The sequence below is a fragment of the Pongo abelii genome, chromosome 10 (genome assembly GCF_028885655.2).
Source record: "Pongo abelii isolate AG06213 chromosome 10, NHGRI_mPonAbe1-v2.0_pri, whole genome shotgun sequence".
Classification (NCBI taxonomy): domain Eukaryota; kingdom Metazoa; phylum Chordata; class Mammalia; order Primates; family Hominidae; genus Pongo; species Pongo abelii.
In genome coordinates this window covers 45,655,587-45,942,741 of record NC_071995.2, presented here as the reverse complement: position 1 = coordinate 45,942,741, position 287,155 = coordinate 45,655,587, and the positions used below count along the sequence as shown (strand labels likewise).

Sequence of the window (287,155 nt, the reverse complement as noted above, 5' to 3'; positions counted from 1 at the left end):
ATCTGTGTACAGTATTCATTAATATATAATACTTTTATCCGAATTTTTTAAGATCACTTACAATTGTTTTGAGTTCCTGCTAATATAAGAGTTGTTTTTGGATGGCTTCTTAGTTTTTCAATTTTCAAGTAGGTAATGTCAGTTTTATTATTGTCATGGAATCACTTCTGAATTGGTTGAACAATCCTTCAAAAACATCTCCTTGGTAAAACTTAATTGAATATGTTTAACACTAGACACTTACAATAGGAAAAGTAACTGATCTATTCAGTTTTATAAACAGAAGAACTGGCACCAGATACCCTTCCATCCCAAGCAGATTGATCTCCTGGCTTGAACTTTCTTGGGAAGGGAATAGCTAGGACTCAATGCATCATCTAAAAGGATGGATGGTGTCCATCAGGTACAGAATCCCAGGTGTGCAACCAGGAGTGAGGCTTTTTTCATTGCTTCCTTCCATGCTCTGTCAGAAGCAAGTTCACTGTAAGGTCATTATGGTAGGCAAGGGTCAGCAAATTTGTTCTATAAAAGGCCAGATAGTAAGTATTATAGATTTTGTGTGCTGGGTTACTGATATTGCATGCATATGGGACATACTCATAATAAAAAATTGTTTATTTTTTATCTCAAAAAATTCAACTGGGTGACATATTTTTATCTGATAAATCTGGTCACCCTACTTATAAGCCATATGGTCTCTGTGGCAACTACTTAGCCCTGCTGTTGTAGTGGGAAACAACCATAGACAATACATGAATCAGTGGGTGTGGCTGCATTCCAGTTAAACTTTATAAAAATTGGCAGTGGGCTATATTTGGCCTGAGGGCCATGGTTTGTCCACCTCTGCGTTAAACCACTGTTTTTCAACATTTAATGTGCATCAGAATACCATGGAGGGTTTGTTAAAACACTGATTTCTCAGCCCCACCCTTGGAGTTCATGATTCCCTAGATTTGGGGTGAACCTCAACAGTTTGCATCTCTATCAAGCTCCCAGATGATGCTGCTCCTGGTGGTCTGTAGGCCACACTTTGAGTATCGTTGCATTCAAGGAAATGCCTTATTGCCTTTTTGTTCCTAGAACCCACTTAGAGTAACATAGGCTTTTTTATTATTATTCAAAGACTTCATCAATCTTATGAGACAAATCTTCTAAATGCTGAAATTTAAATAGTCTCATGTCCAGAACTTCCTAGCCAGCAAGGCTTCTCTAACACATATGGAAACTTTAGGCTAATTATAAAAAGTCACTCTCTCTCAGGGAAGAATTACAAAAATGGCACAGCTTTTTTTTCCTTCAACTTTTATTTTAAGTTGAGGGGCACATGTGCAGGATGTGCAGGCTTGTTACATAGGTAAAGATGTGCCATGGTAGTTTTCTGCACAGCTCATCCCATCACCTAGGTATTTAAGCCAAGCATCCATTAGCTATTCTTCCTGATGCTCTCCCTCCCCCCAGCCCCCAACGGGCCCCAGTGTGTGTTGTTCCCCTCTATGTGTCCATGTGTTCTCATCATTCAGCTCCCAATTATAAGTGAGAACAGGCAGTGTTTGGTTTTCTGTTCCAGCATTAGTTTGCTGAGGATAATGGCTTCTAACTCCATCCTTGTCCCTACAAAGGACGTGATCTTGCTCCTTTTTATGGCTGCATAGTATTCCATGGTGTATATGCACCACATTTTCTTTATCCAGTTTATCACTGATGGGCATTTAGGTTGATTACATGTCTTTGCTATTGTGAATAGTGCTGCAATGAGCATACACAAAGGCACCACTTTTTCTGAACTCACACAGCCCCTCACCAGGATACATAGCTTGGTCACCTGAGTGCAGGCCAGATTTCAGCATCTATTCTTCCCTTCAGGAGCCTCTATGCAGCGCACAGACTGCATGACACAGCTGGCTGACCAGAAGAATGTTATCTACAATTTACTTAATCAAAACAACACATTCTAAATTTAAAATATTCCATAGAAATTTATTTCTTTTCTTTCAGTGAAAAGAAAAACATGAAAGAATATTCTTAAGGAAAATCCCATGCACAAGCTGATACCTGCTCTCCTTTCCTTATATCTCAAGGGGAAAAAATAAACAGAAGTTTAAGAAATGTTTAAGAAAATTTAAGAAATAAACAGAATTTTAATGTCTAGTTTTAGTGTAGTGAATATGGTCTGAACTGTTTTGGCTCTTTGGAATTCATTTCAGTTTTCCTTATAGTCTAATATGTCAACAGTAGTATTTTGTAAATGTTCCATGACCCTTCACAAGAAGGTATATTCCCTATTTGGAGATGATAGATTTTAAAATATTTCTACTGATAAACATATCCTTTTCTGTAGTAATGTCTATATATCATGGATTCTCTATATTCTTACTTATCTTCCTGATATAAGGATGACTTGGGATGTAGGAGAATATCAATGAGGGAAGGGAGAGAGTTTCCATGTGTCGTTTTGTATCCCTGCCACATAGCACAATACTGACAACATAACAGGCACTCATCTATTAAATGAATGAACTCTTTTTGGCTGTAAAGTAGGTGGAGTGCAATTGGCCCCAGTGATCCAGTCAAATAAAAATGGATTTCTATCCTCTTTCCTTTCTCCCAACTGGGCTTGTAGTATATTCCCTAATCTGGAGTCAGCTATAATTGGTGCATTTTAATTAGAAAAATCAGTCAATTTTTTTCTCTGTTTCTTCTCTTTGGTTCCAGTCTTATTCATTGAGGTTACACAGACAAAGTAAATTCTCTCTTCTAAATGGAAAACCTGTAAACATCCATGTTTGGCTTTCAGCAAAAGAACGATAATAAAAATTAGAAAAATTTGTGAACCCCAAAATAACAATGAAACTACATATAATTTTGTGGAATATAACTAGGGCAGTAATTAGGGCAGAAATTTCTCTTAAAAGAAGTTAAAATTTTAAAAATTAGCAAACAACTTAATCACAGAATAAAATACATTAATGCAAGGAAAGTGAAAGGAAGAAAAAATGCACATAATAGATGGATTCAATGAAATTCAAAGATTGATTAAACTAATAAAGGTCGAAGAAATTAATACTTTGACAGTTCTCTGGCATGATTTATGTTTAAAAAAACAGACTTAAATAAACAATATTAAAAATGAAAGGGGCACAGATGTTGCAGACTGAATTATAAGGGGGGCTTCTGCTTCTGATATTTATAGACAAGGTAATTTGGATCAACCATCTCAACAAAAACAACCAAAAGCTCGACACATTTTTAAATATCTACAATAAAGCCATTAAAGAACTAAAACTGCAGTGAAGAATTTTAGAGCCAAGATCCAGGAGCATTCACTATGTATTTAGGCACATTAGAAATAGCTGATGTGGCCAGGCGTGGTGGTTCACACCTGTAATCCCAGCACTTTGGGTGGCCGAGGCTGGGGGATCACCTCAGGTCAGAAGTTCGAGACCAGACTGGCCAACATGGTGAAACCTGCCTCTACTAAAAATACAAAAATTAGCTAGGAGTGGTGGCAGACCCAGCTACTCGGGAGGCTGAGGCAGGAGAATCGCTTGAACCCGGGAGGCAGAGGTTGCAATGAGCCCAGATCATGCCATTGCACTCCTGCCTGGGCGACAGAGTGAGACTCTGTCTCAAAAAAAAAAAAAAAAGAAAGAAAGAACGAAAGAAAGAAAGAAAGGAGGGAGGAAGGGAGGGAGGGAGAGAAAGAAAGAAAAAGAAAGAAAGAAGAAAGAAAGAAGAAAGCAAGCAAGCAAAGCAAAGCAATAGCTGATGTAGCTGATGAAAGAACTGGTAAAGTGAGTGACTCATGCCTATAATCCAGACACTTTGGGAGGCCGAGATGGGAGGATTGTTTGAGTCCAGGAGTTCAAGACCAGCCTAGGCAACATGGCAAAACCTTGTCTCTACAAAAAATACAAAAAATTATCGGGGCGTGGTGGTGCAAGCCTGTAGTCCCAGCTACTCAGGAGGCTGATGTGGGAGGATAGCTTGAGCTCAGGAGGTCAAGGCTACAGTAAGCCATGATCATGCCACTGCACTCCACCCTGGGCAAAAAAGCAAGACCCTGTCTCAAAAAAAAAAAAAGAAAGAAAGAAAGAATTGGTAAAGATGAAGGTGTGTCATAAAGAAGATGAAAGAAAGAATGGATAGAGCAAAAGCAATATTTGAAGAGAAAATAGCTTGGAATTAAAGAGGCCTTAAATATCTCCAAAATATTTTATTTATAAAAAGAAAGCCATAGCTTGACACATCACTAGAGCTTCTGAAAATGAAAGGCAAAGAGAAAAACTTAAGAGGAGCCTGAAAAAAAAAAAAAAAAAGGCAGATTACCTTCAAAGGAACCACAATCAGGTTGGCAGTGTTTTTCTCAATGATGCAAGTCAAAATATAAAATTTTCTTGTTTAAGACTCCATTGTAGCAGACTAGAGAAGGGTTGTAAGTCACAGTGATATGCTCCTGCTGGCCTGGAAGAAAGCAAACGTCCATGCTGTGAACTGCCTGTGGGGGCCGTGTGGCCAGGAACTCTAGGAGCTGAGACCAATCCCCAGATGACAGCTAGTAAGTCATACAACTGCAAAAAAATGATTCTGCCAGCAACCAGTGAGCTTGGAAGAAGACCAATGCCTCAGATGAGAATGGCAGCCCCAGATGACTCCTTGATTTCCACCTAGTGAGACTGAGCAGAAGACTCAGCTAGTTTATACCCAGACTCCCAACCCATGGAAATGGTGAGATAATTTTCACTTGTAATAGTAAAGAAAAATTGTAACATAAATTTTAAGATATTGTAAGATAAGATAAAGCAAAAAATCATATGATAAATTTTACTATAAGCCACTAAATTTGTGTTAACTTTACACTGCAATAGAAAACTAATATATGTTTTAATTTTTTTTTTTTTTTTTTTTTTTTTTGAGACAGAGTTTGGCCCTGTCGCCCAGGCTAGAGTGCAGTGGCGCGATCTCGGCTCACTGCAACCTCCGCCTCCCTGGTTCACGCCATTCTCCTGCCACAGCCTCCCGAGCAGCTGGGACTACAGGCACCTGCCACCACAACCGGCTAATTTTTTGTATTTTTAGTAGAGACGGGGTTTTACTGTGTTAGCCAGGATGGTCTCGATCTCCTGACCTCGTGATCTGCCCGCCTCCGCCTCCCAAAGTGCTGGGATTACAGGCGTGAGCCACCGCGCCCGGCTGTTTTAAATATTTTTAAGAAAATACTATGGAAAGTTTTATGCCGTTAAATCTGATCATGTAGATAAATGAGAAGTTATTAGAAAAATATAATTTTCCAAGTTGAAGAAGAAATAGAAAAACATAAACACACATATAAGCATGAGATTAAATGAATAGTTTAAAAATATTTCTATAAATAAAAAGCCAGACATATGATTTTAAGGCAGATACTATCAAACAATTAAGGAAAAAAATGCTAACTTTGACTATACTAGAACAAAAGGAAGTACCTCAACCTTTTTAGTGATGTAAATATAACTTTGATACTAAAATTTGCCCCCAGCAAAAAAGATAATTTCACTCTTGGACATAGTTGCAAAACCTAAGCAAAATTTTAGCAAATTGTATATTACAATATATTTAAAAGATAATACCTTATATCAGGACCAAAGTAAAGTTTATCCCAGTAATTCAAAGTTGATTTTTTATTTTTATTTTTAAATTAAATTTAATTTTTTTAGAGACAGGGCCTCTCTTTGTCACCCAGGCTGGAGTGCAATGGTGCAATCAGCCTCAACCTCCTGGGCTCAAGTGGTCCTCCTGCCTCAGTCTCCTGAGTAGCTAGGACTACAGGCATGAATCATCATGCCTGGCTAATTTAAAAAAAAAAATTTTTAGAGATGGGGCCTTGCTATGTTGCACAGCTATGTTGCACAGGCTGGTCTCCAATTCCTGTCCTCAAGTGATCCTTCCACCTCAGCCTCCCAAAGTGCTGGGATTACAGGCATGAGCCACTGTACCAGCCTTGAAGTTGATTTAACATTAAAAAATGAATTAATGTAAATTACCACAGGAACAGAAAAGGAAGAAAAATCACATAATCATCTTAAGAAATGCAGGAAGGCCATCTATTTTATTGAAAATTCATGTCTGTTTGTAATTTTTTGAAAAAAATCTCAGCAGACCAGGAAAAGAACTTCCTTAAGCTATTAAAGTGACTATAAACCAAAACCGCATAGCAAACATCATATTTAATAGTGAAACATTAAAAGCATTATCTGTAAGATCATGTCTACTTTGTTATTAATAAAGGTGATATTTTGACCTCCATCTGCAGACTCATTGTCTCATTTCTCAGTTGATTCAGAACCATATGGGAGAGTAATATTGTTTACTGTATCCCCCTCGAGGTCCCATACAATTATTTTAAGTGATATTATTGTATGTGTGGAAATAAAATTGCAAACAAAGAAAACAATAGAGTTTTGGTTATAATTAAAATATACTCAGTCATAATAATGTCTGGCAGGTCCTGGAAGGAAAGAATGCTGGTGATACACATATTTTGCATTCTCAAAGTACAGTGCGGGTGAATTAAGGGACACAAGTCTGCATTCCATGACCATGGCAGCACAATGTACAAAGTATGCCATTGTAGACTAGACTGGTGGGAAAATGTCTTATTATAATGTAAGGCTCTGATTCTTGTCATATTTACCTAAGAGGGGCAGGATAGTATTGAATACATTCAACAGCAACAATGTTTCTGTTGTTCTCTTAGCATGCTATAAACACAGGAAATAAAATATAATACATATTTTATGGTTTATTATATAGAATCTGTTTTAGGAACGGGGTTAGTGCACTTACATTGTAAATGAACTCACCAACCTTGTTTAAATCATGTAGAGTCTTCCGTTAGAAAGCTTCAGCCTGTGTGAGGCTTGACTATCTTCTTGTAGTCTGCTTTAAATAAAATGGGCCTCTCATAATTTCAAACCTTACACCACTTAAAACCTGGTTTATCTAATGCATACTTAAATCTCTTACTTTTTCCATTAAATTAAATGCATCATTTCATGATGCAGAAAAACATCATTTTTTCTGGGTGAAAAAACTTTGTAGTAGAAAAATTTAATGTGGTGTTCATGGATCCCCAGGGAATCAATAGATATGTTTCAGAGTGTCCATGCATCTCTGAAATGTTGTAGGAAAAGTTGTGAGCAATAGAGCATTTTTCTTGGTGAGTCCACAATTTATCAGCTTCCCTAAGGCTGCTGGAACCCATGAAGGGTTAAAAATTTCTGATTTGAAGTCATAAAGTTCCCACAAATTTATTTGGTCTGAGAATTATTCTTTTATCTTGCTGAATTGTTTGTTTCCTCAAAAGTGTCTCCAATGGAGAGTGATTGAGAGAGAGTTGAGCAGCCATCCACCACCAGTAGCCTCTAATAGAAATTCAATAAAGTACTGGTGGATCCCAACAGTAATAAGATAATAAAATAGGAAAATATGCACAAATAATTTTTAAAAATAGGTACAAGAGAAAATATCTGCTAATGACTGACAGATTCAAAGAATCTTGTTCATGGAAAAAGACATTTTTGTAACAACAACCAAAAAAAGGTCAATCTAAATGAGATCAAGAATTAAGTCTAGAAAGTCTTCCATTTAGGTACAAACTTGAAATTATACCTAAACTTTGAGGAATGCCTTAAGAGGCAGAGAGTAGCCATAAAAAATGTTCATTTGGTAATTGAATTGTTCGTGGATATGTGATTATTGTGGTATAAAAGAGAGACTCAGTGAGGAGAAGCAGTTTCCCTTTCATCTTTATTAAGGAAGATAAACAACAGAGATTCCTGTCCCTGAATTTGACAATGAGTGGACTGATTGGAGGTACCAAATTCCATAATGGCCAATACTTAATCATTTTGAAATTGAATATATAAAATAAAAGATTTAAATTAGGGCTTATTTGAAAATTGAATGGAGATTTTCTTTGCTACTCAAGGCAGAGAACTAGAGCCAGCACTTAGGATTTACAAGACTTGTCTTCCCTCCTCCCGCTCTGAAAATTCCCGGTCAAATAAGATTAAATCAACAGGCAGTCTACAGGAAGAAGGCAAAACGATCCACCCTCCTGATTCTAGCCCAGAGAGCACACAGTTTGCCCTAAAGTGGTAAATCAATTTCTCTTTGTTAACTAAAAATAAGAGAATGCGTATGTTTTTATTAAATGGGAAAACTAATAAAATTTAGAAATCAGACTAATAAAAGCAAAGAAAGGAACTTTATTCATTCAAAAATACAGATAAGATGACCAGCTTTAGGAATCAATGAGGAATGAGCCCTGGAAGTAGCCCTGCTAAAATACAAGCTCAACCAGGATCTTCCAGAGTTCCTTATTAGTGAGACCAGGGTTACCCAGAACCAGAGAGATAAGGGGAGAATGCACAAGTTGCAGTGTCATTTGTAAGACTTGGCTGCCTATTTGTGCAAAGAGAGAACCAAGTAATTGCATCTGGTTGGATAGGTGTTTTGCATCAGGAATGCTAGAAAAAGATGAAACTACACTGAGACCCTTCACCAGGAGCAAAAAGAGAGAAATCAAAAAACAACAGCCCATAGCAAAAGTCCCTGTAAGATCAGAGCGCTTTGGCCAGGCGTGGTGGCTCATGCCTGTAATCCCAACACTTTGGGAGGCCAAGGTGGGCGGCTCACGAGGTCAGGAGTTCAAGACCAGCCTGGCCAAGATGGTGAAACCCTGTCTCTACTAAAAATTCAAAAAATTAGCTGGAGATGGTGGTGGGCACCTGTAATCCAAGCTTCTGGGGAGGCTGAAACAGAGAATTGCTTCAACCTACGAGGCAGAGGTTGCAGTGAGCTGAGATCGCGCCACTGCACTCCAGCCTGGGTGACGGAACAAGACTCTGTCTCAAAAAATAAAATAAATAATAAAATAAAATAAAATAAAATAAAATAAAATAAATAAAATAAAATAATAAAATAAAATAAAATAACGGGCTGAGAACGGGCTGACTGCCTCCTCAAGTGGGTCCCTGACCCCTGACCCCCGAGCAGCCTAACTGGGAGGCACCCCCCAGCAGGGGCAGACTGACACCTCACACGGCCGGCCAGGTACTCCAACAGACCTGCAGCTGAGGGTCCTGTCTGTTAGAAGGAAAACTAACAGAAAGGACATCCACTCCAAAAACCCATCTGTACATCACCATCATCAAAGACCAAAAATAGATACAACCACAAAGATGGGGAAAAAACAGAGCAGAAAAACTGGAAACTCTAAAAAGCAGAGTACCTCTCCTCCTCCAAAGGAACGCAGTTCCTCACCAGCAATGGAACAAAGCTGGACGGAGAATGACTTTGATGAGCTGAGAGAAGAAGGCTTCAGACAATCAAATTACTCCGAGCTACGGGAGGATATTCAAACCAAAGGCAAAGAAGTTGAAAACTTTGAAAAAAATTTAGAAGAATGTATAACTAGAATAACCAATACAGAGAAGTGCTTAAAGGAGCTGATGGAGCTGAAAACCAAGGCTCGAGAACTACGTGAAGAATGCAGAAGCCTCAGGAGCTGATGCGATCAAATGGAAGAAAGGGTATCAGCCCTGGAAGATGAAATGAATGAAATGAAGCGAGAAGGGAAGTTTAGAGAAAAAAGAATAAAAAGAAATGAGCAAAGCCTCCAAGAAATGTGGGACTATGTGAAAAGACCAAATCTACGTCTGATTGGTGTACCTGAAAGTGACGGGGAGAATGGAAACAAGTTGGAAAACACTCTGCAGGATATTATCCAGGAGAACTTCCCCAATCTAGCAAGGCAGGCCAACATTCAGATTCAGGAAATACAGAGAACGCCACAAAGATACTCCTCGAGAAGAGCAACTCCAAGACACATAATTGTCAGATTCACCAAAGTTGAAATGAAGGAAAAAATGTTAAGGGCAGCCAGAGAGAAAGGTCGGGTTACCATCAAAGGGAAGCCCATCAGACTAACAGCAGATCTCTCGGCAGAAACCCTACAAGCCAGAAGAGAGTGGGGGCCGATATTCAACATTCTTAAAGAAAAGAATTTTCAACCCAGAATTTCATATCCTGCCAAACTAAGCTTCATAAGTGAAGGAGAAATAAAATACTTTACAGACAAGCAAAGGCTGAGAGATTTTGTCACCACCAGGCCTGCCCTAAAAGAGCTCCTGAAGGAAGCGCTAAACATGGAAAGGCACAACCGGTACCAGCCACTGCAAAATCATACCGAAATGTAAAGAACATCGAGACTAGGAAGAGACTGCATCAACGAACGAGCAAAATAACCAGCTAACATCACAATGACAGGATCAGATTCACACATAACAATATTAACTTTAAATGTAAATGGACTAAATGCTCCAATTAAAAGACACAGACTGGCAAATTGGATAAAGACTCAAGACCCATCAGTGTGCTGTATTCAGGAAACCCATCTCACGTGCAGAGACACACATAGGCTCAGAATAAAAGGATGGAGGAAGATCTACCAACCGAATGGAAAACAAAAAAAGGCAGGAGTTGCAATCCTAGTCTCTGATAAAACAGACTTTAAGCCAACAAAGATCAAAAGAGACAAAGAAGGCCATTACATAATGGTAAAGGGATTAATTCAACAAGAAGAGCTAACTATCCTAAATATATATGCACCCAATACAGGAGCACCCAGATTCATAAAGCAAGTCCTGAGTGACCTACAAAGAGACTTAGACTCCCACACATTAATAATGGGAGACTTTAACACCCCACTGTCAACATTAGACAGATCAACGAGACAGAAAGTCAACAAGGATACCCAGGAATTGAACTCAGCTCTGCACCAAGCGGACCTAATAGACATCTACAGAACTCTCCACCCCAAATCAACAGAATATACATTTTTTTCAGCACCACACCACACCTATTCCAAAATTGACCACATACTTGGAAGTAAAGCTCTCCTCAATAAATGTAAAAGAACAGAAATTATAACAAACTATCTCTCAGATCACAGTGCAATCAAGCTAGAACTCAGGATTAAGAATCTCACTCAAAACCGCTCAACTACATGGAAACTGAACAACCTGCTCCTGAATGACTACTGGGTACATAATGAAATGAAGGCAGAAATAAAGATGTTCTTTGAAACCAACGAGAACCAAGACACAACATACCAGAATCTCTGGGATGCATTCAAAGCAGTGTGTAGAGGGAAATTTATAGCACTAAATGCCCACAAGAGAAAGCAGGAAAGATCCAAAACTGACACCCTAACATCACAATTAAAAGAACTAGAACAGCAAGAGCAAACACATTCAAAAGCTAGCAGAAGGCAAGAAATAACTAAAATCAGAGCAGAACTGAAGGAAATAGAGACACAAAAAACCCTTCAAAAAATCAATGAATCCAGGAGCTGGTTTTCTGAAAGGATCAAAAAAATTGATAGACTGCTAGCAAGATTAATAAAGAAAAAAAGAGAGAAGGATCAAATAGATGCAATAAAAAATGATAAAGGGGATATCACCACCGATCCCACAGAAATACAAACTACCATCAGAGAATATTACAAACACCTCTACGCAAATAAACTAGAAAATCTAGAAGAAATGGATAAATTCCTCAACACATACACCCTCCCAAGACTAAACCAGGAAGAAGTTGAATCTCTGAATAGACCAATAACAGGAGCTGAAATTGTGGCAATAATCAATAGCTTACCAACCAAAAAAAGTCCAGGACCAGGTGGGTTCACAGCCGAATTCTACCAGAGGTACAAGGAGGAGCTGGTACCATTCCTTCTGAAATTATTCCAATCAATAGAAAAAGAGGGAATCCTCCCTAACTCATTTTATGAGGCCAGCATCATCCTGATACCAAAGCCTGGCAGAGACACAACAAAAAAAGAGAATTTTAGACCAATATCCTTGATGAACATTGATGCAAAAATCCTCAATAAAATACTGGCAAACAGAATCCAGCAGCACATCAAAAAGCTTATCCACCATGATCAAGTGGGCTTCATCCCTGGGATGCAAGGCTGGTTCAATATATGCAAATCAATAAATGTAATACAGCATATAAACAGAACCAAAGACAAAAACCACATGATTATCTCAATAGATGCAGAAAAGGCCTTTGACAAAATTCAACAACCCTTCATGCTAAAAACTCTCAATAAATTAGGAATTGATGGGACGTATCTCAAAATAATAAGAGCTATTTATGACAAACCCACAGCCAATATCATACTGAATGGGCAAAAACTGGAAGCTTTCCCTTTGAAAACTGGCACAAGACAGGAATGCCCTCTCTCACCACTTCTATTCAACATAGTGTTGGAAGTTCTGGCCAGGGCAATTAGGCAAGAGAAGGAAATCAAGGGTATTCAATTAGGAAAAGAGGAAGTCAAATTGTCCCTGTTTGCAGATGACATGATAGTATATCTAGAAAACCCCATTGTCTCAGCCCAAAAGCTACTTAAGCTGATAAGCAACTTCAGCAAAGTCTCAGGATACAAAATCAATGTGCAAAAATCACAAGCATTCTTATACATCAATAACAGACAGAGAGCCAAATCATGAGTGAACTCCCATTCACAATTGCTTCAAAGAGAATAAAATACCTAGGAATCCAACTTACAAGGGATGTGAAGGACCTCTTCAAGGAGAACTACAAACCACTGCTCAAGGAAATAAAAGAGGATACAAACAAATGGAAGAACATTCCATGCTCATGGGTAGGAAGAATCAATATCATGAAAATGGCCATCCTTCCCAAGGTAATTTACAGATTCAATGCCATCCCCATCAAGTTACCAATGACTTTCTTCACAGAATTGGAAAAAACTACTTTAAAGTTCATATAGAACCAAAAAAGAGCCCGCATCACCAAGTCAATCCTAAGCCAAAAGAACAAAGCTGGAGGCATCACACTACCTGACTTCAAACTATACTACAAGGCTACAGTAACCAAAACAGCATGGTACTGGTACCAAAACAGAGATATAGATCAATGGAACAGAACAGAGCCCTCAGAAATAATGCCACATATCTACAAGTGTCTGATCTTTGACAAACCTGACAAAAACAAGCAATGGGGAAAGGATTCCCTATTTAATAAATGGTGCTGGGAAAACTGGCTAGCCATATGTAGAAAGCTGAAACTGGATCCCTTCCTTACACCTTATACAAAAATCAATTCAAGATGGATTAAAGACTTAAATGTTAGACCTAAAACCATAAAAACCCTAGAAGAAAACCTAGGCATTACCATTCAGGACATAGGCATGGGCAAGGACTTCATGTCTAAAACACCAAAAGCAATGGCAACAAAAGCCAAAATTGACAAATGGGATCTAATTAAACTAAAGAGCTTCTGCACAGCAAAGGAAACTACCATCAGAGTGAACAGGCAACCTACAAAATGGGAGAAAATTTTCGCAACCTACTCATCTGACAAAGGGCTAATATCCAGAATCTACAATGAACTCCAACAAATTTACAAGAAAAAAACAAACAACCCCATCAAAAAGTGGGCGAAGGACATGAACAGACGCTTCTCAAAAGAAGACATTTATGCAGCCAAAAAACACATGAAAAAATGCTCACCATCACTGGCCATCAGAGAAATGCAAATCAAAACCACAATGAGATACCATCTCACACCAGTTAGAATGGCAATCATTAAAAAGTCAGGAAACAACAGGTGCTGGAGAGGATGTGGAGAAATAGGAACACTTTTACACTGTTGGTGGGACTGGAAACTAGTTCAACCCTTGTGGAAGTCAGTGTGGTGATTCCTCAGGGATCTAGAACTAGAAATTCCATTTGACCCAGCCATCCCATTACTGGGTATATACCCAAAGGACTATAAATCATGCTGCTATAAAGACACATGCACACGTATGTTTATTGCAGCATTATTCACAATAGCAAAGACTTGGAACCAACCCAAATGTCCAACAATGATAGACTGGATTAAGAAAATGTGGCACATATACACCATGGAATACTATGCAGCCATAAAAAATGATGAGTTCATGTCCTTTGTAGGGACATGGATGAAATTGGAAATCATCATTCTCAGTAAACTATCGCAAGAACAAAAAACGAAACACCGCATATTCTCACTCATAGGTGGGAATTGAACAATGAGAACACATGGACACAGGAAGGGGAACATCACACTTCGGGGACTGCTGTGGGGTGGGGTGGGGGGAGGGATAGCATTGGGAGATATACCTAATGCTAGATGACGAGTTGGTGGGTGCAGCGCACCAGCATGGCACATGTATACATATGTAACTTACTGCACGTTGCGCACATGTACCATAGAGCCTAAAGTATAATAATAATAATAATAATAATAATAATAAAATAAATAATAAAATAAAGTAAAATAAAATAAAATAATAAAATAAAATAAAATAATAAAATAAAATAAAATAATAATAAAATAAAATTAAAAAAATAAAATAAAATAAAATAAATAAAATAAAAAATCAGAGCCCTTGTCTGCCAGACGTCTCTGACCTAGCACCAGCCCCATCATTAGAAACATAAGGTCAGGCCCTTACTCTATCCTTAAATGGCCAGAAAAAAAAATAGCTCTTTCTCCATCTGATTTTACATATAACCCAGAAAGCCCTGGAATTATGGTATTTTTAAAGATTTTAAAATTTGAGAATTCAGAACTCTGTGATTTTCACTAAGACATATCTGCTAGGAATAAAATCGGGAAACAACAAACAATAAACTTTTGCCATGTATTTCCTAATGAAGTTGTGGAGACAAAAGCATGTGGACCCATGTTTGGGGAGGCATTTGCAGGACAGATGTAAATGACTTTTAATGAAGGGCAACTAAGCCTTAGTGTGAGTTCCTGGAGGCCTCTGCTTGACAAGTCTGTTGCAATGTAGCAACTCATTCCAATGTCGCACAAACTCACTTCAGAAGTGCTTCTACAGGCCTGTCCATTTCCCTTCTTTTCTATTTTAAGTTCATTCCCCATTTCCCTTTTCTTCACCAAGATGGACAGTGAGTTTGCCTTTAATGGTGCCATGCCTTGCAACAGATTTGTTAAGTTAAATTGTAGAAGTGTTCTAAATTCTCTCATTGCTTCCCTCCCAGTTTTTTCTGCCTTCACTTTGCTCCATTCACCTCTTTGCTACCATATCCACTTCAATTTCTCCATATCCCTCTGAAAGTGAGGATCTCTGAAGTACCTGCAGCCCCTGAAGATGCCTAGCCAAGGCCAAGTATTATGAATGTATCCAGACTTGGCATGCCAGACCCCTGTGATGAGACATTCCTGTGATCTACAAAATAAGTGTAAGGCACAAACTGTCCTGGAAGGTCCTTCTTATTGGTCTGCATTAAAGGGAGATGTTATGGGGGAGAGACAACTATCTGAGCCGATGGTGCAGGGATAAAAGAATTTACCAAGAGAATTGTAGGTACAGAAAGGCAGATTTACTAGAGAAAGTAGGAAAATATTTTGCCAGAGAGGCAACTGGCAGTATCAGCATGAGAGAAGCTGACTGCAAAGAAACAGGCTTGCTGGAGAGTTTATATTATAGAATAGAGTTTATGCTGTATGCTGAAAAGAGCTTTGTGCAGGACTGATAATGCCAAGGTTGCAGTGAACTAACTTCAGGGTATCTGGTGATAGTTGGGTCCAGGAAGATTGCGAGTTATTTGTGCGGGAGGGCTATATGTCCTGGACCATGAAGAAAGGCAGACTTACAGCTTATCTGCTTTCTTTTTTTGCTTTCCCTTGGTCCTGCCAGCCTGACTCCTTTTCCTTAATTAGGACTCCACAGAAGACATAATAAATAATGAAAATACCAAAAATAACCTCATCCTAATTTTATAGTGGAGGTTTTAATTCCGTATTGTGCCTCCCTCCATATCATAAGATATGATCGCCTTCCATGATCCCTACCCCTTCTCCAGCTGAGCCCTAAAGTGAATCTACCATTCCACTAGAAAAGCTATAACAAAAACGACTAGACTTGCTGCTCCTCCCCCTTCTCACAGTCACCATCAATATGGAGATTTAAACAAAGAGTAAAACAACCACAAATCTAAGGGAAAGACAGAGAAAATGATATGCAAATCTATCCATGATAATGCTCCTCTGTGTGTATGTTCAAAAGAACTTAGTAATCAAGAAGAACCACGATACATCAGTGGACTGGATAATAACCTCAGCTGTTCCATGGCATTGATTAATCTGAGCTATTTTGCTATTTCAAATGCCTGAAAAAAACTGGACTAACTCTAAATAGCTTAGAGAAGAAAGGGAAAGAATGAGAGATATGAGAGAGAAAGACACACACACACACACACACACACACACAGAGAGAGAGAGAGAAAGGGAAGGAGAGAGAGAGAGAATTCCTATCAGAGAGAATTAGTACTATCTTCTATAGCAATAAGGCACAGAAGAGAAAAATTTGAAACACACTGAGAGTCCTGGACTATGAAATAGATGTTTTTTAAGAGGTGAATAGTTATGTATTTATGAGATTCAAAACCTCAAAACAGTTCAATAGCAAGAAAACAACTGAATTTAAAAATAGGCAAAAGGACTTGAATAGACATTTCTTAAAAGAAGACAAAAAATGGCCAACAGGTATATGAAAAAAATGCTCAACATCACGAATCATCAGGGAAATGCAAATTAAAACCACAACGAGATATTGCCTCACACCTATTAGCAAAAAGACAAAAGATAAGTGTTGTGAGATTGTGGAGAAAAGGGAATACATGCACACTGTTGGTGGGAATGTAAATTGGTATTGTCATTTGTTAAATATTATAGAGGTTCCTCAAAAAATTAAAATTAGAACTACCATATGATATATCCAAAGATACGAAATCAGTATGTCAAAGAGACCTCTGCACTGTCACAATCATTGCAGCATTATTCACAGTAGCCAAGATAATCAACTTAAGTGTCCATCAATGGGCAAATGGGTAAAGAAAATGTGGTATATATATATACAATGGAACACTATTTGGCCTTAGAAAAAAACCAGGAAATTCTGTTATTTGCAACAACATGGATGAACCTGGAGGATGTGATGTTAAATGAAATAAACCAGACACAGAAAGACAAATACCACATGATCTCACTTATATGTGGAATGTTAAAAAGTCAACCTCAGAAACAGAGAGTAGAACTGTGGTTACCTGGGGCTGGTGGGGAGTGAGGACTGGGGAGATGCTGGTCAAAAGATACAAACTTTTAGTTAGATGGGAGGAATAGTTTCAAGAGCTCTATTGTACAACATGGTGACTAGTTAATAATAAGGTATTAATATATTCTTGAAAATTGCTAAGAAAGTAGATTTTAAGTGTTCTCACCACAAAAATGATAAATATGTGAAGTAATGGATATGTTAATTAGCTTTATTTAGTCATTTCACAATGTATACATATATTAAAACATCATATTTTACACCATAAATATATACAATTATTTTGCCAACTAAAAAAAGAATTCACAGTCTTACTTTGAGTCAGACTGGGGGTACAAGGTAAAATGGCTTTGTTATCTCAAGCTAAATGATTTGTAAAATATTTTTTTCCTTTGCAGACTTAATCCTTTTTTCCTCAGATATAATAGTTTAAAAATGATTTGTAAAGCTGATGTATAAACACATTAAAAAAACACACACTTGAAAGTGCATCATTTTACAGAGAAGCAGTGAGGCATGGCACAGGGTAAAGTAGAGGGACTTCGGAGTCTGGCATACCTGAAATTCAGCCTTGGCATTGCCATTTACTCAATGGGAGTCAGCTAGCTGAGTCTCAAGTTTTTCTCCTATAAAATGAGGATTAACTAAAATAATACATGATTAGTGGCTTACACAGATAGACAACAAACATTAGCTCTGATCTCTGTTTCTTGTCTGTCTCCCTGTGGTTTCATTTCACCTATGGAAGGAAGATCGTACAGACTTGGCCAGGCTTCCACTTGTAAGCCCAACTGCTTCTGCAGAAACCCAGAGAGAGGAGAGGGTCTCACCTGCCCTTTCTAATCCATCCTCATGTTTCTGGCTTCTCAATGCCAGGAAATTATTTACATCTAACTCAGCCTTCACCTTTTCTCCTAACCTGGTTCCCAGAAACATTGTAAACAAATGTGTAACTCATGCTGTGTATCACAGTCTCTAAGAGAGGACCATCTTTGAGTTATTTCTCTGACTCCCTTTCCCCCGGGAACAAGAAAGAAAAATCCCAGATAAATAGAAAATACTGACATGCACAAACATAAAGAAGAATGTTCAAAAAAAAAAAAAAGAAAGAAAATAAATGAGAGAAGTAATCAGAGAGACAGACACAGGAGGAAGGGTCTCTTCTCTCTGAAAAGGAAAGAAAAATGTTAAAGCCAAAGAAAGAACCAGAGGGATTGAAATATAGGGAGACTGGAAAAGAGTGTGAAAATATAATAGGTTTATACAGAGAAACACATCTAAAGACACAGTCACCATGAACACCAAACTAGAGACAGGAAAAAGAAAAAGAGGGCACTAAAAGCCAAACATGGAAAAGTGACTGAGAAGCTGATCAGGCCTGCTGGGCATGCGCCTGGTAACGTGGACTCAAAACCAAGGAACCAGGTGCCTCCCAAGTTCTAGGAACAAGAGGCTGACCCTCTGGTTTGTCTCCTCATCCCCAGCCATTAGAAACAGGCCTCTGCAAACCATGCTCAGTGACATCCAAGGCATCTTCCCTTAGCCAGAGCCAACAGGGCAGGTGGGCAGACTGATGTCCTGATGGAAACACGGAGGGGAGCTGCCGAGGAAGAAGTGACTACTCGGAGAAAGTTGGGATCACAGCGAGCTTAGAGAAGGAGAAACACAGCAGAGGGGGGTTAACGGAGTCAAGATTTGTGACAGCTCCCCAGTGCCTGCTGTGTGGAGAGTCCTGTTGTGATCTGAACATGGGCTGTTCCTGAGGGAGCCATGAGTGTTAATCTCCAGGGATGTACAGAGGCAGGGGCGGCTGTCACAGCAGAAGTAAGTGAATTCACTGACCTTCTCCATGGGCTTTGGCAGACGCTGGTGAGGACATTGGCTGTGCTAACCTCAGGCTGAGAGGGATCCAAAGGTGCAGAGTAAGGTGCAGTTTTGCTGCAAACCAGCTGCTCATTTACGAGCTCCTCCTTCCTCCACCCTCCTTCCCCATTCCTCTCACTTGAGTGCACACACACACACACACACACACACACACACGGGGAGGGGTGGGGAGAGAGAGGGGGGAGAGGGGGAGAGAGAGGGGGGAGAGAGAAGCATGCTTGAGCTTCTAACTGGTTACTGTAATAAGACCAACTGTCTATTCTTGAAGCCTGACCATTCCAACCCTGGGGATAGTTTTGAACCAGTCCTTTCCAAGGTTCCCTTATGAGGCCCTGTCCATGGCATGTGGCCCAGGAAGGTCTAGAGCAGTTCCAGGTTTCCCCGGGAAATTTCTATTATCATTACCAGATGACTGGATAGATAAGGAAGCCTAGCATATATCATGATCCTTGTGCCCTCAGCTTCAAATCTGGGAACACTTTAACTTTTGTCCACCCATTTTCTAATTTTATTTTGAATTAATTTTCTAGCTAGAGTATGTGCTGACTTAGTTGCCAGTTCTTGTGCCCCCAATTAAATATTTGTTATATCAGTATACTATGCTCAACACAACAACAAATATTGACTGAGCCCCACTCAGTGCCAGGGATCTTGTTAAGTACTGCTGATAAAGTGGTAAACAGACAGACAAAAGATCTGTCCAATGGAGCATATATTTGATAAGTTGCTGCCCTCCTAACCCCCATCCTCTCTACCTCTTCATTATCACAATTTTCTTCTTCAGATCTGTATAGCCTTCTTCCCCCTGACCTACTCACTGTTTTTCCAAAGTTCGGCCCAGTACTAAATTATCTACCATTTAAATTCTGCATAACCCAGAGAAGTTCAGTTATTCTCTCCCTCCCTCAATTCTCTGCAGTCCTTCCTTTCTTCTCTTGAAATACTTGGGGCCACGTGTGGTGGTATATACCTATAACCCCAGCACTCTGGGAGGCCGAGGTGGGAGGATTACTTGATCTCAGGAGTTTGAGACCAGCTTGGGCAAGACAGCACAATCTTGTCTCTACTGAAAAAAAAAAAAAAAAAAAAAAAGCTGGATGTGGTGGCAGGTGCCTGCAGTCCTAGCTACTTGGGAGGCCGAGGCAGGAGGATTACTTGAGCCTGGGAGTTTGAAGCTGCAATGAGCTATGATCATGCCACTGCACTCCAGCCTGGGCAACAGAGTGAGACCCTGTCTCAGGAAAAAGAAAAAACACAAATAAATAAATACTTTGACTGCTTTAAAACTGAATTTATAAATTCATGAGGCTTGTATCCTGATTCATTCTACATGTTGGTAAGATGGCTTTTTCTTCCCATTCTACAATACAAGAATACCTTCTCCACCATTCCCAATTTGGATCTGACCAAATCTAATCTAATTGGGACATTTTGGTAGCATAATTCAGTTTGTACATAATAAGACACAAAAGCTAGGCATCAGGAAATTGACCTTTGCAGTACAAGATGTCTGATGATCCTTCATATATCCACTCAAAAGTGCCTGAGAAAAGCAAACTCTTCAAGCACTTTAAAAGCATCTATTTCTATACCACTAATTGGTATGCTAAGTAGCAAGCTTATTGGACTGCTCACTTCCATAAAATCTGTGGTCCAGAGCATTTTATTGACAAAATTCCAACTCAAATATGATGGGCAATTCAAATTGTTCCAAATGATATTCTCTTCCTAGAGAGTACTGCATGAAGAAAATTAGTATGTTTTTAATCTGACACTGTAATGTTGAAATATCACTCTTACAGTTTATTTATTTAGTGTGTTTTGGGTGAAAAAATAATTATATCAAAAAAGAGTTGTGCTAAAAGTGAAATAACTCTTGGAGCTATCAGAGTGAAGAATCATTAGCTTTATGGATATTCCGTGAAGTATGTCTACACATATTTCCATTTATTTAGATTTTCTCTAATGACATTCAAAGAATTGGCCTTTTCTGGCTGGGTGTGGTGGTTCATGCCTATAATTCCACACTTTGGGAGGCTGAGGTGAGAGGATGACTTGAGGTCAGGAGTTCCAGACCAGCCTGGCCAACATGGTGAAACCCTGTCTCTACTAAAAATACAAAAAAAAAAAAAAAAATAGCTGGGCATGTTTGCGCATGCCTGTAATTCCAGCTACTTGGGAGGCTGAGGCAGGAGGATCACTTGAACCTGGGAGGCGGAGGTTGCAGTGAGCCAGGATCGCACCACTGCACTCCAGCCTGGGCAACACAGCAAGACTCCATCTCAAAAAAAAAAAAAAAAAAAAGAATTGCCCTTGACATTGGAATTATTCTTAGGTACTTTGTAGTTTGCACAGTATTATCTCTTTATTTATTTTTGTTTCAACTGTTATTTTAGATTTATGGTGTACAGGTGCAGGTTTGTTACTTGGGTATATTGCATGGTACTGAGGTTTGGGGTAGGATTGATCCTGTCACCTAGGTACTGAGCATAGTACCCAGTGGTTTTTCAACACCTGCCCCCCTCCCTCCCTCCCCCATCTAGTAGTCCCCAGTTTCTATTGTTGCCATCTTTATGTACATAAATACGCAATGTTTAGCTCCCACTTATAAGTAAGAACATGCAGTATTTGGTTTTCTGTTCCTGCATTAATTAACTTAGGATAATGGACTCCAGCTGTGTCATGTTGCTGCAAAGGAGCCACTCTGTTCTCTATCTGCATAGTATTCCATGGTGTATATATACCACATTTTCTTTATCCAGTCCACCGTTGATGGGCACATAGGTTGATTCTGTGTCTTTGCTATTGTGAATAGTGCTGCAGTGAACACATGAGTGCATGTGTCTTTTTAGTAGAATGATTTATTTTCTTTTGGATATATACCCAGTAATGGGATCGCTTGGTCGAATGGTAGTTCTGTTTTAAGTTCTTTAAAAAATCTCCAAACTGCTTTCCACAGTGGCTGAACTAATTTACATTCCCACCAACAGTTGTTGAGGTATCTCCACAACCTCAGCAGCATCTGTTATTTTATGACTTTTTAATAATAGCCATAGTGACTGGTGTGAGATGGTATCTCATTATCGTTTTGATTTGCATTTTCTGATGATTAGTGATGTGGAACATTTTAAAATATTTGTTGGCTGCTTGTATGTGTTCTTTTAGGAAGTGTCTAGGCTGGGCGTGGTGGCTCACGCCTGTAATCCCAGCACTTTGGGAGGCCGAGGTGGGCAGATCACGAGGTCAGGAGATCAAGGCCATCCTGGCTAACACGGTGAAACCCCGTCTCTACTAAAAATACAAAAAAATTAGCCCAGCGTGGTGGCGGGCACCTATAGTCCCAGCTACTTGGGAGGCTGAGGCAGGAGAATGGTGTGAACTGGGAGGCGGAGTTTGCAGTGAGCCGAGATCATGCACTCCAGTCTGGGTGACAGAGTGAGACTCTGTCTCAAAAAAAAAAAAAAAGAAATGTCTATTCATGTAGTTTGCCCACTTTTTAATGAGGTTTTTTTGTTTTTTTTTAATTGGATTGCTTAAGTTCCTTTTAGATTCTGGATATTAGACCTTTGTTGGATGCATAGTTTTTGAATATTTTCTCCCATTGTGGAGGTTGTCTGTTTACTCTGTTGATAGTTTCTTTTGCTATGCAGAAGCTCTTTAGTTTAATCAGGTCCCACTGGTTAATTTTTGTTTTTGTTGCAATTGCTTTTGAGGAATTAGTCATAAATTCCTTCCCAAGGTCAATGTCTAGGATGGTGTTTCCTAGATTTTCTTCTAGGGTTCTTATAGTTTGAAGTCTTATATTTAAATCTTTAATCTATCTTGAGTTACTTTTTGTGTACAGTAAAAGGTAGGGGTCCAGTTTTATTCTTCTGCATATGGCTAGCCAGTTATCCCAGCTTTATATATTGAATAGGTAGTCCTTTCCCCATTGCTTATTTTTGTCAACTTTGTCAAAGATCGGATGGCTGTAGGTGTGCAACTCTATTTCTGGGTTCTCTTATTTTGTTCCATTGGTCTATGTGTCTGTTTTTGTACCAGTACCATGCTGTTTTGATTACTGAAGCCTTGTAGTATAGTTGGAAGTTGGGTAGTATGATGCCTTTGGCTTTGTTCTTTTTGCTTAGGATTGCTTTGGCTACTTGGGCTTTTTTGTTATTGTTGCTCCATATGAATTTTACAATAGTTTTTTTCTACTTCTACAAAAAATGACACTGGTAGTTTGATAGGAATAGCATTGAATCTATAGACTGCTTTGGCCAGTATGGCCACTTTAATGATATTGATTCTTCCAATCCATGAGGATGGAATGTTTTTCCATTTGTTTGTGTCATCCACGATTTCTTTCAGCGGTGTTTTGTACTTCTTCCTGTAGAGATGTTTCACCTCCTTGGTTAGGTGCATTCCTAGGTATTTTTTTTTTGCAGCTATTGTAAATGGGATTGCATTCTTGATTTGGCTTTCAGATAGAATGTTATGGTGTGGAGAGGTGTTACTGAGTTTTGTGCATTGATTTTGTATCCTGAAACTTTGCTGAAGTTGCTTATCAGTCTAGGAGCCTTTCGGTGAGTCTTTAGGGTTTTCTAGGTGTAGAATCATATCATTTGTGAAGACTGATAGTTTGACTTCTTCTTTTTTAATTTGGATACCTTTTATTTCTTTCTCTTGTCTGATCGCTCTGGCTAGCACTTCCAGTTCTGTTGAATAAGAGTGGTGAGAGGGGCATCCTTGTCTTGTTCCAGTTCTCATGGAGAATGCTTCCAGCTTTTGCCCAATCAGTATGATGTTGGCTGTTGGTTTGTCATAGATGGCTCTTATTATTTTGAGATATGTTCCTTTGATGCCTAGTTTACTGAGAGATTTTATAATGAAGAGATATTGGATTTTATCAAGTTTTTCTGCATCTATTGAGATGATCATATGGTTTTCATTTTTTATATACTTTGCATAGTATTTAAAGTGGTATCTTAAAATTACATTTTCTAATTTGTTTGCTGGTAACAGAACTGCAATTAGATTTTTGCATATTGATTTTGTATCCAGTAACCTTGTTAAATTCTATTAATTTTAATAAATTATTTGTGCATCCTTTTAGTTTTTATGAAGACAATCATCTGTAAATACAGTTTTGTTTTTCATTTCTAATTCTTATACCATTTTTTCTTTTCCTGCTTTACCATACCACCCTTAATATAATCTTAAATAAAATCTTAAATCTTAAATAATGGTTACCTAAGCTTGTTTATGATCTTACAGTCAGGTGCTCTGCCCGCCTAGGCTTCCCAAAGTGCTGGGATTACAGGCATGAGCCACCGCGCCTGGCCTTCAAAGTTTTTAACTCAAAATAATCAATATTTGGGAGGCCAAGGCAGGTGCATCATGAGGTCGGGAGTTCGAGACAAACCTGGCCAAAAGGGTGAAACCCCATCTCTACTAAAGATTCAAAAAATTAGCCGGGTGTGGTGGTGCGCGCCTGTAATCTCAGCTACTCAGCAGGCTGAGGCAGGAGAATCGCTTGAACCCGGGAGGCGGAGGTTGCTTTGAGCCGAGATTGTGCCATTGCACTCCAGCCTGGGCGATGGGGTGAGACTGCGTCTCAAAATAATAATAATAATATACCAGTCTGGCATATTTGGGGGTGGCACATCTTTCACTTCTTCGAGGGGCATGTAAGTTTTCACACCTCTACTATTAAGTGTATACACATGAAACTTATCAATGTCATTTAAGTAGACATTCATCTCTAATAGTATAGATGTCAAAAAACAAAGTCATCAGACACACCTTCTCTTCCAGAGTGGCCTGCCAGGTCAGATGATCCTACCTGGACCAGCTTCTCTTCAAACACTATGAGATGTTTTCTGTTACTTGTTACTTGATTCAGTGACAAACATCATTATCAGCCAAGCAACAGAATAAGGTATGATGTGATTTCCATGAAATTGTCCCATTTATTTAGACAAATCCTTCACTGAGTAACCTCTAATGGTAGCTAGCAAGGCACTAAATGCTGGGTATCACAGAATTCTTTCTGGCACAATAAACCACAGGTAAGCATTTATCCTCCAGTAGGACCAAGTAATTCCTCAGGTCAAACCTCAGTTTATTCTTAGACAAATCCCAGGCTTCTCTGGAGTGTAGCTCACTGACTTGTTTTGCCCAGACTATGACCTAAGCCCCAACATGTCCATTGAGCACAGGCTTCCAAGAAACATCTTAAATGGTGCTCTCTGCCCTTCCCTTCCTTTTCTGGGCCCCCAAGAGAAGTCCTAGGCACAAGAAAAGTATCCCAAAGTAAAGATGATGGGAATAGCCTACTGCCCAGACGCTACCTTGACCTAACATCAAATCATACCTAGAGGGAATCTAGAGCTGCAAGGAGTGGCAGTGGAAGGGTAGGTAGCTCTAAATCCAGAAAGAGAATATGTGAGATTGAGAGACATGGAGAAGACAGGGGAGTTTGACCAGAGTCAGATAAATGGCAGGCAACCATCACCACAAATGGGAAAAGGAGAGGGAGAAGAATGAGGATTGGAAGTAGACTGAAAAACGAAAAAAGACTAACAGAGGGTAGAGTGAGAGTGTGTAGAAAAGAGAGTAGGAGAGGAGAAAATAAAGATAAATGGTTGGCAGAACTGAAAGTTAAGCAGGAATATACTTATCATCTATAAGCATCTGAAGGTGAGGATGGGTGCAGTGTCTCACACCTGTAGAGCATAAGAATTGTGACTGCTCATTCTTTGAAAATGGAAAAAGAACAAGATTTATTGCCACAGACAAAAAGACAGTTGAAAGTTCTCTGAAGGTCCATTCTAGAAAGGTTAGATATATGCCCTGCTCATAGCTTCCCTTTTCACACAGGGATGGTTGGATCCTTTCCACCCAATTGTGTATAACCGTAAATTCCAGCCCCAGGAGGAAAACCGTCTCCTGTTAGGAAGGCATGCATGAACCCCCACCCAGCCCTCAGTTCCAGCATTCACAGCATGGGTGGCTGCGGCAGCAGCAGCAACTGCTGGGCGAGTGAGTCTGGGAAGAGGTGGGTGACTGGGAAGAGCTTGACATGACTGTCTCCAAAAAGGTGCAAATCACTGTTAGCTGAGGGACAATCCTGAGGATTAGAATGTTTTTATTTTCCCTGAAACTTCAACCCATTCATCATTTTAAATTAGGTACACAGAGGTTGAGCATTTTTGCTTCTAGAAAAATACACCTTCAAATATCTCAAGTGCTTCCTAAATACAATCTTCTATAACCTGATAGCCACCAACCCTTTCCCTCACACACTCCATTAACTTTTTCTCAGTTGGCAATGGGTCCCAGACCCAATTATCTTATTTTTTCACCTCTGAATACATCCTGGTTAGTGGCTAATCCTTCAATATTGAGGGCTCTGGAGCAGATGCAATACTTCACTTGATGCCGATCAAACCAGAGTAAAGAACATTACAACCAGCACTTTCTTCATGTGTTGATATTATGATTCTATGCATGCAGCCTGTCGTGACCCTGGCATTTTCACCACCCCATAACACAGCCAAATTACTAGTTTACTAAGTTCCAAAAGGTTGACCACCATTCATCCATCCTGTTTTATAATTGGGCTTCTGGGACTAAGTGGGTACCTTCTGTTACCCCACAGCTATACGCTTGTGCTTTTCCCATCTTCCCTCCTCAAGCAGGCCCCAGATGCAAAGGAATGGCAGCATAGTGATGGAATTTATTCTCGTGGGCTTTCAGCAGAGCTCCACTTCCACACGAGCATTGCTCTTTGCCCTCTTCTTGGCCCTCTACAGCCTCACCATGGCCATGAATGGCCTCATCATCTTTATCACCTGGACAGACCCCAAGTTCAACAGACCCATGTACTTCTTCCTTGGCCATCTGTCTCTCCTGGATGTCTGCTTCATCACCACTGCCATCCCACAGATGTTGATCCACCTCGTGGTCAGGAACCACACTGTCTCCTTTGTATCTTGCATAACCCAGATGTACTTTGTCTTCTGTGTTGGTGTGGCCAAGTGCATCCTCTTGGCTTTCATGGCCTATGACCATTATGTTGCTATCTGTTACCCACTTAACTATGTCCAGATCATAAGCCAGAAGGTCTGTGTCAGGCTTGTGGGAACTGCCTGGTTCTTTGGGCTGATCAATGGTATCTTTTTTGAATATATTTCATTCTGAGAGCCCTTCTGCAGAGACAACCACACAGAAAACTTCTTCTGTGAGGCCCCCATAGTGATTGGCCTCTCTTGTGGGGACCCTCAGTTTAGTCTGAGGGCAATCTTGCTGATGCCATCATGGTAATGCTCAGCCCCATGGTGCTCACTGTCACTTCCTATGTGCACATCCTGGCCACCATCCTCAGCATAGCCTCCTCCTCAGGTCGGGGTAAGACTTTCCCTACTTGTGCCTCTCACGTGACTGTGGTCATCCTTCTCTACACTTCAGCTATGTTCTCTTACATGAACCCCCGCAGCACACATGGGCCTGACAAAGACAAACCTTTCTCCCTCCCGTACACCATCATTACCCCCATGTGCAACCCCATCATTTATAGTTTCTGCAACAAAGAAATTAAGGAAGCCATGGTGAGGGCACTTGGAAGAACCAGGCTGGCCAAGCCACAGTCTATCTAGCAGGAAGGCCCTGAAAGGAAAGCTCCTTCAGCTGGGGAATGGGAGAGTTACCCCCTCTCCAGCCCTGGCAGATGAGTAACTCTCCTATGCTGAAAGGCTCCAGGAAAGAGCGTTCATGACTTCCTTGGCACTAGAATCAGACCTGAAAGTTCCTCCTGATGTCCAATGTCCTGATGTTATCTCTGACTTCACTTCCACATTGTTTTTTCTTGGACCTTCCTCGGGAGAATTTCGGATTTTCCTTAGTTTCTTTTCCTCTTAAGTTCTCACAACTGGATTCAATATATAAGTGCACTTAACTCCATTTTATTTGTATATACCTTTACATGCTAGTCCCCCAACCTGAGTTTCGTACATACATTTAGAAATAAACTCTTTTATTTTTCAGCTTTTCATTTTACTGTTTTTCTTTCTCAAATTCCACTCTCACTTCCTGGGTCTACCCTCGTCTACCCAATTCCTATGAAAAGTAGGTAAAGCTACAAAGAGACTTAGACTCCCACACATTAATAATTGGAGACTTTAACACCCCACTGTCAACATTAGACAGATCAACGAGACAGAAAGTCAACAAGGATACCCAGGAATTGAACTCAGCTCTGCACCAAGCGGACCTAATAGACATCTACAGAACTCTCCACCCCAAATCAACAGAATATACATTTTTTTCAGCACCACACCACACCTATTCCAAAATTGACCACATACTTGGAAGTAAAGCTCTCCTCAGTAAATGTAAAAGAACAGAAATTGTAACAAACTGTCTCTCTGATCACAGTGCAATCAAGCTAGAACTCAGGATTAAGAATCTCACTCAAAACCGCTCAACTACGTGGAAACTGAACAACCTGCTCCTGAATGACTACTGGGTACATAACGAAATGAAGGCAGAAATAAAGATGTTCTTTGAAACCAACGAGAACCAAGACACAACATACCAGAATCTCTGGGATGCATTCAAAGCAGTGTGTAGAGGGAAATTTATAGCACTAAATGCCCACAAGAGAAAGCAGGAAAGATCCAAAATTGACACCCTAACATCACAATTAAAAGAACTAGAAAAGCAAGAGCAAACACATTCAAAAGCTAGCAGAAGGCAAGAAATAACTAAAATCAGAGCAGAACTGAAGGAAATAGAGACACAAAAAACCCTTCAAAAAATCAATGAATCCAGGAGCTGGTTTTTTGAAAAGATCAACAAAATTGATAGACCGCTAGCAAGATTAACAAAGAAAAAAAGAGAGAAGAATCAAATAGATGCAATAAAAAATGATAAAGGGGATATCACCACCGATCCCACAGAAATACAAACTACCATCAGAGAATATTACAAACACCTCTATGCAAATAAACTAGAAAATCTAGAAGAAATGGATAAATTCCTCAACACATACACTCTCCCAAGACTAAACCAGGAAGAAGTTGAATCTCTGAATAGACCAATAACAGCAGCTGAAATTGTGGCAATAATCAATAGCTTACCAACCAAAAAAAGTCCAGGACCAGATGGGTTCACAGCCGAATTCTACCAGAGGAACAAGGAGGAGCTGGTACCATTCCTTCTGAAACTATTCCAATCAATAGAAAAAGAGGGAATCCTCCCTAACTCATTTTATGAGGCCAGCATCATCCTGATACCAAAGCCTGGCAGAGACACAACAAAAAAAGAGAATTTTAGACCAATATCCTTGATGAACATTGATGCAAAAATCCTCAATAAAATACTGGCAAACAGAATCCAGCAGCACATCAAAAAGCTTATCCACCATGATCAAGTGGGCTTCATCCCTGGGATGCAAGGCTGGTTCAATATACGCAAATCAATAAATGTAATACAGCACATAAACAGAATCAAAGACAAAAACCACATGATTATCTCAATAGATGCAGAAAAGGCCTTTGACAAAATTCAACAACCCTTCATGCTAAAAACTCTCAATAAATTAGGAATTGATGGGACGTATCTCAAAATAATAAGAGCTATTTATGACAAACCCACAGCCAATATTATACTGAATGGGCAAAAACTGGAAGCATTCCCTTTGAAAACTGGCACAAGACAGGGATGGATGCCCTCTCTCACCACTTCTATTCCACATAGTGTTGGAAGTTCTGGCCAGGGCAATTAGGCAGGAGAAGGAAATCAAGGGTATTCAATTAGGGAAAGAGGAAGTCAAATTGTCCCTGTTTGCAGATGACATGATAGTATATCTAGAAAACCCCATTGTCTCAGCCCAAAATCTCCTTAAGCTGATAAGCAACTTCAGCAAAGTCTCAGGATACAAAATCAATGTGCAAAAATCACAAGCATTCTTATACATCAATAACAGACAAACAGAGAGCCAAATCATGAGTGAACTCCCATTCACAATTGCTTCAAAGAGAACAAAATACCTAGGAATCCAACTTACAAGGGATGTGAAAGACCTCTTCAAGGAGAACTACAAACCACTGCTCAAGGAAATAAAAGAGGATACAAACAAATGGAAGAACATTCCATGCTCATGGGTAGGAAGAATCAATATCGTGAAAATGGCCATCCTTCCCAAGGTAATTTACAGATTCAATGCCATCCCCATCAAGCTACCAATGACTTTCTTCACAGAATTGGAAAAAACTACTTTAAAGTTCATATGGAACCAAAAAAGAGCCCGCATTGCCAAGTCAATCCTAAGCCAAAAGAACAAAGCTGGAGGCATCACACTACCTGACTTCAAACTATACTACAAGGCTACAGTAACCAAAACAGCATGGTACTGGTACCAAAACAGAGATATAGATCAATGGAACAGAACAGAGCCGTCAGAAATAATGCCACATATCTACAAGTATCTGATCTTTGACAAACCTGACAAAAACAAGAAATGGGGAAAGGATTCCCTATTTAATAAATGGTGCTGGGAAAACTGGCTAGCCATATGTAGAAAGCTGAAACTGGATCCCTTCCTTACACCTTACACAAAAATCAATTCAAGATGGATTAAAGACTTAAATGTTAGACCTAAAACCATAAAAACCCTAGAAGAAAACCTAGGCATTACCATTCAGGACATAGGCATGGGCAAGGACTTCATGTCTAAAACACCAAAAGCAATGGCAACAAAAGCCAAAATTGACAAATGGGATCTAATTAAACTCAAGAGCTTCTGCACAGCAAAAGAAACTACCATCAGAGTGAACAGGCAACCTACAAAATGGGAGAAAATTTTCACAACCTACTCATCTGACAAAGGGCTAATATCCAGAATCTACAATGAACTCCAACAAATTTACAAGAAAAAAACAAACAACCCCATCAAAAAGTGGGCGAAGGACATGAACAGACACTTCTCAAAAGAAGACATTTATGCAGCCAAAAAACACATGAAAAAATGCTCACCATCACTGGCCATCAGAGAAATGCAAATCAAAACCACAATGAGATACCATCTCACACTAGTTAGAATGGCAATCATTAAAAAGTCAGGAAACAACAGGTGCTGGAGAGGATGTGGAGAAATAGGAACACTTTTACACTGTTGGTGGGACTGGAAACTAGTTCAACCCTTGTGGAAGTCAGTGTGGTGATTCCTCAGGGATCTAGAACTAGAAATTCCATTCGACCCAGCCATCCCATTACTGGGTATATACCCAAAGGACTATAAATCATGCTGCTATAAAGACACATGCACACGTATGTTTATTGCGGCATTATTCACAATAGCAAAGACTTGGAACCAACCCAAATGTCCAACAATGATAGACTGGATTAAGAAAATGTGGCACATATACACCATGGAATACTATGCAGCCATAAAAAATGATGAGTTCATGTCCTTTGTAGGGACATGGATGAAACTGGAAATCATCATTCTCAGTAAACTATCACAAGAACAAAAAACCAAACACCGCATATTCTCACTCATAGGTGGGAATTGAACAATGAGAACACATGGACACAGGAAGGGGAACATCACACTTCGGGGACTGTTGTGGGGTGGGGGGAGGGGGGAGGGATAGCATTGGGAGATATACCTAATGCTAGATGACGAGTTGGTGGGTGCAGCGCACCAGCATGGCACATGTATACATATGTAACTTACCTGCACATTGCACACATGTACCATAAAACCTAAAGTATAATAATAATAATAATAATAATAATAATAATAATAATAAAAGAAAAAAAAAAGAAAAGTAGGTAAAGAAGCAAGAAAAAAAGGGCTGGGTGCAGTGGCTCATGACTGTAATCTCAGCACTTTGGGAGGCTGAGGATGGAGTTTGAGACCTGCCTGGCAACACAGGGAGAGCCATCTCTACAAAAATTTAAAAATTAACTGGGTGTGATGGCACATGCCTGTAGCCCCAGCTACTGAGGAGGCTGAGGTAGGAGGACTGCTTGAGCCTGGGAGGTTAAGGCTGCATGAGCAATGATAGCACTGCTGCACTCCAGCCTGAGCAATACAGCAAGACCCTGTCTCATTTAAAAAAAAAAAAAATGAAGAAGAAGAAGAAGGAAGGGAGGGAGGGAGGGAAGGGAAGGGAAGGGAAGAAAAAGGGAACTAGGGGTAAGTATTCACATAAGAAAAGTCAGTTAGAAAAAAAAAAAAAGATCAGCACCCTGAACTTCATCTTCTTAGCTTCCACCAGTCATGGGGGCAGAATGATGCTAAATGTCAACAGTGCACTCAATTTGTCTGTGTTGTGTGTTGTTGGGGACGGATGGGTGATAGAGGCCAGTGTGCCAAACCCCTTCTCCTAAATCCTCTAGCTTCCTTTAGCAACAGGACCGTCTGCATGATATTTCCCTTCCCATGCAAGTGGCAAGTGCCTCTACCAAGCTTCTCAGGTTACCTATTTCCTTCCCTGTTACCCATACCCCAAATTAACTCCCCTCTCCCCCTACTGCCTTCCTTTTTCTCTTCCATCTTTCATTTCATTCCACCTCAATCCTACTCCACCTTACCTCCTCATCTTACACGGATCCCTGTATTTTAAGGAACCCTTTGGCATACTACCTCCACCACTGCAGAAGTCTTTCAATTTGTAACCCTGCCCTCTGTGGCTTCCTCTAGCTTCTCACCTTAACCAAACATAGCTTTCTTTGAGAAGGTACTACATTCTCAGCAGTTCCCTTTCTTTGAAAATTGCATTTTTCTCATACCCCTTCATAATAAATAAACAAGGGGGTAGGCCTGTTCTTTATTTCCCAGTGCACTTCCATAATATGAATGGACCTCATTTGGGATGCTCTCAAATAGATGTACTGCCCTTTCCACTCCTGCACATCACACACTACCCTTTGCAATGATGACTTAAAACAGTAGCTTCTGGCAGGGCGTGGTGGCTCACGCCTGTGATTCCAGCACTGTGGGAGGCCAAGGTGGGCAGATTACTTGAGGCCAGGAGTTCAAGACCGGCCTGGTCAACATGGTGAACCCCATCTCTAATAAAAATACAAAAATTAGCTGGGCGTGGTGGCACATGCTTGTAATTCTAGCTACTTGAGAGGCTGAGGCAGGAGGATCACTTGAACCCAGGAGGCGGAGGCTGCAGTGAGCCATGATTGCACCACTGCACTCCAGCCTGGGTGACAGAGTGAGACTCTATCTCAAGCAAAACAAAACAAAACAAAACAAAAACAGTAGCTTCACTCCACAAAACTCCAATCTTTTGAGTCCAAATTGATTTCTCCAGAAATCAGAGGATGTGAGAAGCTCTTCTTAACAAGGAGAAAGGAGAAACCACTGTAATTGGGAAGAAACAATAAATGCAGAACCTAAAATTTCCATTGTCAAAATTTGCATCAAAGTTAAACAGGCAAGAAAGACCTTAAGACTACTGCAATACGAGATTAAACTCAACACTACTGAAACAAGGGTCTGGGAAGTTTTTAAGAGCTGCTGTACGGGAAATCACATGACATCTGTGTTTGCTAATTGCAAAGGAAAAGGAAACTTTCTTGTATCTTCAAAACAAGCTGGAGTTTTACAATTCCAAACAAGGCACACACAGGAGGTTAGGCTCCCACCCTCCCACAGAGACTGAGAGATAGGGGTGCTATCTTCCTTGATGATCACATTTCAAACGATGGCTCACAGGTCCTTGAGAAAGACATTCCTTAGGTCGTAAAACTAGCGTAAGCTTCTAAGGAGATTTATACACATTTCAAAGGAGCAGAGAAGAATTTTGCGATCACAAGTTTTCTAAAGTAAACACTCAAAGAAAGGGGAGGTCAGGGGCCTAACGTCCAGAAGAAACCTGTCTAAAGTTGTCAGACTGGGGTGAATGTTAAGGCTCTTTTGGTCACCACTGAGAACAACAACAACAAAACGGTCCCAATCTTTCCCCCTAGGGTCTCAGCTTCTTCTCTAGGTTTGAAAATTCCTATCTCAAAGAGGAAAAAGTGAAGGAAAGGAAGAAAGGGAAAGGAGAAGAAAGACTGCTTTTAAAAAGTTTTCTAAGAAATAATTTCTTAGCTTTACATTTGCCCAGCACTGACAGACGCTGAGATTACAAACAAGACAGTTCCAGCTTTTGAGAATCTCAGTCTAGCAGGGCAGACAAGAACAAATAATGGTAATAGAAAGCGCAAGCGTTATAAAAGGCCTACACAAAGTACTTTGGAAGCACATATGATAACATACTTATTAAGCACTTATATTGTAAGAGCTTTCCATTTAATCGTCAGATAACCTTATGAGGTACTAGTATCATCTCAATGTTGAGATGCAAAAACTGAGGCTCATAGAGGTCAAATACTCAAAATCCACAGGATTTACAATGGCATAGAGGCCTGAGCCTATAATCCCATACACTCAGGAGGCTGAGGCGGGAGGACTGCTTGACCCCAGCCTGCAGTAAGCTATTATCCCGCCACTGCACTCTAGCCTGGGCGACACAGCGAGACCCCATCTCTAAAAGAAAGAAAAATAATAAAACGGCATAGCTCCTGTTCCTAAGCCTGCATTCCTAAGAAGGTCCAGGACAGCGCAGGCTTTATACCAACGAGGTGATATTGGCTGCGCCGTTAAAAATACGCTGGAGTTGTAACGTAGAAAATTGGGGCGGGGGTTCGATACCGGGGACGAGTGAAATTCCAGGCAAGAGGAAGCGCCCGCTTCGTCGTAGAACTGGTGTTGTCAACATGGATGGCGGAAGGTGAGCTGGGGCCTGGAATGCTGGCAAAGCAGGCCGAATGACCGAGAACTGCTTTTTCAAGGGCGAGCACTGTCTCATTCAAGGCCCTGGGCTCCCAGAGGCCCGGGCGCCAGACGGGAACGGACGCAAACCGAGCTCGCACGAGAAGCCACAGCCCTGGCCGCGTCTCCCCTGCCGTAGCTTCGGCCCTGGTCCCTGGTCTCTGGAGGACACAAATTGCCCCCAGACTCTGCGAAAACCCATGAAAATGTAATTAACCAGAAACTACCCTGAAACTGCACGGCACTTCCCAGTCCCCTTTCATGTCCCAATGCAAAGACACTTGTCGCTGGTGAGCACGCAACCAGGCTCTGGGGTTACCACAGCGCAGCCCAAAGACCGAAAATATGGGAAGGGTACCCAGGAATTGCCCCCCCGCAGGGTTTGGCTGGGCCCTCGGCTCCCTCACACTGAAAGCTGAAGCTGTCGCTATATTTCCGGGGCCGGCTCCGCGACGCACTTCTAAACTACCCAAGAGGCTGTAGGGCCCCTGACCTAATTAGAACTTGGAGAAGAAATAGGCGTGGCCCGCGCTGACAGCCTGTGACGAATCAGCCTTCCTCGGCCTCTCGGACCGGGGCTGTGGCAGCCAATGAGCGCCCTCTCTTTGGCCGCCTCGCCCGCGCCGAATTGCGGTAACCTGGCAACCTCTGGGGAACACGATCTATTCTGGGACACCAGTGCGGCTGCTCAGTCCCTCCAGCCTGAGATACGGACCTTGAGGCTTAGGATCCCCTACTAGCCGAGTGGAATGGTTGGGATACTGCGCCCTGTTGGCTCAGGATGGGATGGGAGCGAAGCAAGGTTTGACGCAGACCTGAGCAGAGGTCTCTGCCAATCACATCCAGCCTCCATAGCTCCCAGCCTTGACCACGGATCCGAAACCAAGTTCTTTCGCAGTGATAGCCCCGACTCAGCGAATTGTATAATTGTTGAATCCTCTTCCCTCCGTTGAACAACAGTGTTCTTTGAGCTGCCTTACCTCCCCTCTCCAGGTACCCACTCCGTGAAACCTCCCATAAGCCCTACCCCTTTCTGGGTTTACTAGACTTTCTTTGAGTTCTCTTAATAATCTGTGCGTTTTTCTGTCACTGTACTCCCTTATTGTTTTAGAGTGTATTTACTTTCCTATCTTCTCCACTCCTCTGTGATTTATTTTGTAATTCTTCGCACAGTTATCTGGCCAGAGGAGGTGCTGTAGTGCTATTTCCTCAATGAACTCTTAAGCAGAATCCTGATGTATTAACCAAATAAAAACAGAGCTGTTCTGATAGGAGTGGAGTGGGAATGTCCAGAGCCCTGAACCCTCACGGAAGCCCCCGAGGCACCTATTATTAGTGACTTCCTCTGAAATATTAAGTTTAACATATAGAAATATGGTTTATCTAGGAGATGAAAAATATATTTAGATCCTCAAGGAGCACTTGGTTTGGGTCAGCCTTGAAGACCCAGCTGCATTCTCCCTCTTGGGTTCTGTGAAATAACCTTACGCCCATATAACAAATGCTTTTTGTTGTTGTTTGGCTTAAAGCTGTCTGAAATGGGTTTCTGTTTCTTGCAACTGAAGAGTCTTAGCTGAAGAGCTTAACTAGGACAACGATGCTTCAGTGTGGTTATGAGGATTAAATAACATAAAGTATTTCAAGCACTTCAATTAGCACCTCCAGAAATGTTTCTCCCCTCTTCCAACTGTTAACAGTATCCCATGTGCCCAGACCATCAGACTTACCTGTGTTTTGTACATGCTCAAAATAAGAGCCCATTTTACGGTCAGTTTTCTTTTATTTTTATTTATTTATTTATTTATTTATTTAGTCGGAGACGGAGTTTCGATCTTGTTGCCCAGGCTGGAGTGCAATGGTAAGATCTCCGCTCACCACAACCTCCGCGTCCCGGGTTCAAGCAATTCTCCTGCCTCAGCCTCCCAAGTAGCTGGGATTACAGGCATGCGCCACCACTCCCGGCTAATTTTGTATTTTTAGTAGAGACGGGGTTTCTCCATGTTGGTCAGGGTGGTCTCGAACTCCCGACCTCAGATGATCCGCCCCCCCTCGGCCTCCCAAAGTGCTGGGATTATAGGCGTGAGCCACCTCGCCCAGCCAGTTTTCTTTTTTGCAAGTTTTTCCTCATTCCAGCCTTCATCTTTCAGGTGGTGTTATGATTTATGTTTTGTTTTTTTTGTTGTTTTTTTTTTTGGTTTTTTTTTTTTGTTGTTTTAAAGTTTTGTTTGTTCCTGAAAGGATTGAGTTAGTCATACTCCTCAGTTCATGGCACACTATCATCAGACCATGACAGTGAGGCCGTCTTGTTTTATTTATTTATTTATTTATTTATACCCTTCAAATACCATTTTCTCCCTGCAATAGGCAATTTTCTAATGTGCTTAATGTGCATATTTCCATTTATGTGTTTTCTAAACATAGTTATTATTTCGTGAGCATGCATTATTAAATGTACTCCAAAGCTACTGAGATATTTGTCTCATTACTTATATTTGTTTAACCTAAGCACTGTTTTTTAGCTCCATCCACGTTGCCAGATGTTAATATTTAATCTGTTACTTCACATTGATCCCTAATAGTCCACGGTATGCATCTGTCCACTCTTCCATTGATGAGCTCCCATGCTGTTTCCAACTCTATGCTACTACAAATAACCCTGCATTGAATCCCCTTGTGAATTTGTAAATAATTTGTTTTATGTTACTTAGGGGAGGAATTGCTGCTGGGCTACTGGGTATGAATCTGTTTAATGTGTCCGAGTAATGCCATATCGCTTTCCAAAAGTGGTGGAACCAATCTTGCAGCAGTGCAAGATTCTGTAATTCCACGTCTGACAACACTTGCAATTTTTGTTTTTCTTTTCTTTTCTTTTCTTTTTTTTTTTTTTTTTTTGAGGCAGAGTCTCACTCTGCTGTCTAGGCTGGGGTGCAGTGGTGTAATTATGGCTCACTGCAGCCTCCCAGGCTCAACCGATCCTCCTGCTTCAACCTCCTGAGTAGCTGGGACTATAGGTGCATGCCACCATGCCCAGCTAATTTTTTAATTTTTTTGTAGAAATGGGATCCTACTGTGTTGCCCAGGCTGGTCTCAGACTCCTGGGGTCAAGCAGTTCTCCCACTTTGGCCTCCCAAAGTACTGGGATTACAGACATGAGCCACTGCACCCAGCCAACACGTGCTGTTTTCTAGATTTCTAATCACTGGTTTGATAGGAATAAAGTGATATCTCATTATTTGTTTAATTTGCATTTGATTACTAATGTAAATTTCCATATACTTATTAGCTTTCTCCTCTGCAATTAATTGCCTGTTTATATTCTTTGCTCCTTTTTTTAAAATTGGGTTGCTTTTTCCTGTTCATTTGCAGGAGTTCCTTACATATTTTAGGGTGATATTACACCGTTGTCAGTTTTAGACAAAGCAAATATATTCTCCATTCTGCCGTCTGCCCGTTAACTTTGTTAATGATGCCCTTTATGGAACAGAAATCCTTAATTTTTTAATAATGAAACTCCCCAGCTTTTGCTTTATGACTTACACTTTTAAAACGTTGAAATATGGGTACCAGTTTCTTAGTTGTGCTTATTCTCTGCCAGATATCTCTAAATCTGAATTCACTGGTGAGGTCTCTAGGCATTCCATTCACTCCTCTTCACTGAATTCCAAAGTCACTGTTCTGACTGAATTTAACCCTCTTTGAACCTCTACCCCCATACAGTCTCAAGCTATGAAAATCATAGCTTTTAACTATTTGAAGTCAAGTTTTTCATAACCCTGGACACATATTTTACCTTATTTCCTTGGCTACCAGAAACTCAGTGACATGGTTACTTTCTTTCAAAGATTTTTCTTCACTTCCATTTCACTAATCAGTTCCATCTTTGTGGGTCAGAATTAGATCCAGAATAGCAATCTGTACTATGTCACCTCTTCCTTCTGAGGAATGACATTTACATTAAACAACATATCCTCCGATTCTGGAACTTGGTTTTGTGCCGGTTTCATTATTTGCTCCTGGGATCTATCATCCAGTTTATGTATCTGTTTTGTTAGCCCTTGGCACATTTTTAAAATGACATGACGTATTTCCTGTCCTTTATCTTTACCTAAACGATTCCTTTCTTGTTTCCATGCTCAAGAATATAAAAAGCCCACACAAGACTCTACCTTCGTGATGTAAAGGGCTACTCTGACTTTCCTTCTATGATTTTCTTTTGTTTTTACATTCCTTGCACTTATTTTCTTTTGTCTCTTTCTTTCCTTCCTTCATCCCTTACCTGCCCCTTTTTTCCCTCTTTCCTTCCTGAATTTTACAAATGCTAGGGACAAGGGCTAACTTTCTGTAGATCACAGCAAAGAAGCTGCTTCTGACCCAGAAGCAGGTTTCCCACAAACACATGGTGTGTGTCCCATAACCAGCAACACTTTCCCAGCTACGCATCAGAACCTAGTTCTGTTTCTATGGAACAACGTATTGTACCTTTTTTCACTGCCAGGTTCCAGGTGTGAATCCCATCCTACCGTGCTTCTTTATGAGATTTTATTTTCCTCATTGAATAAAATCTAAAATTCTGTATTACCTGTATTTTGTGCATTGGTGTGGAGGCCATACGTAGGTTTTTTGTTTTGTTTTGCCAACTCCATTGTACTTACTTTTTCCAGAAAATTACTAGGATGCTGCCTCTGCTATGGCTCTTCCTCCAGTATCATATTTGATGTCCTCTGTAGCATAAAATGTTATAGCTTTCCTGAGCATTTTTAAACTTCCCTTTTTTAAAAAAAAAATTATTTTTACAAGCCCACAGCTAACATCACACATTTTTTTAACTTCTCCATTTCACCTTGTCCCACCTGCATACACACCTGCCCTTCCCACACACACACCATTCCCATTTTAAAATTGAAGTGCTTTCAATTTAGTGGGCAATGCTCATAGAAAACAGATTTTCCCTTTGATCTTCCGAGAAGCACTCTGTCCCGATTCAGGAACACTCTGTCCTAATTCAATTATTCCCTCATAATTAGACTGTGAGCTCCTTAAAGGTAGGGACCATGACTTCCTGGAGTCTGTGGCAGTGCCCGCAGCCTTCGATGACAAATAGCAGGCAGTTGGTAAACACTTGCTGACAAATTCACTCAATCATGGTTCTCTTTTTGTATGTATTTTTCCATCATGCTGATAATAATTATTCACCTGCTATAAAAAAGTTTTTTGACTCTTTATTCTCAAAGCTGGATTCAAATCACAATAAGCTTTCCTTAGCATATTGTAACCATTTATAGCAGATTAAGGTGTAGTACTATTTAATGGGAAAAAATTGTTCTATAGTTCCCGTGAACAGGCTTCTGTTCCTAACACTGTCATTAACTGTGTAACCTTGGGCATATCACCCATTTCCTTAGTTATGTACAATGACATAATTAATATTTGCTCACCAGCAATTCTCTTAGAAGGAGGCTGTAATTTTTAATGAAGTACTTGGGGTAAAAATAAGATAAATTACCCCTACCCAGGGGTAAAAATAAGATAAATTTCCCCTACTTTCACAATAAGCTTTCCTTAGCATATTGTAACCATTTATAGCAGATTAAGGTGTAGTACTATTTAATGGGAAAAAATTGTTCTATAGTTCCCGTGAACAGGCTTCTGTTCCTAACACTGTCATTAACTGTGTAACCTTGGGCATATCACCCATTTCCTTAGTTATGTACAATGACATAATTAATATTTGCTCACCAGCAATTCTCTTAGAAGGAGGCTGTAATTTTTAATGAAGTACTTGGGGTAAAAATAAGATAAATTTCCCCTACCCAGAGGGCTACATGTGAAATAAACCATTTTTCTCCAAATATGAGAGTGTGCTGGTAATGCTGAGCAAGCAGGCAGGAGCAGAAAGAAAGGAAGGAAGGATGGGGTGGAGGAGCCTGTTAAAGGCATAAACTTCTTCATGGGACTTTCCCTAGGATCCCTACCCCACCCACCCCCATTTTCCTATTCAATCTACAGTAAAATATTTTAAATGCCTAGCAGGATTTGTAATACTTCCTCTTGAAACCAGTGAAAGGGTGTTTTATGAGTCCTTCTTATAGTTGATAAGGAATGAAACTGAGGCAGCCTTCATGGACTCAGGGGTTGGATGCAAGGGATTGGGGATGGGCTGATTCCCTCTTTTTGGAATCCAGGATCTGATATAAAAATGAGACCCTTAATTTCTGGAAATCTGTTTTTCCTTCCATCTGTGTCTGCTTATTAAGCCATTAAAAACTGTGTGCTTTAAAGAGAAACTTAACTGGCAAATGAAAAACCTTACAACTACAGGATCTTCTGTCTGTCTGTGTATTTGTATGTATTGTGTGTGTAATGTTTACATAAAAGAGCTCTAATTAATTGGCTTAAAGAAAAGCACTTAAATATTTTCTCAGAAAAATTAAAACTAATGCGTTTTAGTTCATGTGACTATGGTAAACTTTCAAAAATAAAGACAGTTTTAAAGACTATTGATACAATAAAAATGTCTTCAAAATTTAGACATTTGGTCTAAATTAGATCAGATATTAGGTTTGCTAAATGCTTTAAGGTCATAAACTGCTTCTTTGACTTTTGGAAATTGTTCAATTTACTTACCTTGAAGCCATTAAATTCTAGATATGGCCTGGGGACATGTGGAATTAGCCATGCCCCCTAGCTATGCAAAGAAGTTTATAAAGAAAAGAGATTTTATATAATGAATGATCTTGTATGGTAAATTATTATCCTAAAGCAAAATGACTGGTTGTTTAAAAAGAAGGATGTTTAGGGCAAGTAAGATAGTCCAAGCATGTGGTAAGTGGTCTGTGTAAGTCATGAAAGGATTTGTGAAAGGGAATTTATGCAAGAAAAGTTGTACAATTCAAAGGTTGTTAGACCTCCTAAATCCTTCATAAAATGCCACTATGACTCTTACTGTACAACTTGCCTGGCTTTACAGTTAGGTAAGGCCTGAGACATGTGGAGAATCAAGAGGAAAATAAACTATGGGACACTGCAGGAATTGTATGGCATGCTGTGGACTTCCCAGGTTTGGAATTGAAATTTGGGTCAAATTTAATCAGATTATTAATGACATGGGCATTCCCTTCAGACATCTGAGTTACATACAAAATGGCTGTATGAGGCTGGGCGCAGTGGCTCACGCTTATAATCCCAGCACTTTGGGAGGCCAAGGTGGGCAGATCGCTTGAGGTCAGGAGTTTGAGACCAGCCTGTTCAACATGGCGAAACCCCATCTCTACTAAAAATACAAAAATTAGCTGGGTGTGGTGACACATGCCTGTAATCCGAGCTATTCGGGTAGCTGAGGCAGGAGAATTACTTGAACCCAGGAGGCAGAGGTGCAGTGAGCTGAGATTATGCCACTACCACTCCAACCTGGGCAACAGAGTAAGACTGTATCCAAAATAAATAAATAAATGAATGAATAAATAAATAAAATGGCTGTATGATCATCACTAAAGTTTATTTCACCAATAACATTTTCTAAGATTCTAAGGGATGGTAACATGTGTTTTTTTATTCCCGGCTCTAAAATCTTGTAATTCTTTAGATGAAGAGTCAATTACACACATTTTCTGCCTATTATAAGACAGGTCCCTTACTACTAATTCCAGACAGACTTTCCCCCACCCCACATTGTAAAATCTCTGAAATGGAATGTGTCTTATAATTGATGGCAGCCTTCAATTACTGTTGGCCATGCAGCAGTCATGACGTAGTTGTCATTGCCTACACATGCCTGATCTATAATCCCTTGATGTTTCAGTTAATCAACCATTTAATGACCATTTGAAGGAATATTAGTCTTAGTTGTTGTCTGAACACCTTCCCTGAACATGTTCTAGCAAGATCAAAAAATGTGCCAGCATTAAAACTTGCATACTAGCTATTGTAGCCTGGAAGAAATTCCCATAGACAATACTAGAGGACTTTTTTTTCTTTATAAGAAATGCCACTTCACTAATACTCAAAATGGCCCAGAGAATAGAAATGCATGGGAAAAATACATCAACTATTCTGAGTCAAAAAGTGATTCAAGTGTCAGACTCAGTGTGAAAAAAATTAAATAATACCATAATGACTCAGTTATTTCAGTGCATAGTAGTGATTTTTTAAAGTTCTATTTCTAAACAATTCTAAAAGAGTTCTTTAAGAATGAAACTTTAAAATATAAATATAAGAAAGCATAGCGATAACTTGACAGTATTTTTTCCTTTCTTAATGGTTCCTAAAATAGGATGCCATACAGTCAATTGTGCCTTAAAGTCAATAAAATAGATACTTCAGAGACTATAAAAATGAGAAAGCAGTTCCAGCTCTCAAGATAACTGATAATCCAGAAGGGAGAACATAAAAGCACATGAGGAATAATAGAAGTAAGGCAAAATACAGTTACCATGCCCCAAATAGGTACAAAGAAAAAGATTTGGACGTTTTAAGGAGGAAGAGATCATATCAGGAAAGGCTCCATGATGGAGGTAGCATTAGAGAAGGGCTTTAGAGAACCGGTAGAATTCTAACTGACAGAGACATGATGGAGCAGGAAAGTAAAGAGAATGACCAGAAAACCAGATGCAGGAAAATGAGGGGCATTTCTGGGAAATGGTGAGTAGCACGCACATTTTAACTAGAGTTAGTTGCCCTTTCTGACTTTACAGGCTTCTTCAATAATTTGATGAAAATTATGAACCCTATTCCTTGAAATAAAAGCACAAATTCATAGTCAAAAAGTTTTGCATTCTATTTCTGGGGATTTCCCATTCAGGAAAATGAGGGGCATTTCTGGGAAATGGTGAGTAGCACGCACATTTTAACTAGAGTTAGTTGCCCTTTCTGACTTTACAGGCTTCTTCAATAATTTGATGAAAATTATGAACCCTATTCCTTGAAATAAAAGCACAAATTCATAGTCAAAAAGTTTTGCATTCTATTTCTGGGGATTTCCCATTCACAGCATGAGAGAGGGAAAAGGGGCAAGGGGAGGTGGGGAACACCTCTGAGAGGCTGGTGCAGGTGGCCCAGGCTGCAGAAGTCCTTTTTCTGGAGGAGATGTCCATCTGACACTGCACTTGGGAAGCATGACTGAGAGATACGGAATTGAAGCCAGAGGGCGCTCATTTAGATGTCTCACTCAGGGATTAAAGAAACTGGGATACCCCTGGGAATCATTTCCAGCTTTGACTGGGATGATATGGGCTTCTTACCTGGTGGGATGGTGTCTAGAAGATGTAGTTGAGAAATGAAATATATAGGTTAAAAAATATTCCTGGCCTAATTAGAGAGGACCTTGACTCCCCACACCCACTGGATTTTAAACTTAGCTTAGGAAACACTAGGGACACACAGATTTCGAGAAGAATGAATGTTCAGAGCTCTGGTTTAGGAAGATTAACCTTCGGATGAAAGGTATGTGAGCAAGGCCAGGGGAGACAAGTCAGGAGTATATTGCAGTTGTTTTTTACATTCTTCATATACATTCTATTTATTTACTTTCCCTTCTCTCCTTGCCACCCACCATTTGACAGAGAGCCAGGCCTTTAGCAGGCATCCGATAGTGCTTGCTGAAGTGAAAACCATAAATTCCCTCAGAGCCTCCCCTTGTAATGTCCCTATTCCCCGACAGGTGGCACCATTACAGCGTTATTTACAGAGCAGGGTTCCTATGAGCACAGTGCTCCCAAGCAGAAAGAGAATTCACTTTCTGGGGACAGTCTAAATGTGAGGGGGAAATGGTAGCTAGAATAAAGGATTCAAAAACATGTCTTTTGTTCAAAAATATTTCTTACCGTAGCAAGGTATCCTGGCTGAATTTCTTCTTCAAGGCATATAAATGAGGAAGATGCTTCTGAAAACCTGCCTTTTCAAAGATGCAAGCAATTTTATGTCTTGCAAGAAGTATACACCTAAATATATTTGGGTAAGGACTATTCCTTAGTTCTGGGAAAACTACCAGGTGAGCCATTTCATCATACATATCAAACAGAGACTATCATTTATGGTGATCCTGAGATCATGTAAAACTGAGTGTTCATGTTGGAGGCCAGCTTACATCTCTTAGGGAAATAATTTCTCTAAGAGCAGATTTTAGCCATACCAGGATAAAATTTTAGCTTACTTCTATGAAGCTATATGTGTTTTCATCTTGAGAATAGGAGCTAAACCCTGAGAGAGGCCCCTTAAACCAGCGTGAGACGGGAGTGCCAGAAACTGAAAGAGTTGTGACGAGTTACACGCAACACAGCGTGTGTTAGCCCTAGACATAAAATGGTATGAAGCCATGGCGAGGGCTATTTCCTCACCTCCACAACATCAGCAATGCTCCAGCAAACTCCAAGTACTAGCAGACTTGGAAGTATTGGGAGACAGGATTTTTAGCACATCATGACTGTCAACAGAATTTGAATGTGTTGAATAGTTGATGAGTAATCAGATTTATGTAAAAAATTTCAACTCAGCGTGGAAAACTCTGGAGGAAAGGGTGCCAAGAGTACCAGGTTTGGGAAAAGTCATTTCCCCTTGGGTATTTCTCAAGTTAAAAGTCTCATTGCCCTTTATCTCAGTGATTCTTACCTTTTTTTAACTTAATTCTTACTTTTTAAGAATAAAGTTGAAACAATGTACCCTTCTCTAGAGAATGTACATACTTAAATGACTTTGCATTCAATTTCAAGGGGTTGTGGCCCTCTGAAGTTCAGTTGTGACCCTTGCCCATGAGTCTGTGCTTAGGAATCCCAGCTGAAACTCACTCATCAGAGAAGAGAAGAGGCCGGGAGGCATTACAAAGAGAAATGCAAGAGGAGACTGGGGAATAGGGAGAAACAAGGACCTCCTATCTGTGCTGGATCCTTGTGAGATGCTGGGTGCAGGTGACTGAATAAGGTTGAAGGATTGCTTTTTCTGGAGAGATTTTTATCCATCTGGGACTTGAGGGGGCAATGGTTAAAGAACTTCAAAGAGGCCCTAAGGGACTGAGGACAGTGGGCATAAGAAGAGGAACTGGAGTCAAAGGCTAAAAGACTCTGCCAGAACGTTCTACAGAGGCTAAAGAGCTAAACTGCCCTTGGCTTTTTTTGAGACATGGTCTCACTCTGTTGCCCAGGCTGGAGTGCAGTGACACAATCATGGCTCACTGCAACCTCAATCTCCTAGGCCCAAGTGATCCTCCTACATCAGTCTCCCAAGTAGCTGGGATGACAAGTGTGAGCCACCGCGCCCACCCTAAGGTGCCCTTGGGATTCATGTCAGACTCTGGAGAATCTGAGATGTAGGGAACAGGAAAGAGGCACAAGAATGGAGCTGTGTGAGAGAACACCTGGGAGCATCGGCTTCTTTCTCTGAAGGAACAGGTTCAGGAGGCCATCTTCTTGCTGCTATTATTATATTACCACCCACTGGACTCTGGGAAGGGTCACTAACCAAAATCTGAACTGCAATTTCTTGTTCCAACTAAGAAGACGAAAAGTAACCAAAACTAAGGTTATTTCCTTTTCAGGATTCGATTAGGCTTCGATACCCTTATTTCTCCAAACTGAAGATCCCTCTCTGATGATCCAAATAAGAGAGCAATTAGCAAAGTGGTTTCCATCTAGGGCTTTTTAAGTCAGACAGACCTGGGTTTAAGTCCTGGCTCTGCCAAGTACTAGCCTGTGACCCTGAGCATCTTAGAGTCTGTTTCTGAACTGTTATATGAAAATAATGATAGTGCCTATTTCATAGGGCTGTTGGGAGAGAAAATTGGGTACAGTGTCTGGCACATAGTAGATGCTCAATAAATGATAGTTATTGTTTTTCTTAGTGCCTACTGCTGGAACTATAATAGGAACCTATCTCCTAGTCCTCAGGGACACTTTCCCACTTATATACTTTAGCAGCTCTCTCTAGGGCCCCCAGCACACATTCCCCAATCACTGCATAACTCAAGATTCCTCTGGCCAGCCTATGTGTTCAGGTCTGACTGTCCCCCAAGACCTTTTTGGCCCATAGTTACATGACATTCATGATGACCCTTTCATTTATGATGAAAAGGTCCATGCTAGCTTAGGAATCTCACCATTCCCCTTTCCTCAGTCCCATCTAATTCTAAATAACTAGAATTCTGTAGATAGAATCAGATAAGTAGAATTAGATAGAACACCTAATATCTAATTCTAAAGAAGGATGAGGGTTTTTTGTTTTTTTTTTTTTTTGAGACAAAGTTTCGCTCTTGACGCCCAGGCTGGAGTGCAATGGCACAATCTTGGCTCACCACAACCTCCACCTCCCGAGTTCAAGTGATTCTCCTGCCTCAGCCTCCCGAGTAGCTGGGATTACAGGCATGTGCCACCATGCCTGGCTAATTTTGTATTTTTAGTAGAGACGGGGTTTCTCCATGTTGGTCAGGCTGGGCTCGAACTCCCGACCACAGGTGATCTGCCTGCCTTGGCCTCCCAAAGTGCTGGGATTACAGGTGTGAGCCACTGCACCCGGCCTCAAGGATTCTTCAGATAGGAAAAGATTATATAAAAAGAAAGTTTCTAGAACCTTCCCTGAGTAGCTTTGTTTTCCCAGAGGAGCCAGTCACCACCACCACCCTACTCCAATAAAACTATAAGGAAACTAACATTTGCACAAGACTTCCTACGGGTCATGTATATTTTTCTCCCCAACAACTTCCTGTCCCCATTTTACATATCCAGAAACTAAGCCTCAAGCACTCAATTGTTGGAACTGAGATTTAAGTCCAGATCTGTGTCTTTAGTGCTCTCTCTTTCCACCACTCTGCAGCTACCAGCAGCTAGAACACACACACACACACACACACACACACATGCACATATACACATGGCACCCTAGCTCATTCTGCTCTCAAATTTTGTTCAGGGGCAGCCTCAAGAAATCTCCATTGCTCAAGGGAGTAGACTAGAGCTGTCAGTCAAGCCCTCTGGGGAACACCTTACCCGGGTTCTCCACTAGAGGCCTGAGGCAGTTATTGTGGTTTCCCTTTGTGATGTGTCACTATTTCCAGAGATCCCAGGCAATCCCTCCAGAACAATACCCCCACCCCACTCCCTCCATGGAACAGGTGCAGTACCTGCCATTCCAGGACCCAGATTTGGAAATCATTTCCCAGGGGCCAGATGCTTCACTGAAGAAGAAATCTCCTGCACATTTGGAGTTCTGGCTACTAAAAACTCATGTTAGCATGGGAGTCTCAACACTTACCACCTCCTTCCCCAGGGCAGCTTGAGGTCAAGGTCCAGGACAGAAGGGAAAGCAGGGAGAGTTGGCAATGCCTGTCCCAACCAGGGCAGGGACAGTCAACTCCTTGAACTGGAGGCAAGGAGAGAGGAGGGAAGGCATGGTCCCTGCAGTTCCCACTAAGCCCCACCCTGATATCCCCTTAGTACCAGTCAGCAAGGAGGGGAGATGACGCCTTTTTATTAAGGTTAACACCAAGGAAAGCATTGAGAAGGAATACACAAAGGAGGGGGAGGGCACACAAAGTCACCACTTGAGGAGGTGGGAGGGTGGCACATCAGTAAAAGAACCTCAGGACAGCCACATGCTCCATGCCCTGGTTGGGGAAAGAGGGAGGGAAAAGCACTATGATAGCTTGGAGCTCGTAGAAGGGTCTGAAGCCCCCTGAACCTAACACCAGAGCCACAAGCCCTGCCCCTGAGGGCTCACACACTACTACACAAGTAGACACACATAACACACACAAGACATTATGAAGGCAACACCGAGAGGCAGTGGCCAAGGACATATTGACAGAAAAAGGAACTGAAGTTAAGCAGGTGTAGCCAGGAGAGACAGTTTTTGGCTGCGGCCCCAAGAGTCCCTCAAATGTCCCCTAAATCTGGGCTGCTGCTGAGCACCCCCGAGTCTCTGCCTGTGAACTGGGCTCTTTGTTCTCTAAGCCCCAGTGAGTGGAAAAGCAATCCCAGATGAAGTCAGTGACAAGGCAGGATCCGCTCTGCATGCAAAATCCTAGAGGTCGAGCTATTATGTCTTCATGCACATTCACAGCCAGCTCCTCCCAGCCCAGGGGCCCTTGGAACCCCATTCACCCAGATTCCTAGGGCTGCGGTTCCCTCCTCAAGCTTCCTTTACCAATCAGCAGCCGCAGAGATCTGTGAGGGGGAGAGGCTTCTGCAGAGCACTGAATATCTTGGATTTCAGCAGAAGGGTAAATTTCCTGTCGCCAGAACAAAATACCCCCAATTCCTTAATTTCCAGGTAAATTGTTAGAGATTATTTGCCACGGTCCTAGATAAGTCCTTTTTCAGAATAGAAAAAGCAGAATTTTATTTACACAATTCACGGGTTCTCCTGTTGTCTGGGGAGGGGGAAAGGACAGGACAGGGATGGATGGGAGTCCAGAGGTGGGCGCTTCCTCTCCCGGAGCCTCACCTTTCCGCAGTTCGCTATAATTCGCTTAGTTGGGCAGAAAGAATTCTTGATGCTCCCAAAGTCCTTCACCCTACAAATCCTTCCTCGAGGGAGTCTCTCTCTGCCTGACCCACAAGAGCAGCTGTCCAAGTGAAGCATTCCGCACCGCGCCGTTCAGTCTCCCAGCGTCATGCACTCGGAAACCCAAAGACAGCCCGGGAAGGTAGTGCCCCACGGAGTCCCCTCACAGGGAGGCCTCGCCCTCTAGTTGCAGCAGGGTAATGTCGGGCATGTCGAGGGGCTCCACAAGTGGCCCGTCCCCCGCAAGGAGACCAGCACAGGGGCTCTCGGGGCGCTCACAGTGACTGGTGGGTGTGGCGGGGCTGGGCATCTCCTTCTCTTCTTCCTCGTCCTCCTCGTCCTCGGGATCGCGACCCAGCAAGCCGCTGTCCCCGATCCCAGGCGAAGGAGTATCCGGCTCTTGGGGGTCGCTCGGGAAGCTCCCCTTGCCGCCGACCACGCCCAAGCCGCCCTGGCGGGGCGCAGTGGTCATAATCTGGCACATGGAGACGATGGCTCGCTGGTTGGCGCACACGTCGTCCGAGAGCACCTGGATGTGCGAGGCCTGCTCGTCCAGGGCCCCCCTCATGGCCCTCACGTCCTCAAACAGGGCTTGCAGCTGGGCTTTCAGGTGCTCCATCAGTTCCTTCATGCCGCCGTTGTACTCCCCGGAGATCACGTCCCCCACTGCCGGCACGGTGGACACCTCCAGGGGCGCCGGCATGTCGCCGCCGTCCTTGGTCATGATCTCCAGCAGACCGTCCTCCATTGAGTGGCAGAAGCGGGTGGCGGCGGCTCTGGGTCGCGTCCAGCCCGGCCTCCGGGGTGGGAGGGGGTGGAGGGGGAGAGGTCCCGGGAGGGGCGGGCGGGAGCCGAGGGAAGCCGAGACTCCCGAGACGGGCGGGGAGCCGACGTGAGAGACCAGTCCTGGGCAGAGGGCGCGGGCAGGATCGCGGGAGGCCGAGAAGAGGCGGTGGGACGAGGACCCGGCGAGGGTCCCAGAGCCGGCGTCTCTTGGGCTCGCCCCGGGACGAAAGTGCCCTGCCCTGCCTCGCCTCCGGGATGGCGCCCGTGTCAGTGCCGCCCTCTGGGCGCCACAAGCAGAGAGCGCCTGCCGGTTCCGTGGGTCACAGACGCGCTCGCGGAGGGGTCCAGGTCCAGGCTGAGGCCAGCGGTGCGTCGGACTCGGGACTCCCCCAGGCCATTAACGGGCAGCGCCCGCGAGTGTGGCAGCAGCAGCTGGGGCTGGTCTCCCGGCGGTGCCGCGGATGCTCCTCTGTTTCCAAGGCGACGCACGGCACGTAAATGACGTGTGTCTCCATGGTAACCAGGAAGTGGAGAAGAAAAAGGGAGGATGGCTGGAAGCTGCAGTGGGGCTCTGGAGTCTGGACTAGCGGGGTGGGGGGAGGAGAGGGGACGCTGCAGTGGCTTCGGCCAAGGCTGGAAAGAGCGTGTGGTTGCAATGTTTAATAGGGAAGCATGAGAGAGCCGTCTGCTGCAGAAACCTCCAAGTCCGGGAGAGATCGTCCCTCCCCTAGCCGGGGTATGAGACCCAGCGCCACTGCCCTGGAAGGATTTTTCCAGCCCGCATTCCTTTCTCAGAGGATGGCGCTAAAGTCGAGTCCTGCCTTCCTGTCCTCCAGCTATGCGCAGGAAAGCGGAGAGGGTAGAGAGGCTGATGCTAATCATCCCAGAGTTGGGCTGGGGCACGGTGGCGCTCTGGAGCCGGCCCCACTGGGCCTGGCGGTGCAGAGGCAGGAGGAGGGCACTACGGAGGTTTCTGCAGTAAATCAGCCCTCTCACTATAGAAATCACCGGAGCTGGGGAAGGATGGGACTCCCTCCTTTATGAGACCCTACCGCTCCCACCCAGGTCTCTGGGAGTTTGTCCCGGATGGGGAGGCCAAGTACTTAAGTTTTGAGAATGAAAGCTCCATAAGGGCAGAGATTTTTGTCTCCCCTGCGCTCTCCATCACGGAATCCCCAGCTCCTAAAATAGTGCCTGGCACCTAGTATGTAGATGCTTAATATAGTTATTGAATGAATAACAAAAACCACCAAGTCCCATGCTCTCATCCAGAACTCTCCAAGCCAAACGTAGTGGGTTTTAGGAGACCTGAATTCAGTTTCGTTTCTGCCACTTATTCATTCAGCGACCTTGGCCACGTCATTTTTCTCATCTGTTAGGGAATTGGACTGGATAATCTATAATATTATTTCTAATTCTGAATAACACTCTGCATCATCTCACAGATGAAAAGGTAAACTGTTGACCGTTGTGTGGAGGGGATGGATGGGGGGACTGTGTGTTAGAGTAATTCCCGCTCTCTCTTTCAGTGCCCAAGTTCAGACATACACTGAGTATCCCCAACCTTTGTGACAGGCCCTTTCCCTATTTAAGGAGTGGAGCAGAAAGGGTGGAGGAAGAAGAAAAATTGTCTTTAATATATGTAGATGATTCCAGATTAAGAAGGAATCAGCACCTGGGCAGAGCACACTAATTAATAATGACCCTAGGAAATTAGGGAAGCCAAGTGATCAGAAGCCAAAAATGAAGTTCATAAGAATAAATCTGGGAAAGAGAAACAAACTATATCACTTCAAGATAGAGAAGAACTAGGTAAAGGTGAGTGTTTTGTAGACTGGAGGTTCGGTGACAGCAAATGTGTTACCTTTGGGTTTCCCTGGTTATGTGCTTGGTGATGAAGAGTGAGGCTGGTCCAGGGAAACTTTTCTGACACTAGAGGACTGTTTGGCCTATACCAATCTTACTGCTTTTAAAATAGAAACAAGTGGGGACTATCCTAAATGACCAGCAGCAGAATGTTTAAATAAACTAAGGCAAAATTGCTGATATATAAAGTATTATGCAGCCATTAGAAATTTGATTTCCCAAAACAAATATATGAACAAATTTTAAAAACACAATATTGTATTTTCTTAAACTAATGATTCAATTCTATTTGCTTGCTCATTTCTTCCTTCGTTCTACAGATTTCCAGCACTCTCACCTTGGTTAGGACTCCTACCTCTGCTCTGTACCCCACACGTGGTAATAACAACTTAGATTACTCCTGACAGTCTGGCTCAGGAGAGGACAGAAATGCTTTTCCTTGGTTTCCATAAGCACAGCTGAAGTGGGCTGGTGTTTACAAAGACACCTTATTAAAAACTATAGGAAAACTAGAAATAGAAACAGAACACATGAAAACAGCTGAGCTTACGCAGCATAAGTTTCTGATTATACTACAGCAAGCATGTTCTCAGGGCTTATGGGTCCAACCCTGCTTTCATCCTTCTGAGGAGAGCTCTGCTATAGCCAGAAAAGACTGGCATGGCTTTCAGGCTTTCTGTCTGGGTCTGTTACTTTACATCTCTTGACAAGCACTTCACATGGAAGATTTCATCTTGCCAATTCACCCTTCAGGTATATCCCTACCTTCTACCTACAAAGAGTGACTCTGTCCCAGTGGGGGACCTCTCATCGTTGAAATCCCATAAGCTTACATTAAGCATAGCCCCCATACAGGAGGAGCTATGGTATGTCATCATACAAGGCCTTTTGCCACTATTGTTGAGGATGTGAAGGCTTTCAGCATAAGATTACATCATGCTGTCCAGAGGTGCTGCCCATGAAGTCCACTGAGAGTACAAGGGATCTGAGCCCAGAGGGAGGGGAAATTATTAGAGAAGCACAAAAGGCCATGGGAAACATGTGCAGATATCAAGCAGTTTGGCTGGTCCAGTCAAGTTCCAGGTCAAACATTTGAGAGCCAAGGGTAGGTGGGAACTGGGGGAGTGGACCAGTAGCAGACCAGTAGCAGGATTTGAAAATATAGGAAGGTGGCTGGGCATGGTGGCTCATGCCTGTAATCCCAGCACTGTGGGAGGCTGAGGTGGGCGGATCACTTAAGATTAGTAGTTTGAGACCAGCCTGGTCAACATGGTGAAGCCCTGTCTGTACTAAAAACACAAAAATTAGCTGGGCATGGTGGTGGGCACCTGTAATCCCAGCTACTCCAGAGGCTGAGGCAGGACAGTCACTCAAATCCAGGAGGCAGAGGTTGCAGTGAGCCAAGATTGTGCCACTGCACTCCAGCCTGGGTGACAGAGAAAGACTTAGTCAAAAGAAAGAAAGAAAGAGAGAGAGAGAGAGAGAGGAAGGAAAGAGAGAAAGAAAGAAAGAAAGAAAGGAAAGTGAAGAAAGAAAGAGAAAGAAAGAGAAAGAAAGAAAGAAAAAAGAAAGAAAGAAAAAGAAAAAGAAAGAAAGAAAAGAAAGAAAGAGAAAGGGAAGGGGAAGGGGAAGGAAAAGAAAAGAAAAGAAAAGAAAAAAAGAAAATATAGGAAGGAGACATTGGTGTGTCTGATAGAAAACCAGATCATTTCAGGAACTCTGTGTGAAAATGAGACAAGATAGAAAAGTCTAGTCTCAGGAAAATAAGGAAAACAGAGGCAGAGCCTCAGTCGGCTAGCTGGGTTACAGGCCTGGGCCCTCTGGATCCCAATGCCCTATAGTTAGTTGCATGGGTCCATTTCCAAGCAAAAGGGGGCCAGATGTGTACCCCAGCCATCCTACTAGAATATTCAGAGGAACTGCCACATAATAAGAGAATATAACCCCTGCACAGCTTCTGCTTCTTTCTTTTCTATTATCCCCTGGGAATCACCTTAGCTATTCTCTTCCTTCATCCCACTGTCATCAATCTGTGATAGGGAGAGACCCGCATGCTGTCTACATATAGGTTTCCATCAGGTACACCTAGTTTCAAACATCATATTCTCACTAAAATTGGGATTCGGAAGAGGCTCTGCCATTTTCCTCTGTCTGGTGTCTAGTGTATCTCTAGTTTCTATTTTCTATAGCTGGTGTATTTTTTGCACTATAAATCCGATGATGCTGGCTAGACTCAGGTCTAGAGCAATGATCTAAAACGAGATATAGCTGACTGCTGTACCTTAGGCCCCAAATCCCAGACAGCATCCCCCAAATATAACTTTTATGAAGCTGAGCTGTTTTGTGGCCCCATTGCAGCATGATATCACATTCAAAAGAAACATATCCAATAGCCAAAATAATTAAAAAATAAATTTAGATTTTTATTACAGTCTCTGGGCAAACTCTAAAGGGGTTTACATTCTTAGTGCACAGCGAAACATCTGAAACTTGTCTTCCTTCCTTCTCTGTTTGTTCCACACAGTATGGCATAGCTGTTGCTGCTGGTCTCTCTCCTTTCTCCCCAAACACTCCCACACTTTCTCCCAAGTCTGGCCCTTGCTTTCTCACCCCCTGGCTCTCTTCACTTCTTGGATGTATTCTTTTTCTCTACTCCAAGAAGTTTCCTGTCCTCACGTAAATCAGGCCAAGCTTATTTTAGCTCTTTTGATTCTGTCCCTCATTCCCCCAATCTGCATGAGTACTACGAATCCCAGGTATCAATTACAGGGGTCTTCTCAGAGGATAAAAAAGATGGAGAGGCTGAGAATATTCACATTGTTGTGGGTTTTGCCTGTCACATAGACTAGTTTTTCTCAGCACCAGAGAGTGGTTTACCTGGCATTATAGCCAATCTGCTTTGTTCATCTCCCCGACGTTTGCACAGAGAAATGGACATGGTGGTTTGCAAAGACCCTGGGCCCTTATGAGCCTCTAACTGGAGAGGGGATCTAAATGTCCACACCCTCAAGACTATTTAGCGTCATAGACATGGCCGTGTGGTGAGCCACCTACCCACAGCTCACGTAAGGCCTGAACTACACTTCCAGTTGCTTGCTCTGTGACCTCAAACTATTTTTAGGAGTCTTTAAGGCTACCCCTAACCCCTTATTTCTCTTCCATATTAACTTAACTCAGAGCAAGAATTCTAGGCGACCTTCCAACTTCTCATGCAATATGAATCTCCACTGACAATAACCCCCCATTCCAATTAAACCTGTTTTGCCATTGTCATCCCATCTCCCCTTTCTGCACTGCCCCGTGAAGCAGCTTCTCTTAGATCAACACTTGCAGAGGCTTTTCCCCTCTCAGTGCATATTCAAACATGTATTCAGTGTCACTGTGATGTCACCAGTTCCAACCCAAGTCTCTAGGTAGCTGGCCATGGACACAGAAGCATTCAGAACTCCAGAGCCACTAATGATCCCTGGTGCATGGCCTCAAGCAACTTCCGTCTTTTCCATAAATTATTTTGCCCCCAGAAAGCTGCCATTTTTGCAACAGCTTAGAGCCTGGTTTGGCCCCAAGTCAGGCACTGATAGTGCTGCACCACCTGAAAAACCAATTTCTAGTTCAATGGGGGCAATTTTGTTTGACCAATTGCCTCTCCCAGAGTATCAGTCCAATTTGAAGGAAATCATGTCCAAATATCTATGGTAGGATAGGGACTATGATATGTGTGCCATAAACTTCCCTTCCATTAAAGGTGTTTTTAGGAATTTAATGTCCCTCATAGCTGACTTATGCAAACTTCCAGTCCCTTCCTTTCCTGTCATATCTCGAGGAAGTCTGTGCTGTTGTGTCCTACGCAATTCTACAAAACTTTGTAGGTCTCCCTCTTACAAATACATCTAGTTATACTAAGTCTCTACAAAACTTTGTAGGTCTCCCTCTTACAAATACATCTAGTTATACTAAGTCCATCCCTCTCAGAGGCCCCCCCAGATAGTGTCAAAAGTTATTTCTACCACATTCTCAAGGGCCAGCGAGGCACTATCAGTTACAGTTTAGCAGCCACTGTGAGGGTGCATTCTGTTTCCATTGCCCAGACACAAACGGAGACTATACTAGTATTTGTGATGATACGATGGACAGGGGCCCCAAAATGTAATCCATGTCTTCAAAGTACTGAGAAGTGCTAGATCTTAGGCAAAAGTGAGGAGAAGGACCCTTTCCCCCAACTTTTCCATCTAGAACCCCGAGGCCCCTATTTTAAGAAGTCTTGCATGAAAATAGCTCCATCTTCTATGGTTGACCACTCGTTCACAGTTCATGGGCACCATGCCTGCTCTTTTGTTTGTTTTAAAGCACCAGGATCACTTTCATCCTGGAACTCTAATCCTTTTGCTTTGCTTTATTCTTCTCCATACCAGTTATCAATATCTGTTATCCTGTATTTTTGTTTATTTATCTTATGTATTATTTATTTATCTTTTACTCCCAACTAGGGTGTAAGATCCATTAGGGCAGGGGGTTTGTTTTCTTCACTGCCTTATCTGTAGCACCTAGAATAGTGCCTGGCACATGGCAGATGCTCAATAAACATGTGTTGAATAGATGAATGAATGAAGTCTAAATCCATACCTAGAAAAAGAAACAACTCCATTAAGGACATGTAGTCTGCAAAGCTCCAACTCTGCCTTTTCTTCGAGAACATTTTAGCTTTTTCCGTTTCAACCATTTACTTTGGTAATCTACGGCTTATGGTCACACTATTAAGTGGCCCTATTGGTGGCCTTTCTTGAACAAAGGAATACTTACTTCAGAGACAAATGGAAGTCTCTATTTCTTACAAAATAGAAAAGTGCTTGCAGCTTTGAAATGAGAACTGTCACCACCCCTCTAACCTCCCTTGGGATATTCCACCACTATCCCCATTGAAGTCTCAAAGATACCAGGGCCAAGTTTTGTCAGAACTCAGGGTCAAAGAAATGCATGCTCTCTGCTCCCCTCAGCATTACCTGGGAATGGGATGATATCAAGCCTGTATCTTCATACTGCATGTTAAGGAGAACTCCTGATTTATATTCTTATTCTGGTGGAGACAGCCTCAGAAAAAGTACCCTGTTTCTGGTTGTAAGAATAGTAGCTAACTGAGAAAGGGACATTATGAACATAGAGATTACTATGCTTTAAAGCTAGCGTATGTCTTCTCTTTGTGTTCCTAAACTGGTAGACTATGGTGATTTAGGGTAGTGTTAGCACCGAGTTACACATTTTACTGTAATAAAATTGAGTCATTTTTGTCCCTTGCTGCCTCCTTTCCTTGCTTCTGTTCTCAAACCAAACCAAACCAAACAAAAACTCCCCACATTGATCAAATATATAACAAAAGATATATAAAGATCAGCCTTCCCAGGATAGTAAAAGTAAATTAAAACCAAACAGCAAACATGGATCAGAAAAATAATATTCCAGAAATTGAGGTTAGTCTCTAAACAACCTAAGTGAGACATTTTTAGTAAGGTCTTGTTATTCTCCACAGTGTTGTCTGGGTCTCTAAGATGCAGAAGGGAACAGTATGTGAGGTTTGCTGGTAATTGCCTGGATCAAATGAATTAAACTGGGATAGATTCTCCTCAGAGGATGATCCCGAGTCACATATCCAATCTCTCATTCATCCCAGTTCATCCATCGCCATATCACACACTGGCTTCCAGCTGCTTCTTATACTATTAAAAACCAATTCCCTCTTACCAAAGGCATTAGTAGCTGCTCATTAGAACAATGAGTATCATCCAAGACACCTCCAGGTATATTAAATAATAAACTGCTCACAATTTCACATTATTCACACTGAAATCACTGAGTTTAAATTGCAGGGAGGTCTGTAGGACATAAACTTCTCTGCTTCATACTTGTGGACTTAAACTAGTGTGTTAGGGGAGAGTCTCTTCCTAGAAAGGAGAGATTGTGGAGAAAGATTCTAAGAAATGGAGATAATGTAATTTGAAACTTACTGCTGTAATTTGAGATCTAAGACCTAATGGAAGAAAGCAAATAGTCAACAGATGTGAGAGAAGGAAAAGCTAGAAAGAACTTCTCAAAGGATTTGTAACTCTGAGACAAACTAGCATTATTCCTACTTCCACTGTGAGGTCAAGATGCAGGATAAGGCATTTAGGTTAGATTTCTTAAAGAACTTGAGAGTGATGGATGTGTGAGAGAGGAACGAGCCTGCATTTCCTCTCCAGGAAGCCTTGAAAACCAGAAGACAGTCTTACTTGTCTGAGTTTAGCTTGGGGAAAAACAGATTTACGTATCCCTGAGACCAGCTCTGTGCTATTTCAGCAATTCTACCTCCCACATTTTAACTCCAAACCAAAAGTTGAATGAATCCTGAAATGACTGCATGTTTTTCACAATAGGAAGATTACCACAGTCTCTTAACACCCACAGATGCTTCTCTAATCCATTTCCTTCTCCCTATTTCCCCAAGCAATGCCATACTCAGGCCCTTGCAATCTTCTGCCTGGAAGACTATTCCTCTGTTACATGTGACTAGAGGCTAGCAGATTGGACAGTGCAGCTCTAGGATTTACAATATACACCTGTATCATGTCATAGTCTACTTTCAAATAGTGTAAAAATCTTATAACAATTTACTTTCAGTTTCTCCCTTATGTTTTTTATTGTTTTTGTCATACATATTGCTTCTACGTATGCTAACACCCAACTGGATTTTTATTATTTCTACTTTAAATAGTCATTTTTTTTTTCAAGAGATTGAAAAGTGAGAGGTTGGGTGCAGTGGCTTATGTCTACAATCCCAGCACTTTGGGAGGCCAAGGTGGGAGGATCATTGGAGCCCAGGAGTTCAAGACCAGCCTGGACAACATTGTGAAACCCCGTTCCTACAAAAAAAACACAAAAATTAGCCAGGCACCTGTAGTGCCAGCTACCAAGGAGGCTGAGGGAGGATGATTGTTTGAACCTGGGAGGTCAAGGCTGCAGTGAGCCGTGATCGCACCATTGTACGCCAGCCTGGGTGACAGAGCAAGACTCTGTTTTAAATAAATAAATGGTGAGAAAATGTTTTAACTATTTTACTTATATTTATCACTTTTCACACCCTTTATCTTTTTATATTGATCAAATTTTTGTTATTATTTTTCTTTTGCCTGAAGAACTTCCTTTAACATTTCACCTTTGTTGGTATTAAAAAAGTCTTTATTTCACCTTTATTTTTGAAAGACATTTTTGCGAGGTAGAAAAAATTCTGGCTCAATCTTGTCTTTCACTTTACATAGCTTTTATAAGAAATCTATTGGCATTTTTTTTATTCCTCTACATCAGGGATGGCAAACTTTTCATAAACATCCATATAGTAAATCTTTTAGGCTTTGGAAGCCATATGGTCTCTGTTGCAACTACCAACTCTGCCATTGTAACAGAAACAGCTATAGCAAATACATAAATGAGTGTGTGTGGCTGTGTTCCACTAAAACTTTTTTTTTGCAGAAATAAGAAGTGATCCAGATTTGACCCAGGGGTCATAGTTTACCAACCCCTGCTGTGTATATAACGTGCCTTTTTTTTCTTTTTCTTTCTTTTTTTTTTTTTTTTGAGACGGAGTTTCACTCTTGTTGCCCAGGCTGGAGTGCAATGGCACGATCTCGGCTCATCGCAACCTCTGCCTCCTGAGTTCAAGCAATTCTCCTGCCTCAGTCTCCCGAGTAGCTGGAATTATAGGCATGTGCCACCATGCCCAGCTAATTTTATATTTTTACTAGAGACGGGGTTTCTCCATGTGGGTCAGGCTGGTCTCAAACTCCCGACCTCGGGTGATCTGCCTGCCTCGGCCTCCCAAAGTGCTGGGATTACAGGCATGAGCAACTGCACCTGGCCTATGTATCTTTTTCATCTGGCTGCTTTTAGAATTTTTTTCTTTATCCTTGGTTTGTAGCAACTTGGTTTTGATGTGCATTGGAATGGTTTTCTTTGTTTATTCTGCCTGGATTTTATTGAGCTTTCAAATTTGGAAAAATGTTAGCTTTTATTATTTATTTATTTATTTATTTATTTAAATCTTTATGTTCCTTTATTGGAGCAAGATGCCTGATCGGTATACAGTGATGTATTTACTGAACAGAAATCTGTGCAGAAATTACATACTATCCATCTAGATAGGTCGTTAACACTTTTGCCTGTTGATGGAATAGTTCCATTTATAAAGTTTTATACATCAAAAAGCTTTTTAATTTCACCAGACTGCCCATTAATTCCCCTCTGAAAAAGTAGCATTTAATTTCAGAGACTATATTTTACAGCATTAAAAAGCTTATGCATTAGGGTGCTTCTCTGCACAATGACATTGAGCAGACAGAGCTGAGTCCATTATCCCACCCAGATTCACATAGTCACATTTGAGAGCTTTATAACAGAGAACAGGGACAGTTACTGCTAACCATCACAGACTTCTTACTGAGAGCCTATCTTCTTGGCCACATTTTATATAGCCCATGAAGATATGCCAGCAACTGTCCCGTGTATAACTTGGCATTAGAGCACCAGGTCTGTTGGATGGTGGTGGCAGGCACTATTACTTTATATCCAGGCAAAAGGCCAATTTTAAAAACTGCCACTTGGAGATAAAAATCAAGGGCACAATATACTCAGAAAGTATTGAGCAATCTGGTATCCCAAATGATGTGAATACTTTCAGAAACCAATGGTAAATTGAACCCATGTTTCCCAGCTGTGGAGGTATTAATACATTGATTCAAATCCCTTTAATTAATCCACATAGCCCTGAGGTCATCCTGCAAAGTGCGTATCAAAAAATATGAAGTTAGGGTGACAAAGTTTGACAGTGATGTTATACAAGTCAAACTTGGAAGGTCATAGTAAGCACACCTATGCTGAGAGAAAAGCATCAAATCCTTTGTGTACACATTTAGTTTTATTGTAACAAAGCAACTTGTGCACTTTTAACATTTAAAACTGAGCATCATCTTTCCTTTCCAGTGAAACAAAAAGAAAATTTAAAAATAAACAGGAACAAAATTACAATAGAGAATGTCAATTCCAAATAAGATCCTACAGGTTCTGCTGATTCTCCCATTGAGTGGCAGGGCTCAAGTCATCATTAGGAGAGAATTTATTTTAAAAGTGTCATCTTAAACTGCAAGGATGTCTGTCAAATATCACAATTAAACATGCCAAAGGAGAAGCCATGTTGTCAAAATGCCCACTTAACCCACACAAACATCTCAAACCCACCCTTTGCTGACCTTCTATAATCCCATTTTTTTAAGTTTTTTTTTTCTTTTTTTAAACAAGAGAAAGTAGACAGATGCATGTTGGTAAATGCTAACTGTCCATATTCACATAGAGACACAGGGTACTCTCTGAGCCCAATATACAGAGAAAGGAGGAAAAAAGCTAGAATTCTATGCACTACTACACAGGGGCCTAGCACCCTCCAGCTTCCAGCAGAGCAAAGGGAGCAGGTTTTTCTTTTTTCCCACAGAGCTCGGTGGTGTTGATTCCACAGTTTTTTTTCAGACAGGAAGGGATAAAAATGAACTTCGAGCAGAAAGGGGTAGAGACTCTTTTCCCATTGTATTCTGCTCAGGTATTTCCCCCCAAATAAGTTGAGAACCATGGAGTAGAGAAAAGAGACCTCAAGAACAGAGCGACTGAGCACAAGAGGAAAAAAAAAAAAACAAAAAACTGCAACTTGCTCCCAGGGACTGGAGAAAATTTAAAAAAAGGAAGGTTGGAATCCATCAGTGTTCTATTTAGTCATCTTCTCCATCCTCCTCTCCTTCCTCCCCTTCATCATCATCTTCATCTTCTTCACCTTCATCCTCATCCCCTTCTTCATCAATATCTTCTAATCCTTTCTCCTCTTCATCATCATCATCATCATCTTCTTCTCCTTCTCCTTCTTCATCATCCATATCGGGAACCAAGTAGTACTGTAATGGGTTTGGCCAAATATCATCTTTGATGACCTCTCCTAACTCATCCGCACCTGCATCAGAATGGTCAGTAAACCAGGCAAAGAAGCTCTCTGGTTCCTCATGCTGCCTCTTCCTGCTGGCTTTATTCTGTGTTTGACTTGAACGTTTCATCAAATCCTTTCCAGATTTCCATTTGATTTCGGTGGACTCTGAAGATGGATCACCACTCTCATTCAGATGAAATTCTTTGGAGAGAACTTTATTTTCAAAGTAAGGATTTTCATCAAAATAAAAATCTATTCTGTAACCTGATTTAATATCTTCAAATTCTGTCACTTCAACTCTGGTCAAATAATGCAGTGCCTCTTCATCTTCCTCCCCAAGCAGTGCAGACACTTGTGGATGGCTGACAAATGTTGCTACCCAAAAATTTGGGATTTTGGCAATCAGTTCTGACCTCTTCTGAAAAAATGGTTGGTGGAGTTTGTTGTATTTCTGTTCTACTTTCAAAATCTCTGCACTGGCTTGTTCATTAAGTCTGTCTATTTCATTTTGTACTTCATCAATGTGTTCAATCGCTTCTTGCTGTTCTTTTTCTCCCATCTTCGGCAAGCCTGCAGAGGCCGATGTCTCCTCCGGTCCCAGAGCAGGAGGTGGTCTTGGTTTCTTCTTTTGAGGCGGGAGTGGAGACTGGCGTTTAGGGGCCGTGCTGTTAGGGAAGTCCAAGAACCAGACCACGAGTCTCCTTGCTCGTCCGGAAGCATGCTGAACACTCTATTTATTTATTTTTGAGATGAAGCCTCACTCTCTCTCCCTGGCTGGAGTGCAGTGGCACAATCTTGGCTCACTGCAATCTCCACCTCCAGGTTCAAGCGATTCTCCTGCCTCAGCCTCCCGAGCAGCTAAGATTACAGGCACCCACAACCATGGCCGGCTAATTTTTGTATTTTTAGTGGAGACTGGGTTTCATCATGTTGGCCAGGCCGGTCTCTCAGTCCTGACCTCAAATGATCCACCCATCTCAGCCTCCCAAAGTGCTGGGGTTACAGGCATGAGCCACCGTGCCCAGCCTTAGCCATTATTTAAAAATATACTTTCATTTTTTTTTCTGAGAAGGAGTTTCGGTCTTGTCGCACAGGTTGGAGTGCAGTGGCGCCATCTCAGCTCACTGCAACCTCCGCCTCCCAGGTTCAAGTCATTCTCCTGCCTCAGCCTCTCAAGTAGCTGAGATTACATGCACCCACCACCATGCCTGGCTAATTTTTGCATTTTTAGTAGAGACGGGGTTTCGCCGTGTTGGCCAGGATGGTCTTGAACTCCTGACCTCAGGTGATCCACCCGCCTCGGCCTCCCAAACTGCTAGGATTACAGGCATGAGCCACCATGCCCGGCCATATTTTTAAATATACTTTCTTAGCCCATGGCTCTTCTGAAACGTCAATTGCATTATGTTAAAATACTTGATATGCCACATAGGGCACTTTTGCATTGGTCCTTTCTTTTTCAATCTTTTCTTTTCTCTCTGTTCTTCATTTTGAATAGTTTCTATGTCTTCAAGTTCTCTGATTCTTGTCTTCCATAGTCTATAATTTGCTATAAATTTCTCTGTGAATATTTCAAATGTTATTCATTTAAAAATTTGATAATCCTGGCCTTCATTGTCTAGAAACAGGCATATTTCAAATCATATTTAAATTAATAATTTGCAACAATTTCCTGATGTTTTACAATCCTTTCACACTTGTGGAAATTCTTCTAAATGCATTAAATAATACATTTTTTGTCTGGTTAGATGGGATTCCTAACCGGGCCCACTTTCTGGCACATTTGCTATCAGTTTCTCTGAAAACAAGATCTTGAGAGCAGTGCCAAATCCTGAGCCTGAAGCTTTCCCCACAGTTGACATTTAAACCAACCAACGCAATCCCTATTTTTTGAAACACCTCTATAATGCAGCCTAAAATCTGTCTTTAGTTACTTTGCTGTTTCTTCCATCTCAAGCCAAAAAAATTTAAATAAGAATTCCATTGGCCAGGCGCGGTAGCTCACACCTGTAATCCCAGCACTTTGGGAGGCTGAGGCGGGTGGATCATGAGGTCAGGAGATCCAGACCATCCTGGCTAACACGGTGAAACCCCGTCTCTACTAAAAAATACAAAAAATTAGCCGGGAGTGGTGGCAGGTGTCTGTAGTCCCAGCTACTTGGGAGGCTGAGGCAGGAGAATGGCGTGAACCCAGCAGGCGGAGCTTGCAGTGAGCTGAGATCGCACCACTGCACTCCAGCCTGGGCGACAGAGCAAGACCTCATCTCAAAAAAAAAAAAAAAAAAAAAGAAAGAAAAAAAGAAAAAGAAAAAAAAAAGAATTCCATCAAAATACAAAAGAAATGATTTGCCTTCCTAAAATATTTCCAGAAGTAACTTTTTGTTTTCTGAATCTTGAACTTCATTTCCAATGAATAGTTGAAAATCTGGATGCTCAGAGGTGGTTGCATTTTAGATTAAGGCCTTAATTTTATTAAGCAGAGAAAACACAAGTTCTTGAGCCTTCTTGGGTCTTCCCCTTCAGTCAAAATGCCATCAAACCTCTGATGGAATTCTGTAATGTGTGTCCCCATTTCTTTTCCAAATAAGTATCTTGGTGTTTTTGTTGTTGGGTTTTTGTTTTGTTTTGTTTTGTTTTGTTTTGGAGATGGAGTCTCATTCTGTTGCCCAGGCTGGAGTACAGTGGCATGATCTCAGCTCACTGCAACCTCTGCCACCCAGGTTCATGTGATTTTCCTGCCTCAGCCTCTGAGTAGGTGGGACTGCAGGCACACCATGCCCGGTTAATTATTTGTATTTTTAGTAGAGATGGGGTTTCATCATGTTGGCCAGGCTGGTCTTGAACTCCTGACCTCAGGTGATCTGCCTGCCTTGGCCTCCCAAAGTGCTGGGATTACCAGCGTGAACCACCGCGCCAGGCCAAGTATCTTATAAATGCTATCTTGCTCTCAAATGCACATTCATGCTCACATGTAGTCCATATATAAGTCTGTAGAATGCTCTTTTTATATACAGAGTCCTTTTGTCCAACTGTGAAAAATGTTCTGCTCGCATTTCCCTTGATAGAAGTGCGAAAATATTTCAAGGTCTTTTGTCTGTAACTTGAAAGTCTTCCTCATAGATCATGATATCCCATATTTTCCAAGCATCTGGCACCTGTAATTCTCAGGATTAAGGTACGATCTATATATTCAGCATCAGGGTGCCATATGACATCAGCTTCACAGACGTTGTCTGTGAGGAGTCATCTTGCTTGGTCCACTGAAGAACAGTCTTTTGTATTTTCCCGCTCAGAGATTCATTCACAGATCCAAGTTGTTTAGCGTGTCCGTAGTCTTCAGCGAGATTACTGGCATCTTCAGAACACTTGTAGCTTGCAGTTTTATTTAAACACTAGATGTTTAACTTATTTGATTTCACATTTTTATTGCTTCTTACACTAAACTTGCTTTATCTTATAAAATACATAAAATAGTTTTATAATACCACTATTAGAAGTAACAATAAAATTATAGAATGAAGCTTAAGAGTTCTTTGTAGTTTGTTTTATTTCTAGAATATATTTCACTAAGGAAAGACAAAGACGTGTTTAAAAGTCATTTGAAATAAATCTTTCTTTTTGGTTATGTTACCAACCTCATAAACACTTAGCTTTATTTATTTCACTTGTTTCAATTTTAGGGATTGTTCTTTTTTCTCTTTTTGGTTTAACTTAATTTTTGAATATATTAAATGAGTACATGATTCTAAAGTCGAAACTACATAAAAAGGTATACTCAGCCGTATCTCCCTTCCATTTCTTTTTCTTTTTTTTTTTTTTTTTTTTTTGTGACGGAGTCTCATTTGGTTGCCCAGGCTAGAGTGCAGTGGTGCGATCTCAGCTCACTGCAACCTCTGCCTCCCAGGTTCAAGTGATTCTCCTGCCTCAGCCTCCTGAGTAGCTGGGATTACAGGCGCGCAACAACATGTTCAGCTAATTTTGTATTTTTGGTAAGGATGGGATTTCACCATGTTGGCCAGGCTGGTCTCGAACTCCTGACTTCAGGTGATCTGCCCACCTCGACCTCCCAAAGTGCTGAGATTACAGGCGTGAGCCATCGTGCTGGCTTCTCCCTTCCATTTCCATCCATTTTCCTTCCTTACTCTGTGTAGATAACCATTTTTATTACTTTTATATTTACTAGTCTTTTATTGCTTTTATCTTTCCAATGCTTCATTTTGCACAAAAGTAGCTTCTCATAAAATATTGTGGCTATCATTCTAGAGCAACACATACAGATATTCCTCATGTTTATGGGTTTACAGTACTCCACTATATACTACAGTTTATTTAACCACTCAACTGTTCCCCTATTGATGGATATTTGGGGAGTTTCTAGACTTTTGTCATTCAAAATACCACAGTGAATACTAGCCTTGTGTATATATTATTATTATTATTATTATTTTTCTTTTTGAGATGGAGTCTCACTCTGACACCCAGGCTGGAGTGCAGTGGCGCGATCTCGGCTCACTGCAGGCTCCTCCTCCCGGGTTCACGCCATTCTGCCTCAGCCTCTCCGAGTAGCTGGGACTTACAGGCGCCTGCCACCACGCCCAGCTAGCCCAGCTAATTTTTTGTATTTTTAGTAGAGATGGGGTTTCACCGTGGTCTCGATCTCCTGACCTCCTGATCCACCCGCCTTGGCCTCCCAAAGTGCTGGGATTACAAGCGTAAGCCACTGCGCCAGGCCATGTATATATTATTTCAAATTTGTACAGAAGTACTTTTAGTGTAGAGTCCCCAAAAATATCATTGCTGGGTTAAAGGACAAATTAATCCATTTGTAATTTTGCTAGATTGTACTAAATTCCCTTCCTTAAGGACTGTATCACTCTATACTTCTACCAGTAGCATATCACTGTGCCTCTTTTCCCTAGAGCTTTAGCAACAAAGTGTACTCTCAAACTTTTGAATTTTTGTCAATACAATAAGAAATGCTGTTTCAATGTAGTGTAATTTGCCTTTCTTTTTTGAGTGAGTTGTGCATGTTTTACTATTTTAAGGGCCACTTGCATGAATTGTTTCTATGTGTTCATGTCTTGTGGTCATTTTTCTACTGGATCTGTGTCTTTTTATTTCTCAGAGCTCCTGTATATTAGGGAGATTACTTTTTATTCTGTTGTAAAAATTGCAATTCTTTTGTCCAGTGACTCATTTGTCTTTGGCTTTGCTTATGGTATTTGGGCCATACATTTAAAAAATAATAATATGTAATAGAATTGGATGGCTGGGGAATTCATGTGTAGATTAGAGTGGAAGCAGGTATGAGAGGGTCCAGCAGAAGAAAACATGGCAGCCAAAGTGTTTGAGTTCATCGGCAAGTTTGGCCTGGCCTTAGCTATTACAGGAGGCGTGGTGAACTCTGCCTTATATAATGTGTATGCTGGGCGGCAGAGCTGTCATCTTTGACAGATTCCGTGGAGTACAAGACATTGTGGTGGGGGAAGGGACTCACTTTCTCATCCCATGGGTACAGAAACCAATTATCTTTGACTGCCATTCTCCACCACGTAATGTACCAGTCATCACTGGTAGCAAAGATTTACAGAATGTCGACATCAAACTGCGCATCATCTTCCGGCCCATCGTTAGCCAGCTTTCTGGCATCTTCAGCATCGGAGAGGACTATGATGAGCATGTGCTGACGTCCATCACCACCAAGATCCTCAAGTCAGTGGTGGCTAGCTTCGATGCTGGAGAAGTAATCACCCAGAGTTGGTCTCCAGGCAGGTGAGCAACGACCTTACAAAGCGAGCAGCCACCTTTGGGCTCATCCTGGACGACGTGTCCTTGACACATCTGACCTTCGGGAAGGAATTCACAGAAGCGTTAGAAGCCAAACAGGTGGCTCAGCAGGAAGCAGAGAGGGCCAGATTTGTGAAGGAAAAGGCTGAGCAGCACAAAAAGGCAGCCATCATCTCTGCTGAGGGCGACTCCAGGGCAGCCGAGCTCATTGCCAACTCACTGGCCACCGCAGGAGACGGCCTGAGCTGCACAAGCTGGAAGCTGCAGAGGACATCGCGTAATAGCTCTCACGCTCTCGGAACATGATCTACCTGCTGGCGGGGCAGACCGTGCTCCTCCAGCTGCTCCAGTGAGGGCCTGCCCACTCTGCCTGGGCCTCCGAGGGCCAATTGAGCCACAGCCCCGATGATTCTTAACACCGCCGCCCACCCCCCTCCACCCCAGAAATCACTGTGAAATTTCATGATTAGCTTGAAGTGAAGGAAATAAAGGCAAAATAACTTAAATATATATATGTGTGTATATATGTATATATACACACATATATGTGTGTATATATGTGTATATGCACACATATATGTGTGTATATATGTGTATATGCACACATATATGTGTGTATATATGTGTATATGCACACATATGTGTGTATATATGTGTGTATATATGTGTATACACACACATATGTGTATATATATGTGTGTATACACACACACATATGTGTATATATATGTGTATACACACACATATATGTGTATATATGTGTATATATGTGTATATACACACACATAGATGTGTATATATATGTGTATATACACACACATAGATGTGTATATATATGTGTATATACACACACATAGATGTGTATATATATGTGTGTATATACACACATAGATGTGTATATATATGTGTGTATATATACACATAGATGTATATATATGTGTATATATACATATGTGTATATATATGTGTATATATGTATATATATGTGTGTGTGTATATATATATGTAATAGAATTGACTAGTCTTTTATTGATTCTGGGTTTTGAGACATAGGAATGCTTTGCCCGCTATTCCCACGAGTGCATGGGTTGATTACACAGAAATCTACACATGTCTTCTTCTAAAGTTGTAGAGTTTCCATGTAGTCATGTTTAGCTAACCAAGCCACGTGGAGTTTTCCTTGGATGTGCAGTATAAGCTATGGATCCAATGTTACCTTTTTCCACATGGTACCCAGTTGTCTCAACAGCATATATTTTTAAAGTCCATTTTTCACATTGTTTTATAATGTCTAACATATATTAAATTTTTATATGTACTTGGATTGATGCCTAGACTTTCTACTATGTTCTGTTAGTGTGTCTATCTATATGCACCAATTTTATACTAGTATGATTATGAAGGTTTTGTAATATCTTAAATGTCTGATAAGACTGGCCCCTCCTCACTGCTCTTCTTTTCAGGACTTTCTTGGATATTCTTGTTTATTTCTTCCATATGAACTTAAGAATCAATTTGTATAACTAAAAAACAAAGTGAAACAAAAAAATCCTTGGCTTTTTTATTGGAATAATGTTAAATTTACAAATTCACTTAGAATGTCTTTCATTTTTTTCAGATCTATTTTATGTCTCTGAAGCTATTATATTAATAGTTTTCCTCATAGGCTTTACATATTTCTTTTACCTTTATACCTAGGAGTTTTGTAATTATGGTCACTATTACCAATTGGCTCTTGATTCCATATTATTTTCTAACTGGTTCATCCTTGTATCTTATGTATGAAGCCTGTTGACTTCTGTATATTGCTGTTATATTCTGCCACCATATAGATTCATCTTTTTGTTTGTGTAATTTATTCATTGATTTGCTTTTGTTATCTAGATATACCTATATCATCAACAGTTTTCACACATCCAATAGGTTTCTTTTGTAAAAATGCATTGGCAAATACCTCTAACATCATGTTAATATTACAGTAATGGTGTGTATCCTTGTCTTGTTTCAGACATTAACAGGAATGCCTCCAGTGTTTTCCTATGAAAATAGTAACATAATAAACAAGATGCTTTACGATGTTAAGAAAATTATCTCCCATTTTTCTTTTGTAACTTACTTTTATAGGAAATGCAACTTTAATTTTTTCAAATGCTTTTTCAGCACCTAGGAAGATAATTACAGGACTTTCCTTCTTAGATATAATCATATTAATTATATTAATGAATTTCCTAACATTGGACCATCTTTACATTCCCAAAAGAGTTTCTACTTAGTCATGACATAATGCACTGTCTGATTCAATTTGCTCTTTTTTTTTAGCATTTCTGCCTATGATATTCATAAATGATATTGGTTTGTAATTATCTATTTTGTATAATCTTTATTAGGTTTTGGTTTCAATGTTATATTTATGTCATTAAAAATTTTTGAATTGGGATAAGAGGTCTTCAAAGAATATCATTTTAAACCATCTTGGATACTTTTAGAAAGAGATAGATACATAGGCCGGGCATGGTGGCTCATGCCTGTAATCCCAGCACTTTGGGAGGCTGAGGTGGGTGGATCACCTGAGGTCAGGAGTTTGAGACCAGCCTGGCCAACATGGCAAAACCCTGTCTCTACTAAAAATACAAACATTAGCTGGGCGAGGTGGCATGCCCCTGCAATCCCAGCTACTAGGGAGGTAGAGGGAGGAGAATCGCTTGAACCCGGGAGGCGGAGTTTGCAGTGAACTGAGATGGCGCCACTGCACTCCAGCCTGGGCAACAGAGCAAGACTCCATCTCAAGAAAAAAAAAAAGACAGAAAGAAAGATATATACACAGAGTCTCTCTCTCTCTGTCGCCCAGGCTGAAGCGCAGTGGCACCATCTCAGCTCACTACAAACTCCGCCTCCTGAGTACAAGCGATTCTCCTGCCTCAGCCTCCTGAGTAGCTGGGATTACAGGCACTCATCACCACGCCCGGCTAATTTTTGTATTTTCAGTAGAGGCAGAGTTTCACCTCATTGGCCAGGCTGGTCTCGAACTCCTGACCTCAAATGATCCACCCACCTCGGCCTCACAATGTGGTGGGATTACAGGTGTGAGCCACTGCGCCCAGCCTAGGAGTCATTCTTGACCACAATACCCCTCTCCAACTTGTAACCAATCACCAAGTTCTATCAGTCCTAACACTAAAATATTTCAAATTCACCCCCTTCTCTCCCTTTCTATGGCCACCACTCAAATCTAAGCCTGCTTGACCTTTTGTCCAGATCACTTAGGCTGCTGTTTTCTCTATTTTAATCCTTGCCATGGCTCCACTATAATCCATTCTTCTTTAAAAAGTCAAAGTGGTCCTTTAAAAACACACATGGGGTCATGTCACTTGAATAAAACCTGTTGATAGGCTTCTTGTTCTTTTGGGATACAGTTCAGAATCCTTAACATGTCCCCCAAGACCACAACTGATCTGGAGCCTCCCTACCTTTCCAGCTTCTTGTCTCCTTCTCATTCTCGCCTCTTCCTTGTCTTCCAGGTTCCTAAGCTCTTTCCTCCTCAGGGTCTTTGAACACCCTGACCCTGCTCCATTGGCTGGGAGGCCCACTCCCCACACCTCCATACCTTTGACCTGGTTGTTTCCACCCATCTTCCAGGTCCATGCTCAGGGAAGCTTTTCTTGACCTCCCAGCCTGAATTAGGTCCTCTACTGAATCGTCCTATTACCCTCTCTACTATTTCTCTTTGTTTATTTGGGCACTATAACAAAAGTGCTGTAAACTGGGTGCCTTGTAAACAATAGAAGTTTATTTCTCACAGCTCTGGAGGCTGAGAAGTCCAAGAAATCCCGGATGTTGGTGTCTGGTGAGGCCCCACTTGCTCATACATAGCACTTTCCTACTGTGTCCTCATATGGTGGAAGGAGCAAAGGTACCTCTTTTAGAAGGGCACTAGTCTCATCACGAGGGCTGTGCCCCTATGACCTAATAACCTCCTTCATGAAGGCCCCAGCTCTTAATACTATCACCTTGGGGGGTTAGGATTTCAACATATAAACTTTGAGATGACATAAATAGTCAGTCCATTGCACTTTTCCTTTACAGAAGTCATCACTATTGTGACTATTTAGGCATACAGGTGACTATCTAATATTTTTTTCTCACATCAAACTAATTTTCCTGGTGATCAGGACCATATTTCTCTTGATCTTAGCTGGCTGGATCTTTATTTTCTATCACAACAAACAGCACAGTGACAGAATTTAATAAGTATTTGTTGAATTAATGGATGAATGAATCAATCAACCAATTAATGATATAATCAAAGACTCAATGAATGAACCAAGAACGAATCATTCAACTTTGGGCAAGAAGCAAGAAGGAGCAAATGCTCTACTTGCCCTCCAGGGGGAGACACACTCCCATTAGAACTAGCATAGGCCCAGGTGAGCAGAAAATTCTGACATCAATTGTAATTTGCTTCTCAAATGGATTCAGAGAACCAGATCTTTTTTCTTTTCCTTTCTTTTCTCTTTGTCTTGCTCGTAGAACTCTCCAGATTAATCTGGACCACCCAATTGTACCAAGCAAGTAGTCATTTCCTCTGTAATTTCCCCTGGACGACGTTAACTCTCCTGCCAGTTTGTCCCCTTCAGTCTTGATTTGCTAGGTAATTTAGCTATAAATGCCTAAATTCTTGGAAAAAATAGTATCATGTATATATAATTTCAGTATTATCATTAAAACTGTTATTTGTATTTTTACTGTACTTTTTTTTCAAAATCCTTCAGGAAATTTCTCTCTATGAAGACTGAAAATGTTTTATAATTGCTCTGATAGTGGAAAGTATTGGTAGACTATATGACCAAAAATAATAACAAAATATTTATTAAAAGCTAATTTTTAAACAATAGATAATTCATAAAATTTCCCAAGCCCTGGGGAAAGTTAAAAGGAAAAAAAAAAAAAGAGTAGAGTTTGGCTATTGAACGCATGTCTGCCTCTGAGCAGTTTCTGAAAGAAGTCCTTGTTTAATCCTGATGGCATGTCTTGGGAGAGTATCCCTGCTGCACATTAATACTGTTCTTTTCTTTGCTGAATTACTTTCTCTAGTACAAGGTTTAAGCATATGAAAGGTTTCATGAGACTTACATTATGTTTCCTCTGAACTTTCTTTTTCTTTGCTCTAGTTCCAAAGCTTCCATTTCAGTTTTTCTATGTCAGGCACTAGGATGTAGAGGCACTCCACTATTCCCATTTTTGGGAGATCTGTTCACTTTAGTTCAATTCCATTGTATTTATTAAATAACTATTGTGTGTTTAGAACTGTGCAATGACAAAAGAGATTAGTATAAGAAATCCAAATCTCTGCTCTTTTAGAGGTGCCACAATGTAACTGGGAGGATGAGATATTTGGTAACATCCTTGAACAAATATAAAATCATATAAAGATGACATGTCAACATTCATGTAGTTTACAAAACCACTTTTCACAAATGTGGTCTAGGTTTTATTAAATTAACTTTGGAGTAGGTGTTAATATTCTCATCCCATTGTACAACTGAGACTCAGGTAAAGTATTACTTACTTTAGTAAGTAATTTTACTTTTACTTATAAAAGTACTTACTTTTACAAGTAAAGTAACTAGAGCTACTATCAGAACTGGAATCTTGGTCTTTATGAAGTTTGCATAATATTACATTATTTCTAAATATGAGGAATGTGTTATAAGTGATAGTCCTAAAAATTGAACAAATTCAAAGTAAAGTAAAATATTCCATTATTGAGAGAAAGCTATTTTTTCCCAACTAGCCAACTAGTCTGACACTTGGATCTTATTTTTTTACCCTATTCTGTAAACACTGACTGATTTCCTCTCTTTCCTTTACTCTTAGGGTATCTCAAACTCCCTTTTCTTTTTCTTTGGTGATGGAGAACTTATTTGAAAGGAGTCCCTTCTTCTTACTTAACTTGCTTTTTTCTAGGAAGGATGTCAGGGAAACGTTGCTGTCAACATTAGCCAGGCAGCCCCTGATGGAGAAGGATGAGGCCTTTAAGACAGGGGAGTATTTGATAATTTCTGGCCAGAGATTTTAAAAGCTGTTGTGAAATGCTTCATGTTACCACTTAGAAGCTTGCAATGCAGAATTCCTCTCCCCCAGCACACTGTCACTCTGAAAGATCCACTCAAAATCAGGAAAGGGTATGGAGCTAGCCAAGTGAATAAAGGAGTTTTTTACTCCAATTAGGAGTTGCTCAAAAGCCTGTGGCCATTCAGTACTGGCAAGACTCAAAGGGCAAGACACCCAGGTCTGTAACCTGGGATACCCCGTACCCACAGAGTCTGGATACTAATACTGCTGAACAGTGATAGCAGCAATCATTATAGGCAAAACATCATTATCAAATTTCCAGATCAAGTTTATGCCAAGGTCTGAAAATAGGAACATTAGTCATACTGTTGATCAACATCATCTAATGAGCACTTCTTGAGAGCAGAACTGGAATCAGGAGGGAAGGGAAGAAAAAAACCCAGTGACCTAAAAGTCTTATGGGAGACACAGCACACTAAAACACAAAATTCATGGAATCACTTGTAATCAAAACGTCAAGAACAGAAATAACCAACTAAAATATGCAGAGATGGAATCTGAATAGTGAATGCAAGATACATGGGATGTGATCAAAATACAAGTTTATTTTTTGTCTTTTTCCACTTTAAAAATATTTTTTTCTGGCCGGGAATGGTGGCTCATGCCTGTAACCTTAGCACTTTGGGAGGCCAAGGCGTGGATCACTTGAGGTCAAGAGTTCGAGACCAGCCTGGCCAACATGGTGAAACCCTGTCTCTACTAAAAATACAAAAAAATTAGCTGGGCGTGGTGGTGGGCACCTGTAATCCCAGCTTCTCAGGAGGCAGAGGCTCGAGAATTGCTTGAACCTGAGAGGCAGAGGTTGCAGTGAGCCAAGATGGCACCAGTGCACTCCAGCCTAGGTGACAGAGCCAGACTCCATCTCAAACAAACAAACAAACATTTTTTATTGGAGGATAATAATCTTCTCCTGCTCCTGAATAGAAAATTGGGAAGATTCCCTGACTTTTTGGTTCACTCTTTGATAATTGGCAATCCTTTAAGTAACAGTCACTTTAAACCAAAAAGTCTTGGCTGTGCGTGGTGGCTCACGCCTGTAATCCCAGCACTTTGGGAGGCCAAGGTGGGCAGATCATGAGGTCAAGAGATCGAGACCATCCAGGCCAACATGGTGAAACCTCTTCTCTACTAAAAGTACAAAAATTAGGCAGTCGTGGTGGTGCCTGCCTGTAATCCCAGCTACTCGGGAGGCTTAGGCAGGGGAATCACTTGAACCTGGGAAGCGGAGGTTGCAGTGAGCCGAGATCATGCCACTGCACTCTAGCCTGGCAACAGAGCCATACTTCGTCTCAAAAAAGAAAAAACGAAAACAAAAACAAAATAGTCTCTATTTAGTAATTAGAATATTTCCAGTTCAAAATGGTAATCCAATACTTCAGTCTTCATTCTAAGGTACTAATCTAAGACTGCTCTTCCTCCTCCTCCATGTAAGGCATATGGCTGGTGGCTGCCTGCAGCTTTCTCCTCAACTTTCTTCCTCCCCCACTAGATAACTGCTATTGAATCTGCTTGTGTAAAAGTGGGAGGAGGTAGGACAGCTAAGGAGATAGGACAGGTTTTTCTTTCTTGGTAGGGTAGGTCTGTACTACCTGGGTCTTGCACATGGTTAAAGCTGACTCTTTTCCTTAAAGCATGCTTTAAAAGGTTCTTTGCAGATTCCCATCATCAGAGATCTCTTACTTGAGTTCCTTTGGCCAGAACCAATGCAAGTGGTTGACTGTGACAAACTGTGGATTATAGCATCCCTGTGTTCATTTCTGGTTTCTGGCCACTGGGTCCCCCCATACCTCTAGACAGCCCATTTGGATAGACCGAAGGCAACCCCACGTTGGCTGTCTTCCATGTGGCCCACATCTGGTCCAGGAGAACATTTATACATTCGTCATCCCTGCTGAATCTGGGTGTCCATACAGATACCAATGCAGCCACCTCTACTTTGTGGCTACAGCCCTCTTTAATTTATAAGTAAGCATTGGTGCAGTTTTTGTTTTACAACTACGGGGAACAATCTTCAAGCTCTCTGGTCCCACAGAAGCCCCTCTTTAGGCAACATCAGTACTTCCTTTCCCTCTGGGTAGGAGGAGAGTGGGGACTCAGCACATACAAATCTCTCCCCAAGAAGTCTCTTCACAGACCCTTCCTTCCTTCACTCTCTTGATCTCACCATGAGGTAGAACTGTTTGTCAACACTGACTTTGGACATAACAATGTTGTTGAAATAATCATCATTAATTGCAATTGAGGATGTTCATATCTGTCTCCCAACCCTTGATAATAAGAGACTGTCTCTCTCCATTTCTCTCTTCCCTGGAGAGTTGAGCACAAAGCCTGGAATAAAGTAGGTGCTCAGTAAATGTTTGATGAAAGGATGATTGAATGTATCCGAAACCAACTTTCGTTGTGCACTGAATTCTCAGAGACACTTCAAAGTAACCAGTATGGGCCAACTTTGGTGTCTCTTGCCTGGCTGACATGAGCTTTGGGGCCCAGCCAAGTAGACTGTGAGAGTGTTGCCAAGCCAATTCTGCATGCAAGAGGAAGTGTGGCAGGACTGGGGGCTCACTGATAGCTGCCTGGGAAGCCCGCCCCTCAGGCAGTGATACCACCAACCACCCTTGTGGTGGTCAGGGCCTGAGCAGAAGGACTGCAGAGACTGCACATGCCTCTTGAAGCCCAGGCCTATTTCTTGGAAGTCTTTAGCATTCACATTTGCTATCTGAGGAGGTTTACTGCCTGGAGAGAAGTATTCAAAATAGAAAAGACAGAGAAGTTAGAGAAGGAACAGCAGTGAAGCATCAACAAGACTTTATTGGGGGACCATTTTCCCTCACAACATATTTGGAGAGCCTGAAACTGACAAAGACTACCTGGGTCAGTGGCTGTTGATTTATTCTGGTTTCAGTCATTACTGATATCTGTCCAGAAGAACTAGAAAAAAATGATTCAAGTCGTGGATGAGATAGTGTTCCAACTCTGCCAAATTTAACTTTTCATCACCATTGACCCAGAGAGGGACATAAAAAAGGTCATTGCAAATTATGTGAAAGAATTTTCTCCCAAACTGGTTGGCTTGATTGGCACGAAAGAAGAGATCAACCACGTGGCCAGAGCATACAGAGTATATTACAGCTCTAGCCCCAAGGATGAAGATGAAGACCATGTTAGTGAATCATACAATAATAATGTCTTTGATTGGGCCAGATGGTGAGTTTCCAGATTATTTTGGCCAGACCAGGAAGAATGCAGAAATTGTTAGCCAGTTCAATTGCTGCATACGTGAAGGCACACAGGAAAAAAGAGCTAGCCAAAGCAGTGATGCTGGGTGCAATATTCTCTTGTTAAAGAGGAAGGAAGCAGCCAGGCGCGGTGGCTCACGCCTGTAATCCCAACACTTTCAGAGGCCGAAGTGGGTGGGACACCTGAGGTCAGGAGTTTGACGCCAGCCTGGCCATCATGGTGAAACCCCGTCTCTACTAAAAATACAAAAATTAGCCAGGTGTGGTGGTGCCCGCCTGTAACCCCAGCTACTCGGGAGGCCGAGGCAGGAGAATTGCTTGAACCCGGGAGGTGGAGGTTGCAGTGAGCTGAGATTGTGCCACTGCACTCCAGCCTGGGTGACAGAGTGAGACTTCATCTCAAAAAAAAAAAAAATGAAGCTTTGTCTTCCATAGAAATATATATATTGTGTATATATATAACATATATAGTGTATATATGTAATATATACACCACATGTGTAATATATATGGTGTATATACGTAATATATACACCACATGTGTAATACATATGGTGTATATATGTAATATATACACCACATGTGTAATATATATGGTGGATATATGTAATATATACACTACATGTGTAATATATAGTGTATATATGTAATATATACACTACATATGTAATATGTAGTGTATATATGTAGTGTATATAGTATATATGTAACATATATACTATATGTAATATATAGTATATATGTAACATATATACTATATGTAATATATAGTATATATGTTACATATATACTACATGTAATATATGGCATATATGTAATATATATACTATATGTAATATATGGCATATATGTAATATATATACTATATGTAATATATATACTATATGTAATATATGGCATATATGTAATATATATACTATATGTAATATATGGCATATATGTAATATATATACTATATGTAATATATGGCATATATGTAATATATATACTATATGTAATATATGGCATATATGTAATATATATACTATATGTAATATATGGCATATATGTAATATATACTATATGTAATATATGGCATATATGTAATATATATACTATATGTAATATATGGCGTATATGTAATATATATACTATATGTAATATATGGCGTATATGTAATATATATACTATATGTAACATATGGCGTATATGTAATATATATACTATATGTAATATATGGCGTATATGTAATATATATACTATATGTAATATATGGCGTATATGTAATATATATACTATATGTAATATATGGTGTATATGTAATATATATACTATATGTAATATATGGTGTATATGTAATATATATACTATATATGCAATATATGATATATGTAATATATATACTATATATGCAATATATGATATATGTAATATATACTATATATGCAATATATGGTATATATGTAATATATATACTATATATGCAATATATGGTATATATGTAATATATATACTATATATGCAATATATGGTATATATGTAATATATATACTATATATGCAATATATGGTATATATGTAATATATATACTATATATGCAATATATGGTATATATGTAATATATATACTATATATGCAATATATGGTATATATGTAATATATGGCGTATATGTAATATATATATTACATATATATGGCGTATATGTAATATATATATGGAATATATGGCGTATATGTAATATATATATGGAATATATACGCTATATATGTAATATATACTAGATATGTAATATATGTAATATATATACTATATATGTAATATACACTATATATGTAATATATGTAATATATATACTATATATGTAATATATAGTATATATGTAATATACAGTATATATGTAATGTATAATATATGTAATATATAGTATATATGTAATACATATGTAATATATGTAATATATGTAATATATAGTATATATGTAATGTATATACTATATATGTAATGTATAGTATATATGTAGTGTATATACTATATATGTAATGTATAGTATATATGTTATATATAATATATGTAATGTATATACTACATAAGTAATCTACAGTATATATGTAATGTATGTACTATATATGTAATAGATACACTATATATGTAATATATACACTATATATGTAATATATAGTGTATCTATGTAATATATACACTATATATGTAATATATAGTGTATCTATGTAATATATACACTATATATGTAATATATAGTGTATCTATGTAATATATACACTTATATGTAATATACACTATATATGTAATATATACAGTATATATGTAATATATACTGTATGTAATATATACACTATATAGGTAATATATACTGTATGTATGTAATATATACACTATATAGGTAATATATAGTGTATATATGTAATATACACTATATAGGTAATATATACTGTATATATGTAATATATACACTATATAGGTAATATATACTGTATATATGTAATATATACACTATATAGGTAATATATACTGTATATAGGTAATATATACTGTATATAGGTAATATATACACTATATAGGTAATATATACTGTATATAGGTAATATATACTGTATATATGTAATATATACTGTATATATGTAATATATACACTATATAGGTAATATATAGTGTATATATGTAATATATACACTATATATTACCTATATAGTGTATATATAATATATACAGTATATATGTAATATATACACTATATATGTAATACATACAGTATATATGTAATACATACAGTATATATGTAATATATACTATATATGTAATACATACAGTATATATGTAATATATATACTATATATGTAATACATATAGTATATATGTAATATATATAGTGTGTATATATGTTTTATATATATATATACATATATATGTTTTATATCTATATACATATATATGTTTTATATATATATATACATATATATATATATATATATACAACCTACAGAATGACCTTTGTACCATTGTACCATGAGAATGTTTCTATTTTGGATTGGCATGTTACTCTTGGTTTCAGTCAAAATAGACTCTTGGAACTGTAAGATTACAACTCAAAGTCTCCCAGGTAGCTGTGCTGAGACCAGAGGACCAAGTCAAAATGAAGTCAGTGAAGAGTGGAGGAAGCTCATGGAAGGACACAGCATAGGGAGGCACAGCCAGTGCATCTCCCATTATGAATGGGCCCTCCCAGCAGCTTTATTGGTTCTCCAGTGTTTTGGACCCTTGCTCATACAGGCTGTGGAACTGAATTTCACAGAAAAGAATAATTTTTATAGTGCTTTGGCTTCTCTCTTCTTGAGTTATTTGCGCTTCTGAGTTCTTGGTGGCTGATGATAGATTAGGCTCTCTGCCATTCAAAGTTGATCTTTATACTTGAAAGCATAAGTTTTGTCTTCTTTGTTAATGAATATCACTGTCAGGCTTGCTCCACTGCCCTATCAGCAGGTACTGATTTGACTAATAAAGACGAGATCTATTGTTTGGGGGAAAAAAGTTAGTTTGATTTCTCTAGGGGTCTTTTATGTGATTTTTAGCTAAGTGATGGGCTAGGTTTTCAATGACATGCCAAATGGAAATAAGAGGATATTGATCATGAGTGTGACATAGAGTACTTTTCTGCATATACTGAGTTGCACGCCATGTAAAATAAAAGTGTATTCAGCTTTTCAATAAATAAGTAAAATAACCTGTATTGGGAGCCTATTTTATCACTCCCTGGGAGACTCCGCTCATTCTTACGTTTGTAAGATGCTGATGGTTTCCCAGAATTTATATACTTCAGCATTTCCCAACCAAGAAATTTGAGAGATGTGGTCCAGTGTGGTGACTCATGCCTGTAATCCCAGCACTTTGGGAGGCCCAGGAGGGTGGATCACCTGAGGTCAGGAGTTTGAGACCAGCCTGGCCAACATGGTGAAACCCCATCTCTAATAAAAATACAAAAAAAAAAATTAGCCAGGTGTGGTGGCAGGTGACTGTAGTCTCAGTTACTCAGGAGGCTGAGGCAGGAGAATCACTTGAACCCGGAAGGCTGAGGTTGCAGCCAGCCGAGATGGCGCCATTGCACTCCAGCCTGGGTGACAAGAGCGAAACTACATCTCAAAAATAAATAATAATAATAATAATAATAAAAACATTGCCAACATTTGCAACTTGGAAAAATTCACTTTTAAAAAAAAAATCTGTATTTCCGCTTCTTTTGAAAAATGGACAATCTCACCATGGTGCAGTGGCAGGAAGTGGAGGGCATATTCCTACCTGGCAAAATTCCTTTAAGTCTGGAGCTCAAAGGGGGCTCACTCCTCAGACCAGGTCATGAACTTTCAGTTTACCATCCTCTCACTGATGTACATGATCTGTCTGGGCCTGCTTTAAATCTCTAATTGGTTAGATTTGGTTGCTTAGAACAAGCTTTGGGGAGTAGGTATGGAGCACTCTGGTTAAACAGGCTACCAGGCAGACCACAACTCTTGCAGTCTGCCTACATGGGCTGCTTCAGTCCTTCCATGCACCACCACCGTGTGCTGCTGACTTCAAAATGTTTATGCTTTGCATAGAAAGTCTGTCACTCAGAGGTGTCATCATGTTTTTGCATGGGAAGTTTCATTAACCCTAATAAGAGTTATAAAGGTCATTTATTCCTCTACATTTAGAATACTACACCTCTTGGGTGGTTGAGTTTGTCTTTGATATGGTTTACTTGAAGGAGGGTGGACATGTACAGGAGGGTTCTAAGGAGCATAGATTCGTTCCACCATTATGAATAATGCTGTAAGTATTTTTGTCAAAGACACTTCTTATTAAGAGTTTAGTCTCCTAAGCAACTGAACCATTGTGGATGGACCCCCCGCTGGCCTGGTCCACGCAGGTGCAACCATATAGAATCGGCCCAACACTCAGGGTTCCTGAGCTTTTTTTTCCCCGCTGCAGGACCAAGACCCGAACCCTGCGGCTGTGGCCGAGAACGCCGCATTGAGCCTGCGCGCAAAGCCTCTAAGTAAAAGGAGAAATTAACCCCCCTAACTAGGCCTCTGGAGGACGAAAGCTGCTGCACAAGTCTGCGCGGGCGCGCCCCGCTGACGAACACTCATCAGTGCGCAGGCGCCCATCTTAGTTGGGCTTCTAGTCCGGTAAACAGAGGGCCTGCCCCCGACAGCTTCTGCTTCCGGGTCACGCCTTGACAGCGGCTTTCAACCCCCACCTCAGCCCAGCAATTCGGTGAGTGCGGTCCTTGGAGCGGGTCTACAGCCAGGTTTCCTAACCCAGGGTACCAAGCCCAATAACGCTTCCTCTCCTCCCCGGTCGAAGTGCTCTAGTTCTCGAGGCTGAGACTTATTTCCGGGCCTTAGGAGGCAGATCGAAGAGGGGGTTGGTCCGCGTCTGAGGCCCCCCAGCGCAAATTGCGTGATTCTCTTTCAGTACCAGACCTGCCGGGATTGCTGCGATCTATTTAGAGCCCGTGCGGAAAGTGACACCGCACGTCCTTGCGTTTCGTGCCCTTGCCCCTCGCCCCCTAGCCTCAGCGAGACAGCTGCCGCGAGCCCTCCCGCAGCAGGTGCGGTGGGATTCGGGGCGCTGCAGGCTCGGCCAAGGTTCTCCCGGGGCGGGAGGGGGCGGGGCCGAGGCCTCCCTCGCATCAGAGCTGTTGTGTCTTCTCTTTTCCACTTTGCTTTTTTTTTTTTTTTTTTTTTCAGCTTCGCAGTAAATGCCCTTTGGTGTTTTCTCTGGATCCTGTAGCAAAAGAAAACGAGGGAGACAGGGCTTTCAGCTCTAGCAGAGAAAAGGGCCTTCCAAGGGGATCAAACCGTATATGGGCTGCTGTTTAGTGAGATCGAATTTAGCTTTCCTTGACCATTCCTGACAGTGAATGCTGTCAATCTGCCCTGAAGTTTCATTCCTTTACCGGGAGTTTCCAGGCGGCAGCAGACCACTGACCATACTCTCAGGACTTCTTAGCCCAGAGCCCAAGAGCGCCCGGGAAATTAGTTCAGGGTTTAGTTTCATCAGATTATCATGGCCCAGAAATGGTTAACAAAACCACTTTATTTATTTATTTTAATTTTTGAATTTTTTTGTAGAGACGGTTGGGTTTTGGGGTCGTCTCGCCATGTTGCTCAGGCTGGTCTTGAACTTCCAGGTTCAAGAGCTCCTCCTGCCTTGGCCTCCCAAAGTGCTGGGATTACAGGCAACAGAACCACTTTGGTCCAAGCCTCCAGTTTTAGATGCTCTGTCTTCTGCTGCCATTCTTGGAATTACCAACTCAAATGCACTTGTGTATTTTTTTTCCTTGAAACAAAAAAATTATAAGATACAGATACTTGTCTCAGAGCAGTTTAGTGGCTACTGAAGAGATTAAAACACATGCCAAATCTAAACTATCTAGAAAATGTCATAGAGACATATAAACAAGTGTGTCAGCTTATCCGTGCATGATAACAGGGGAGAAAAATACCTAATTTGAATTATCGATACATATGAATATTTTTACTTGCATTCTTTTAATAGAATTTACATCTAATATAAATGGCTACTGATTCACAAAATAGAAACTATCAGAATTTATAGTATATAATATATAAAGGGATACGCAATCACAAAAAGCAAAAATTGGCCGGGCATGGTGGCTTGTGTCTGTAATCCCAGCACTCTGGGAGGCCAAAGCAGGTGGATCACCTGAGGTCAGGAGTTTGAGACTAGTTTGGCCAACATGGTGAAACCCTGTCTCTACTAAACATACAAAAATTAGCCGGGCGTGATGATGCACACCTGTAAATCCCAGCTACTCAGGAGGCTGAGGAACGTGAATTGCTTGAGCCCGGGAGGCTGAGGTTGCAGTGAGCTGAGATAGCGCCACTGCACTCCAGCCTAGATGACAGGGTGAGACTCCGCCTCAAAAAAAAAAAAAAAAAAAAAAGCAAAAGATTATATATACATATATATATATTTTTTTTTTTTTTGAGGCGGAGTCTCACTCTGTCATCTAGGCTGGAGTGCAGTGGCGCAATCTCAGCTCACTGCAACCGCCACCTCCCAGGTTCAAGCGATTCTCCTGCCTCAGCCTCCCAAGTGGCTGTGACTACCAGGGGTGGTGCACGCCACCCACCATGCCTGGCTAATTTTTTTGTATTTTCAGTAGAGACGGGGTTTCACCATGTTGGCCAGGCTAGTCTCGAACTGCTGACCTCAAGTGATCCGCCCATCTCGGCCTCCCAAAGTGCTGGGATTACAGGCGTGAGCCACGGCGCCCTGCCAAAACATTATATATTATTAAATGACCAAAACAATTTCATATGGGTAATGTGCTTATTTATTTCAAGTCTTGAATTTCTTAGGATCTAAAGTAATAAACTTTACATTGGTTCAACAGATGTTAAGAACCTACCATGTGTTCAGGTACCATTGAAAAAATCAGTATCGTTATTCCCAAAGAGCTTATAATAAGAACACAGATTTCTAAGCAGTTGCACCTAGAGAGCTGATACTGTGTATTATATTTTCTCTATTGTTTTTGATATGTACTGTTTCATAGAAGTGTTCTACCTTATTGGCTGTAATTTTAAATGGTCCCTAACTCTTGTCTTTTATACAACCAAACCTTTTAAGTTGAATTGAAGTGTATTGCATTATTTTCTTCTTCCATCCTAGAACTCTGTCCTATTGTGGTTTCAACATATATTTCACCAAAGTCTATTTCTCAATTGCCATGAATAGCCAATTATTAAAAATTTTAACTCATTTTATTTTATTTTTTTTTTTTGAGATGGAGTCTCACTCTGTTGCCAAGACTGGAGTACAGTGGTTCAGCCTCAGCTCACTGCAACCTCTGCCTCCTGGGTTCAAGCTATTTTCCTGCCTTAGCCTCCCGAGTAGCTGGAATTACAGGCGTGCACCACCATGCCTAGCTAATTTTTTTCGTATTTTTAGTACAGACGGGCTTTCACCATGTTGGTAAGGCTGGTCTCGAACTCCTGACCTCAGGTGATCCACCCACCTCAGCCTTCCAAAGTGCTGGGATTACAGGTGTGAGCCACCACTCCCCACCTTTAACTCATTTTAAAATCTGCAAATTTTCCTAAAACTGAAAGTACATTTTATTATTATGAACTTTAATTTTTTCCTAGTTTTATATAAATGATTCCAGGGTAGTTATACTTTTGCTTTCCTTACTTATTTTAGAATATTACCTCAAATATTTCCTTTTTTTTTTTTTTTTGAGATTGAGTCTCGCTCTGTTGCCCAGGCTGGAGTGCAGTGGCGCGAGCTTGGCTCACTGCAAGCTCCGCCTCCCAGGTTCATGCCATTCTCCTGCCCCAGCCTCCCGAGTAGTTGGGACTACAGGTGCCCACCACCACGTCCAGCTAATTTTTTTTGTATTTTTAGTAGAGACGGGGTTTCACTGTGTTAGCCAAGATGGTCTGGATCTCCTGACCTCGTGATCCACCCATCTCGGCCTCCCAAAGTGCTGGGATTACAGGCGTGAGCCACCATGCCCTGCCAGATATTTCCTTTTTTTCCTCTTCTGAAGACATTTGAAATATTTCAGATGACTTTTCATTATTAAGATAGATATATTTGCTCCATAGCCTTCTTCCTCTCTTTTCACACATAACAGTCACTTCTATACTGTTTAGTCAGTCAACCGACCAATATTTGTTAAATACCTACCTTTTGTGAGATTCTGTGGCTGGCCTTACATGGGTGAAAAAGTAGAAGACAAAGTCCTTGCCTTCCAGTTGATTACAGTTTCGATGGAGAAACAATATGTACATAACTATATTGCAAGGCCCAGTGTTATAAATAACTTAATGGTGGTGCTGATCATAAAAACCACAAAAATTCAAAGAAGGAAAATAATGTTTTGTGACCTCTTCAGCCTTTTAAAAATCCTATTCCTTGCCTAGTCTTGTTTGTAAACCACACAGAGCTCCATGGGGGTCTTAGTACCTCTTGGGGAAATCTTGTGCTAGACTAGGTTAGAGTAGAACATTTGTGTCCAGGTTTATCCAACTCCCTAGGTAAATATTCTAATCCAGTTCCTTATGATTATGAAAATAGTGTTAATCACTCCTTGAAATCTGCTTTTAGTATTGGGAAGGCCTCAGAGAAGACCTAACCCTAAAGACAGGTGTGCTCAGTGATATTGTATATGCCGAAAACTTCTTTGTTTCAGGCAGTTTGGAGCATGTGAACACCTTGAGCCTTGATGAGTTCCAGTATGTGGTATATTATGCAGAGCATTCAGAGCAAATACTCTCTCTCGGAGCGCTTAATCCGAACAATTGCTGCCATCCGTTCCTTCCCACATGATAATGTAGAGGACCTCATCAGAGGGGTGAGTGTGCTGGTATTGACAGGAGAGTCCTTGTGATGTGAAGTAGGAAAGCTCTGTAAATCCTCATGGATCACAGATTTGCAGCTTTGACTCAACCCAAGATCACAGGGAGTTTTTACATTTTTCTAACTGCATTAACTTGGTCATTAAAATGTATTTCCCCTATGTTTGCTTCGCTTCCCTTCTCCCTTTCACTTTGTGTATCTGATATTTTTCTTCATGGAATATGTTCTCAATAACCCTAGTCTCATGTTCTTTGTAAAATATCTGAGTATGATGCATATGTAATCCATTGAGTTCAAAGTCTTCTATACATGTTTTATTAAGGGAGGAGGTGAGCAAAGCAGAGGTGGTTTTTATTTTTATTTTTTGAGACAGGGCTTCACTTTTGTCACCCAGGCTGGAGTGCAGTGGCACAAACATGGCTTACTGCAGCCTTGACCTCCCGGGCTCAAGCCATCCTCCCACCTGAGCCCCCTCAAGTAGCTGGGACTACAGGCACATGCCACCCATGTCCAGCTAATTTTTTTTAAATTTTTTGTAGAGATGGGGTTTCACCATGTTTCCCAGGCTGGTCTTGAATTCCCATGCTCAAGCAACCCACCTGCCTTGGGTTCCCAAAGTCCTGGGATTAGAGGTGTAAGCCACTGTGCCTGGCTACAGAGGTGGTTTTTAAATCCTTGTGAGCCTTTTTCTTCATACCTGGGTTATAATAATTACATGGAGAGATTTTTACTTACATTCTATGTTAAAAGCAGCTACCACTTCTAGCTCTGTGAGGATATCAACCTCTAAAATGCATGGTAATTATAGTTTAAGAAAACACCTTAACCATCTGATGTTTAATCATGGCCCTTCAATAATTGTTATGTGACTAGCATCCTAGAAGGTCTTTGCTATCCTCTTCTATTTATTCTTCTTGTTGAAGAGAAGTTACACAGTAATTTTTTGATCATCAGAAAATGCATCCAGATGGTTACTTGTGTATATTCTAAGACTTCAGGCTCGTCATTTACAGCCTGCATCTCTGTAGCTGCTTCAGAGTTATTGGACACAATTGAAGAAGGAAAAGTCATGCAGTGTTAGCTTATTGTCAGCAAAAGTGGTGTCAGGAGACTCCGCAGTAGAAACCTTGTCACATTCTAATTCTAGCTCTGCTGCTGAGTCATTCAGTGACTTTGGTCTGACTGGTATCTCCATCTCCCTTGATTTTTTTTTTTTTTTTTGAGACAGAGTTTCACTTGTCGCCCAGGCTGGAGTGCAATGGCGCGATCTCGGCTCACTGCAACCTCTGCCTCCCAGGTTCAAGCGATTCTCCTGCCTCAGCCTCCCGAGTAGCTGGGATTACAGATGCCCGCCACCACACCCGGCTAGTTTTTGTATTTTCAGTAGAGACCAGGTTTCACCATGTCGGCCAGGATGGTCTCAAACTCCTGACCTCAGGTGATCTGCCCACTTCAGCCTCCCAAAGTACTGGGATTACAGGTGTGAGCCACTGCACTCGGCCTCTCCTTTGATTTTGAATAGAAGCACCAGCAAAGGATAGATGGTAAAGAATGCTGATACTAAGAGGCTACTTTGAAGATGTTTATAAACAAGGAAAAATAGTGTTAAGATGATGCCACTATTAGCCACTATTAGTGATGGTCATTTGTTGAATGGCCAAAAGAGCATGCCAGTTCTGGCCTCAGTCTGACAGACTCACTTTCCTACTTTTTCAGAGCATGGTGGCCATAAAAAGTGGATTGCTGGTCCAGCTTTCCTGCCTGGTGATAAGGTTTCCAGTGCTTTGATACATAAAATTATGTCTTCAGTGATGTCCAGGTGACCATCTGGCAGCCTCCCTTGTGGAGAAACTTAGTAACTTGATCTAAGGAATTAACAGTTGCTTTCCTTCATCTTCAGTGTAGTCCTTTGGTTTGGACATTGACATAATATTAATTAATAGAAAAGGAAACAAGGAACTAGCAGTGTTATCTATAAAATAGTGAGTTAGAACTCTCTGTCCCCTGGACTCAGTTCTGAATTCTGTCCTGCTGGGCGAGCCAGAGCTGAGCACACTGACTGAAGTTGTCTTCTGCCCACAGGGAGCAGATGTGAACTGCACTCATGGCACACTGAAGCCCTTGCACTGTGCCTGTATGGTGTCAGATGCTGACTGTGTGGAGTTACTTCTGGAAAAAGGAGCCGAGGTAATGTTTTTAACACATTCACATTAATGACTCACCAAAACTTGAGCTTCATGCTTTCTTAGAATTTCTTCCCATCACTCCTCCATCTCTTCCCTCCTCCAGTCTGAACTTCTAACTCAAGGTGATGTTGGCATAGCCAATATTAAGGAAAATATAATGGTAAATATATAAAATGATCTAAGGATTTCATTCTTTTGCCTTTCTGTCCCCACCCTGCTTTCCCCCATTTTATGGTGCTGATACTCTGCCTTTCTTTCTTCTCCTTAACTTAAGCTGTCACTGGCCATCACTTCAGGAAACTTACCTTGTAGGGGCTGTTTATGTTTCCATTTAATCTTCTCATTGCTTATTGTCTATCCAGGAGATATAAATGCAGAGATCCCTCAACTCTGATTAAATCTAAAGTACCCTTAAAAGTACTTAAAGTACTTAAGAAGTGGTACTTAAGATAGGTTTTAGCTAAATAAAAGGTTGAATTTACTTAAATGTTTCAGGTTTTTTTTGTTTGTTTGTTTTTTTCTTTCATTAATGAGGATATATGCTATTTGGAAATTTGAAGAAAAAAACTACAGGTGATGCTGACTGTCAGCAAGCCAGCTGCTTTTCCAGCACTGGGAGATTTGTGCTCTTCCTATCACACGCTTTCATTTGGGTTCTCTTGTGAACCCACAACATATTTTTGCAAAGGTCGACTTATATTCTAACATTTTGAACTTCTCTGTATGGTTAAAGAACTTAGCAAAAGCTATGTTTTTCAGTTTGGTTGCTACATTAGCCACAGGGTACAGAAAGGGTCAGGATAAGTAAAATAATCCAAAACTCTCTGTAGTCAAGCAGCTTTCCAGTAATATGTTTCAGAGCAGTTATGGGGACTTAGACTTCCTCTATTCCTGCCTTACCCCTTACTCTATGGTAGAGATTCTAATGAATAGATAAATGAACATTGCAGCAAAAAACAAAATAATGCAGACCAGCTAGTCAGTGCACATAATAGTGCTGACTGTTTGAGGACAGTTCTGTTTCTTTTTGCTCCTAAGCTCCTGTCATATCTTCATCTTTATCACCAGGACTCCCTGGGAGTTGCTTGTTGACCCTCTTGTTTAGAGCACTGCATAGCAAAGGTAGTGGGTAACCATGCAAGCTTCTTTGCTGCTGTCCTGTCTTCCTCTCAGTAGTCTGTCTACTGTAATAGTTCCTCCCTTTTTACAGGTGAATGCCCTGGATGGGTATAACCGAACAGCCCTCCACTATGCAGCAGAGAAAGATGAGGCTTGTGTGGAGGTCCTATTGGAGTATGGTGCAAACCCCAATGCTTTGGATGGCAACAGAGATACCCCACTTCACTGGGCAGCCTTTAAGAACAATGCTGAGTGTGTACGGGCTCTCCTAGAGAGCGGGGCCTCTGTCAATGCCCTGGATTACAACAATGATACACCGCTCAGCTGGGCTGCCATGAAGGGAAATCTTGAGAGTGTCAGCATCCTTCTGGATTATGGCGCAGAGGTCAGAGTCATCAACCTAATAGGCCAGACACCCATCTCCCGCCTGGTGGCTCTGCTAGTCAGGGGACTTGGAACAGAGAAAGAGGACTCTTGCTTTGAGCTCCTCCACAGAGCTGTTGGACACTTTGAATTGAGGAAAAATGGCACCATGCCACGAGAGGTGGCCAGAGACCCACAGCTATGTGAAAAACTGACTGTTCTGTGCTCAGCTCCAGGAACTCTAAAAACACTCGCTCGCTATACCGTGCGCCGTAGCCTGGGACTCCAGTATCTCCCCGATGCAGTGAAGGGCCTTCCACTGCCAGCTTCTTTGAAGGAATACCTGTTACTTTTAGAATAGCCCGGAGAAGATGTTTGCACCATCGTGCAGGCAACTCTGGGTGAGGTTGTCCCTGCAGTACTCCTTGTCACAGAAAACAGAAAAACAGTTGTTCCTGTTGTGTGGTTTATAGATTTCGAAGCAACATGTCACAACAATAACCTCCATAGCACCTCCCCTTCCCAAACCAAACAACCCAACAAAAAAAAATCCCTCACTTTTGTTTTCTGTTTATTGCTTACTTGGCTTTTTATGTTGCATTTTGCAAAAGAAGAGGTCTCCCCCAATCCTCCCCTTTAGGGAAGGAGTCAACAGTGCAACTAAATTTCTCTAGGAAGATGGAAAGTACTTAAATAATGTGTGTGTGGTTTTCCTTTGGGGACGTGGTTAACGGTCCAGAAGAATCCCTTCTAGAAAGCATTTTAGGCCAGGCATGGTGGCTCACGTCTGTAATCTCAGGACTTTGGGAGGCTGAGGCAGGTGGATCACCTGAGGTCAGGAGTTCAAGACCAGCCTGACCAATATGATGAAACCCCTTCTCTACTAAAAATACAAAAATTAGCTGGGCATGGTGGCATGCGCCTGTAATCGCAGGTACTCAGGAGGCTGAGACAGAAGAATCGCTTGAACCTGTGAGGCAGAGGTTGCAGTGAGCTGAGATCGCGCCATTGCACTCCAGCCTGGACAACAAGAGCAAAACTGTCTCAAAAAAAAAAACCAACATTTTAATTGATCTGTGAAAAAACTTAAGAAAATCACAATTTCAGCTAACAGCAATTGTGTCCCAAAGATGAAGATACTGTAACCTCAAATGGTGCAGATCCAGAACTGGGCTGGATGACATCCCTACTGTGCCATGTCCTGGGGCATTTGGAAGGGACTGGACCTCTTTCCCCTCATCAAAGGAAACAGCAGTCTTTGCCTCTTTCTCTTGGTTGTGCCCAAGGGCTACAGTGGCTCTGAAATAACAAGAGCTCTGTAATAACAGTAATAAATAGCTCTGAAATAAGTCCTAAGAACTCCTAAAGTCCTGAGAACTTTTCTTGTAATGCAGCTTTTTCTCTTCCTGAGAAACAGTGTGTTCTAATGGGCTTCGCAGGCAGGTCCTACACCTACGGTGTGTGTTCCAGCAGGGAGGAGTTATGGGCTGGGCTGCCTTTTCCCATGGGTCTTCATTCCCAGTGGAAAGTTCACTCTGCTTAGTTTGGAATTATTTTTCTTTCAGTTGTTCTGGAACCTTTGCTTTTTATTGATTTATACAATTGGTGGGAGGGTGGACTTGGGATGGGAGTGGGAAAAGCATGTAAGAGCTCCTTTTGTGATGGTCCATCTACCCAAAAGAGATCTGCGTTAGTGAACAATACTCTTTCCTTTCATTTTTCTAAACTAGATCAAGTTGTTATTGATTTTAGATGACTTGTATGCAAATTTGAAAAACTTTTTTTTTTAAAGCTGATTGGGAACTACAAACTGAATGGAATCTACTGACACAGCTAATTGGAAAACAGATGTCTTCTTTTGTCCTATTGATGCTGGTGTTTAAAAAACACCATTTAAAAAAAAAAGAATAAATAGTTCTAAAAGCAAGTTTGGCAATTTCTACTTTTCCTGCTTTTCTCCAACCCCCCTTAGAAAGTTCTTCGTTTACTGCCTAGCTGTTCAATGTAACTTTCCATCCCAACCTTTCTCCCCTTAGCAGCGGTGATTCTGGGCATTGTTGGAGTGAACAGGAGGGCTTGGGCAGAGTATCTGAAGAGCTTCCCCTTCCTTTATACCTTCTCCCACCCCAAATTTGGAATTACTGCTTTTATGTTCTCAACTCCAGCTGCACATAAAATCACTAAGGAAGCTTTTCAAAAACACTGGTGCCAAGATTTCACCTCATACCAATTCTTTGGAATTTTCTGGAGTAGGGCTGGGGGCTTGAGTGCTTCAAATGTAGCCAGGAATGGGATTCCACTGTGTTAGTCAGTGGTTCTCAATCCTAGTTATTAATTAGAACCACCTAGGAAAATTTTTAAAAATACTAAGGCCCAGGCTCCACCCCCCGAAATTGATTTAATTGGTCCAAAGCAGACCTAGTAGGGCTGGCCGCAGTGGCTCACGCCTGTAATCCTCACACTTTAGGAGGCCGAGGTGGGAGGATCATTTGAGACCAGGAGTTGAAGTCCTCATCTCTATGAAAAAATAAATAAAGTAGACCTGGGCATGAGTATGTTCAAGGGTCCTAGGTGATTCTAATATTCTGGTAGATTTATAAACTGCTTTAGATGCTACTTCATTTCTCATCATAGATACTTAATATTCTAGAAAGAGAAAGTTTTGTCCATGTGGGAAAAAATGTTACCTGTTCTCTCAGTTACTTCATAATCACTTATGTCGTTGGTGGCTAATAAATTCTGCTTCACCTCCACTTAAGAGTTCAAACACAATTTCACTTATCTTTTTAGCTCTGGGGAAATAGCATGCACCTTCATAGGTTTTTTTTTGTTTAAGTGGTCTTCACTATGCCTTTTTTTCCCAGATCATATCATCATCCTAAATTTTTTACTCTTTACAGAGTGACATTTTCTCTCTGATTAACTTTCCCTGAGCCATCCTTCTCTCTTCATTTTCTTGAGGAAACAGCTCTAAGATTAAAGACAGGAAACAGAAAGATAACCTATAAATCATGGCAATTAGCATTTAAAATGTTCTGAATGAATGCCTGAACCTTCCCTTTCACTTTATTTTCATAGGCCTTATGGCTCTGGGGATTTGATATGGCATGGTAAGGAAGCAGGAATGGGGAATGAGGATGAGGTTTGAAGTCAGAACTGAGTTTGAGTTCTACTTGAATAATATTGAAGGAGATATTATGTAATCAATCACCTTGAGCTCCAGTGTCCTCCTTTCTGAAGTCAGGCTGTCACCACTGCCCTCCAAAAGCTACTTTGAAGATTCAATGAGGAAATGCCTACCGCAGTGCTTGATATTTATTGTTAATTTCTCTTCCCACTAAAGAACTGTGCAAAGAGTATTTGGCTGCCTTAATCCATGACTCCAGCAACAAACCTTCTCAGTCACTATTTAGAACTGTTTTTAGAGTTTGGCAGTGATAATTTTTCGGACAGCCAGCAAGTAGTGTACTAGAGATAACCCCTTCTTCCACCCCCTGTGATACCCTTAACGTCTTTACTGCTTCATCAGGCAAGTGTCTGATACATGGGGCTGACAGTATTACATTCCACTTGGGAAGATGATAACAGGAGAAGCAAAAGCACAGTGACCAGTTGGCATTTATTAGTGTAGTTACAATTTGTCACTGTAGTAAAAGTAGTAGAGGAACCAAGACTCTTTGTTATCACAAAGAAATAAATAAAGCTTATTTTTAGGAAAATTCTGAGTAAGTGATATCTAGCAGTAGCACTAGAGGTGCCCAGCCTAGTGTGACAGATAAAGCTGGGGCAGAAGTCATGTTAAATTCTACCTGAAAGGAGCTCCCACCCACTGCCCGCTCCTCCAGCTCCTGGCCAGAACTGATCATGGCTGCAAGGTACAGAATAAAAGGAAACCTAATGAAAAAAACAGCTAAAACACTGAGAAGATGTGGACTTATCAGGGGGTGAGCTGACTATGATCAGGTAATCTATTCCCCTCACTCCAGAGAGGTTTAGACAGCAGCTTCCCCGGACCGCTTCCGGGTGATGTGCTCCAGGTGGGCATGGTCTGAAGTGTCCAAGTCAATCTCGTACTTGGCTAGGATTTTGAGGATGGGCCTCAGTTTCAGCCACCACTGTTCCTTGGGGATTCGATGCCTACAGAGGAATGAGGTAAATGATGATATAATCTTTTAGCACCCCAATCAACTTCTACCAAAGGTTTATAGGAAGAAGTTAGACAGAAGAGGTTAGATTTAGGATATGTGCATCACATCTGAAATGGGTAAGAATACAGGTGTTACTCCTTAAAAAAAAAAAAAAAGAATTAAAGACAGTGAACAGGTTGAGGACAGTAGAGCTTGAAACTACCAGGGAGAAAGAACCACTCCAGAAAGCAGATGTACTCACTCAAAATCTGTCTGGTCCTTCAGCTCAGTCACTGGTTGGAAGACCAGAGCCCTCTTACGCATCCCCAGAACACAGCCCGAATCTGGAGTATTGGCAAAGATCCGCCCTGCAATAAGGGATGGGCAGTCAGCTTCTATACTGGGGAACCAGCCTCTATAGAGGGCACTCGCTCTCTTACCCCACCTACCATTACGGTAACTCTCTTTGATTTTCCCAGACATCCAGTTCATAGCCTTGGCGCCCATCTTAGTGGCAAAATTCCTATCAAATGGGGTTGGGCTCCCACCCTGGAGAAAGAAACATAAAAATTACAGAGGGAAGGACTCTAATGAAGTGGCAGAGATATCTAGACACACAGAGAAAAAAGAAAGATGGGCCCCAGGCTTACAGCCCAAAACAGGAATCCAGAAGTCAAACTATGAAAGGGTGCCCTGAGGCAGTGCCAGCATCCAAGGCAAGCTGGCCCAGCACATTTGGCCATGTATCAGATATAATAACAACTAATTAAAGATGATTGGCCCCACAATCCCCTCTTTTAGCTCCACAGCTGCCAGATCCTGTTTTAGTCTTACTGGCCAACGGGTCAGCTGCCTGCCCCTCTTCAGCCCAGCAGCTTTTGTTGATCACTGTCAATGATGACATAAAAGTGTTTTTTTGTGGCCCAATCTGGCTGCCCTTGGTAGCACCTCAGAATTAATATAAAACATCATACAGATTTCCTTTGAATTAAGAGAAGGCAGGTGGGAAAGTGGGAATGTTTGGAGACATTTTTGTTACAATTGGGAGTGAGAGGGAGGTGCTACTGGCATCGAGTGGGTAGAGACCAGGGATGCTGTGCAACTGTCCTACAGTGCATAGAACAGCTACCCATGACAAATTATCATCCAGCCCCAAAGGGCAAAGCTGCCAAGGTTGAAAAGCCCTCCCCTGAATGAAAAGGATAGACCATATAATCTTTAAAGTCATTTCCAGGATAAAGACGTTTTGATTCTATGACTGTAAGAGTCTGCAGGCCCATGCTCCACGATGGCACTGACAGGCTCCTCCAGAAGACTGGAAAAGGCCAGTGGAAGCCTCAGTGGCTGTTGGCAGGTATGGCTGTCTGATGAAGGGCAGGACTAAGGTGTCTTCCCTACCTGCTGCATGTGACCAAGCACATTCTTCCTGCTGTCGAAGATGCCCTTCCCCTCCTCAGAGTACAGGTTGAAAATGAAGTCAGTGGTATAGTTCTCATTACACTTTTCATTCCTGCCAGGTGGAGACCAAAAGCCTGTGACTCTGTGGTTGGCTTCCCATCCCCCATTTCTGCCTTTGTTCTTTCCTTTCAATTTTTATCTCCTCCCAGGATTCAAGGGATAGGCTGGCCCCCTCCCTTTATATCTATAGATTCCTCAGGGTGTCCCAACCATGGCCATTCTATGGGTTTGAGCCAAAGCTTATTTTTCTTCTTCACTTAGGAATAAACCATGGATGAGGTACCTTAACACCAAGCCCCTTTTCACAGTTGTTTTCATCTTTTGCACCAGATGTTCAACATTTGCCTGAAAATGAAAGAGTAAATCCTAAGCCTAACTGGGAATGGATAAGGTTGGGTATAAATCTTCTTCCACACCACACCTCTCCAGGAAGGAAGAGAGACATGGAAGAGAGTTGTTTACAGTCCTGGGCCTGAACTGTGCCTAATTCCTTTAAGAAGCTCAGTGTGGACTGAAATTTAAACAATGACTCCAAAATGAGACAGAACTGGAAGAGGGAGCACTACAGACAGCTGCAGTAGCTGTCAGTGTTCAGCCCCTCACCCTCTCCAATCTCCCTTTCCAAGCCTTTCTGGTTCCCCTTGCCTCAGAGGGCTGACTTGTGGTCACAGTGTCAGTGTTGACACTTTATATCTCTGTTTTGAGACAGTATCTCTCTCAAAAGCAGAATGACAGCAAGGGAAATCTGAAGGGGAGACATGATGTAGTAAAAAGATCACTGACTTTCTCAACTACTTAAACCATCTGCTCACTTAGGAGTTTAGAAAAGTTTTTTAACCTCTCTAAAACTTTCTATGTTATATGGAGATAGTATCTTCTTTGCATGTCTATTGTGAAGATAAAATGCAAAAATGCCCATAAAGGGCTTAGCACCAGGTCACCTGACTCAAAATCAGCATTCCAACAACAGTAGCTGTGGTCATGCATATGAGGTGACACCAGAGAGTGCCTGCATAGTGCTCTTTCTGGTCTTCACAGGATTCTACAGACCAATCAGCTCTGTGCTCAACTTGAGCTCTCATAGTTCAGATCACTGTGGAAACAGTCTGGAGACAGGGGAGAGCTACCTAGCAGGCTCTGGGTGGCCAGCTACCTGCAGATCTCGAATGGTGAAGGGCTCCTCAAAAATGTAGGCAGCATCGGCCCCAGCTGCCAGTCCAGCCATGGTGGCCAGGTAGCCACAGTAGCCACCCATAGTCTCAATGATAAACACCCGACGCTTGGTGCCAGCTGCTGACTGCTTGATGCGGTCACAGGTCTGCAAGGACAATGGGTTATAGTTAGAAAGACATGGTCAGGGGACTGATTCTTGTCACTCTTTAATCTTTGCCATTAATTAAACCCTGGAACTATATTCTCCATAGGCTGGCAGGGCCCCTAGAGCTCATCAAGTTCTTGCATTTAGGGTAACAGGCATATTTGCCAACCTCACTGCAGAACGTCTCTCCTGGGAAGAAAGCTGTACCTATCCTTTCTACTGCTCAGAAAATTAGACTGCATGATCTCAGAAAGAAAAAACAAAACAAAACATTTGGTATTCAGGGTATTGGTGCATTTCTAGGTGAGGAAACTGAACACTTTGTCACTCAGGCTGAAGTAAAGTGGCACGATCTCTGCTCACTGTAACCTCCGCCTCCCAGGTTCAAGCAATTTTCCTGCCCCAGCCTCACAAGTAGCTGAGATTACAGGCGCCTACCACCACACCCAGCTAATTTTTGTATTTTTAGTAGAGATGGGGTTTCACCATGTTGGCCAGGCTGCTCTTGAACTCCTGACCCCAAGTGATCTGCCTGCCTTGGCCTCCCAAAGTGCTGGGATTAGAAGTGTGAGCCACCACGCCCAGCTGAAGAATCATTTTCAAACATTCCCATTTTCTTGATATAAAGAGTAGCTCACTGTTTGGGACCACATTCAGTTTAAGGATTATAATCCTGGCCAAAAGGGATGGGAAGTGGTGGTAGGCTCTCACCGTGCAGATAGTATTGAGTGCTGTGTCAGCCCCAACGCTGAAGTCTGAGCCAGGGACATTGTTGGAGACTGTAGCAGGAATGACCACAAATGGGATGCAGAGCTCATCAAACTGCTTCCTGCCCTCCATCAGTTCCAGGCCCCCTGTGTAAGCCTAAGAAGAAGAGAGCACAAGGGCAGGATTGGGGAGAGGGAGAGGAGGTGGAAGGGAGAGAGGAAGAAATGGTGGCAGGCACTCACCTCAAAGCCCCCAATGATGACAAGGCCCTGAATGTTAAACTTAGTTATATTGGCACTGATCTGTTCAAAGCTCTTCTTGGGTAGAGTCCTAGGTGACCAGTGATGTGGGGAGGCGGGGAAGGGGAATTAGAATTTGGGGAAGAGACAGCAAAATTGAGGGAGAGAAAAGCTAGAGTTAGAGGCACTTTATTTTTAATTTCTTGACCTGTGCCGCCCTCCCTAGCCCACCCTCTCAGTCCTATCCAAGGATACATACTGGAGCTCTAAGTTGCCAGAGCTGCTAAAGATGTTGAGATGGGCATGTCTGCCCTCATGGCAGCAACTGTGAGGTTGGGGGTGGAGGACCCAGACAACAGGGTGGTTGAAGCAGACCATGGCATAATGAACCCACATCCAAGGGCAACTTTAAGAGGTGACTGGGAGGAGATGCCTCTGCAGTGCTACTTACCTTTTAGTCCCAAGTTTGGAGCCACCTTGGCCAGTCCAGCCCCCAACATAGCTCCAGCCAGCTTCCTCTATCTGTGGGGATAAGCCACAGAGCTCTGCACAAGGCTAAAGCACTAGGAGGCCTGTGTGGGACTGGTGCCACTGCTTGAGTTCTAACCCTACCCCTGGATCCCCCTTGGTTGGAAGAGGTACACCAGGTACTAGCTTTTCCCCATGCACTGAACTTCTTCTACCCTTACTGCTCATTCACAAATATTAAGCATCTACCTATGCCAGGCACTGTGCTGAGCTTTGGGATAGAGAATTAAATAAGCCATGTTGTTTGCAATGGTTCACTCCAGTAATTCCTGCCTGTTCCTACTGTCCTAACATTAAATATCTACTTCTGCCTGGACCCTGAGAGAGAAGAGAGAGGTAGTGAGGAACAGAAGAAGCCAAGAGAATGGACAGGTCATTTTTGCTACACTTATCTTCCCCATGTCTGCTCCTGGGTCCCAGAATAGTCTCCATACCTGCCCCTTGGCCAGGCCCTCGAAACCATCATGGACAACGAGCACTCGGTTGCCCTGGATAAGGCCAATCCTCACGGTGGAGCGAACAGCAGCATTCATGCCTGCAGCCGGAGCCCCCACGTTCATCACAGCCACTGTGTGCGAACCACTCTATACAGGAGGAAGCAGGGAAAAATGAGGACAGAAACCCAGCAGGGGAACAGGGAGGAGGTTAGTAAAGGAGGCAGAGCTCTAAGCCCTTGTCATCCAAGGATCAGGACATCTGCCTAAGACAACACACACCCCTCTCCCAAAGAATGCCAGCACAGCTTGCTGCCACATACTATGGAAGCAAAATTCTTGATCACAGATCAATAAATAAAGCTGCTGTCCCCCATTTCAGATATCATTATTATACAACGAATGAGAGACCTTCCAGAGCAGCACTTCCCAAGTGTGTTCCTTGTATCACCTGCATCAGAATCCACTGGGGGAGCCTGTTAAACCTGCATATTCCTGGCCTCTACCCAGATATGAATCTCCTCTGAGAGAGGGGCCCAGGAGTTTGCATGTTTAATAAGCAACCCAAACAATTCCGATATATACTTAATATTGAGAATCACTATTCCAATGGAAGAAGTGGCTTAGATACACTTAGATGTGATTATTCTCATATTTTCCCAGAGAAAAAGTACATAAGCCCTCTTTCCCATTCTTTGCATGCTATCCTGCCAGTCCTGAAGTGGGCATGGGTCTTGTGTTAGAGATATCCAGGGTACACTAAGAAGGGGGCTCTGGTATCTAGGGGTGGTTAAGAGGAAATCATTATAATAGGGCCAGGGACCCAGCACTGAAGATCAGAGTGGGGCAGAGAAGTTGGCAAGGCTTACATTGTATGGACTGTGGTAGCACTTTATGAAGAGAGACTAGGGGAGGGAGAAGGAAAAGGGGAGAGGGCAAGTCAACTTGCCAGTACCTTAGATACCGGGGGTCTGACATGAGCTAGAAGCTTGTACACCTCCCAGTTGTTCATGAAGCTCCTGTAGGAAGTACAAATAGAGAGAGGTGTCTTCAGGCCATTCCCTACAGCCAGCAGCCATGGAGATCCTTGTCTGAAGTTTTGCTCCCAGAGGGAAGTTCCATAGGGCAAACCTCTGAGGACAGAACTGGGGCAGAGCAGGGACAGGGCAGGGGCTGCAAAGGGGCCACTAGTTCATCAAACAATCCCTCAGTACTCTTCTTCAGGCACTGTGCTTAGCACAAGAGACTGTCCCTTGCCTAGAGGAACTTATCATCTTGCTGGGGCTCACATATAGAAATAACAGATTATAAAAGGTTGATGCCAGGGACCGCACCCCTGAGATGAACCGAGCCTCCCAGTCACCTCACAACTAATTTTCTTGGGCAGGAACTTGCTGCAAAGAGAATCAGAAAAGGAAGCAGCAGAAGCTCATGTTTTGGGCCTGGAGCCATGGAGATCTTTGGCTTCGTTCAGGCCTCTGATTTCTGTAGCTAGTGAGCTTCCTGTCATCTCCTCACCGGCCTCTCAGCTTCAGGGCTTCATCAAATTTCTTCTCATCCATGGCCTTGGTCACATCTTTGGTCTGAGGGGGGAGCACAGTGACAGTTTCAACTCCAGGGTCAGGATTCTGCACAGCTGGATCTCCATCCCACAGTCGAACTCTGCCCATCTCTGGGATTGTGACTAGATCCTGCCCATTCTACACCCCACCTTTCCTATGCCCCCAAACTTACACAGAAGTATTTTTGTTTTTCCTGAGTTGTCTAAGTAATGAGCAGCAAAAGCAAAGAACTGATTCTATGCTCTGTTTATTTTATTTTTTTTTTGAGACGGAGTCTCGCTCTGTCACCCAGGCTGGAGTGCGGTGGCATGATCTTGGCTCACTGCAACCCCCCTGCCTCCCGGGTTCAAGCAATTCTCCTGCCTCAGCCTCCCAAGTAGCTGGGATTATAGGCGTGTGCAACCACACCCAGCTAATTTTTTTGGTATTTTTCACCATGTTAGCCAGGATGGTCTCGATCTCCTGACCTTGTGATCTGCCTGCCTCGGCCTCCCAAAGTGTTGGGATTACAGGCGTGAGCCACCGCGCCCGGCACTATGCTCTGTTTATTAGAAGTATGGGCAGAGTGGAGGAATGCTCACAGATAAATAGTATCTTCCATTCCACACCCAGGTCCCCAGCCTTAAAGCAGCCTCTAAAGTCATAAGTAAATGAAGATCCTACAGGTAACCCAGTTAAGAAGGACTGATCCCTGCTGTGTGCTTCTCAACTATTGATTTCAGCTCTGTGGGGCAGTGCCTTCGCTTTGGAGCTTTTACAGATACATTTCCAAGAAAGGCTGCAGGTAACTGGGACTCCTGAGTCTCAGAGAGCAGGAGGCCGGGAGATGGGGAGCATTTAGACCAGCCCTCAGAACCAGGCCACATAGCCTAGCTCTCGCTCCCAGCCGCCATGTTCACTCTGTGGTATCGAAGGAGTGATTCCTTCATAATAAAGGCCACCATTTCCTGAGCACTCAACATTTGCTAGGTACTGCATCACATGCTAATATAGCTTATCTCCAATCCTTACAATAACCCTCAACGTGAGCATTAGTAACCTCATGTTGGTTCAGAGAAACATGTTCAAGATATAAATCATAGAGACAAAAGCTACCCAGCTAGAATTTAATAATATTCTCCTGTTCTTAATAAAGTTAGGAGGAATATAGCATTATTCTTCCAATAAAGACACGATAAAAAGGTTTGAGGTTGTATATTATGAGATACTGGGTTTCATTACTAAGGAGGATGTAGAATCTCCCACCTTCCTTAGGAACGTTTTACAGATGGGAACACTAAAGCTTAGTTAAGAGCTCCTATGCAAAGCCCACTGTGTTCTTTCCCCACATGTCTCTTACTATACCATCTTGCCTTTCCACCTGCTCCTATACCAGTGGCCTTAGACGTAGTCTCATTCCCCTTGAGCTCCAAGGCAGGGGCTTGAGAGTGTTAAGAAAGGGGTTTAGGATCAGTACTTACCACCTGGACACATTCCATGAGGGGCAGGCGCACAGCCTGGTTACCAGAGAGGCTCACTACACAGGCTGGGGTATCTGGGGTCCCCTCCAAAAGTGCCATCACTGCTTCCACACCCATCCTGCTGCCCTGCAGGAGCCCAGAGAACAAAGACAGTCTGGCTCAGGCTGTCCCATCTTGGCTCAGCCTAGAGAGTCAGGATACTTGAGGCCTTTTCCAAATCATAAGACTAAGTCTCACAATTAAGAACTGCAGCAAAGAACTTACTGGGCTTTACCTCCCCAAACAGATTTCATCTAAAGCTTGATGACTCTGTATTCTTGCCATCGGAACCCCAAAGATTCTACTTAGTTCTAGAGAAACGCCCACTATGGTAATCAACAGGATTACTGGGACTTAATAATATTCCCTTCTTATTGACAAAACAAGGTAGGAGATTGCTTTGCTCTTCTAGTGAAAATAGGATAAGAGGGTTTAAACTGAGTGTCTAAGGTTGGGATTACATGCCTGTAATTCCAGCATTTTGGGAGGCCGAGGCAGGCAGATCACCTGAGGTCAGGAGTTCAAGACCAGCCTGGCTAGCATGGTGGAACCCCGTCTCTACTAAAAATACAAAAAGTTTGCCAGGCACGGTGGCATGTGCCTGTAATCCCAGCTACTCAGGAGGCTGAGGTAGGAGAATCCCTTGAACCCGGGAGATGGAGACTGCAGTGAGCCGAGATTGCACCACTGCACTCTAGCCTGGGTGATAGAGCAAGACTCCACCTCTAAAAAAAAAAAAAGGCTGGGCCCGGTAGCTTACGCCGGTAATCCCAATGTTTTGGGAGGCCGAGGCAGGCAGATCACAAGGTCAGAAGTTCAAGACCTGCCTGGCCAACATGGTGAAACCCCCATCTCTACTAAAAATTTAAAAAATTAGCTGGGCAGGGTGGCAGGCACCTGCAATCCCAGCTACTCGGGAGGCTGAGGCCAGAGAATCCCTTGAACCCAGGAGGCAGAGGTTGCAGTGAGCTGAGACCATGCCACTGCACTCCAGCCTGGGCAACAGAGAGAGACTCCATTTCAAAATAAAAAAGAAAGAAAGAAAGAAAAAAGAAATACCACTATATACCTATCAGAATAGTAAAAAAAAAAAAAAAAAAGTGACGACCCCCAAATGCTGGTAAGGATGCAAACAAAAAAGGTGGTTCATGAATTGCTGATGGAAATTAAAATGGTACAGCTATTATGGAAACAGTTGGGCAGTATCTTTGAAAAAAAATTTTTTTAAGAAACAAAAAACTACCATACAACCCAACTGAACTCCTGGGCAATTACTCTGCAGAAATGAAAATTTAAGTTCACACAAAAAGCTGTACACAAATGTTCATAGTCGCTTTATCCCTAATAGCCAAAAATTGAAAACAACTCAAATGTTTGAATGATTAAACAAACTGTAATACGTCCACTCCATGGAGGACTGCTTTGCAAAAAACAGCAAACTATAGAAACAAACACCTTTGATAAATATCTAGAGAATTATGCTGAGTGGAAAAAAAAGCCAATCCTAAAGGGTTGCATATTATGCAATTCCATTTATACAATATACATGAGATTAAAAATTACAGACAAAGAGACAGATTAGTGGTTGCCGGAGATTAAGAATGAGGAGGGAGGGCTGGGCGCAGTGGCTCACGCCTGTAATCCCAGCACTTTGGGAGGCTGAGGCGGGTGGATCACAAAGTCAGGAGATCGAGACCATCCCGGCTAACACGGTGAAACCCCGTCTCTACTAAAAATACAAAAAATTAGCCTGGCGTGGTCCGGGTGCCTGTAGTCCCAGCTACTTGGGAGGCTGAGGCAGGAGAATGGCGTGAACCCGGGAGGCGGAACGTGCAGTGAGCCGAGATCGCACCATTGCACTCCAGCCTGGGCGACAGAGCGAGACTCCATCTCAAAAAATAATAGTAATAATAATAATGAGAAGGGATGGGTGGGGGTAAAGTACACGTGGCTACAAAAGGACAACATGAGATATCCTGTGGTAATAGAAATGTTCTGTAGCTTGACTATATCAATGTCAATATCCTGGTGATGATATTGTACTATAGTTACGCAAGATGTTACCATTGAAGGAAACTGGGCAAAGGCTATGTGGGACTATCTCTGTATTATTCTGTACAACTGAATGTGAATCTACAATTATCTCAAAATTCTTATTAAAAATATATGAAACAAAACAAAACAAAAAGATATTGTTCCTCACCATTAGGAAGGCATAGTCTCTCACTGTTTTTGTAACAGAAGAGAACCCTCAAGTGTATGGGAATGGGTCAGTGGCCACTGCAGCCCAAAGGCTGGTGGAGAGGCAATGCGACCAGTGATGTAAGTCCCTGTCTGGTGAAGTGCAGCCCTGAGGGGGCAGGACTACAAGGTTGAGGGTTTCAAGGCACGAGGGCCACAGAGCCCAGTGACTTACCAGAATTCTGTCAAAGGCTGATGGCGTCCCACCCCTCTGCACATGCCCCAAGACAGTAACCCGGGTGTCATATCCCAGACGCTTAACCACCAGCTGAAGGGACCAAGAGAGGGACAGAGAGAGGGTTACGCAGAGTCAAAGGAAGAAAACAAGCAGAGACTTGGGTAAACCATGGACAGCTCAGCCTCTTGTCTTGTAATGGTTCTCTGTGGGAGGCAACCAGGGACAGGGACCCAGGAAGACGTGCAGAAGGACCAAGGGGAGAAGCAGTGTCAGGAGACTCAGAAGCCAGAAGGGTATGGGCTATGGAGTCTAAGACCTCTCTGGCTTCATTCATACGAACATTCTTGATGTCTTCTGAGGTGATTGGTTTTCCATTCTTGTCAATTGCACCCTCAGCCACAATGATGATGTTGAGACGAGAACCACGGGTCCTTGTCTGGTTGAGAACAAAGGGTAAAATGGTCCATGGAATGAAGCCGATGCGTGGGAAACAGATCATCAGTGGAACAGGGTGAGGGATTTCTGAAGGGCAAAATAAAGTGCAAGTACCTCGCTGAGTCGGCGACAAAGGTGTTCCTCCCAGTCGTCATCTGGTGGACATTCAGGAATAAAAACCCAGTCGGCCCCACAGGACAGAGAGGTGACAAGGGCCAGGTATCTGAGATGAGAGTCAGAAGCATCCTGCTAGAAGTTGTACTCTACAAATAGCCTCATCCATACCCAACAAGTTCTCCTAGTCCTCATAGTTGATAAAAGGTCTGGAGAGCCTCCATTTTATTCTTGGGGCAAGGGTAAGAGCACCAGGGCCCCTCAGTGAGATTCTGTCTCTAACGGATACCTTCCATTTATGTTCACCTGCCACAGTGGCTTCCAGCCTCAGAGCACTACCCACTCTTTACACCAAGCGTGTGCCTGAGCACATACACACATGCATGTGTGGGGATGTAATGGAGGGGGATGGAGGCCAGAAAAGGAACCACACCACAAGGAGCATGTGCACCTCCAGATCTGCTGCTACTGAGAGACCTCACTGGACTCTCTGGGGAAAAGGAAAGGGCTATTGCTAGGTCCACGGAATAAATGGGTCAGAATGAGGATCTTACCCACAGTGGCGGCCCATTACTTCCAACACAAATGTCCTCTGGTGGCTGCAAGAGATAGACATAGGGCACAGTCCAAGTGACCCTATGGCCAAGATCAAGCCACCACCCACATCTACGCCAGTTACCCTCTCTGGGAGATACGTGTATGCTGCCAGGCCTTCTAGCAGGCTTCCTGAGACCAGGAAGACCTAGGGGAAATACTTTAGCCACAAGGTATCCTTCCTAGGCCTGAGAAAACACAGCAGTAAAAGGTGTCTAAACAGAGGCTCTGTTTCAGGGAGGAACGGGGTCAGAGAAGGGAAGGAAAGGAAAGGATAAGAAGTGAAGGGACAATTGGACTAACTGGAATCCTCTAGGATTACCCTGGGGTAAACTGTTACCCTTCTACCCTCCCATCCTACATTGCCTCCCCCCAGGTCCCCTTATCTCTGAGCCGTCGTGGTTATAGCAGCACCTGTACTTTCTATGATATGGCTGGAAAGCGTAGCTCATGTCTGGGCTCCCTAGATTTGCCAAGTCTGAAGAATAACCATTTACCCCAACAATATGAAAGACCTCAAAGCTGCATATTTGGACAGTGGGCCAGACAGTGGCAAAAGACAAATCATATATCATTAAGGGAACAGTGCAATTTCAGTGCTCTAGATAATTTTTCGTTAAAAATAGTGTTCTAGCCCCAGAAAACTGGTCATTATAGTCACCATAGCTCAAACGCTTTAGTCTTCAGCAGCTTCTAGCCCTTTAGCCTGTCCTAGCTGCCATCTTCTTACACTGCCTACCTCCCAAGTCCCCTTACCTCTGGGCAGTGGTAGTGATGGCATCTACAATTTCTATGATCCGGTGCAGGGCAGAGTCAGTGCCAATGGTCATATCGGTGCCACAGAAGTCATTGTCAATTGACCCAACCAGGCCCACAATGTTCAGGTAGCTGGATTTCGTAGCCTCCTCATCTGTGATCTTACCTGACAATGAGAAGCAAACCAGGAGCCACTGGGTGAGGTACCTGGCATGCCTAAAGAGGAGATATCTAGAGAGAGAGAAACTCTAGCCAAAAGGAGTTGTAGACAATACCAGAAAAAGGAGGGCAAAGACTGCCTATTTGTGTCTGGGTAACATTTTTCTCCAATGGGAGGTAAAAGTGGGGCGGGGGCGATGTGTGTGTGTACACACGTGCATGTACTGACACAAATAAGCAATACTGATATGAAAACTCTCTTACCTGCTTTCTGGAGGTCACTCAACAAGTCACTCCACTCAGAACGGAAAGTGTCAGCCCCAGTGAGGCTGCCATCACCCCCAATGACACAGAGATTGGTGATCCCACGCTTCACCAGGTTGTAGGCAGCTCGGAGTCGTCCTTCTCGTTCCCGAAAGTCCTTGCACCGGGCACTTCCAATCACCGTGCCTCCCTTTGGAAGAGGTAGAAGTCAGCTCCCCAGAGACAGGGCTCAACATGCTGAGATATCCCCTATCCCAATGCTGTGATGGCCTAACATAACCGTGTGACTCCCTAGAAAGTTCCTTGACATCCTTAAGAGTGATCTGTCCCTTCCAAAGGAAAGGGAAATGATGCTGGCTGAGGCATCATAGGGTCATTCCCATATTTTGCTACACATCTGAGACGACTGCCAAGAACTCCTTTCATTGAAGGCTTTGTCATCCATGACTATCCTAAAGAGAACAAGTGAATACATACATGTCTGTTGGCTTCTCAAATAATCTCCAACTTTCACATCTTAGAAGCAGTGACTTCAGTCTTTAGAAATTCTCCCTAATGGCCTGACATTACTGGATTGTGTCCAAATTATTATTAGGAGTTCATCCCAATGTGTTCTGTAGTATTTTTCCTCTCTCTACACTGAGATTTCTAATTGTACCCAGGTACTGCCAATCGTTTCCCCTTAGCTCCTTGCAATCCATGGTGCCAGCAACAGAAGCCGCGATATCCAGGTATTAACAGGAAAAATAGCTCTGGGTAAAGAAAGCCTTATAGATACCCCAAGAGAGGTATCTATAAGTCCCTGGGAAATTAAGGCTTTCTATCCCTGAGAGAAAGTATACTTACCTGAGAGAGGTAAGTATACTTAGGTTTTCATATCATATGTACTCCTGGGCGGCCATGACTTTGGGATACTGGTGGAGAACTCTGGCTCATTCTCAGACCACTTTATGGCAGGCACCATTACCTAGCACCTAGGTAGAGCCTTCACTAGATACTGCATATTAAATTTTTGCCCATGGATTTTTAGGGAACTGAGCTGAAAAAAGGGGGATACAAGTGTAATTTACAAATTTTCAGTAAACCAGCAAATGATTGTATTTCTCTCACTCACTGTGGGCTAGCCCACAGTGGATACACATGAGAAGCCTAAAACAACATGGAGCAAGTAGCATAAAGGACTGTGGAAATCCTCAGGATACTCTTAGGATTTTTTTGAGACTCCGAAAGGCTGTCTCAGTTCCTTCGTCCTTTAAGTGGTCTGGTTTCAGGTCACCTCATCTCCGTCACATGAGAACTGGCAGATTTCAGCTCCACTTCTGGCTCTGGCTCCAGTCCTCTGGTAAGGTTATTTTCAGGGCCAGACCTTCCCCGTGACCCTAGAGTAAGACCTGCTTATGTGTCAGTACCCATAGTCTTGTTTATGACCTTTCCATAAAGAGCAAAGCATCCTGTGATCACTCCTCCACCCTCTCCCTGCCCCAGGAAACCAGGGTGGTATTTTCAAATGCTAAGAGTAAAGGGCAAATAGGGTCCCTCTCTTGTCACTGAATTCCTTCCCATGAAACCACATTGACAGGGAATTTGGGAGACCATGAGCCCAAACCAGAGTGCGATGAAACAAGGACAGAGCAAATATGGGACAGGGAGTTCTTTGGAACATACCAGCTGAAGCATCATTGAAACGCTCTCCCAGGTGGCTTCCTTGATGTGATCTCCACCATCCACCAGGCCTTGATAACCCTGTGCGACACATTATACCTGTTCAGCCCCAGCTAGGCTTCTCCCTAAATTCCCAGGATTAAGACAGGATCCCTGGGAAGAGATTCTCTGAGAGTCAAGCCACCTCCTCCCATTAGTGAGTCCGGGATGCTCGTGAGACTATCGTATTTAACACAGTCCAAAGAAGGAGGCATCAACTTTTGCAATACTCTCTTCTAGTTTCTCCCATTTTTGAAATACTGGGATGTGGATATCCTTCCTAATATTTAATCTTAATTCCTATTTTTGGCTCATCCTATCTCCTCCAACCTGCTTCCCAGGGGGCCAATGATAACAGATGGTCTTGATAACCATGGAGAAAAGGAGAAGGGGAAGTTGGTGGGAGGGAAGGAAAGAAATGCGACTTGCTCTAAAAGAATATAAAATCTGATACAAGAAAGCAGGTGGACTTTATAAAAAGAAGAGTGGGTGAAGCATGAGAGGGTACTGGGAGAAGGGTGCAAAAGAAGATTTGAGAACCTCAGAGAGTTATGCAAACTACAGAAATGCAGCAAGGCTCTTCTCTCCTGGGGCTCTTCCCCGGATATACTAAATTTGCTGTAAATACTACCCATTTCCATTTCTTTCTCTGTTTTGAGGAAGATAAAAGGAGGACTGAGAGTTACTTTTTCCTTTAAATTGAACAGGCAACATGAAGACCCAGTTTGTAGATGCTCAGGTCCCACCCTCACTATTGGAGTCAAGTAGGAAAGAGTGACTCATGAAGCTATGGAGTCAAGGAAAATCAAACACAGCAATGTAACTAACTGGGAGGTAAGGACACAGAACGTGGGAAGGGGATAGAAGGCAAATTTAGAAGAGGACAGAGAAAGAATGATGAAGAACAAAGTACAGAACCAACCTCATGGACAAAGAAGACACGGGCACCGGTGAAGATACCAACTCGAACCACAGCCCTGACAGCAGCATTCATACCTGAAAGGAGGGACAAAAGAAGTCACGGAGAGGTTGCTCCTAAGAAAAGGTGCCCTGGAATCCAGAGATATTACATTTGGCTAAAGATAATGAATCAGTACTTTATTTAGTCTTTTCTCTGAATCTAGAATAATCCTCTCATCAAAGTCTTCTGGCCTCCCCACTCCCAATTACTGCAGTCAATGTTACTGGAGCTTCAGATAATCTGCATTCATTGCTTCTCAAGCCCCCGCAAAATCCTGCCTTTTCCAAGACCTTTCCTTGATAGGACCATCTGGGAAATAATAACAAGAAGAATAAAGTATTTTCTTGAATGTGTATTGTGGGCTAGACACTGCCAAGAGCTTGTCAAACATCATCTTATTTAATGCTGTTAACAATCCTGGAATTGTCTCCATTTTAAAGATTTGGAAACTGAAACTCAAAAAGGTCAAGGGGCACAAAACTAGTAATTTTAGAAAGTTCAGATTAGAATTCAAGTTCTCAGATGCCTAAGTTAACATTATTAGCCTCTATGGCTTGTCCTGCTAATGTCAATGGCTGTACTAGGTTTCTCCTTGCTTTCTGCACTGAATCGAGACATCAGCTTTTAGTAGGCATTTCAGGACAAAGACATGACTCTATATGGTTCAGTAACCTGGCAAGTCACAGTCTATTCACAAGTTCACAAGTATATCTGTTACTAGACAGCTGATTCTCTCAGTCTACCCACACACAAACACACCCCTTTTTTGTGTCACTTGAGTTGGTCTATGTTCCAATGTGTGCCACACAGTTGTGATTTACTAGTTATCACATTGCCAGAAGAGGCTGTGACCAAGTGTGCAGGAAGAATTGGTGGGGACTCTATTCTCTCACTGCATTCTCCTGGCATTTCCTCAATTAGTCAACAAATATTTGCTGGTCTCTTCCTGTGGCCCTGTATATAAGATGTTTATGGGGAACTCAAAAAGTATACTGTAGATCATTCTCTCTCTGCTTCTACTGGAAGAAAAACTTAGGACTAGGGCTGGACACAGTAGCTCATGCCTGTAATCTCAGTACTTTGGGAGGTCAAGCTGGGAAGACTGCTTGAGCCTAGGAGTTCGAGACCAGCCTGGGCAACACAGCAAGACTCCATCTGTAAAAAAAAAAAAAAAAAAAAAAAGAAATAAAATTAAAACAAAACAAAACAAAAACTTAGGACTAAAATAGAGAGCCAATCCTTTTCCCTTTTTCACAGATGATATTATCCCTCTCCTAGTAGCTGCTCAGTGAAAATAACTCTCTTCCAGGAGCACTGTGAAAAAGCCAACCCGTCCCAACATAAAACACACAGCAGGTGTCCCATATGTGTGTTTCATATTAGGAACAATGCACTGATCCTGTGCTAAGCATGGCCTTATTGGTGACAGATGGGAGACATTCCTTTCCTACCATGTAATGTGACAAGGAGCACATGGTGATGCACAGGGAATCTTAGAGCCATGACGGGTCAACTTCTTGTGAACCATTTTAGCCAGTCTCTCTTAGACATTCTAGTACATATTTTTGTTTTAATCTAAAATCTGTTCATGGTGTCCTTAACCCTGCCTGGAGAAATGTAATATACCAGCAAGCACTAAGAGAGCTAGTAATTGGAAAAATCTGCAGCACCAAACTAAAAAACCATCACAAACTTTTGAATAATCCAAGGCTATCAGGAATAGAACGGAATAAAAAAGACCAAAATGTTTCTTTTTTTTTTGCAGGTTGGTATTACATGGCTATTAGCTCCAAATTGAATTGAAGGTCCATTTGTTCACTGAACAAATATTAACTGAACACCTATCATGTTTCAGGCACTATGCTAGGCACTGGGGGTACAGCAATGACCACCATAGAGTCTGGGAATACCAAGATAAAGGACTTGGTAATGGTCTTCAAGACATGTGGAGAATTATAATATGGTCTATTGGTCCCTATAAAAGACATGAGCCAAGTACAATGGTGCATCCCTATAGTCCCAGCTACTTGGGAGGCTGAGACAGGAGGATCACTTGAGCCCAGGAGTTAAGTGTAGTCTGGGCAACACAGTGAGACCTCATCTTTCAAAAAAGAGAGAGAGAGAGAGAGAGAGAGAGAGAGAGAGAGAGAGAGTGGAAACAGGGACAAACAGTATCTAAGCCTGCCAGAAGGAAGTCAGAGAAGGTTATACAGAAAAGACAGCATTTGTCATGGGACCTGAAGGACAATTTCCTTTAAAATTTTTCTGTCAGGTGGATAATTTGAGGGAGAGTGTTCTTGGCAGAGGGAATAGCACAAATAAAGGTGAGGGTCAAAAAATAACCTTAAGTAATTTAGTATTATAAAGAATAAAATATAAACTGGGAAGTGGTGAGAGATGAAGCTCTACAGGTGGGCAGGTACCTATGTGCCATGAGAAGTTTGACTTGTCTTCTACAGGCCAGGGTTTAATTGGGGATCCATGGGTGATGGGTTTCAGGGAATCCAGGAACCCCACAAAACTGTATGAAAAGTTCTGTGGGCATGGACATTTCTTTCGAGAGAAGGTCCACAGCTTTCATTTGATTCTTAAAGGGGTCTGTGGCCCCTCCAAAAAGAAAAGTTGCATACAACAAAGAATCCCTGAAGAATTTAGAGAGCGGAGGGACATGATGCCATCTGTATCTCAGAAAGATAACTCTGGCAGCAGTGTGAAAGACGGCTTGAGAGAGGGATTTCTAGCGTTAGGAGGCTACCTGGCATCCTAGATAAGAAATGTGGAAGGCCTGAACTGGAAGAGTAGCATTTGGGACAAAACAAAATACTGGACAGAAGACATATAGGAAACAGAAGCAACAGGACTTATATCCAGTTGGCAATGTGATTACATTTCAAGGGTCAGAGAAGGAGAAAATGTCCTGTGATTGATTTAGACAAAGGGTAAAAGTGTGATCCATTAACTCAGCAGAGGCAGGTTTTGGTTTGGGCAGGTGAGGGTGGGGGTGATACATTCATATTTGGATATGTTGAGTTTGAGGTTCTTGTGGAGTATCCATGTGAACACAGAAAAGACTATCTCAAGAAAATATGCAGAATTATAAGGGAAAGGGGCAAGGAATGCAACCCTGAGGAAAACCAACATTGAAGGAATAGGAAGGGGAAGGGAGGTTCCATGATGAAAACTAATAAGGGGCAGCAACAAATACAAAAGAACCAGGACTTAGCAATGTCTTAGAAGCCAAAAGGGGACAGTTTCAAGAAGTGGGAACAGTGCCAAATGCTTCTGATAACTGATCTAAGGTAAGGCCTGAAAGGTTGGGCTTGTCAACAAGAAGTCATTGGTAAGCACTGATGTCAAAGCTCACTTATGACATCACTAAGGCAAAGCCCCAAGAAGTCTAGAAGCCTAAGTTCACACCCTTAAGTTGAAGGCATCAAAACCAAAAAATTGTGAAGAGAGGGGCTTCTCAGTAGCCTGAGGAATAGCCTATGTGTGTGAAAGGAACAAGGTCAAAAGTCAACAAAAAGCCATCAATGCTTTAGGAAAGATGAATAAAGTCAGCTTAATAAGATCAGAATAGATATGAAACTAAAGTTTGTTTTCCAGCCTGTCACAAGGCCTATGGGATTCTCTTCTGGATACCTGGAGTTCTGGAATATGAATTTGTAATTTCAGGAAATAAGGGAAAAAATTGTTCTGAAATGTATAGGTTGGAACATTGTTTCCTGCTCCCAAGCTGAGTAAATGGTCCTGCAAAAACTCTAACTTAATGCAATCCTGTTGGTATACCCAGGGTTAAGAGAGACAAGTGACTCCAAAGGTTTTCAGTACAAAAGCAAACAACAGATGGTGGACAGGGACTATCCAAATCTGTTGGGCATATGAAAAAAATCTCACAATAAGGAAATTCTCTTCTCCCTCTGCCTTCTTCTTACCTCAACCCCACCAACTTCCAGAAGTCATTCATCTGTATCCAACTTGAATATCTGAGTGTTTTCCTAGAAACCAAATTTTAGGATGCTCTTCATGTACCTGGTACCTATGCCTCAAACCCCTAGTTCCCTAAAAATCACAAACTTTGGGGTATACAAATAGTTTATACTAAGGAGCCCCAGTAATTCTTTGAGCTCTCCTAGCCAACCTGACTAGCTTAGTCTGGCCCCAAGCCAGTTCTGGCCAGAGTCTCCTTGGCTGTTCCATGTTGCCCTAAATAACCCTCTATGGCAGTTGTCTGACTTATTAGAAGCAAGACGAAGGATAAGATTACAGGCACCATCCAGTAGGTATTCTGGGTGTAGTCAGGAGGGGCTCTGGAGAACATCATAAGCACGTAGTTTGGAGTCTCCAATTACGGCATATTGGGAAGAGGTTTTAGAAAGAACTGTGGGTGATGGGTCTCTATGAGACTAGACAGAAAAAAAATCTAATAAATGACTTGAGCATGAATTTTTTTAAAGCAGATACTAAATAATTTATTTCTGCCTTAACTTTCATAAGATTTTTAAAAATATATGAGGAATAAACATTTGTTAGAGAAGAATTGCACTTTCTAATGGATATCATAAGTAAAAATTATACACCTTAGAATAGCAAGCCAGAGAGGTAAAAGGGTCTCTGTTCGTGGGAACCTTCAAAAATAGAAAAAGCCAGGTGTGGTGGCACATGGCCTGTGGTCTCAACTACTTGAGAGGCTGAGGCAAGAGGATTGCTTGAGCCAGGAGTTCAAGACCAGCCTAGGCAACATAAAAAGATCCCTTCCCATCTCTTTTTTTTTTTTTTTTTTTTTTTTGAGACAGAGTTTCACTCTTGTTGCCCAGGCTGGAGTGCAATGGTATGATCTCGACTCACCGCAACCTCTGTCTCCCGGGTTCAAGCGATTCTCCTGCCTCAGCCTCCCAAGTGGCTGGGATTACAGGCATGTGCCATCACGCCCAGCTAATTTTGTATTTTTAGTAGAGAAGGGGCTTCTCCATGTTGGTCAGGCTGGTCTCGAACTCCCGACCTCAGGTGATCTGCCTGCCTCGGCCTCCCAAAGTCCTGGGATTACAGGTGTGAGCCACTGCACCTGGCCGATCCCGTCCCATCTCTTAAAAAAAAAAAAAAAAGATAAACATATATTTGTAATGGCTGGCTATCTGGAGACAGAGGGCCAGAGCAGATGACTGACTGAGGTCCTTTCCAGGGGTAGAATATGCCGATGTCATAAGGTTAAAGGTAGCATAGTTTTGGCGGCTAAAGCCATTCCTAGGCTGGAAAGGGAATTAGGATTTGGTGTGGCATCAGCCCAGCATCCCAGAGTTCTTTGTTTTTGAGCTCAGGATGTCTGATTCCTGGCCATTTTTCTACCTCAAGAGATGATTAGCTTTGCTGAATTCGGGGAATGACAAAGCTGTGACCTCTATGGATTTTACACAGCTCAATCTCACTTTCCCATGTGGCCCACAAACCCTCAGGGAAAAAAAACAAAACAAAACATTTCTATGTTTTCTCCCTGGGAGAAGTAGAGTCCATCAAACTCAGCTCTGGGCAGGGGACTTCTGAATTTGAGCTTCTCCTTCAGCTAGGACCTCTCAGCTCTATTTTGAGTTTTCTGTTTTGCCTCCTTGCCTCCATAGAATTTCAGTTTCTATCACTCTCAGTCCCTAGTGACATGTGGCTATGATATTATGGGGATTTGCAGGTGGGATATTTCCCTGGATACACTGTGCCTATCAGCTGGGTCCTTCAGAAATCAGCTTATCTATAGTCTCTGCCTCCATAAAACAGGGTCTTTTTCTTACAACAGTGAGTTATGGTCTTCACTAGAATAAGAGGGTCTCACTGCTCAGGATCAGAAGGTGGAAGGGCTCTGCTGCTCTTAGACCCAAGTTAAATCCTAGGCTGACCTTTCTTTCTCTCTTTCCCTCTCTAAAAAGCTCTTCTTCATTTTATAACTCTGTGTATCTCACTTGGATTGTTTAGCAAGCTTTCTTCTCTCTTCCCCTAATCTGACAATCTGGGTCCACAGATCATTCTACCAAGGTTTCAGGATCAATGCTCAAGTACATGTTAAAGAATTCAGTATTGGCATGGTACTCTGCCAGCAGAGAAGAGAGATGCAATAAAAGCCAGGTCTGTGGTTTCTGCAAACTCAACTAGGGCTCTGCATTCCTAATCTGGTCACTATTCCTAAACTCAGACCTCCGTACCCTCCTTCCTCAGTTTCTCCATTCTAGCACTTTCTGATTCATAACCTATATCACAATTATAATAAATATTAGTTTAAAAAGTCTAGCTTTACTAATATACTAATAAGTATCTTAAGAACAAAGTTTGCGTCAGACTTTTTCACTGATGTATCCCTGGGGAACCTCATCATCATCCTGATTGACACCGTAGATACTCACTAATTCATTTTTAATTAATGATCACATGTATTGAGTATTTACGATGTGCCTGCTACTGTTCTAAGCACCTTACTTAAATAAAGAGTTGAATGTCTTGAAATCTACCTTCTCCATGAGGTTTTCACTGATTAATTCAATCAGAGGCTATCATTTCATTATGTAAGTAGATTCCACTTGGTTAATGCACACTTGCTTATTTTTATTTATGTGCCTTATGTAAGAATTCTAGTTTCCTCATTAAACTATAAATTCCTAAAGGAATTCAACTTCTTCACAACATACAAGACAGTGCTCTATACAAAGTGGGTCCTTAGCGCAAAGTCTAAAAAAGCCTAGGGACAGTGGTGCAGAGGAGGGGAGCCTAGCTGAAATCGCTTTCCTTCTCTCTTTTTTCCATAGTTGTCTCCATGTCCTGTATCCTTTTCAAAGAAATTCTACCTCTTTTCAATGTATCAGAATATATCAGAAGATCAAAGGAGAAAAAGTTTTTTTTTTTTTAAATCACATACCCTCTCACTCCCACTCCATGTTTCCTATATACCTAATTTTCGTGACTCCCAGGTTTCTTAAATTCAACCTAGAAAAGGTTTTTTGCTGGCTCTGTTTTCTGCCCCTCCACCTCATAGTGGATCTGTATTGATTAACTGCTGCTGTTCCTATTTGTTCAAGGCGTAATGAAATGGAAGACGAGGAAAGGCCAGAGAAAACCGAGTGCCTGACTGACCTTGATCAGTGCAGGAACTCTCCAGACATCAGAGTTAATACCTGAAGACCTAGTTGGGACCCACCATATACTAATTCTGGGTCTCCTCCCATCCCCACCATTACCAAAGTACATGAAGTCAATCCACTTACTGCCTTCTCAATAACTTTATCTCTTTAGTTTCTTTCAATGCTGCTTGAGAAAACACCACTCTTTTAGGTTCCCAAAGACCAAAAGAGCCCCCAGTCTTCCAAGAAGCTTGGAAAGAAGTTTTATGAAGATGTGGGTAAATAAAAGCATGGCAAATAAAATTCAAATGCACTTGAGGACTTAGGCCTCACAGAAATTTTTAGGAAAGCCCAAAATTCCCGTGAACCTACAGAAGAATAATTCTATTGTATAGGCTAAGGGAGTCAGTAAATTCCAAAAGTCCCACCAGCCATGTTTTTTGTCCCCTCCTCCTTACCTTGGGCATCTCCACCAGAGGTTAAGACGGCAATGGCTTTGCCAATCCCCAGGGTTTTGGCTGCATGGTGCTCTTCATGGGTCATGATCCACTCTAGAATTTAAGACAATGGTCAGTTAAGACACAGCAGGAATCAAGATGCCACTAGCTCAAGAAACGGCAATTAGACTGGCTAGAGCCACCTCAGTCAGGCTCTCCCACTATACCAAGTCTGAGCTTTGCAGCCTGAGAGCTTTGGACTTCTTCCATAGGAAAGCCACACCCTTGTAGACTGACAAGCTGAAATGTCATGTAATCAAGCCCAAGACTATTAAGGTCCTAATTCCTCCCTGATCCCTCCCACCCCAATTGGAACCTATTTGGGGAATAAACTAAGGTCAGGGAAAAGAGAAGTTGACTGAATAGAAATGAGAAAGGGAGGAGAAAAGTTGAGTTAGCCTCAAGGATCCCTCCCTTTTCAATGAAGGGATAGGTTATTGCAGAGGGCTGGAATCAGATGAAGTTTAGGGCACTGATGACAATCAGCAAAGTAGAAGTAGAAGAGCAAGGGTAGGTTGGATTATAGTTAAGATTAGGGTTGGGTGTTATGGAATTGTGCTATTGGAATGGGGTTAGGTGATATGGAGTTGAAACTGGAGTCTGAAGTTATAAAGGCACATCAGAGTTAGGCAAATTAATGGTGTCAGTCTCAAGAATGGTCAGGGACTTTCTATGGCTCTTCCCTCTCAGGCTGTCAGCCTCCTGAGCATCTCTTGATCCTTGGTCTTTGGGTCTTGCCCCTCACATTACTACATGCTATGAAATGAGAAGATTAACACAAAGTCACTGCCATATATACACAGATGTGTACATATGACATGGGAACACCTTCATATTTTGTTCTTTAGGGATCGCCTCTCTCAAAGGAACACACAAGAGGACATATTTTTGTATCCATAAAATGCCAGTAGAATTATCACTCTCCCAGTTTTTCAGGCTAAAACCTGTTATTTTAAATTTGTCTCCTCCCTTCCTCTCAGATTCAAAACAGTAACTAAATCCTATTATTCTCCCTTCTTATTATCTTCCTTTATCCATCCCCTCCTTTCTATCCTCATTGCCATTTTCCACCTGAACTGCTTACTACAATAGCTGGTCTCACTGTGCTTGTGTTCCTTTCTTCACTCTATTAGACACACAAAATAAACCTTCATAGGAAGGTCATAGGTCCCTAGGCTTCAGTGGAGATGTGTATTCATTCACAGGAACCCAAGTTTTAAGGGCAGCTTGTGCTTGCTTCTACCCTGCATTTGGAGAACTCAGGGTAGCTACCTATAGAGACATATCCACACAAATAATAAAATACTGCAATGAGACATATATGAAGACATACATTCACAAACATGCATTGTGTTAACAGACAGAGATTAATGAATGTACTACATATAATCAGTACTGACAAGTAAGGTCCCAGCTTGTTGGGTTGGCATTCAAAGCTTCTACAGTCTAGCCCTTGCATATAGCTTCAACTTTCGGTCCTATAGATTCTCTGCTCCATTGTCACCTGAACATTACTTTGCTCTTCCCACTTTTGTGCCTGGGCACACTGCATCCCTTGTCCAGGTGGCTACCCTGGCCCTTTCCACAGATTCACACCCCATTCCATCATTTAAGGCCAGTGATAGTTGTACCCTTATTAAACCTTCACTGATTACCACAGGTCAAAGAAACCTTCTTTTGGACTTCCTCTAATCACATGTTGTCGAAACTGGATCACTGCCTCCCAGGTTCAAGCGATTCTCCTGCCTCAGCCTCCCGAGTAGCTGGGATTACAGACATGCACCGCCAACACCCGGCTAATTTTTGTATTTTTAATTGAGACGGGTTTTCACCATGTTGGTCAAGCTGGTCTCGAACTCCTGACTTCAGGTGATCCGCCCACCTCGCCTCCCAAAGTGCTGGGATAACAGGCATAAACCACCATGCTCGACCTGCTTTATGTGGCATTTTAATTGTTTCTTACATACTGAAAAGAAGGTTGGACTAGATCAGGGGTCAGTGTACAACAGCCTGTAGGCCAAATCCAGCCCTTCTCATGTTTTTGTATGGCAGTAAGCTGTGAAAGGTTTTTATATTTTTTAGCGGTTGCAAAAAGTACTTCATGACATGTGAAAAATGGTAAGTTCAAATTTCAGTATGTGCACTACCTTTGTTCATTCACGTATTATCATGGATGTTTTTGTGCTACAACAGCAGAATGGATATTGTGACAGAGACTCATGAGCCTGCAGTTTAAAATATTTACTATCTGGTCTTTTACAGACGAAGTTTGCCAACCACTGGACTGGATGGCTGCTAAAGTCATTTTCCCTAACTAGACTGAGAACTCCTCCAGGGCAGGGATCATGATCATTTTTAAAAATTCTCCCACAGCCCACTAAAGACTTGCAAAGTCTATGCACATTACAGGACCCCAATAAATACTTGTTGAAAACGTTAATGAACTGATGAACTACATGAAATACAAATATATGAAAAACGTAAAATTGGCTTAGATACAGATATACCTCTATATTCTACTTTAAAACACACTTTTAACTTGGACTTGAGAAATCATATAGTGACAAACAGTGAAAGGAACATAGAGACACACGTGACTAGAGACACTCTTATTTAACTGGAATGTTCATGTCCAAATTTCTGCTGTTTTCAAAAAAGAAAGATTAAGTGACTAGGGCAAATAGGAAGGCAAAAAGGTGGAAAGGAAAAAACAAGACATCTGGGTATGCTGATCTCTTTCCTCCCGTTTTTTCTTCTCATTCACTCTTGGAGCTCATGACGGGGATAGAATCCCACACAGAGCTCTTCCACCCCTGGAAGCGTCAGTGAGGGAGAAAATTCGCCGTAACAAGAGGAGTTTAAGAGTGCTGACCTGTAAAAACCGCTCATATTCTTCTCCTGAAATCTCTAAGACAGTTATAGAGGCACAGGACACAGAAATTCATGCAGACTCATGTATAAGCATCCCTTACAGACCCACAATGACACGCACGTAGACAGAAACAGACAGATATTAAAACATCTCTCTAAAATCACGTGCGTATATAAGCACGCGGCAGGGGAGAAACAGAGAAGCAGCATCATAGGCGCACTGATTTGAATTGGGTGAGTGCCAGGGTAGGGTCAGGCAGCCAAGGGCAACCCGTCCGAGCCCCACCTACCCATCCCAGATTCCCGGGGAATGCAGCTGAGCCTGCAAGCGGAGGGGACTGGCCAAGGGGCTAGGATCCTTCACGACTGCCCTGCCCATCCCCCCCTCGGCTCCAGCTTAGGATGCCGTATCTCCTCTTCTTTTCCTTTCTGCTCCTTTCAGTTCTCCCTACCGCCTGCTCCCGGCCCATACCTTCCCACCTCACTCCCAGCTCTCCCCCTTGCTCTTCATTCAACGGCCCCTCTTGCCTTTTAGTCTTAGCTCTCCTCCGCCGCTGCTTTCTTGCAGATTGTCCTTGGGAAAGGGGGGAGGGGTGCTGGACGAACATGGGGAGGAGCCAGGTGGAGGCAACGAGGGAGGGGGAAGGAGGAGAGGCTTCCCAACCTCCACTAACAGATGCTGACAAGAAGGCTCCGCCTCCTCCTGCTTGCCTTTCTCCTCCTCTCCCTCCTCCCCCTAAGTACTCGGCTCAGATATGGCAGCGGCTTAGTTCCTTCACTCCCCAGAGTCCTGGGGTCCTCATATCTATCTCGAGAGCCATCAGCATCTTTATTTAATGGGAATAATTATTTCGTTGCTTCTCTTGTTTTCAACACAGAACTTTTTCCTAGTCTAGATTGCCTGAGATACCTTGCATTCCAACATCTTCAGCAACTGCTAATAAAACCTGCCCCTGTGGCCCTCTATCCGCCTTTAAGCAAACATTTCTTGGGAGTCTGTGTGCTAGATTTTGCATTAGGTGCTGAGAGGTTTAAAAAAATAAATTTAGTCCCTGCCTTTGAGGAACATTGAATTATGACATCTTCTATGGAATAGCCTCAAAAACTTCTTTTACATTTATATTACCTTTCTCAGAGAAAGTACAGAAAAGCTAGCTATTTGGAATGGAAGTGTCATGAGGGAAGGGTGTGGCTGTGACTGCCACTTCTCAAGCCTGCAGTGGGGAGGGATGGGGGTGGGATTCTGGCAGTGAAGCAAGCATATAAATTGGGCTTCACAGCAAACAGGATCCACTCTGGAAAAAGGGTCAGATGCTCCCAGAGCAAGAGGTGCATCCATTACTCAAGTCTCACCTTCCCTTGCTCCATCTATGCCTTTGCTTCATTGTCTCCACAGTCGGGTCTCCTCTTGCTTTTACCACTGCCCTCTTCCTCTTGCTTACTTTTATCTCTACCTCTGCACATTCTGGCACAAACAATACAAATGCAAGTGACTAGGAGATAAAACCCCATTTGACTACACAAAATAAAAGCATTTGTTCTCCAAATTATACCATCAAGAAAGTGGAAAGACAACCCACAGAATGGGAGAAAATATTTGCAAATCATATATCTGATAAGGGGCTGGCATCCAGAATAAATAAAGAACTCATTTGCAACTCATTAAGAATGTAAACCAAAAATAAAATTATAAGCCCCTCAACCATCTGAATAGACCCCTTCTCTCAGTCAAGGGTATTCCAAAGTTAATCTGAAAAACTAATTCAGACATTGATGGAAAGGGGAAGCCAGACACACTTCATTATATGCTCCTCCCTTTTGGAATTACTGATAGAACAGACTCTTTAAGTCTGATAAGAAACATTTACAATCTATTCTCTGAAATCTGCTACCTGGAAGCTTTGTCCACCTGATAAAACCTTGGTCTTCACAACCCCTTATCTTAACCCAGACATTGCTTTCTATTGATTTTAAGTCTTTGGACAATAACTTAACTCTTTTCACCAATTTCCAATCAGAAAATCTTTGAATCTACCTATGACCTGGAAGCCCCGCTCCCCCATCCCTGCTTCCAGTTATCCCGCCTTTCTGGACTGAATGAATGTACATCTTACATATATTCATTGATACCTTATATCTCCCTAAAATTTATAAAACCAACTTGTGGCCCGACCATCTTGAACACGTGTTCTCAGGATCTCCTGAGGGCTGTGTCATGGGGGAGCTATTGGTCACTCATATTTGGCTCAGGATAAATCTCTTCAAATGTTTTACAGTTTGACTCTTCTCACTGACAATAAAAAGAAAATAACTCAATTTAAAAATGGGCAAAAGAGTCGACCAAAGAAGATATACAGGTGGTAAATAAACATGAAAAGATGTCAACATCATATGTCATTAGCGAACTGCAAATTAAAACAGTGAGACACCACTACACACTTATTAGAATGATTAAATGATTAAAATTCAAAAATCCAAATGCTAATGAGAATGTGGAACCACTGGAACTCTCATTAATTGTTGGTGGGAATGCACAATGGTATAGTCACTGTAGAAGACAGTTTGACAGTTTTTTACAAAGCTAAATATTGTCTTACCACATGATCCAGCAATAGCACTCCTAAGTATTTAGCTGAATGAGCTGAAAATTATGTCCACACAAAAAACCTGCACATGAATGTTTATAAAAGCTTTATTCATAATTGCCAAAAGCTGGAGGCAACCAAGATGTCCCTCAAAAGGTGAATAAACGAACTATGATACAGCTATACAATGAAATATTTTTCAGCAATAAAAATAAATGATCAAGTCATCAAAAAACATAGTGAAACGGGCCAGTGTGAAAAGGCTGCATACTGTATGATTCCAACTGTATGACAGTCTGGAAAAGGTAAAACTATGGAGACAATAAAAATATCAGTTGTTACTGAGGCTTGGGATAGAGAAGGAGAGATTAATAGGTGGAGCACAGGGGATTTTAGGGCACTAAAATGATTTGGTATGATGCTATAACATGACATGACATACACATGACACATGACATACATTTGTCATGACATTATGCATTTGTCAAATTCATAGAACTATACAATCCAAAGAGTAAACCCTAATGTAAACTATGGAACTTAGCTAATAATAATGTATAAATATTATACATTATTTATATATATATAAATAATGTATACCACAAGTATACCACAAGTATACCACACTAATGCAAGATGTTAATAAATAGGGAAAACTGGCCAGGCACAGTGGCTCACACCTGTAATCCCAGCACTTTGGGAGGCCAAGGCAGGTGGATTGTTTGAGCTCCGGAATTTAAGACCAGACTGGGCAACATGGTGAAACCCCGTCTCTACAAAAATACAAAAAATTAGCCAGGTGTGGTGGTGCATGCCTTTAGTCCCAGCTACTCAGGAGGCTGAGGCACAAGAATGACTTGAGCCTGGTAGGCAGAGCTTGCAGTGAGCCGAGATTGCGCCACTGCACTCTACCCTGGGCGACAGAGTGAGATCCTGTCTCAAAAATAAAAAATTAAAAAAATGAGCAAAGGCTTGAATAGACAGTTCTCTAAAGATGATATATAATGGCTAAAAAGTACAAGAAAAGATGCTCAACATCAATAGCCATTAGGGCAATGCAAATCAAAACTACTTCATCGAAGTGAAAATACTACTTCATATCCATTAGGATGGCTATTATCAAAAAAGAAAAAAGAAAGGAAGGAAGATGGAAGGAAGGAGGGAGGGAGCGGTGGAGAGAGAGAAAGGAGGGAGAGAGGGAGGGAAGGAAGGAAGGAGAAAAGAAGGAAGGAGGGAAGGAGAGAGAGGGAAAGAAAGGAACAAAGGAAGGAGGGAGGGAGTGAGGGAGAGAGAGAGGAAGGAAGGAAGGGAAGGGGGGAAGGAAAAAGAAAGAAAAGTATTACAGCGGATGTGAACAAATTGGAACCCTTCTGCATTGCTGGTAGGAATGTAAAGTGGTGCAGCTGCAGTGGAAATTTGGCAGTTCCTCAAAATGTTAAACATAGAGTTATCATATTAATTAGCAATTCCACTCCTAGGTATATACCTACGAAAAATGAAAACATATATACACACAAAATCTGTATACCAATGTTCATAGCAACATTATTCACAATGTTGGCAAAATGTGGAAAGAGCCCAAAGTCCATCAACTAAAGAATGGATAAATAAAATGTGTCATATCCATATGACAAAAAGTGTCAAAATTTGTAAAATATTTGAAGATATTTATTCTGAGCCAAATACGAGTGACCAATGGCCTGTGATGCAGCCCTCAGGAGATCCTGAGAACATGTGCCCAAGACAGTCAGGCTGTCAGGCCTCTGAGCCCAAGCTAAGCCATCATATCCCCAGTGACCTGCACGTATACATCCAGATGGCCTGAAGCAACTGAAGATCTATAAAAGTGAAAATAGCCTTAACTGATGACATTCCACCATTGTGATTTGTTTCTGCCCCACCTTAACTGATCAATGTACTTTGTAATCTCCCCCACCTTTAAGAAGGTTCTCTGTAATTCTCCCCACCCTTGAGAATGTACTTTGTGAGATCCACCCCCTGCCCTCAAAACATGGCTCTTAACTCCACCACCTATCCTAAAACCTATAAGAACTAATGATAATCCACCACCCTTTGCAGACTCCTTTTTCGGACTCAGCCCACCTGCACCCAGGTGAAATAACCTTGTTGCTCACACAAAGCCTGTTTGGTGATCTCTTCACACGGACACGTGAAACATTTGGTGCCGAAGACCCGGGTCAGCAGCCTTCCCTTGGTGTTTAATCATTGTGGGGACGCCTCTCTGATTATTCACCCATGTTCCACTGGTGTCTGATCTCCGGGGGGACGCCTTCCTTGATCATTCACCCACGTTCCCTTGGTGGCAAGTCAATGGCAGAGATGCCTGCTTTGGCTGCTCACCCACATTGCAGCCCAGAGCTGCTCCCCGCCCCCCTTCTCCATGACTCTACCCTTCTCTTTAAACTTGCCTCCTTCACTATGGGCAACCTTCCACCCTCCATTCCTCCTTCTTCTCCCTTAGCCTGTGTTCTCAAGAACTTAAAACCTCTTCAACTCTCTCCTGACCTAAAATCTAGGTGTCTCATTTTCTTCTGCAACACCGCTTTGCCCCAATACAAACTCAACAATGGTTCTAAATGGCCAGAAAACGGCACTTTTGATTTCTCCATCCTACGAGACCTAGATAATTTTTGTCAAAAATGGGCAAACGGTCTGAGGTGCCTTACGTCCAGGCATTTTTCACCCTTTGTTCCCTCCCTAGTCTGTGTTCCCAATGCGACTTGTCCCAAATCCTCCTTCTTTCCCTCTGGCCTGTCCCTTCAGTCCCAACCCCAAGCGTCACTGAGTCTTCTGAATCTTCCTTTTCTACTGACCCATCTGACCTCTCACCGCCTCCCCAGACTGCTCCTCCTCAGGTCGCTCCCCGCCAGGCTGAATCAGGCTCCAACTCTTCTTCAGCCTCTGCTCCCCAACCCTATAACCCTTCTATTACCTCCCCTCCCCACACCCAGTCTGGTTTACAGTTTCGTTCTGCGACTAGCTCTCCCCCACCTGCCCAACAATTTCCTCTTAGAGAGGTGGCTGGAGCTGAAGGCATAGTCAGGGTACATGTGCCTTTTTCTCTATCAGACCTTTCCCGAATCAGCCAGCGTTTAGGCTGTTTCTCATCAGACCTCACTAAATATATACAGGAATTCCGATATCGAACTCTGTCCTACAATTTAACCTGGAGTGACCTAAATGTCATCCTAACTTCTACCCTCTCCCCAGATGAATGGGAAAGTTTCTCTGTAGCCCAATCGCATGCTGATAACCGCTGGCTTCATGAACCATACCTCCAGGAAGGCATTAGAGCAGTTCCCTGAGGCGATCCCCAGTGGAACTATCCGGTTGATTCCCCAGATATAGCTAGGCGAGATTACATGGTTTCCTGCCTAGTTGAAGGGCTTAAAAAGGCAGCTTACAAAGGTGTTAATTATGACAAACTTAAAGAAACTACCCGAGGTAAAGAACCCAGCCCAGTTCATGGCCAGCTTAGCAGCAACCCTTAGACGCTTTACCGCCCTAGACCCAGAGAGGCCAGAAGGCCACCTTATTCTTAATAAGCATTTTATCACCCAGTCAGCTCCTGACATTACAAAAATCTTCAAAAATTAGATTCCGGCCCTCAAACCCCACAACAGGACTCAATTAACCTTGCCTTCAAGGTGTACAATAATAGAGTAGAGGCAACGTATTTCTGAGTTGCAATTACTTGCCTCCACTGTGAGAGAAACCCCAGCCACATCTCCAGTACACAAGATCTTCACAATGCCTGAACCGCAGTGGCTAGGTGTTCCTCCAGGATCGCCTCCCCCAGGATCTTGCTTCAAGTGCCGGAAATCTGGCCACTGGGCCAACGAATGCCTGCAGCCCGGTATTCCTCCTAAGCCATGTCCCATCTGTGCGGGACCCCACTGGAAATCGGACTGTCCAACTCGCCCGGCGGCCACTCCCAGATCCCCTGGAACTCTGGCCCAAGGCTCTCTGATTGACTCCTTCCCAGATCTTCTCAGCTTAGCAGCTGAAGACTGACGCTGCCCAATTGCCTCGGAAGCCTCCTGGACCATCACAGACACTTTAGGTAACTCTTACAGTGGAGGGTAAGTCCGTCCCCTTCTTAATCAATATGGAGGCTACCCACTCCATGTTACCTTCTTTTCAAAGGCCTGCTTCCCTCGCCTCCATAACTGTTGTGGGTATTGACGGCCAGGCTTCTAGACCCCTTAAAACTCCCCAACTCTTGTGCCAACTTGGAGAATACTCTTTTAAGCACTCCTTTTTAGTTATCCCCACCTGCCCAGTTCCCTTGTTAGGTCAAGGCATTTTAACTAAATTATCTGCTTCCCTGATGATTCCTGGGCTATAGCCACACCTCATTGCCACCTTTTTTCCCAGTTCAAAGTCTCCTTCACATCCTCTCCTTGTATCTCCCCACCTTAAACCACAAGTATAGGACGCCTCTACTCCCTCCTTGGTGACCAATCATGCACCCCTTACCAGCCCATTAAAACCTAATCACCCTTACCCCACTCAACGCCAATATCCCATCCCGCAGCACGCTTTAAAAGGATTAAAGCCTGTTATCACTCGCCTGTTACAGCATGGCCTTTTAAAGCCTATAAACTCTCCTTACAATTCCCCCATTTTACCTGTCCAAAAACTGGACAAGTCTTACAGGTTAGTTCAGGATCTGCGCCTTATCAACCAAATTGTCTTGCCTATCCACCCCATGGTGCCAAAGGCATATACTCTCCTAACCTCAATACCTCCCTCCACAACCTCTCCATAACCCATTATTCTGTTGTGGATCTCAAACATGCTTTCTTTACTATTGCTTTGCACCCTTCATCCCAGCCTCACTTCACTTTCACTTGGACTGACCCTGACACCCATCAGGCTCAGCAAATTACCTGGGCTGTACTGCCACAAGGCTTCACGGACAGCCCCCATTACTTCACTCAAGCCCAAATTTCTTCCTCATCCATTACCTATCTCGACATAATTCTTCATGAAAACACACATGCTCTGCTGATCGTGTCTGGCAAATCTCCTAAACCCCAATCCCTTCTACAAAACAACAACTCCTTTCCTTCCTAGGCATGGTTAGGTACTTCCACCTTTGGATACCTAGTTTTACCATCCTGACTAAACCATTACATAAACTCACAAAAGCAAACCTAGCTGACCCCACAGATCCTAAATCCTTTTGCCGCTCCTTTCTGTTCCTTAAAAACAGCCCTAGAAGCTGCCCCCACACTAGCTCTCCCTAACTCATCCCAACCCTTTTCATTACACACAGCCAAAGTGCAGGGCTGTGCGGTCGGAGTTCTTACACAAGCCAGGACTGCACCCTGTAGCCTTTTTATCCAAACAACTTGACCTTACTGTTTTAGCCTAGCCATGATGCCTCTGTGCAGTGGCTGCCGCTGCCCTAATACTTTTAGAGGCAAAATCACAAACTATGTGATTTCAAAATCACAAACTATGCTCAATTCACTCTCTACAGCTCTCATAACTTCCAAAATCTATTTTCTTCCTCCCACCTGATGCATATACTTTCTGCTCCCTGGCTCCTTCAGCTATACTCACTCTTTGTTGAGTATGCCACAATTACCACTGTTCCTGGCCCAGACTTCCATCCGGCCTCCCACATTATTCCGGATACCACACCTGACCCCCATGACTGTATCTCTCTGATCCACCTGATATTCACTCCATTTCCCCATGTTTCCTTCTTTCCTGTTCCTCACCCTGATCACACTTGGTTTATTGATGGCAGTTCCACCAGGCCTAATCGCCACTCACCAGCAAAGGCAGGCTATGCTATAGTATCTTCCACATCTATCATTGAGGCCACTGCTCTGCCCCCCTCCACTACCTCTCAGCAAGCCGAACTCATTGTCTTAACTTGAGCCCTCACTCTTGCAAAGGGACTACGCATCAATATTTATACTGACTCTAAATATGCCTTCCATATCCTGCACCACCGTGCTGTTATGTAGGCAGAAAGGTTTCCTCACTACGCAAACGTTCTCCATCATTAATGCCTCTTTAATAAAAACTCTTCTCAAGGCTGCTTTACTTCCAAAGGAAGGTACAGAGGATCAGAAGGGCAGCAGGGGGCATGGGCAATGCTGGTGATAGATGGCCTAGATGAAGTGAAAAATATGATAGAAAGGTCTTATCTTCTAGGGAGAAGCTGTGACACAAGGAGCAAATGGGTGAAGCACCACTCCTTTGGAATGCTTCCCCCATTTTCAGGTCACTAGAAGTAGTCTTGAGAGTCACTAGTTACCTAGGCAGGTTGCCCATCATCGAAGTCTTTATACACAGGAGAGGCTTTATGTCTAGTGGGCAGTTGGATCTGCTGGATCAGAGCCTGGACCACAAAGGTCCCTGCTACCCCTGAGCTTTTGTCCTGGAAGTAGTTGTCCCACACTCTTACCTATCTTGAAATGCTAACCACCTTTCTTTGAAAAGCCTAGGGATCAGGACATAGGAGTAAAGTCTACAGCCTAGGTGACTCACACCCTTGTTATGCCCCAGTGTAGGATCAAGTGGCTTTCTTATGCCAGGAGCTGATCCTCTATGGGCCAGACACACACACACAGCCTGCCTCATTATAGTACAGGCAGAGCTGCTTATACTGATGGGCAAGATGTTGGAAAAAACAGCAGCTGCTTCCCTGCCAGGTAACAGACAAGAAAGAAATATATTCCATTTTTCTTAAGGACTAGAGCACAGAATCTCCATATACAACTGCACTTAGAACAAGGAGCAGAACACCCTGGAGGGAGTCCCTGTGAATTTCTTGCGCTGGCATAAGTGGAAAGACATCAGGCCAGGGGTTTTTTATGTTTGGGCACCAGTAGCTCTGCGTTCATCTCTGTTGTTTGACGACATGAGTTCCTCACCATTTCACTGGTGCCCTATAGTGATGCATTGCCTAGAGGTGAGAAATGGAGCAAGGCAGTGGCATCCATCTCATTAGAGCAGATAACTACCCTCGTACCTCTCCAATCCATCCTCCACCCAGGAGCCAGAAAGATGTTTTAAAATGCGATATGATCCTATCATTCTTCAGTGATTTCCCAGAGCTCAAAAGTGTCCATAAGACCTAGAAGGCACTGCACAATCTGGCTCTTACACCACCTGTACAGTTCACTCTCCCGCTATTCCTCCTATCATCAAGTCACATTGGCCCATTCTACTCTTTCCCGTTTCACAGCCTATTGTCCCCTTTTCTGGAAAGCTCTTCTCTCTTTGCCTGGCTAATGCATATTCATCCCTCAGGCCTTCCTGAGAAAGGTTTTTCTGACTTCTCAGGCCATATTACATCCCCTGTTTTATCCTCTGATTACATGGTGTTATTTTCCTTCATTGCACTAACACCATTCTAGTTATATAACCATGTGTGTGATTGTGCAATTACTGTTTTAGTCCCACAAGACTATAAACTTCATGAGAGCAGACAATGTACCTGTTTTGTTTACTACTTTATTCCCAGTGCCAAGTACAGTACCTGACATAGTATGTGCTCAACAAATTCTCTTGGAAGGAAGTCAAAGAAGGAGGAAGAGTAGGAGGGAAGGAGGAAGGGGAGAGGAAAGGATGAGGAAGGAAACAGGGAGGCAGGCAGAAGAGGAGAAATGGAGGCCTTATTGGTGCTGGGAAAATATTGGATTTCCTTTCTCTAGTAGGAAAGCTGAAAGGGTTAAGAGTGGCCACTTACCTGAGCCACACAGACCCCAGGATTTAAAGGCAGAAGTTGAACATCAGAATTTTGTCCATGAGACAATGCTGAGTTCAAACCACAGAAGCAGGTCCAAATGAATCATCAGAGCAAAGGGAGTCTGAGGTGAGTATTAGGTACACCAGAGCAAAAGGAGAATGAAAAAAGCAGGAAAGATGAGGGCAAATAAGAAATAATCTGTACAAATTCAATAAACAATAGGAAAAAGCCATCAGCTGGGTTTATTTCTTGCTGCTTTCTATGCAGGGGCAAAGAAGTCGGATTAAAGGGATGTAGACCACAAACAGTTGCAAAAGGAAGAAAAGAAAAAAGGAAAGAAAAGAAAAAGAAAGGAAAGAAGAAAGAAGGAAGGGAGGGAGGGAGGGAGAGAGGGAGGAAGGAAGGAAGGAAAAGAAAAGCTGGATCTGAGCAGTCAGCTGGCTCTTCCCTTCCCTACATCTCTATGGCATCTTATTTTGAACCAAAGTTATCTTGAACCCTACATCTCTATGGCATCTTATTTTGAACCAATTCAACATTTTGAACCAAAATTATTAAGTTCTTAACTCACACATTGTTCCATATTATCTCCCCTCCTTAATCATAAGCTCCTAGGGAACAGGGAAAGTGTCTATTTCATTTTCTCATTTCCTACAGAGTCTAGCCCAATGATTTCAAAGTGAGTGCTCAAAAATATGGCTAAATACTGATATATATTTCATAAGTGCTAGGAGTTGTTACTTTAATGAAATTATTAACTTTCCGAGGAAAACCTTTTAGTCCTGAGTTCCTTCTGAAAATATAAGAGAGTTGGGCTAAATAATCGCTAAGGCATTTCCAAACTGTAAGCTATTGGGGCAATGGCAAGGATATGTCTTATACATATGTTTTATAACCTATCATTTCTAGTATATTATTGGGCAAATAGCGGGAACTCAATAAAGGTTTCCAGTGAATTGACTCCAATATAGATGTATTTAAATTGAGATGAAACACATAGATGTATTTCTGAAGCTTCATATAAATTGCCTGTGAATTGAACATTATTTAAAATATGCATGAGAAATCTATTATTAAATGGTTTCCTAAGATGAAAAATTTTTACAATATTTAGAATCATTTTGTAAAATAATAACTCGTTTACTCGACTTAAGTTTCATATATTTATATATCAAGGATGCTGACAATAGGATAAACCAGATTAGTAGTTTACAGTTATGAGCCAAGTGATTGAATATTGACCAAATTAAGTTATTCTGCATAGAGAGAAGTGTCCGTTTCCCTACAATTTCCCAGATGATCCATCCCCACCTCTCTCCCTTCTTCCTTTCCCTCCCCATCCCTCTTTCTCTTTCTCTCTCTGTTTCACACACACACACAGACTTTCCCCCTTGGGTCTTAACTTATATTTCAGCTTTAGTAGGTCTACCCTGATTTATAATACTATGCATACAACTTTCACTTTCCCATATTCCTTTGAACATTTCTCACCGTTGACCCACATGCCTCACCAGTTTTGAAAACAGGTATGCTTCCCACGGTGTCTGGATCATCCATAGCATCCAGACTCTTCAAGATGTCTGTCTTTGGTGGTGGCTTTGGTATGAGCATGCTGGAAGTAGAAGCTTCCCCAGCTGAGAAACAATAGCTTTAGGTCACCCTCAAGGTGGGATTCAGGGAAGGGAGTGTTCCTTACTCCCTTTCATTTTCCCTATGACTCTGAGCTGTCCAGGGCTTTCTTTCCAAAAATCCAGTGAAAAATTAGAGACGCGATGTACCTCAAAAAGATTCTATTCCCTTGACATACATGGGGGAAAAGCAGAACATATAACTAGATACTTTGAGGTGGGTGGATGATAAGGCCATTTTTCCTTAGAGCTTGATTTATCTGATAGTTTTGGAGTGTCAGTTATAATGACAATAAAGATTCCCACAGATGAGCCCAGACTGGTCGAAGTAATTCACATAACAACACAATAATGATCAGCTCATGGGATAAATTTGGTTCCCCCCTCAACTCTCAAGTCCTCCTTATCTGCCTGGTGTCTATCACAACAAACCAGGTCAAAATCTTACCTGGAAAATACACGACTCAGTGAGCAATATTTTATCAAAGTGAGAATGTGATAAACCAGGTCAGTTGACCCCTAAAATCCGTATTTACACTAGAAAGCCTCACATCCTGTATTTAGACTTCTTGTGAGAGAACCCATTCTCTGTCACTAGAGTATGATCAGGAGACAATGGTACCTGTTCTCTGAGGAGTCCTGACTAACTGGCGAGATTGAATCACACACATGAAAAATTTCAGATGAAACTCGTCTTTATGCATGGCTGCCTCCTAGAAATAGAGACAGAGTTTAATCCAAACGAACAGAGCTGTGAAATAAGATGTCAGTGACTGACATGGACCAGCTACACTCATTACTACTGGGCCTCAGGACTTGACAATATAATATAAAAGTATCAGCATATGAGGCAATACAAATAATCTACTGTGATGTATTTGACAGGGCAGGATCCGCTGAACTCAGCAAGCTGCTGAGAGTATCAGAAAGGCTGGGGGCCTCCAGAAACTGCCCTTCTTTAAGTCTGAGCTTAGACTGTGCCTGTGGCTGTGATCTGGGTGTAAAGGACCTATTAAGGGGGCATTTCTCTAAGACTTCTACGGGGTCTGGGTCCAGAGGCCTGCCAAGCTGAGGTGCTTGACAAAAAGCCTGAATGAACAAACATATTTCTTCCCATTATGTTCTCTTAGAAAGTATGGCAGATTCCAGGTTAATCAATGTGTCCCAGGAACAACAAAGCCCTTCAGAGGTCAGAGGTGATTCCTGGGTCCTTTTCTATCTCTACCTAGTAAAGCAGATCTCTCGTGGGCTCCCAAAAGCTTTCCTCACAGCTCTGCCTGTTTCAAATTCCTCCAGAGTTCTGGAAGTTTCTACATCTTGCCAGAGTCTAGCCTAATCCGTCCTCAAGTTGCTTTTTTCTTTTTTTTGGTTTTTTTGTTTGCTGAATGGTCCATCAAGTATGAGGTGGTGCAGAGTACAGGACTGCAAGTTAAGAAACTTGTTTCCTAGTCCTAGATGGGCCGTGCACTTAAAATCTTTGGGAAATCACTTCACTTCTTTGAACCTGGTAAGACTAAAATATCTCCAATAACCTCTACAAGCACTAACGTTCTGTGATTCTCAATAAAACACGAGATAGCCTGAGATCGATTTAGATCTCAGGTCCCTATCTGTCGGGGGAAGCCACAGGTTTCCGCAGATTTAGGGCCACCGCGAAAAGCTGCCATGGAAACTGGAACGCAAGCAAAACTCGCCTTGCGGAACCAGAAGGCGGCGGGTAAAGGAGCAGAGGGAACAGAGAAAAGCATAGGACGAAGGGCTCACTAACAGTATTCCGAGTACGAGAAAGCGAAAAAGCCCAGACTGAAAAGGGTACTGAGAAATTACGACTAGTCTTAAATGCTCCCTTCACTTCTCGGGCCTCGCCACACCGCGCAGGCGCCCCACTGGTCCTTAACTCTGTTCTTTGACCTCCTGCCCCAGCCCCCTCCTCTGCAGCCACCTAGCGACTCTTCCGGTGCTGTGAAGGCGGTTCCGGTTCGCGGCGGTTCCCGGGTTTTGCGTTCCGCGCCCGGCCGGAAACCCCTTCGCATGGCAGCCGGTTCCGGTTCGGTGAGTGGCGGCGGGAAGCTGGGGGAGGGGTGAGGATGGAGGGAGCCTGGTCCAGGAGACTGTGTCGGACCCGGTCCGCCGGCCCGGACTGGACTGGGCGGAAGCGGGGAGCACTGTGGGGCCGGCGCCTTTTCCTCTGCCCCGCCCCCTGGGACCACCTCCCCTCCCCCCTGCTGTCCGGTGGCCGCGCTGTGGCCGCCGGTGGCCGTTAGGCTACCTGAGGCCGCTCCTTCTGGTCTGTCTCTCCTGGGCCGCGGAGAGACCGTCTCCCTGCCGTTACAGCAGGCCCCATCCCAGCGCCCAGCCGTACTTGGGGAAAGGCCGGTTGCGATTCCGGGGCTTTCCCGCCAGAGCAGGGTCTTCTCTGGGGAGAGCTGTTTTCACCGGGAAGCTCGGCTTTCTGTGGTACCGGCTTCATCTCCCGCCTTCCTTGAGACCCGAGTGATATTTCTTGACTACTTCTGCGTCTCACGTAAACATTTCTCCAACTCTCCTACTTTGTGGTTTCTCCCTGAGATGTGATATCGCTAGTGCCACCACCAGAAAGAAACGTCTGGACCCTCCTGCTCAGGTTATGAAAATCCCCTTAACTGCCACAATTTGCTTACCTGGCTCATCGCCTCCCGGTAATTCCCTTGAACCGTCTCTTTCTTGGTGTACCCTAACGTGATCTCTGGATGTATGCCCCGTTTCTCTTTCCTTGAGCTTGGTGATTTCTGTTTATCGGTGCCTGTGCAGTATTTCCACTATCTGGTTGGCAATAACTTGCTCCTTTATCACTTTCAAGTCAGCCTTGTTAAAGTCATTTTACTTCGTATTTGGTACACTTATTATATTTGGAGTGGTGGTGATTCTTGTAATATTCATATAAAGCCTTTTATTTACTACCAACTATTTGACTGAGGGTCTTTGTTATAATTGGTTATTCTGGATGGATTAGATCACATCATCTCCTAAATCTTTATTCTTCATAAAAATAATTTGTGTTAAGGACTCATGTTGAAATACAGATTACCCTGACTTTGAAATTACAGTTACAGTGCAACTTTAAGCATCTCTATAAGCATGATCTCTTAACCTACTTCCAGTTTACACTCTACCACCCTTTATTTTTCCTCTCTAGTCACTTTTAGGAAGGCTTATTCATTTTTAACTGACTTCAATTAATTATCCCAACTGCAAAGATGGTCTTCATATCACTCATCTAATGAGTTGTCTAGAGGGAGTGGATGGGTACAAAAACAGGTTCTACTACTTCTGGCTGAGGGAATGCAGTTGTTGACTTGCATTGTGGCTTTGGAACTCTGTCCTTTTCTTCCCAGCTTCTACCTCTTCTATCAGTTGTACCAGCTCTACTGTCTTGCGGTACCTGTTTATGGATCTGGCTTTCTCTACTAGACAGTGAGCTTCTCAGTGGCAGGGACCCTTTCTTAATGCACGTAGTCGGTGCACAGTAAATGAATGTGTATGAAAGAATTTGAATACTTAGGGTTTACGGCGTTAGAGTGTTAAGGTGTTTAAGGTGTTAGAGTCTGATTGGGAGAGATTACATGTAAAAATAGAGGGGAAGAACTAACCTCAGACACATGACGATATAGTACAAACTATTTTACACATAATTGTTTTTCAGAACTTGGAAAAGGGTGATTTCACATGATTGCTTTCACACCCTTCTTATATCATAAATTGTTCTAACCACATCTTGGTCCTGGATAAAGCTAACATTGTGTCTCTCTCTCTCTCTCTCTCCCTCCCTCTGTCTCTCTCTCTCTCTCCCTCTGTCTCTCTCTCTCTCTCTATATATATATATACATATATTTTTTTTTCTTCTTTTTTTAGACGGAGTCTTGCTCTGTCACCCAGGCTGGAGTGCAATGGCATGGTCTTGGCTCACTGCAACCTCTGCCTCCCGGGTTCAAGCGATTCTCCTGCCTCAGCCTCCCGAGTAGCTGGGATTATAGGTGCCTGCCACCACACCTGGCTAATTTTTGTATTTTTGGTAGAGACAGGGTTTCACTGTGTTAGCCAGGCCGGTCTTGAACTGCTGACCTCGTGATCCGCCCACCTTGGCCTCCCAAAGTTCTGGGATTACAGGTGTGAGCCACTGTGCCCAGCCTCAATATATATTTTCTAGTAACTTCCTTGCAGCCCTAAACATTGTCTTTCATAATCCCCTCTTTGCATATGTGTAGGGTTATAAATGTTTCACCGCAGTTGTCAAGACTGTGATCTTTTTTGTTCTTTCAGATTTCCCATTATCTTGTGTTCCACTACTAACCTGACTTCATCTGAATATCTGTAACAGCTTACGTTCTTTCAGTAAATTACATGACCAGTGTATACTAGGAAATGAATCATTAGAATCATTTTTTTTGAAAAGAAAACATTTTTACAGTTGCATGAATTTGGTGGCATCAGAGGTTCCAGATCCAACATTTTCATGGAGAATCTTGGGGTAAAATATTCATTCTCCCAATGTAACTGCAAGTGGCTAAAAGAATGTACCATAAGCACACTGAAGTAGCTGGATGTATTTGTATTAAAATATAAATGTGGGGTTTTAATTATTTAAAATTATAAATCAGTGTGGATTCCCCAGGGTTAGTGAGGGATTACTTTTAAATTGCCAGTGTGTATGAATCTTTGAGGTTGTGTTAAAGGATTTGAAGTTGTATAATGTTTGAAATGTGCATTTGCCCTGGAGTCAGGATACATGGATTCTTGTCTTCTTTTTGCCCCATCTGTGTGATTTCAGGCTAGTCACTTAACCTCTCTGTATATAATCGATAAAATTCTTTGAATTTCTAGCTTCCTTTTCTCTTCACATCTATTTCAACAAGGATAGATGCAAGGAAATTAACATGGGATTATTCTATTGGGCACCAAGCTTTTAAGTTGGCACTCTTCTTAATAATAATTTTAAAAAGGCTAGTAATGACAATTATGAAGCAACTTTAAAATGTCAAAAAAGTGTTGCTAATGTATTGGTTGATAAGATTTTTTCCCCCTTAATGTGGAACCCAAGGGAGTCTACTCTATTAAAGAAGAAAGAAGGGGAAAGAATAACCTAAAGAATTTTTAGGAAAGAAGCTTTTTAAGTTGAGCATTTGGAAATATATTTGAAGCCTAAATCTAAGGCTTAAATTCTTTAGGGATCCTTCCTGGCAAGACTAGGTAATCAGATAATTACTCTGCTTAGTCTATAGCTATGCCAAGAAAACTTTTTTTTTTTTTTTTTGAGATGGAGTCTCGCCCTATCGCCCAGGCTGGAGTGCAGTGGCGTGGTCTCGTATGCCAAGAAAACTTTAAGCTGCCTTCCTTTGTGTGACTTTCATTATTGTGACCACAAAGAATGCCTATTATCATCATCCAGCCTCATGAATACATTGAAGCCCTAGTATTGCTATGTGGTTGGTGAAGTGCTTAATATTTTTTAAAAATATGGTTATAAGATTATAAATATATATAGGTGTGACTATTACCATCCCTAGTAGCCTCCTTCTCTTGGAAATCTGCCAAGACCATATGTGCCAAGGATATGTTTATTAACCTAGTTCCAAGCAGTTTGGTTGTGTTTTTGTTTTTGTTTTTTTTTTTATTTTGAGACAGAGTCTTGCTCTGTTGCCCAGGCTGGAGTGCAGTGGTATGATCTCGGCTTACTGCAGCCTCTGCTTTCTGGGTTCAAGCAATTCTTCTGTCTCAGCCTCCTGAGTAGCTGGGATTACAGGCACGCACCACCACAGCTGGCTAATTGTTGTATTTTTAGTAGAGACAGGTTTTCACCATGTTGGCCAGGCTGGCCTCCAACTCCTGACCTCAAGTGATCTGCCCTCCTCGGCCTCCCAAAGTGTTGGGATTACAGGCGTGAGCCACTGCACCCGGCCAGCAGTTTGGTTTTTAACATCTTTATTTTGTGGAAAAAGTGGATACATCAGAGGAGTCAGTAATTTTTATATAGGCAAAGGGGCTTTGGTTTGTAGCAGTTTGATTGATGATGTTGGGGGAAGTACTTTGTACTACTCCAGAGTAGTTCTTGATTGTCATTAGAGTATCAGGCTACTGAGTAAGACATGGAAGAAAAGTCTTAATAGGACCATCGCAAAGTCTGTCACTTGTTTATGAAGTGATTTAGCATGAGGTAATAGAACAATGGATTGGGAAGAATTTCTAGGTTATAATTTCGGTGTAGTTGCTAACATTATGACTTTATGCAAACCACTCAGTCTCTTAAGGGTTGGTGCTCCCAACTTGTTTCTTGCTTTAATATTCTATGATTCTGTGCGTAGTCTGTAATTGCTGTTTAATGTAGCACAGGTTGCAGAAACGTTTGGAAGTACCTCAAGCTAGTTTTAGTTTTTACTCTTTTCCCATCAAGTCAACTCTTTACCACCTTAGATTTTTCTCCACTAAGAACACAAACAAATGTCACTTCTAGTGGCTGCACCTTCTAAAATTAAGTGAAGTAGGTGTTTCAGTATGTAATTTTTCTGTTTTGTGTCTTCTTTTATAGGACTTTGTATCTTTGCTAAAGTCAGTGATGTGAAAAGACTTGAAATGGGTAAGACTAACTAGTTGTTGAATCCTTTTAGCTACTCTCATTGGTTAAGCTGTAGTGAAAGAATGGGTTTTCCTAACATTTTCAGTATTTGTATCTTTGTGCTTAATAATAATTTTAAGAGAAATTTTAGTCCTAATTTTGTAATACTATATACCAAACAAAATTATTATTATTACTATTTTTGAAACGTAGTCTTGCTCTGTCACCCAGGCTAGAGTGCAGTAGCACAATCTCAGCTCACTGCAACCTCTGTCTCCTGGGTTCAAGCAATTCTCCTGCCTCAGCCTCCCAAGTAGCTGGGATTACAGGCATGTGCCACCACGTCCGGCTGATTTTCGTATTTTTAGTAGAGACGGGGTTTCGCCATGTTGGCCAGGCTGGTCTCAAACTCCTGACCTCAGGTGATCCGCCCACCTCAGCCTCTCAAAGTGCTGGGATTACAGGCATGAGCCACCGTGCCCAGCCCACATAATTATCTTTTGGTTAGGACATTGTTTATATGCTCATTTAGGAGTATGATCTCATTGATTGTATTGGAAAAGCCAAGTATACCCTAGCAAACATTTACTGTGTACTAGACCCTGTTCTAAGTATTTAAAATATATTAGTTCATTTAATCCTTATAACCATCTTACAAGGGTTCCTAATAGTACCTACCAAGTAGGTTACTGTTATTATCCCTATTATATCACAAGGAAACTGAGACACAGAAGTTAAGAAGCTTGCCTAGAGTCATGTACTATAACTGGCAGAGCCAGGATTTAAACCTAGGCACTCTGGTTCTAGAGTTTTCTAGAGTTCTCGTTCTTTTTTTTTTTCTTTTGAGACGGAGTCTCACTCTGTCACCCAGGCTGGAGTGTAGTGGTATGATCTTAGCTCACTGCAACCTCTGCCTCCTGGGTTCAAGCAATCCCCCTGTCTCAGCCTCCCAAGTAGCTGGGATTACAAACATACGTGCGCCACCACATCCGGCTAATTTTTGTATTTTCGGTAGAGTTGGGGTTTCGCCATGTTGGCCAGGCTGGTCTTGAACTCCTGACCTCACGTGATCCACCTGCCTTAGCCTCCCACAGTGCTGAGATTACAGGGGTGAGCCACTGCGCCCAGCAAAGAGTTCTTGTTCCTTAGTACTATGTTATACTGACTTCTAAATGAAAATAATTTGATTAATGTAAATATTCTATTTCATTTAGCTAGTGTTACTTAGAATTAATTGTGGTTAGGACATTTTTCACTATTTCATTTATAGTATTTTATGTCTGTTAAGGGGATCAATATAAGGTCAGGACTAGTAGCTAATTTAGGAATAAGTTGAAAAATCTATACACTTAGGCCTTATAACATCCCATGTGTTCCTTTTACATTCACATTAGCTTTCCCTCTATTCTGTGTTTTCCTTTTCCTTAGTCTGCCTTCTCCTTCCCTGTTCATTTGTTTCCATTTTCTCTCATTGCTGATATCAGTGTAAGTCATTGAATTCTGTTACCTTTATTGCTTCTATTCTAGCTCTTCTGTAGTAACAAAGGTATCCAAAATGGTTCTAAAGTAAAATTCTGCCATGATATTATAGTTATTGAGCTGATACCTGCTAAGAGCAATATGAATAAAATTGTGCTTTTAAAAAATTTTCAGGCAGATTATTATTATTATCAGAGACAGAGTCTCACTCTCTTGCCTAGGCTGGAATGCAGTGGTATTATCTTGGCTCACTCCATCCTCCGCCTTGGGTTCAAGCGATTCTCATGCTTCAGCCTCCCAAGTAGCTAGGATTACAGGCATGTGCCACTATGCCTGGTGTATTTTAGCAGAGATGGGGTTTTGCCATGTTAGCCAGGCTGGTCTCAAACTCCTGGCCTCAAGAAAGTGACCCGCCCACCTCAGCCTCTCAAAGTGCTGGGATTACAGGTGTGAGCCACCACACCTGGCAGGTGGATTACTTCTTAAAGCACTTTTTTGTGTTAAAACAGGAAATGAACCAGTGTTAACAGTGTGTGTTACTGAATGGTGATTTTTTTCCCCCAATTTTTTTATATTTAAAATTTTTTCTGTAGTTAAAACATTTAAAAAGTTTCTTTTGGGAGCATTTTTGTTTTTTTGTTTGTGTTTTTCTTTGTTGTTGTTGTTGTTTTCTGAGACAGGGTCTCACTCTGTCGCCCAGGCTGGAGTGCAGTGACTCTGTCATGGCTCACTGCAGCCTTGACCTCCCCGGGCTCAGAGTATCCTTCCAGCTCGGCCTCCTAAGTAGCTGGGACTACAGGCATGCATGTCTGGCTAATGTTTTGTTTTGTTTTGTTTTTTAATAGAGACGAGATTTTGCCATATTGCCCAGGCTGGTCTCGAACTCCTGGGCTCAAGCCATTCATCTGCCTCAGCCTCCCAAAGTGCTAGTATTACAGGTGTGAGCCGCCTTGCCTGGTCTTGTTATTTTTTAAGCTTTAAATTAAGCTGTTTTTATATGTGTACAAGTTTTGAACTGTTTGGTAGATGGCCTCAATTAATTCCAAATGAGCCCATTTCTGCACATGGACCTCTTTTGACAATGACAATATGAGATTTTTGCCATTGGTTAGCTATGAAAGAGGGATTTTATTTTATTGCAGAGTTGTTCTTCAAGTTCTTTTTTGTCTTTTTTTATTATTATTGTTAGACATAGGGTCTCCCTCTGTCCCCCAGGCTGGAGTGTAGTAGTGTGATGATAGCTCACTGTAAATTTGAACTCATGGGCTCAAGACAGTCCTTCTGCCTCAGCTTCCCAAGTGGTTGAGGCTACAGACACGTGCCACATTGGCTGGCTTTTTTTTTTTTTTTTTTTGAGATGGAGTTTTGCTCTTGTTGCCCAGGCTGGAGTGCAATGGCGCGATCTTGGCCCACTGCAACCTCTGCCTCCCAGGGTCAAGCAATTCTCCTGCCTCAGCCTCCCAAGTAGCTGGGATTACAGGTACCCACCACCATGCCTGGCTAATTTTTGTATTTTTAGTAGAGACGGGGTTTCACCATGTTGGCCAGGCTGGTCTCGAACTCCTGACCTCGTGATCCACCCGCCTCGACCTCCCAAAGTGCTGGGATTACAGGTGTGAGCCACCACACCTGACCTGCTGGCTAATTTTTAAATTATTTTGTAGAGACAGGGTCTTACTATGTTGCCTAGATAGACCTCAAAAAAATCCTCCTGCCTCAGCCTCTCAAAGTGCTGGGATTACAGGCATGAGGCACCATGCCTGGGTGGGAATTGTTTTTATTAGGTGAAAAGATTGGTTCATAGGAAAAACGTTATTGAAGAATTATGTGACTTGAACTAATCCAGACTGTCTCCCCAGATGATATTGCTGATAGGATGAGGATGGATGCTGGAGAAGTGACTTTAGTGAACCACAACTCCGTATTCAAAACCCACCTCCTGCCACAAACAGGTTTTCCAGAGGACCAGCTTTCGCTTTCTGACCAGCAGGTTAGGAGCAATTTTCTTCCTTTAATTAATTAATTATTTGGGCTCATCATAAGTTTTCATCTTATGTAGTTTAAATGCCACACTCAAAAATACAAGCATAGCTATAAACTTTTTAGAATCAGTAATTTTAGTGTTTGGAATTCTGCTCTATATATTAAAATTAAGACAAGGACGTTAAGACAAAATAGGCTATGTATGAGTTCTTTGAGAACAGTACCTTTTGGAAAACTCATTGTTCCTCTGAATTTTAAACTTAACTTATATGCAGATCAGTGTTCTTTTAAACTAGCACCTAAAATTGCTGAGCATTAAATGGGGGAGAAATATACAGCAGCTCTGAGATATCTGTGCTATAATGCCTGGTTTCTCAAGGTCTAGTTCGGGACCAGCAGCATCAACATTACTTGGGAGCTTGATAGAAATGCAGACTCTCAGGCTTTACCTCATAATCACTGAATCAGAATTTATATTTTAAAAACATCCTCATTTGATTTATATGCACATGAAAGTGTGGGGAGCACTATTAATAAAGCAGTCTTTTTCAATAGGAAAGCCATTAGTAATTTGGATGAGATCATTCTTTGATGTGTGAATCTTTCCTAATTATAGTAGGATGTTTAGCATCCGTGAGCCCTAGGCACTAAATTCCTGTAGCATCCACCTCCCCCCATAATCATTTTAATAGTTAATATACATCCACACATTTCCAGATATGTACTCAGGGTATAGCACCACCTCTGATTAAGAACTATCTCTGTAAAGTTATCAAAAGAACCAAAACCAGATGGATTTTTCTCAGCCTTTTTAATATGTGTTATAAATGACTTTCAGACAGGATGTACTAAATACATATTTACCTTCTAGTGAACATTCTTTGAATTAAATTGTATAACAAATATTTTGCGTGTTTTTTTCCTTGAAGCCTGAATTATTTCATTAGATTGTCTATGTGTTTTCCTTTCTTATTAATATGTAGTATTAATATGTATAATATGTAAATATAATTATATTGAGTTCTGAAATAGTCTTAGTTCTGCTATAGTCTTTATTTAGGGACGGGGTCTCTCCATGTTGTCCATTGCTAGTCTTGAAGTCCTGGGATCAAGTGATCCTTCTGCCTCGGCTTTGCAAAGTGCTGAGATTATAGGCATGAGCCACTGTACCTGGCTTATAGTCTTGTTTAATTATACATTTTTCCTAGTATATGTTTTTATTTTATTGTTAAAAAAGTGACATGGCCGGGCGCGGTGGCTCACGCCTGTAATCCCAGCACTTTGGGAGGCCGAGGTGGGCGGATCACCTGAGGTCAGGAGTTCGAGACCAGCCTGGCCAACATGGTGAAACCCCGTCTCTACTAAAAATACAAAAATTAGCCGGGTGTGATGGCGCGTGCCTGTAATCCCAGCTACTCAGGAGGATGAGACAGGAGAATCACTTGAACTCAGGAGGCGGAGGTTGCAGTGAGCAGAGATTGTGCCGGTGTACTCCAGCCTGGGCAACAAGAGTGAGACTTTGTCTCAAAAAAAAAAAATGTGACTTAAGAAAAATCTTCTGCTTTGTTTAGATTTTATCTTCCAGGCAAGGATATTTGGACCGATCTTTTACATGTTCCACAAGAAGTGCAGCTTATAATCCAAGCTATTACTCAGGTATGACACATTACTTGGAGTCAAGGGACTTTATACCTTTTGGATTTCTTGATAACATATCGTTTATGTTTATCATCTCCAAAAGTAAAAACATTGTCAAAAACAGGATGGTATTTTCTTCACTAAAACATCATTTGAATGGCTTTTCCTGTGTATGTGGTTGCTATGAGACTTTACTGATTTTGTCTCATCCAAATACTGGTTTTCTAGTGGGAAAGTGTTTTGAGAATCTAAACTAACTGTCCATTATGCCATTGTAAAAAGCAGTACAACTTTGTTTTTGACCTTTTTTTGGGAATATGTGTATGTGATGTGTGTAAAGGGTGTTTGTTTTGCATTAATTTAAATCACAGAGCAAGTTTATTTATGTTCTGCTTGAAACCATGAAACCTGAAAATTTATTTCTTCCTGAGCTTGTCCTTCTTTCAGGGCAGGAAATGTTAACTACATGTTTCTGTCTAGCACCTGCCACAGCCATATGCTTGCATATTCAAGGGCTTTTCTATTTAACTTGTGATCCATGACAGAAGTCAGCATTCTCTAGGCTGTTCTTATCCTGTGACCTGCCTGACTTATCTATCATCTGCCCTCTTAACTAGGGTTTGGACTTCCAAGGGTCTTCTGCCCCTGCCTTGAGAAATTAAGAGTTTTGTTGGTTAGCCTCTTGGCAGTAGGACTCAGGAAGATTACAGTAGTCTTCCCAGGTCTTTTTACTCCTCATGCTTCAGTCTCCTTGCCTTACCACAATATGGGAATACTAGTTATACCATTGAAACTGCCTCAACAGGATTTTTTTTTTTTTTTTGACACGGAGTCTCCCTCTGTTGCCCAGGCTGAAGTGCAGTGGTGTGATCTCGGCTCACTGCAACCTCTGCCTCCTGGGTTCAAGCAATTCTCCTGCCTTAACCTCCCTAGTAGCTAGGATTGCAGGCATCCACCACCACGCCCGGCTAAATTTTGTAATTTTAGTAGAGACAGGGTTTCACCATGTTGGCCAGGCTGGTCCGAACTCTTAACCTCAAGTGATCAGCCTGGCTCCGCCTCCCAAAGTGCTGGGATTACAGGTGTGAGCCACTGCACCTGGCTGGATTTTTATAAGGATAAATTGGGATGATAAATATGGAATGCAGATAATAATTATTCTTGTTATTTGGCTTCCTTAGGATTCTTTGTCAGCAAGATGAGATCTCCTCCCTAAAAAGACGTTAGATGCTCTTTTAGATTCATACTATGTTTAAATGTGATTTAGGTGGGTGATACTTTATCTGCCCTGGGCACTGGATTTCCATAGTATGTGCATAATTTGTATAGAAAAATCAATCAATTTTCTCAAAACGTAACTCTACTACCATTATTATTGAGAAGGCTTTTTGATGAACAGAGTCTGAAATCTGATTTGATAGGTCAATATTAATGATGGAGGAACAGTTAAATGGTTAATGAAATTAGATCATCAGTATTTCCATTTGAACTCAGGCTATGTTTGCTTATAATTTCATATGCCAATTTACCATTGGATAGAATCTCTGCTTTGAGTTAAAAACAATTACTTAATAATAAACAGTTATATAGAAAATTATACTCAAAGTTCCCTTCTCATAACCCAATTCTAATGTTTTATTTTTTATTTATTTATTATTATTATTATTATTATTTTTTGAGATAGAGTCTCGCTCTGTCGCCCAGGCTAGAGTGTAGTGGCGCGATCTTGAGTCACTGCAACCTCCGCCTCCTGGGTTCAAGCAATTCCCCTGCCTCAGCCTCCTGAGTAGCTAGGATTACAGGTGCCTGCCACCATGCCTGGCTAATTTTTGTACTTTTAGTAGAGATGGGGTTTTGCCATGTTGGCCGGGTTGTTCTCGAACTCCTGACCTCAGGTGATTCACCTGCCTCAGCCTCCCAGAGTGCTGGGATTATAGGCATGAGCCACTGTGCTTGGCCTATTTTTAATTTTTTTTTTGAGACAGAGTCTCACTCTGTCACCCAGGTTGGAGTGTGGTGATGTGTTCATGGCTCACTGCAACCTTGACCTCCTAGGCTCATGCGATTCTCCTGCTTCAGTCTCCCGAGTAGTTGGGACTACAGGTACATGCCACCATGCCTGGCTAATGTTTTAAAAAATTATTTATAGAGATGAGGGTCTTGCTGTATTGCACAGACTGGTCTCAAACTCCTGGGCTCAAGTGATCCTTCTGCCTAGGCCTCCCAAGGTGCTGAGATTACAGGTGTGAGCCACTGCACCCCATCTCATTCAACTCTTATTTAACTCAAGTCTCTGTGATCTCTTCTGATTATCTGTGTGTACATACCTCATACACGTTGCATGATTTGACACATGTAATCTTTTTTAACTCAGTATTTTTATTTTAATTTTTTTTAAGACAGGGTCTCACTCTGTTGCCCAGGCTGGAGTGCAGTGGCACAACGACAGCTCACTGCAATCTGTACCTCCTGGCTGTGATCCTCCCACCTCAGCCCCCTGAGTAGCTGGGACTACCGGTGCATGCCAGCATGCCTAGCTAATTTTTGTATTTTTTGGTAGAGACGGAGTTTCGCCATGTTGTCCAGGCTAATAGTTATAGTTTTTCATCTGTCGACATGTTTTTTTTTTTAATCATTTTCTGCTCATTTCTAATTCATGGAATTGATACGCACATCCACAATCCCTTATGTGCAATTCCAAAATCCAAAAACCTCTGAAAACCAAAAAGTTTTTTCACATCTCATTTGGCTTCAAAACCTGACCTGAGGCTAGGTGCGATGGCTCAGGCCTGTAATTTCAACACTTTGGGAGGCCAAGGCGGGTGGATCACCGGAGGTCAGGCATTCGAGACCAGCCTGGCCAACATGGTAAAACCCTGTCTCTACTAAAAACACAAAAATTAGCTGGGTGTGTTGGAGGACACCTGTAATCCCAGCTACTTGGGAAGCTGAGGCAGAAGAATCGCTTGGACCCAGGAGGTGGAGGTTGCAGTGAGCGGAGATTGCGCCATTGCACTTCATCCTGGGCGACACAGTGGGACTCCATCTCCAAAAAAAACAAAAAACCTGACCTGAATTCATTCCTTGGCAAAACCTACTTGAACTGACACGAAGCTGTTTATATTTTTTCTTTTTTAAAATCTCTGTAAAAATGAGTATTTTCACATTTTGCTGCAGATAACATGTTTGATTACAGAGTACTCTTACAGATTATACTTGAAGGTGTTACCTAATATACCAGGTTATCTTTCTAAAATTCCAAAAATTTAAAATTTGGATATAGAACTGGACTCAAGCATTTGATTTGGGATAATGGGTGTGTGTCTTCATTTGCTTCATCATTTTCCCTATGGTTTAGGTGCACATTTACCCTTACCATTTTCAGCTATTGTTAATAACATGACTTAAAAGCATTGGTATATAGAGCTTTTTTTCTTCTAAGTTTTAGTAAACCCTTGATATTCACAAAGAATATATCTAAGATTATCTTAAGTCCTAATGTAATATTTGGCCAGATTCCTTGGCTTTCTACTCAGTTATGTAATTGTTGAGAGTTATATTTTTCTTATGTTTATCCTCATACCACAAGTTGATTCCCATATCAACAGTCTTACACTAAAAGCTTCATCTCTCACTTGAGTACCTTTTTTTTGGAGAAGAAAATAATTATAACAGTTACTATATATATGATGATGATTAGAGAATAACAATAGTGAATAATAAAGTCATACTGAAATGGGATGTTAAATTACTCACAGCTTGAAGCAGAGGACTCAAATTTGTGCCTTTAACAAATCTCATCTAGTCCCTGATCAAACAAGCTTATGGCATGTCACAGACATCAAAGGTCACTTTCTAAAAATCAGGAATTTAAATCTGTGTATGTCAGTAGTCTATATATACTTTTTTCTTATAATGAGGTCTTTAATTAAAACCTACTTTTTACTATGGACTTTAAAAAAACTTCTTCCTCTTTCCACACTCATTCCAGTTATGCTCTCTCCTTTGGATATATTCTTTTCTGATAATCCCCACATCGATTGCAGTGGTCATCACCTTGTGCCTTACATCTTGATTGGGCTAGACACGGACCCTCAGTTTACCTGCCTTAATCTGCTGATCCTGACTTTATTGGTATTTGTCTTCTCTCTCACCCTGCTGTCCCCTCCTTCACCAGTATGAAAATGAGCTGGAAGGCCCAAACTTTAGGATCTAGGATCTGGAACTTCTCCTTTATTGCTTTATTGGATTGACTTCTCTAGATCAAGCTGTTTAAAAATCTGCCTCTCAATCCACTTAAGATTAGAGTATTTAAAACATTGATTTTTAAAAAAATAAAGTTTTAAAAACTTTGTTACAGTTTACTTTGTTACAGTAAAACTTTACACGCCTGTAATCCTAGCACTTTGGGAGGCCAAGGCGGGAGTATCACTTGAGCCCAAGAGTTTGAGATCAGTCCAGGCAACGTACTGAGACCCTGTCTCTACAAAAAATAAAAATAAATTACCTGGACATGGTAACGTGACCTGTAGTCCCAGCTACTGAGGAAGCTGAGGTGGGAGCATCTCTTGAGCCTGGGAGGTCAAGGCTGCAGTGAGCCGTGATGGTGCCACTGCACTCCAGCATGGGAGACAGAGGGAAACCCTGTCTCAAGAAAAAGAAAATGTTTAACCCTAAACAGAGAAAAGTAGGATGAAAAGAAATGATTTTGCTCGTGCTTAGAATCATTATCAATGTCTTCTCTTTGGAAAATATGTTACATTAGGTTACCAGAATGATACTTGGTAGGTAATGTTATTTAAACATCCTGCTATTATTTTAACTAAAGTTAACAGGAACAACTGGTAGTACTTACTTTCATAGTAAGTAGTTACCTGACACATTCTTTTTTTTTTTTTGGAGACAGAATCTTGCTCTGTCGCCCAGGCTGGAGTGCAGTGGCACGATCTTGGCTCACAGCAACCTCCGCCTCCTGGGTTCAAGTGATTCTTATGCCTCAGCCTCCCTAGTAACTGGGACGACAGGCATGTGCCACCACGCCTGGCTAATTTTTTGTATTTTTAGTAGAGACGGGTTTCACCATACTGGCTAGGCTGGTGTTGAACCCCTGGCCTGAGGTGATCCACCTGCCTCGGCCTCCCAAAGTGTTGGGATTACAGGTGTGAGCTACCACACCCAGTCTTGACACATTCTTTTTTAATATGAAGTTTATTATATTCATAAAAGTATTGCTTGTCCCTGCAGAAAATTTATGTAGAAAAGTAGAAAAATACCCATCATTCTATCATTAGAACATAACTACAATTAAATTTTTGGGGTATTTTCTCCTAGTTTTGTGTGTATGTATGTGCACATAATAGGTAATCTTTTTTGTGGTGTTTGTAACTCTGATTTCTCACAGAAATCAGTGGTGACAGACTATCATGTTAAACTCTCACTATATGTGGCCAGGCACAGTGGCTCACCTGTGTTATCTCAGTACTTTGCCTTTGGGAGACCCAGGTGGGAGTATCACCTAAGGCCAGGAGTTCGATTCCAGCCTGGGCAACACAGTGAAACCCTCCCTCTCCAAAACAATAGAAAAATTAGGCATATATGATGGTATGCACCTGTAATCCCAGCTTCTCGGGAGACTGAGGCAAGAAGATTGCCTGAGCTTAGGAGTTCGAGGCTGCAGTGAGCTATGATTGTGCCACTACGCTCCAGCCTGGGCAACAAAGTGAGACCCTGCCTCAAAAACAAACAAACAAACAAAAACAGTATCTGTAGTTTCCTCTTGGTCTGTCTCTAGCTTTGTTTGATCCCATCAGCAATAGAACACCATTCAGCGATTTCATTGGGATTGGAACCACCTTTTTCTGTTTAAACAGACTGCCTGATCTTCTGCTTTTCCCCTTGCATTTTAAAGCTGCAGTCTCTGTCACATGCCGTTGAGAATGCTACTCTGACTTATCCTTGGTCTCAAATTTCACACCTGTTAGGGTAATTTGCATTTTTGACAGACCAATGCCTCAGATAGATATCTCTATTTAGATCATGCGCTAATCAAATTTTAGCCAAAATATGTGAGAGACAAATATTTCTACTGTTATAACTTTAAACTTAAGTATAATAATTTTCTAGTTCTTTACTAAGACTCATTTTCATTAGCCTCATGTTTCTATCCTCAAAATTATAGTAATAGATGCTAAGCATAGATACTGATTACAAAGGAACAAAGTTACAATTCATTTTGAAAGTAAATTAGCTTATTTTAATAATCAGACTAAGGTCACCAACTGTTGAATTAACAAGTACTAATACCAGCCATGACTGCTTCTTTTTTCCTATTTACCCTAAATCCTGACATCTTGATTAGCTTACAGAAGCACAAAATTATATTTTGGAAGGCTGCCTATTTGGATAGAGCATCAAAAGATACATTAAATACTTTTAATAGCATAAATTTACAATATTGTGAAAAGTTCTATAATAATATGCTTTAAAAGAATATCTTCAAAATAATGTCAGCATTAGAAAAAAATTCCAGAAATAGAGAATTATTATTCTTGTGTTTTCACTGGAGTTCCTTAGAGTTCCATAACTTAATGTCTGAAGTTATTTTGAGGGAGCTGTTTTAAATTGTCCAATTCTGCAGATAGGGAGAGGAGGGTATAGAAATTATTCTACCATTCCTAGCTGAAACTTCAGGAGGTTTTTGATATCCCAGATTGTAATCCACAAGTTAGAAAATTCAAATAATAAGTAATTCTCAGTTAATCTGATTGTAGTAGCAAACATTGGAGTAATAATATGTTTGATTATGGCATTAGATGACTGAAGATTATTATACCAGAACCAGATATATATGATGGGTCATTCCTTGCCATAAGCCAACCAGAATAAGCAGCAATTAGGTTATCTCTGCTCTCTGAGAGAGTACCTGAGTCTTGAACATGGTAACTAAAACGAAGAAAGTGACACTAGCTGCTTAGTAAGCAATAACTGTTGTTCATTTGAATTACAATTCTCATTGGCCCCCCACCTGCTTTCTTACTGGTCTGGCCTACCTTCTTTCAGGCCCAGGCCTGGGAGTGCTTGCAAGATATAGTTGGGGTAAAATGTTGACTTTTGGTGGACACCACGGAGTCACATTGATGCAGATAAGGCACATGGCTGTGGCAGGATTCAGCTCCTTCATCAATTTTCAGGTTAGTATGGCTGAATCAATTATAGTTTGTAGAAGTTCCCCTACTGCAGACTTTACTGGCAGTTGAGACTGGGATCTTTCTTCCATGAGAGAAATGGTGATATGCCACATTACTTTGGAATACAATGGTTGGTCATGGTTGCAGTCATAAGGAGAACCACCTGTAGAATTTGTTTAATTTATTTAAACTTTTATTTTTTTAGATAATCCTTCCTCAGACAGTTTTCTTGGCTCAGGCGATTTAAGAACCTTTGGCCAGAGTGCAAATGGCCAATGGAGAAATTCTACTCCATCGTCAAGCTCATCTTTACAAAAATCAAGAAACAGCCGAAGTCTTTACCTCGAAACCCGAAAGACCTCAAGGTTGGTATTTTGTCATCTTAGTTCTCAAGCCCTTCCTCAGACATAAGAGAAAGTGACTAAAAGGTAGATAGTTATTACATTGGGATTTTAAAAGAGTAACACCATTTTTGGACTTTAAACCTTAAGGATATGAACAAATCCATTTTACATTTTCAACTTCTCATTTACTTAGTGCTGAATTTTGATGATAGCCAGGTCTTACTAGAAGAGAGAATTTTAAGTAAATCTTGGTGGATATGAGAATATTGGGAGCCTTCAAGATCAATATGGCTTTTACAAATCTTATGGTGAAAATCAGTCAATCTCCACAGTTTGAGCAGGAAAGAAACACATTTTACAGCTATCATGTGAGTAGAGACCTGACTTAAAACTAAAGCAGTTCTCTACCTCATGGCATTAGTCAAGTAGACCAAACTACTTCTATATATTAGAAAATAAAGAGTCACAGGCCGGGCACGGTGACTCATGCCTGTAATCTTAGCAATTTGGGAGGCCGAAGCAGGTGGATCACCTGAGGTCAGGAGTTCCAGATTAGCCTGGCCAACATGGTGAAACCCCGTCTCCACTAAAAATACAAAAAAAATTAGCCAGGCATGGTGGTGTGTACCTGTAGTCCCAGCTACTTGAGAGGCTGAGGCAGGAGAATCGCTTGAACCTGGGAGACAGAGGTTGCAGTGAGCTGAGATCACGCTGCTATAGCTCCAGCCTGGGTGACAGAGTGAGCTCGTCTCAGAAAAAAAAAAAAAAGATAGTCACAGAGAACTTTATCCTAGTTATTCCAACTTTATAAGCTCTTATCTAACAAAACTTACATGGATTATTAAAGGCAGATGAAATCTGGCTTAGAAACTTTTCCCTCAGATATTTTATTATATTATTATTTATTATAGTATTTATTATATTCGTAAATATTTCTTTTTTAAAATAGTATTTATGACTACTTAAATTCTGCCCTGGTGTATTTTAGGAATGTGGGATTTATTTAATGTACTGTTTAGTCAAGTTTGAGCTTTGTGGTGTTGATAGAAGCCAACAAGATGGCTTTTATTATTTTATACACATGGACTCCAGGAATGTGTCAATACTCCCTGGGATCATGTTCCTCACTTAACTTTTAAAAAATTATACAGTAATTCACTCATACACTCACATTGTAGAAATGAACACATTACCAACAAAGCTGAAGATCCCTTGACCACTACCCACAATCCCAATCCCTTTTCCTTGGTGTATTTCCTTCCAAACCTTTTCCTATACCTATTTCTCTCTTACTCTTTCTTACTCATATATAGTATGATATATATGTTATGTATACTATTAAATGTATGATATTATTTTGTCTTCATTAAAGATTTTATATATGCATCATTTAGAAGGTGGCTTTTTTAATGCAATAAGGTCATACTGTTATTTTTTAAAAATGTTATTACAGAAGTAGTACAAATACTTTGGGAAAGTTTAGAAAATATAGTTGAGAAAAATAAAAAATAAAAACATCACATTGCCACCAGCCTGAGATCAACTCTGTAATATCTTAGTAATATCCTTCTACATACTTTTCTCTTTTTTTCCAAAGTGAGTTCATAGTATACATATTCTTTTGTAAATTTTATTTTATACCCTAAGTCATATTTAAATTTTCTCAGTTGACCCAAAAGTATCTTTTATAGTTAGTTTGGTTTTGCATCTGGAAGTTATTGGCTTTGTCTCTTATAACTAGAACAGCCTCTTTTTTTTTTTTTTTTTTTTTGAGACGGAGTCTCGCTCTGTCAGCCAGGCTGGAATGCAGTGGTGTGATCTTGGCTCACTGCAACCTCCACTTCCCAGGTTCAAGCAATTCTCCTGCCTCAGCCTCCCGAGTAGCTGGGACTACAGGTGCCCGCCACCATGTCCAGCTAATTTTTGTATTTTTAGTAGAGACGGCATTTCGCCATATTAGCAAGGCTAGTCTCGAACTCCTGATCTTGTGATCTGCCTTCCTTGGCCTCCCAATCCCTTCCTGGGATTATAGGCATGAGCCACCATGCCCAGCCTCAGCCTCCTTTTTTTAAATGACATGACTTTTCTGTATAATGTTCTACTTTTTGGATTTGACAGGTTGCTTCCTCCCGGTGTCATTATTTTGTCAAAAAATCACCTGTATTTTTTATAAGCTACGTTTTTGATGTGACTAAAAGGTGTGCTGCATTTATCACATTTGAAAAACAAACGGTATCTTGTTTCGGTTCTTCTATTATTCATGGTGCTAGACTGACCTCTGGATTGAGGAACTGACAATCTGGTGGTTAATTGTACAGTTAGGTTTTTCCCCGTGACTTGAATGTAATCTAAATAATGTTACTTTGGCATTATATGAATGATGAATTTCATATCAGCCATCACCTAATAATTAATATCATTTGCTAATACCTGATAATAGTTTTATTAGAGTTAATGAAATAATATTTTTCTAATTTTATCACTTCTACACTTCTTAATTGGCGTTCTGATTGCATTTTTCCTTAGCTGGGGCTATTAGATTCCCTGAAATGTGTTTCCTGTGGGAAAGGCCCGATACATGATTAGATTTTTCTTTTTCATTACCAGTTCTCAAAGCAAGGTTTTTGTAAAATAGACACTTCATATGTTTCAAATGAATTTATCTGTTCCTTTTTTAGTGTCATTATGGATTCAGTATTTTGCAATCCACTATAATTGTTATACTTTTAATGCTCACATTCTCAGAAATTTGGCTAGTGGAAGACCTTTAAGCTCGCTTCTTTGTCTGTTTGACCTTAGCTCATGAATTTTGGGTAACACCCTTGCTTTCTGGCATTGCAGGATGCCGTTGTACTGTTTCTTTAGACGAGTAATATTTTATGTTAAAAAACATGCATAGGCGCACGCATACTCTGGGAAACACAAATACAAAAGACATCGTGGAGAATCCATCATGTCTTTACCAAACAATTACACTGCCCTTGCCATCTTTTCCTAGCTCTGCATCCACTCATCCTAAGAAAATAAGCCTGTTCCTAAAATTCTAAGTCCTTGCTCATTTCCCCATTCTTTTTTTTTTTTTTTTTGGAGAGAAGCAAGAATATGACTGTAATTTAACATCAACGATGACACTGTGTAATAGCACAGGGAAGAGGTAGTGGAGAGAGATGGTCAGGCTTCCTGTTCCTTAACCAGCCTTGATTTTAACAGCAGAGCCCCAGCAACCTAGAAGTGCCTGACCTAGCCTCTTAATGGAGTGGGAAGGGGCAGGGACTTGGAAATTAGAGGCTCAAAATGTAAAGAAGGCTGATGGCAAGCCTGGGGAGAGGCCTGGAAACGAGGGAAGGGCTGAGGGCTGTGAGGAGTCCTCACACGAAGACCCTAGCACAGGTCTTTGGCAGTGAACATGCCCCTGGCCCTGCACAGGATGGAGTCCTTGGCGGCCTCATATGGGTGCTCCTTGGAGGGGATCTCCAGGACAGTAGGGATAGAGTGCTGGTGGGTGTCCAGGGCATGCTGCAGCATCTCTGCGGTGTACTGGTTGATGAGGATGATGCCAGTGTCATCCCGGTTTAGAAATTGCCGGAAAGTGTCTTCGATCTCACTGATGGTCGTATCCTTCTCCACCACCAGGAAATTGGGGTGGCAGTTCTTGTTAAGCTCCCCTATGCCGCCCAGCAGGAAACCAGTCACTGTGTCCTCGTTTCTTATCAATGCAATGAGCTTCCTTCTCCCCGCCATCCCTGCAGCCAGGCAGAGCTCACCCCAGAGCACCAGAAGCCACTCTCATTTCCCCATTCTTAACACACGTACAAACCCAAGAAGACTTAAAGAGAATTATGCACTTTTTGATTTTCTTTAGATCTTGTCTGATTTGGATTCAGACCACATGTAATGATTTTAAAGAGTTGATTTCATTGAATTTAGAATATTCAGCTGTGTTTCTGTAGTCTGAGTCTTGACGAAAAAAGGAAATTTATTATGCTAAGAATAAGTACCTCAAACTTTCCAGGTAATGATAAATGAGAACGAGCACATAGAAAAAACTCAAAATTGGCTGGGTGCTGTGGCTCACATGTGTAATCCCAGCACTTTGGGAGGCTGAGGTGGGCGGATCACCTGAGGTCAGGAGTTCAAGATCAGCCTAGCCAACATGGTGAAACCCCGTCTCTACAAAAATACAAAAATCAGCTGGGTGTGGCGACAGGTGCCTGTAATCCCAGCTATTCGGGAGGCTGAGGTGGGAGAATGACTTGAACCTGGGAGGTGGAGGTTGCTGTGAGCTGAGGTCGTGCCACTGCCCTCCAGTCTGAGTGACAGAGCAAGGTTCCATCTCAAAAAAAAAAAAAAAAAAAAAACTCAAAATTAGTAAGCCTTAGATATAAGACGGGGTTTTTGAGTTCACAATATTCTTCATGCCAATTTGCTAATTTTTCCCATTAGATAGTATAAAGAGTCAAAAAATTCTTCAGAGGAAGTAAATAGGCCAGAAGGAGAATTTAATGACGCAGCCTAATAGTTGTTTTTAATGAAGGATGGGAGCCCTCTGTTGGTCTTTAAGGAAATTTAAAAATTCAGTTTAAAAGCTTAGTTGAGAGGCTTCAGCCTTTATGCATTTTTACATATTTAATCTTAATTTCCTCCAACAGGCTGGGTATAAGGGGTACAGGGAATAATAGAAAGTGTATGTGTTGTTAGCATACCTGGAACCCAGGTTTTTTGAAGACATCTAATCTGTTATGCTTTATCATACCACAAAACTATATGGTTTCTGACCAAAATAAATTCTAGATTGTGGATCTAAAAATGCAGTTTTAAGTGTTTGATAATTTTGACAATGTAAGTTCTTTTAAGTGGCAGAACCTGATGCAGCATCCTTATATATCATTTATTCATTTATTGTGTCTTTCCCTCAAATGGGAAACCTATTATTTTACCTGTTTTGTTTGGTTGGTTTTATATTTTGAAAGTGAAAATAATCACTAGGTTGGATTTATTTTACTTATTATCTGTTCTTATCTTTCTTACAAACTCTTTTTTTTAGTGGATTATCAAACATTTTTGCGGGAAAGTCAAACCATCACTGCCATGTATCTGCATATGAAAAATCTTTTCCTATTAAACCTGTTCCAAGTCCATCTTGGAGTGGTTCATGTCGTCGAAGTCTTTTGAGCCCCAAGAAAACTCAGAGGCGACATGTTAGTACAGCAGAAGAGGTAAGGAAAACCTGTGACAAAAGCTACTAAAAGTTAGGATCTTTCCCTACATTGAGCTGTTTGCTCCCTATTAATAATTAGTTGTTTAAGAACCGTTCTATTTTATCCTTCCTGTGCTTTTTCTGTCTGAATTACTCTTTTTGAGTGTTATCATCTATTCTAAAGAGATTAAAGAGATGTTTTAGCAGGACTTCATTATTTGTCTTACTATTACATCTTCTATGCCCGCTGGACAGCTGACTTTACTTAATCTTTAGTGTTGCCTGAATGGTTTCTCATACATCAAACTGTCTCTCTTTGATCTTTGCTAGACCCTTCCTAAACCCTTGTCTCCTGTGGAAAAAATGTTAGTCTTCCTCTGCAGTTTTTGAAAAAATTTTATTTCAGTCCACGTGAAGTGGCTCATGCCTATGATCCCAGCACAGTGGAAGGCCAAGACAGGTGGATCACTTGAGCCCAGGAGTTCGAGACCAGCCTGGGCAACATGGAGAAACCCTGTCTCTACAAAAAATATAAAAATTAGATGGGCTTGGTGGCTCATGCCTGTACTCGTAGCTACTGGCGAGGCTGAGGTGGGAGGATTGCTTGAGCCCAGGAGGTCGAGGCTGCACTCGACTTGCTTTGTGTCACTGCACTGCAGCCTGGGCATCAGAGTGAGACCCATCTCAAAAAAAAAATTGTTTTTTTAATTTGGTGACATACCTGTTCTTCTTACCAGGAACAATTTTTCAATATAAGAGAAAAATCAAGAAGCTAGTTAAACAATTTACATCCTTTCATTATGAGTAAGACCTTTTTTGAAGTTACAGACTCCTGAAAAGAAAGATGTTCTGTTGACACTTGGGTTGTTGTATTCATTCAGTACACCTAAAATAAAAAGCCAATTTTGTGAATATAATATAGCATATAATTTGCATGATAGGATGTATGCACATATCTGTTAGATTACATATTTAATGTACGTCTAATTGCTGTGGTTGCTTGGAGATACAAATGAATAATAATTACCTTACATTTAAATAGCATTAGAGTGTCCATTGTACTTTCCACGTTTATTATTGTTTTTAATCCTTTTAACTCAGCAAAATAGGTAGAGATGAGGTAATAGTCATGTTTTACAGATTAGGAAAATAAGGGTCATAGGTCACATGACTAGTAAATGGCAGGCCTAGAACCCAGAACTTCTGAAGAGGTTCAGTCAAGTATGCTTTCTGTTATACAACACAGCAATATGGTTCCTGCCCAATGAAGCTTACTGAGCATGGAGTCAAGAATACAGCATTACCTGCTAAATAATTACATAATTTGGTAATCAGTGATCTCTTAGGTGGCAAAACTTGATTATTCGTGATATGGTTAGTAAAAATGCTGTGCATATTTTTGGTTTAAAGTTTGTATTGAGGCCGGGTGTGGTGGCTCACGCCTGTAATCCCAGCACTTTGGGAGGCCAAGACGGGCGGATCATGAGGTCAGGAGATGAAGACCATCCTGGCTAATACAATGAAACCCTGTCTCTACTAAAAATACAAAAAATTAGCCGGGTGTGGTGGCGGGCGCCTGTAAGTCCCAGCTACTCGGGAGGCTGAGGCAGGAGAATGGCGTGAACCTAGGAGGCAGAGCTTGCAGTGAGCTGAGATCGCACCACTGCACTCCAGCCTGGGTGACAGAGCGAGAAGCCATCTCAAAAAAAAAAAAAAAAAAAAAGTTTGTATTGAATCTAAAACATTTGGCTGGGCATGGTGGCTCATGCCTACAATCCCAGCACTTTGGGAAGCCAAGGCAGGAGGATTGCTTGAGGCCAGGAGTTTGAGACCAGCCTAGGCAACATAGTGAGATCCTGTCTCTACAAAAAAAAATTAGCTGGGTGTGGTGGCAGGTGGCTGTAGTTCCACCTACTCAGGAGGCTGAAGCAGGAAGATCATTTGAGCCTAGGATTTCAAGGCTATGGTCAGCTGTGATTGTGCCACTGCACTGCAGCCTGGGTGACAGAGCAAGACACTGTCTTAAAAAAAAAAAAATCAAAAAAGCACCAACATTCAAGTGGAGGGTGGCAGAACTAGTAAGTCATTTAGCAGGGCAAGGGATAGACAAGAAACTGGCAACATTTGCCTTTGGTGATAAAGCTGGACAACAGTCATGAAAGGGAGATTTTTTTTTTTTTTAACAAAAAATTTTTTTTTGACATTACACAAATTTTCATGTCATCCTTGTACAGGGGCCATGCTAATCTTCTCTATATGGTTCCAGTCTTAGTATATGTGCTCCTAAAGTGAACCCAAGATTTATTTTTCATTATACCTTTTATGCTATTGAATTTTATATTATATTTATTTTATGCATAAATAATTACTGGAGTTGTGGGGTTTATGATTATGCTGGATTCTAGACAGCCTAAGGGGTACAGAGAGACTGTGGAGGAGACAACAGCAGCATGACAGCTGGGTACAGGGCTCCTAACCCTCCCCTGCCCTATGTTTCTGTTGCTCAGGCTAACCAGGGTCCTTTAATTCTGTGTTCATTGTAAGTTTGCCATTCACCCACCAGCTCTGTGGACCACTCAGCCTTCCTTCTTTTGCCTCCTCTGCCAGCCTGAGGACTGGGGGTTGCTTGGGCAATTTTACCCTTCCAAACAGCCCTCCAGGCCACAGGTTGGGTCAGTGGAGAACAAGAGGGTGGAGTTCTCCTTCCTCCTGTAGTGCAAAGAAGATGCTAAGAATCTGTTCTATGAAATGAGTGATGCAGGAAATTTTGCCTGTTTTTAGTTCTATATTCTCCTAGTATGAAAGTCAAGCCACCTGTACTACTACATGGCTTACAGAATAAGCCATATAACATGAATAATACAAAATATTGGGCCAAACTTTATTATCAAACTTTCAACAAATTTATTTAGATGTTTATTTTTGGATATTACAAATAATTCGGATAGAATACTTTTTAACCCTGGGACTACATTTATTGATGGGAACTTACAAACTGGATGAAAAATCACTTTCCATGAAACGTTGGGATCCTCAGCAGAGGTACATTTGGTTATGTTAAAGGAAGATGTATTAACCCTAATGCCGGATTTGTCCATCAACTTCAGGAATATGAAGTCTTCTGCAAAATTAACAATTAAGATGATGTCACCACTGCACTGCTCAGTCTTACAACAGAGGTTTGAAGAGAACACATGAAGAAGAATTTAGAAATATGCAAGTAGTGGCTGTGCAGAATGGTTGACTCAAGAGGCAACATCAAAAAGCTGTGCTATTCAGTAGGGTAACTGCTAGCCACAAGCGCTGTTTAAATTAATTCAAATTCAAATTTAAAATTTAGTTACTCAATGACACTAGCCACATTTTAAGTATTCATTAGCCACATGTGGCTAGTGGCTACCATATTGGACAGGGCAAATATAGAACATTTCTGTTACTACAGAAATTTCTGTTAGATAGTGCTGTTATAGAGGATATAAAGTTCTGTTTGGAAAAGAGAAAATACTTGTGACAGTAAAAATGTAAAATGGCAAAAAACAAGTAGTTTCTTTTCAGTTACATGTTGCTTCTAGACATGCTTCTTTGCAAATTATTGAGCAACATTTTAAGATACTGGACTTTTTTAATAGGTGACAGTGATGGTTTTATACTTTTCTTAGAAATGCTTTACAGTTTTGTCATAAGTCAAGCATTTGGGACTCAGAAAATTATTGAAATTTGCATTTTGCATATTTTAGATGGTATAAAGTTATTACTTTAAACAAAATGAAAATTAGGAGTATTATTTATAAAGTTATTGGGGGTAATTTATAAAAAAACAGTTTACTAGTGTCCTAAAAATTATTTTGTGCTTTCTATTAAAGTTTTATAATTTTATAGTTCTTTTATGATGGAGCCTTTTATAGAAACATCACCTAACTGCAGGACTCTGTCCCTTTTAAAAAATATAATTCAGCACTTTAATTAATTATTTTTATACTTCAAAACACTCGTCTTAGTGTTTTTTCAGGTTTTAAAATGTAACATTAGCTAGCTTCTTTATCATGCTATGCAGTTATTGCTTCCTTTACTCTTAAGATCCTAATTTTCTTTTTTTATTTGAGACGGAGTCTTGCTCTCTTAACCAAGCTGGAGTGCAGTGGCGCGATCTCGGCTCACTGTAACCTCCGTCTCCCGGGTTCAAGCAATTCTCCTGCCTCAGCCTCCTGAGTAGCTGGGACTACAGGCGGGCACCACCACACCCGGCTAATTTTTTGTATTTTTAGTAGAGATGGAGTTTCACCGTGTTAGCCAGGATGGTCTCGATCTACTGACTTCATGATCCACCCGCCTCGGCCTCCCAAAGTGCTGGGATTACAGGCTTGAGCCACCGTGCCCAGCCCCTAATTTTCTTATTCGGTAAAGAACAGTTAGGGCTTTTTTTAATTTTAATTTTTTTTTTAATTTTATGAAATAGAGTCTCAGTGTGTCACCCAGGCTGGAATGCAGTGGCACAATCACAGCTCACTGCCGCCTCAACCTCCTGGCTCAAGTGATTCTCCCTCTTTTGCCTTCTGAATAGCTGCAACTACAGGCACATGCTAATATGCAGCTAATTTTTTAAAATTTTTTGTGTAGAGACAGGATCTCACTTTGTTGCCCAGGCTGGTCTCAAACTCCTAGGCTCAAGTGATCCTCTGCCTTGGCTTCCCAAAGAGTTGGGATTTTAGGTGTGAGCCACTGTGCTTAACAACAACAACGAAAACAGTTTAACAAGTAATTTACAGAGAAAGATGTTTTCTTTTACTGATAATACCAGATGGTCCAAAAAAGAATTTTGTTTAAAGTTTTAGGTAACTTTCATTTTGGCAAAGCCAAAAAAGTTACGTGTGTTCTTTTGGGAAAGGAAGAAATAGATTGTCAATTAGCTGGGCGTGGTGGCAGGTGCCTGTAATCCCAGCTACTCAGGAGGCTGAGGCAGGAGAATTGCTTGAACCCGGGAGGCGGAGGTTGCAGTGAGCCGAGATCGCGCCACTGCACTCCAGCCTGGGCGACAGAGCAAGACCCTGTCTCAAAAAAAAAAAGAAATAAGATTGTCACTTTTGCTGACAACATGATCTTATATATAGAAAACCCTACAGACTCCACCAAAAAACTGTTCAAACTATTAAATGAATACAGTGTATATGTATGTGTGTATATATATGTGTATATATGTGTGTGTATATGTATATGTATATATGTGTATATATATGTGTGTGTATATATATCTAAAACCCTACAGACTCCACCAAAAAACTATTAAATGAATACAGTATAGTTGTAGGATACAAAATCAACACACAGAAATTAGTAGTATTTCTATGCACTGTTAACAATGAACTATGCAAAAAAGAAACCAAGAGAACAATCCCATTTACGATAGCTACAAAAAAACAATCAAATTTAACCAAGGAAGTAAAAGACCTACATACTGAAAAACATACAATGTTGAAAGAAATTGAAGATACAATTAAATGGAAAGCTATTCTGTGTTCATGGATTGGAAGAATTAATATTGTTTAAATGGCCATACTACTCAAAGCAATCTGCAGATTCAGTGCAATCCCTATCAAAATTCCAGTGTTATTTTTTATAGAAAAAAATACTAAAATTCATATGAAACCACATAAATCCCTGAATAGCCAAGGCAATTATGAGCGGAAAGAATAAAAAAGAAGCTAGCACACTAGCTTATTTCAAACTATACTACCAAGCTATAGTAATTAAAACAGCATGGTATTGGAAATAGACATCAGCCAATGAAACAGAATAGAGAACTTAGAAATGAACCCGTTATGCCTGTTGTGGGGTAGGGAGAGGGGGGAGGAATAGCATTAGGAGATATACCTAATGTAAATGACGAGTTAACGGGTACAGCATACCAACATGGCACATGTATACATATGTAACAAACCTGCATGTTGTGTACATGTACCCTAGAACTTAAAGTATAACGAAAAAAAATGAACCTGTTATATAGCTAGTTGACTGATTTTTGACAAAGATGGTAGGACTACACAAAGGGAAAGGACAGTCTCTTCACTAAATGGTGTTGGGAAAATTATATTTCCATATGTAGAAGAATGAAATTAGGTCCTTATCTCATACCATATGCAAAAATCAACTAAAAATGGAATAAAGACTTTAAGACTAGAAACTCTAAAACTGCTAGAAGAAAACAGGAAAAACTACACGACAATGGTCTTGGCACTTATTTTTTTGGATTTGCACGCAAAGTCATAGGCAACAAAAGCAAAAGTAGGCACATGGGAGTACATCAAACTAAAAAGCAAAGGAAACAATTAACAGTGTGCAGAGACAACCTACAGATTGGGAGAAAATATTTGCATCCATTCTATAAGGGGTTGATATTCAAAATATATAAGGAGCTCAACTCAATACCAAGAAAACAAAACTGTTAAAACATAGGCAAGACGTTATCCTAGGCAAATTGATGCAGAAACAAAACCAAATGCCGTATGTTCTCACTTATAAGTGGGAGCTAAACACTGGGTACAAATGGACATAAAGATGGGAATAGTAGACACTGGGGACTACAAAACGGGAGGGTGGAAGGAGACCAAGTGTTAAACTACAAATTGGTGGCTGGACGCTGTGGCTCACGCCTTTAATCCCAGCACTTTGGGAGGCTGAGGCAGGCAGATCATGAGGTCAGGAGATCGAGACCATTGTGGCCAACATGGTGAAACCCCGTCTCTACTAAAAATAAAAAAAATTGGCTGGGCGTGGTGGCGCACACCTGTAGTCCCAGCTACTAGGGAGGCTGAGGCAGGAGAATTGCTTGAACCAGGGAGGTGGAAGTTGCAGTGAGTCGAGATCATGCCACTGCACTCCAGCCTAGTGACAGTGAGACTCCGTCTCAAAAAAAAAAAAAAAAAAAACTACATATTGGGTGCTGTGGCTCATGCCTGTAGTCCCAGCACTTTGGGAGGCCAAGGTGGGCAGATCACTTGAGGTTAGGAGTTTGAGACCAGCCTGGCCAACATGGTGAAACCCTGTCTGTACTAAAAATTTTTAAAAAATTAGCTGGGTGTGGTCGCGTGCACCTGTAGTCCCAGCTAGTCCAGAGGCTGAGGCAGGAGAATCACTTGAACCCGGGAGGTGGAGGTTGCAGTGAGCCGATATGGTGCGCCTGCACTCCAGCCTGGGCTGGTCAGGAGATCGAGACCATCCTGGCTAACATGGTGAAACCCCGTCTCTACTAAAAACACAAAAAATTATCTGGGCGTGGTGGCAGGCGCCACTGCGATATTGAAATATCGCAGTACAAAATGGTGCTAACACTGATATAATGTTTAAAATTATTTTGTGAGGATTGGTGGTTGTATTAAACTGTATATAAGATTAAAAATAAATTGCCAGGGCATATTACTAAGTGCTAGTGAACATAGCCCATTGAGTCAGGGGACCTGTATAGAATTGATGCTTTACCAGAGTTGTAAGTCCTTATATAATCTGGTTCTGTGTCAGGTGATCTCATTTCTTCCTACTCTTCTGATTCACATGGACCTTACTATTTTGGGAACGCATTAAGCACCTTCCTCTCTCAGGGCTTTGCATGTGTTGTTCCTCTATTTGGAATATTCTTTTATATATTTCTAGGACTGACTTCTTCCCTTGGCTTTAGGTTTCTGCTGAAATATCACTTTGTTTTTAGAGAAATCTTACCTGTTCCTGCTGTTCTCCTTCCATCACTTTCCATTCTCTTACCCTTTAATTTTCTGCATACTACCTGACTGGTTTTTTAATTCCTTTCACTGCAATATAATCTCCACAAGGGCAGGAACTATTTTATTCGATGCATTCATTATCTTTAGTGACTGGAGCATAGTAGGTATTCATGTCAATGAATGAATGTTAGGAAGTATATGGTTTTCCCTAAATGTAGTATTGGGGCTTACAGGAAAAATAAATAAATAAATGTTGGAGATGAATATTGTCTCTGGAAAGTACCTGCACTTAAATAAAATAGGAAACTGTTGACAAGATATTCCACTCTGATTTTGACTATTCTGGTTACTTCCTTGTGATTTTTCTAACAGGTTTCAGGAGTCAAGGGATTTGTTGGAATCCTAATTTAGAGGCCCTTTATTTCTGGGACTCTTTTTTGACTCAGAAGTGATTACCTGCTGGCTTTCTGGTTTTATAGCCTATAGCTCCTCTGCACTATTATTTAAATATATGTTCCATAATTTTTCAAAGTATATTATCTGGTGTTTACTCAACCTGTCTTTTACACAGTTGATTTTTTTTTTCTTTTTTTTTTTTTTTTTTTTTTTGAGACAGAGTCTTGCTCTGCCCCCAGGCTGGAGTGTAGTGGCACAACCTTGGCTCACTGCAACCTTCGCCTTCCAGGTTCAAGCGATTATCCTGCCTCAGTCTCCCCAGTAGCTGGGACCACAGGCATGTGCCACTACAGCCAGTTGTGTTTTTTTAAGTTTTCTTTTGTAGATTTGGGGTCTCACTATGTTGACTGGGCTGGTTTTGAACTTCCAGCCTCAAATGATCCTCCCCCCTTGTCCTCCCAAAGTGCTGGAATTACAGGCATGAGCCACTGTGTTAGGCCCATAATTCTTAATTATGTTAAGGATTCTGCCTGAGCTTTGGCAGAGCTAGGATTCCATTTACATGCTAGTTTGAGAAATACTTGCCTTATTGGATGTGTTTAAACTGTTTTTTTTTTTTCTTATAGACAGTTCAAGAAGAAGAAAGAGAGATTTACAGACAGCTGCTACAGATGGTCACAGGGAAACAGTTTACTATAGCCAAACCCACCACACATTTTCCTTTACACCTGTGAGTCACAGAAGCATATTTCAGATAAATTTAATTCTGCAATTTATTACTTGATATTGAAACAATATTCTTCTCTTGCTAGGTCTCGATGTCTTAGTTCCAGTAAAAATACTTTGAAAGACTCACTGTTTAAAAATGGAAACTCTTGTGCATCTCAGATCATTGGCTCTGATACTTCATCATCTGGATCTGCCAGCATTTTAACTAACCAGGAACAGCTGTCCCACAGTGTATATTCCCTATCTTCTTATACCCCAGATGTTGTTGCATTTGGATCCAAAGATTCTGGTACTCTTCATCATCCCCATCATCACCACTCTGTTCCACATCAGCCAGATAACTTAGCAGCTTCAAATACACAATCTGAAGGTAAACATGGTATCATATAACTACATTTTTAGTCCTAGTGGCCAGTTAACTGTTCATTAGCTCATTACAGGCAACATTGTAATACACATATAAATAAATGAGCATACCGAATCTGAAAATATGAAGCCCGAAGTGTTCCAAAATCTGAAACTTTTTGAATACCAACATGATACTCTAAGGAAATGCTCAGTAGAGCATTTGGGATTTTGGATGTTTGGATTTGGGATGCTCAAATTGTATAATGCAAATATTCAAAAGTCCAAAAATTCCAAAATTTGAAACTCCTCGTCCCAACCATTTTGGATAAGGGATACTGAACTTGTAAGACATGTACTTACGTACTTTAAATACATATGATTCAGTTAACCATGCTATGAGTAAACTAAACCCACAAATAGGATATTCTTTTTTTCTTACCTTAAGATGCAAATGATTTGATACATTTTATTTAAACAATTAACTTCCTAAGTAGAGGCTAGAGTCAGAGTATATATACTCAGCCCAGTTGCTTCAGCACTTTCTCAGTTGCTATGACTTTACAATGGTAAGTAAGAATTCTGAAGTTGTAGGAGTTTTGAAACATCAGATAAATATTGCAGCTTAAGTACTTAGGTTTGTGCATTTTAGAATGATTGTCAGCATTGGAAGCAAAAAGTTTTCTACCTAACTTTCAACTAACTGAAATATTCACTCTCTTTGCATTCCAGTTAATTAAAGTTTTGTCGTGATAGGTTTGTTTCCTTAATTTTCCCCTTCTTTAGGTAGGTATTATTTATCAATTTATGGTATGTACTTAGGTATGTAACTTAAAACAAGTTGTAAGTTAAATGGTTAAACATCAGGGATTTTTTGATAGATGGAGCACTAGTCTTTCCCCTCCTTTCTCAGGTTGTTTGAGTTTTTTTTTTAAATCTACTTGTACTTTATGAAAATTCTCACTCAGGATTAAACTTTTTGGTAGCATCATTATATAGCTACACATATCCATGAAGACTCTTGTTATATTTTGTGAGGTGATGTACTGAGAACTGTAAAGGAAAAAAAAAAAAGCCAAAAAACCCAAACTCCTTTAACCTCAGAAACATACATTGTGTTGCAGATACTTAGATACAACTAAGTTGAAACAAATATACTACCTTGCACTGTTTAATTACTTTCCTTGTACCATGTAATAAATACTCTGTGAGGTTCTAATCATAGCACTTTAGAAGAACATGATTCCTGCTTTTGAGTAGTATTCAACAGAGAAAATACATAATAGAATGATAAAATTTGTACTTTTTAGACACCTCCTGGGGTGCTATTTCCTTCCCTGTCCCCCTTCCCTCCTTCTTCCGGTTTCCTTCCCTCTTCCATTCCCCCACCCCTTTCCTTCTTTCACCTAATTCAGTCTCATTGTAGATCATGAACTACAGTAGTTCCCCCTTATCTGTGGGGGGAGGATATGTTCCAAGACCCGCCCCCCACCAGTGGATGCTTGAAACCATGGAGAGTATACTATATATACCATACCCTATATACATCGTGTTTTTTCCTATACATACATACTAATGATTATAAATTAGGTGCAGTAAGAGATCAACAATAATAACTAATAACAAAAATTATAACTATACTGTAATGAAAATGTTACTTTGTTCTTATTAAATCAAGAACTTTCACCTTTTCACTTAAAGGAAGTAGTGTTTTTTGTTTTTGTTTTTGTTTTTTTTTTTGAGACTGAGTGTCACTCTGTTGCTCAGGCTGGAGTACAGTGGGACCACGTTGGTTCACTGCAACCTCCATGTCCTGAGTTCAAGCGATTCTCCCGCCTCAGCCTCCTGAGTAGCTGGGATTACAGGTGTAAGCCATCATGCCCAGCTAATTTTTGTATTCTTAGCAGACACAGGTTTCACCATGTTGGCCGGCTGGGGAAGCACTTTTTACAGCTTCTCTTTGGCATACCTGAATTGCCAGCATGATTACTTTTGCCTTTTGGGGACATTATTAAGTAAGGGTTACTGAACACAAGCACTGCTATACTGAGACAATCTGATGACTGAGGTGACTACTAAATGACAGGTGGTGCATACAACATGGATATGCTAGACAAAGGGATGATTTCATGCCTGAAATAGAGCTGGATAGAGATTTTTATCACATTACTTGGAATGGCATGCAATTTAAAATTTACTATTATTTCTGGAATTTTCCATTTAATATATTTGGACCGCAGTTAACTATGTGTAACTGAAACCATAGAAACCAAAATTGCAGATAGAGGACTACCATGAAGACTTTTGAGGAATCGTGCCATGTTCTTGTTCTCCTGAAACAGACAGGAAGCACAGGGAGCAAGTGCAGCCTAGGAGGAAAAGCTGAAGGGCAAATATGTTTGTATTTCCCAGGGACTTTCTTATTTGTGAAGCAAGTTCTTCACTAAGACCTATTTCTGTTCTCAGTGACAATGGACTTGCCTGTCTCTCTCTCCCATCTAAACTTTGTTCTTATGTTATTTTTGTGGAAATAAAATATAGCAAAGTATGGGAACTTAATATATCTAGAAAGTATAACTTTGTGGAGTTTTATTATTAATTAAATGCTCTTGTGTTTCTTTAGGATCAGACTCTGTGATTTTACTGAAAGTGAAAGATTCCCAGACTCCAACTCCCAGGTAAACTTTGGAAAAAGCTTGTTCTTTATTAATTAATTAATTAATTTTTTTCAGACGGAGTCTCGCTCTGTTGCCCAGGCTGGAGTGTAGTGGTGCGATCTTGGTTCACTGCAACCTCCACCTCCCTGGTTCAAGCAATTCTTCTGCCTCAGCCTCCCGAGTAGCTAGGATTACAGGCGCCCGCCACAACGCCCAGCTAATTTTTGTATTTTTAGTAGAGATGGGGTTTTGCTGTGTTGGCCAGGCTGGTCTCGAACTCCTGACCTCAAGTGATCCACCTGCCTCGGCCTCCCAAAGTGCTGGGATTACAGGTGTGAGCCACCATGCCTGGCGTAAAAGTTTGTTCTTAACATATTGTTTTCCCTTTCTTTAATCACAGCTTTTTCACTAAAAGTTACATAATGTAAAACTACTTCAATTCAGATCTTTCTCACGTATTACTTGAATTATTCCAGTGGCTTTATAATTGTTCTTCCTTCAGCCTCTATTTTGTTCTTCATTCCGTCTTCCACCATACCATGTTCTTGAAACAATTCTTCTGCCTTGCTCTTTTTTCATTTGTTTTTGTTTTGAGACAGGGTCTTGCTCTGTCACCCAGGCAGGAGTGCAGTGGCACAATCATGGCTCACTGCAGCCTTGAACTCCTGGGCTCAAGTGATCCTCCTGCCTCAGCTGGGACCACAGATGCATGCCACCATACTTGGCTAACTTTTAAATTTTTCTTTTGTAGAGACGGGATCTCGCTGTGTTGACCAGGCTAGTTTTGTACTCCTAGCCTCAAGCGATTCTCCTGACTTGGCCTTCCAAAGTGCTGGGATCATAGGTGTGAGCCACTGCACCCAGCCTGCTGTGTTCTTTAGTCCATCTTCCATGCTGCAATCAGAGTGATCTTTCAGAATTCATGTCTGATCATTCATTAAAGGGGTTTAATGATTATTTGTTAACCTCCTTCAAGGGTGGTTTATCAGACATCGAATTAAGCTCAGGCTCCTTACTATGGTATACAAAGCACTTCTTTCACAAGCCTCACTTTCTCACTTTAACAAATATTTACTGAGAGCCTACTGTGTGCCAGGTACTAGTATAAATATTGAGGATAATAGGGAACAATGTGAAGTCCCTATTCTCAAGGAGCTTGCATTCTACTTGAGGGGAAGGATGAAGGACAATGTGAAGTCCCTATGCTCAAGGAGCTTGCATTCTACTTGAGGGGAAGGACAAACAAATGTATATGCCTTGTGGTAAGTGCTATGAAGAAAATTGAAGCAGGGTAATATATAGAGTAGGATTGGGAGGATACTATTTGTATAGGGTGGTCGTGGAAAGTCTCTAATAAAGTGACTTGAGCAGAGACATGATGGAAGTAAGAGGGAGCCATATGGAAATATGGGACTCTTTCATGTGTTTTTATAAGCTGGACTATTTTCAGTTTGTAAATACAATAAGCATTTCTTACCTTCACATTCAGTGTTCTTTTTGCCTGGAATGTCCTCCATACCTCAACTTTGTCTGTCAGTAGTGTTTTATCTTTTAGGTCTCAACTCACATGTGAACTTCTATATGAAACTTTACTTTCTGGAGGTATCAAATACTTCTTCCTCTGTAATCCAGTAATAGTAATCCATAGTAATCATTACTATGATTGCTATGCCTTTGCCATATATGGCTTTGGGAATTCAATTGCTAGGATGATAATAATATCAGTTTTCCGTTGAGAAGATTAAGGATAATGAAATATTCTTTCTCATCTCAGTTCCCCTACTTCTTTGCAGCTCCGCATGTGTTCTAAGCTTTAAATATTTCTTAAAATTCTCTATTTATTAAGTCTTTTGGGGAGACTTCATAGTTTGGATTCTTTATTTCTTACATCTTTTTTGGAGTCAGATCTGCCTTCTGATCTTGGGTTGGAAAAGGCTTCATGTAGCTTTGGACAAGTTACTCTTCTGAACCTCAGTTTCCTTATCAATAAAATGCCAGTATTGATACCTTACACTTAATTGTGAAGATTAACTTACAGATAAAACACTTATTTTTATAAGTGCTTTACATGAAATGCCACAAAATGCATGCAACTTTCTTGAGAAGAAGTTGATCTCTCAGGTAAAGAGTTGATCTCAGTTCCTTAATGGTTCTTTACTAAGACTGTCTTTCCTTTATGGAGGATTTCCCCTAGTGATGACTAAAGAATGAGATGGCAGGAGAAATGGTCTGTTGGGTAAGGCTGTTTGAGCGATGCTCTTTGTCAAAATTGGTGCCTACTCTGTTGAGGCTTGGTTTATTGGCTCTCTACTCTTAATTCTCCACTACTGCCTCTCAGTTAAGTTCCAGTAATGAAGATCTGCTTTTATTTCCCAGAATATGCTGTGCTGTGTCATACCTCTTTGCCTTTATACATTCTGATCCTTCTGTCTGGATGTCCCTTTCTCTGTCTACTTGGTAAGCTCTTATTTTGCTTTCTTTTCTTTCTTTCTTTCTTTTTTTTTTTTTTTTTGTGACGGAGTTTTGCTCTACCATCCAGGCTGGAGTGCAGTGGCACAATCTCTGCTCGCTGCAACCTCCGCCTCCCGGGTTCAAGTGATTCTTGTGCCTTACCCTCCAGGGTAGCTGGGATTACAGGCACACGCCACCACACCTAGCTAATTTTTGTATTTTTAGTGGAGATTGGGTTTCACCATGTTGGCCAAGCTGGTCTCCTGACCTCCGGTGTTCCACCCACCTCAGCCTCCCAAAGTGCTGGGATTACAGGCATGAGCCACTGTGCCTGGCCTTAATTTTGCTTTTCAAAATCTCATCCAGGTGTTATTTTTTTTTTCTCAGAAGATTTCTTTGACTTTGCCAGATAATGTTAGTTTTTCCCTCCATCCTTCTACCTTGTTTGTTACTAATATCTTTGTACCTGTCACCCATTGCTGGTCATAGTGCTTGGCATATGATGGGTGCTCAGTAAATAAATATTTGTTAAACAAATGAATTTCCTAGATAGCCTGAAGTGCTCTCTTGAGTAGCCCAAGTACTTATTCCACCCCTCCCCCCTTTTTTTTAATGCTTTGATCTGTTGAAAGGTACAGTCAAAAGAACACAGTCTTTGGAATTGGACAGATAAGATTTCTAATCCTAGCTTTTCAAGAGAAATTATCTTTTTGAACCTCCTTTTTCATTTCTGTACAGTATGAGTAATAATTCTTTTTTATATATTATGTTGAGGTTTAAATAGTATAGGGATTTTCATTAGGCTTAACTAATACATAAAACATCTAGAGCAGAGTTTTACATGTAGAGCACTAAGTATGTGCTCAAAAACAGTTGTAGTTATTATTACTATATGCCTCAATTATATGAGAAATAATGCATCTCTCTGGAAAAGCAGATTTTCCTTGCATTTTGTTTTCTGGAGCCAGTGGATACCGTGATCCATTGAAGAAAACTGCTTGTCCCTACATTACTTGTTTATTCAAGAAATACTAAATGGCTGGGCATGGTGGCTTACGCCTGTAATCCTAGCACTTTGAGAAGGCCAAGGTGGATGGATCACCTGAGGTCGTGAGTTCGAGACCAGCCTGGCCAACATGGTGAAACCTCGTCTCTACTAAAATAAAAAGAAAAAAAAAGAAAAAGAAAACATTAGCCAGGTGTGGTGGTGGGTGCCTGTAATCCCAGCTACTCAGGAGGCTGAGGCAGGAGAATCTCTTGAACCCGAGAGGTGGAGGTTGCAGTGAGCCAAGATTGTGCCACTGTACTCCAGCCTAGGCAACAGAGTGAGAGTCAAAAAAAAAAAACAAACAAAAAAAACACTAAATGCCTACTATGTGCCAAGCACTATTCTAGTTGCAGAGGATTTTTTTTTTTTTTTTTAAGAGACGGAGTCTCACTATGTTGCCCAGGCTGGTCTTGAACTCTTGGCTCAAGAGATTCTCCCACCTCAGCCTCCTAAAGCACTGGGATTACAGGAATGAGCCACCATGCCTGGCCTCTGATCCAGGTCTCTTAACTCCCAATTTGATGCTCTGTTTACTTGTTCTCTATATTTAAAAGTTTTCTTTGGAAAAGTGTTCACTCTTCTTCTTTGTGTTTCTGTGATAGATCCTGCCTAGTTAGGAGTTTGGAGATAAGGAAGTTTGAGAAAAACAAGAGGCTCTAGGACAATTAATCATGCCTGTGGCTCTGCTCAGCATATCACTTGGGTTGTCAGCAAGAGCCACATGGACCTAGAACTTTGGAAGGAAGTTGTGTTGCCGATTCTCTGCTTTGGCTAATTGGCTTGTTAGCCATTTGATGTAGATTATTTTGTGGGTGGGGATTTTTAATAAATCTTTCAATCTGAGTCATTTGGGAAGAGCAATGTTCTAGCTTAATGTATTATTTTGAGAAGTGATGTCCTCTTTCACGTAATGTTGGTCTCATGCAAGTAGGGAGCTATGCCAAATGTAATATCTCTGCTGAACTTTGGGTCACCTTTTTAACTAATATGTATCCATATGATTTTAACTAATATGTATGCATAAGGATTGTGGCTCCTTAATTCCTAGTTACAATTATTTTATGTCATTTAGATTCCTTTTACTTATTCCATACTTGTAAAGCACTCGTATAAACTATTTAAATGATTGTTTTTATTGATGAAAATATTTTAATTTTCTCATAAGCCTCCTGCTCATTTGTCAAATTTTTCTTTTCCTACCCATAGTTCTACTTTCTTCCAGGCAGAGCTGTGGATCAAAGAATTGTAAGTTATTTTTGGTATCATTTTTCCTTCTCAATCACTTCATTTTTAGTTAGAAGAAATCAAACAATTAGCTAATCATCCTGCTTATTTTTTGCCAATAAGAAGTACCTGTTTAGGCTGGGCGCAGTGGCACACGCCTGTAATTCCAGCACTTTGGGAGGCCGAGGCAGGTGGATCATCCGAGGTCAGGAGTTCAAGACCAGCCTGGCCTTCATGGTGAAACCTCATCTCTACTAAAAATACAAAAATTGGCTGGGTGTGGTGGCACGCGCCTGTAATCCTAGCTACTTGGGAGGCTGAGGCGGGAGGATTGCTTGAACCTGGGAGGTAGAGGTTGCAGTGAGCCAAGATCACGCCACTGTACTCCAGCCTGGGCAACAGAGTAAGACTCTGTCTCAAAAAAAAAAAAAAAAAAAAGAAGTGCCTGTTTATACTTTTAAGTTGTTGGGTTTTCAAAATATTGTTGGAGTTGGAACATTTCTATACTTATGTTTATTAAATCTATAACAATTGTTGAAGCTAAATTAAATTGGAAAAATAGAGTTAGCTATTATATAGTAGGGAAAATAAGTGATCCTATTTTGGCATTTGTAAAACTAATTTATTGAATAATTCATATTTCTGGACTTTGCAAAATCACTGAAAGCATTTAGTCTCATTTAAGGAACTTACTTTATTAAGTTATCCAAACCCCTTGGTCTCGGTAATTTTTTAAAAATCTATCAAAAATGTAGTATTTGAATTAAACTTCAGTGATATCTTGTATTCATTTCTCCTTTGGGGTTCAATCCCATTTTTGGATTTCCACACTGAAGTTTCGCTTTCACTATAATCTTAAAAGCATGTTAAGAAAAGAACTATGTGTTTACAAATGTTAACAAGTCATCTGTTCACATTTAGCAGCACACTGATATGTTTAGTAATTTCAGTAAAAATAGTTCGGGTGCGATGGCTCACATCTGTAATCCTAGCACTTTGAGAGGCCAAGGTAGGGGAGTCGCTTGAGCCCAGGAGTTTGAGACTAGCCTGGGCACCGTAGTGAGACCCTATCTCTATAAAAAATAATAAGTAAAAATAGTAGAGTAATTTCAGTAACATCATGTGGTTTCACTCTATGTCTTAAAATAAGGATGATAAGTTAGTGTAAGGATTTTAGACTTTCTTTGTGAGGGTCCTGTATTTAATACTCAGTGTACATCAACAATGTGTTTGATAACGAGAGTAGTCTACATTTGGTCACATTCCTTTTCATTTTCTAGAACTAGTGTTTACGATTCTCGAGCACGAGAAAGATTGCGCCAGATTGAAGAACAGAAAGCATTGGCCTTACAGCTTCAAAACCAGGTAAAAAAGAAAATTGGAATAATATTACAAATCAATAGTACATCAAAGTAGAAACTATTTAGGAAAGTTACCCAGATTTGGGTAATTGCTGTTGTAATTCCAAGATCGTATGGTAGCATAGCATGTTATGATATGTCGTGAATGTTCTTGGTCTGTCCAGTCAGTGCTACTCATTGTACATAAGACAAATATAGATAGTCCCCTACTTGTGATGATTCGACTAATGATTTTTTGACTTTACAAAAAAGCGAAAGCAATGGGCATTTCAGCATGCTCCTTGACTTATGACAGGTTTATTGGGACATAACCCTATCATAAATCAAGGAACATCCACAGATTTCTTTATCCCACTTACTCTGAAGTTTTATCTGTCAGAGATTGCAGGAGCGGGAACATTCAGTACATGATTCAGTAGAACTACATCTTCGTGTACCTCTTGAAAAGGAGATTCCTGTTACTGTTGCCCAAGAAACACAAAAAAAAGGTCATAAATTAACTGATAGTGAAGATGAATTTCCTGAAATTACAGAGGTAAGTTACATACACTTAATTTCTACACTACTAAGTATTATGTTTAGAAAGAATCCCTCGGACGAGTTTCAAACATAAAAGCAATAGTGGTCAGGCATGGTGGCTCACACATGTAATCCCATCACTTTGGGAGGCTGAAGCGGGTGGATCACTTGAGGTCAGGAGTTCAAGACCAGCCTGGCCAACATGGTGAAACCCCGTCTCTACCAAAAATACAAAAATTAGCTGGGTGTGGTGGCATGCACCTGTAATCCCAGCTACACAGGAGGCTGAGGCAGGAGAATTGTTTGAACCCGGGAGGCAGAGGTTGCAGTGAGCTGAGATCGTGCCACTGTACTTCAGCCTGGGTGACAGGGCAAGACTCCATCTCACAAAAAAAAAAAAAAAAAAAAAAAAAGCCATAGAACACATGTTATTTAAATTTTCTTGTATATTTCTGCTTTCGCTTATTTTACAAACCAATCTGGGCTTTATTTTTAAAATATTGAAAATTTATGAAAGAACTATGGGTGGCTTTTAACATTTTCAGTGAAGAAGCATTTAATACATTTGTCTTTCATGTCATGTGCATTTTTACTTAATGCACACATACAATAGTTTGACCTCAAATTGTAAGCTGAGATTTCTTCTTTTTTTAAGTAATAAAACCCATTATAGGAAATTTGGAAAATACATGGAGGTCTGTGTACATTTTTAGATAATCTGTTTCTTTATCCATACTTCTCTTTGAAACACTACCATGTAGCTGGTGAGCATAACACACTTATTATAGTTGTACTGAATTCCATACTTTACATTTTAAAAAAAAGATCTCTAAGAAAGTAATTTCTAAAAGATACTGCCTTTACTCTCTTACTACCTTTTATGAAAAATTCTGTTTCTCAGGAAGTCATTTGGACCAGAGATATAAAATATAGTTAATTTTTCTCATATACTTAGAAAATTTGATAGCAGAAGGTTGTTCCAGACTTTAGGAATTAATATGGAAACAAGGATCTGAATGTTGTGCTGAAAAAGAGAAGGGAGAACTAGATGAAGTGGAAAGAAGTAATCGGGGATTACTGGGAAGGAATAGAAACCAAAATGTTAGAAGTAAACTGATTAACAGTAAATTTATAAACAATCAAATGGTGATAAATATAGTCTGAGGATTATATGGGGCTTGGTGAGAAATATGGTTTTTCTGAAGCCATGCGTGTTTGATGTCTTGACACCTTTTGTTTTCTTAGGAAATGGAGAAAGAAATAAAGAATGTATTTCGTAATGGGAATCAGGATGAAGTTCTCAGTGAAGCATTTCGCCTGACCATTACACGCAAAGATATTCAAACTCTAAACCATCTGAATTGGCTCAATGATGAGGTAATATTGCATCTATTTTTACATACAAATAGTGAACATTAAGTGGCAGTTAAATTAAGGCATTATCTCACTTTTCGCAAAATGTGGTCCATGGATGACCTGCATTGGAATCATCTCTCATAGGCCTCTTCATTCTTGTAACTATGAGGGAGTGTGGTGGAGACAGGCATTTTTAACAAACATCTCAGGTGTATTTTAAAGTCTGAGAACCACTGAATTTACCTTTTCTTGTTGAAGATTTGAACATTGAAGAAGACATTCACTCATTGGTATTCTCACTCTTTAGGGCTCCTATTCTGCAGTTCATCTCTTCTGAACAAATAAGTATTAGCTGACCATGTTGCAGCATGAAGGAATACTTTGGGATTTCTTTATAGGAATCCAGTTTTACTTCCCTTTCTACCTAAGTTCTACTCATTTTAGATCACTTATATTATGAATGATAAGCTTTCCAAAATAGCCTCCATTTATGTATGGTATTTTTTAAATGGACATTGAAAAAGTTATATTGTTATTAAATATTTGAGGTATTAGGGGAGAAGTTACGGTCTTCACCTCCTAACTCCAATTTATTTTAAGTATATTAATTACACTACAGTTTTTAAACTGATCTATTCCTAAGCCTAAACCTGTAGGTACCTGTTTTATTTTAGAAAGTGATTTTTACAGCAAAAGAAAACTGGGTTGGATATCTTTTCCTAAGTACCTTCTTTCCATAAGCATCCCTGGCTAATCTGGGTATACTCAAGCTTCACAGCTGTGGAGGATTTTTAGTTTCTCAGTGTAGTAATAATTAAATATTTTAGGTATCCATATCCTGTTTTTGTATGATCAAGACCTTCCAAATAATATTTGCTAATAACTATTGATCATTTACCTCATTAGGTACGATTCATGTTTTATGTGTTTTATTCTTGTAATAGTCATCACATCTTTGGAAGTAGATATGATAGTTCTCCATTCTACAGATAAAGAAACAAGGCATAGAAAGATTTAAAAAACTTGCAAGGTTATACAGCTAGTAAACAGCAGAGCCAAGATTAAGACCCAAGCATTGGGTCTTATCTACTATATCTTACTACCTCAGAATCTTAAATTGGATAATGGTCTTAGGATCAGATATATAGAACTTAGGAGCCATATATCATGTCCAGGATGCTGGTTTTCTCTGGGGCCAGCCCCATTCTTTTTGCCACTGGTTGGTTTATAAGATAAAAATTTCAGAAACTCATCACTCCCTGAATAATATCTGTGACCAAGAATAATAAGGAAGGCATGGTTTGTTACTGTCTTTCTTTAGAAGAAACCCTCTTTGCTTCTTTTGGCTGAGATATTAGAACATTGGTTCAAATAATAGAAAAAAGAGCTCACCAAATCAAAGGAGGAAATGAAATCAAGGATAGTTATAAGTATCCACTGATAAGTTATTTTTGATCTGTGGTCCTTTGCCATTTATTTCCTGCCATTGCTGGTGGGGAGAGGTGTGTTACTCTAAAGGGATAGTAGGCTTTAGTTTGTTGTAAATCATGGAAAATCTCCTAGAGGGCAGCAATGAGTAGGATATGAGCTGGGTTCTTGCTATTTACTGTGGCATTTACCTCAGTGAGATTCCTTACAGAGACAGCATTCATCAGGACATATTTTCCATTCCCTGGGCCCATCAGAGGCTGGATTTTTAGCAAGCTAAGTTAATGGAAATTACATTATTTTAGAGGAGATGAGAAGAAGGAAAGATTCTTTGTCTACTTTATCCCTACCACACCTAGCCATAACTTTTGTAGAAGGAGTGCATTTCTTCTCAGTTCAGAATAATGTTATCCTTGAAAATGAGTGCCAATTCACATGTCCATAATAATGATGGGAGCTATCTTAAAAAGCACCATTTTCAAAGTACCATACTTTGTAGGCTTTCAAAGTTACTGCCCTTGAGAAGCTAACATCCTGATGGAGTATTATCAGGTATCCTTAAGTATTGATACTCATTGAAGAATACTGAATTTTGGCCAGACGCAGTGGGTCATGCCTATAATCCCAGCGCCTTGGATGGCTAAGGTGAGAGGATCACCTGAGGCCAGGAGTTCAAGAGCAGCCTGGGCAACATAGCAAGACCCGATCTCTACAAAAAAAATTAAAAATTAGCCAGCCATGGTGGCATATGCCTGTAGTCCCAGCTGTTCAGGAGGCTGAAGCAGGAGGATTGCTTGAGTTTAGGAGTTTGAGTTTATAGTGAGCTATGATTGAGCCACTGTACTCTAGACTGGGTGACAGAGCAAGACTGTGTCTTCAAAAGAATACAAAACTTAATTCGGTTTCTCAGTTGTGAACTATCAGTCTTTTGCAAATGATTTGTCCTCTGTTCAATCCTCTTCTTCCCTAAAGTAGATATTTTCATTAATAATAATTTCTCTTCTTTTTCTGTTTCCTGCTTTATAAGATGTATTAAAACTTTCTCCAAAATAGGTGACTGATACATTATTCTTATCATTTTATAAACAAAGTACCATACTTTGTAGGCTTTCAGAGTTAAAAAGGAATATAAGAGCCAGGAAGTAAAAGGAATCAGATTCAGTTTATAAGGAAAATAAAATCCAGAAATCCTATGTTTGGGATATGTATGGAAAGCCATTAGGATACCCTGTTCCTAAAAGAAGAGTGACCACAGTACCTATTCATACAATAGGTTTTAAAATTTTTTTCATAAATGGATTTCTCTATAGGTGAGTTTGGTTAAATTCTGTACAACTTCAAAGGACTAAAGATTGACAGGATTAATATAATAAAACATCTCAAAAATAGAATGTGGGAACTGGCTGCCATATAAAGAATACAAAAGGAGGCAAGAAGACTGTTAAAATCAAGACACTGTAGGTGGAGATTTCTATACTGGGTCAGGAGATTAGTTACTAATAGAAATATCTAATTAAGGGAAGGGAGGATAGAGTTAAAGAGAGGAGAAATTATGCTGGGAGCAGTGGCTCACGCCTGTAATCCCAACACTGAGAAGCTGAGGTGGAAGGATTGCTTGAACCCAGGTTGTCAAGGCTGCAGTGAGTTATGATTGTGCCACTGCACTCCACTCCAGGGTGGGTGACAGAACAAGACTCTGAGATCCTGTCTCTCTTTTAGAAAAAGGGAGAGAGGAAAAATTAGTTGTAAAAGTAGAAGTAGATTGAAACAGTCAAGGAACAGAAGGAAATATTTTCAAATGAGTGTCATTATTAGAAACTATGTATTAATTCTTGGAGATTGAATTGGATGACTTCTGGAATCCCTTCAAACTTTAAGATTCTAGGTTTATTATCCTGAGTACTGCTTTAGGCTTTGTGTTTCTCTTTATGGCCAAATGGTTCTCCTTTGAGGGACTAAGGATTGTTTTAAAAGGCATCAGATAAATTTAGAAATACATGGATATAATTTAGGTATACAAGTAAATAAAACTTACTTTTGCTTCTGGTCATGATAAAGGAAACAAGATTTACCCTTTCAACTTAACTAGAAAATTAGACAAAACATGAAACAACAATTTTCAGACATTGGATAACAGGTAGTACCAGACAGTGATCCCTGAGGAAGGGAAATAAAAGGTATGTATGCTATAATATCCCCAGCTTTCTAGGGTGGGGTGTGTGTGTTGTGAAGGAAGGACTGGTAGAGTCTGTGCAGAGGGGCTTCCCTCCAGTCTTTGGCTGAGTACCAATTTGTGCATGTATGAAAAGAAGCTACCCAGAGGCTGGGGAAAGAACCACCAGAAAGAAGGAATCAGCACAGTCTTAGAGCCAGCACAGGTGTCAATAGTTTATGTTCCAACCAGTTAGAGTAGAAAAACCGCCTAAGTCACAGGGCATTGAATAGAATCTTCAGAGGGGTATTGCCTCAGAAATAGGGTGAAACTGACCCTAGAATAAAGGCTGCTCTGGACCCACCATCACAAAGCGTAAAAACAAACCTCAAAAGCCTGAAACTGATCCAATTACCTATATCCCAGAGAAAAGCCTAACAATATTTAAAGGAATACAATGAATTCCAGCAACAACAAGGCCCAACGTAAAATTTGCAATATCCAGCATCCAACTAGAAATGACCAGACATACATGAGGAAGGAAAGTACAATTTATGATGAGGGAAAAAAGAAACACTCAGAAATGACCAAAATAATAGAATTAGCAGACAGGGATTTTTAAAAAGTTGCTATAAGTATCTTCCACATATTCAAGAAGATAGAAGAAAATGGACATCATGAGGAGAGAAATGGAAGATATTTTTTAAACAAGACCGACATTGAACTTCTAGAAATGAAAAATATATCTGAAATAAAAATACATAAGGTAGTATTAATAGTAGATTAGACACTTCATAAGAAAAAATTCGTAAACTTGAATAGCAATAGAAACTTGAATATGAGACACACAAAAAAAGCCAAAGAAAGATACCAAGAGCATCAGTGAGCTGTGGGATTATACCAGACAGGTTAAGCATATAATTGGAGTCCCAGAAGGAAAGGTGGGGGCATAGGTGGTGGTAGAAAAAATATTTGAAGAAATAATGATGGAAGATTTTCCAAATTTGAAAACTGAACTGACAAGTTTGAGAAGTTATCCATACCCCAAGTAGAAGAAACACCATGCTAAAATGTATAGTGATCAAGTTGCTGAAAACTGGTGATAAAAATATTAAGTGCAACCAGAAGGAAAAAGGCACATTAAGTACAGAAGAACAAAGATAGGAATAACTGTCAGAAACGATGCAGGCCAGAAGACAATGTAGCTACATCTTTAACGTACTGCAGAAGAAACAAATTTGTCAGTAGAAATTCTATACCCAGCAAATATATCTTTCAAAAAGTAAGGCTGTACTTTTCCAGACAAACAAATGCTGATTCATCACCAACAGACCTGTACCAGAAGAAATATTACATGTTCTTCAGGCAGAAGAAGAATATCAAATGGAAATGTCAGTCTACACAAAGGAATGAAGAGGAGTGGAATTGCTCTCATTTTTTCATACCTCTAGAAGACAGGTGACTAAGGCAGAACTAAAACAACATACCGTGGGATTTATAACATACAGAAGTAAAATATAATCACAGCACAAAGGAGACAAAATGGACAAATATACTGTTGGAAGATCCTTCTACTCTACATAAAGTGGTATAATGTTATATGAAGGTAGACTATGATAAGTTAAAGGCATAGTAAATCATAGAGTAACCACTAAAAAATAAAAATTAAAAGCAAGATATATTTACTAAGCCAATAATGGAGGCAAAATGGAGCTTTAAAACTCCAAAAGAGTTGGAAAGAAGAAAAAAGATAGAAAGAACAAATAGAACAAATAGGAAAAAAGAGCAAGATGGTAGATTTAAACTCAACCACATTGATATTAAATGTAAATTATCCAGGTCAACATTGTCCAATAGAAATATAATGTGAGCCACACATTTTAAATTGTCTAATAGTTACTTTTAAAAAAGTAAAATGGGCCGAGTGCAGTGGCTCATGCCTGTAATCCCAGCACTTTGGGAGTCCGAGGCGGGTGGATCACTTGAGGTCAGGAGTTTGAGACCAGCCTGGCCAACATGGTGAAACCCCGTCTCTACAAAAAATACAAAAATTAGCCAGGCATGGTGGTGCATGCCTGTAATCTCAGCTACCTGGGAGGCTGAGGCAGGAGAATCGCTTGAACCTGGGAGGCGGAGGTTACAGTGACTGAGATCACGCCACTGCACTCCAGCCTGGGCAATGGAGCGAGACTTTATCTCAAAAAAAAAGAGAAAATAAAATGAAACAGGCGAAATTAATTTTAACATATTTAAGGCCAGGCACAGTGGCTCACGTCTGTAATCCCAGCACTTTGGGAGGCCAAGGTAGGTGCATCACTTGAGGTCAGGAGTTCGAGACCAGCCTGGCCAACATGGCGAAACCCTGTCTCTACTAAAAATAAAAAAAATTAGCCTGTCATCATGGTGTGTGCCTGTAATTGGGAGGCTGAGGCAGGAGATTCACTTGAACCCAGGAAGCAGAGGTTACAGTGAGCTGAGATCGCACCACTGTACTCCAGCCTGGATGACAGAGCAAGACTCTGTTTCAATTAAAAAATATATACATATATAAACTAATATATAGGTAATGTATGTTATATATAAATAATATATTTTTACATAAAAATATATATAATATAGGTTGGGCGCAGTGGCTCATGCCTGTAATCCCAGCACTTTGGGAGGCAGAGGCAGGTGGATCACCTGAGGTCAGGAATTTGAGACCGGCTTGACCAACGTGCTAAAACCCCGTCTCTACTAAAAATACAAAAATTAGCCAGGTGTGGTGGCAGGCGCCTGTAATCCCAGCTACCTGGGAGGCTGAGGCACGAGAATCGCTTGAACCTGGGAGGTGGAGGTTGCAGTGAGCCAAGATCACACCACTGCACTCCAGCCTGGGTGACAGAGTGAGACTTTGTCTCAAAAAATATATATATATAAAATGTATTTTTTATATATAATATATTAAATAATATATTTATATATGTAATATATATTAAATTATATATATTAAATAATATCTTTATATATGTAATATATATTAAATTATATATATTAAATAATATATATGTAATATATACTATATAATATATACTATACTATATATACTATATATAATATATACTATACTATATATACTATATATAATATATACTATATATAAAATGTATATAATATATACTATATATAAAATGTATATAATATATACTATATATAAAATATATTAAATTACATATACTATATATTTAATATATAGTATATATTAAATATATAGTATATAAATATATAGTCTATATTAAATAATATATATAAAATAAAATATATATTAAATAATATATATCATGTATTAAATTATATTATAGTTATATATTATATATAGATCTATAATTATATATATTATTAATATATATTTATATATTATATATTATATATAGTAATATATAATATATTAAATATTAATGTATTATATATTATAGAATATGTAATATATTATTAATATATATTATACATTATACATTAATATAAATTTATAAAATATGTATTAATATATATTTTATATATTTATATATTAAATAATATATATTATATATTCAAAACATTATTTAACAAAATATGTCATTTTGGCATGTAATCAGAATACTATTGAGATATTTTACCTTCTCTTTGAAATGTGCTATGCATTTTACACTTATAGCACATCTCTAGTTGGATTAGTCACATTTGAAGTGCTCAATAGTCACATTTGGCTAGTGGCTGCCTTACTGAACAGTGTAGGGTAAACATCCAATTAAAAGGCAGAGATTGGCTATCCTTGGGGAGGCCAGCAAATTTCCGGATAAGGGAAGCTAGTGGGCAGGACAAAGGCATGCAGTGGCCCTCGTGAGCCAGAAGAATAGCTGCTGACTGATGCCTGGGGGACCAAGCCCATAATTGTGGAGCTGGAGCCACACTGTGTCCCTTGCTTCAGTCTGGTCTTTGGGAAGCCTGCACAGTTCTGACCTCAGTTGAGAGCTGAGGGAAGAAATTTGGGAATGTTTGGCCATGTGTAACAGCAAAAGGATTCATTGGTGAGGGTGTCTGGCAGGTATCCGTAAAGATAATAAGATAAAGGGAACATCGCTGTTTGGAAAGTGTCGTGATACGATACACAAGTTGTGCTGCCTCTGTGGCTCTAAGGCCTACCACCTTCAGAAGTCAACCTGTGGCAAATGTGGCTCCCCTGCCAAGCGCAAGAGAAAGTGTAACTGGACTGCCACGGCTAAAAGAAAATACCACGGTGACTGGTTGAATGAAGCACCTAAACATTGTATACTGCAGATTTAGGCATGGATTCTGTGAAGGAACAACACCTACACCCAAGAGGGCAGCAGTTGTGTCATCCAGTTCATCTTAAGAATTTCAATGATTAGTCACACAATAAATATTCCGGTTTTTAAAAATGTATATATTTTAAACATATATATGTTTATATGTATATGTCATATCTATATTACATATATGTGAAAAGAGGCAGAGATTGTCAGATTGGATTAAAAAGCTGTCTGTAAGAAACCATTTATTTATTATTTAGTTTTGGTCTTGTTGCCCAGGCTGGAGTACAATGGCATGATCTTGGCTCACTGCAACCTCAGCCTCCCAGGTTCAAGCAATTCTCCTGCCCCAGTCCCCCGAGTAGCTGGGATTACAGGCACCTGCCACCACACCCAGCTAATTTGTCTATTTTTAGTAGAGATGGGGTTTCACCATGTTGGCCAGCCTGGTCTTGAACTCCTGACCTCAGGTGACCCACCTGCCTTGGCCTCCCAAAGTGCTAGGATTACAGACAGCCACTGCGCCTGGCCAAGAAACCATTTTAAATGTAAAGACGTACGTTTACAAAAGTTAAGGGACAGAAAAAATACACCCTGCAAACATGACTCAAAAGAAAAAGTGACTTATTAACATTATACAAATTAGATTTCAGAACAAGGAATATTATCAGTAATAGAGACATTTCTTAATGATAAAGGGGTCAGTTCATCAAGAAGGCTTAACAACCTAAATATGTACACACCTAATAACAGAACTTCGAAATATGTGAAGCATAATCTGATAGAACTGAAAAGAGAAATAGACAAATCTATTACTGTTGGAGGTTTCACTGCCTCTGAGTAATAGATAGAATAAGTAGAAAATCAGTAAGGATATAGAAGACTGGAACAGGTAAATCGATCCTGTGCACCCAAATGTTTGTACACCAGAAACCCTTTTTCCTCTACTCAGCCCTCTATGCCCTATCCTACGTGGAGAAGCAGGGTAACTGGAGCATTTCCTGTCTCTCTATTATTTTCCCTCCAAGACTGTATTCTCCCTCTCATTCCTTGTTGTCAATTTACGTGGATGAATTGGAAAAATAGCAAGCTGACATGTCTCTTTTTTGGGGGGATGGGTTCTACTCTATAAACCCACATTAGTTATTACCAGTTGTTTCCAATTGGAAAAGCATTGGACTGTTGGAACACAGTATTTCTAACTTCACCAGCTAGTGAAAGGCCAATGAGGAACAAACTCATAGGAAATATGGGGGACAGGAGGATAGTGAAGGAGGAATTAAGATAGAATCTACATAGCAGACTGTAATTACACTGAAACCACAGCTAACCAGGCAGACTAATTACCTACTTGGTAAGCTTCATCTCTGAAAAGAAAGAGATATCTCTCAGCTATTCAGCATCACAATAGCCTGGTGTATAGAGAGCATATTCTTACTTGATTGGTGGTATAAAATAAGAAGCAAAACTATAGGGAAGTACCAAAGTCACCTGATTTTTATTGCAGAGTCAGAATCTGGAACCAGAGCACTTGCATTTTGATGAACATTCTTTTTTTTTTTTTTTTTTTTTTTCCTGAGACAGGGTCTCACTCTGTAATCCAGGCTAGAGTGCAGTGGTGTGATCATAGCTCACTGCAGCCTCAAACTCCCGGACTAAAGTGACCCTCCTGCCTCAGCCTCCCAAGGAGCTGGGACCACAGGAATGTGCCACCATGCCTGGCTTTTTTGTTTATTTTTAGTTTTTAGAGAGAAAGTCTCACTATATTGCCCAGCCTGGTCTCGAATTCCTGGCCTCAAGTGATCCTACCACCTTAGCCTCCCAAAGTGCTAGGATTACAGGCAGGAGCCCACACCCAGCTTTGTCTAGCATTCTAACTTTCAGAATATATATTTTTGATGGGAATGGGGGGAATTGGTAGTGGTCATAGTTTGATAATTTTTCCAAGGAGTAGTTAAATCTGAGTGATGCTCAGTAAAGAGAGGAAACAGCCTGCAAACATTAAGTTCAACCAGACAAACCTAGCCTTAGGAATAGGTTTTCCTTAGAGAATAAAAGCTGATTGCATAAGAAGGAAAAAAACTAGGCAAAATGAAATAAATTAGTAAAGTGAATATGATGAATCCACCATTGCTATACACTTATGTGTGGAATAAAATGATCAGAACTAAAGTTTTCTAACGTGACTCTTGGCTTCCACATTATTATGGTTTATGTCTTTGAAGTGTTTCTAAATAGAACTAGCCCTGATTAACCAGGGATTTGTGCAAGGTCACATGGAGAACAGTAGTTATTCTCCATAAATGACTCCATAAACATGTTGCTTGCCTGTCTTTCTCTAAAAGTTTAGCTATAATTCTGATAATTTGTTCCTTGAATTGGCATGTAAGAAAAATTATGTGTGCATGTTCGCAGTGAGGGAAACCTGCCTTCCTGGTTTCTATAATATTACTAGGTTAGCTCCTATGAGTGAATGACCTGAACTATACTATTCAAATGCTGCTGTTAGTCTTTTGGACTTTGTGGTTGACAAGGGTAAATTTAATTTGAAAATCAGAATGGGGAGGTCAAGGTGAAAATCTAGAGAGGTAAAATTGGAAAAATGGCTTTTGTCCCCCCAAAAGTTGTCTTGATCTCTGCTCAGAAGTATTGTCATGCCCAGGCCTTTTAGAACATTTTTTCTCAAGCTAATTAGAAGGGTTCAAACTATAAGCATGAGAATGGCTAAAAATCAAGACTTTACTGGTAGTGAAATGTTTTATTTCTAAAAACATGAGAAAACAATAGTTTGGCTGGTTTACTGGGGAAGAAGGAAGATACAAATAGCATTGGTCATTTATGTCATTGTGGTAATGTACAGGAAAAGGATTGAATCCTTAGTTTGAAAACATTATAGGCTTTTCTCTGAAAGAAAAGCTTTTTTCAGCTTCAGCCTGGCAGCTCTTCAAATAAAATCTCAAAGGAATAAGGCACTATAAACAACCCACCCATCCCTAAACATGACTGCATAGACAAGTAGCTGCTTATGGCCAAGGCTGCGAAGGCAGCAGGAAGGATAGCTCCTTAAGCACCAAGAGCCACCGTGAGCAAATAGAGGTAAGTGTGGGTCCCAGAAAAGGTGACAGGTGGACTAACGTTGACAGTTAGTCCTCAGATTGTGGTATATTGGTGAGACAAATAGCGAGCACAGGGCTCATCTACTTTTAGCTCCTTATTTCAAAGGGAATTTAGGATCTGCTGGTGCGAAGAGAGTCTTGTTTGAGGATAGGGCTGTTGCCAACTTGGCGTGGGGGACCGTTGTCGTCACAAAAGTCAAGCAAATGCTGTGACCATCACTGCTGCTCTTTCATCTTGAACACTGTGATCCCTTCTCTCATTTCTTTTTCCTTCATCTTCAGCCCTCCTCTGTGAGATGACATGTAGGACTTTTTTGTTCTCTCTTAGCTTATTTTTTTGGTTTAATTGTGTCTTGGCTGAACTCTGGCAATTTTCCTCATTTGGATGGAGTAATAGCTAAAAAATTGAGGAGAAAGACTTGAATCCAAATTCGCCTTGGATGTCAGATTTACATTCACAGCTAATGTGGGGAGCATTGAGGTCACCAAACTCCCTTCTACTGGGATCTAGGGGAAATGAAAAAGAACCCAGATCATTCCTTAGAGCTAATTAACTAGTTGACTTTGGAGGAGGCCATTTCCCTCTCAGTTGAGAAACTTTGGTTGGGTGCAGCAATGGAAGAGGAATTCTCAAAGGGAACAGATACCATGGTGTCTGATCACTGGGATTCTCTGTTCTTGTTCAGCTGTGTTGGTCTTTAGCTTTCTAGTGAACCCTCTCAAGGTGAAAAAACAAGCAAAACTCAGGCTGTGTAAGTCCAGCTAAGCTTCCTTGGTTTCTGGAACTCTTTCCTCTTGAAAAATAGAATAGTGATGTATAGCATGACACTCATTTATGTCATTTTTTTTTTTTTCCACTTCAGACTTACGATTCCAGAGGTAATCTCTGATAGGCATCTAGGGGAGATGTATCTCCATGGCTGTCACGTGCTTCACCGTCCTTATCTCTCTGCCTGATTCCTTTCACCTCCTGCTTCAGTCCTTATTTCTTGTTGGAATATATAAGCTGTCTGCCCCTACGGAAGGTTTCGCTTAACAGTAACTGGCAGGTCATCTGCTTACGTCTTGGATTGAAGGGTTTACCCTATAACATGGCCAACATTATAAGATGGGTAGAAGGCCAGAGGAATCAGTGAATTCCTAATTGCCAATTTTTCCTCATTAGAGAACATAGTTTACAGCCTAGAAATCTGTACTTGCTGGGAAGATCCTACTGCATTTATGGCTGCCTTCAGAAACCTAGAGGCAGTCTTTAGCACCATTATCCTGAGGGGCAGAGTTAGACTGAAAACTTATAGTTGAGAAATACCTGATTCTAATTGTGTCTTGATTAATTATTATCTATAACAACTGAGCTCCAGATATCTATTGGGCATCACACTAGGCAGAGAATAAGCCACAACCTGAGTCCTTTGGGCTGGCTGGGCCTGTTGCTCAGTCATCAGAGCTGCAGAGAAAACAGTGTCTTTCTTCAGTCCTAGCCTTCTCCCACCTCAGAGCTCTGCCTCATGGTGAGTGTGGTTTTCCCGCAGCTGCCTAGGCATCCTCATCTATAGGCCCTTTCTCTGGTCTAGACCATGCTCCGGTGTGTTCCTGGCAGTGTTCCCTGCTGCCTACCCAGTATGTCGTTGCTTACTGTTGGGCAGTAGCTCACTGTTCTGGCATCCTGGTGTGTAAATATTTGTCAAAGAACAGGGGCATTTTCCCATTCCCCAAAAAGCATTCTGAAAAATGTGCCTGTTTTCTTAGTCATATTTCCAAGCTGTGGATCAGTTAGCCCATTCATTCCTTGCAGTTGACAGACACTGGCCTGACCTCAGCTGGCCACATAAAGTAAGTATGCAGTAACTTCCGGCACAATAACTTTCAAGTTTTAGTACCAAAGAGTCCTGGACCTAATGGAATCATACACAACATAGTCACTATTAGAGAAGATATCGTTTCATTAACAGAAAGAATCACACATCTCCCCACTCAGCCATTGTAATTTCTTTCCACACTTAATATTGAAGGCATAAATGGAATCAACAAAGATGAGAAAGCTAACCGTATAGATTCTGGGGTAGAACGTTATTCTTCATGTTTGTGACTTGACTTTAGGTCTCATATAAGGTAGGTTTTTATACTTCCATGTGTGCCTTTATATAAAGGTGACATTGCTGAGCTATTATCAGTTTACAGGTGTTTTTCCAGTATAATTGATGGCTTCTCCTGTCACTTAGTTCTACGTGAGACCAAAAGAGTTTGCCTCTGCAGGATGGGTTATTAAGTTGAATAGGCAGTCTTTAACCACGGAGCAGAGTTTTCCATCTTTGTGTAAAACCATGTGGCTGTCATATAAAGTTTGAGTTCTTGATTTTAACTTGACTAACACTAGGCTCTAACTGAGCTCAGTATCTACTTAAATTGCTCACACAGTTCCAGTAGATAAAGGTAACTGCTAATGTGCATTATTAAACTGCTTGCATGCCTTCCTTTCCTTTTCTGTAAGCCTCACCTTAACACCCCTGTCTTTCTGCAGTCTTTTGACCTAACCTTCAGTCTTCTACAAGCCTCGCCAGCGTCTGCCCATTTGTACCCCCAACCCCATAATATATATGTCAGCTTTTTCTCTTTTCACCATTTATAGCACTTCAGCCTTCCCCCTTCTAGTCGGAATTTGATTTAGAGAAATGAGTCTGTTGGATGTTGAAGACTTAATTCAGTTTATTAGGAAACAATTACATATGCTATTCAACACAGCAACTGCAACTATTTTGAAAGGCTAGGCCTGAGTGTCTATTCTAATAGGTATAATTTCTCCCCACAGATCATCAATTTCTACATGAATATGCTGATGGAGCGAAGTAAAGAGAAGGGCTTGCCAAGTGTGCATGCATTTAATACCTTTTTCTTCACTAAATTAAAAACGGCTGGTTATCAGGCAGTGAAACGTTGGACAAAGAAAGTAGATGTATTTTCTGTTGACATTCTTTTGGTGCCCATTCACCTGGGAGTACACTGGTGTCTAGCTGTGAGTACCCCTTTCATTTTTGATAAAATGTAAAAGCTGTGTAATTATAGAACACACAGAGTGTAGTGAGTAGTAGTTCTACATGTTCCCTTGATTATTGAGAGAAAGAGTCTTTAGTAGTAGGTTGACTAAAATCAGATAGATCTATGAACTTCCTATCAAGATTGGGATATAGATTTTGAAGAAAGCTGTGGAATTTCCCTTTCTAGAAATATTTAAAAGAGAGTTATAGGGTGTCTAAGCAGCCTTAAAGAAAGGCATGGGGGGAAAAAAGTGACTTATTAATGATGCTGCCACTCAGATTCTGTGACTGTTATTTTCAGCCTAATCATAACTTACCTTGCTTACTTGGTAATTTAATATTTTTATGACTTTGTGAGCATTAGCTTAATGTGTTAATAAAACTATTTCACAGTCTGTTTTGGATTACATTTCAAAAGAATAAAGCCAAAAGGAACTTCTCAATATAAAGAAATAAAACCTGGAATCTGCTCACCATCTTTCTGAAACTTTGTGGAAATGATTGTGAGATACTCACCTTATATTCCCTGAAAATCATGTAGTTTCTTCACTGCTGTCCACTTTGCAGAGGGAGAGAATGAACATTAGAAAAAGGCTTCACAGCAGTAATGGGGCCACCTGTTGATCAGTGCCATCATAGTTTTATGTAAATAACTCTTCATTTTTTTTCTCTACAGATTAAGCATAATATAATGCAAAATATCAGTCAAACTTGTCATGATTTTGTAGGAAGTCTGGCGAAAGGTTCCAAAGGGCAGGGAAGGGAAAAACTGATAAACCAATTTTCTTCATTTCATAAACACACAGATTTTTTTTCTTATTCTCAGGTTGTGGACTTTAGAAAGAAGAATATTACCTATTACGACTCCATGGGTGGGATAAACAATGAAGCCTGCAGAATACTCTTGTAAGTAGGGAGTTGAGGACAGAAGAGTTTGATATTGGGTATAGGTGGTGTTTTTCCAGTAATTGAACTCAGTTGTTTCTATACCTTCAATGGAGTGATGGATAAAATCTTCATATTAAGTAAAAATGCATATTTTGTATCTAAGTAAGTTTAGTTTAAAAACAATATTAAAGTATGCCCTAATGGGAGCAATTACTATCCTAATGCACTAAAATATAGACTAGATATAAAGATATAGATGCTACTTAGAAATCATTTAATCCAACCTCCTAATTTTTCAGATGAAGAGACCAAGGCCCACAGAGGTGCCTTTGATTTGCCCAGGTCCTATTAGTTAGTGGCTCAGGTGGACCAGAATGCAAATCTCTTTATGCTCCACCTGTTTCATTTTCCAAAATACCTATTCCTCACTGTACCACTCTGATGGCCAGGAGGAAGTACATTCCACAATGGTGAACAGTTTGCACTTAAAAGAGTGCTCTATCGAAGGTATGCACTCAATACATTGTTGATTTGGATTTAATTTTTAGATAGGAGAGCCAAGCCTAACAATAGTAAATAAATACCTCATTAGTACCAGAAAAACACTTTTCTTCCATTAGATTGAGTTCTAAAGGACCATGTAAACCAAGGAAAAGAATAAAAAGAATTGTTCCTCAGAAGGAATGGTAGGTAGAAGGAGCTTAACTATTAGAGGCAGAGGTCATGTTCCTTTTGAGTTGACAGAGTGGACATTAGAAGAGACAAGCTAGAAGAGGCATGCTCAGCTCTGGAGAAAACTTAACAATCCAGGGATTCCCTGCCCAGCATTATATACTCTTTTCCTCAGAAGAGCAGATGAAACAAATTTGTTCCTAGGGATTGTCAGCCCCATTCTTAGTGTGGCAGCTGTCATCAATGTTCCCCACTGCTTATCTCATTCTCTCCTGATACCTTTAGGCAATACCTAAAGCAAGAAAGCATTGACAAGAAAAGGAAAGAGTTTGACACCAATGGCTGGCAGCTTTTCAGCAAGAAAAGCCAGGTACCTTTCATCTTGATGAAATAAAAATCCTAAGAGTAGGGTATTTGGGGAGGAAAGAATTTTACTGCTTAATTCCCAGGGACCACCTGTCTTCGTGTCTAGCCTGACTTCAGCTTGGTTGGTTGGTTTCTGGGGGAGAATAAATTAAGCTATCTGTAGGAAAAGTGATAGTGTGTTTCTTATGTAGAACTAGGTTTTCTAAATGCCCAGATATTTTACTAAGCTTTTCACTCCTAAGGGGAATGTTTGCTGATTATTTGGCCTCTGGGGGAGGGAGCAGTTTTTATACCCTTAGGTGCCATGGGAGTCTGAGATATTCTCCTGTTTGATTAATACGGAGTACACAGACCTGACTGGAATGTTGTATTTTGTTTCTTTGAGCCTCTGTTGTCCTGATTGGGGGGCCAGAGTCATCTGTTTATAATTTAGAGAAACCTGTACAATTTATATCTTTTGGTTCTTATTTTTAATCTAAGAAGGAAAGAAGCTTGGAAAGATGTCATTTTTGTTGTTGTTGGTCTTCCAGGAAATTCCTCAGCAGATGAATGGAAGTGACTGTGGGATGTTTGCCTGCAAATATGCTGACTGTATTACCAAAGACAGACCAATCAACTTCACACAGGTGAGCTGAGCCTTCCATAGGGAGCTCTAGGATTACCTTGTCTCCAAGCTGCCCTGTAGATGTTTTTCTCTCCAGTTGTTCTCTTTAGGGGCCTCTACCCTAACCTTTAGCATGCTTCAGCCCATGATTCATAACACTGATGGTTACTGCCTGAGCCACATCACAAAAGAAAGAAAATTAGTGATAAGCCACGTCCTGGGTTACCACACCTCAATTATTGTAGTAAAGGTTTCCTGGTCAAGAGCAGAACCTTCTCTGCCTGTCCCCTCTACCTACTGTAACTTCTAGAGAGAAGTTACCTGCTCTGGGACCAGAGCAGGTTTCTTTAGTTCCCTTGCATTTCGTTAGTAGTCAGGTTTGGGAATAGGCCATACCTCAATCTCCTAGTGTAATTTGTTATGCTGCCCCCTCCCCTGACCCCTCACTTGATGAATCTGGTCAGTCTTCTCTTAGAGAGTGATTGGTCATTTCTGTCCACGTGGTCTCTCAGACCAAAGTGGATTGAGATTAGAGATTATGGTTTATTCTGATGTGTTCTCCACTTAAGTCTTTTACTTCTGTTTGAATCAGTGGCTTTACCAGATTTTTCTACCATAGCCCTTTGTCTAGAGCAGCCTGAGCTGACTCTTCAAGTTCCCTTAATTCTTCTAAAAGGTGAATTTTTCATTTTTAGGCCTAGGCTCATATCCTCTTAAAAGTTCAACATAGAGGACTTATTAGACACCATTCTCAAAATTCTTAAGAGACGTGGGCATAGCCTGGAGATTCCTGGAAATACCCAGTGTAACTTCTAAGGCTATAATGATGAAAAATAACAATAGAAAAAGCAATGAAAAGAAAAAAACCACATGTAACCAAGAATGAATAATTTAAAAGACCAGAAATACAACTGAGACTGTTTGTTGAAAACTTTGCAAAAGAAAGAAGTATGGGGAAAGGAGTATCAGGTCTAGACAAAAGCATTGAAAATTAAGGGTGTCTCTGTGTCCCTGCAGCAACACATGCCATACTTCCGGAAGCGGATGGTCTGGGAGATCCTCCACCGAAAACTCTTGTGAAGACTGTCTCAGTTAGCAGACCTTGACCATGTGGGGGACCAGCTCTTTGTTGTCTACAGCCAGAGACCTTGGAAACAGCTGCTCCCAGCCCTCTGTTCTTGTAACACCCTTGATCCTGTACCAGGCCCTGGCGAGATGCATTCACAAGCACATCTGCCTTTCCTTTTGTATCTCAGATACTATTTTTGCAAAGAAACTTTGGTGCTGTGAAAGGGGTGAGGGACATCCCTAAGCTGAAGAGAGAGACTGCTTTTCACTTCTTCAGTTCTGCCATCTTGTTTTCAAAGGGCTCCAGCCTCACTCAGTCCCTAATTGTGGGACTGAGAAAAGCTTGGAAAGAATCTTGGTTTCGTATAAATTCTTGTTAGGCCTTACTAAGAAGTAGGAAAGGGCATGGGCAAAAGGTAGGGATAAAAACCACCAGCATATACATGGACATACACACACACCCACACACACAAACACACACACACACACAATTTTCACGATGTATAGTCAGGAATGTGACTGTAAACTGGACTTTGGGGCACAGGCATAAGTCCCTTCCTCCAGGACCTTTCCTATTTATATGTTCCTATACAAAATCCATCTGCTTTTATACGTAGCTGTTTTATCATCTGTAGCTTCATCCTATCCGGAGGCACAGCACATGAGCCCTGGACAGGTCCCAAAGTTCCAAGCAGTCCTTTCCGTAAAAGCAGGGGTTTGCATGTGCTACCAACACATGATACGGGGAAGACCCACCCAGGGAGCGGTTTCAGTGGCGCAACAAAGCACCATTTTTACTGTTGCCTACTTCTGACCAAGAAGAAAAAGGACCTTAGTATTTAGCATAAAATTCCAGCGTTGGATGAATGCAAGTCTAGTTTGGTCTGTGGCTAGTTTAAATATGTTTCTAACCACAGAGAATTTCATATATATATACATATATATATACACATACATATATATATGTGTGTATGTATAAAATTTCACAGGGATATGCTTTTTTTTTAAAAAAGACTGAATGTGTTCACCATTTAGCCTGTAGATTTATTTCCATTTTCCAAATTCCAGCACACAGAGATCCCAGCCCCTATGAGTAGGGTGTTTGTGGACTACCTAATGGAATATTTTGAGGCCTGGATGAACTTTGCCATATGGGTAGAGGTTACAGAGGGAGGTGATATTTTCAGCTAAAAAAAAAACGGGTGGAGTTTGGACTGATCAACTTGAGATTTAAAAACTGCTATTCCTTTTGTTCTTTCTAGCATCTCTCCCCACCCTCTGAGAGCTCCTCAGGCTTAGATAGTGAAGTGATCAAATGCCAGTGTCATTTTGTACTTAAGTTCCAAAGTAGGAACATTTTATACTTTTTTCTGTATTGTAATAGGTAGTTTTGTATGAAATCTTTTCTCCTCTCCCCTTGTACCGCATTCTTTCCAGCATTGTGCTTTTTCCCTGGGCTTATTTGAAAATTTTACTGTTTTATACAAGCTCGTTTAGTACATTTTTCTATGTTTTACCACAAGTTACAATTTGAAAAGAAAACTATTTTTTTTAAATATTCCATTGTTAACTGAATGTTACTGTTTCCACTCCAGCAACTACATGTCCTCCCTTCAACTGCCTGCCTTTTGGGGAAAGACCATCTTTTGTGTGTTTGTTTTCTCTCTCTCTTTCTTTCCTTTTCTTTTTCTATCTCTCTTTATTTTTCTTTCTTTTTCTTTGTTTTTGAGTTTTCTGTAGGAAATAAATAGCTTTCTATATATGAGTTGCTGGGGACCTTCACATTCTCTTTTAGAAAGCTGTGGCATGCAGTCTCATTGCAGGACTCCTGGAATATTGTCTGGTTCTTGGTATTTACTGTATGTAAGCAACAACTTGAAAGGTGGCAATATGGTGTAGATTTGGACTATGAATCAAAAGACCTTTTTCAGGTTCTTTCACTATTGTCTGGGGGACTCAGAACAAGATTGTTCTCTGTATTTATTGTTTGTCCATTTAGGTAACATCTGTCTTACCTTCCTCGCAGACTTTGTACAGACCAAAGCAACAAATATTTATTGCCATGTATAGCAGAAAATGAAACATGCAACAAAAGCACTTTGAAAAATATATAAGGAATTGTTGAGCCTGTCTGAATTTGGGCCCTCTTTCTGACTAATGCAGTTTTGCACAAGGTAGAAGTTAGTGACCCTGAGACCATCTTACCACCCTGGACCTGGTCCAAATACAGACTTACACAGTGGACCATTCTTTCCTGAGCTAATCAACAGGAGCAGGAGTAGTATCTGGAAACTTTCCCCTTTGTTTAGGGGTAGGCTTTGATGACCAGGAAAAAAAAAAAAAAAAAGGTATTTCTGCATTTTATGGCCCAAAGGCATGTTATTAGTATCTTATGTGATTTGCTTTAAACTAAATAAGACTTTTTTCTCCTGTCTTCCCCTTTCTCCTGTGTCCATTGCTCATATTTACCTGCCTTCCCTAAAAAAGGAATATTTGAGGGATGATAAGCACTAGATGCCAGCTATAGAGACCTCAACAGAAACCATAGTCCCAAGAATCACTCCGAGACCCTGAACAGAGAATATCAGAGAGACCTTTCTTACCCATTTGAGAAACACATGGTCTGAGGCACAGAGGCTAGTTACATCCCATTTGTCACCTGGGACCCACCATTGCTCCCAGGAGTCCTATTTAGGGTTGAATATAAGACTACTTTTCCCTCATCCAGCCTGGGGAATTTGTGTCAATTGACTTCTCTGTATGAGATGCTTCATACTTCTATGTGGAATTAATTTCTGGATTCTTTAGCCACTGTAATTATGCTAGCGTCTTCTACCGACTGCCCCCAGCAATGTTAGCACCAAGATCCTGAGGTAGAAACAGAGATAACCTGGAAAAGCACTTCCACCAACCCCATCCCATAGCCTGTCCATTACTGCCTGGTTTTACATGGCCCTTAAGCGGCTCTAGTGGGTAAAGGAGGAAGAGTTCACTTAAGAGCCCCAATGTTTTTAATGTTTCAGCTTCTGGTCCTGTGCCATCCCTCCAGCTTTTAAATATGTCTTGCTGGAGTAAGAGAGACGACTGACACCTGGGCTTTCTTTTTGTTTGGTCCACCTGGATGGACCAGCATGAGATGGAATATGATGGTTTCACCCTGGGGAGTTCACATACCCAAGAGAGTCAGAAAAAGAGGTGTTAGGCTATTAGGCCCTATTGTTAAACAGGCCACGTGCTGAACTCGTGGGAAGGGTACCTTATTTTCCTGCCCAGGAGCAATGCATCTACAGCTTGGAATTCCATGGGAAGGGACAAGGCTCATCCCAGCATCCTTTATTATAAGTCTAGGGCTTTGTTTTACCTGTACTGACTCCTAACATCTGTCTACTAAGAACACACACTACCATTCCCAGCTTTGAAAGTGGAAAAGGAAACAAGGGACAGAGGGTTATGCTGGTCACCTGTTAAAATAAAGGATCCCTTACACATACTTCCTTTGTGGGAGAGAAAAGAGTGGCTAGGAGGCTTTGAGCTGGGACCTCAAGGAAATGTTATTGTGGGCTGTCTCTTTGGCCTGTCGGAGATGGTAGGGATAATTCCAATTATGTGAATGGTTGGGCCAGGTGTCCAGGGGTCTTATCAAACTCTAAGATTCTGGAATGGTATTAAGTGCCACAATGTTGCTGGGAAGAGGAAGTCAAGGCGGAGATTCAAAGTTAAATTTTTAAGGCCACTGGCTTAACACTGGCTTGGTTTTAGAGTTAAGGTGACAAGACCTTAGCTGCAGAATTTTCTCCATTCCAATCTAAGGAGTAGCCATCAACTCCTTACTTCTGGAGATTGCCTTATCCTTTGCAGAACACAAGTGCTAGGAAAGGAAAAAGTGTGGGAGAGTGGCACACAAGAAGTCCAGAGTCCAGTCCACTGGAGACCCCTCATTCAATTTACTTGTATTCTTTTCACAAATACCTACTGAGTAATCGTACGCAAATCCTATCTCTTTGATGCCTTTCCTGATCACATGATCTTAGTATCTTTCATCTGGACATCTGCAGCCCTTATAATCAGAAAATAATATAAGTCCACATGGTATTTGTATTGTAATTCACCTTTTGCATCATGAATGGACTGAGACATGTAGCCACCAAGGGCAGGTAAATGATTTGGTGATTTTTTTTCAAACCAGGAATAAAAGCTGTTTCTGGCCTGCCAGTGATGAGGTAGAGGTAATTATTCAACATTTATTTAGAAAGACAACATTGTGGGCCAGGCACAGTGGCTCACACCTGTAATCCCAGCACATTGTGAGGCTGAGGTGGGAGGATCCCTTGAGTCCAAGAGTTCGAGATCAGCCTGGGCAACACAAAAAAAAATTTAAAAAGAAAAAAAATATTGTGGAGGAGGGAGGACTGCTCATGGCAGCCTGCAACCTCCTTTGTGGTCCCAAATCGTTCATCTCTGGCCTCAAACCTAACGCTCCACTCTGCCCTTAACAAAAACACCTTCCTCAGCATTTAGCATGCTCTTTGGGGTGGGTGGGGGTTCTCAGTCTCTATCCCAGGGGCCTTGTGGAAGTATTTTCTCTACACAGCTTTCTGTTAAATAGTTTCCTCCATCCTTTTTATTTCTGGTGATATTGTGCATCCCTCATAGATTGAGACTCTGAGTCTCTTACTTCTAGGAAGCCCCTCAGGCTAGGTGTTTTACAAGCACGTGTTTAAGCACTGGGCTTAGGCGCCCTGAAGGGTAGAGTGAAAAGATGGTTTGACTATGGAAATAAAAGCCACCGTGTTCTCAGGGTTTTATAGCCTGCTGACCTTGTCCTCAGGATCTTAGAGTCTGTATTAGAGTCTATAGACCTTATAGTTAACTAATTTAGGAAGCTAAGCAAACACCAAGCAATACACTTTATCAAGAAGGCAGACTCATAGGCATGTAGTTCCATACAGAGCTAGAAGTAGAGGATGAAGGGGCAAAGGTGGAGGTAAGTCAGGGATAATGTTGCCTTTATCTGCCTATCTATATGATTCTTCCTAATTTTTAAAAAGTTGACTTATTTAAAATAAACTGTGGATCTTGCTTTCTTGCTTTGACTGGAAACTCCCTGGTAAAAAGGACTTGATGGTGTTTGTCTCTCTGTCCCCCTGTCTCTGTGGCTGTTTGCTCTGTCTCTGTCTGTGCCTGTGTCTCCCGATCCAAGCTGGACCAGTGATTGGATCCTTGGTGTGGTCTGGATTTCTGAGTCCACCCCTTACCCAGGAGTCTGAATACTGTTCATTCATTTATTTCATCCCATATACCTGGAAGTGAAGCCTGGAACGCAAATAACATGCAAATTTGTGGCTCTTTGGCACTTTAAAAAACCAAACCTGTCTGTGGAGCCTGCCAGAGAACTTTCCTGAAGCCAAACACACCAGTCAGGACTTCCAACCCACCCTGCTAACTGTGGCTTTATGTTCTTGCTCCTCTCCCGCACCCCTTTCTTCTCACAATATAACTTCCAAGTGAAGTGCTTGCCACTTTTCTACCTGTAAAACTCACACTCATGACAGTAAAACATAAGAAAGCACCAACTTCTCAAAAATCTATTATTTTGGGGGAACAGTTTTCTCTATGTTGGGTTGGAAGATCCTCTTCTGGTCCCCAGGTTGTTCTCAAATTCTAAGGTTTTCTTTTAGTCATGGTTAAGACTTTGAAGACAATTGAATATGGAGTAAGTAGGGAAATCTTCAAGCCACGTTTGCTCTTCTGATTCCTGAATGTGGTTAAAAATAGCTGACGAATGCCTGGGTCTGCACCAGGTATCACCAGTCAGGCAATAGTCTGTCCTTGAGAATGGGGACCTGGACCTAACCAGGGTCAGAGTCAGCCTTTATCCCAAACCACTCCCTGGGTATCTGGTCTAGTCTTGGGCTCTGCAGAAAGTTACAAAGGGACGGGGGTGGGTGCCTGTTCCTTGAACCCCAGGAAAAATATTTTACTTCCTTACCTTCCTGTGCCTCATTTTTCCATTGTCTTATCACCAGCCAATCATCTCTGCCTGTAAGAGTCAACCCACCACTTTTCCAGTAGCATCCCCCACCACTCTCCCCTGCCCACTCTGCCTCAGCCACAATGGCCTCTTTGGTGTTTGTCTAAGAAGCCAAGCTTGCTTTTACCTCAGGGCCATTCTACTCAATGCTTCCTCTGGGCTCTGGTGGAATGTCACCCTATACCCCAATTCTCACACCCCATAGCTTTCTTACCCTCAGTTTTTCCCCACAGTACTTAACAGCATCTAACTATATTACAAGTTGACTCTCCCTTATCTGAAACGCTTGGGACCAGAAGTGTCTCAGATTTTGGAATATTTGCATTATACTTACCAGTTGAGCATTCCAAATCTGAAACCCAAAATGCTCCAATGAGCGTTTCCTTTGAGGGTCATGTCAGCACACAAAAAAATTCAATTTTGGAGCATTTCAGATTTGGGATGCCCAACCTGTATTAAATGATTTGTTTTATCCATCTCTCACTAAAATATCTGTTCTGGTCATTATGTATTCCAGGTGCCTAGAATAGTTGAAGGAGAGAATAGTTGAAGGGACGAATGAATTCCTGTTATTTAGCATCTTTGACCTGTGCTTCCATCATGAAGCCTCCACCCTATTCCAGGTTCTCACATCTTTGTGTCTAGTTTATACTTCCTACCTCAGAGTCTCTGGCTTTAAGTTCATTGTCCATTTGGCAATTAGAGTTGTTGTCTTCAAATAGTGTTAATGATAATATAAACATTTATCGAGACCTTGGCCTGAGACTTAACATGCCAGATACTTTATATGTATTACTTCATTTAATCTTCACAAATCTATGATGTAGGTACGTTATTATCCCCCTTTCTCAGATGAGAAAATGAGGAGGATAGGGATTGAATAATTTGCCCAGAGTCACAGATTTTCAGTGACAGAAACAGGAAGCATGTGACTCCAAAACCCCTAAAAGTACTAGAATCTGCTGCTTCCACATGGCCACACGACTTCATCTCAACAGGAAAAACGCCTGACCTAGACTCCAAGGGGACTCGACCAAAGTGAAACCAAATGAAAGAACCTTTGACAAAGTTCTCAAAGTCATCTTCTGCTTTTCTCTCGTGAGCAAGATTGAGATCCTTATTTGTCTTTTCATCATAGTTTGGAGGTCAAGGGGAATGAGAAGGTCCCTCTGCCATTGGGTTCATTTTCTCTTGGCTTCTCCAGACAGGGATAACAAGGAATTCTCCTCACCTCTCCCATGACAACCCTTTCCTGTCTGTCCTTTTTCTTTTTGGCTCCTTCTTTCATCCTCTGCTTTTGGCTGTGCACATTAGCAAACCTCTTTTCCCTCAAGGTCTCTAGTCTGAATCCAGAAAGGGGAAGCCTAGGGATTGAAGGTGGTGAGGTAGGGAGACATCAAGTGGATTCAGCCTGTCCCCACCGACAGCCTCAGGAATCCAGTGTGCCAGGCGGTGGCCCTCTCTGGGGATGACCTGAGGACCTATACTTGTAGAAATTTGGAAACATTTCTAGTGTTCCATTTTATCTTTTTGCCTCGGTCTGTGTCTCCCGCTCTGTCTCTTCATCATGGAGTTTCCTCAGCCATTCCTACTGGTTTGAGAATGTCAGGAATGCAGAGCCTTGTGCCCTCCCTCTCCTCCACCTCCCACCCCCATACACTGAGTCCCTCTGCCCTGTAGAGGCGGAAGTTAGTTCAGCTACAGACTGAGGGGGAGGTGTGCCGCCCTGTTACTGGAGAAGGAAGACAGCACACATTCTGGCTCAACCCTTCCTCCCGCCCTCTCTCCTATTTCATCCCCAAAATCAGTCTGCCACTTTCATCTTCCTCTTCAACAGATGGCCTTTCCCACCCTCACCCCTCACTGGAGGCCTCTCTTGATGGTAATTACTCCTAATTGTTTTCCCTTGGCTCACGAAGCCTTTCCTTGCCTGCCCTGAGCCAACAGCTCTCCTGTGTCTGCTCAGAAAATGGGCTCAACTCGCATGGAAAGAGAGGCTAGCCTCTTTGGGCTTCAAAACCCTGGCTTTCTAGATCTAAGTCAGAGGGGAGGCACCCACTTGGGCTCTCTCAAGGCAAATTGCAACAGAGAATAGTGACCAAACTCCAGCAGCAAGGTCTCCTGAGGAGCTCTGAGCATTTCCCTGAAGATCTCAGCACCAGAGAAGGTCCTTTGGGTCTGGCTAGGAAGGGGAACTACAGGACTCTTGAATGGAGTCTCCAAGCCCCACAGCTCTGGCCCTGGTGGTGTGGAGATGCCTATCTCTCATCAGCCATTCCCCTTCTCACCAGAGGACCATCCTCCACCTCCCACGCCCCTCAGTTCCATGTACCATCCTACACCCCAGCCAATAAGGTGAGGAGGCCTTTCCCCAGAGCTTGAGACCATCTCACATCCCCTCACTCACTTGGTCATGCACACACAGGCTGGCTTTATGTTGCTCCCTCCTGGTAGCCCCTGCTTCCTTATCGACACCACAGTAACTGGTGGTAGGGGTGAGGAAGGAGGGTGAAGATCATGGGTAGTGGGGTGGTGAGGAGGTATACACACTGTCCCTTTCTCTTTCAGCAGGGCTACTGATCCTGATTCATTCTACCCTCAAAAGAAGGTCCCTAGTGGTCTAGGGCTCTTGAAAATCCTATCTACCCCCAGAAAAGGATTGTGTGGTATCACTGAGAGAAGAGGACATAGAAATATTTTATTTATTCATTCATTCATTCAACAAATACTTAGTGAATGCCTACTATGGTGCTGGACACTTTCTGCATCTCTTGGCCCAGACACGTAACACTTTGCTCTAGCCCCAGCCTAAAATATCCTTTCCCAGGGCTCAGTTCCATGGCACCTGGCAGCCTGAGCCACATCGCCTCCCACACACCTCCACCCCAACTCATTGCTGCTTTGTGCAGCTGTAAAGCCTCTTCTAGTGGGCAAAACAGGCTCTGCAAGAAGAGCCCTGAGAAGTAGACATAAGAATGGAGGAAAAGCCAGTTTTACCAAATCCTAGACCTCTAAGGAGTCTCGAAGACACACCATAAAGGGCCTGAACTGAGAGATTTCCCTTAGACTCAAAGATAGCATGGTTGGACCTTCTGAAGCTAGGTCTGTTTTTCCTTCTTTCCTATATCGGGGCCAGGGAATCAAATTCTATTTTTAACAGAATGCTTACATGAATCTAAGAGTCTTCATTTATTTATTTACCCATCTCTTCATTCATCCTTCTATTCATTCAACTGCTTACTCAGTATTCTAGGAGCTACTCTGTGCCAGGCATGGGGATAGAGGGAGGAATGTAGCATGGTCGCTGGTCTATGGGCCTATCCTTTGGTCCCCAAGTTCTCTCTCTCAGCTTTGGCTACTTCAGATCTTCCTTCTCTCCTTGTGTAGGGGACCAGACTCCAACCCAGGAAGTCTCTCAATGGGTAACTGGAATTCCTACATCAGAGGCTACTGGTAGTCAGGGCCAGCCAGGGGAATAGAGGCCGGGCTAGTGATAGGAGGAATGAGGAAGGTGCCGCCAGGCCACTGAGCCCATCACTGTGGTTTGGCTCCTCTGGTGAAAAAATAGCAAGCCTGGACAACCATCTCCCTGTGTCCTGAGCTCTGGGTTGCTCCCAGATGGGAGTTGCTCCATTAAACAAACCACAGCCAAAGGCAATAGGGGCCCAGGCCCACAGAGCACTAGAAGGCGGAGTGGGAACATGGGGCCCAGGATAGAATGTGAGCCAAGCCCGTCCATCACAGGCACAGTGGTGTGAATGAGGCCCCATGGCTGGATGGAGGGATGAGCCCACGTAGCAGGAGCTGCAGGTGAGTCAGGGAATGAGTTGCCACTCCCAGACTCAGGCACAGGACAAATCTGAGACAGCCACAAAGCAAATAAAGTCAGCTTTCTAGAGTCAGATTTAGGAATTAGCTGAAGATTCTTCCCCCAAAACTGCCCAGCTGGGTAATAGGTTGAGAATAGGGTTAAGAAGAGAAGGTTTTGACCAGACACCAGTGGGGTGGGGACATGTATGCAGATGTGCGTGTGCTATTTTGAGTTTGGGTCTGTAATTTCTTTCTCCTGTGTCTTCTACTTCAGTCTAAAACCAGAAGAACTCTGAGTGGTTTGGGCTTCCCCAGGCCTCTCCTCCCCTTTCCACATGTGGCTGAGGGTGAGTTAATGGGACCTGCACACACAGAGGCTTACACAGCTTTGCAGACAGAGGCCCATTCATACCAGGAGTGCGCGGCACCTCTCTCCCGGGCTGGCCTGCAGTGCTGGTCCTGTACCACCAGCATGTGCGAATGAGGGACGTGCGCCCTTGCACATGCAGCCTTGCTCTTCAGCACACACACACGGTCACGCTCAGCTCTTTTAACCCTTTACCACCATGTGCAGGGTGGCTCTTGGTTCTTGGCTTGGGCTCTGGCTTTGCCTTTTTTAGTTTATTTTACCCAATCTGGGACCCACCTGAGTTAACCCTTAAACAACCTCCTCAGAACCCCAGGCAGTCCACCTTGGTGGCACTTGCTAACCTTCCAGTCCCCGGGTAGGGGAGTGAACACAATCTCAGCCAAAGAACAGCATGGAGATGCCACCTTCCAGTGGAGGGAAAGAGAGGACTGTTAAAATCTGGATGCAAGCCACAGCCATGCCACTAGCAAGCTGTGGGACCTCAGGCAAGTTATTTGACGCCTCTGGACTTCAGTCTCTGAACTGTGAGGTGAGAGAAGAGCTTGAGGAGGGGTAAACCTGAGGGCCACAGATAACCCTCTGAAATGATACACAAAACATGTAGAATTCTACATTTTGCTGGAAAGAGGTTTCATGAGTTTAGCCAGCTTATTCTGGGACCCTTGAACCCCCTCAAAACCTGAGAACCAGTGAACTTGAACATTCCAAGACCCTGTATGAGTCAGTTTCTTTGTAAGTGATGTGGATATGGCCATTAGAGTCCACTCAGTCATCTAAGGTCAGTGTCAACATCACCTTGCCCCTAGTGCCTGAAGTTAGTTCCCCTACATGACCCCAATCCTATACCCCTAGGTTGTGGAACCACAGGCCCCTATCACATCCAGGAAGAGCTCAGCTCCGGGTCAGACTGATGCTTTCTCATCGGATGGACCCCTTTGTTGAATGGGGTCCAGTCTAGCAGGAGCCATGGGGCAAGATGGAATGGAGGATGGGTGAATATCAGGAATAATAACCATGATACTGGTGTCTACCAAGTGCTTACTATGTGCCAGGCATTGTGTAACAAACCAATAAAGTACATAATACCATTATTTCCATTTCACATATGAGGAAACTGAGGCTCATGGAGATCGTCAGTTGCTCGGGATCACTCAGCCAGCAAATAGAAGACACTAGCACTGAGAGAAGATCTGTCTGACTCCAAAGTCTCTACTCTTAGAAAAGAGAAGGAATGAGAGGACATTGGGGGGATGACCCCATCTCTGGTGACATTTCAGATGCATTGGGCAATGCAGTGCAGCATTTGGGGCACAAAGCTGCATGAGGGATCTCTCTGGGGAGAAGAGGCCAGGGCCAGCAGTCTACCTCAGCCAGTCCTTGGGGGTATGAGGGCAGCCGGGAGGCTGGCTGAAGGCACTGGCTCTCCAGAGCTTTCGCTGAGGACTTGCTCAAAAGCCTCTTTGTTCACTGTTCCAGCTTCCACAAGAAGCTCTCCACCCCTGGGTCCTCAGTGACCTTGGGCTGCCCCACCAGCATACAGGGGTCTCCAGTCCCTCCTACCGTCAGCCAGAAAACAGCCAGCCCTCATCACTCTACAGGATTTTTAAAAGGATGGGTGGCTCAGGGACAAGGGACAGGACTGCTAGGGAGATAGGGTGGGCAGGAGGGACTGTGTTAGGAAGAATCAGTGGAAGGCCTGTAAGCTGGCTGCTCCCCAAACAAACATTTTACTTCTTTTGGAGGCCAGGAATGAAAGACTTATTAGCTGTTTATATTACTTAAAAGAGTTTTGCAAATGCTTATTAAGTTGCAGTTATTAATATTAATTAATTATTATTGATTATTAAAGGACTCAGAATCTACTTGCTAACACTGTTTCTCTGTCTTCTTCCTGTAATCCCTCCCATTGCCCCCTTCTAGCCTCTATGCTATCAGAAAGAGTGAGGAAGACTGGAAAATATGCCAGTGGGATACTTGACAGGTCCCCTTGAACTGAACTCCAGCCTTCTTCATCCCCAGACTGGCATCTAGAAGGAACCAGAGTATGCAGGAAGGAGTCCCAGCCTGAAGGTTCTGGAGGGTAGAGTCAGCTCCACTGGGAGCAGGGAATCAGGGCATCTCTAGTGCCTTTTCTACTTCTCTTACTGGACACTCCTAAGACTGGTTTTCTTCCACTTTTTGCTTTGGCCCTTCTGGATCTGAGGTCTGTCTCCTCCTGAGGGTAGGGATGGCGGTCATCGTTGCATTTCCTAAGCTCAGGAAGAATATGATTCACAGCTCTGTGGGAGCCTAACTTTCTCTGGCTCCTCCTGCTTGCCTGGGCCCCACTCCCAAAACCTCTCCTGCTCCCTGCTCCCGCTCAACAGTCACCTCCTGCTCCGCTCCGGTACAGCCTGTCTTTCTGCTCTGGGGCTTGTGGTGTTAGGAAGTCCTCGGGACTAGGTGGGCCAAGGACAGACTAGAAACTACTTAAGACACAGGAAGGCAGGGGTACTATATAAAAAATTAAGATTTAATTTCTGATATTTCATATTTTTAAAGCATCAAAGTAATCCTCATGGCAAAAGTTAGAACTTTGTCAGACTTCTTTATACTTAATCGTTAGAATTGCTTTTATTTTGAATACCAATCGTTTCAAAACTTGGTATTTCTAAAGGTTTTAATCCAGCTCCAATAGTTTTGCACTGTCCCTAAATAAGAGAAAAAGCAGCCTGGAAAAATCAGCCCTGCATGGCCCCAAAATGGGGGTGGAGGGATGGCAGAGTGCCATGAAGAGCACAGCATTTGGGGCCAAGAGGCTTAGGTTCAAGCCTCAAAGCCATCATTTGCTAAATGAGGGCCCTTAGAATTACCCTCTCTGATCCTCCATTTTCTCCTAAGATGGGCATAATCTTATCTATCTACTACCTACATAATATTAGCCAGTTACTTCGCATATTGTAGTGAAGGCCAAATGGGACTGCAGGTGTCTAAGCACATTAAAATAGTCACTGCATCAACATTAATCGTCATTAGAGCAAAGAGTGGAAGGAACGTCCCATAGCGATCACTAGAAGCTTTACAACAGCATCTTGTCCACTTCCCAGCCTCTAGTCTAACTCAAACGTATCCAGGGAGTCGACCCCAGCCCGCCTCACTCTAATTCTGGGCTCAAAACTTAGGAAGGTCTTTCTGTTGCTGAAATAAACACCTCTTGGTCACACGAACAACAATCGTTTAATTCAAGGCAAATTTCTAAAAGGGTTCCCTTTGCTTTACAAACACCACCTGACCAGGCCTGCAAGGGAAGGCGAACCATTTTAAGGAGCCCCCACCATGTAGGGCCGCTTGGTCACTGTGCTGTTGATGAGGACATCATCTGCAAGATCACTCTTTTCCCTCTGGCCCTGGTTGGATGAAGCCCAGTGTGCTGTTCTCATTGTTTGGGCGCAGCATCACAGGCTATGAGTTGAAAATTGGCTCTCCTTGGACAGTCCTCAAGCACTACATTTTTTTCAGTGACTCTCACCAGACCCACAGATGAATTTACCTTCTCTGCGTGTGCCTTTTGACTGGTTCTGTTTCAGGGAACCACAAGCTCAATAAGCTCCACTGTTCTACCAAGCTGGACAAACAGCCACGTCTCTGTTCTCTCGGCCAAGACCCTGAGGCCTGGAGTCCTGCCTTCGGGAATTCCAGAATTCTAGAAAGTTAGAGCTAGACAAGACCTCAGCCTTCATCTAGTCTTGCTCCAACCACTGTACGGATGGGGAAACCAAGGCATGGGCTGGGGATGACTTAAGGAGTATAAAATGTTGGGCTTTCTTTTGTCAAGCCCAGCATGTGCCTTCTATAGGCACCAGTGGTCTCTGCAAGTCCTGGCCTGCTGGCCTCGCAGCCACAGAGAGCTCGGACTCTCTCAGGCAGCTCACTTCGTTGCTGGAACAATAGCAATGTTCTTCCTAATATCGGGCAAAAATTGGCCTCCCACCTTCCTTTAATGCTCACCTGCTTGTGCAGTCTCCAAGGAGAGATAGGTCTGGCCTGCATAGAACAATTGTAAATTAATTCATCCTTAAAGGAAGTGGAGCAGACTGTCCCAGGTCATTCTTGGGCAGCCTCTGCCATAAGATTGGAGAGAAGGCCCAGCACTCTGGGTCTACACAGACTCTGAATATAGAGACTTGGATTCATGTTCTGTTGCCTAAGAGCTATTAATACACGATGGTGAGCATGTTACTAACCTGTTTAAGCCTCAGTTTCCTCTACTGTGAAAACAGAGATAATAGGAGTTTCCTATGTTGGTTCATTCTCCGTATGGCTCACCCATGATCCTAAGATGGCTACCTAGAGAAATATGGCTAAAGGAATGGGTCATTCCCTCTTGTCTTGCTGGCACCATACAACTTGGAGAGCCTGTTCAGATATGCTTCCATAGATTTGCTCAACAGCCCCGGGAGGTAGACAGGGAGGTTTATTATTTATGGTTTACAGATAAGAGAACCAGGCTGGGAAATTCTAAGTGGTTTGTACAAGATCACCCAGCTAAAAAGCAGGAGAACTGGGACTTGAATCCAGGCCTCCTGAATTTGGTGACAGTGCAGACTTGCTCCTTGCCATCAGGCCTGGCTCCTGGGAAGGAACACTTTGAGAAGCCTTAGTGGGGCTTGGTCTCATGCCTCACCCAGGGCCCGGCCATAGTGGGTGCTTGGGGGACCTTTGTCTTTTCTGCCACAGCCTGAGCCAGAGTGGAAGCTGGGCTGTGCAGCAGAGCAGGAACCCAGCAGGTGGCAGGGACAGCCTGTCTGTGCCTGCCTTCTCCCTTGGTGGTGGGGACCACATGCTAAGCTACGTCTGTAAACATGGCCACAGCCTCTTTCTGATCCCTTGAGCTCTGTGTCTCTGCATACACGTCTCTTGGTTTTCTTTCTCCTTCGACTTCACTCTCCTCCCCACTCTCCCCATGCCCCTCCTCTGTCCTGGACTTAATCTTCTGTCTCCTGGCCTCCTTGTCTCTCTCAACATCCAGTGTTTTTTTCTCTTGTTGACTTCCTCTTTTCCTCTCTCTCCCTCAGTTCCTCCTTTGGATCTTCCTGGGTCGAGCAGACAAGTGAGAGGCTTCTGCCGTGCTCAGGGCAAGAGGCTGCTGAGCTGCCCTTCCGTCCCCTCCTCCCTCCCCACGCATCCCTCTCTCTTGCCCTGGCCCCTCATCACCTTAGCTGGCTCCTCCTTGATGCATGGGCTGAGGTGAAGGTACAGGGAGGCAGTTAGAGCAGCTTCCCTGGATACAAAAGCTTCTTTCTACCCCTTGGAGATGAGGTTTCCAGGCAGGTTATTTTTATAGCAGGGCTCAGGCAGGATTCTTCAGAGAAAATAAACAAAGTCATACACACCAGTCCTTCACACCCTTCAGCCCCTTCCCTGGAGAGGGGCCCAGCCTAGCTGTGCCGACACAGGGACGCCCACCACCCCAGAGGGGCTGTGGGGGCTGCTGTCGGGATATCAAGAGGCCAGGGGTCTGGGATGGGGGAGGGGGTGCCAAGGAGGGAGACTGACAGAGGTCCCCTGCAGCTCCAATCAGGCCAGGAGGAGATGGCTGGAACCTTGGGGTCCCTGCCTCACCACTGGGGCCAGAGTCTTGGGTCCGGCATCTGTAGGGGAGAGTCAGATTCAAATGCAGGAGTAACCCAAATTTTCTAAATGCCTACCAAGTGCCAGGCACTGTCCTTGCAGTTTACAAACACATTTTACTTATTCCTCATCACCGAATTCACTGAATTCAGTAGAAGTCATTTCTACAAGTTGCCATTTAGTATTGGGCTCTATGTGCCTGGCACTCTGTTAGGTGCTAGGGAGACAAGATTAAATGACACGTGGAGAGAGAGAGAGCTCAGAGAGCTTTCCAACTGGTGAGGCATTGATTAAATCCCTTACTATGAAGATTTCAAGGTGGATATTTTTATGCTCATTTTGCAGATGAGAAAAGAGACTCAGTGAGGTCAAGTGACTTGTCCAGGGAAGCTTGGACCTTTGATGTCAAGGGCATAAGGGATCAGGGACTCAGAGATCTCTTGGGGCAGGTTTCTTGGGGGTAGAAATGTCAGCTAAGAGGGTGTAGAGGGCAAGAAGCCTGAGATGGGATAGGGGAACAAGGTACAAATCCACGTGCAGTTTTCCTGGGGTCTGGGGCCATTCCAGACCTAGGGTGGAGCACACGTGGTCCCTCATTCTTGAGGGCAGGCAGTCAACAATATCTTGTCTAACAGATCCCAGAAAGGAAGGCCTTTCATAACCAGGTTTGCTGCGGTCTTCTCAAAGCTCCTTTATGAGGAAGCCTCAGGTTAAAAAAAACTTCATAAATCATGTGCATTCCCCATCGGGCATGACAAAAATACATGACCCCTGTGGGTCCCTGCCCAGTGAAGGCAAACAGCTCACTGAAGCAACGCTGGGAGTGCACACAGGCCTGCCACTGTCCTCCACCTCCCTCAGCCGAGCATGTTCCCCAGCTCAGGGCAGCCCCCATCATCCTTGACAGGCCAGGGAATTCCAGATACCAGACAATCATTCTAATGACCCTTCAGGAGTGCGTTTCAGTGTGCTGCCTCAGCCTCCACAGGCATTCGGCCTTTTTTTTTTTTTCTTTTGAGGCGGAGTCTCGCTCTGTCACCAGGCTGGAGTGCAGTGGCACGATCTCGGCTTACCGCAACCTCTGCCTCCCGGGTTCAAGCAGTTCTCCTGCCTCAGCCTCCTGAGTAGCTGGGACTACAGGCGCACACCACCACGCCCAGCTAATTTTTGTATTTTTAGTAGAGACGGGATTTCACCATGTTGCCCAGAATGGTCTCCATCTCTTGACCTCGTGATCTGCTTGCCTCAGCTTCCCAAAGTGCTGGGATTACAGGCATGAGCCACCGCGCATGGCCTCATTCAGCCTTTTTATGACTAATTGTGGAATGAAGGAATGTGTCTGTTTCAGAAGTTCCAAGTATCAATAGGTAGAGTTCTAGTGAATTCCCAGAGTCTGGGGAGCCCCAAAATAACACACTCTAGTGTCTACATTTGCTTATCTTTAAAAGGGAGCTAATAATACTCACGTCTTGGGGTACAAAGAGTTTGCAGACAGGCAGTGCCGAGCCCAGCGCCTAATGCATGGCAAGCACTCCAGCCTCCTCCTGTGCACCAGGCTCAATCTCCACTCATTCATTAGGCGCGTGCCCAGTGCCTGTGGTGTGCTGAGCATGCGCTGGGAGCGGGGTTCAGAGTCTCCTGGGGCCCAGTCCCTGTCCTCCAGGAGTTTACATAGAACAGCCTCGGGGACTCCCAGCATCAGGCAAGACAAGCTGGTGGCCCTTCCAGGACCCAAGGCGTTCCCTCCCCAGTCTGAGTCAGGGGTACCCCCCTCAATTCCCCAGTTACCTTCCCACCACTCTCCAAGGTCTCAGTTTATTATTTTTTCATTCTACTGGGGGCTGACCTTAGTTGTGGTTTAATGGCCTTTTCCTCCTGCGGCCCCTCTTAACTGACACCTGGAATGCCTCTCTGAGCTGCCTCTCGCCTTTCTGTCTCTGCTAATGAGGTTTCTAACAAAGCCATGTGTCACTGGTAGTCTGCTCACAGAGGGACTGCTGGACTGTAGCCTGGGGGACCCGGGCTCTGTGGGAGGAAGGGGATGTGGCAAGGGGGGAGGGCCAAGGGAACACAACATTTCTTTCAGAAAAGGCTGAGGCCTGGGATGAGGGAAGGCAGGAGGCTGGAGCCTGCTCCCTCTGAGCATGCTCCAGGGTGGCCACAGGCTGACAGCTGGAGAACTCACCCCAACCCCCAGGCTCTGAAGAACTCGCCCCAATCCCCAGGCTCTGGAGCTGTCTTTGTAGCCACCTGAGCAAGGGCTGAAGGACCAGGGCCTGGACCTAGTAAGGTCCACCTAACTTAGTGTCTGGCACAAGGAGACGCTGGGTGTGTGCTAGTGGCTTCTCTCTAGTCTGTCCATGTGGGTGGGCTTCAGAGAAGATGGCCTTGAGTGTCCCCAGGCACTGTCCTTTCTGTGCCGGGGAAGGTCTATGTGCATCCCCAGCCAGGCCTGCTCCTGGAGGATTCCGTCTCCTAGGCCAAACTTGACGGAGGAAGACAAGCTCCACGAAGAGCCCTGGAGACCAGACCTTCCAGAGAAGAGACGGCTGTGCGATAGCCCAGGAATAAGTGCTCTCCAAGTCTCCAGAGGGCTGTTAGATCCAGGAAAGAAACTCAGCTCTCAGGCTCAGGGATCAAGAGATCGTATGTAGAAAACACCTCATGGTACATCCATAATCAGCCAACAGATCAAGCATCTACTCCCTGGAAAATGAGTGCTGAAAGGCTGCTCTTGGCAAGAACTAAACTCCAAAGAAGGCACAGCCATGCAGTGTACTTGCTGTTTACTGTGAATCTGGTACTGTCTGTTCATTCAGTTCTCCCAACAAACCTGGGAGGTGGAAGATGTTGCTGCCATTGCCCCCCATAACAGATAAGGCAACTGAGTAACAGAGAGGTTAAGCAATTGGCTCAAGCACACACAGCTGGCAAGCAGTAGTTGTAAGATTAGAACTCGAGCCTGAACTCAAGCATGATGCTGTACTATCTGTCCCACTTGCAGGGAGGGGGAGGTTTGGGAGCCTGGGAGAAGGTGGGAGAGTAGGAACAAGTCAGAGGCCAGTGGGCAATTCGTGTCAGCAGAGCAGTCTAAGCAGAGGGGAAACCAAAGAGAAGAGCCACGCCGTCCTGGCCCTGAGCACACTGGGCCTGGTGGAGAAGCCAACCGGGACAGAGACAGGAAAGCTGGATGAAAAGGGCCTTGGGTGCTGCTCTGAGGAGCTGCCCTGTGCCTGTAGACAGTGTCTCAGTAGAACAAGTCTGGCCAAGTGCAGACTGGCAGGGGTCAGGCAGAACCATGACCCAGGGAGCCGGGACAAGTCATTAGAGCTCTCTGGATAAGGAGCAGGCCCCCTCTCTGACCAGCCCGGGGCAGGACCTCCCTGTGTAGATCAAAATTGTGTCCAGACTGCTGTGTCCAGACAGCTCTAGGTGAGGGCTGAGAACACATGCGGTGTTCCCAGATCAGTTTGCCAGATCTGAGGGTCACCTAGACTATGACTGTTTTTATGGTTTCCTTAAGTCAACTTTCTCATTCTCTTTTACTTTACTCAAGTTTACTTGAAATGAAAACTCTGTAACATGGGATTGATATTCTACCTTTTCCTCCAATACTTATTAAAATAAATACATTTTACAGGTTTGGTCCCTGCCAAAATACATACACATGTACATTAAAATATAGATACTATATATAACACTATTAGAATGCAAAACTTTAATCCAAGTTCTACCTAAAATCACCCAGGGACATTTGCACTTAGGAAACATTGCCTTGTGACCTATCCCTTGCTCTCCAGTTGAAGTGACCTCATTCAAAGATTTCACATTTGGAAAAGGCAAATCAGAAAATCACTCAGACCCAAGGGAGGGAAGGAGGCTGGGCTTGGGCTGGGGGCGGGGGCTGGGAGGCACCCTGGTGGGCTTGAGACCCAGGGGCTGGGGGCAGGCAAGTGAGCTGCCTGGGGCCATGAATGAGGCCTTGTTGAGAGCCGTGGCAGCTCGGCAGTGTGCAGAGACCGTGCTGCAAATGTAAAGTTTCCAATAATTTTTATGGGTGGTTTCTTAATAAACATCTGAGCAGCCTGTCTGGACCGAGAGCTGTGTTGTCCCAGGCGCCCAGAGATGGAGCTGGGTGAGGGGCTGCTGTCTGCAGTGTTGGCCTCTGCACCCCACCCACAGCCTCCCATGGCATCCCCTTCCCATCTCCCCTTTGTCTTCCTCTGTCTTCTTTTTTACTTCCTTTTTGCTGTTTAATGAGAACAACTTCCATTTGCTATTTGTTGACTGAGTCCGGCACTGCATTAAGCTCTCTCTACATTTTGTCTTTGTGCTTGCAGGCACTTTATAAGGTAGATGCGAGTATTGTGCCACTTTTACATATCAGGGAATGTATGAACACATCAAGTTGTTCAGCAATGAAGTGGAAGAGCGTCGATAGCCCTTTGGGCACAGATCTGTGTGCCTCCAAAACCCATGCTCTGAGCACTGGTAACCTCTACTCCTCCTCTTCCTCGCCTTGTCAGCATCAGCACTCCACCTTCCCTTTCCTCCTCCGCGTCGAATCTCAGAGCCAACTTCAGCTAGTGCCTCTCCCTTCGGAAACACCTCCAGGAAATACCTCCTCCCAGATCACCCCTGCCAGAACCAGCACCACCTATGAATACAGCACGTGGGTCTGCAGGTTAGTTGACTTGTCTGTGATGGGACTGATTAATCGAATGCTGAGAAACTTTTGTAGCCATTTGAAAGCCATTTGGGTTATTGGCCCGGGCTTCAGATAAACCAGATAAATAAACCTCAGCAAGAAGGAAATGGCTTCTGGGGTCTTTCTCAGAATTTGGTACATCAAAGTGAAGTCCTAGATGTAAGGATACACTTCTCACAAGCACCTTCCAGTGGGGTCCCTTGCTTTGTTTAGTTGACTTATCACTAAACATATGGCTATAAGATTGATAATATGTTTTGTAAAAAGGGTAGAGGCTCAATGGCCTTGTTGGGCCTATCCAAAGATAGAATGCTATGGGAAAGGAAAACACCTTAAGAAGAAAGGTTCTTGGGCGAGGCGCGGTGGCTCATGCCTGTAATCCCAGCACTTTGGGAGGCTGAGGTGGGTGGATCACTTGAGACCAGGAGTTCGAGACCAGCCTGGCCAACATGGCGAAACTAAAAATACAAAATTTGCCAGGTCTGGTGGGGGGTGCCTGTAATCCCAGCTACTCAGGAGGCTGAGGCAAGAGAATCGCTTGAACCTGGGAAGCAGAGGTTACAATGAGCCGAGATCATGCCACTGCACTCTAGCCTGGATGACACGGCAAGACTCTGTCTCAAAAAAAAAAAAAAGTAGAAGAAGAAGAAAGGTTCTCAGATGTCAGGAGACAGAAACGGTGACCTTGAAGTGTAAACACTCGATCCTTAGCTCACAACAAATCAGTCAGAATGTATTAGCTGCATTAGAACTGTCCACACTGACTTCAACGCTGTATTTCTTGGGTCCGGAGCCTTTTGTAGGGCTCCATGGGTGTGTACATATTCTGCAAACTCCTAACCTGGAAGCAGTCATTTGGTGGCTCTAAGCTGTGAGCAAGAAGTGCTCCAATTATCTGTGCATTAAGATTATTCAGAACTCTGGGTCACCGATGCATATATGTGTGATGCTGAAGCACTGCCTTCCAGCCTCTCTGTGGTTGTGTTTGTCTGATAATTATAAGATCTGTGAAGACAGAGGCCACAGATCAGGGATGTCCTTCTTCCGAGATGGAGACAAGGGCAGAGCAGGTGGCAAACTGTGGCCTCGGGTTCCAGGGGGGCGTGTCCACACTTCACACTCTGATTGTGCATCTGGCTTGCAGTGTGGCTGGGCCTCTCGGGTTGGAGCACCCTCATTTGTTCTACCCTAACACAATCAAGAAAGATAAAAAAGAACACTGTAGCCAGGGAATCTCAGCTGCTGTGCCAGTCACCGGCCATTCATTGTGTGGGGCTGAAGACCTAGCTGGGAGTCAGGTCTAAGAACTGGTTCAGCTCCTCCCCTTGCCTCATCTGTAAAGGCTGCTCAGAGGAAAGGAACATGCACCCAGGCTCTCGAAGCCTTCACTGAAGGACAGAGAGTGCTTGTTACAGGCAGTTCCTTCAGGGTTGAAATTCCATTTCAGGTCTCAGCACCTAAAGTCATTTTTCTTTCTTATTTATGTTTCCTGTGGAAAGTCTGAAGAAAAACTTGTGGAGCATCTTTTGAGTTTGCATTTGGAAGGGAGAAAATATGCTCCTTCTCTGCTGGGAAAACATTGCAAACATTGCAAACATTGGTGCTTTCACAAACCAAACACAAGCTGGTTTTCAAAGCCTCCGGCTTGGCGACCCAGGGAACTGGGTGGAGGGGAGGAGAAGGATGCAGCCACCTGGGCTGGGGAGATTTGCTTTGGGAGCAGAGCTTGGAATTTGTGAATTTTCTACTCCAAGAACATCCAAATAGTGCAGCTCCAGCCCCCTCCTGCGCAACCTTGCTCAGGCAATAGGAGCTCTACCTGGCTGGGGTCTCAATGGAGAGCCAGGGCCTTGGATGACCACCTCCCTGCCCCAGCACAGCCTGGAGTGAAGTGGAGAGGGGAGGGGTGAAGAGGTGTAGGAGAGACAGTGCAGATGAACCAAGATGGCCTCAGGGATTCTCGTCCCTCTCTCAGGGTGATGCTGAGGGTAGAGAGCAGGGGTGAGAGTGAGAAGGGCATGCCTCTGCACCCACAAATTTGCCAGGCTTTCAAACACTGATCAGGCAATCCACTGGACAGTTGTTCCTATAAAGCTAGGACTATGAGAATAGCAGATGTATACTATGGTCTGTCTGGTTCTTTCAGCATAGTCTGTAGCAAAGATTTCCTCACTCCCTCCTTTTCTTCTTCCTTCCTTCCACTTCTTTTGTAACAGAATAATATAATAAATTTCCAAGCACTCATCACTAGCTTTAATAAGTATCAACTAATGGCCAATCTTGTTTAATCCATAACTGCACGTACTTCACCCACTCTTTGTCCTCCAACTGAAATGTTTTGAAACAAATTCTAGACATCATATCCTTTTATCCATAGATATCTAGATTAAAAAAATTTTTTTTGATATTGAACTCTGATGATACAGGGAATCTCCTTCCCCGTATCTTAGGGAAAAAAATGCCCTTCATAAGCCTACATATAAATTTTGCAAATCATTGTAGGGGTTCAGGGAAACACCAAAGCTCATCTAAAGACCTTAAATTTAAAACCTTGGTATATAGGGTAATCACTAGCTTCCATGGAACACATTCTTCTTGGTAGCCTGGAGCTATTCGCTGTTCCTTTGAAGGAGATTTACTTTCTTGTTTTATTTGCAATAGGTATGCACTGAGTGCATTGCGACTGTGCTGGGTTATTGTGGGTAAAGGTGAGAGAAGGCAGGGCACACAGGGCAGATGATTACATTCCTGCTGGGAGGGCTGGAGAGCCCTTGGAAAGCAGCCTGCAGGCTGAGGAAGCAGGGACTCCGGGATCTGCCCTCAGGGGCTGCAGGAAGGAGGAACCTTTTCTGAGTAAGCTTTCCTGGGGGTTTGTTTATTGGCCAGCGTTAGGTCTCTGAGTGGTTGTTAATGTGTTTGTTTAGGGTCCATTGTAATGTCTTTAAGATAAAGACCTGCTCAGTTTACAGGCAACTGTCAAGTACTGGGCTTGGAGCCCAGGGAGCCCGTGAGGGAAGCATTTCCAATATGGCGATCAAAGCCACGCTTAGGGCCTTCCTAGGCTCCTGAAATAATCTTGGAAGGCACTCCGGGAGAGGATCAGCAGCATGCACAGGGTTAGACTAGAGGAGCTCTTTCAGGCTGGACAAATAGCTGTTTAATAAGGAAACGGAATTCTTTGTTCTCTTTTTTTTTATTTTATTTTAAGAGGAGGTATAGGAGCAAAGCCATTTTAGATGCTAGGGGTCCTTTGGAGAGAGCCCAGAAGCTTTCTAATCTTAATATCCAACTCTTTTGCTATTTCCCCTACCTCCTCATCCCACCTCAGGGTCAGCAAATCTCCATGTCTGCAGACCCAGGGACCTGTAGTTAAGCTGCATGGAGCCTAAAAAAAGGCACTGTGGTGCTGGTGCTTGGATACACATGGCAGGGGACACAGAAATACTGAGATGGGCACAAACAAACTCTGGAATTTATAGTAGAGCGAAGATGGCATTTCAACCAGTTAGGAAAGATAGACGTTTCTTGCTGTCACCCAGGCTGGAATGCAGTGGAATGATCTCGGCTCACCACGACCTCTGCCTCCTGGGTTCAAGCAATTCTTGTGCCTCAGCCTCCCAAGTAACTGGGATTACAGGCGTGTGCCTCCATGCCTGGCTAGTTTTTGTATTTTTAGTAGAGACAGGGTTTTGCCATGTTGGCCAGGCTGGTCTTGAACTCCTGACCTCAAGAGATCTGCCTGCCTTGGGCTTCCAAAGTGCTGGGATTACACGTGTGAGCCACTGCACCCAGCCAAGATAGAATTTTCAATAAATGTCCCAGCACAACTGGGCAGACATTTGGGAGAAAAAACAGTAAGTTCAGATGTATATCTCATACCTTAAAATGAGATCAATTGTATGTGGATCAAAAATTTAAATGTAAAAATTTAACCCTAAAAGAACTTAAAGGAGCCAGGAGAAAAAAATTTAAAATCTATGAATGAAACCAGAAACCATAAAATAAAATAACAATAAATTTGACCATATAAAAATAAAAAGTGTTTGCATGGCAAACAAAAAGAATCATCATAAACAAAGTCAAAAGCCAAAATGAGGCCGGGCACAGTGTCTCATGCCTGTAATCCCAGCACTTTGGGAGGCCGAGGCAGGCGGATCACTTGAGGTCAGGAGTTCAAGACCATCCTGGCCAACAAGGTAAAACCCTATCTCTACTAAAAATACAAAAATTAGCCAGGCATGGTGGTGCATGCCTGTAGTCCCAGCTACTCAGGAGACAGAGGCAGGAGATTTTGCTTGATCCCGGGAGGCAGTGGTTGCAGTGAGCCGAGATTGTGCCACTGCGCTCCAGCCTGGGCAACAAGAGCAAGACTCTGTCTCAAAAAAAAAAAAATTCAAAATGAAAAATCATGAAGAATTACCTGCAACTCTTATTATAGGCAAGAGGTAATGTTCTATATAAAGATCTCACGTAAATCAAATAAGAAAGAGAACAACAGTTGAATAGAAAAGCAAAGCATATGAACCAACAGTTCCCAGAAAATGAAGCAAAACCAATACAAAAAAAAAAAAAAAAGGAAAGAAAGAAAATACAAACTAAAACCACACTGAGATAGCATTTTTCACTTTTCAGATTGGCAAAGACCAAAAGAACTGATTAGTATACAAGGAGTGGCTATGGTGGTGAGATTTTTCCTCTGCAAACCATGACAGCGGTAGCTGGCAAAGGTTTGGTGAAATAGGCATTGGCATACATTGTTGATGGGAGTGGTGCATGCAGTGTTAAAGGGAATTTAACAATATCTGTCAAATTTTTTTAGTGCACTTCAATTTTGACCCAGCAATTCTGCTTCTAGGAAATTATCCAACAGATAAATGTGCATGTGCAAAATGGCATATACACAAATATTTACTGCAGCATTATCTCAGCAAAAGGCTAGAGATAACCCGAATGTCCATCAGAAGGGGACTGGTTAAATAAATTACGGTATATCTGTACAATGGAATATTAAGCAATCTTAAAATAATGAGGATTTCAAAAACGTGTGGGTGTGGAATCTTTCCAGGACACAGAAAGTAAAAAAGTCCTGTGTAGACCAGTGTGTGGAGTATATTACCATTTGTGCCAAGAGAGGAGAGGGTTGATTTTTACCATTTGAGATGGGAGTGAGGGATGATTTTTAAACACAGTTGCTTGCATATGTTTGGAATCTCTCTGGAAGGAGACCTGAGAACTAATAATATTGGTCCTCTATGGGGAGGGGAATGAGTGGAAGCGGAGGAGACTTCACCTTTTGTACCTTTGGAATTTTTTTTTTGTTTTTGACAGGGTCTCACTTTGTTGCCCAGGCTGGAGTGCAGGGGTGTGATCACAGCTTGCTGCAGCCTCAATCTCCTGGGCTCAATTGATCCTCCGACCTCAGCCTCCCAAGTAGCTGGGACTACAGATGTGCGTCACCATGCTCAGCTAATTTAAAAAAATTTTCTGTAGAGATGGGATCTGCACTATGCTACCCAGGCTTGTCTTGAACTCCTGGCTTCAAGTGACCCTCCTGCCTCAGCCTCCCAAAGTGCTGGGATTACAGGCATGAGCCACTGTGTCTGGCCGACTACTGGAATTTTGAATTGTGTGAATGTATTGTCTATTTTTAAAATAATATTAAAATTATGATTTTCTTGTTTTAAAAAAGAGAACAGTAAAGGAAAGAACCTGACACAATAAAGGAAGAGGAGACAGGTCAAATGTCCGTTCCTTCCTTTGCAGCAGATGCAAAGTGGACCCTGCTTTGTTCGTGGTGGCGGCTGAGCCTCGCTTCACTCACTTCCCACCTTTCTCTCTCTTTATGGGATTCTTAACAGCCACACTCACGGAGATTTTTAAGGAGTGTGTTCCCTGCAAAATCTCAATACCAAATGATGATTTCCGTAAGTTTCCATAAGTTGGTAAGTCCCAAGCCTTTCCTCCAAGGGGGCATGGTCATCCCTATAGATACAGGACATGAATGGCAAGCAGCGCTGATGCTGGGCAGGGAATATGTCCTCGCTCTGAGAAAACTGTGCGGGAATTACACGACTCTGCAGTGGAGAACGCTGGAGAAAAAGGGGGCCAAAAAGAAAAGAGAGAACAAGAAAGAGAGAGAGAGAACAAAAAGAAGCAACTGAAAGTCTGTCAATAGGCAACTTGTACATCCATACAGGAGAAGACCATGTCATGCAGCCATTACAAAGAAAAAGGAGCAGGATCCCTGGTGCCCAGTTATTGAAGATTGTTCACCCTCTGTGTAGCTGGGGCTGTGTTCTATGCCCGAGCACCAGATGAGTGGGAGAAACACAAGTGCAGCGAAGCCTGATCAGAGACACAAAACTCTTTGGAAAGATGTCACCTGGGTTTGGAAGGAAAGGAAGGGGTTTCCGAAGCAGTGCATGTGAGAGAGGATTTGGCTGGGCCAACGGTCCACATTCTGGCATGTGTTCCTAGATCTCTTATCTCATTGCAGTATCAATATTTTGATACTATCTCAACAACAGTGCCTTATTTAAGGAATAAATCTGCAATTTCTTGAATTTTCATATAGTTGCTTCTTTGGCTGGGCAATAACCATGTGAAAGTGTTATTATTCCACAAGTTCACCACCCTGCCTGCTGGAGCTCTCTACTTATTTGGAAAAACAGGACTTTGCACTTGAAGCTGACAAAGAAGAAGGAAGTGGACAAGTTGGAAGACCCAAGCTCTCTTTTTACCTCTTGATCAAAGCTAGTGTCACCTTGGGCAACTCTCTATTCTCCCTGTCAGGGCCAGGCCCAGGATGCACACTTTAAGAGGCACCAAAAATACTCAGTCATCAAGATACAGACTATTTTAATGCAACATTTTAAAAATAAAAATTAATGCAAAAATCTATAATGAACAAGATACCAGACATTTAAATAAATATAGGATCAATATTACTGATTCTTCCTTTTGCTGTGGGCTCCATTATGGCTGGACACAGCATTGTCCCCAAGGCCTCATTTTCCGCATCTCTAAGTGAAGAGGGTTGGACCATTTGACCGCCCAGGAACCTGCTGGGCCCCGTTGTTTTATGGCTCAGTAATGAGGTGCCACTGAAGAATGAGAGAACATTTAACAAAGTGCTAATTGTACAGCCCAGACAATAGTGCGGGTGGGGTGACAGGGAGTCTTCATGGGGACAAGGGACGGCAGTAGAGTCCAGGCAGCTGGGGGAGATAACAACATTTGGCCAGCTTTCTCTTTGTTTCCACTGGACACAAGCTCACCTACCAGCGACAGGAGGGGGACAATGCTCCCGCACCTCCTCCCTCTTTCTCCCCTGGAACTGTGCTCAGACCTAGTCAGGGGACGGGGAGAGCCTCATTCACATGTGGCTTGTGGCCCAGCGACCTGCTGGCTAACAAAGCTTTCTAAGGATATCTGAGAGAAGCTTGGTACCCCATAGGAGGAAGGGACAGCAGCAGAGGTGCCCTGCCCGGTATCCTGGGACCCAAACAGTGCTGCCCTCTCACCTCATCCCAAGATGGGCAAAGCAGCACAGCTTGCTCTCTTGTAACCTTCCTGAGGGCGCCATTGTCTTGACCGAGTCCTCTAAGGCCGGCATGGAATGAATGCATGAGAACAGCTGTGAATACAAAGCTTAGGACATTCTGTGGACATGCTGAGACAAATTAGTTAATAATCATCTAGTTAAGGAATCCCATTTCCAGAGTGAATGACTTGCCCCTCCGCATCACCCAAGTCAAGGATAACATTTCTGAGTGAGACTTCAAACCCATGTTCCACATGGGGGCTGCAGCTCCACCCCTTGGGACGGCCTTGCTGCTCATGGGACCCATTTCCTCAGAGGCTGGTTTCAGAATGCTTTTCCCAAATTCTCACCAGCTCAGAGATGAAGCTTCATCTCTGCAAATGTCATTCATCACTAGAAAGTGGCTGGGGCCTCTGAGGTCCTGTTCAGATCAACAGGATGAGAGAATCCTGTTCTTCAGGAAAACCCACCTCTTCTCTTTGGCCCCAGTGCCCCTCGCATTCTTGCCGAGCTGCAGAAGGGCAACTGAAGACAAGTGACATTGGAAAAAACAGTGGCCTCCACCCTGGACAGGAAGAATGGCTCCCTTCATCGGGACTGCTCTGAAATGCCAGGGTTATCCAGGTCCCAGAGTGAGGAAGTGAATCAACTCTTCCCAGCCTTCAGTCATGCAGGCTGCTTCTGTACCCTTCAGTGGTGTGGTATTTAGACATGTTTTGTCAAAAACTAATGAACATCTCACTTAGATGTTGGAAACAAACATAAGCCCCAGCCAATTCTTACACTTGCTGAGGATGAATAAGTCCCTTTGGCTTCCCAGGTAGCTGGGTCCAACAAGTGAATTTAGAGGCTGAGAAGTGAGTTGTTGGCCCTCACATGGACTTACCATCTGAGTGTGCCCTTGGCTGGCTGCATAGCTTGAGAGCAGCGGTTCTCAACCTTAGGCACACATTGGAATCACATGGGGGGCTTAAAAAACACTGACCAGGGGCCCCCCACCAAAAAAAATTCTGATTTAATTGTTCTGGGGTGCAGTCACAAGATTGGGATCTTTAAAAGCTCCCCAAGTGATCCCAATATGCAGTCAGGACTGGGAACTACCACCCCACCCAGACCAGTGCTGAAACCTTAACATGTAAACAAATGACCTCAGGATCTTGTTAAAATGAAGATTCTGATTCGGCAGGTCTGGGGTGGGACCTGAACTTCTGTACTTCTCTTTTTTTTTTTTTTAGACGGAGTCTCGCAGTGTCACCCAGGCTGGAGTGCAGTGGCGCAATCTCAGCTCACTGCTGCAACCTCCACCCCCCGGGTTCAAGTGATTCTCCTGCCTTAGCCTCCTGAGTAGTTGGGATTACAGGTGCATGCCACCACACCCAGTTAATTTTTGTGTTTTTAGTAGAGACAGGGTTTCACCATGTTGGTCAGGCTGGTCTCGAACTCCCAACTTTGTCATCTGCCCACCTCAGCCTCCCAAAGTGCTGGGATTACAGGCATGAGCCACTGCGCCCGGCTGAACTTCTGTACTTCTAACAAGCTCCCAGGTGATGAGATGCTCCTGGTCTGCAGACCACACTTCAAGTAGCAAGAGCACACTGCATTGTCCAACATGGTAGCTAACAGCCACACATGCTGCTGCTTAATTAAAATTTAAAACAACTTAAACTTTAGAAATTCAGTTCCTTCACTGTGTTAGCCACATTTTATGTGCTCAGTTGCCACATTTTGTGTGCTCAGTCACCGCAGGTGGCTAGTAGCTACCATATTGGATGGCACAGAGAGACTCTCCTTCATCACAGAAAGTTCTTTGGGGCAGTGCTGTCTTAGAGCATCTCCTTGTCTCTCAACTCCTATTCAAGTTGCCATCTCTTGAAATGTGGATTGAAGCCACATTGGTGGCAGGAACTATGAAACAGTCCCTTATACTCCCCACACTGTGTCTGTGAACTAGAAATGTAATAGGTGCTCAGTTAATGCTTGCTTCAGTTAGGGTACTTGTGCCTTTGTCCAAAGACTACCACCAAATAAACACTGACTGATTAACTAATGTCTACTTGGGCGTCAATGAGCAGTCTTATGGAGTTGTATCCAGTGGCTCAGTGGGCATGCCAGCTTGGAAGAGGTCAATGATCAGGTTGCAATAGGAATGCTTCCTCTATCTCTGGCTGGCCCATGGTTCACGACCAAAGGAAAAAAAAAAAAAAAAAAAAAGCAGGGCTCCAGGTGGCCTCCTCTGTCAGAGTATCTGCCCATCATTAGTCATTTAGCCTGGGAGATGGGCCGAGATGCCCAGGTTTACCTAACGGGACCCTTCATCTTTCAAGCCCAATTCAGAGGAGACAAATCTGGATATGTTCTCTCTCTGGGCATTTTTCCTGAGCCTTAGGGAAAGGGAAGTTCCTGAGATGGCCTGCTTCCTATTCCTGCATAGCTGCTCTGTCTTTACTTGGGCAGCTGTAACAGACACAGGAGGCAGAGCTGGGATTGGGGTGCTGGGTCCCAGAAGCAGAGGGAGGCTCCATCTGCCTTAGCCACACTGGGTGGGTAAGTTAAACCTTCAGCTAGGTACGCTTTTGTTTTAGCTTCACAGTGATTGATTTTCAGAGTTAATTGATAAGTCATTGTTCTGCTAGGATAAAGTGGTGGTGGAAAAAAAACTGGAACTGGACCCATCACAGAGCCACATGTGGCCACCTCATTTCACCGCTGAAACATCTGAAGCCCACAGAGTAAAGCAATTTGACTGAAATCACACAACATGTTAGACACATGGTTAGGTGTAAAATTTAGTTTTCCCGACTGCCAGGCCAGTGTTCTTTCCACTGCTTCATGTCCATGAGGTTTGCAAGAGTGTATAAGCCACTCGAATAGAAATAGAATATTACATAAATATGTATCTCTAGTACAATATACAAGGTAGGTGTTCTTTAGTTCTTTTCTGGAAAGGATGATAATAAAATTGCTTTTTTCCTACTTTCTCACTTACACTCACCACATCCTACTGCAGGATACACATTGCATACTCCTTTGGGGAAAGCTAAACCTTCCCTCCACCCCCTGCACATATCTGAACAATAAAACAACATCTTTAATGAGTAACTCACCATGAGTAAAGAAAGATGAAGCGGCTGGGCATGGTGGCTCAGGCCTGTAATTCCAGCACTTTGGGAGGCCAAGGTAGGTGGATTGCTGGAGCCCAGCAGTTTGAGGCCAGTCTAGGCAACATAGTGAGACCACATCTCTTAAAAAAAAAAAAGAAAGAAAAGAAAGAAAGAAAGAAAGAAAGAGGAGGCTGTAAGCACTATAATCATAGGAAATATTTCCAAGCTGGTAAAGAAGAGAACGGTAGCTTCTTTTGCAGGTCTACAGACACATCACACTGGAAATTTACAAGCTATGCAGCCCAAGACACCAACGTGGTCATCAGTTGGCTCTTAACAAATGCATGAACTTACCTCAGCCAACATTTCTCAAAATCTCCTTACTGCTTCTCTACCCCAGTATTGATCACATTACTTACTAGTTCTCAGTCTAGAGAACCATGCCAGTGTTACCACTGAGTGTTAATCTCCATTCATAATCTGTGCTACACGAAGGTACTGGCTGCTCTTTAATGCCAAAGACCAACACACAGAGGTGGACAGATGAAAGGCATTAATATTAGGGAAATCTAACATTTCCTAAATGCTCGCATTTAGTAAATATCAGTAGTTATTACCTCATCAAGAGCAAAATATATTCAGTATGTTCACAAGTACATGTAAGATATTTACAATACTTGTGGAAAAGGAGAATGGTATGATGTTTGCAGTTAGGTTGCATTTGCCAAGTCAGCACTCCGGGGCACTTTGCCTGCAATTGTGACCCTCTGTCATAGGTGAACTCTGTTTTATCTGAGGACTGAGTCTGAATAACCTGGCACATGTACTTTTCTTTTTTTCTTTTTTTTTTCAATTAAGATTTCTTTCTTTTTGTCTAAGACAGGGTCTTGCTCTGTCACCTAGGCTGGAGTACAGTGGTACAATCACGGCTCACTGCAGCCTCAACCTCCGGTGCTAAAGTGATCCTCCTGCCTCAGCCTCTCCAGTATCTAGGGCAACAGACATGAACGCCACACGCAGCTAAATTTTTAAATGTTTTCGTAGAGATAGGGTCTTGTTATATTACCCAGTCTGGTCTCGAACTCCTGGGCTCAAGTGATCCTCCCACCTCAGCCTCCCAAAGTGCTGGGATTATAGGCATGAACCACCACACCCAGCCTCACTTTTCTATTTAAATACATCTTCCCTACAGACTAGAAACCTTTATTAATACAACTAAGTACAAAGATCATGGAGAATCAGGATAGGTAATTTAGAATTAAAGTTACAAAACTCCAAGCAAGATTTAAAGAAACAGAAACACCTATATACAATCAGGTATCTTTTTTACTCACTTTAAACTGTTTCTGACTACAAAATATAGTATTGGCACTATCCAGACATGAGAAGGACCAGCTTTCCCCTCTTATTTTTTTGAGTTAGACCCTTTAGAGCTTCTTATCAAACCAAATTTAAAAGGCCTTGCAGACAGTTTTTCCCCAAATAGTAATCTTCCCACAGTTATATCATACTTGTCTTTTTGTTTAAGCTGGTAACTAATGAGAAGGCCAATACCTACCCAAGCCTTCCGAGCCTTTATGATCAATTTAGAAGTTCCTGTTCTTCTTAGGGAAAACTTGTGCTGAAGAATTGGGGCCACTTATCCCCAGTGCCAAGTTTTTTTTTTTTTTTTTTTTTTTCCGGGTAATATTGAAAGCTTCTTAATCTAGTTTTTATTCCTAACAGATTTTAAAACAATTAAGATGTTTTCAACGCTGTACCTTAAATTACAGGATATTCGTCAATCAACCTAGATCGTATCAGCTATAATCCAAACTCATGCAAACATAACTTAAGACAAAAATTTTTATGAGACCCAAATTAAAAACAGATAAATGATATTGTCTCTTTATGGTATGGCAGGTGTGTGCAGGAAGGGTAAATAAATCGGATGCAGACCAAGGAGAGTAGTACTAGCAATAATAAACATTTACTCTAAGCCTCCCATGTAAAGCACTCTGCCGAGGCTTTATGTTTGTTACTTCATTTACTGCTCACAACAAGCCCATGAGTAAATTACTATTATCCCTGTTTTACCGATTACTTCTCTGATGCTCAGAGAAGCGAATGCACTTGCTCAAGAGGACAGAGCCAGGAAGTGCAGTTGCAGCATCTAATCTGGGAAATTAAAAGGCAGCCAACCCTCACTTGTTTGTATTTTTACCCAGGAAAGCATTAAGAATGTGGTAAGTTTCTAGGCACTTTTTTTTTTTTTTTTTTCTTTGAGACGGAGTTTCGCTCTTGTTTCCCAGGCTGGAGTGCAATGACAGATCTCGGCTCACTGCAACCTCCACCTCCCAGGTTCAAGCGATTCTCCTGCCTCAGCCTCCCAAGTAGCTGGGATTACAAGTGCCCGCCACCACGCCCGGCTAATTTTTTGTATTTTTAGTAGTTTCTCCATGTTGGTCAGGCTGGTCTCGAACTCCTGACCTCAGGGGATCCGCCCGCCTCGGCCTCCCAAAGTGCTGGGATTACAGGCGTGAGCCACCGCGCCCGGCCTCTAGGCACTTTTAAGATAAAGATGGGCCTCTTGACAGGCTTGCATGGGAGGAACCTGGGGCACATGTGGGATTCTTTCCTCCTATCCCCCATGAGAAGGAAGCTCACATACCACTGGCTAAGGATTCCAGAGTCGGGTCTTCATGAGGCAAGGAGCAAAAGCCACTATGAGGACCTCGCTGGTAGCCCAGTTAAGCTGCCAGAAGAAACTCACGATTGGAGGTACAGTTACAACTGCAGAGGAGGGCAGGTCTCTGCAGATCCTAAAGATTAGTTACACCATGGGACAGATGTGACCAAACTGCCTTCACTACCCAAGGCTGTGTCAGGAAGAGCTATTTTCAGTGAAAGGGAAGAACAGAGCGCTTCTGTCCATGACATTGTACTGTGCTACAGCACATCATAGAATGCCACATAACATCACAATATATTATAACTTGTTTACCTTACTGTCTGGCTTTTTTGTGTATCCCCCGAGAGGTAGTCATCTCCTTGCATACAGGATTCATGTCTAATAGAGCTTTCTTTTGTCCCTCCATACCACCTAGCAAGTGCCTGGTGCATAGCTTGTGCTCAACACAGGGGATGAAGAAATGCTGGCCGAGGAATGAGAGGGAGAATGGGACAGGAGGGAGGATAGAGTAAGGGGAGACAGTCGAGCAGGACCCCAAGATTTTGCACCCAGGATTCTGGGAGGGAGAGTGTCAAGGGCAGTGGGTGGGTGATCAGCCAAGGAGCTGGCCTGGAGGCTGGAGTGGAGATTGGGGCGGTGTGGAGCACAATGGGGCCCTGGCTGCCCCCGGATAGGTGCTGGGTGTGGGGACAGCTGAGGGGCCCTCATGGGGAAGGGCAGCATGCACTGTCCTGCTCCTTCTCAAGGTTGTTTTTGGCAAAGGAGCTCACTAGAAACTTACCACATGTATGTTCCCTGGGGCTTTTCAGGGACTTCCTAGAGGGCAGGCCCACTGCCCCCTGCCCCCCGCACTGGGGCAGGATAAACTTGGTTTGCAGGGCCTGGCTTTCTCTGAGGTGGCACCTACCCTACTAGTCCTAGGGACATCATAGTTAGCTCATTGCTTTCCTTGGTACGTCCCACCTAGGAGTTCATCAGTCAGGAGTCCCTGGGGGGCAGGGCTAAGGGGCCACCATGGGAAGGTGGCTCAGGTGGCTGACTCCGCTCCCCTGCTGGCTCTACCCTGACACTGTCTCCATGGAATCCAGGGCTCCAGTTCTAATCATGGGTCAGTCTCTTCCTTGCACTGAGCCCAATTCCTACTGGAAAAAAGGGACATAGGAAAAGTGACCCACCACCTGCTTTAAAAAAAAGACCGCAGCAGGCTTTACAAAGTCATGCATCCATCACCCCCTTTAGGGCCCTCCATCCATTCCTCTCCTTAAAACTCACTTCTCCTTTCTGCCACCTTTAATTCAGGCCCCTCCTTGCCTTATCTGCCTCCAGTGCACGCCTGAGCCCAGTCATGTGTGACTGCAGACCATGCAGACCACACCCCTCTTGTTAGCCAGGGTCATATGGAACTTTCCGTGGACCAATATTCAGACCAGCACATCTCCAGCCTTCATGGGCATATGAGTTATCTGGAGAGTTTAGTAAAAGCCAACTCTGATTTGGTAGGTTCGGCTTTTCCAACAAGATCCCAGGGTAGGTTGATGCCGCTGGTCCATGGACCACATTTACTATGTGACCGCACTGTGCCAAGCAGGCTTTGCAAGGGAAAAGTTAAGTGTATTAAGTTATGGCCCCTGCTTTCAAGGAGGCATGTGAATAGACTCACATGGGATTTCTTCACATGTTTTAGGGAGGAAGGGATGGATGGATGGATAGATGGATGGATGATGATCTAAAGGCATAACTCCATAGAACTGGCCGTACCCAAATGCAAATGGAGTTCAAGGAAGGGAGAGAGATGGGGAGAGAGAGTTCCACCTGTCTCATGGGTTGTTGACCTCTCAAAGGGTATCCCTTGGAACCCCCATGTTGTGTTATTGCTTGAGAAGTGCCTGGAACAGATGCTCTGTGGCTCTTGGGAATGGTTGTGGTTTACTGCAGAACCACTTTCTTCACATGGAACTTCTGCTGGGAGTGCTCAAACATCTCTGCATTTAAGCATTTGTGTTCTTCCTATATCTCAGAACCATCAAGAGCCGATGAGAGAGACAAATGCTCCTTAAAGGCAGAAAGCTACCCACCTTAAGAAAATGCAAGATTTTGCACGAGTTTTGTTGTCTTTGTTTTTAAAGTGAAATGGGAAGATTATTTCTGTATAAAAATACAGACATTTCTTCAAAATGTAAGCCTTTAAAAAGCCCAGTCACCTTTATCTTTTTCTGCAAAGGTCTAGCTAGTAGGAGGTAAGAAGAAGAGGGGAAAATGAGAAGAAAGATAGATTTGAGCCGGACTCGGTGGCATTCAAGGAGTCCTCCATGTCTGGCCTTGCCTTCACCCCTTACTGCCATGTCTTATTCCCAGGGCCCTGCAGATGGCTCCACACTGTCCTGGGGCCACTGCCATGCTTTCTGGTGCATCTGCCCTTCTTTGCTTCCATTTGGGAGCCATCCTGCCCTCTCACTGTACCTCTGCGTTTCAAACCCCCACCCATGCTTGGAGACACACTTCTAGGAAACCTCTCCCCAGCTTACTCCATGGGTTCCAGAATGCCATTCTTCTTTCCTTTTTTTCTGTTTCTTTCTTCTTTTTTTTTTTTTAGGGGGTTGGGGAGAGTGGGATACCTTTTTTGCTGCTTTTTGTACAATCATTTTTTTCCTATTTCCCCTACAGATGCAGAGGTGGTATCTAAATCCTCTCTGTATTCCCATCTCATACAGAAGTAGGTGCTCAGTACGAGTCCTAAGCTGAATTTGTACGGCACTAGGACAGGATGGAGGAGACTGGGTGGGATTCTTAGTGCTATTTGCATTTGAGAATACATAGTAACACATTTATGCTCCTATGGAATGGAATGTACACCATAAATCTGGAAAACCCTATCCTGGACAGTCTTGATCCTGTTACTCTGCCCCAAAAATGCCAAAGGAAAACATAAACACATCTTGAAAGACTGTCTGAACGGAGCCCAACCAACAGAAGCTGAGTGTCACTGAGTAAGCTGGGCTCACCACCCCCAGGCACGGCTGCTGTGTGAAGTCTGTGCATTCACCACCTGCCATATTTGGGGTGGGCTTACCTCTTTGGAATGTGAATCCTTCTTCACTTTATCACTATTTTTAAATGGGATTTGTGTAGAGGAAGAGAAAGATATCTTTTCTTTACAGCCTGTCTACAAATATCTTTCCCAATAAGGCTGTGTCAACCTGAGTCTAAATTTAATGCCTCCATAAAAGAGAGAAAAATAGTGAAATGGTTATTTTGTCTACACGACACAATATTGCTGATTTAATCCATCTGTTTCTCTGAATTGGGCTGACTTGGGGTAGATACACTGATTGTGACTGTTTAATTTCTTTCTTTCTCTCTCTCTCTCTCTTTCTTTCTTTTCTCTCTCTCTCTCTCTCTTTTGTTTGAGATGAAGTCTCACTCTGTTGCCCAGGCTGGAGTGCAATGGCACAATCTCAACTCACTGCAACCTCTGCCTCCCGGGTCCAAGAGATTCTCCTGCCTCAGCCTCCTAAGGGACTACAGGTGCACACCGCCAAAACCAGCTAATTTTCATATTTTTGTAGAGATGGGGTTTCACCATATTGGCCATGCTGGTCTCAAACTCCTGACCTCAAGTGATCCTCTGGCCTTGGCCTCCCAAAGTGCTGGGATTACAGGTGTGAGGCACAGCACCCTATTGTACCTGTTTAATTTCTAAGTGTTCTACCTACGGTTACCCATGCTGTACTTAAAGGTGTAAGTGAGGCTGGCCATGTGGGACACTCAGACATCGATGCTCTTTTTCTATCAACTGGGGAAAACAGAAGCGCTTTGTTTCCAGTTCAGTAGCTCTAGAAATTGCAGCATTTCCTTATTAGTCTGACACTGCTATGATAGAATATTTTTCACATTAAGTGAATGAACATTTATTTACAACCTTTCTCAAATATGGAATACATATTTCCTGTCTCCTCAAAGAGACCACATTAAACTTAAAATATGTTTAATTATGTTTAAGACCACATTAAACTTAAAATAAAAATTAGCGTTTTATTGGACATTTCAGTTTATCATTATGAATTGCAGGGACTACAGCAGATGCTGTAGATCGTGATATTCCCTGGAAGCATTGATGACTGTAAGGGCATTGACCCTACCCCGTTGACCTTCGGCTACCATGTTTTGTATTTGTTGTGTCAACTTCATATTGCTTTTCTGTATCCTCTCTTACTCTCCCTTTTTGCTGTTCTCATTGTGCTTCATCAACAACTGCTGCTCTCCTATCTTACCTCTAGTTTTCTGCATCTAATTGGTGAGGTCAGATGCCATTACGTGTTAATACAATATCTAAACTATGAATTAACAGACATGGAGTAAGAAGGACTCTATAGTGCACAAAATGCATAGCTTTATATAACATCACTTCTGGCTATTTAGTGGTTTAGTTCCCCTTCTTTTCAGTTTCTTGGGTATGGTCTGGATAGTGAGATTGTTGGACAAGCAATTTCCAAATCAGTGATTTGCATATGTGTGCCACATATAGGTCTAATTCCAGTTTGAGTCACAAATTAAAGGTTTTTAATTAGTTGTTTGGAGTCACAGATGGGTAAAATATTAATGCTGGTGTTCAGTTGGCTTTAGAATTTTAATAATTTCCATAGTTTATTTTGGCTTTGCCAATTTAAATTTTAAATTTTATTTTTCTTATGTCAATTCCCATCACTGGTGAAAAGAAATTTTCCCACAGGGGGTGGAGAACTTAACTTGTATTCGTAGACGGACCATGATTGCTGGAAGGAATCCAAAGCTCTTATATGTAGACACAGTCTATTGGCAAAGATGAATCACAGAGCTAGAGGATGAAATTAAGAACAAATTTGCAACGAAAGTCTGTACCACTTTGCTGCTCACTAAACTAGATCATTTTGAACTAGGCTTCGATTTTTTCCATATACTTTAGTGTGTTCTCCCAAATTCTTTTTTTTTTCTGTTGAATTTTTATGACAACTTGTATTTGAAGTCAGTTGTATAAATGCCTTTATAGTTGTATCTAAATTATTAGTCTACAGGGGCTTTCCTAACTCCTATGTGTTAGAATTGTGCTAGGCACAGTTCTTGTCCCCAAGCATCTTCCAAGCTCATTGATGAGATAAAGACCAATGGATATAAGGGGAAAAAATTAAAACTACACAAAAACATATGTAGCTTAGGCTATAAATGCCAGGGGGATTCAGAAAGGCAGGGAGACGTTGTGTTCTAGAGGTATCAGAGAAGGCTTCTCAGAGGGGCTTTAACCTAGGAGGTCCTGATAAATGTGTGGAATTTGGTCATTCTGTCTTCCAGGTAGAGAATATAGGACCCTCTGGGCCCCAAAGAGGACATGGGGCACTGCAGGCAAGAGACAAGCTTTCTTCTAGCAGAGATTGGGCCTGAGGAAGAGCCCAGAGCTTAATGCAAGCCCCGGAATGGGAGCATGGAGACTCAGACAAGTAAGGCCCGTGGAAGGTAGGGGAGATACTGGAAACTGGTTGAATTCTTCCCCATCTCCATCCAGACTGGACAAAGCCTGGAAGCATTTCCTTCAACAATGAGTTCTTTCCCTTTCCAACAAGAGCACTTGCAACTCCAGCCTCTACCAGGACAAGTGTCAAAGCATGATAGGCTAGGGATGGGGTCCCAGGACCCCTGATGGAAGCCTAAGGCCCAGAGGTAGCTTCTTTCAAGTGCTCTCAGCTTCTAGGGGGAAAGCTCCAGAGAAACGAAACTGCCCAGGAGGGCAGAAGTTCTGGTTAAGTCAAACCCCAAATTCTGAGTTTCATTTTGCCTATAGTTCTTTGGGGGACCATATCGCTCAAGAGGAAGGTCTGTTTGGGGACGTTTCCTCCCTGGTATGAAAGGAGGCACCGGAGACCAAGAGAAGAGACCAGCTAAGCCCTGGGGAGAAGGCAGTTTGGCTAAGGTGAGAGAGGGCGCTCACCGGGGAAGGTGAGGTGAGGCGGCAAGCGGAGGGCTAGGGGGCCGACTGGGAAATTCTGGCGCTTCTCCCCGGCTCACAGAACTCGCCAGCTGGATCGTCCTCCCCGATCCCTGGCCAGGGCCGCAGCAGTGACCAACCTTCCCTGGCCAAAGCTGCTCTACGCCGGCCGGCAGTGCCCACTCCCCGGGGGACTCCCGGACCCCGGCCAGGAAGAGCAGACACCACGTCTGAGCCTGGAGCTAGACAGTCCCCCCACAGCAGGCAGCTTGCACCGTTTAGTCTCGGTGCCCTCCGTCCTCTGTGGCTCTTTCAGTCCGCTTCCCAGGGCCTGCCCCTGCCCCCCACACCTTCACACAGGTCTCCTTCTGTGCGGTAAGACACCAGCTCTTTTCCTGGCTGTCGGCTCAGGCCAACTTCGGCCTGTGCTCCAGAGGAGGCTTTCAACGCAGAGCTGAATGGGGGAGGGGTGGAGGGCAGTCGCTTTGAACGTCCAGGTGGGAGTCTGGGGACCAGGTACCGCAGGAAAGGGCTAAAAGATAGGTCGGGGCAACCCTTCAGATCTGTCTCACCTAGCCTGTCTCCAATATTTAGGACTCTGAATAACTCTGTGGGCTCCTCCCTGTCCCCACTCCCAAACGCCCGACGCGGTGCCCCCTCTCCCTCCGCTGCTCCTTTCTACCGCTTTCCCTCCTCCCTCCCATGTCTTTTCCGTCCTTGGTCTAGGGCTCTCGGCCTGCGACTCTGCAAACACCCCCCTCCCCTCCAACTCCGGCAGAACTCCGAGGGGAGGGGCCGGAGGCCCCCCTTCCCGCCTGTGGTCAGACGGGGGCAGCGCCGCAGCCCCGGGTTTGGGGGGCAGGGGCCATCTCTGCGCCCCGCCCGATCAGGCCACTCGGCGCACTAGGGGTGGGGGGCGGGAAGCGTGACTCCCAGAGAGGGGGGTCCGGCTTGGGCAGGTGCGGGCACTGGCAGGGCCCAGGCGGGCTCCGGGGCGGGGGGGTTCAGGTTACAGCCCAGCGGGGGGCAGGGGGCGGCCCGCGGTTTGGGCGAGTTCGCCAGCCTCGAAAGGGGCCGGGCGCATATAACGGGCGCCGCGGCGGGGAGAAGACGCAGAGCGCTGCTGGGCTGCCGGGTCTCCCGCTTCCTCCTCCTGCTCCAAGGGCCTCCTGCATGAGGGCGCGGTAGAGACCCGGACCCGCGCCGTGCTCCTGCCGCCTCGCTGCGCTCCGCCCGGGCCCGGCTCAGCCAGGCCCTGTGGTGAGCCATGATTCGCCTCGGGGCTCCCCAGACGCTGGTGCTGCTGACGCTGCTCGTCGCCGCTGTCCTTCGGTGTCAGGGCCAGGATGTCCGTAAGTCGTCCCCCACCCCTGCCTGCCTGCCTGCTTTCCATGCGTCCCTCAGCATCCTTCTCCCCGGCCAGCTCCAGCTCTGGAGCCCGCGGCTCCGGGCTAAAACGGCTCCCGGGGTCTTAGCGCGCCGACTTAGGCACAGGACACGCAGAAGTTCACCAAGCAGAGTTCTGCGAATCAAGGACTCTGTCCCAGGGTCCTCGGTGCCCATCGAGGTTGCAAGTATTTGCAGGTCCCAACGTTGCGCTAGAATACTGAACTTGCAAAGTGTTGGCTCGGAGAAGTTTGCGCACAGATATAAATGGGCTCTTTTCCACCAGCTTTGCTAATTAGGCGCACATGCACACAGCTCGCCTCTTCGAAGCACTTCGAGTTCAGCAAAAACAGATCTCAACTCATCGAACTTAGGAGAAGTAGGAAAGAGAGAGCGCGAGCGAGGGAGCAAGCAAACACCAAAGGGTTGACTTCACAGCCTGTCCAAGGCTTGGTGGCTGGTGGGCTCAAAGCAGAGTTAGACAAAGGGGACTAACACTCTGACACTGGTGGGCTGAAATCCCAGGCCACAAAGAACGGCTTCCGAGAGGCCCTCTGAGACCTCAGCGCCTCTTTAGGGTTCCCTCCCCCTCCCAGCTGGCCCTGGAGCAAGGTGCAGCCCTCGCGCTCATCTCGACTTCCCTCCGTCCGCCTGCGCCTCTCTTCTGATAAAGGGTACATAAAATTCCAGTAGGAGAGGCCATCTGAAAGACGATAACATTCCAACCAGACCGTGCTTTTCAAATGCCCCCGAAAATAGCGCCCCCCTCCCCGCTGTCTTACCCCATTCCCCGCCGCCCCGAGGTACTACAATGAGCTACTTTTCTAAATTCTGGAACTCACCGAGCCAGGCTGCGTGGTGTGTGTGTGTGTGTGTGCGCGCGCGCGTGTGTATATGTGTGTGTCAGGGAAGGGGAGCAGGCTGGTCGATTGCTACGATTGCTACAACTATTTCAACCGGTATAGTTAGAGATAGCTGTTGTAGTCGGGTCGAAATGCTGTTCGGACTGCACCTTTCTACCCCTCCTTTGGTAAGGTCCACTGTCTGGGATTATATTCAGGACAAACGAAGCCTGGAAAGTGTATTAGGTAGACAGGATTTTTTTTTCCACGTGTTTGGGCACGTTTCCGACGGCTGGGATTCCAGCCCTGTCTTTGTATGTTACAGATTGTAAATCAATCGCAGAAGGAAACTCTTTGGCGGGGGGAATAAAAGTTCTCTGCCTTCGAGGCTCTGTGGGCCCTCTCCTGCCACCAGGCTGTCTCCAGGGATAGCGTGGAAGGCGGCGGGCTCAGGCGGGCTTTCCGGTCATTAGCGCAGCGGGGGCAGGGCTGGAGCCTGCGGCGCAGCTGCGAGGAGCCGGGAGCAGCAGACTCTGGCCGGGTCACCCGGTAGTGCGCTAAGCTGGAGGCGTGCTCCTGGACATTTGAGGAATACAGCGTGACTATACGTGGCCTGGACTCAGACTGACTATATTTTTGTACTAAATTTGCAATTTGCAAGCACACGCCCACAAAGCTGTCTTCTTGACTGACGCCTGCCTTAGTGCGCAATGGAATTAGCTGGGTGACTTTAAAATAATTCTCAAATTCTCCATCCGGTATTAGGGTCGCTTGCTTAAGCGGTAGAGCTCTCTCACCGCCGCATCTTTCCTGGGAGGGAGTGATTCCACAGCTTCTCGGGCCCAAACCTTCCAGTCGCTCCTCCTCCCAGAGGGAGTGTGATTCTGCATCCGAGAGGCTGATTTTTGCGCCCTGGAGCATCCCACCTTTTATAACTTCCCCCGCCTGGGGTCAGCGGACCCAAAGGTGTGACGTGGGGAAATGCGCAGTCTGCGTGGACGTCAGGAATGTCAGAAACCTAGAGCTCGGCCACACCCCTCCTCTCCATCTTTCCACGAGTTTGAGAAACTTATTGGCGGCGGCGTCTTTGACCCTCATCTGCATTTCAGAGCCCTCGCCTCCGAAAGTGCCCCTGGCTCAGGGGAGAGATCTCAATCCTCCTTTGTGAGGCTTGTTTGCATTGGGAGATTGGCAGCGATGGCTTCCAGATGGGGCTGAAACGCTGCCCGTATTTATTTAAACTGGTTCCTCGCGGAGACCTGTGAATCGGGCTCTGTGTGCGCTCGAGAAAAGCCCCATTCATGAGAGACGAGGTCCGGTGGGTTCTCTCGTACTCCCCGACCCCCTCTCCCACAATGCCCCCCTGTGCCCGCCCGCCGCCACCTCTCGGCTCCAGCCCTGCGCAGAGCGGCGGTGAAGCAAAACAGTTCCCCGAAAGAGGTAGCTTTTTAATTGGCTTGCCACAAAGAATCACTTATACGGCCCTGCGGTAATGAGGGGAACCGGATCAGGCGCGCCGGGATGCTATCGGCAGCCGTTTTGGAGCAGCAATTATGGTGGTGCTGGGCTCCTCCGTCCACACCTAGGGGATCCGGTTACGGCGCTGGCTCCTTTCTGGGGCAGTCATTTAATCCCACTTTTCACTCTCCCAGTGTCTGTGAGCGAGCCGTGTCCAGAGCCGCAGCCACAGAGTCACTCAGCGGCTCTTACACCCAGCGCAGCCTGGCCCCGCCCCTGCGCCCGCGCTTCCCGGGCGGCCCTTCCCGGGGAAATCTGATCCGCACGGGGAGTGGCCCCTCTCCTAGCATTTCCCCCTCTCCTCCCTGAGTCCTCATGGGTGAGGGTGGGCTCTTCTTTAGTCTGGGCTGGAGCGCATTAACCGATGCCCGCTCTCCCACACCTTCCTCACCGCCTGCTTTCTATTGCTCCAGCTATTTTAACGGCGGGTGTGTCCCAGCAACTTCTGTATTTTCCCTGGAATCTCACCCTCCTGTGATTATCTTGCCCAAAGGCTAGGCGGGTTTCTTCTAGTGGGAAAGTAAAAAGGAACGTTTATCTTTGGATTTTCACTCTCTTTAAAGAGCAGTGGGCAGGCTTGTTTCTTTCTCCGCCCTCTGGGTTTGTGGCTCTTTCCTATTATTCATCCCCTGCTGCTGCTATTGCCTTGGGGATTTTGATGAGAAAAACAGCGCTGGGCGCTCCCTAGCACGTGGTGCGGGCTCTACAGCCCTTGGCTGCTAAGGAGCGCTCTTGTCAGCACAGGTTTCACTTGGAGCATGAATTCCAGACGGCAGGGCGCTGGTGGAGGAGACTAGTCCCTGCTATTCTTCCTCTGCATTCTTGGAGGAGGCCAGGCCTGGACTGGCCAATCTTAGCCTTAGCCAGGTCTTCAAGGACCCCTGCTCCCCAAATTGGGGTGCTGTTTTCAGATGGAGGCAGGGCCTCTCCAGGCAGGGCTACAGGTGGAGGTCAGCACTGGGGACGCTTTGGCCCCACTTGCCTCCTAAGCAGTTTATTAGCCTGCCCAAGCCCCAAGTGTATTGCTTGAATGGGTCTATCCCCCTCCCCAAATTGGTCCTAATTCTAATATGGTTCAAAGAATGAGACAAGATCCTAATTCTAATAGCTCATCTTTTCACCCCCTTCTCTTATATATCTATTTTTGGAGACTCGATGCTTATAGATTCCAATTTTTGTAGGTAGAATTTTCTACATTCCCTCTGAATGTTAGTTGTCAGTTGTATTTAGCCAGTCCCATAATTCCCAGAGGAAGGCAGAAGAAAGAAGACTTCTCTGCTCCTGGGCTGGTGGAGGGGAGGTCTCGCCATTTTTCTGTCTCCTTTCTTTTTATAGTCCCAGAATTCCTATTCAGAATATCTCGTCTCCTCCCTTCCGCTCACCCTCCAATTCCCCCCACCCACTCCATCACCTGGTCTGCCCCCATTAGGTGGGTAAAGAGAATATAGTATAGTAACCCCCCACCTTCATTGCTGGGTCAAGATTTTCACTGGTGAATAGACAACATGGTGCAAGGTGCATAATAAATATTTGTTGAATACATGGAAAAATCAATGATGTTTTAGGAAAATAATTTTTAAGTTCTATATGTCCAGGTGGCCCCAGCCTACATTCTTCAGCATTTGAATTCTGTCAAGTTGACTGCAACCTCTCTCTTTTTCTCTCTGGCTCCCCACCCCCTCCTTCCCTTGGCTCTCTGCTTCTCCCTCCCCACCCTTGGTGCAGAGGAGGCTGGCAGCTGTATGCAGGATGGGCAGAGGTATAATGATAAGGATGTGTGGAAGCCGGAGCCCTGCCGGATCTGTGTCTGTGACACTGGGACTGTCCTCTGCGACGACATAATCTGTGAAGACGTGAAAGACTGCCTCAGCCCTGAGATCCCCTTCGGAGAGTGCTGCCCCATCTGCCCAACTGACCTCGCCACTGCCAGTGGTTGTAATTTATTTATTTCCTGTTCAACATAAATAAATTACTTGCAAGCACCGCAAACATGCTCCCATAGATGCTGGTCGTCTCTGCAAAGCAGAGGGACTAGTTATCCATGGGACCCGGTAGCTGGGGTAGAAAGGAAAGGCCACTTCTCACTTGTAGGTTGAAACTGAGTGAAAGAGCCTGAGACACTAGAGGGGTCCTTCTTTGCCCAGCATCTCCAAAAACATTTGCTTCCAAGACACATGAAGGACAGATGTGATTCTAAAAAAAAAAAAAAAAAAAAATCCTCTGAAATCATCTCTGCAAATTACTAGAGCCACTATGGAGATCAAATGCTCTGTCTGGCCAATCCACAAATTAATTCCTCCTCTGCCACCGACGCCTTTTCTTCTCCTTAGAAGACTTCTATGTATGTGGTCTTCAATGTGGAGAAAGCTCTGCCAGCTAGTGGGGAGACTGCAGGGGCAGAGGCTCCCTCTTTGAGTTATGGAACATTGGTGGTAGTTTCCTCTCTGCCATTACCTCCCTTGGAGTTGACCATTAATTCAGAAGCAAAATAATAGGAGAGGGAAGGGCTAGGTTTTTGGAGTTCTAGTGGGGACGGGTGGAGACAGAGCCCCATATGTCTGCACTGTGGTGGGTGATTATAAACTCCCAGTTAGATCCAGTGCTGGTGGATGATATATGTGCAGGTGACCCCTTCCTAGCATTCATACAGATGTCCTATCTCCCTGCAGAGTGAGTGGGGACACTTGTCTAGGTTTTTTGGGTAGTTCTTGCTGTCCCCTTCCTGCTGAAGTAGAGAAGGCTGTGGCAAGGGAAGTGAGAAGTTGCCTTTCCTTAACACTTCACCAACACTGGCTCCTTAATGTGCAGATTCCCAGATCCTTTCTGAGGGGACCATGTGAGCGAAGTGTTGATTGCCTTTACTATTTTGCTGCTGCCATGAGGGAGGGGTTATTGACTGGGGATGGCACAGGCTATGATGCTCCGATGCTCTTCATAACTCATATGCCTTGCTGTTTTTGTGTTTTTATTTGTGCTTGCTTCAAGGAAACCCAGCTCTAATGTAAGACCTTTCTAAGTACCTAACTCTTCCTCTGGGAGGGCTTGGGGTTCGGGAAGGGCTTCCTACCCTGTGGGGGGAAGAGAGACTGAGTCTGTGCTTTCCTTCTTGTGGCTGATTAGATCTTGAGCTCTTCATTGCCTTTTTGTGCTGCCCTTGCTCCTTTCTTTTGCATGCTGCCTGCTTTTTGAATAACAAAGTCTGGGCCACCTCCATTCTTCATGGGACCTCAGCAACCCCAGGGCCACAGTGGCCCTAACACCCCAACAGAGGGGTTCAGTGGAGTCACAGGAAGCTGCTGCGTTCCTTGGTTGTGCCCTTTTACTTGTTTGATCTAATGAGTGTTTGAGTGACAAGAACTGGTATTTTTCCATCTCAAGATTCTTACCTTCTTCTTCTCTATTTTTTTTCCCTTGCAGGGCAACCAGGACCAAAGGTAAGGGCTTTCTTCTTTTTCTTTTTTCATATTTTTTTGCCTTTATATTTCCTGCTTCAAAAGCAATGCTATGTTAATCCAGTCTGTGATTTTTTAGACATCAGAAGATATCTGTTTCAGAGGGCAGCTCAACACAGGGGCTGCTGGCAGGGTTTTAGACTAGGGGCTTAGTGGGCTTACTCACCTTAATCCTGTGAATGTTTCATGTTTCAGGGACAGAAAGGAGAACCTGGAGACATCAAGGATGTAAGTGCAAATTATTCTCACCCGGTATTGCAGCTGCTGCTCTAAATGGGTCATTTCCTTGTGCTCTCCTCTAACTTACCATCCTGTGGGGCTCTCTCTCACAGATTGTAGGACCCAAAGGACCTCCTGGGCCTCAGGTAAAAGAGGGAGAAATCCCTTTCTCCGTCCCTTCCTCGCTGCATGCAAGTTACTGATCTGCAGGCTCTTCGCCTTGCTGTCATCTTACCATGTTCTTCACCTTCAGGGACCTGCAGGGGAACAAGGCCCCAGAGGGGATCGCGGTGACAAAGGTGAAAAAGTGAGTAAAAAGCAATGCTGCTTGACCCTGGTGGACTTCCCAGGTCCCCCAAGGCCCCACCATGTGTTTAAGAGACTGGTCACCTCTTAAACAGCAGCCCAGGGACAGATGGCTCTTGGAGAAACACTGCTTCCCATTGATACCTTTTTCTCTTTATGCCAAGGGTGCCCCTGGACCTCGTGGCAGAGATGGAGAACCTGGGACCCCTGGAAATCCTGGCCCCCCTGGTCCTCCCGGCCCCCCTGGTCCCCCTGGTCTTGGTGGAGTAAGTATCCTTACTTCCCATTCCTTCAGGCTGTCCCTCCAGAAATGTGGCTTTTAAATTGCTACTTGCACTTACTTGGCTGGCTCCCAGGGCTGCCAGCAGTGTGTACATAACCTGTCCATGGGCTTTGCCTTCAGGCCTGTAATTTAGTAGAGTCACATATTAGGCTTGAGACTGTGGTGCTAAGGGCTGGCTTTTTTCACTAACTGGGATTCTATAAAGAAAGTCTTCAGTTACCTGGCTTCCTGGCATCTGTACCTTGTGGTTGATGCTGGGGGGTGGATGTAAGGGTTAGGAGGAAGGATGACTGGGCACTTGTATTTCCCTGGAAGAAGAGTGACCACTGTCCTTGGAAGACATTTATCCTTGGTTCTTGCCAAGTACATTCCAAGCAACTATTCACTCTCATGAAAGAGCTCCACTGAGTGAAGGTGTGTGGCTAAAGTCAATTTTGGAATCAAACCAATCAACAAATTATATGATTGCCTAGTTTTTGCAGGTTTGCTATTTTGACGTTTGCTGTATTTTAAATTCTTAAACTCAAATGGGCTCACAGATGCCTACTACATCTCTTGCTGAAATATTCCAAGACTGTTGATTTTAGTCTTTTGCTGGGCATTAAAGTCTTAAAGAATAAAGAACACCCTTAGAAGGTTTGGTTATGTTTCTCCATATATGTTAAATAATATCTGTCATATTTTAGAGCATAAAAATAATTTTATAAAATGAAATGCAAGGAACTGATACTTCTCCAAATAACACTTTCCCTTCCAGTGAAATAATTTTGCCACTGTCATCTAATGATCCATTCCCAAAATTACTTTCCAGGCATCAGTGGTAATTCTGATCAATGATAGGTTAGTCTCCAACAATCAGAGTTTATCTCAGTAGAGTTCTTTGTATCCAGATAGAGCTTACCTAGCCAAGTAGGGAAGACCTAGTGCCTTTCAACCTCCTAATGTTGTTGGGTTACTCTGCAGAACTTTGCTGCCCAGATGGCTGGAGGGTTTGATGAAAAGGCTGGTGGCGCCCAGATGGGAGTAATGCAAGGACCAATGGTAAGAAAATACACTAGTTCTTTGCAGCCAAAATGGCAGGAGGTGGCCCTTAGCAGAGCCAGAGAGTCTGACAACCTCTGCTTTACAGATAATTGCTTAGAGCGGCTCTCCTCCGTAGTTATGTAATCTCCCATTCAGCTAGCCCAAAGCATTTGGTTTTTAATGGCAATGGATGCCACTTTTAATGATGCGCTGGAGTGACTAAGAAGAATGAAGATGGGGAGATGCATATAGGCTGATCTGTTAGAAGGCCAGTTGCTATTGCTCTTGGAATGAGAACTGAAGAATGCAGACAGCAGCTACTGTTCTCCAGCATCCACAGACTTCCAGCAGGAAATCTCAGCCCGCAGCTCTGACTTGGCACATGCTAAATGAAACTCAGCCTTTAGTAAACATGGCTGCTGTCCAGGAGAAAGCAAGGCCAGCTTTTCTGTCCAAATGGTGCCTATAAATAAAAATAGAGTGTTGCGTGGGGAGTGGGAAATGAGAGGGAGCAGCCGCTCTAGGCCCCTTGCCCACAGAGTAACTTCTTGTCCTTTGCCCGGGCTGTTGGCTGGGAGAAGATGGCACACTGGAGGCCACTGAGGAAGCATGTGCAGTAAACCCCTCATTTTCTGTTCCGATGCAGGGCCCCATGGGACCTCGAGGACCTCCAGGCCCTGCAGGTGCTCCTGTAAGTATCTGCAAGTCTTTTCACCTCCATGGTGTTGCAGATGATTCCCAAGCACTATGATGTTTTAGCAGTTTATAGGGATTGACCTGGTATCCTCATTTTACTTTTTAGGGGCCTCAAGGATTTCAAGGCAATCCTGGTGAACCTGGTGAACCTGGTGTCTCTGTGAGTACCGGCATGGCCCTGTCCCTTCTCTGGGGGAGCCTCTAATGATAGACCACTGGGACCGCAGCTGCTGTCCCTCCCAGGCTCTGCCCAGCTCTTTCCCACAGTCGGTGGCCCCAAGGAAATTCAGATGTCACTTCCTAGCTGTGGAGTAACTCTGACAGACAGCCCAACGTGGCAAGGACCACCAGGGACTCTGTCCTAACAGCCCCCTTTCTGGGTCACCCCAGCCTGTGCTGTCTGCTGCCTCCCACTATGTTCTCTGCACCTTTGCTCTGACCTTCCCATCTTTCTTCTTCATAGAAGAACTGGCTTCCAAAACTACAATGTCAAAGTTTTGTCCATTGCTTAGGTGTCTTCCCACTCTAACCATCTCTTAAACTATCTTCCTTTGTTTGTAGGGTCCCATGGGTCCCCGTGGTCCTCCTGGTCCCCCTGGAAAGCCTGGTGATGATGTGAGTATACACGAGTAGACAAACGAGGAGCTGCCTCCTTTGAAAGGGCCTGGAGAGGGTGTGTGCTGGGGGAGTGACAGGCAGGCACCCAGGGTGGAGGTGTCTTGAGGAGCAAGACCGGGCAGTCCCAAACCCTGATGCCATCTCCTATCTATATGGCCACTGTGACTGTGCTGGCAAGTTCCCTGGGGACTGCTTTGGATCCAAGGGGAAGAGAAATAATTAAAACATCATTAGCCCCAGGAAGGGAAATTGAGAAATGAGAGAAGGGAGAGAAAAAAATACAAGGCAGAAAGATGTAGAGAAGGAAAAACAAAGAAAGAAGCATTCAACAACCCAGCATTATCTTAATTGTAAATGAGTTAGAAAAAGCACAGCCTGAGTCAGGATGTCTACAAAGGATGCAAACGAAATGAAGAGAAAAGAGTTGGCACTCTTGGGCTATTTTTATGAATAGCATTAGACAGTAAAAGTCTCTTGAGGTTGGGGAGAGCATGTCCAGTCAGCAGAACCTAGGAGAGGAGAGAAAAAGCCTCTCAGGGGAAGTTGGAGGCTGGTGAGGACAGAGGAGCTTGACCATGGGCTATGCATGTGTCCAAAAGAATAAATCGTGACCCATGAAAGGCATCCAGGCACGTGGAGTCTGAAGGAGGTGAGGGAGATGAGTGAGCCGGTAGGCAAAGGCATGGAGGGCTGGAAGAAGGGAAGCCCTCTGGGGTGCCCCCACTATGCTACTGCGTCTCTGAGGAAGCTGGGATATCTCTGTCTCTCCCTTCAGGGTGAAGCTGGAAAACCTGGAAAAGCTGGTGAAAGGGGTCCGCCTGGTCCTCAGGTAAACGCCACCTTTCCCAGCCTCAAGCATCTTTCCCAGCGTCTCCCTCCCTGTGGCCTTAAACACAGTGCATCCAGTTCAATGAGGTCACTTCTGAGAAGTAACACCAGTAGCCCCTATATTTATCACGACCATGTTTGTAATTTCCACTCAGGCTCTCATGAGGGAGGCTGGGCAGTTGTTATTTATACCACTTTGCAAAAAATGGGGGGTACGGGGAGGGGTGGTCTGGGTTTTACAGAAAGAGCTGTCCAAGTGTGGGGATTCGAGACAATGCCCTGGTGGCCCAAGGGAGCTGGAGGCCCTCCTGCAGCCCAGGGCAGCTTTCCCCTGTTATTTTACTCTGTGCTCTGAACACCTCCACTTTGGATTGCAGGGTGCTCGTGGTTTCCCAGGAACCCCAGGCCTTCCTGGTGTCAAAGGTCACAGAGTAAGTATCATGGGTGAGAAGGTTGGAAGGAAGAGATGCCTGGTGGGAGAGAAAAGCACTTTGGGGTGCGTGCATTTCTTCCAACTTGGGTTTCCCAGAAGTCTGATTGAACATTTTCTCTTGTTCCTTAGGGTTATCCAGGCCTGGATGGTGCTAAGGGAGAGGCGGGTGCTCCTGGTGTGAAGGTGAGAGGCCAGAAAGTGCAATGGGATGGGGAGGAGGGAAACAATGAGGAGCCCCTCTTCCTAGCCAGGGAGACACTGTGGAGCTCAGTGGAACTAGCTCCTCAGAGCAGCCTTGGCTGGGAACACCAGCCCTACATCCTGATGGGCCAACAGCAGGCCTGGAGAGCTCAGGGCATTGTCCCTCACAGGACTGAAGTTTGTGTTAGTGCGAGCTGAGATGACCAGGGCTTTTGGCATCTTCCCTAGGAGTTTTCTGGGGGCCAAGTATGGGGTCCCAGACACTGACCTTGTGCATCATTTTTCCAGGGTGAGAGTGGTTCCCCGGGTGAGAACGGATCTCCGGGCCCAATGGTAAGTATGGACACCCGCCAGGAAGGTTTATCAGAGACTCTTCAGACTATCAGATGGCTGCAAAGAGCTCCCTTTGTGCAAAGTTCATATTCACTGTTGTAGATTTCATCTGATTGTGAGCAAAAAGCAAAATGTATTAGACAGATGATTTGTTCAAGATTTCACCAACATTTCCTTAAGATAGCCATGTTATCACACTAAAGATGCTCCCATTTTAAAAAATTCTGTTGAGTCTCAACATCTTGTCAAGCTCATCTACTGCAAGGAGCAAGGTGTGCTTGTAACAGAGGTTCCCAATAGGTAGCAACAGGAACATTCATGTGTTCTGCCTGTGGAGAAAACTGTTGGGTGTGATCTGAGGCATCCTGGCTAGTCAAGGAGCCAGCACCATCAGGAGGTCCTTGTTTTCCTGGGTGTGGGCATCCTCCCTCTCCTCTGGTATCTGCAAAGGGCCCACAGGTAGAAATGGTCACTCTGAGCACCGTAAAGCCAACTCATGCTTAGGCTGTCCTGGTGTGTGTTCCAGGGTCCTCGTGGCCTGCCTGGTGAAAGAGGACGGACTGGCCCTGCTGGCGCTGCGGTGAGTAATTGACAAAGCCAAACACCACCATTTGCCGAGCACTTTAGAGTTTACAGGTTTGTTTCTCTTGACCCTGGAAACAACCCTGTGAGGCATAGGGAGTATTGTTATCCCTTAAGAATTCACCCCCAGTGTGCCCATCAAAAATTCCCAGGCTGAGTCTGCACAGTTGAAGGAGGAAGGATGGGAATGGGAGGGTCGATGGGTGAAAGCATGATTCTCTTAACCAGTCCAGATTATCAGGTAATCCCTTCAACAGCCACCACCCGCTGCCTGGGCAATCCAGTTGGAGTTTACAGACAGACTTAGTTGGCTATAGTACCACCGTGCTACTCTCTGTTCTTCCTGGTTGCTCAAATGCCCTAGAAAAGTGGAACAGGTGAACATCGACTCACAGGGCTCTATGCTGGCTGCTGCTGTGAGGGATGTTATGGTATAGTACCAGGGGCCACCATTCCATAGGCACTTCCTGTGTTTAATACCCTATATGCTTTACTTCATCTCATCTTCCTCCATATCCTGAGAGGTGGTTCTATTCTTCTCCCCATTTTACGGATGAAGAAACCGAGACACAGAAAGGTGAAATAGCTTAAGATAAATGGTGCCTTGCAGCCTCAGACTCTGGTGGCCTCTAGTTAATGTGGGAAATTAAGAGTGAGGGGATTGGCAGCTGATGGAGGGTGCAGGGTGCCAGACAGAGGCGTTTAGCTCTGATCCCTTAGCAATAGAGAGTCCTTGTAGGCGCTTGGTCAGGCGAGTGATGCGATGAAAGCCGTGTTTAAGAAAGATTATGCTTTCTGCTGATTTCATACCCCCACCACCCAAGCTCTGAGGCCCCTCCTCACAGGTCCTTGCAGGGCTGGCCAAAATAAAGCAGCTTCACTCCGTTGTGCTGCTTTCCAGCTAATGTGTCTGTTTGGCAGAAGTTTCCCTCAATGGCAGATCAGTGAAATAAGCAGAAGCCTCGACCCCCCTTTGTCAGCCAGAGCTGCTGAAGTGCCTTGCCCCAGGGTCACTTTGTGTGAGGGGATTAGAGAGCACTGGGGCTGCCAAGAAACACTGCGGTTTCTACAGATTAGCAGGACGCTGGCTTGTGGCCTTTTAGCGAGGCTCAGAGCTGCGGTGGCCCTAGTCTGTATGGGCTAAAGACAAGCTCCATCTCCTGTCCTTGTTCCCTCCTTCCTGGGCACAGCCGCCCTGCTTCTTGGTTCTCTTTGTTGGTTCCTGTCCCCACGGTAGTTAGGCTGGCAGCGTGTGTAGGATTTGGCTTAGAAGATTGACAACGTTGCCTTTGAGCCCTTCTTTGCTCCTCCTCCCTCTCCCCTCCCATCAGACTCCTCTCTGGAGTCTGCTCTGCGAGGCCTCTGCTCTGTGGTCTCCCAGCAGCCCTCTCAGCCTTGACTTCCAGAAGGGGGCTGTGCAGTGTCCGGGGTGTGCAGGCCCCAGACACGGGGTAGGCTCATGTAGATCCAAGTGCTGATCTAGTGTCAAGGCTGGCCTGGAGACTGGGCTGGGTTGGCATCTGCCTGCTGTGGTCATGTGCCCTCCCTTGGGCCTGACTGTGTCCTCTCTCCAGACTTGCTGCAGGGAGAGGTGGCAGATGCCAGCCTAGTTCTGGCCTCTCAGAGCAGCATGGCAGCTCCCTTTCACTCAGGCCCAGCCTGGGCCTCCCTGGTGGCTGACCCCTGGGGAGAGGGTGCTCCAGAGCTTCCCAAGGAACAGCTTCCCGAAGCAGCCCAGAGGGGCTGTGGCCAATCCTGAAGCTTTATGTTCCTGCTGACATTTTTTCTAAGTCTTCTCTTGCTTTCCTCTTAAATGCCAATCTGGAGAGTCTCCATTAGGAGAAATGGACCCCAGCCAGGAAGAAGAGTTGAGTTGTATTTAAAACATGAGCTCCCCCTAAAGCATCCTTCTCTAGCTTCTAAGGAGAGGCAGAGACTGGCAGGCAGGACTCAGCAGGAAAAGGTACCCCCCTGACCTGCTCAGTCAGGCCCTAGGCCCAACTCCACCCAGCCTGTGGCCCTCAGAGCTTGGGTAAAGAGTTCCCTGGGCCCTAAGGAACCCTGAGAGAGCATTTGCGGGGTGCCACCACAAACTTGGCAGAAAAAACCCTCCCCCTCCAAGTCCAGTCCTAGAGAAGGAGCTGGCAACCTTGCCTTGCTTTGTAAGCCAAAGCCTCTTAGGGCTTGAGCTCAGATGTAGTGTTTGAGCTGTGGCTGGTGCCCTGCCCCATCAGGGAGCCAGTGGTAGACATCCTGTGGGCATCTTTGTTTTCCATAAGAGCAGACTGTCTGGGGATGGGCCAGAGGAAGAGGCAACCTGGAATCAACCAAGAGGAGGCCTTAACCAAGCCTTAACCAGAGAGGTTAACCAAGCTTTGAAAGAGCTTCCCCCTGAGCAGGCAGGAAGCACTGAGTCCATGTGGTTGCCTCGCTGTTTCATTTCCTTACACTCAATTCTCTCAGTCTTTAAATGATCACTTGGCCTTGAAGTTACGGATATTTGGGGTCTGAACTGAAGTTGAAGAAAAGAGGAAATGATTTAAGCTTTGTTTAAGATTAGGGGCCAGGTGCGGTGGCTCATGCCTGTAATCCCAGCACCTTGGGAGCCTGAGGAGGGTGGATCACCTGAGATCAGGAGTTCCAGACCAGCCTGGCCAACACAGCAAAACCCAGTCTCTACTAAAAATAACAATTAAAAAATTAGCCAGGTGTGGTGACACATGCCTGTAATCCCAGTTACTCAGGAGGCTGAGGCAGAAGAATCGCTTGAACTTGAGAAGTGGAGGTTGTAGTGAGCCAAGACCACACCACTGCACTCCAGCCTGGCGACAGAGCCAGACTCCGTCTCAAAAACAACAAAAAAAAGATTAGAAGAAGCCCACTACTGCCCTCTGGCCACCCACTCACACAGACACCACAGCTGCAGCCCACACCTCGCCATCCTTGTGCTCTGCCCTGGGACACCCCAGACACAGTGTCTCCTTTGTTTTCTGTAAGGGTGGGCCGGGAGCAGGGACAGACAGGGCCTGTGGGCACCTCTCATGGTCACTTCCTTCTTGCTTACAGGGTGCCCGAGGCAACGATGGTCAGCCAGGCCCCGCAGGGCCTCCGGTAAGTTCATTTCATCCTCAGCAGGTCATTGTTGCTGTGCTTTAAGTCCCGTTAAGCAGCCCAAGGTAGTCTGCAGGGTGTATTGGGTGCAACCACAGCAGCACTCCGATGTCTACTGGAAAGGGGGAGGAAAGAGAAGAAGTTTGTAAATATCAATTGAGTATGTCGATAACAAGCTTTGAAGCATGGGCTCATTTTCCTCAGCCATCCTTTCAGCAGTCTTTTTAGAGGAGGGAGGTCAAAGGAGTTTCTGCTTCTCACCACAGATGTAGTCAGAAACTTGCTTTGCCTTCTGAAGCCAGGCAAAGTTTCCTGGGGACGCTGGCAACGGGGACAATTTTCATCCAAGGCCTTTTAGCCACAATGGATATGGAGTGAAATCAGTACAGAGGAGGGAAGGAGTGTGAGGTGTGGGGGTGGCTCGCTTTGGAGGCCAGAACTGGCATTCACCTCTCTTCTCATCCGCCTACTCTCTCCAGGGTCCCGTCGGTCCTGCTGGTGGTCCTGGCTTCCCTGGTGCTCCTGGAGCCAAGGTACGTGCCCTGTTGTCCAGTCAGGAATTTCTGGGTGCCGAGAAGCTGTCCTTTCCCCGTAACCCTTGCTCATTGCTCCCTCAACAACCACCTGCTCCCTTCTGAGAAGTAGCTCCCACCACCCCACCCACTGGCCCCTCCACCCAGGCAGGGCAAAAAGCCAGACACTCACAGCCTCACCTGGAGGGAAAGTAAGACAAGATAAAATGTGGGAGATCCAGTTACAACTTTGGAGTGGAGAAAGGTGGACAGAGAAGAAGACGGGGATACACCAGAGGCCTGGCAGGGGCAGAAGGCCAGGAGTGGCAGCACAGGGAAGAAAACCTAGGGGAGACTCAACAGCTGAGAAAGCTCGGGGCCCTGACGGGCACTGGAGGGAACTGGGCAGGGAAGAGGGCACAGGCAGGGAGCCCCCACTCCCCTCTGGGTTTCTGCTTCATTTGGGGTGCCTGGCTCTTCCAAGCCATGTTAATGGAGTTCTCTGGAGGATTACTAGAGGCCAGTGGGAGGCCAGCCAGTTCAGGGACAGGCCTCGCAGCCCAGGAGGGATTCCAGTGTGAACGTCCCTGGGAATGAATAAGGAGCCTCCATGTGTCACTGGCATCAGGTTGCTTTTTCCCTCCTGGGGGTTTCCATGGCAACCAGACAGTGTCTGAGGTCCCGGAGGAGCCGGGTGAAGGAGACCCATTGTGAAGAGGGACAGCAGAAGGTGAGGGGGGCTGACCTTTGGAAAATAATAATTACCACAGTGAAGCAGGAATGTTCTGAGAAGAAACCTGAGGAGGCTCTGCCCTCTCTCCAGGTCAGCAGCCCTCCCCAGGGACTCTGCCATCTAGAGTGGGTTGTAATTTTCAGGAAAAAATGAAAGTAAAAGCACAAGCCATTTTGTGGGGAGGGGGCTTGCCAGAGGCCCCCGCTAACGGGAATTGGGCTATATTGAGAGCAGGGAGGGGCAGAGTCCCCATATGCTTTTGCCTTGGCTTTCTGGCTTACTGAGAACAGACTGGGGCCAGAGCCAGGGTGTCACTGTTCACCCGTCAGCCAGATGGGAGTGAGGTGGTGCTCTGAGCCGGGATGTTCAGAAACTTAGAAGGGACCTCAGTTCCTCAATAAAATAGAAAAACAGGAGGTGGGGGAGAGAGCGGTGTCCGTCCATCATCCCACGGTGCCAGGATGGCAGGGTCCCCAGCCCACGGTTTTCTGATGGTGTCCATGGAACAGCAGGTTGCCCATTGCTGTAGTATGTAGCTGTGCCGTGGCGTGTGGAGGCTCACTGTGTAGAGACGAGGTAAGCAGTAGAGGAGGCAGGCATGGGAAATCATCAAGTCATCAGCTCGGTCAGGCAGGGACAAAAACGGCAGCGTGACCTGTGTGTGAACGCGCATGTTCATGTGCAGGGTTGGGTGCATGTGCATAATTCAGTGCTGTGCTTGCAGCTGGCCCTGAGCTATTGCCTACCCGCTAGAGGTCTGTGTCCCATCTCTTCTTCTTCATTTCATCCTCCCTGTCTTTTCCCAGGGTGAAGCCGGCCCCACTGGTGCCCGTGGTCCTGAAGGTGCTCAAGGTCCTCGCGGTGAACCTGGTACTCCTGGGTCCCCTGGGCCTGCTGGTGCCTCTGTAAGTGCAACTTCTCTTTGGCTTGGGGGGGTCTGGGGTCTGTGGCCTTGGAACTCTTGACTCTGTACTTTGCTCTGACAGTTGTGGGCTCCAATCACCAAACCTTCATTCTGGCCCAATGCCTGTCCCCATCTCTAGATGTGTTCCCTTCTATCCCATCTTCCTCTTGAAACACATAGTGGGAATGTCCCTGAAATGGACAGCACCTATGCCAGGTCCCTGGATCTGGACCCTGGAGGGCTGGAGGTGGTTGGGGTTCATTCTTTGCTGCTTATTTGACAATGTCTCCTTTTTCAGGGTAACCCTGGAACAGATGGAATTCCTGGAGCCAAAGGATCTGCTGTGAGTGTTGCTCCTGGACTTTGCTACCCCAAGAGAGCCCAGTCCTGCCTCTCCCCTCTCCTGACACCCCTCCCTTCTTCTCATGCCCACAGGGTGCTCCTGGCATTGCTGGTGCTCCTGGCTTCCCTGGGCCACGGGGCCCTCCTGGTCCTCAAGGTGCAACTGGTCCTCTGGGCCCGAAAGGTCAGACGGTAAGAGCCCAAAGTGACCCCCAAGTTCCACTGACATCTCTGGAGTCAAACCCCATCACCCCTCTTTCCCATGCTCTCCTGCCCTGGCCTCACAGCGGCCTCCATCCGAGGGCATCTTGAACAGGGGTTCTGGGGTGGGGCAGGCTCCCTGGAGAGAATCCGGTGTGAGGACCTGCCTCTCTTTTCAAGGGTGAACCTGGTATTGCTGGCTTCAAAGGTGAACAAGGCCCCAAGGGAGAACCTGTGAGTATCTGCCCCCAAGCCCTTGTCTTCTCTGCTGCTGTTCTATGAGGCACAGGCCTCAGCCCCTTCGCCCCACCGCCTACCTCCTCCAGGGATCTATCCCCCAATCTGGGTCCTTTCAGGTTATGCCTGGAGGAGACTTAACAGGGCTGAGAAGGCCCAGATACAGCTTCAGCTCCCATCCTTGGTTTGGCCAGTGTGAACAGTTGGATCTTTAGCCCCTCTCACTTCCCTCTGCCCTGCCACGGCTCATCCTTTATGGCCTCTCGTCCTCAAGCCCCCCGGCCCTGAAACAGTTGCCAAGGCTACTTCCTCCATACTCTGAGTCGAGGCTTGCTCCAGGGCCAGGTGAAGGCTCACTCTGTTTCTCTTTTTTGCTGGTCCTCAGGGCCCCGCTGGCCCCCAGGGAGCCCCTGGACCCGCTGGTGAAGAAGGCAAGAGAGGTGCCCGTGGAGAGCCTGGTGGCGTTGGGCCCATCGGTCCCCCTGGAGAAAGAGTAAGTGAATGAGGAGGCTCCATCCCATGGGGGCTGTGACCTCGAGAGGGAAGTGGAGTCCTTGTGGTCCGTGTTCTGGTCAAGTCCTTTTCCGCATGTCATCCTCCTCTTTTTCCATCCACACCATGGGGAGAGGCAGTCTGATCCTGAGTTGTGCCGCCAACCACCAGACTGACATGAAATAGTCTGAGCTCCTTCCCAGGAAGGGGGGCAGGCTCTAGAAGTTAACCTCTGAGAATCCTGCAGGCCGCAGCTACTGCTCCCCAGAAATTGGGGTTGGTGGGTTAGTGGGATGGACCCGCTGGAGCCTGGCTGGGTTGGGGCCGTTCTCACTCACTGCCTCTCCTCCCTGTGGCTCCTTAGGGTGCTCCCGGCAACCGCGGTTTCCCAGGTCAAGATGGTCTGGCAGGTCCCAAGGTGAGTGGGAGAAGAGGGGCTGGGGTCCCTCCCTGCATCGCTGAGGTCACGTGGTATCCCACTGACTCCCTGTGTACCCTTGTAGGGAGCCCCTGGAGAGCGAGGGCCCAGTGGTCTTGCTGGCCCCAAGGGAGCTAACGGTGACCCTGGCCGTCCTGGAGAACCTGGCCTTCCTGGAGCCCGGGTAAGTAGCAGAGCTGCTGTTGCCCTTGGCTTCAGACCCTCAGCCCTTCCTGGCTGGTTCCCTCCAGCCCTGCACTGCCAGGATTGGGAGGTCCTGGGGCCGGCTCCTGACCCCACCCTCTTCTCTCTCCTGAACAAAGGGTCTCACTGGCCGCCCTGGTGATGCTGGTCCTCAAGGCAAAGTTGGCCCTTCTGTAAGTTTATCCTCTGAGGGCTGCTAGGAGGGTGGGGGGATCTCCCTGGGGAAGCAAGGGAAAAGAGAGATGGAGTTTGGGTTAGGGAGGCCTGGAGTACTGTGAATTTTGAGAACTGTGATAGCGGGTAGACGGTAGGCACTGGGGCCAGATGTAACCTGTGCAGTAGCCGTGAGCACTGAAAATGCCACCCTAGTATGCATTCGGGGCTTATCCTTGGGGGGAATGATGACATCGTGTGTGCACTTTCTGGGGCAGCTTTCTACGCTCAGCGGTGTCTTGTTATAGATGGGCCCATGGGTGTGATGTGGTTAATCCTAGATGCTGAGCATGTGTGGCTGGTGCCTAGTCCTGGGCCTGCCATGTAGGCCCTTAGTGGATGTTGGATGGATGGATGTGGTCAGAGTGTCTATGTTCTGAGAATGGTGTTCTCTCTTTCAGGGAGCCCCTGGTGAAGATGGTCGTCCTGGACCTCCAGGTCCTCAGGGGGCTCGTGGGCAGCCTGGTGTCATGGGTTTCCCTGGCCCCAAAGGTGCCAATGTAAGTAATAATTTGCTCTTCTATTTCCTTCCGTGTGGTGCTACCTACCTCCCTGCCCTCTTGGGGAAAGGGCTGGATCTTGAGTAGAGTTTAGCCAGGGACAGTGATGAGTGGGGCTCCTGTGCCATGGGTGGCAGTGGGGGTCTGCATGTGATTTGGGGAAAATCCATGGCCCCACAGAGCCTCGGAGCATTGCGGCCATAGTTGTTCCATGTGGCAGTGCCCAGCAGGCTGGTTGCCATTATGGCCCCTGAACAGAAGAGAAGAACTGGTACTTTGCTTTATCTTGGCTGTCCATCAGGATGTGGCCACAAGCCTAGGTCCCTGAAGCCCGCTCTGCCCCCACCTCCCTCCCAAACCATCCACCTCATGGCCCTGCCCTCTCTTTCCTCCAGGGCGAGCCTGGCAAAGCTGGTGAGAAGGGACTGCCTGGTGCTCCTGGTCTGAGGGTAAGTATCCTTCCCCACTGCCCATGGCTTGGTGTTGGCCGGGCATCTGCAGGGAGGACAGGGGAACGGCCTCCCCATGTCATGGTCCCAGGACCCCTCAGTGTTGAGTGTTGATCTCTGTGGCTGAGCCCCATGCTGGCTGGGCCCTTTGGGTGTCTACACAGGGAGACTTCTGTTTGCCATTGGTCAGCAGGCCAGGGAGCTGGGGAAGGCTTCCATGCTGAAAACAGCTAAGAAAAGACGGGGCCTGGGAAGGAAAGGAGGGGAAGGTGTGGAAATGGAGTTCAGCTGGGGTACCGTGGAGGTCTGGAAACTCTGGGCCAGAAGTACCTTTGCCCAATCCTAGGGAGACTACAAGCGGGAAGAAAAGCGTGTCATTGCATTTTCTTTTTCTCTTCCGTCTAGGGTCTTCCTGGCAAAGATGGTGAGACAGGTGCTGCAGGACCCCCTGGCCCTGCTGTAAGTACCTGCCCTGCCTCCCCAGGTGGCCCTGGGGGCAGGGGCTGGGAGGGGTGGGGGTGGGAGAGCCCATCCATTAATGGAGCTGACAGATGTGAATGTGGGCTGAGCTGGTACACCGGACTCACTCTGAGCTGAGGCAGGGTGTCCCAGGAGGCTGTGTGGACCCACATTGGTGGAGAGGAGTGTGGGTGGCTGATGGGAGTGCAGGGAGGCATGCACACACTGTCTGAGCAGTGCAGGAAGACGCCTGTCCTACCCACCCTGCTGACCTCCCCTGGGCCCTACTAGCTGTGGCTCTCAGGGTCTCTGGAACACTGGCTCAGCTCACCTTTTCTTTCCCACTGCAGGGACCTGCTGGTGAACGAGGCGAGCAGGGTGCTCCTGGGCCATCTGGGTTCCAGGTAGGTGACTGGACCAGGCTCTCTGTCCAGTCCTTCGCCACACCCAGGGCTCCCTGGGACAGCAGTAGGCACTATCGGTGGAGGGCCCACACCTCTTGCAGGGTGCCAGGCATCGAGCCTTCCCTGCACCTCTGGCTGTCACTGCTGCTGCCTCCTTCCTTTGGGTCTGCTCTATACTGTGCCTCCCTGGCGGCCAGGGCAGAAAACTCACTCCTTTGCTAACACTTGTCACTTCGGCTTCTAGGGACTTCCTGGCCCTCCTGGTCCCCCAGGTGAAGGTGGAAAACCAGGTGATCAGGTGAGTATGGGGCTCTTTGGACCTGCAACCTGTTTAGATGGGAAGGTCTTTTCTGATGCCTAGGAGGCAAGGGCAAGAGGGCAGGAGGAGCCGTGTGAGGCCTGGGAATGTCCTGGACCCATGTCCCAGCCTCCACAGATGACACAATCCCCCATGGGAGGAGTAATATTCAGCCCCGCTGTGGAGAATTCTTCAGGGGTCTGTGACATGAAGCCTTCACTCTCACACATCTTTCTTTGTTCTCCAGGGTGTTCCCGGTGAAGCTGGAGCCCCTGGCCTCGTGGGTCCCAGGGTGAGTGTCCTGTTGGCCACTGCGGGCGGCCTCCTTGGGCCTGCCCTGGGTCCTAGGCTCCTGCTCCTTTCCCCACCTCCTTGCTTCTCCCTGGATCTTCTCCCCCACTGCTGTTGGTTGATCACTTCTTGGTGTCTCTGCCTCAGGGTGAACGAGGTTTCCCAGGTGAACGTGGCTCTCCCGGTGCCCAGGGCCTCCAGGGTCCCCGTGGCCTCCCCGGCACTCCTGGTACTGATGGTCCCAAAGTAAGTGAGGCTGTGTCCTGTAGGGGTCTTCTTGGCAGCCTGGGAGTCCCACTGAGCAGGGAGAAGGGGAGTGGGCTCAGGAGGAATGAAGAACAGAAGTCGGGGGAGCTAGAAAGGAGGTCTACACGGGAGGAAGGGAAGGAAGAGGGGTTTGGGGCCCTGGTTACCCAGGCTCCATGAACACGGGTTCAGGGAGAGGTGCTGTCCACTACAGACTCCCTCTTACCTCCCTCCCCAGGGTGCATCTGGCCCAGCAGGCCCCCCTGGGGCTCAGGGCCCTCCAGGTCTTCAGGGAATGCCTGGCGAGAGGGGAGCAGCTGGTATCGCTGGGCCCAAAGGTGACAGGGTAAGTACTGGGTTACAGCCTCTCACCAAAGCTATGGCTTTGCCACATTCCTGCCCCTTGTGATAGCTTCCGTTCCCTCATGGCACCTGGTGGTGAGGGTATCTGTTAGCCCTTTTTGAGGAGCTTAAAGACTCCTTTCCAAAGCTCCCTGCCTTTTAGTGACATCCTCTCCCCTGTTCCTTCATCTCGCTCCTGCCGCTCCTCACCCACCCTGAGACCACAGCAAATCTTTCTTGGGCAGGGACTGGGCTTTCCGTAGCACCCCAGCCTGGGTGGAACTGAGCAAACCATGGGGTTCCTGGGGTGTCCGGCTGAGGCGGCTGGTTTTCTCTTCCCTCAGGGTGATGTTGGTGAGAAAGGCCCTGAGGGAGCCCCTGGAAAGGATGGTGGACGAGTAAGTGAATGCGGGCTGCCGGACTGCTGGGCATTGGGATCCTAGATCTGCACCCAGGAGAGAGGGAGAGGGGGCTGGGCAGTCTGCCAGTGGGGTCCCTGGTCCTGTCTCTATCGGGGCTGGGCAACTGCAGGGACTTCTCTGTTAAACTGGGGCCAGAGGGTAAGTGGGAGCTCTGGAGGCGGTGGGAGCGCGCACCAGGGTTGGCTTGGTGCCGGGCCGCACATGCTCAGCCTGCCTCCCTCACCTCTACCTGCTCTCCCCGCAGGGCCTGACAGGTCCCATTGGCCCCCCTGGCCCGGCTGGTGCTAATGGCGAGAAGGTGAGTCCCAGCTCCTTTCCTCTCCACGCCTTACCTCCCTGTCACTCCTCCTTCTTATCTCCTGCCAAAGGCGGTTCTGTCTTGTCCTCACTCACCACTGTCACCCTCCACCGGGGCTGTAAGGAGTGAAGAGGGGGTCCTCTCAGAAGTGACGCCACTGGCAGTGTTCTCTATTGGGCGGGACAACTGGGCTGGGGTAAACGCGAATTCAGCAGAGGCCCTGGAGAGGGTGCGGGTATGGGCTGCACAGTAACACAGGCTGTGCCAGGGGGACCTGGAGCCCCCTTCCCACGAGCAAGGCCCCCCGAATGCACTTTGCCCTCTCCCACTCTGCCTCCCCACCTTCTCACCCCTGGCTCTTCCTCCCTTCTCTGCCCTCAGGGAGAAGTTGGACCTCCCGGTCCTGCAGGAAGTGCTGGTGCTCGTGGCGCTCCGGTGAGTGTCTGGACCTCTGAGCCTGGCTCTGCCTGAGGCCCCTGGGAACCAGAGAGCCAGGGAGCCAGCGAGGGCCCTCATGCTGCCTGGTGGCCCTGCGTGCTGCCAGGCACTGGCTCCCTCCCTGCCCGCTGGGTCTAGGGTGGGAGGAGAGATGGGAAGGGAAGGGGGAAGGCACGTCACTCCCATCATGTGCTCAGGGTGAGGGCTTTTGGGTTAACAGAGCCTCTGCCTGTGTTCAGGACTAAGGCTGCTTTCAGATGCCTGTCTCTGGGGAACAGGAGGCTGGGCAGGGCCCAAGGTGCTCTTGGAGGGGAGCAGAAGCAGGTCAGGCACAGGGCCTGACCTCTCGCCATGCCCCCTTCTCTCACAGGGTGAACGTGGAGAGACTGGGCCCCCCGGACCAGCGGGATTTGCTGGGCCTCCTGTGAGTATCTCTGTCCATCCTCCTGGGTCCCTCCACTCAGGCCAGTTCCACCTCCAGCACCCTCGGGCATCGGAGCTTGTCGGGGAGGGAAATGGATGCTCCTCTCCTCTCCTTTCCCGCCTGCATACTAATAGAACCATCATGTCCAGACCAGGGTGGACACACATGCAGATACTCACAGAGTCTCCCGCTCTTCTGGAAGAGCTCCAGCGTTTTGGGCTGCCCCTCACTCACCCGCTTCCTCCCTCCCATTATAGGGTGCTGATGGCCAGCCTGGGGCCAAGGGTGAGCAAGGAGAGGCTGGCCAGAAAGGCGACGCTGGTGCCCCTGGTCCTCAGGGCCCCTCTGGAGCGCCTGGGCCTCAGGTGGGTAACGCTGCACTCCAATAATTGTTCCCTCAAGGAAGGGCTCCTGGGGTGCAGATGGGGAGGCCCCAGCAGGCTGCACAGAGGATGGTTCGCAGGCCTGGGAACACCCCCATGTCGGTAGAAGGAGCTTCCATGTGGCATGTGGGCTGTGTGGGTGGGGTGTAGGGACTGACGGAGTACAGGCTGGCCACAGCCAGCCAGAACCAAGCTGCTGGTCTCCTGGGGAGGAGGGGGCAGTGGCAGGAAGAGCTTCCCGGGAGGCCAGACCCCAGACCGGTTCTGTGGTTGCCTGACGGGCTTCTCCTAGAACACAAGTCTCCTGCGGCAGAGGGGACAGAGCTGCCTGGGGCAGCCTCTTCAGGCTGGGTTTTTAGTGCCAAGAAAGCTGCATCTTCGAAAACCTCAGGGGTCCATTGTTGGGGCTCAGACAGAAGCCCACCGTCTTCCCTGGGCCACTGGGCCTCACTGTCTCCCTCTTTCCTTTCCAGGGTCCTACTGGAGTGACTGGTCCTAAAGGAGCCCGAGGTGCCCAAGGCCCCCCGGTGAGTGAGGCCTCTCACACCCCACCCTGCACCTCACAAAGAGGGCCCGGCCCCAGAGGCTCCCATGGCGGGGGGTGTTTTGGGATGCCCCCGACTCTTTTCCCAGCCCTGCGTTGGTCCCCAGCCTAAGCCCACCCACAGCCAGGTGGGAGAGAGGGCGCCTGTGGGCTGGGTGCACTGTGGTCCCGGATTCCCCAGCCCAAGGCTTGTCCCTCATTCTGCTCCCTGAAGTGCTGACTGAGGAAGCCGGAGGCAGGGAAACAGCCTGTGCCTGCTTCTATGGCCAGACCCGGGGACCCTTTCTCCCTCCCTCGCTCCCCCTTGCTGCTTTGCAGCCCCTCGCCCTTTCCATACCAGGCTCTGAGACCACCCCCGCCCCCCACCCATTTTAATCTCAAACCTCCTGATGGCTTGAGGTTCTCAGGGGCTCTCCTCTCCCCACACAGGGAGCCACTGGATTCCCTGGAGCTGCTGGCCGCGTTGGACCCCCAGGCTCCAATGTAAGTGATGCTCCTGGCATGAGAGGCACAGGCAGGTGTGGAATAGCCTGGCCCAGCACCCAACAGGGTCTGGAGAGCTCCAGGTTGGCCCTCACTCCTCTGAGTCCGTTTCCGCCCCCTGGAGGAGTAGCTAACTGATCATGGGGACCTATCCCCTGAGGGTGGCTGGGGGCAGGGTTGTGGCCCTGCTGTTAGCCATGGGTGGCTGGCCTGCTGGCTCGGTGGGCAGGACAGGGCTGCCACGATTACCTTCATCCTGGACAGACATTTCTTGAGCATGTTCTGTGCACTTGCCTGCGTGCTTTAAAGCAAGTCCGCATGTCCTGGGTTGCTCTCAGGGAGTTTGCATGGAGGGAGTAGTGGTGATGAACTCACTGGGTTCACCAGCGCCATAGGCAGAGGGAGCGAGTGCTGGGGCCAAGCTCAGGGGTCAGAGGGGCAGGGCTGGAGCGGCTCCTGAGGAAGGGGGATTGAGGACAAAGGGAGGAGGAAGGAGGGATTCCAAGTAGATGGGAGAAAGCAAAGCGAGCAGGGGCTGGAGAAGCTGGGGCTGGCTGCCCAGAGCTGTCTCACATGGTGAGAAGGTTGCAGAGGTAGATTGGGGTTGGGGGGGTTAAGCTGCCTTCCCTTAGTGTGGGGAGGTAGAGAAGCCCCCAGAGAGGAAACTGCTGTCACTGAGGCCACAGTGACTTTGGCAGCCTGGATGAGGAAGGGTGAGATGAGTCCTCACTTCCCGCATTTTCTCCTAGGGCAACCCTGGACCCCCTGGTCCCCCTGGTCCTTCTGGAAAAGATGGTCCCAAAGGTGCTCGAGGAGACAGCGGCCCCCCTGGCCGAGCTGGTGAACCCGGTCTCCAAGGTCCTGCTGGACCCCCTGGCGAGAAGGGAGAGCCTGGAGATGACGGTCCCTCTGTAAGTCCCTCACCAGGCCCATGCCAAGGTCCCTGGGAGCAGAGTCGTGAGTGGCTTCTGAGCTCACAGAGCTTGGGGTAGGAGGGAGCAGGGGCCATGGGGATGCCAGGGAGCGGGGCTGCACAGACAGAGCTGTGCTGAGAGGGCAGAAGAGGCTGGGCCACTGTCAGTTCTCATCTCCCGCCTCTCCTCTCTCAGGGTGCCGAAGGTCCACCAGGTCCCCAGGGTCTGGCTGGTCAGAGAGGCATCGTCGGTCTGCCTGGGCAGCGTGGTGAGAGAGGATTCCCTGGCTTGCCCGGCCCATCGGTGAGTGTGGGGTGTCCCTCCCTCCATCCAAGCTGGGCCCTGCCTGCCAAGGCTTCTACCTCCCTCAGCACCCTCAGGACTGTCCCTTGTCTGCCCCCTCCCTGAAGGATCAGTGGGCCCTGGGCAGGGGTGCTTACCACGTGCACTCATCATCCTTGTCTCTGTCCCTCCAGGGTGAGCCCGGCAAGCAGGGTGCTCCTGGAGCATCTGGAGACAGAGGTCCTCCTGGCCCCGTGGGTCCTCCTGGCCTGACTGGTCCTGCAGGTGAACCTGGACGAGAGGTGAGCAGTGAGACCCCCTGGGGTGGCCCTGATTGGGGAGAGGGGCCCTGTGAGTCTCTGTGCTGGGCCAGCCAGGACAAGTCCCAGGCGGGGCCCTGGAGAAGGGAGTGGCAGTGTTGGCCGACAGGCCTGAAAGCCTAGGTGCAATGGGAAGGTTGTGGGGGAGAGAGACGGGCATAGAGACCAAGAGCTGCTTCCGGAAGGAGGAGGGAAACTTGGTGAGGAAGCTTTGGCTTCAAAGTGTGAGTGAGTTGGGCAGAAGAGGAGAGGCCTGGGCTTCTGAGGGGGGGCTGGGGGAGCAGAGGGGGAGATGGGCAGGAAGCAGCTCTAAATGCATTCTTGTTTCACTTTGTCCAGGGAAGCCCCGGTGCTGATGGCCCTCCTGGCAGAGATGGCGCCGCTGGAGTCAAGGTGAGTGTCTGGTGTCTGTGTGTGCAGTGGGATGGGGAGGACATTGCGTCAGGCCTGACAGGTCAGCTGGGGGTGGCAGGTTGGAACCAGACTCATCTCAGCCTAGAAGGACCTTCTGTTCCTGTCTCTTCTGGAACATTCTTCTATGAGCCTGAGACCTCTCTCCTGACAGGGTGATCGTGGTGAGACTGGTGCTGTGGGAGCTCCTGGAGCCCCTGGGCCCCCTGGCTCTCCTGGCCCCGCTGGTCCAACTGGCAAGCAAGGAGACAGAGGAGAAGCTGTAAGTATCCTGAATTCAGTAAAAGCCACCTTCCCCTGTGTGGTGGGGCTGAGGCAGTCCCTGGGTTTAGACGGTCTCTGGACTATGGAGCGGTGGCCTCAGATGCAGAGGAGGCCCCCACCTGTCCTGGCTTTTCTCTGACGCTGCGCTCACTCTCTCCTTAGGGTGCACAAGGCCCCATGGGACCCTCAGGACCAGCTGGAGCCCGGGGAATCCAGGTGAGTATCCAAGTGTCCTGCACTGAGTCCCCACCAGGGATAGGCCGGGAGGGCAGCCAGCCTCCAGGTGGTTCCTGGGCCTCCAGCCCTGTGGTTCCGGGGATTCCTCAGCTTGGGTGGGACAGGAGGGGGCTCCTGTCCTGGCCCTGACCTGACTCAATCTGTGTCTGTCTTGTTCCCAGGGTCCTCAAGGCCCCCGAGGTGACAAAGGAGAGGCTGGAGAGCCTGGCGAGAGAGGCCTGAAGGGACACCGTGGCTTCACTGGTCTGCAGGGTCTGCCCGGCCCTCCTGTGAGTGTCACTGCCTGCCTGGGACTTCCCGAGGTCTCCTGCCACTCAGAGCCCACTTGAGCTCCCTGTGCTGCCAGGACAGCTTGGGATCACCCTAAGCAGTTTCTAGGATTTCCTCAGGGCTGGAGGGAGGAGGAAGTGGAAAGGGAATGGGGCTGGGACATAAAGCTTCTCCCCCAGCTCCCAGAATATAGATAGATATGTCTGTGCTGACCGCAGCCCTTTGCCTCTTCCTTCTACACAGGGTCCTTCTGGAGACCAAGGTGCTTCTGGTCCTGCTGGTCCTTCTGGCCCTAGAGTAAGTGACATGGAGTTGGAAGATGGAGGGGGCCCTTCAGAGGGTGCGGGCCTGTGTTCCCATGGGGAGGGAAATGATGCTGCTGCTTCTGGGGAAGCTGTGGGCTCAGGGGTCCTCACTCAGTAATGGGGGCAGGACTGGCTCATGTGCCTATGGCCAGAAAAGCGCCTGAGGCCGCAATGGCTGTAAGACAAACATGAAGCAGCTCTCGCTGTCAGACAGACCCCTGGTAACAGCATTTTACAAAGAGGAGCTTAGGAGGGTAGGCAAGCCATGGAGCTATCCTGCTGGTTCTTGGCCAAATAGAGACCAACTTAGGGTTCCATGACTGAGCATGTGAAGAACTGGGGGCAGAGTGGCTGGTGCTATCAGGACAGCCACCTACCCAGCCCCAGCAACTCCCCAGCCTTCCCTGTGGTGACCACTCTTTCCTCACAACCTCTCTCTTGCAGGGTCCTCCTGGCCCCGTCGGTCCCTCTGGCAAAGATGGTGCTAATGGAATCCCTGGCCCCATTGGGCCTCCTGGTCCCCGTGGACGATCAGGCGAAACCGGCCCTGCTGTAAGTGTCCTGACTCCTTCCCTGCTGTCGAAGTGTCCCTACCATCCGGGAGGCTTGAGCTCTTTTTTGCTCAGGGCCTCTTTTAGGGCATCAGCCTGCAGCTAACAGTGATGGCATCCTTTATCCTGAGGTCTCCTCAGAGGTCACAGGGCCCATGATCAGTGCTGGGAAACTGAAGAGATGGGCTAAGGAAAAAATAGACATGGTGCTGTGATTTCCTTGGTCCTGGCCTGCTACACCTCTGCCCCACCCATGGGGCTGGGAAGAGGGACACTCTAGTACATTCTAGCAAATGGGGATGGACACGGAGGGGCACTTTCCCACAATCCTGGCTGATCTCTCTGTTTCCTGCTGCAGGGTCCTCCCGGAAATCCTGGACCCCCTGGTCCTCCAGGTCCCCCTGGCCCTGGCATCGACATGTCCGCCTTTGCTGGCTTAGGCCCGAGAGAGAAGGGCCCTGACCCCCTGCAGTACATGCGGGCTGACCAGGCAGCTGGTGGCCTGAGACAGCATGATGCCGAGGTGGATGCCACACTCAAGTCCCTCAACAACCAGATTGAGAGCATCCGCAGCCCCGAGGGCTCCCGCAAGAACCCTGCTCGCACCTGCAGAGACCTGAAACTCTGCCACCCGGAGTGGAAGAGTGGTAAGCTTGGAGAACAGGATCCCCCGCCCCAGGAAGCAGGGAGTCATCCCTTAGGCCCAGCAGCAAGGGAGGAGACGCCCCCTAGTACAGGGCAGAGCTGGGCCTGGAAGGATCTGCCAGAGGGTTCCTCTCTTATTTCACAGCAGAGAAGCTGCAGCCCTGGCCCCTGTCCTGCCATGGCTACCTGTCCGAGGTGACCTCAGAGTGGACTCCATCCACCAGCTGGGCACTGCTCCTGCCCTCTTTGCATGTGTCCTTCCTTAGGGCTGGACTTAGTTCATGCAGATCTCCCTGCCCCTGCATCCTCCCAGGTCCCCCTCCTTTCAGGCCACGTGTGAACCTCATGCCTTGTCCCTGTAGGCCTCTCTGTCTCTTTCAGTCAGGCCTGGGCCTCTCAAGCTTTTGTGTCTGTGCCTGTCTGAGCCCCCATGGGTGCTGCCTCTTCCCCCTGCAGGAGACTACTGGATTGACCCCAACCAAGGCTGCACCTTGGACGCCATGAAGGTTTTCTGCAACATGGAGACTGGCCAGACTTGCGTCTACCCCAACCCAGCAAACGTTCCCAAGAAGAACTGGTGGAGCAGCAAGAGCAAGGAGAAGAAACACATCTGGTTTGGAGAAACCATCAATGGTGGCTTCCATGTGAGTACCTGGGTGCCCTAGATGATGAGCAGAGATGACTCCTCAAACTCTTTCTTTTCTTTCTCCCTGGAAGCTTTTAGCACCTTCCCCATATTTTCCTCCAGTTTTCTCTTGGGCTTGAGAGGAGGGAAAGAGGAGGAAGAGTATTTTTTTTCCCACGTGGAGGTGGGAAAAGAGGTCCTCTGAGCTTGCTCCACTCCTGGAAGCAAAAATGTCCAACTAGCTCCCTGCTGCCCCAGTACCCTTGAGGTCCTTGAACCATGAACTCTTGGCAGCCCCTACAGCCCCTGGTCCCATTGAATGCCAGCTCCCAGGCCTCACACTGCCGCTCTCTGCTCCAACAGTTCAGCTATGGAGATGACAACCTGGCTCCCAACACTGCCAACGTCCAGATGACCTTCCTACGCCTGCTGTCCACGGAAGGCTCCCAGAACATCACCTACCACTGCAAGAACAGCATTGCCTACCTGGACGAAGCAGCTGGCAACCTCAAGAAGGCCCTGCTCATCCAGGGCTCCAACGACGTGGAGATCCGGGCAGAGGGCAATAGCAGGTTCACGTACACTGCCCTGAAGGATGGCTGCACGGTGAGTGGGGCTGCCAGAGAGAAGAGCTGCCTGTGCCCAAACTGCCTGGAGCAGGGCTGAGGGTTGGCCCGCAGCAGCTGTCAGGTCCTAAAGTGACAGGATCATCAGAGGCATGAGTTTGAGGGTCATGTAGAGAAGATAGGCTGAGTGACAGGTGAGAGAGAGGCACATATCGTTCCACCTTATCCATTCCCATGGCTCAGGGGAACAAAACCCTACCTGGAACCCAGTGATTATTGTAGAAGTGTTCTCGCAATGTGTACAGGGTGAAGAAGTAGTCACAGGTTGGGAGCTCACTGTGGGGAGTGGGGAAGGAGGGGAAGGGCAGGGTGGAGGAGGGCCCTGCCACTAAGGATAGGAGTTGAAGTGGAGAGGCCTTTGGCAAGCCAAGAAGAGGTCTCAGGAGCCCCCTCAGTGTGGTTCAACCTTGTAGGCTCTGATGCTCGCCAGTTTGTTCAGTTTTGGGCTTCTGCGCAGCTGGAACTGGGTAGCAAGGCATCTACTGAACAGAGCCTCCTCCTTTTTTCTCCCCTAGAAACACACCGGTAAGTGGGGCAAGACTGTCATTGAGTACCGGTCACAGAAGACTTCACGCCTCCCCATCATTGACATTGCACCCATGGACATAGGAGGGCCCGAGCAGGAATTCGGTGTGGACATAGGGCCAGTCTGCTTCTTGTAAAAACCTGAACCCAGAAACAACACAATCCGTTGCAAACCCAAAGGACCCAAGTACTTTCCAATCTCAGTCACTCTAGGACTCTGCACTGAATGGCTGACCTGACCTGATGTCCATTCATCCCACCCTCTCACAGTTCGGACTTTTCTCCCCTCTCTTTCTAAGAGACCTGAACTGGGCAGACTGCAAAATCAAATCTCGGCGTTCTATTTATTTATTGTCTTCCTGTAAGACCTTCGGGTCAAGGCAGAGGCAGGAAACTAACTGGTGTGAGTCAAATGCCCCCTGAGTGACTGCCCCCAGCCCAGGCCAGAAGACCTCCCTTCAGGTGCCGGGCGCAGGAACTGTGTGTGTCCTACACAATGGTGCTATTCTGTGTCAAACACCTCTGTATTTTTTAAAACATCAATTGATATTAAAAATGAAAAGATTATTGGAAAGTACATATTGACTTGTGGTTTGTTCTTTAGTTTGTTTTCCATTAATCCTCCATTCTGTAGGCATGCCCAAATAGCAGTCCTAAGGACTTCTTCTGTTGATTTTTCAACCTAGAGTAAGGACACTGAAGCCACACCGCCAGGGTTAGCAGCCTCACACAAACATGAACTTGTCTCTCTGGTAAACCTTGGCACTATGTGGAACCCATTGTCGAACAGGACCAGAGACCAAAATTTGAGAAGGGAGGTATGCCAGAGGGAGGGCATTGCTCTTGAAGGTAAACACTGAACACAGCTCTATGACACATTAGTGCCCTGCCAGCTTAGGGTGTAAGCCCACATGTGGGCTGCATCCTGCTGGATTGGAGATGTGGGAGATACTCCCTTGAGAAAGGAAGAAGATAGGGGAGTAAATCCTGTAGGGGCCCGTGGTTAAGTGCACACGATCAATCTGAATGATCTATTTGTGTCCCTCTATAAGACTTTTGGTTGCAGGTCAAGGAGAGGTGGAAATGTGACCGGGCCCACCCACATTCCTCTTTCCTGCCCCCGCCACGCTGGCCCCCATTCTTCACTCCCTGGGCCTGCACTTAAAATTTCCATGGACTCCGAACACCAGGCTTAAGAATGGACTGCTTCCCATTTCTTCCTACTCTTGGGTGTCCCTTGCCTTTCAATGACCTGGACAGGTGGCAACAATGAGCAAGTTGTCCCTTTCTCCACGGTGATGGGAACGCGGGAAGTGGGAGGGAGACTCCAAATCAATCAGAGGGCAGTAGCATTTTGTGAAGTAAATTTCCAAATATTTGGCACAGCTGATAAAACAGAGAGCTACCCCTTTCTCTGTCCCTTTCTCCCATCCCTGCTCCTGCTTCCTCCAGGTTAAGGTTGACAGCTTTTCTATTAAATAGTAAAAATAAATGAGACACTTGTGTTGGATTTGTATGTATTAATACTCAATTTATGATATAAATTATCACCAGATAATATATGCCTATATATTATTATACAATATAAATAATATATACCTATATATTATTATACAATATAAATAATATATACCTATATATTATTATACAATATAATATATACCTATATATTATTATACAATATAATATATACCTATATATTATTATACAATATAATATATACCTATATATTATTATACAATATAATATATACCTATATATTATTATACAATATAATAATATATACCTATATATTATTAAATAAAGTATACCTATATATTATTAAATAATATATATAATATATACCTAGGTTTATATATGTATGTATATACACATACATACATATACACCTACAATAATAATAAGGATATACCCCACCAGAGCTAGTTCATGACAAAGGAGTAAAATGAAAACATGATCATTGAAAACACATAATTAGAATAGCTATCTCATAAGTTAAACAACCCTTCCACCTACCAAGAGTGCTAATTAGGGTTGGAGGAGAGCAGGTGACATATAGGGGTTCCTAGCTGGAGCTAGAGAGTTGAGCTCTGCTCCAACCTGCCCAACTCCAGAGCCTGCTTACCCTTAACAAAGTAGTTCAGTAGATTGTGACCATCAGCTTAGACCTCTGCAAGAGAAGTCCCAGGATCAAGGTGACTCCTTGCAGTTCATCCGCTTCTTGAGTCCCTAGTCAAACTCAGAAATAATAGCAGCTGCTCCCTAGGTAACTGCGGCATGAAGCAGAAGGGAGAGCCCAGGGCAGTGCATAGAAAGCTCTGCCTCTGCCTGCACTAGGGTCAGGTGGAAATCGCCACCCTGGCTGGCAGGGCTGTGCTCCCTGTGCAGCTTCCTTGCCCTCCTTTGGCCCGGAGAGGAAGGTGAGAATAACCAGGATCGTTACTAACTTCTGTGATCCCTGATGCCCCCAGAAAGGAGACAGTCTCACTGGTCAGAACAACTTGTCGGATAAATTCCCAACCCCAGCAGGACTCAGAATAAATTCCACTCAGCAGGACTGAGTGGAAAGACCCAGCTTCCTGATTTTAAGGGGCTGGGCCAGGCTTTCCCTCTCTTGAGCCTCCCATCTCCATGGAAGTGTCCGACATCACAGGCTTTGGACTAGGAGTCGGCAGTCTCAGCTCCAGCTAAGACTTACTCTCAAGTCCCTTGGATCCTGTGCAAATCACAGAACTTCTGAAACGGGTTCCCTTCTAAACAACTGAAAGAACACAGAATCTTAAAGGAGTGCTAACCAGGTAATAAAGAATTTTACTTATCAAGGCAAAGAATAAGGATTATTTTGCCCAGAGAAAATACCTGGGACCCTATTGATTCATGTAGTGCTTTAAACAAATAGGCTGATTCTTTTAATAATTTCTTTCACACTTTGGGCTAGAATCCCTGAGAGATGACCCAGAGATCGTGGAGGTCCTGCATTGAGGTACCTAGGGTTGCAGAATAGTTGGTGGAGATACACTGTGGCCTATATAAGTCCTGGTGAGCATAAAAGATTTGTGATGGTGTTTTAAACTCTAGCTATGACTCTGGACAAAATGCATTAGAAATTGCAATCCTAGGCATACAGCAGGTACTCAATAAATACTTTCTAGAATGAGTAAATAAATGAACGGAGATTTCTGTATGCAACAACTCTTCAACCAGGTGATCCAGTATAAGTAGTTTGAGATAAGAAAGACGTCACAGTACAGGCCAAGCCAGAAACTACAGAGAAGAGATAGCTAGCAAAGCCTCTCTCCAAGAAACACACTCTGAAAACTTCAATCCATTGGGAACACAATGGTGATGACAATGACACCAAAGCTAGCCACTTACTCTTTCTATTCTGGGGTGCTGAGAGAATATTCCAGGCATTTGTTCAAGAATTGACAGACACTACAATAAAGCTCTGCAGAACATCCCAAAGTGCAGTTTGGGATGCTAATAATGTAAACAGATATGGAAATTGATAGTATTATAACATCAGATTTATTGCTATATGTTTTAAAAATGTAAGTTCTCTCATTCTAACATCATAACTGGATTTTAAGATAATATCAAAAGCAAGAAATGTTACTAAGGCACATGGTCACAAAAAAAAATGTTTCAAAACTGAAGTACCAGTATGAGTATCTCTTTCAAACTTCCATGAAAAATCTGCTACACAGGCTATTTGGAAAACAGGAAAACGAAAGAGCAAATGTAGCAACGTGAACATCTTCACGTGTTTAGGGCATGTTCTTATTAGGGCAACATTCTCAGAAATGGTGCACATTTGTTTCCGTGCAAGTGGTGATGTCCTGTCATCAATCCACATCAGTCATCACTGTCATGAACATGTGTCACTACATGATCCAGGGCAACACCAAAACTTAACCCTCAGCTTCTGGGTTCCTCTGTTATGGTCGAAGTCAGCCCAACAGTCATGAGATTTAGCTTTAGTTTGAAGATTCAAGACTATACAGGTCATTAAGCAAATATTGAAAACCAAGCTATGGGAATGGAGACAAAAACTAATATACAACCCCAGCCACCACCTGTTGTTGTTAGGGTTTCCTGAGGTCCCAGTGCTATGGGAAGAGCTGACTTCTAACACCTGACTCAAGCTTCTTAACTAGATTCTCTGCCATCCTGGGGCTGCAGCCTAACCTCTGGTGGCAGAGCAGGTGGAGATGACCCAAGAAACTTACAACCTCAAACCAGGATGTCTTATTCAAGACTAAATTCCAACCTCCATGGGGCACTGAGTGCTCTGTCCTGGAAGGGAACAGGGTAGCCCCCTGCCGCAAGAGGCAGATGGAGGAAAATGAGGCTGCTTGCTGTGACAGGAACTCATGGGAACGGGAGTACAATCAGGGTGCCGTCTCTTTCCTCCTATTCCATCCTGACCCAACTGGAAGGGAACTATTCTACGGTTCCCCCCAGAGATCCCTACAAAACACCCAGGCAATCAGAGGAGACACAGATGAATCAAAAGCAGGGTTTATTTTTCTATCAAATCCCCAATCCATGTTCCAGCCAATGGATGAAGGGTGAATCAAGCCCCACATAGACTCTTGGTAAAAACAATTCTAACTTTCTAAAAAAAAAAGCCAACACACTTTTTTCTTTCTTTTTGAAAAGCTCCCAGGCCTTTGGGAACAGCTGAAACAAATTCATATCCTGAATAGGTCTGTTTTCTCTTAGGTATTTGGATGGTCCCTCTCTGCGGCCACTTCTGCACAGATGAGGCACTGATAATGGCCTGCAGCTCACTCACAATCCTAGCTCCACATCACTCCATGGTTTGATAACCTAGAACCACGTTATGATTTCTATTTATAATGCCCTAAGAACAGCTGAAAAGATCTGTATTAAATTCTGCAAACCTTTATTGAGTGCCAACTATTTGCTGGGCACAGGCTAGGCACTGGGCAGTGATTCTGCTGGTTCTGAGAAACATAAATGGTACCATAGGGAGGTGTTTCCTCCTAAGTGGCAGGAGGATGTTTGCTGGGAGTTAAGTGAACCAATTCCTCCTCTGCTTACACCACGTGGGGGTAGGTACAGAACTCAGGAGTTGGGAACATATGCTGTGCTCTCTTCTACAGGCGCTGTGTGGAAGAACCAATAGCAGTTGTTAAATAGCTGTGGAATTTCCTCCACAATCCACATAGTGATGTGTCTCCAAGGAGCTCTGGGTCATGAGGCCAATGTATGAAATCTTCACTGAAGTTCTAGGGAAAAGAAAACCAAGAAGAATTAATTATGTTTGGGGGATGAAATAAGCCAGAAAAATGTCCCAGGAAATTTTTTGCAAGTTCAGGGAACAATACCCATGGGCCCCAGGCACATATCCTCATGGTTATGTAACCAGGAGGCCAGAAGATCTTCCCACTTTCACAGAGATACTGTGCCAGGAGGTGGCCTTCCAAACAAGGGTTCTCAATCGAGAATGATTTTACCCCACAGGAGACTTCTGGCAATGCCTGAAGACATTCTGGGTTGTCACAACTAAGGGATGGAGGGTTTACTACTGGGATCTAGTGGGCAGAGGCCAGGAATACTGTTAAACATCCTGTAATGCACAGAACAGCCCCCTACAACAAAGGTCTGGCCCAAAATGTTCATAGTGCCAAGGCTGAGAAACTCTGCTCTAACCCCTCATATTTCATGTCTGCAGCAGAGTCTTGTCACTTGCAAATTTAACAGTCATGCTTCCAGAAACAACCCTAAAGATCCATGACATGTGGTAATTTGTGTGGCTAGAGAGGAAGTCTGGTCAAATGCCCAGTACTTAACATCTTGAGAAAGCTTTTCTGTTCGTGACTGTCTCATTAGGATTCTGAGGGGATCATGTGTTTAGTTAAACTAGACCCATTTTATGGAGAAAATGTTTGACTGCTCAGGGTGACTGGTGATTTGTGAAGGGCATGTGGACACTGCGTTTAGAGAACACCAGGGGTCTACTGTATCTGTGCCTGTGAGGCACAGGGTGTCCCCTTGGGCTAGGTGCCTCTGCCCTGTGGTCACACAGGGGCCTCCTGAGCAAAGGTGGCAGGCTCACATGGCCGGACAGGCCATCGGGACGGGGAAGAGAGACGCACCGCATGAAGATCACTATGCTGTGCACCAGGATATCAGGTACCGTGCAGAAGAAGCTACCAAACAGCAAATATGGAAATAGTCAGTTTTTCTTTTTTTGAAAAAAAAAGCCTCAGCAGAAGAGTGCAGAGTTACACTGTCCTGTTTGGGGTGCCCCCCTCCCCCTTCCGACATAAGTGCTGCCAAGGCTCGTCAGCTCTCAGTCCCTGCCACCGTTGTTTTCATCCTCCCACAGCGTCATACCACTTTCTGTTTTTTCAAACCCATCACATAAGTGCTGGAGCTTGGTAACGTTTTTAGTGGCTCAGTGTTCTCTTTTAGCAATTCCAGCACTTCTGCCACATATCAAATAAGACATTCCTCAAATGCACACATAATAACAGTACATTCTTCAAATAAATCTCAAGACATCCAAAGCCAAGGAACCTATAGGCCAAAAGCTGAGATCTAAGGCAGGACCAGGCCCCAATCAATGGAGTATGACTTTGAATCCCTTTCCTCCAGTAGAGAGCACACACAGAGAGAACAGTGTCCTTACTACACATAGGAAAACGGTCCTCCCATCTCGGCCTTCCCGGTAAAATTCACCTGAAAATAAGATACCAGAGTTGGTCTGTGGCCAAGCAGGCTTGACACAGAACAGTATTATTATTAGCAATCCAAAGACCTTGGGTCATTCTTCCATCACATACAAAATACTTCCCTGAGATTGTCCCTAATATAGTCTATGAGCCTCTAATTGATACTGCCAACCTCTTCCCTTTTGAGAGGCCAGTGGACCTCAAGCTGTAACACTGCTGCTTCTTATTTTGTAGCAAATCTTTTTCTCTTACAAATTATTCTGCTCCCCAAATGCTTAAATGATGGCTGTTTTTTCTCACAATTATTTATAATTACAGGGCCCATCAGGTCTTCCTCATCACCAGTTCCTACAAGTAGAAACGAGGAGACAAAAAGGAAAGTGACACAGCTATGGCATTCCTACAGCCCCCTACTCTTCTCTTAGGCCTGTGGGGCAAGATTCCTAAAAGAACAGCATACCAGTTGCTCACTCCGAGGTGGAATAAGGGAGACGTTAGTAGTCACATATGTACCGACCACTGTGTTCATGTACTGAATCTGGCTGGACAGGCTGGTCACTGCCACCGGGTAGAAGTTGGAGTTCCTGATTTTCAGGGTGGCCTACATCAGGGCAAGTCAGGAAACAAGTGTAAGTGTCCTGGGTCCCAACCTGGCAGGTGCACAACCCAGGGAATGAGACCCTAAGGCTTACCATGATGGTGAGAATTACAAGGGAGTCTTGCTTATTAAATGTGACTTTCACGACTTTGATGCCGTCATCATCCACAAGGACTGAATGCGGAAACAAGAAGAAAACCACCAAACCAGATGCCAGGAGACAAAGCAGGATGGACAGGAGGACATATTGCTTACTGCAAATGACACAGCACATGACCGACCCAGGCAGTCAGATATCAAGGTTCAATGTGTCAAGATTAAACACAAAACCAGGAAAGAGAAGGGAGTGAAAGGGAAGTTCCAAGAGCCAGGAACCATAAACCAGTCAAGAAGCAGCGAAGCAGGAGAAACCTTTTAAAACTCCTTTAAACACTGTTTGCACTCTGGGAAGAAAAGCTGAAGAAAGGAGCTATGTGGACAGAGACAGTCCCACACCTCCCTGAACACCCCACTTTCCCAATTTCTTCTAATTCCATTCCTTGACCTTCAAAGCATTTCCAGCTTCAAGTTTCTTTCCCCAGATTGTGATGGGGGCAGAAATATCTTACTTGGGCAAACAGTTAAAAGGAAAATGGGGAACTTATAAGAACATATGTAGTTTTCAAAGAATTAACTGGCATTCATACATACAGAAAGAGATTAGGGACAGAAGTAGGTATTGACAGGTGAGAGGCAGGTAACTCACGTTCGCTGAGGGCGCAATCTCTGATCACTGTGTGGGATCAAAGCCACCAACTCATTTACTTGCTCTAGAAAAGACCCAAACAATTATTTTGTAAATCCCATGTGTTGGCAGTACTTTCCTTCACATCTCACTTGAGCCTGCCACAACAAATATTCTTCTGGAATGAGACATTTTAAAAAATGCTAGTGAAATTCACATGTTGGGTCTAATGAACAAGAAACAAGAGAGTGCCACAAATTATAAAACATCTATCAGTGCTGCCAGGGTAGTGACGTGGAAGTTGAAAAACCTAGGATCCTGTTCTGGCTTTACTACATGGGCTTGGCAGAGTCGTTGAATCTCTCAAGGCCATGGTTTCCTCACCTTTCATATGGAAGCTTTGGAGTAAATGATTTCGAGGGTTCTAACCAGCTCTAAATTTCTGTGACTCTCCAGCTAAACTGTTAAAGACTTTCTGAGGGCCAATTTGTTAATAGTAATAGATGATCCTGTACCAAGACTAAGTATCTGTCTCTCTCTCCTGACCTGATATATTTTTCTGACCTTAGGCTGTTAAGGATTAGCTACCCATTTCCTTGAAAAGCAGCTTCCAAGATGCTTCCCCCGCAAAGCTGTCCCAATCCTTATGACAGCGATAAAGAAATGTGCCTGTCAACAAATCCCACAACACAGAGCGAACTGAATGTTCCAAACCTCAGGAAAAGAACAAGAGTGGAGGTGAAGAAAAGAAGAAAGGGTTGGAAAAATAAGGAGAGGAAGAGAAGTTGCGGAACTGCCCAAGTGTATTAAGTCAGTTGAGCTGGCTCCTGTCCAGGGTACTGTCTCTGACTATTATGGTATTACTGCCCAGAAGAAAAGTTGTCTGGGCAGACAGGAGAACTCCGAGGGTACCTTGGGATTCTCATCAGGGAATCATCCCTCCATGATCACCTGTTGGAATGTAGCCTGTCCCCTGGCACGTGAGACAGGTGATGCTATCTCTCCCGGTGAATTCCACATATGGGAACTGAGCAATGGCTTCTTCCTGCTCTCGTTCAGCCAGCAAACCGTCCCTGTCATCTTCTTGCTTTCGCCTCCAGGAGGAGGGGCGAGCAGCAGCGGAATGCTGAGACCCCATGGCCGTGATATGCCACTGGTGTCATGTCCTAAGATGAAAAGAGGGAGTGCACGTTAGCGGCCCCAGTGAATCACGACAGAAATCGCTTGTTTCTATAAGAAAATTAAAAACGCAAAAATGACAAGTTGCCGCCCTGAGTGTGGTCCCAACACCTGTACGATTTCTATCGGGACCCTCATTTGTAGTACTGCTCCCCACTCCCCTCTTACCCGCCACACACAGCCGGCGGGGGTAGGGAGGGGGAACGGGGCCTGCCTTTCACGCACCTGCCTCGATCCTCACCGCCCTGGGACTTGGGGCACTCCCGCTCCCACCTGGTCCAGCCTCGCCCCTTCCTCTTCACTATTTGTAAGCTCTGTGCCCTCCTCGAGCAACAAACAGGCACCAAATTGATAACGGGCCTTAACGATTCCCATTCCTCTCCACCCCCCAGCCCCAGGAGGCGGGCTCAGGTCACGCCCCCTGGCAAAAAGCGATGCTCTGAGCCCACGAAAGTGGCCCAGGCAGGAGCGAACGCCAGCGTCCCAGACCTGCAGGGCACGAACTCCCAGAAGCTCCTCTCCGGCCGCTCCCCCGACCACCTGCCAGCTTGAGGACTTACCAGCCTCTTGGGTCTGCGGAGCGGCACGCACTCAGCGCGCAGGCGCCAAATACCAAGCCCGCTAGGAGAACGCCAGCGCGCGCTCGCGCGTGCGCTCTTCGCGGCTCCGGAGCCCTTCCCAATATGGCAGCTGTCTAGCTCCCTCGCTTCCGGTAGAGGGCGGCAGAGAGCGCCGGGGAGCCGCAACCCTTGCTGTTGGGCCGAGGTAGTCCGCGGAGTCGGGACGATGCTCTGCTGTTCGCTAAATAGGCTGGGAAAGGCTCCAGTCAAGTTTCCCGAGCAAAACACTTCTCTGCTGCGAGAGGAGGAAGGTGCTGCCGGCTACCGAAGCCATTCTGAAATATTCTTTATAGCACAGGAGCTGTGTAGTCGCTGAGGGTACACACATGCAGAGCATCCAGAGAAAATGCCTTTGCAAAAATTGTAAGTGAGAAAATTATGACAGTGAAAGAGATCTGACTTACCCAGTTCCGTCTTGCTTCTAACCTCCGAACGGCCCTTGTTCATTCCTGGGCATAGGCCAAACTAACTTTGGGAGGAATTTAGTTTATAGTTGAACTTCGAAGCAAAGATAACAGCCCTTTCCCAAAACAAACCCCCTTCTTGCCTGGGGACCAAGACTGCCTTTGTAAGACTAACAAATTAGCCACAAGATTAGAAATTATGGTTTAGGAGCCATCCACACAGAGGTCACAAGATTCCAAACCTTCCTTATTGCTCCAAGGGATAACATCACTATTGTAAAATCTAAGATCGGTGCTGGGGATATTTTTCAGACCCTGCACTGTGAGGCACCAGCTGGCAGTACCCAGACCAGTTATCTGGCTCAGCCAGTTCTGCAATCCCACCCAGGAACAGAAAACAGCAAGAAGAACCCACTTAGACCCCCCTATGATTTCATCTCCAACCTGACCAATCAGCACTCCCCACTGCCTGATACCTACCAGCCAAATTATCCTTAAAAAACCCCAGTCTCTGAATTATCGAAGAGACTTATTTGAGTGATAAAACTCTGGTATCTCGTTCAGCTGGCTCTGCATGAATTAAAATCTCCATTGCAATTCCCCTGTCTTGATGAATCAGCTCTGGGCAACGGGCAAGGAGAACCCGTCCGGCAATTACATCAGAACCTGTCCTCAGTCCAGGAGGGGAACCAGAGGCTTCTAGGGGGGAGGAGATATTCTGAAATGGGATGAATAAGGGGCCCACTTGGCAATAGAGAGTGAGGCTGGTGACCCCTCAGGTTTCTGCCACCTCCGTATTTTCCTCTTTCTCCTATGGGGAATGACAATGTACCTGCTGTTGTCTAGCCATCTGCCTGACCACTGGCCACAATCAGCCCACTGAGTCTTTAGTAAGAGGCAACAAGGACCCTCTACTTCCCCTCTCACATCTCTGATCCACCTCTTCTCCTTCTTGAAATGTTTTTTTTCATCTGGTGGGTCACAGAAAACGATTCCCCAAAATATGGTGTTTGAGCATACTGAGTGCTTTTGAGAATTAAAAGAAAACAAGCCTCAGAATCAAGGTACCTCTAACCTTGTTTTGTTCCTCCCCTCAACCCCAAGCACAGGGGAAGACTCTCTCTGGAATTTCCTTGTCTCACCAAGAAAGCTTTTTTTTTTTTTTTTTTTTTTGAGACAGGATTTTGCTCTGTCGTCCAGGCTCAAGTACAGTGGTGCCATCACAGCTCACTGAAGCCTCAAATTCTGGGGCTCAAGCAGTCCTCTGTGAAACAAAAACAAAGCTAAGCCTCCTCTACCCCCAGCCGTCTGCATGGACCCCTCCTCTCAGCTAAGGGCATTCCAAAGTTAACCTGAAAAACTAGTTCAGGCCATGATGGGAAGGGGGAGTCAGACATGCCTCATTAGCATTGTGAAAGAAAAATAAATCTCAGGACCCCCAAATCATGAAGCCAAGGGAAAAGTCAAGCTCAGGACCCCCAAATCATGAAGCCAAGGGAAAAGTCAAGCTGGAGACTATGTCAGGCAATTCTGCCTCCCATTTTATTCCTAAATAAGGTAGCTACAAAGATCAAAATTACATATCCCCCTCACAATTTGCCCACAAGGAATTTCCTTGTGGACAAAGGACAGACATGACTCAAAGTCATCTTTCTGAGGCTCACCTGAGAAAAATGTGTATTCAATTGCCTCCTCTGCCCTACGGTGTATGTGAAAATGCAGGTGTACTGAGCCAGACTAAATTGTGTATTCAATGGAAGACAGATCTAGGACTCAAAAGAATGCAACCTTTTTTCTCTTATCTACTTCTGACCTGAAAGACCCACACCTCGCCACCCTTTGAGTTGTCCTGCCTTACTGGACCCAACCAATGTACATCTTACACATAATTATTGATGTCTCATGTCTCCCTACAATGTTTAAAAGCAAGCTGTACCTGACTACCTTGGGCACATGTCGTTAGGACCTCCTGAGGCTGTGTCACAGGAATGTCCTTAACCTTGTCAAAATGAACTCCTAAATTAATTGAGACTTATCTCTGATACTTTTTTGGATGATACCTCCCACGTCAACCTCCCAAGTAGTTGGGACCATAGGTGTGCACCACCACACCTGGCTAATTTTTAAATTTTTACTGGCAATGGGGTCTCCCCCTGTTGCCCAGGCTGGTCTCAAACTCCTGGGCTCAAGCAGTCCTCCTGCCTCAGCTTCCCAATGTGCTAGGATTGCAGGCATGAGCCACTGTGCCTGGCCAAGAAAACTTCTTACCAAGAGTTTGTATCCCATCCCTGAAATATCATGATCTGTGGCAGAGAAGAAGACTGAAGAATGCAATCATGCCTGAATGGAATTTTTCACAAGATAATGCCTGCCTTTCCTGCTCATTCAAATTGCAAAGAGAATCATTTACAGGTTAATGTGTCTGCCTTGTCTATTCATTCTCCCTAATCATTTACTGCCCCTCAAAAGAATTGCTTACATTCCCCATCTTCTTTCTCCCCTGTAAAGAAGGGTTGTATCCATTCTCACACTGCTATAAAGAACTACCTGAGACTGGGTAATTATGAAGAAAAGAGGTTTAATTGAATCACAGTTCCACAGGCTGTACAGGAAGCATGGGTGGGAGGCCTCAGGAAACTTACAATCATGGCAGAAGGTAAATGGAAAGCAAACACATCTTACCATGGCAGAGCAGCAGAGAGTGAAGGGAAAAGTGCCACACACTTTTAAACCATCAGATCTTGTGAGAACTCACTCACTATGACGAGAACAGTTCCCATGATCCAATCACCTCCCATGAGGCCCCTCCTCCAATTCAACATGAGATTTGGGCAGGGATACAAATCCAAACCATGTCATTCCACCCCGGCCCTCCCAAGTCTCATGTCTTTCTCACATTGCAAAATACAATTATCCCTTCTCAGCAGTCCCCCAAAGTCTTAACTCATCCCAGCATTAACTCAAAAGTCCAAGTCCACAGTTGTTACAGGAAAGGGGTCCTGATCCAGATGCCAAGAGAGGGTTCTTGGATCTCGCTCAAGAAAGAATTCAGGGCAAGTCTGCAGTGCAAAGTGAAAGCAAGTTTATTGAGAAAGTACACTTTGGGAGGCTGAGGCAGGCGGATCACAAGGTCAGGAGATCGAGACCATCCTGGCTAACACGGTGAAACCCTGTCTCTACTAAAAATACAAAAAATTAGCCGGGCATGGTGGCAGGTACCTGTAGTCCCAGCTACGCAGGAGGCTGAGGCAGAAGAATGGCGTGAACCTGGGAGGTGGAGCTTGCAGTGAGCCGAGATCGCGCCCCTGCACTCCAGCCCGGGCGACAGAGCAAGACTGCGTCTCAAAAAAAAAAAAAAAAAAAAAAAGAAAGTAGAGAAATAAAAGAATAAAAGAATGGCTACTTCATAGACAGGGCATCCACAAGGGCTGCTGGTTTCCTGTTTTTATGGTTATTTCTTGATGATATGCTGAACAAGGGGTGAATTATGGATTATTCATGCCTCCCCTTTGTAGACCATATAGGGTAACTTCCTGATGTTGCCATGGCATTTGTAAACTGTCATGGCACTGGTGGGAATGTAGGAGTGAGGACGACCAGAGGTCACTCTCATGGCCATTTTGGTTTTGATAGGATTTAGCTGGCTTCTTTCCTGCAGCCTGTTATATCAGCAAGGTCTTTATGACCTGTATCTTTTGCCAACCTCCTATCTCATCCTGTGACTTAGAATGCCTTAACTGTCTGGGAATTCAGCCCAGTAGGTTTCAGCCTCATTGTACCCAGCTCCTATTCAAGATGGAGTTGTTCTGGTTCACATGCCTCTAACAAAGTCTCATTTGAGACAAGGCAAGTCCCTTCTGCCTATGAGCCTGTAAATTCAAAAACAATTTAGTTACTTCCAAGATACAATGGAGGTACTGGCATTGAGTAAATGCTTCCATTCCAAATGGGAGAAATTGGCCAAAACAAAGGGGCTACAGGCCCCATGCAAGTTTGAAACACAGTAGGGCAGTCATTGAATCTTTTTATTTTTTTGAGACAGGGTCTGGCTCCATTGCCCAGGCTGGAGTGCAGGGTTATCTCAGCTCACTGCATCCTCCACCTCCTGGGCTCAAACCACCCTCCCTCCTCAGCCTCCCAAGTAGCTGGGACTACAGGGATGTACCACCGTGCCCAGCTAATTTGTGTGTGTGTATTTTTTTCTTTTTTGGTAGAGATGGGGTTTTGCCATGTTACCCAGGCTGGTCTCAAACTCCTGGCCTCAAGCAATCCTCTCGTCTCAGTCTCCCAAAGTGTTTGGATTACAGGTGTGAGCTACCACACCCAGCCAAATCTTAAAGCTCCAAAATAATCTCCTTTGACTCCATGTCTCACATTCAGAGCATGCTGATACAAGCAGTGGGCTCCTAAGGCTTTGGACAGCTCTGCCCTGTGGCTTTGCAGGGTACAGCCCCTTTGGCTGCTTTCATGGGCTGGTGTTGAGTGCCTACTACTTTTCCAGGTGCACAGTGCAAGCTGTCAGTAGATCTACTATTCTAGGGTCTGGAGGATGGTGGCCTTCTTCTCACAGCTCCACTAGGCAGTGCCCCAGTGGGGACTCTGTCGGGGCTCCAACCCTTATTTCCCTTCCACAATGCCCTAGTACAGGTTTTTCATGAGGGCTCTGCCCATGCAGCAGACTTCTGCCTGGACATCCAGGCATTTCCATACATCCTCTAAAATCTAGGTGAAGGCTTCCAAACCTCAGCTCTTGCCTTCTGCACACCTGCAGACCCAACACCATATGGAAGCCACCAACACTTGGGGCTTGAACCCTCTGAAGCAACAGCCTGAGCTGTACCTTGGCCCCTTTTAGCCACAGCTGGAGCTGGAGCAGCTGGGAGGCAGGGTGCCATGTCCTGCTGCTGCCCAGAGCAGCAGAGGCCCTGGGCCTGGCCCATGAAACCATTTTTCCCTCCAAGGCCTCCATGCCTATGATGGGAGGGGCTGCCACAAAGATCTCTGACACCTCCTGGAGACATTTTCCCCATTGTCTTGGTTATTAACATTGAGATCCGCTTTACTTACGTAAATTTCTGCAGCTGGCTTGAATTTCAACCTGCCCCCACCAATTTGGAGTCTCACTCTTGTTGCCCAGGCTGGGGTGCAGTGGTGCAATCATGGCTTACTGCAACCTCTGCCTCCCAGGTTCAAGCAATTCTCCTGTCTCAGTCTCCTGAGTAGCTGGGATTACAGGTGCCCGCCACCAAGCCTAGCTAATTTTTGTATTATTAGTAGAGACAGAGTTTCACCATGTTGGCCAGGCTGGTCTTGAACTCTTGATCTCAGGTGATCCACCCTCCTCAGCCTCCCAAAGTGCTGGGATTACAGGCATGAGCCACTGTGCCTGGCATCCAGCTTGAATTTCTTCCCAGAAAATAGGTTTTTCTTTTCTACCACATGGTCAGGCTGCAAATTTTCCAAACTTTTATGTTCTGCTTGCCTTTTAAACATAAGTTCTGATTTCAGATAATCACTTTGTGAACACATACAACTGTACACTGTTAGGAGCAGCCAGGTCAGGTCACCTCTTGAATGCTTTGCTGCTTACAAATGTCTTCCACCAGATAACCTAAATCATCTCTCTCAAGTTCAAAGTGCCACAGATCTCTAGGGCTGGGGCAAAATGCTGTCAGTCTCTTTGCTAAAGCATAGCAAGAATGACTTTTACTCCAGTTCCCAATAAGTTCCTCATCTCCATCTGAGACCACCTCAGCCTGGACTTCATTGTCCATATCACTATCAGCATCTTGGTCAAAACCATTCAACAAGTCTCTAGGAAGTTCCAAACTTTCCCACACCTTCCTGTCTTCTTCTGAGCCCTCCAAACTGTTCCAACCTCTGCCCATTACCCGGTTCCAAAATTGCTTCCACATTTTCAGGTATCTTTATAGCAATGCCCCACTCCTGGTATCAGTTTTCTGTATTAATCCATTCTCACACTGCTATGAAGAACTACCTGAAACTGGTAATTATGAAGAATAGAGGTTTAATTGACTTACAGTTTTGCAGGCTGTGCAGGAAGCATGGGTGGGAGGCCTCAGGAGCTTAGAATCATGGCAGAAGGTGAAGGGAAAGCAAGCATACCTTACCATGGCGGAGCAGGAGAGAGAGAGTGAAGGGAAAGTGCCATATGCTCTTAAACCATCAGATCTCGTGAGAACTCACTCACTATCATGAGAACAGCCCCCATGATCCAATCATTCCTGCCAGGCCCCTCCACCAATTAAACATGAGATTTGGGCAGGGACACAAATCCAAATCATATTGAGGGTGTATAAGCTTTTGTACCCCATTTCAGGGTTGGGCTAATCACTCTATGATTCCCTCTTCCCCCACTCCCCTTCCATGCATATTAATAAAATTTGTATGCCTCTTCTTCTATTAATCTGCCTTTTTTCAGTTAATTTTCAACAAACTTCTCCTACCATTTTGGCACTGTGAGCAGCACATCAATGCCGCTCTGCTCCTCTGGAAGCTCTCATGAAAAGAATTCAGGACCTCACAAGTCAGCAGAAGGGTAAGAAATTTTTACCAGCCAGGCTCTCAATCTCTCTTTCTGTGGAATCTCGTTGAGCAAATGGTAAAAAAACACTGCCTTTTTCTCTCCCAAATCTTGATTAATGGGAGAAAAGCATTTGTGTGACTAGTCTTGGGTATGGCAACTGTGGTGTACTTTTCGAATGAATATTCATGTTGTCTGGCCCTTTTTCCTCCCAGAAATCCTGTTTTCCTCTGTCTTTGTCTTTCTGTGTTCTTATGCCATAAAGTGGGTACCATAGCGTAGAACATATGCCTAAAACCCCTAAAGCCTGCTGTTCAATTCAGCCTTGCAGACTGGTCAGTTTTGTGGTTCTGACCAGTCCAGTGTCTATTTAGAAAAACCACTGAGTACCCAAAATAAAAACTGGATGATGTCCCATCTCATCTTGTCTTATGTCGTTGAGAGCCTGACTTGTGACCAAGTGGGAGCCCCTTCACAGGAAAAGGGGGCAGCTTTCCCTTTGCTCCTACACATCTCTCTCCTTGCAAGTTCTATACCAGTTTTTATTCCTCAGTTAACCAAATCTGATGTTGTTGGTGGCAGCAAATGATCAACTAAAAATACATTTCTCAGCCTCTCTTGCAGATAGAGGTGGCTGTGTGACACAGTTCTGGCCGATGGGGTATAAGAACTTGTGTGGAACTTCCAGGAAAGCTCCTTAAAAGGGATGGAGACTCAACTGGTCCTTTGACCTTCCTCTTCCTGCTTGGAATTTGAACTTGATGTTGGAGATGGGGCAGCTGTCTTGTGACGATAAGAAGTACATGCTAAAGGAGGCTGGATAGAAGGGTAAAAGGAGCCTGAACCCCTGATGGCGTTGGAGCCATGGTCAGGCCCTGACTGCCTAACCTCTGAGCTCTCATTAAATGAGACAAATAGCCCCTCAAAATCATGTAAGCCTGGTCTTTTGGGTGTCTCTTTTTCCTGGTGGGATGTAATCCTAACATGCAGATACAGAACTAGTAAAGATAAAAGACTGGATCTTATAACAAGAAGAATGACTGCTTTGACCACATACCATGTAGGCCACGCTGAGGTTTCTAACCTCTTCCAACTTCAGCCCTCGGGGCACATGCCCTTTGAGAGGGAGGCCCCTTGCCTGACTGAGGCCTGTCTTCCAAGTTAGGCTTTCCTGCCTGAGGAACTGCCTGTATAGGTAATTCATGTGGAGAGCACCTCTAGTGAGAGCCCATCCTCTAGGCGCATGGGTGTTGCCTCACTCTATGGCCTCTCTTGGACACCTTGCCAAGGACAGGAAGCAGTAAACCTAATGTCTGCAAGTGAATGGACAGTGGGTGGTTCAGACTGTCCCAGAAACAGGAAAATGAGGAGGCAGCAGCCTGATTCATACAGCTTAAGATGAAGAGGAGCCTAGAAGGAGATTGAGAACTGTGGATGCCTTGAAAATGGAGGGAAACGAGTTAAGGGCTTGCAGCTGTGGTCAGGAAGTGGGCGGGCTTTGGGTTGATGGAGGTCTGGGGGCTTCACCAGTAGAGCTCTTGAGGCTCTCTGACAATCTGTCTCCAAAAGTGAGTCTGGGACAGATAGACTGTACTCTCCAGTGTGGCTTTTATTCCTCCTTTTTATGCCCGATGCATAGTAGGCCCTCAATAAATGCTCACAGAATGACTCAGCCTGGAGGCTGGCCAGCACCGCCCTGGCAGAGTAGTCCTAGCCTCCGCAGGAGCCATCTGGGAGGTAGTGTTAATTGGGCAGCGCATTCCTGAGGAGACAGCCATCACTTCTCACCTGGGCTTGGCTTCCCAGGCGTGTCTCACCGTCGCAGTTATGAGAAGTGAGGTTACTGCAGACGTGAGCTCACTGGGGCTCTCTGGGTGGGCCTGGGCAGAGGGAGCCAGCTGTGTACTCCTGTATTCCCAGCCTCCTCAATCTCTCCACGTGCATGTAACTCTTGGCCCCATAAGCCCAGGGCAGTGCAGGCCGGAAAGGGCTGCTGGTCCGAAAAGGCCCTGTGGGGCCAGGGGCAGGTCAGTGACTAGCTTTGCCCAGCTCTGCATCCCTCCCTGGACTCATGTGCAGGAACGGGATGAGGCAGGAGGATCTTCAGGGCTGTCTTGACCTCCCTTTGCACTGGTGGGGAGACTGAGGAATTCGAGTTGGAGGTGCTCTTCATGGTCTTCATTCTGTCCCCACTTTCTTGATTCCACACTTGAGAAAGCTTGCTTGAGGTTAAATGACACCCAGTGAGTGAAAGAATCAGGACCAGAACCAAGTCCGTTGTTTGCTTATTGGGTGCACTGTCCCAAGAGATCGGGACTTGCTGAAGCTTGGAGAGTTGAAGGCTGAGCCAAGTCATAACCCCGTTGCTGCAGCCACTGTAGTACCTGAGTGGACTTAAGAGGCACACAAACCTTATTTAATGGATTCTGTGTTTATTCTTATGTGAATCAGAGATCTCAGAGCCCAAAGCTCTGGCTCATATGTTTAGAGTGAGGAAATAGTCTCACCCTCTGAAGTTCCGGGTTCAGTTCTCTAAACGAAGAATAAGGTCCCTTGCATTTAAAAACTCCTTACAACCTTAGAGCATTTTACCACTTACATGTCACTTCTTTGATGTGAGGCAGCTGTTATTCCCATTTTACGGGTGGAAAAACAGACGGAAGCTGATTTGTCTTAACTATTGTGGTAGGGTCCAAACTGGATCATTGGGATTGGATTTCTGCTCCCAAGTCGTCTCTTTTTTCCTTACTGTGCTAATTTGTGTGAAGAATGGACACGGGAAGAGAGTTTACAGACTTTTTCTTGGAGGAGAAGCACATAGGGTGTCTATATAGAGAAGGTCCCAGGCAGGGGTCTGCACCTGTGGGTGCAGTTGGAGGCAGAGAGCTCTGCTCGGACAGGTTAGACACAGTGAGGGTGCAGGGGGCTTATGTGTTCAAGTGTATGGTAGACACACCTGAGAGTGATAACTCAAGCAGAGCCTGAGAGTGACCCTGTACAGCAGATGCATCTGAAAGCAGTTCAGAAGTCTGAGCTAAAGATTCTGGGAGTGGCCGACCCGGAGATTAATTTCTTATCTATGAGAACATCCGAGTTTCCCTGCTGTCCAGTGGGACATGGCCGTACAGGGGATTGAGGCCCTTTCTTTTGGATTAAATGAAGGCTGCCAGGCGGAGGCTGTTAGGATAAGGGTACGAAATGAAAATGCTATAAACTGCATGTTTTTCGCAGGTGGCTGTGGTTCTCCTGCCCCGCGTGCCACCACGGGAGCATCCCCATGTGTAAGTTTCCCACTAATAAAGCCCCTGGTCTTGTATGCTGGCTCTGGGTCTCTTCCTTGGTCTCTTGAACCTGGTGCCCTCCCTACTGAAGTGAATAGGGGTCTGGCACAACATCAAGGAACTGATAATTCACCACGACCTTGTGAAGGGGACCCAGAAGCCAGTCAACCAAGGTGGTCCAAAAAGCCACATCCTCAGCTCCTCCTTTGAGGGAACTGACGAGGCTGCCTGTGGGACCAGGGAAGGAGGGTCTCGCTTGCATTGTGCCCATGTTCACCTGGCTCACAGGTGCACCTGGAACAGCCAATAAGTGTCCTGGCTGCAGGTGGAGGAATGAATCTTCCTCCATAAATCCTGGAGGGCAAAAGAGGTCCTATTTTTTAAAAATTTAAACCAACCTAAATCTAACTCAGAGCACCATCCTGACTGGCCCCAGGGGATTTAATCTCCTCCATTACTGAGGCTACCTCCCCCTCCCCAAGGTCGCTCAGCAGTCCTGGAGAATTGCTTCTTGGAGCCCAGGAGGCAGAGTATGCAAGGGCCTCTCACCATGTCATGCTGATCTCCCCCTTGTCCCTTTTCCCACAGGCCTCTGTGTTGGGTCATGTTACTGCTCCTTGTGACCTGGGAACCTTGGCCCAGGCTGGTAGAGCTGGTGTGCAGGGTCCAACGCGCCCATGCAGCCATGCCCCTTGAAGACCCTGCCCCTTCTCCACAGTGATGCCGGGGCAGGAGTTCAGCTTCCTCTCCCCTCACCCTGCTCACTCCTTGCTTTCCTCTCTCAACAGCATCTTGAACACCTGATATCATCTCTTGAGTAAGCCCAGGAATTCATGAGAGACAGTTCAGAGGTTGTCTTTGAATGATTTTTTTAAAAATTTCTACCCCAAAGAAATCTAAAGGGCTGAGTTATCCCTTTGGAACAGGGGACAGATACTGGGGAAAAACACAAAACACAAACTAACATCTTAAAATGAACATAATCAAACTATCTTGGAGGGGAACCTGCAGACCACGGAGACTAATAGCTACTTCTGACACTATTAACAACTGCCCCAGGCTCAGTACAGCCTGGAGAGGGTGGCAACACCATGAGATGCCTTTGGGGGTCTTAGCCCTTAATAATTGCCGCAACTCTCTCCGCCGCTGGCAACCTCGGATGAACACACTCTAAGTAGGTTAAATGGTGATCGAGCTACACACATACAAACTGCTTGCCCCTTTTTGCCCTTCTAGAGGAGCTGGAGCACCCCCCGAATGGTACCTGTGGTACCTATGTTAAGAGCTGGCACCCTGGAGGCAGGTGTGGGAGGAAGGCTGACTGACCAGGGAACTGGGGGAGCTGTGCCTGAGGGGTAGGCTGGAGATAGGCTTGCTGGATTTCCACTCTGCAATGAGTGTTTGACGAAACCCAGGCGCCAGCCAGACAATCTCTGTGGTCAACTTTCCCAGCACTTCCTTTCTCAACCTTAGCTTCAGGGATGAACGTGGTGGCTGGACAGATCCTCATCTGATTGTCATCCAAAACCT

The 287,155-nt window shown here is 43.8% G+C and overlaps 9 protein-coding genes, 1 non-coding gene and 3 pseudogenes across 37 annotated transcripts; 7 read left to right on the top strand and 6 right to left on the bottom strand.

Moving 5' to 3' along the window:
• Positions 1 to 26,532: 26,532 nt before the first annotated feature.
• On the top strand, positions 26,533 to 28,038 carry LOC100434319 (olfactory receptor 10AD1). The gene is given in 2 exon segments (XM_009247673.4): positions 26,533 to 27,350; positions 27,353 to 28,038. Coding segments are annotated over 2 exon segments (948 nt in total). The 5' UTR covers positions 26,533 to 26,755; the 3' UTR covers positions 27,706 to 28,038.
• A 20,277-nt stretch (positions 28,039 to 48,315) lies between these two features.
• Positions 48,316 to 50,630, bottom strand: CCDC184 (coiled-coil domain containing 184). Its single transcript, XM_002823152.5, has one exon. The coding sequence runs from the start codon at positions 50,116 to 50,118 to the stop codon at positions 49,534 to 49,536; it is 585 nt and encodes a 194-aa protein (XP_002823198.1). The 5' UTR covers positions 50,119 to 50,630; the 3' UTR covers positions 48,316 to 49,533.
• A 10,515-nt stretch (positions 50,631 to 61,145) lies between these two features.
• Positions 61,146 to 65,066, bottom strand: LOC100937938 (protein SET-like). The gene is made up of 2 exons (XM_054528503.2): positions 64,983 to 65,066; positions 61,146 to 62,743 (listed from the first exon to the last, which is right to left on the bottom strand). The coding sequence occupies exons 1-2, from the start codon at positions 65,064 to 65,066 to the stop codon at positions 61,805 to 61,807; spliced, it is 1,023 nt and encodes a 340-aa protein (XP_054384478.1). The 3' UTR covers positions 61,146 to 61,804.
• A 1,898-nt stretch (positions 65,067 to 66,964) lies between these two features.
• On the top strand, positions 66,965 to 68,235 carry LOC100459039 (prohibitin 1-like; annotated as a pseudogene).
• An 8,065-nt stretch (positions 68,236 to 76,300) lies between these two features.
• On the top strand, positions 76,301 to 83,027 carry LOC100455570 (protein SCO1 homolog, mitochondrial-like; annotated as a pseudogene).
• Positions 82,287 to 92,133, top strand: ASB8 (ankyrin repeat and SOCS box containing 8). 3 transcript variants are annotated; one of them, XM_063711602.1, is made up of 5 exons: positions 82,287 to 82,419; positions 82,621 to 82,756; positions 86,372 to 86,533; positions 88,621 to 88,725; positions 89,935 to 92,133. In XM_063711602.1, the coding sequence occupies exons 3-5, from the start codon at positions 86,405 to 86,407 to the stop codon at positions 90,565 to 90,567; spliced, it is 867 nt and encodes a 288-aa protein (XP_063567672.1). In that variant the 5' UTR covers positions 82,287 to 82,419; positions 82,621 to 82,756; positions 86,372 to 86,404; the 3' UTR covers positions 90,568 to 92,133.
• A 1,673-nt stretch (positions 92,134 to 93,806) lies between these two features.
• PFKM (phosphofructokinase, muscle) lies at positions 93,807 to 134,366 on the bottom strand. Of its 7 annotated transcripts, none has more exons than XM_063711557.1 (25): positions 134,165 to 134,366; positions 132,518 to 132,608; positions 131,779 to 131,901; positions 117,038 to 117,130; positions 109,444 to 109,517; positions 108,486 to 108,563; positions 106,821 to 107,010; positions 106,398 to 106,563; positions 105,602 to 105,646; positions 105,048 to 105,156; positions 104,839 to 104,934; positions 104,496 to 104,588; positions 102,041 to 102,166; positions 100,537 to 100,601; positions 99,974 to 100,037; positions 99,019 to 99,168; positions 98,508 to 98,578; positions 98,060 to 98,147; positions 97,821 to 97,973; positions 96,945 to 97,109; positions 96,075 to 96,136; positions 95,732 to 95,843; positions 94,783 to 94,882; positions 94,596 to 94,701; positions 93,807 to 94,343 (listed from the first exon to the last, which is right to left on the bottom strand). In XM_063711557.1, exons 1-25 carry the CDS (start codon positions 134,363 to 134,365, stop codon positions 94,199 to 94,201), a joined length of 2,766 nt encoding a protein of 921 aa, XP_063567627.1. In that variant the 5' UTR covers position 134,366; the 3' UTR covers positions 93,807 to 94,198.
• SENP1 (SUMO specific peptidase 1) lies at positions 133,860 to 233,508 on the top strand. 14 transcript variants are annotated; one of them, XR_008511766.2, is made up of 20 exons: positions 135,891 to 137,357; positions 138,458 to 138,505; positions 141,823 to 141,953; positions 143,518 to 143,602; positions 150,977 to 151,136; positions 156,160 to 156,331; positions 165,047 to 165,150; positions 165,233 to 165,519; positions 168,118 to 168,172; positions 172,857 to 172,895; positions 174,155 to 174,239; positions 174,615 to 174,770; positions 176,000 to 176,131; positions 189,905 to 190,108; positions 190,957 to 191,036; positions 191,976 to 192,060; positions 192,587 to 192,682; positions 214,076 to 214,233; positions 232,898 to 233,043; positions 233,385 to 233,508. XR_008511766.2 is itself a non-coding variant. In XM_054526610.2 (18 exons), the coding sequence occupies exons 2-18, from the start codon at positions 138,502 to 138,504 to the stop codon at positions 214,331 to 214,333; spliced, it is 2,133 nt and encodes a 710-aa protein (XP_054382585.1). In that variant the 5' UTR covers positions 133,861 to 133,947; positions 138,458 to 138,501; the 3' UTR covers positions 214,334 to 214,349.
• On the bottom strand, positions 153,729 to 155,445 carry LOC129049118 (V-type proton ATPase subunit F). Its single transcript, XM_054527191.1, has one exon. It carries the CDS (start codon positions 154,854 to 154,856, stop codon positions 154,497 to 154,499), a length of 360 nt encoding a protein of 119 aa, XP_054383166.1. The 5' UTR covers positions 154,857 to 155,445; the 3' UTR covers positions 153,729 to 154,496.
• LOC112135899 (U6 spliceosomal RNA) lies at positions 158,498 to 158,606 on the bottom strand. Its single transcript, XR_002917132.1, has one exon. It is a non-coding gene; the product is annotated as a U6 spliceosomal RNA (small nuclear RNA).
• Positions 180,873 to 185,543, top strand: LOC112135758 (large ribosomal subunit protein eL37-like; annotated as a pseudogene).
• Positions 233,509 to 234,573: 1,065 nt separating the features above from the next.
• On the top strand, positions 234,574 to 266,164 carry COL2A1 (collagen type II alpha 1 chain). 3 transcript variants are annotated; one of them, XM_054527189.2, is made up of 54 exons: positions 234,574 to 234,880; positions 239,000 to 239,209; positions 240,692 to 240,708; positions 240,922 to 240,954; positions 241,059 to 241,091; positions 241,199 to 241,252; positions 241,416 to 241,517; positions 242,498 to 242,575; positions 243,204 to 243,248; positions 243,360 to 243,413; positions 243,815 to 243,868; positions 244,647 to 244,700; positions 245,077 to 245,130; positions 245,262 to 245,315; positions 245,622 to 245,666; positions 246,193 to 246,246; positions 249,315 to 249,359; positions 249,839 to 249,892; positions 251,411 to 251,509; positions 251,807 to 251,851; positions 251,944 to 252,042; positions 252,232 to 252,285; positions 252,674 to 252,781; positions 253,145 to 253,198; positions 253,284 to 253,382; positions 253,522 to 253,575; positions 254,017 to 254,115; positions 254,511 to 254,564; positions 254,970 to 255,023; positions 255,374 to 255,427; positions 255,672 to 255,725; positions 255,973 to 256,017; positions 256,164 to 256,262; positions 256,501 to 256,608; positions 256,949 to 257,002; positions 257,271 to 257,324; positions 257,706 to 257,759; positions 258,133 to 258,186; positions 258,444 to 258,551; positions 259,043 to 259,096; positions 259,543 to 259,596; positions 260,346 to 260,507; positions 260,706 to 260,813; positions 260,987 to 261,094; positions 261,452 to 261,505; positions 261,678 to 261,785; positions 261,950 to 262,003; positions 262,186 to 262,293; positions 262,538 to 262,591; positions 263,044 to 263,151; positions 263,509 to 263,797; positions 264,252 to 264,439; positions 264,784 to 265,026; positions 265,562 to 266,164. In XM_054527189.2, the coding sequence occupies exons 1-54, from the start codon at positions 234,796 to 234,798 to the stop codon at positions 265,706 to 265,708; spliced, it is 4,467 nt and encodes a 1,488-aa protein (XP_054383164.1). In that variant the 5' UTR covers positions 234,574 to 234,795; the 3' UTR covers positions 265,709 to 266,164. The 3 variants fall into 3 exon arrangements, with proteins under 3 accessions (XP_054383164.1, XP_009245946.1, XP_054383165.1); XM_009247671.4 differs by having other exon boundaries at positions 234,575 to 234,880; positions 239,000 to 239,206; XM_054527190.1 differs by lacking the exons at positions 234,574 to 234,880; positions 239,000 to 239,209 and adding an exon at positions 239,229 to 240,275.
• A 3,912-nt stretch (positions 266,165 to 270,076) lies between these two features.
• TMEM106C (transmembrane protein 106C) lies at positions 270,077 to 275,413 on the bottom strand. Of its 5 annotated transcripts, none has more exons than XM_002823147.4 (8): positions 275,337 to 275,413; positions 274,549 to 274,763; positions 273,619 to 273,682; positions 272,968 to 273,127; positions 272,736 to 272,876; positions 272,233 to 272,282; positions 271,697 to 271,750; positions 270,077 to 270,826 (listed from the first exon to the last, which is right to left on the bottom strand). In XM_002823147.4, the coding sequence occupies exons 2-8, from the start codon at positions 274,733 to 274,735 to the stop codon at positions 270,730 to 270,732; spliced, it is 753 nt and encodes a 250-aa protein (XP_002823193.1). In that variant the 5' UTR covers positions 274,736 to 274,763; positions 275,337 to 275,413; the 3' UTR covers positions 270,077 to 270,729. The 5 variants fall into 5 exon arrangements, with proteins under 5 accessions (XP_002823193.1, XP_002823192.1, XP_009245943.1 ...); XM_002823146.4 differs by having other exon boundaries at positions 275,266 to 275,374; XM_009247668.3 differs by lacking the exon at positions 275,337 to 275,413 and adding an exon at positions 275,002 to 275,305.
• Between the last annotated feature and the right edge of the window lie 11,742 nt (positions 275,414 to 287,155).

Bases quoted from the DNA above. Each gene is read 5' to 3' on its own strand.
- CCDC184 (XM_002823152.5), bottom strand. From the start codon at position 50,118: ATGGAGGACGGTCTGCTGGAGATCATGACCAAGGACGGCGGCGACATG.
- LOC100937938 (XM_054528503.2), bottom strand. From the start codon at position 65,066: ATGCGAGCAGAACATTTTTCACAGTTGGACAAAAGGACTCTGTATATA. The intron at 62,744-64,982 runs GTGAGCATGAAT...ATAAATAAATAG, and splicing joins GACTTATATATGGACTACAT to AGTGTTCAGCATGCTTCCGG.
- ASB8 (XM_024256247.3), top strand. From the start codon at position 86,405: ATGAGTTCCAGTATGTGGTATATTATGCAGAGCATTCAGAGCAAATAC. The intron at 86,534-88,620 runs GTGAGTGTGCTG...TTCTGCCCACAG, and splicing joins TAGAGGACCTCATCAGAGGG to GGAGCAGATGTGAACTGCAC. The intron at 88,726-89,934 runs GTAATGTTTTTA...CCCTTTTTACAG, and splicing joins TTCTGGAAAAAGGAGCCGAG to GTGAATGCCCTGGATGGGTA.
- PFKM (XM_063711557.1), bottom strand. From the start codon at position 134,365: ATGAAGCCGGTACCACAGAAAGCCGAGCTTCCCGGTGAAAACAGCTCT. The intron at 98,579-99,018 runs GTATGGAGACTA...TTATCCCCACAG, and splicing joins AGGGCCTGGCCAAGGGGCAG to ATAGAGGAAGCTGGCTGGAG. The intron at 95,844-96,074 runs GTACCTCATCCA...TCCACCTGGCAG, and splicing joins AAAAGGGGCTTGGTGTTAAG to GAATGAAAAGTGTAATGAGA.
- SENP1 (XM_054526606.2), top strand. From the start codon at position 137,300: ATGCCTATTATCATCATCCAGCCTCATGAATACATTGAAGCCCTAGTA. The intron at 138,506-141,822 runs GTAAGACTAACT...CTGTCTCCCCAG, and splicing joins TGTGAAAAGACTTGAAATGG to ATGATATTGCTGATAGGATG. The intron at 176,132-189,904 runs GTAATATTGCAT...TTCTCCCCACAG, and splicing joins TGAATTGGCTCAATGATGAG to ATCATCAATTTCTACATGAA.
- LOC129049118 (XM_054527191.1), bottom strand. From the start codon at position 154,856: ATGGCGGGGAGAAGGAAGCTCATTGCATTGATAAGAAACGAGGACACA.
- COL2A1 (XM_054527189.2), top strand. From the start codon at position 234,796: ATGATTCGCCTCGGGGCTCCCCAGACGCTGGTGCTGCTGACGCTGCTC. The intron at 253,383-253,521 runs GTAAGTAGCAGA...TCCTGAACAAAG, and splicing joins CTGGCCTTCCTGGAGCCCGG to GGTCTCACTGGCCGCCCTGG. The intron at 262,294-262,537 runs GTGAGTGTCACT...CCTTCTACACAG, and splicing joins AGGGTCTGCCCGGCCCTCCT to GGTCCTTCTGGAGACCAAGG.
- TMEM106C (XM_002823147.4), bottom strand. From the start codon at position 274,735: ATGGGGTCTCAGCATTCCGCTGCTGCTCGCCCCTCCTCCTGGAGGCGA. The intron at 272,877-272,967 runs GTAAGCCTTAGG...GCCCTGATGTAG, and splicing joins TTGTAATTCTCACCATCATG to GCCACCCTGAAAATCAGGAA. The intron at 270,827-271,696 runs GTGCGTCTCTCT...TCTTTTCCCTAG, and splicing joins AGCATAGTGATCTTCATGCG to AACTTCAGTGAAGATTTCAT.